We start from the raw sequence: 286,177 nt of genomic DNA on the forward strand, positions 1-286,177 counted from the left end.
TAACTCAGTTCAAAAACCTTGCAGTGTGTCACTCTTGGCCAAGATCAGCTGCATGAGGTTTAACAAGGTCACAACAACCCATGCAATGCTCCAGGCTTGAGGCTGAGTGGCTGAAAAGCTGCCCAGCAGACAAAGACCTAGGTGTGATGGAGCCAGCTGAAGATGTGCCCAGGTGACCAAGAAGGCAAACAGTATCCTGATCCAGGGATCAGGACCAAGTTTTCCAGCAGGAATGCTGAAGAGTTTGTCCCCCTGCACTCAGCACTGGTGAGACAATGTCTTGGGTACTGGGTTCAGTTTATGGGACCTCACTACAAGACAGATATTGAGGTGCTGGAGAGTGTCCAGAGAAGGGCAAGGAAGGTGGTGAAGGGCCTGGTGAGGAGCAGCTGAGGGAACTGGGGATGTTTAGTCTGGAGAAGAGGAGACTGAGGGAAAAGTTCACCTATTTCTACAGCTCTTTGAGAGGAAGTTGCAGCTGTGTGGTTGATGGCAGAGCCCAGAGAGTGGTGGTGAATGGTGCCACATCCAGCTGGCAGCTGTCACTGGTGGTGTTCCCCAGGGATCAGTGCTGGGCCCAGTCCTGTTCAATATCTTTACTGATGACCTGGACGAGGGGATTGAGTCCAGCATCAGGAAGTTTGCAGATGACACCAAGCTAGGAGCAGCTGTGGAGCTGTTGGAAGGTAGGAGAGCCCTGCAGAGGGACCTGGCCAGGCTGGATGGGTGGGCAGAGGCCAATGGGATGAGACTGAACAAGGCCAAGGGCAGGGTTCTGCACTTTGGCCACAACAACCCCTAGCAGCACTACAGGCTGGGGACAGAGTGGCTGGAGAGCAGCCAGGAGGAAAGGGACCTGGGGGTACTGATAGAGAGTAGGCTGAAGATGAGGCAGTAGTGTGCCCAGGTGGGCAGCAGAGCCAATGGCATCCTGGCCTGCATCAGGAACAGTGTGGCCAGTAGGACAAGGGAGGTTCTTCTGCTCCTGGACTCAGCACTGCTCAGACCACACCTTGAGTGCTGTGTCCAGTTCTGGGCTCCTCAATTCAAGAAAGATGTTGAGGTGCTGGAACATGTCCAGAGAAGGGCAACAAAGCTGGTTAGGGGCCTGGAACACAAATCCTATGAGGAGAGGTTGAGGGAGCTGGGCCTGTTTAGCCTGGAGAAGAGGAGGCTCAGGGGTGATCTTATTACTGTCTACAACTACCTGAAGGGACATTGTAGCCAGGTGGGGGGTGGCCTCTTCTCCCAGGCAACCAGCAATAGAACAAGGGGACACAGTCTCCAGTTGTGCCAGGGTAGGTCTAGGCTGGATGTTAGGAAGAAGTTCTTCACAGAGAGAGTGATTGGCATTGGAATGGGCTGCCCAGGGAGGTGGTGGAGGCACCGTCCCTGGGGGTCTTCAAGCAAAGCCTGGCTGAGGCACTTAGTGCCATGGTCTGCTTGATTGGATAGGGCAGGGTGATAGGTTGGACTGGATGAGCTTGGAGGTCTCTTCCAACCTGGTTGATTCTATGATTCTATGATTCCCAACTAACTAGTGATAGGAGGAAAGGAAAAGTCCTTAAATTGCACCAGAGGAGGTTTAGGTTGGATATTAGGAGACATTTCTTTATGGAAAGAGTGGTTAGGTACTGGAACAGGCTGCCCAGGGAGGTGGTGAGGTTGCTGTCCCCAGAGGTGTTAAAAACGTACGATCCAGTTTAGTGGGCATGGTGTTGTTGGGTTGATGGTTGGACTTGATGATCTTAGAAGTCTTTTCCAACCCTAATGATTCTGTGACTCAATAAAGCAAGCAGCAGAAAAACAAAGCAGCCCTGACATTCTTCCCATCTTCCAGTGAAAGGCACACTGCAGCACATTGCTTTGCCCGCGGGTCCCTGTGATGAAATAAAGCAATCAAAGTCAATGTATAATAATGATAGCTGTTTCCAGAACTGTCAAGCCTCTGCAGTGTCCAGGCCAAACACCCCCAAAACCCTTTATTCAGCTATTTTTTTCCCATACACTGCACAGATTTATTACCTTTATTGACTTTCCAAAGGTTTACACTCGGAACATTCATCTGTCAAAGCTGCTTGCTGCATCTGCAATCAATCTCCTTGGTTTCAGTGCCACGGATAGCAATAGGAGAGCCTTGTTTTAAAGATCACCTAAACCTCGCAGCAGCCATTGTTGCTAAGTAAGGGAAGCTGGAATCATCTACTTGGAGCTGTGTCAGAGAACCTGAATGGTCTAAGTTGCTGTCACAGCACTTCATGTTTCCTAGATAGACAAGCTGCTCTGCATCTTGACTCAGACACTGCAAATGACTGCAGCTTTACTTGCCACAGTGCCTCCAACGAGGCTTCAAACTGCCCAAATGAGAGCACATCTGGAGTATTGTGTCCAGTTCTGGCCCCCACAGTTCAAAGGGACAGGGATATACTGGAGAGCACCCAACAGAGCCTGTGAGAATGATTAAGGGATTGTGCCACCGCTTTTGTTGGACTCTGGTGGGACACTGATGATTTCTGTTGCTAAAACACCTGCACTAGCTTTGAGGTCTACACCTGTTCACTTATCCCCCTATGCTGTTAGAACCATAAAGTCATAGAATCAAGTAGGTTGGAAGAGATCTGCAAGCTCATCCAGTCTGACCTATCACACAGTCCTTTCCAATCAACCAGACCATGGCACTAAGTGTCTCATCCAGTCTTTTCTTCTACACCTCCTGTGCTGGTTTGAAGCTAGTTAGAATGTTTTGGAGAGAAGGACTAGATCACAGGCTATGAAAGAGAAAACAAGGGTGATGTCTACTGCACTCATAGACCTGCTGAGAGGTGTAAGACCAAGAATCCAAACACAGATAAGGCACTTCTGTTTGGGAGTGCTGAGCTGCATTTCTTTCTCTAGCCTCTCTTTGCTGTCTCTCTGACTGATCCACTTTGCTTCCTAACGCCCTGGCTGAACCTCCATTCTTCCCTGGGACTGGGGTAAGGTTGAGAGGGGTGGGAGAAGGTGGGAGGGCAGTTGGGAGCCCCTCCTGGGGACTCAGATTTCTGGGAGGGCTTTTACCTTGTCCATTTCTGTCTATAGCTGTATATACTGTAACTATCTGCTTGTCTATTCTGCTAATCTGTAAATACAAAGCTTCATTCCATTTCCAGAGCTGAGTCTAGCCTGGGTGATTTCCAAAGTTTGGGGGGGGGGGTAGGGAACACCCAAACCATCACACCTCCAGGGACGGCAACTCCACCACCTCCCTGGGCAGCTCATTCCAATGCCAACAACTTCCTCCTAACATCCAGCCTAGACTTCCCCTGGCACAGCTTGAGGCTGTGTCCCCTTGTTCTGTTGCTGGTTGCCTGGGAGATGAGGCCACCCCCCCACCTGACTACAACTTCCCTTCAGGCAGTTGTAGGCAGCAATGAGGTCTGCCCTGAGCCTCCTCTTCTCCAGGCTAAGCACCTCCAGCTCCCTCAGCCTCTCCCTACAGGGTTGTGCTCCAGCTTCATCACCCTTCTCTGGACACATTCCAGTATCTCAACACCTCCTTTGAATTGAGCAACCTGTTCTAGTGGGAGGTGTCCCTGCCTATGATAGGTGGTTGGGTATTGATGACGTTTGAGGCCCCTTCCAAGCTAAACCATTCTATGACTTATTATAACATACTTCTCACATATATAGGGACCCTCAACCATAGCCATCCCACCAGATGACTGGAAAATAGACAGCATGTAAAAAGCAGTGACATTACCAAGTAACACTTCTCTCTCTATTGGCTGACTTGCCAAAGGATTTGTCACTGTGGTTCTTGTTCAGTTGGACCCTACTTGGGTATTTTTGGAGTGAGGTGTTGTTCCAAACCTTTTTCAGAAGTCCAGCATCCACACACTGCATCCTTCTCTAGGGAAGATGAGCAGAGAGCTGCACTCACAGCAATGGTATTCCAAGAAAAGCTGAGTGCCAAAGCGGTAAAAATAGCTTTGGAAGAACTTTTCCTGCCTATTCTGCTCCACCCTACCTCTAGTTCATTTTTTCACCTTCAGCTTTGCTGCCTCCTGTATGTGAGCCAAGGAAAACAGATCATCTGATGCCAAGGTTCTTTAGGGAGAAGTTCTTTCAGTTGTTTCTGAAGAAGCAAGTTCCTACACTGGTAACACTGCCCAGAGAGCCAAGAACAAACTGACTTCTCCAACCAACTACTGGATTCTAAATACCACAGACAAAAAAATGTCCAGCATCATCTGCTTGAGCCCTGTCTCTGATGTCATTGAACTTTGCAGTAGAGACTGAAACCACTGCTGCTTTTCTCTCAGAGAGGACCACTACAGCCTGGATTTCTTTTCCCCCACATTCTGAGCTGGGCATCTGCATGCAATGAGGGCAAATTCACACTTAGAGCTACTGAATTTGGTGAATCCCATGGGTGAAATGGCCAGTAGGGAGGATTTGGCTGTTGCTGCTGGTGACAGAGTGCTCTATCAAGTCACAGAGGAACCACTACCCAATTCCCATAGCTGTGTTCTAGCCCAGGTGCTTCTGGTGTCTGGCACAGAGCTTCTTCTCCCTCCTGAGGGACTGATTCTTGCTGTGGACAGCTCCTTAATGCCATGGGAGTTCAGAGCTGGTTGTTTTCTGCTGCTCTCAGGAGATGGTTTAATAGACCAGTCCAGACTTTCATTTATTCACTTACTGAACAATCAGAGCCAAAGCAAAACAGCCCCAAATTTATAAAACCTAGAAATTAATTCTCTCTCCTCTTCCTCCTCCATCAGTCTTTGAAATTGGCCAACAGAAGATGTTATTGATGCCAAGAATGTAACAGGAGGCAAGCCCACACTTTCTGTTTTTACAGCTGAGGAGAAGGTGCTGAGCTGCAGCAGTGACATTCAGGTCCCATCTTTTTGGAAAGGTTAGAGGTCCACATCTCCCAGCAGTAATGCAGCTGCCAGTCAGTGCAAGGCAAGAGCTAGGTCTGGTTTGGACAGATTGCTCTTTCACAGGGGTCCTATGCCTTCCCCGTAGCAAAACCGCTATGAGCAGGCCCTCAATCCTGTCTAGCTTTTGTACTCCACACTGGGTTCCTGCTGCAGTCACTGGTGCAACTTCAATACTGGGTTCAGTTTTGAGCCCCTCATTACAAGAAGGAAATTGAGGTGCTGGAGCAGCTCCAAAGAAGAGCAACTATTGGAGTGAGTCCAGAGGAGAGCCACAAGGATGATCTGAGGGCTGGAGCACCTCTGCTATGAGGATAGGGGGAGGGAGATGGGGTTGCTCAGCCTGGAGAAGAGAAGACTGGGTGGATCTTATAGCTGCTTTCCAATACCTGAAGGGATTCTACAGGAAGGCTGGAGAGAGACTTTTCATAAGGGTGTCTAGCAACACCCTTATGAATGGGAGGAATGGTTTGAAGCTGAAGGAGAATAGGTTTAGACTAGCTCTCAGGAAGAATTTCTTCAGGATGAGGGTGGTGAGACTCTGGAATAGGTTGCCTAAAATGGTTGTGTATGTTCAATTCTCTGAGATCCTGCTACAGCCTGACAGAAGTAGATGCAGAATTCTGTCAGGACCCATCAGTTCCACCAGGAGGTTTAGTGGGGTCATCCCCTTCCTTCACCCCCCAGGACCAAGCTCTCCCTGTGGTCCCAGATTTCCCTGGTGTGTTGCCATGGTGCATCCCATGGATCTACCTTCTGGTAGAGCAGTTTTCTCATTCTTGCTGGGTTCACAGGTGGCAGCAGAAAGCAGAAGCACCCAAAATCATAGTCTGCAGGCCATGCCTGGGCTGCCATATGTTTTCTTCCTGCTGCTCTCAGAGTGTCCCAGCTGTTGCTAGGGTGTGGCTTCAGAGGTGCTCTGATGAAGTCAGAGTCACAGCACATCACTGACTACACAGCCAACACATCCTTGCATTACAGTCTCTTCCATTCAGGCATACATGCACTATGTGGGATTACTAACAATACATCTGGAGAGGATTTGGGATGCGAGGCCGAGCGCTTCCATGAGGAGTTCCATCAGCCTTGCAGACAGTGTGCAGGGCACCATCAGCAGATGGCCTCTACCTCCACTTGCACACAAGGGAGAGTTCATCCTGCTCGAAGGAAACATGAAGCACTGAGGGAATTGAGGCTGTCCATTGTGGGGAAGAGGCTGAGGAAAGACCTCATTGCTCCCTACAACTCTTTGAAAGAAGGCTGGAGCAAGGCATGTGTTGTTCTCTTCTCCCTAGTTACAAGTTATAGGATGAGAGGAAATGACCTCAAAGTTGCACCAGGGAAGGTTTATGTTGGAGATCAGAAGAAACTTCTTCACTGAAAGCGCTCTCAAAGACTAAGGAGGTGGTGGAATCTCCATCCCTTGAGGTGCTTAAAAGAAGCTCAGGACCATAGTTTAAGCACCTGTATAGGGTTAACACTCCTGGGGGAGTGACCCTGAACCTGACCCTGGGGGTCTTGGCCCCTCCCCAGGGGTGGGCCACACTCCAGGTGATGGTTAGCCCACTCCCCCCACTTCCTGTGGTATAAAAGAGGAGCACTTCCTGCTCTCATTCTCTTTTCCTCCACTACCTCTTGACATACACACTCACACTGCATACCAGCACACCACGTGGCAGCCAAGAGGCAGAGACACCATCACACTACTCGGGTTGTATCCATCCCTTGTTGTATTTTGCTGTTTTCCCTTCCTTATCCTTTGTAAACTCCCCTACCTCCAATACCTTTTCTAAGTTATTGTTAAACTTTTCCTTTTTAACTTCCAAACCGAGATTGATTTATTTGGGTGTCCCTACCTTTCTCTCTCTGCCTGTCTTTTGGGAAAAGGAGGGGGAAGAGGGGAGGGCACTCTATAAATTCTATAAATTGTCATTGGGTCTATTAAATTTATTAGAGTCTCTGGGAACCTGCATTTGAACCCAAGACAGCACCAACCTTGGGCGACTTAGAGAATGGTTGGGCTCAATGATCTTAAAGATATTTTCCAACAAAAACGATCCTATGAGCCTTTCCCTCTTGTTTCCCAGCTGCAACACATCCCTAGAGGAGCCAGAGAACATGAGATTAAAAGCAAGCAGAGATTCCCTAACTAACGTACAAGCTTACTTCTTACGCTTAATGAAACCAGCTCCTTGATGAATACCAGACATTTACCTTAGTGTTTGAAAGAAAAGACACACAAAATAATTAAGCTTATCTCAAATTCATTTTGCTCAGTCTCAAATGGAAAGCTTCACTTGGCCTTCAGCTTGCTTAGAAGCTTTTCAACCCACCTTCTTCCTCTTCTTTTTTTTTCCCCCACTGGCACACAATTCCAAACTACAAATGCAATTTGGAGACCCAATCAGCAGTTGAAATGATGCTGCAAACCAGGTATGATTTCACAACTCAGAATCTTTGCTGCATTTGCAGATAAAGTGAATTCAGATGTAGAGTAATTTTCCTTCCAAAATTGAGGTGCACCAAGAAGAGTGTGACAAGCAGGTAGAGGGAGGTTCTCCTTCCCCTTTACTCTGCCCTGGTGAGGCCATGTCTGGAATACTGTTTCCACAGTATCACAGTCTCACAGTATCATCAGGGTGGGAAGAGACCTCACAGATCATCAAGTCCAACCCTTTACCACAGAGCTCAAGGCCAGACCATGGCACCAAGTGCCACGTCCAATCCTGCCTTGAACAGCTCCAGGGATGGCGACTCCACCACCTCCCCGGGCAGCCCATTCCAGTGTCCAATGACTCTCTCAGGGAAGAACTTTCTCCTCACCTCCAGCCTAAATCTCCCCTGGCACAGCCTGAGGCTGTGTCCTCTTGTTCTGGTGCTGGCCACCTGAGAGAAGAGAGCAACCTCTTCTTGGCCACAACCTCCCCTCAGGTAGTTGCAGACAGCAATAAGGTCTCCCCTGAGCCTCCTCTTCTCCAGACTAACCAATCCCAGCTCCCTCAGTCTCTCCTCGTAGGGCTGTGCTCAAGGCCTCTCCCCAGCCTCGTTGCCCTTCTCTGGACACGCTCAAACATCTCAATGTCCCTCCTAAACTGGGGGGCCCAGAACTGAACACAGGACTCAAGGTGTGGTCTAACCAGTGCAGAGTACAGGGGCAGAATGACCTCCCTGCTCCTGTTTGCCACACCATTCCTGATGCAGGCCAGGATGCCACTGGCTCTCTTGGCCACCTGGGCACACTGCTGGCTTAGTTCTGGGCTCCCCAGCTCAAGAAGAACAGGGTCTTGCTGGAGAAGGGACAGAAAAGGGGCATGAAGATGGGGACTAGAATATCTCTGCTATGAGGAAAGACTGAGAGAATTGAGTCTTTTTTAGTCTGGAAAAGACTAGGGGGAGAGTGTCATAAATAACAGGCACAAACTGGTGTTCATGCAAGTTAAGGCTTTAATAGAGTTGCAGGAACCAAGCAATGTACAGGCCTGGGTGCGAGGAGAGACTCTGATCTACCCCAACACACAGCCTTTGCCTCCAGTTTGCTCTTTTTATACCCTATTCTATTCCAGATTCATTACTAAGTTCTAAGAAAAGGTTGGGTTTTCTTTATCAGTTCTTAGGAACGTGAGATGTCTCTTCCACACAGGTCTCCTTTTATCTGGTGGTCCCTCTGGTAGTTTTTGATGAATTAAGGGGTCTTGCTTAAGTGTCCTCATGAACTTCAAAGTCTTGGTTCTTCTGTTTGCTCATGCAAAAAAGGTGGCACCAGGAGGAATGCATTTCCATTTAAATATGCAAAAGACTATCTCTTCCACATGCCTCCCTCCTTCGCCAATCTAATTACTCTTATCTTTAAGATATTGAGAGGGTGGTGCAAGCAGGAATGCAGTTTCATTCAAACCCCCCCCTTCGTCCTTGTCTGTGACCTCTTGCCACAAAGGGCGACAAGGCTGGCGAGAGGCCTCGAGCACAGCCCTACAAGGAGAGGCTGAGGGAGCTGGGATTGGTTAGCCTGGAGAAGAGGAGGCTCAGGGCAGACCTTATTGCTGTCTACAACTACCTGAGGGGAGGTTGTGGCCAGGAAGAGGTTGCTCTCTTCTCTCAGGTGGCCAGCACCAGAACAAGAGGACACAGCCTCAGGCTGCACCAGGGGAAATTTAGGCTGGAGGTGAGGAGAAAGTTCTTCCCTGAGAGAGTCATTGGACACTGGAATGGGCTGCCCGGGGAGGTGGTGGAGTCGCCGTCCCTGGAGGTGTTCAAGGCAGGACTGGACGTGGCACTTGGTGCCATGGTCTGGCCTTGAGCTCTGTGGTAAAGGGTTGGACTTGATGATCTGTGAGGTCTCTTCCAACCCTGATGATACTGTGATACTGTGATGCTGTGTGAATTGATCAGATCACACATATGATTCTATATATTTCTCACAAGAGTGTCTCTCAAATGCCTAGAAATACTGAAAGGTTGTCTGTCAGCAGGCTGGGGCCAGTCTTTTTTCAGTGGTGCCAGGTAACAGGCACAAAGCTGAACAGAAGAAGTGTTGGGAATGGTAGGACTTAAAGTGCTGCACAGCTGCTTAATCTTGACACACTGGACCATAACCCATGGATTGGGAATGGATAAGTGGAAAAGTACCTAGTTAAGTAAAATAGAGACCTTAGAGGATGCTGCAATGCATGAAACAATGTAAAGCAGGTGTAGTTAAGGGTCACATAGTTACATAGGCCCAAATAGGCTTACATATGCCTATGCTTGCCTGGACATGTTTTCCTAACCAAACATGTTTTTCTGCCCAAACCAGAGGTAAACACATTAAATGGACAAAGGGGCACAATAGGCCTGGTGCCACAGAGTCTGCCTGCCCTGGTTATATAATGTGGATGTGAACAGGTTGCATAAGCCCACGCGCTTAGCGTGTGGCCCACCTATGCTCTTCCCATATTTGGGGGTACCAGACTTACGGACCCTTCCTGATGTGGTGTGCTTTGGCTGCCTGCCAAAAGCTTATTGGACAGTATTGTGGCCAAGGGGCCATCAATCTTGGCCCACATCTGATAGATAGGGTGATCCAGGTAAACAAGGGGCTCTTGCCACCTCCTTCGCTCCCCTCTCCCAGCCTGCTGCCCGGGGCCACTACCTTTATGCGCTATATATGACCCTTTGTTCCGCGGCACTCTGCACCCATCCAGTGGATGATGGACCAAGGCAGTCCCCGGCTGGCTGCCGCCCCAGCTCGCTGCATCAGCCCGGTCGTGCCTGTGGAACCTTCTCACACAGCATGCCCCAAATTCCAATTGAACTATCAGCTCCACAAGAATCAACTGCATGGCTTTTGCTGCATATCGTTTGGGACCACAGATGCTGGGACTTCCAATTAGTGAGCATTTGAACTGGATGGTGCCACATCCAGCTGGTAGCCAGTCACTAGTGGTGTTCCCCAGGGGTCAGTGCTGGGCCTAGTCCTGTTCAATATCTTTATTGATGACCTGGATGAGGGGATTGAGTCCTGCATCAGTAAGTTTGCAGATGACACCAAGCTGGGAGCAGGAGTTATCTGTTGGAAGGTAGGAGAGCCCTGCAGAGGGACCTGGCCAGGCTAGATGGGTGGGCAGAGGCCAATGGGATGAGATTGAACAAGGCCAAGGGCAGGGTTCTACACTTTGGCCACAACAACCCCAAGCAGCGCTATAGGCTGGGGACTGAGTGGCTGGAGAGCAGCCAGGAGGAAAGGGACCTGGGGGTACTGATAGATAGTAGGCTGAAGATGAGGCAGTAGTGTGCCCAGGTGGGCAGCAGAGCCAGTGGCATCCTGGGCTGGCTCAGGAGCAGTGTGGACAGCAGGACAAGGGAGGTTATTCTGCCCCTGGACTCAGCACTGCTCAGGCCACACCTTGAGTGCTGTGTCCAGTTCTGGGCTCCTCAATTCAAGAAAGATGTTGAGGTGCTGGAACATGTCCAGAGAAGGGCAACAAAGCTGGGGAGGGGCCTGGAGCACAAACTCTATGAGGAGAGGCTGAGGGAGCTGGGGGTGTGCAGCCTGCAGAAGAGGAGGCTCAGGGCAGAGCTCATTGCTGTCTACAACTACCTGAAGGGAGGCTGTAGCCAGGTGGGGTTGGGCTCTGCTGCCAGGCAACCAGCAACAGAAGAAGAGGACACAGTCTCAAGTTGTGCAGGAGGAGGTACAGGCTGGATGTTAGGAGGAAGTTGTTGGCAGAGAGATTGGCATTGGAATGGGCTGCCCAGGGAGGTGGTGGAGTCACCATCCCTGGAGGTGTTCAAGCAAAGCCTGGCTGAGGCACTTAGTGCCATGGTCTGGTTGACTGGACAGGGCTGGGTGCTAGGTTGGACTGGCTGATCTTGGAGGTCTCTTCCAACCTGGTTGATTCTATGATTCTGTGATTCTCTTGATTCAAGTTGCTAAGGAATTTCACTGACTTTACCAGTGGCACTTTATGCCACAAGATTCTCTGACCAGAACTTTTCCGAAACCCCTGCCCAATTGCTTCATTCACCTGTAAATAGACATTCTGTAAAATAGTTTCACCAACCACATACAAAGAATTTGTGTGGGTTAGCTGTACAGAAGTTTGGGAAAATCCTCTTTGTATATCTCATCAAATTATTTAAAACCCTTCAAACTTGCCTCGTATCTCACCCCAAATGCAGACCCAAACCTCTCTATAACAGCAGGACCTTGTGGGATTTGTTAGTCTTTGCTTCTCTAGTTGCTAAGGTACGAGGTCTGTCTTGAGGTCTGTCTTGATGACCAATTAGGATTTGACAGGATCTTTAGCTTATACGTTAAGAGTATATAACCAAGTGCTGAAAGTACAATAAACAGAACTCAGCTTGCACCAAGCTGCTCCCCGTCTCTTCATCCCAGCAAAGAAGTTAAATCTAAACATCAGGAGGGACTTGTTTAATTTAAGGGTGACAGCATTGAACAGGCTGCTCAGAGAGATGATGGAGTCTCCACCTCTGGAGACATTCAAAACCCATTCTCTGGGTGAACCTGCTTTGACAGGGCATTTGGACTCAATGATCTCCAAAGGTCCCTTCTGTGATGGTTTGGGTGTTCCCCACCCACCCCACCCCCCACACCTTGGAAATCACCCAGACTAGACTCAGAGGCTCTGGAAATTGAATGATGCTTTATGTTTACAGCTTAGCACAAGAGACAAGCAGATAGTTACAGTATATACAGCTATAGACAGACATAGACAAGGTAAAAGGTAATACAGAAACACAACAGCCCTCCCAGAAACCTGAGTCCCCAGGAGGGGCTCCCAACTGCCCTTCCACCTTCTCCCACCCCTCTCAATCTTACCCCAGTCCCAAGGAAGAATGGAGGTTGGGCCAGGGGGTTAGGAAGCAAGAAAGCAAAGTGGATTAATCAGAATAAACAGAGGGTAAGGTTAGAGAGAGAGATGCAGCTCAGAGCATCCCAGCAGGAGTAGTAGTTGTGCATTATCTGTGTTTTGATTCTTATTCTTATACATCTCAGCAAACCAATGAGTGAGGTAGACATCAGCCTTGTTTTCTCTTCCACAGCCTATAATCTAGTCCTTCTCACCAAAACAGTCTAGCTAGGCTCAAACCAGCACACCTTCCATTGTGTGACTCTGTGGGTTTTTTTGGCTGCAAACTTACTGGGTTTGAAAGAAAACAAACAAAACCCCCAAACAAATCAGAACTCTCTCTGCCAGCTCTCTTGCTTCTAGTTCAGTGGCAGTGCTCCTCACTATGAGCCTGGGGAATGCCACAAAGAGTTTGTCCATTCAGGATTTCTTACAATAAACACACAGAGAGGGCTGAAAACCCCAAGTAGCCACTTACATTAAAAACTCACCAAGTTCAATACTGAGGAGAATTGGCATGCTTTGCAAAAGGTCATGCCTGATAAAGCCAGGAGTGGATTATTCCAGGGGGAACTATGTTGGTATATGAGTAAGAACCCACGTGGGTAAACTTACTTATTTCTGTGACCACAAGAGAAGCAGCTTGCTTGATTAAAATCTCCCAATTTACATATCCAAATATTCCCCAACCTAATGCTTTACCTTCAGAAAACTCTCAGCAAAGCATCAGAGTGGAAGCAGCGTTACCAAGTTACCTGCACTTTGCCTGAACCTCTGCAGAAATTGCTTGTGTGTGACAAACATTGACTTGTTCCAGAGGCAAACCCAACAGTGCTCACCAAGAAACAGGCAATAGCTTGAAACCTTGGAGCTCACATGACAGTTTTCATCAGAGCCTGGAGCAAATCAGGAACTGATTCACTTACAAAGCTGCCCCCACAAGGCTGCAAGTCCCAGACATGGGGCCTGATGTAAACTGCTTCCCTGAATGCAGCTTTTTTAAGGGGCCAGAAAGAAACCTGTTACCCCTAGAGGGATGTGATTCATGTAGCTCCCTTCCTCACCTCACACCTTACACTTGGGGGGCTAGCATTGTATTTCCAGCTGCTCCATTCCCATGTTCCTCAGCACCACATCTCTGCACGTTTTCAACACTTCCAAAGATGAGGATTGAACCACTTCCTTGGGGAGCCTGTTCCAGTTTGGTGCAATCTGAGACTCTTTCATCTCCTTCTACCTGTTGCTACTAGGGAGAAGAGAGCAACACCCACCTGGCTCCAATCTCCTTCCAGGGAGTTGTAGAGAGCAATGAGATCTCCCCTCTAGCTTCCTTTTCTCCAGACTAAACAATCCCAGTTTCCTTAGCTGCTCCTCACCAGACCTGTTCTCCAGACCATTCACTGCCCTTCTCTGGGCACGCTCCAGCATCTCAATGTCTTTCTTTAGTGTGGACCCCAAAACTGAACCTGGTACTCACAGTGTGACCTGAGCAGTGCTGCGTACAGGACACTTCATTGTTCCTGCTGGTCACACTTTTCTTGATACAGGCCGGGGTGGTGGTGGCCTTCTTGGCCTCTTGGGCACATGCTTGTTAATCTGTGGCTGGCTATCAGTCAACACTTCCATGTCTTTCTCTACTGAACAGTTTTGCAGCCACTTTCCTCCGAGGCTGGAGTGTTCTTGTTGTGATCCAAGTACAGGACCCATCATTTGGCCTCACTGAATCTCATCCCACTGACCTTGGCCCATCGATCCAGGCCATCCAGGTCGAGTAGGATGGACTAACTAAGCTTACAGACAGCTCAAGATTTGTTGGGAGCTGGCTGAAAGATGGGGGGCACAATCCCCAGGAAACGTGTGCAATCAAGCCTGGGATGCGAGGTCTGAGTATTTGAACTGCAGTAAACCACAGCACTGTGTGTGAAGAAGCTCAGAGGAATTTGTCCTTGAGCCTTCTGACAAACAGCTTCTGTGGGGCTGTGCACAAAGCAGGAGGGAATTGGGAGGAATATGCAAATTCCAAGACATTGGTGCACTAAAAATGCTTCTGCAGTAACCACAAGTAGGGAAGATTATGCACATAGAATCATAGAATCAGCCAGGTTGGAAGAGACCTCCAAGATCATCCAGTCCAACCTAGCACCCAGCCCTAGCCAGTCAACCAGACCATGGCACTAAGTGTCTCATCCAGTCTTTTCTTGAAGACCCCCAGGGATGGTGCCTCCACCACCTCCCTGGGCAGCCCATTCCAATGGGAAATCACTCTCTCTATGAAGAACTTCTTCCTAACATCCAGCCTATGCCTACCCTGGCACAACTTGAGACTGTGTCCCCTTGTTCTATTGCTGGTTACCTGGGAGAAGAGGCCAACCCCCACCTGGCTACAATGTCCCTTCAGGTAGTTGTAGACAGTAATAAGATCACCCCTGAGCCTCCTCTTCTCCAGGCTAAACAGGCCCAGCTCCCTCAACCTCTCCTCATAGGATTTGTGTTCCAGGCCCCTCCCCAGCTTTGTTGCCCTTCTCTGGACATGTTCCAGCACCTCAACATCTCTCTTGAATTGAGGAGCCCAGAACTGGACACAGCACTCAAGGTGTGGCCTGAGCAGTGCTGAGTACAGGGGCAGAATAACCTCTGAAATTTAGATGCGCCAAATGATGTCACCTTGTATGCTGTGTGGGTTTCACACTCCTGTCACGGAAGGTAGTTTGGGAGGTTGTAGGGAAAATACACGAAGGCTCACTTGTGGATTTCAAGTGATTTATTGCTCAAACACAGAGATCCCCTCCCGAACTAAACTCCCCACCTGAGTTCTTTGGGTTTGAAGCTGTAGAATAACATTTCAGAAAATAGCAGATAAAGGAGAGTCTGTGATTTCTTTAGAGTTCTTTTGAGTCTTTAAAGTTACTCAGTCTCTGGGTAGAAGAGCTCTTTCTTTGGTTTACTCACGATTCAGTGGTTCAGATTAGCAGGGTTCGAAGTTTGGGCGGTGTCCTTTTGTTTGTCAGGATCGGGCCCAAGCGGGTTTCAGGCCTCTGCGGCCCCTGCGTCGGGCAGGGCTGATCAGGAACGAGAGGTCACCGGGGAAGGAGCGAGGCAGGCAGGCAGGCAGGCGAGCGAGCAGGTAGGAGCAAGCAAGAAAGCTCCCGATCCATGCCGGCACACCATTTATAATGTTCAAAGAGATGTAACCCTCCAGCCCAGGCTATTCTACGTTATTCTTACAGATTGGCACAAAGTTATCATCAATCCATACAATTGGAGAACTTTTACCAAAACAATTTCTAAGACCACCCCAAGCTCGGCCCACACCAGGTGTGGAGCGGGCATGAGAACTGCCCTTCCCCCTAGCCCAAACAGTGGCCATTGTTTGCCTTTTATCTCGACTAGGGAGAGACTTTCTCATGGGACTGAAGGATTGTTTCGGTTTTGCGATGCTCCTGGCATTAATGTGAGACACTGTAACCTTCACAACAGGGAGGCCTGCTAAGGGCTTCTGCTACTCTCCACGACAACTCCTCACCCTAATTGAAATCTATGTGCTTTGTAACTTGGAGTCTGATGCTCTCAATAAAGAGTTGGAGCTTGGATAGCTTAGCTCAAATTGAGTCGTCTCCAGTTCCCGTCCCCTTCTGCGAAAGATTGGACTTTCAGCACATGGCTCTGGGTTTTGGTTCATAAGAAGATAGCTGTGCTAGTTTGAAGCAAGCTGGAATGCTTTGGTAAAAGAACTAGATAACGGGCAGTGAAATCGAAACAATTGATGTCAACTTCTGTCACAGTCTCGCTGAGAGCTCTGGGAAGAAGAAGTAAACTTTTCTCCATTTTGTTCTTCTCTTCTGCCTTTGCCTTCAGACCTGGTCACATCTCATTAACCCTGCTCCTACTAACCTTGCTCCCTAACCTCTTGGCTGCACCTCTCTTCTTCCTGTATAGGGTTAACACTCCTGGGGGAGTGACCCTGAACCTGACCCTAGGGGTCTTGGCCCCTCCCCAGGGGTGGGCCACACTCCAGGTGATGGTTAGCCCACTCCCCCCACTTCCTGTGGTATAAAAGACAGGAGTTCTCCTGTCTCATGCTCTCTTTTTCCTGCGTTCACGCTACACACACATACACTGATACTGCATACCAGCACACCACGTGGCAGCCACGAGGCAGAGACACCATCACACTACTCGGGTTGTATCCATCCCTGTTTGTATTTTGCTGTTTTCCCTTCCTTATCCTTTGTAAACTCCCCTACCTCCAATCCCTTTCTCTAAGTTATTGTTAAACTTTTCCTTTTTTTACTTCCAAATCGAGTGAGATTGATTTATTTGGGTGTCCCTACCTTTATCTCTCTCCCTGTCTTTTGGGGAAAAGGAGGGGGAAGAGGGGAGGGCACTCTATAAATTCTATAAATTGTCATTGAGTCTATCAAATTTATAAGAGTCTCTGGGAACCTGCATTTGAACCCAAGACACTTCCTGAGAACTGGGGTAAGGTTGAGAGGGGCCGGGGGAGGTGTTGGGATGGTTTGAGAGCCCCTCCTGGGGACTCAGGTTTCTGGGAGGGGAGTTGTGCTTTTCTATTGTTTATCCTTTGTATATTTCTGTATATAATTGTATATAACTGTATATATTGTAAATAGCTGCTTGTAAATTCTGCTAGCTGTAAATAAATTGCTTCATCTATATTCCCAGGGTCCGTCTGAGTTAGCTGGGGCAAATACAAAGTGTGGGGGGGTGGGTAAGAGCCCAAACCATCACAATAGCTTTGCCTTCTGAGAAGCTATTCCTTTCAAGCTCCTAGCTACTTCTTTGTGTGCGTGTGTGTGTGCACAGAAAGCCAAGGATAACTTACTCATTTGGACTTCCTCACCCTTCTGTGAGGAAGAGGGGAGCAGGTGCTTCCATGAGACACAAACAGCTCGTTGCCATCAGCACAAGGCATTTTACAAGAGAGGCCAGCCTTCAGAAGTTAATTTGCTACAGTCTTTAAGAAGCAGGCAACTTATCACAGGCAGCCATGCTGCAAGCACTGGGCAGGGAAGATAAATGTCTTCATTTTTTGAGAGAGTTAAATCTTGCTCATTAAGCTCACATTGCTGCTTTCTGGAGAGCATTTGCATTGATATCGAATATTTCCCATGTGTGCTTACCAGAACTGAACGTCTCAGCCTGTCTGAAACACAGGCATTAACTTCTCCTGCTTCCCCAGAGCATCAGTTTTGATAAATGGACCTCCTATTAGTGCTGTGCCAAGGGCTGTGCCTCTGTAGACCTCCTTTTTGGAGAATTATTTCTGCAGAGCTGTTCTTCATAGGCATACCCCAGTCAGAGCTGCGCCCTTCTGACTGCCTGAGAGTGAGGATTTCATGAGGGCACAGGAAACACGCGTAGAACGTGCTGCTGGCCTTGACTTGAGACACTTACAGGAGACTGCATGCTCTTTAATCATAGAATCATAGAATCAACCAGGTTGGAATAGACCTCCAAGATCATCCAGTCCAACCTAGCACCCAGCCCTAGCCAGTCAACCAGACCATGGCACTAAGTGCCTCAGCCAGGCTTTGCTTGAAGACCCCCAGGGACGGTGCCTCCACCACCTCCCTGGGCAGCCCATTCCAATGCCAATCACTCTCTCTGGGAAGAGCTTCTTCCTAACATCCAGCCTATGCCTACCCTGGCACAACTTGAGACTGTGTCCCCTTGTTCTATTGCTGGTTACCTGGGAGAAGAGGCCACCCCCCACCTGGCTACAATGTCCCTTCAGGTAGTTGTAGACAGTAATAAGATCACCCCTGAGCCTCCTCTTCTCCAGGCTAAACAGGCCCAGCTCCCTCAACCTCTCCTCATAGGATTTGTGTTCCAGGCCCCTCCCCAGCTTTGTTGCCCTTCTCTGGACATGTTCCAGCACCTCAACATCTCTCTTGAATTGAGGAGCCCAGAACTGGACACAGCACTCAAGGTGTGGCCTGAGCAGTGCTGAGTCCAGGGGCAGAATAACCTCCCTTGTCCTGCTGGCCACACTGTTCCTGATGCAGGCCAGGATGCCATTGGCTCTCTTGGCCACCTGGGCACACTGCTGCCTCATCTTCAGCTACTATCTATCAGTACTCCCAGGTCCCTTTCCTCCTGACTGCTCTCCAGCCACTCAGTCCCCAGCCTATAGCACTGCTTGGGGTTGTTGTGGCCAAAGTGCAGAACCCTGCACTTGGCCTTGTTCAATCTCATCCCATTGGCCTCTGCCCACCCATCCAGCCTGGCCAGGTCCCTCTGCAGGGCTCTGCTACCTTCCAACAGCTCCACAGCTGCTCCTAGCTTGGTGTCATCTGCAAACTTACTGATGCAGGACTCAATCCCCTCGTCCAGGTCATCAATAAAGATATTGAATAGGACTGGGCCCAGCACTGATCCTTGGGGAACACCACTAGTGACAGCTGCCAACTGGATGTTGCACCATTCACCACCACTCTCTGAGCTCTGCCATCCAGCCAGTTCTTGATCCAGCACAGAGTGTATCTGTCCAAACCAGAAAGGCTGGTATTTTCTCTTCCAACTAGCCCACAAGGTGTTTTCCAACACCTAAAAGACTAAAGGTGAAACTGCAGCTTTCCTTCTGTATTTATTGGTTGACATCTGCTCAATGAATGATAGCACCAGAGGAAATAGCTTTGAGGTGTGCCACAGGAGGTTTTAGATTGGATATTAGGAAAGATTTCTTCACTGCAAGAGTGGTCAGGCATTGGAACAGGCTGCCCAGGGGAGTGGTGGAATCAGTGTCCCTGGAGGTGTTAAAAGAACACGTAGATGTGGCACTTCAGGACATGGTTCAGTGGCTTTGGTGGTGTTAGGTTGGCAGTTAGACTCAGTGATCTTAAAGGTCTTCTTTGGCCTCAGTGATTCTGTTTCTGTGATCCTCTGACACAGAAGAGTTTTGTAACTGAGGCTTTGGTTATGTTTCTCTGATACCCAGCAGGTGACCCAGCGCAGGAGGGAAGCACTTAGCAAAGGGAAGAAAACAAAGGGAGGAAAAAGGCTCTCAACTAAACGACTTACAAAGCTGGATACCTTGCTGGTGCCTACCACTTCCCACATGCCAAAGCCTGCTTTAATTCATCAACAGAACAAACAGTAACAGAAAAGCTGAGATTTTGCTGCAGAACCCCTCTGTCCCAAGCTCTCATCCCAGCCCAGTGCTGGGCAAGCACAGCATCCAAACATGAAGATGAGGCAGCAGTGTGCCCAGGTGGCCAAGAGAGCCAATGGCATCCTGGCCTGCATCAGGAACAGTGTGGCCAGTAGGACAAGGGAGGTTATTCTGCCCCTGTACTCAGCACTGCTCAGGCCACACCTTAAGTACTGTGTCCAGTTCTGGGCCCCTCAATTCAAGAAAGATGTTGAGGTGCTGGAACATGTCCAGAGAAGGACAACAAAGCTGGTGAGGGGCCTGGAACACAAATCCTATGAGGAGAGGTTGAGGGAGCTGGGCCTGTTTAGCCTGGAGAAGAGGAGGCTCAGGGGTGATCTTATTACTGTCTACAACTGCCTGAAGGGAGGTTGTAGCCAGGTGGGGGGTGGCCTCTTCTCCCAGGCAACCAGCAATAGAACAAGGGGACACAGTCTCAAGTTGTGCCAGGGTAGGCATAGGCTGGATGTTAGGAAGAAGTTCTTCCCAGAGAGAGTGATTGGCATTGGAATGGGCTGCCCAGGGAGGTGGTGGAGGCACCGTCCCTGGGGGTCTTCAAGCAAAGCCTGGCTGAGGCACTTAGTGCCATGGTCTGGTTGACTGGCTAGGGCTGGGTGCTAGGTTGGACTGGATGATCTTGGAGGTCTCTTCCAACCTGGTTGATTCTATGATTCTATGATTCTATGATTCTATGATTCTATGATCATGGTGATTGAGGTTTCCACCCAGCAATGCCAAAGCAGCTCTCAGCAAAGCAGGCAGTACCTATTTGGCTGTAAAAAATGTTGAAGCCAAAACAGTAATGCTGCAAGTGGCAAGGTCCATTAAGATGGAAATGGATGTTAATAAGTCTGCATAAAGCCAAAATGGAATTTAATAGACAAAGTTGTGAAGCAGCATTTTCTGTCACCAGAACAAATCATCAGGAAGGCTGAAACTCATTGGCTTGACATTATCAGAACTAGCTGGGCAAGGTGAAAAGATGTGTTTTGACACTTTTTTCATGGGTGGATAATTTCATTAAGTGAATTTTCTGAGAGAAAACAATTTTTTACTTTTGTGTGCGTGTGTGTGTGTGAGAGAGAGAGAGAGAGGGTTCTGCCTAATGAACCAGCAAGAAAGACCAGTGAAGAGCACTAGAACAAGCCCTGAGCTACCAAGCTTCCACTACACTGCACTCTCTGGCAGCAACAAGTTTGCTAGCAGCACCAAGCTGCGGTGCAGCAGACACTGGAGAGAAGGGATCCATCCAGAGAGACTTGGACAGGCTGCAGAGGTGGGCACAAGCCAACCTCAGAAGGTTCAACAAGACCAAGTGCAGGGTCCAGCATCTGGGTTGGGGCAATGCCAAGCACCAATCCAGGCTGGGCAGTGAGTGGCTGGAGAGCAGCCCTGAGGAGAGGGACTTGGGGGTGCTGCTTGAGGAGAAGCTCAACAGGAGCCAGCAGTGTGCACTTGCAGCCCAGAAAGCAAAGCAGAACCTGGGCTGCAGCAGCAGAAGTGTGGCCAGCAGGGCCAGGGAGGTGATTCTCCCCCTCTGCTCTGCTCTGCTGAGACCCCACCTGGAGTACTGCATTCAGCTCTGGAGCCCCCATTACAAGAGGGATGTGGAGATGCTGGAGAGTGTCCAGAGCAGGGCCAGGAGGATGCTCAGAGGCTGCAGCAGCTCTGCTGTGAGCACAGACTGAAAGAGTTGGGGCTGTGCAGGCTGGAGCAGAGGAGGCTCCCAGGTGACCTTCTTGTGGCCTTCCAGCATCTGAAAGGGGCTCCAAAAAAGCTGGGGAGGGACTTTTGAGGCTGTCAGGGAATGACAGGACTGGGGGGAATGGAGCAAAGCTGGAGATGGGTAGGTTCAGGTTGGAGGTGAGGAGGAAGTTGTTGAGCATGAGAGTGGTGAGAGGCTGGCAGGGGTTGCCCAGGGAAGGGGTTGAGGCCCCATGGCTGGAGGTGTTTAAGACCAGTCTGGGTGAGGCTGTGTGCAGCCTGCTCTAGGGTAGGGTGTCCCTGGGCATGGCAGAGGGGTTGGAACTGGGTTGGAACTGGCTGATCCTTGTGGTCCCTTCCAACCCTGACTGATTCTATGATTCTTTGATGCCCAGTGACAACACAAGGGGCAATGGGTGGGAGCTGAGGCATTGGAAGTTCCATGTAAACACAAGGAGGAATTTCTTCTCTGTGAGGATGACAGAGCACTGGCACAGGCTGCCATGGGGGGTTGTGGAGTCTCCCACTCTGGAGATATTCATGGCCTGCCTGGATGAGTTCCTGTGTGATCTGGTATAGATGATTCTGTTCTGGCAGGGGGCTTGGATGAGCTTTTGAGGTCCATTCCAGCCACTGACATTCTGTGATTCTTTAATAACAGGTAGGTATAGATGAGGCACACAGTTTAACACCAGAACTGATAAGAGTTAGAAAACAATTAGACTTGATGGTCTTCAAGGTCTTTTCCAACCAAAACAATTCTGTGATTCTATGGCTCTTTGCCTGGGGATTTAGGCAGACTGCCTTACAGTCATGGGTGGGAAAACCCTAAGTGAGACACAAACATCTCCAGAGAAAAATGACAACAAAATGGTAGAGAATTGTGCTACCTTGCTAGCTACCTGTTGTAGCTTTTGTTTTGTTTTTCCCTCTTTCTCCCTTACCCCACTCCCCTCACCGTGCAGAGTGCATTAGTTTCCATAGAAACAGGAGTGGGATTCAGCCATCAGAAGATATTATCTTAGATAGATCGTTGTGGGAAAAAAAAGAAGGAAAAAAAATCCACCTTGATCCAAATCTGTGTGCTCCACTGGAGAAAAAGACAAGCAAGCTGCCACCAGGCTCAGGAAACAGTTTGTGGTTGCTAACACACCCCAGGAGGAGCTTACTCCTCCTTGTAGATCTAAATAATCTGGGTATGCATCCTTACTAAACCTGTACCCACCTCTCCCAGGTAATGCTGGAGTTGTTCAGCTTGGAGAAGAGGAGGCTCAGGACAGACCTCATTGCTCTCTACAACTACCTAAAAGGAGGGTGTAGCCAGGTGAGGATTGGTCTTCTCCCAGGCACCCAGGGACAGAACAAGAGGACACAGTCTCAAGCTGCAGCAGGGCAGGTTTAGGCTGGATGTCAGGAAGACATCACACAAAGAGTGACTGGCATTGGAATGGGCTGCCGGGGGAGCTGGTGGGGGTCACCATCCCTGGAGGTGTTTAAAAGGTGTTTAAACTGTGGCATGTTAGTGCATAGCATGTTAACTAGAAGGTGTTAGGTGATAGGTTGGACTCGATGATCTCAAAGGTCTTTTTCCGACCTGGTTAGTTCTGTGCATCTGTGAATCTGAGATGCACAGGGTGGTGTGAAACAGGCACACTTGCTGTGGCCTGAGCAGACACAGATGCTGCCCACAGCAGGTAGGACCAGCTTGAGAGAGTCGTGCTGGTAGAAGGGTGTTGCTGTAGCAGTTTGAGAGCTAACGCTCTGCTTTGGTTCTAAAGGATAAACAAGAGAGAGGAACTTCCTTTTGAATACAAAGTGGATGAGCAGGGCATTGGTTGTAAAAGGAAAGTAATTATGAAGTCTGCATCATTCACTGGTTTGCTAATTGGTATTACAAACCAATACATAAACAACTTCTCACTCTTTGCTCCCTTTGCCTTCTGCCTTCCACCTCCTCCACTGCTCCTCTGCGCATGGCTGAAGACTAACCTTGACTGAACTGATAAGATGTGAGCTCTTGCTGGCTTGCTGTCTGGGGGGAGAGAAGGGGTTGGCATGGGCCCCCTCTGGGTTTTCTCTGTCCAGGGTGGGAGGATTGGTTGTCTGTGTTATTCCTAAGTGATAAATAATTGTGTATAACTGTAAATGCATGTGAACATACTTTGTGCATACCTGCTGTAAAAGATAGCTTTATCTTACTTCCAAACCTCTGAGCTAGTCTGGGGATTCGAGTTTTATCTGGGGGGGTAATTTTGCAACCCCCACAGCTGAAAAAACTCAGCAGAACTTGAGATGAATGAGTGCCATTTCCCTCAAGATATGTGTAGGGATCCACCTGATGTTGCAAGACTCAACATAGAACCATAGAATCTGCAAGGCCAGAAAAGACCTCTAAGATCATCAAGCCCAACTGTCAACCCAGCACCACCATGCACAGTAAACCATGTCCCAAAGTGCTGTGCCTACACCCTCCTCGAGCCCCTCCTGGGACGGCGACTCCACCGCCTCCCTGGGCAGCCTGTCCCAGTGCCTGACCACTCCTTTTTTCCTAGTGTCCAACCTAAACTTTCCCTGGCACCACTTCAGGCCTTTTCTTCTCCTTCTATCCCCTGACAGCAGGGAGAGGAGGCCAACCCTCTCCTCAGTGCAGCCTCCTCTCCGGGAGCTGCAGAGAGCTGCCATCACTTTGTGGAGTTCTACACTGGCACATTTTTGGGCCACTCCAGGCAATGCATCAGTCTTTCTTGGGTTGCAACAGGTGCATTTCATCAGGCATCTCACCCAAGAAACAAACCCAAGTGTCTGTGGAATCATTTAATAACAGGATCTTTCTCACATATGGATGACCCTTGTGAGCAAACAAGCCTCTGTCTTAGTGCCCACACGTCCAAGGAGCTGAGGCCAACAGCTGCTCACTCAAATCCTTTGCTGCCTCTTTTCAAAGCCAACAACACAGTGGCTTTAAAAGTGTTCTTAATTAATTTCACTTCATTTTGCTGCTTTATGATAAGTGTGATTCTCAGTAACTTCCACCTCCCTTTCTGCCACCTCCATTTCCGTTTTCTCAGCTAATTACCTTTACAAATCATCAGCTAATTGCAGTGCACTGTGACACAACTTCTACAGGCTTGAAGGCACTGCTTCACACCTTGGGATGCTTCCACTGCACAAAGGATTCCACTGAGCAAAATGAATCTTCTCCTTCTGCCAGTGACAGCCCATCCACAGGTAGAAACTGCAGCTGCCTGAACTCTGCCAAGAACACTTAGAGGGGTTGGATTCTTCACCACTTCTTCCTTTTTCCTTTTTCCTCCCCTCCCTTGGTGCAGGAGGAAGCCTGATCTCTTAGCAGAAGATTCACACACCTGGTAAATGGAAAGGAGAGGGGTGGGGGACGAAGGCACTTCTGATTTGTGACTCTACCTGGGGGTCATGAGCTTGCCAAAAGCCATCGAATGGCATTGCAGAAACGATCTCGAGATGCAGTCTCTCCCAAGCCCTGACCCTGCCTTTAGATTTTTTCTGCAATCAAGCATATCCATTCCCAGCTGACAGTCATCCTCTCAGGCCATGACCTTGTTATCTCAGGGAAGATAACAGACATCAAGAAATCTTAGGAAACAGCCAAATTATCCCGTGGAGTTTAAGGGTTTCTTTGAAAAGGGATGAGTAGTTCTCTCACAGAGAAGCATTTGCCACTCTCCCTCCAATGATGCCTCCTGCTGCCTCTGGCTTTCTGCGTGGCGACTCCCAGACCTAATAATGTAATTCATCTGCCAAAATCTCATGACATACTGAAGGGTTACTGCGACTGTCTTCAGCCGTGGCTCCAGGAAGGCAGCAGCTCCCTCTCCTCTAAGGGCAGAAATCTCATCTGCATTACTTAGAATCCAGGCACAGATGACTCTCAGCATTGAATTATGGCATTGTCTGGGCCAGAAGAGACCTTTAAGATCAAGTCCAACCAGTATCTAACTCTACCAAAGCTGGGGCTCAACCATGCCCCTCAGCACCACCTTTCTGAGTCTTTGGAACAGCTCCAGGGATGAGCATTCAACCATCTTCCTGTGGAGCCTGTTCTAGTCTTTGAGAACCCTTTCAGTGAAGAAGTTTCTTCTAATATCCAACCTAAACATCCCCTGGTGCAAACCGAGGCCATTTCCTGCTATCACTTGTTCCTAGGGAGATAAGACCAACAGGAACTTCACTCCAGTCCCTTTTCAGGGGGCTGTAGATGGCAGCAAGGTCTCCCTTCAGGCTCCTTTTCTCCAGACTAAACAGCCCCAGTTCCCTCAGCTACTGCTGTCCTCCAGACCCTTCACCAGCTTTGCTGCCCTTCTCTGGACATGCTCCTCAATGTCTTTCTTGTAGTGAAGGCCCCAAAACTGAACCCAGTACTCAAGGTGTGGCCCAAAGAGTGCTGAGTAGTGAGCTACAATCACTTCCATGGTTCATTTCCCCTGGTGCTATGCTTAGGTGCAGACTACTGCTTAGATCATCCATGTTTGGAGATCTTAATTTTGTAAGCCACCTGTGTCTACCACCTACAGGTAATTCCTCTTTCTCCCTCTGAGGGTTGCAGCATGAAGGAGCCAGCACTTTGTTCTGTGTTGACTGCTGTCTGGTTAGCTAAAACCCAGCTGCAGATAAGAGATCTGCTCTGCATTTCCATCATCTCGGAGCCTTCCTGTGTGTCTGCCAGGCTGTCTGCTTTGTTTGTCTGATGAATGTTTTGTCATGGCTCCAAGACATGCAGATCACTCTTTCTACTCACAGATCACTGTCCTGCCTGCTGGTTTAGTCCCTGGCCCTCCGACCCTTTTGCCATGCTTCCCACAATCACCTTCACTTGTAAAGGTTTTATCTCTTGACTATCCACTCCAATTAGAGATTTCATCTGCTGCAAATTCGCCAGCCCAGCTCATCCCTGCCCAACATAATGACCTGATATGGCTGCAAGGGGCATATTTATCCAGAAGGAGTATCTGATTCCCAGGGAAGTGAATGAGCACTTCCACTTTTGCCACAGCAGCATAATGAGAAGTGCACATTCCGCTGCGACACGAACTGCCTGATGCACGAACGCTCCAGCGGCGCTCAGCTCCCCTCGGCAACCGCGCCTCATGGGCTGGTTCTGCATGTGCCTGGGCTGGTGTGGGGTTGGTCAAGGCAGCACCTCTTTTGTTTGCTGGAAACTGGACTTACCTCTATCCTTTGCATTCCAGTGGCAGCTTTCAGATCAAGCACATCTTTTATTTCCTAGGGCTGCTCCTGTTGGCCAGCGAGTACTGTGATTAAAGGCTGGGGATACATTTCACAGTATCACAGTATCATCAGGGTTGGAAGAGACCTCACAGATCATCAAGTCCAACCCTTTACCACAGAGCTCAAGGCTAGACCATGGCATCAAGTGCCACGTCCAACCTTGCCTTGAACAAGTGCTTTGTCAAACTCTTCACCTTTTATTTTACTGAGGAAACAGCAGGGCAAGGTTCTTTCCCAGACAGGTTATCTACTCTTGTTTCCCATGTATATACAACAGCTCAGCATTTGCAGAGCTCCCAGCTTTGCCTACCCTTTCTCCAGGCTGGATGGATCTCTGTTCTCTTCTGCAATATTCTTCTGAAGATGAGCCAGTGTGTGTCTAGGTGACAAAGAGGGCTGACAGTGTCCTGGCCTGGATCAGAAATAGTGTGACCAGCAGGACCAAGAAAGTGACTGTGCGTCTGTATTCAGCACTGTTGAGGCCACAGTTCTAGTCCTGGGTTCAGTTTTGCTGCCCTCACGAGGAGAAAGACATTGAGGTGCTGGAGCATGTCCAGAGATGGGCAACGAAGATTTTGAAGGGTCCGGAGAAGAGGTCTGGTAAGAAGCAGCTGAGCGAACTGAGTTGATTTAGTCTGGAGAAAAGAAGGCTGAAGGGAGACCTTCTGTCTCTCTAAAAACCCTCTGAAAGGAGGTTGGAGCCAGGCATGTGCTGGTTTCCTCTCTCCAGTAACAAGTGATAAGACCACAGGAAATGGCATGAAGTTGCACCAGGGCAGGCTTAGGTTGGACATTAGCAGAAACTTCTTGATTAAAAGGGTTCTCAAAGACTGGAAGAGGCTCCTCAGGGTGGTGGATGAATCCCCACCCCTAGGGACATTCCAAAGACACAGAGATGTGGTGGCTAGTCCTGCATCTGAGGCAATGCCAAGCACCAATCCAGGCTGGGCAGTGAGTGGCTGGAGAGCAGCCCTGAGGAGAGGCACTTGGGGAGTGCTGCTGGAGGAGAAGCTCAATGTAAGGCAGCAGTGTGCACTTGCAGCCCAGAAAGCCAAGCAGAGCCTGGGCTGCAGCAGCAGCAGTGTGGCCAGCAGGGCCAGGGAGGGGATTCTCCCCCTCTGCTCTGCTCTGCTGAGACCCCACCTGGAGCACTGCATCCAGCTCTGTAGCCCCCATTACAAGAGGGCTGTGGAGATGCTGGAGAGTGTCCAGAGCAGGGCCAGGAGGATGCTCAGAGGGCTGCAGCAGCTCTGCTGTGAGCACAGCCTGAAAGAGTTGGGGCTGTGCAGGCTGGAGCAGAGGAGGCTCCCAGGGGACCTTCTTGTGGCCTTCCAGGATCTGAAGGGGGCTACAAAAAATCTGGAGAGCAACTTTTGAGGCTGTCAGGGAGTGACAGGTCTGGGGGGAATGGAGCAAAGCTGGAGGTGGAGAGAGTCAGGCTGGAGGTGAGGAGGAAGTTGTTGAGCAGGAGAGTGGTGAGAGGCTGGAGTGGGTTGCCCAGGGAGGTGGTTGAGGCCCCATGGCTGGAGGTGTTTAAGGCCAGGCTGGCTGAGGCTGTGGGCAGCCTGCTCTAGGGTAGGGTGTCCCTGGGCATGGCAGAGGGGTTGGAACTGGCTGATCCTTGTGGTCCCTTCCAACCCTGACTGATTCTAAGATTATATGGTTGTTTATCACAAGCCTTGGTAGAGTTAGAGAACAATTTTCAAGGTCTTTTCTAGCCAAAGCAAATGATTCCTTGCACGCCATAAGCAGCAGTGCTGCTCTTTGCCCTGACATCCTAGAGCACATTCACAAATGCCACCATTACCAGACCACATGAGATCTACATTTTGTCCACAACAACCCAAAGCAGCACTACAGGCTGGGGACAAAATGGCTGAGAGCAGCTAGGCAGAGAGGTAGCTGGGAGTGCTGGTAGAGAGTCACTGAAGATGAGCCAGCAGTGTGCCCAGGTGGGCAGCAGAGCCAATGGCATCCTGGGCTGGCTCAGGAGCAGTGTGGCCAGCAGGACAAGGGAGGTTCTTCTGCCCCTGGACTCAGCACTGCTCAGGCCACACCTTGAGTGTCCAGTTCTGGGCTCCTCAATTCAAGAGAGATGTTGAGGTGCTGGAAGGTGTCCAGAGAAGGGCAGCAAGGCTGGGGAGGGGCCTGGAGCACAGCCCTGTGAGGAGAGGCTGAGGGAGCTGGGGGTGTGCAGCCTGCAGCAGAGGAGGCTCAGGGCAGAGCTCATTGCTGTCTGCAGCTACCTGAAAGGAGGTTGTAGCCAGGTGGGGTTGGTCTCTTCTCCCAGGCAAGCAGCAATAGAACAAGGGGGCACAGTCTCAAGTTGTGCCAGGCGAGGTCTAGGCTGGATGTTAGGAGGAAGTTGTTGGCAGAGAGAGTGATTGGCATTGGAATGGGCTGCCCAGGGAGGTGGTGGAGTCTCTGTGCCTGGAGGTGTTGAAGCCAAGCCTGGCTGAGGCACTTAGTGCCATGGTCTGGTTGACTGGCTAGGGCTGGGTGCTAGGTTGGGCTGAATGAGCTTGGAGGTCTCTTCCAACCTGGTTGATTCTATGATTCTATCAAGTCTCCCCTCTGCCTCCTCTTTTCCAGATTGAACCCCATGACAGTGCTTCTTAGTCTAAACCTTGGGTGTTACTTAAAGAGGACACACTGGTATGAATTTATCTGTGCTCAGATACATCTTGAGGTCTTTGTCTGCAGAATCACAGAATCGTTTTGGTTAGAAAAGGGCCCTAAGGTCACTGAGTTCAGCTGTCAACAACAGACACACAGTCAGACACTGGCACTGGTTCTCCAGAAGAGCACAGGCATTTGTTTCCTGCCTGAGGCTCTCAATCTGGGCCAGAAAGAAGTACTAGCTTCAGAAGAAGCTGAATCTGCCCACAATATATCCTGAAGTGTATATTAAAGAAGGTAATTGAAATCTATTATTGATGAGATGGAGGGACAATCTCTGCGTGGAAACACTTCCTTGGGAAATAAAATGAACAGAGAATGGAGACCAGAATTATGCTGAACTTCTTGCAAAGCAAAAACCATCTGTGAAGGAAATCCCTTGAGGATGACAAGGGAATTAAAGGCAAACCAGCACTGGTTTAATTAGAGGGGCAAACCCAAGACTTAGCATGTTAAAAGCACTGATCACACAGGTGTCAGAAGCAGTAACAATATGAGGCTCCTTGAACAGGACAAACACAGAGAACAGAGTAGTCAGCATGGATTTACCAAGGGGAAGTCCTGCTTGACTGACCTGATAGCATTCTATGATGCCATAACTGAATGGGTAGATGCAGGGAGAGCAGTGGATGGAGTCTGCCTTGGCCTTAGCAAGGCCTTTGGCACTGTCTCCCATGACATTTTAGTGAGCAAGCTGAGGAAGTGTGGGATGGAAGAGCAGGCAGTGAGGGGAGTTAGGAACTGGATGCAAGAGAGAGTTCAGAGAGTGGTGATCAATGGTGCCAGGTCCAGCTGGAGAGCTGTGACCAGTGGTGCCCCCCAGGGACCAGTGCTGGGGCCAGTCCTGTTCAACAGCAATGCCACTGCTGAGGGCACAGACAGACAGAGTCTGCTCAGCAGGTTTGCTGCTGACACCAAGCTGGGAGGCTTGACTGAGACAGCTGCAGGCTGTGCTGCCATCCAGAGAGCCCTGGGCACAGAGCTGGGCACAGAGGAACCAGATGAGGCTCAACAAGGACAAGTGCAGAGTCCTGCACCTGGGGAGCAATAACAAACTGCAGCAGTCCAGGCTGGGAGGTGACTGCTGGAGAGCAGCCCCAAGGAGAGGGACCTGGGGGTGCTGGTGGCTAACAAGTTCCCCATGGCACAGCAATGTGCCCTTGTGGCCAAGAAGGCCAATGGCATCCTGGGGTGTATTAGCAGGAGTGTGTCCAGCAGAGCAAGGGAGGTTCTGCTCCCCCTCTACTCTGCCCTGCTGAGACCTCATCTTGAATACTGCCTTCAGTTTAAGAGGGACAGGGATCTGCTGGAGAAGGTTCAGCACAGGGCTCCGAGGATGATGAGGGGACTGGAGGGCATAGCTGATGAGGAGAGGCTGAGGGCCCTGGGGCTGCTTAGTCTGGAGAAGAGAAGACTGAGAGGGGATTGGATCAATGTTCCTAAGTATCTGAGGGCTGCCAGGAGGGGGGGACAGGCTCTGCTCACTGCTCCCTGGGACAGGACAAGCAGCAATGGGTGTAAGCTGCAGCACAGGAGGTTCCAGCTCAACACAAGGGGGAACTTCTGTACTGTAAGGGTCCCAGAGCACTGGCACAGGCTGCCCAGAGAGGCTGTGGAGTCTCCTTCTCTGGAGCATTTCCCAGGCCTGTCTGGATGTGTTCCTGTGTGACCTGTGTTAGATAGGATTGTCCTGCTTTGGCAGGGGTATTGGACTGGATGATCTCTTTGGGTCCCTCCCAACCCCTAACATCCTGTGGTTTAACACAATTAATACAATTTCTTATAACTTGATTAAAGCACAGAAGATCTGTGGAGGTGCTTTGTTTTCTGTATGGTGGTGTTAAAATCTGCCCCAAAACCAGCATCAGAGACATATTTTCTTCTTTTTTTTTTTCCTGGTGGTTTGCTTTTGGTGTGTATGGGGCGGGGGGGTTGGGGCTGGTTGGTTGGTTTGGTTTTGTTGTTGGTTTTGGGTTTGGGTTTTTTTTTTAGACCCTTTATCTTTAATCTGTTAGAAAAATGTTCTTAACTCCAGGTGAAAGTTCTTGACTCTACCAGCACTGCTGCCTGCACACAATTAAATCTTCCTTAGCTCATATACTTCAGTGCTGTTAGAGGTTAGATACAAAAAGATCTCCTGTCATTCTCTTCTGCACTGATTGCATTTCCTTGCTCAGATAACATAGAATTTGTCCTTTTTTTTTTCCCTTCTCCCAAATCCTTATTTGCTTTCATTCTTTCTGGCAGCTCTCCTGGAACAGTTAGCTGTGGTGTCTAGAGTGATTTCTTGGCTAGGTTAGAACACAGCATTTCACTGCCCCCTCCCACTGCTCTATCACAATGCCAGCACACTCTCCTCTTTGCTATGTTCTAACAGGCACAAAGGGCTTGCCTGAAGCCAGCCTTGCCATGGCTTCCAGGGACCACACAGTCTGCTGCTTGCTTTCCCCATCCCCTAGCAGGTGAGCTCTGTACTAGTAGACAGCATCATTGAGTCACAGAATCATAGAATCATAGAATCAACCAGGTTGAAAGAGACCTCCAAGATCATCCAGTCCAACCTATCACCCAGCCCTATCCAATCAACTAGACCATGGCACAGAATGGTAGGGGATGGAAAGGACCTTTGATGGTCATCTATTCTGACATCCCTGCTAGACCAGGGGCATCTAGAACAGGTTGCACAGGAATGTGTCCAGGTAGGTATTGAGACTCCACAGCCCCTCTGGACATCCTGATCCAGGGCTCTGGCACCCTCCTAGGTATAGTTTTTCCTTATGTTTAAAGTGGAACCTGCTGTGTTCTATTTTGTGCCTGTTACTCACTGTCCTATCACAGAGCACCACTGAGAAGAGCCTGGTCCCACACTAAAGGAACTCCATCCTCTGGTTATTGATAAGCATTGAGAAGATTCTCAGTCTGCTCTTCTCCAGGCTAGACATCCCCAGCTCTCTCAGCCTCTCCTTGTCAGAGAGGTGGTCCAGTCACCTCAGCATCTTTATGGCCTTAAGGTAAACTCTCTCCAGTAGTTCCCTGTCTCTCTTGAACTGGAGAACCCAGAATGGGATAAGTGAGGCCTCCCCATGGTAGAGAGAAGGAGGACAACCTCTCTCAACCTGCTGCCCATAATCATTGAATCAATCAGGTTGGAAGAGACCTCCAAGATCATCCAGTCCAACCTAGCACCCAGCCCTACCCAATCAACCAGACCATGGCACTAAGTGCCTCAGCCAGGCTTTGCTTCAACACCTCCAGGGACAGCGACTCCACCACCTCCCTGGGCAGCCCATTCCAATGCCAATCACTCTCTCTGCCAACAACTTCCTCCTAACATCCAGCCTATAATCTTCTCCACACACCAGAGACACCTACGTTTCTTCCTTTTCTATACCAAAGTTTTAGTGAGGCTCCATCTCAGGCTCCTGCAGGATGAGCTTCTGACCTGTGCATGCCTTCTGAGTATTTACAGACCCTGAAAGGATTTCTTTTCTATCCTCTTACTTTGTGGCCCCTTGAAATCATACAACCACATCTTTCACATTGTCCTGCAGCTAAAACTTCACCAGCCAGGCACATGTTGGATGAGGCTCACATCCTGCCAGCTTTTGAGTCTGACTCCTTTCATTTGCTGCTTCTTTCCCAAGTTGATAATTAAGAGTAAAATCAGGCAACCCCTACTCATGCTGTTATGACTTACAAAGTCTCTGTCACTCTCTGCTCCCATTCCAACATTTCTTACAGCCTGAAAAATCCTACATTACCTGCTGGTAATGACTGCAAGTATTGTAGTGTGCTAGTTTGAAGCTAGCTAGAGTATTTTGGTGAGGAGAACTAGATGATAGGCTGTGTAAAGGAACCAATGGTGATGGCTACTGCACTTGTAGGCTTGCTGAGATGGATAAGAACAAGAACACATAGGAAGCAGAGTTGCTCTCTGGGTTCTGGAGCTGCATGAACTTCTCTCTCTTACCTGCAAACTGTGTAACTAATCCTTCTGCTTCCTACCCTCCCTGGCCAACCCTCCAAACTCACCTTGAACATAAAGTGAAGTCTGAGGTAAGGTAGAGGGGTGGGGGAAGGTGGAAGGGCAGTTGGGAGCCCCTCCTGGGGACTCAGGTTTCTGGGAGGGCTGTTGTGTTTCTGTATTACCTTTTACCTTGTCTCTGTCTGTCTATAGCTGTATAGATTGTAAATGCCTGAGTGGATACTGAGCTAAGCTGTAGGTATAAAGCTTCATTCCATTTCCAGTGGCTGAGTATAGTCTGGGTGATTTTTTTAAGTGGGGGGGTGCAGGGGGGCGAGGAACATCCAAACCATCACATGTAATGAGAAAAGCTCTGTGCTGGCTGAAGACGTCTGACACTGAGGTGACACTGCTGATGTACAAGATAGGGTGAGCTGTCTGCTGCTGCTAGACAGCTTGAGGCCAAGTGGAAGGTAGCTGTGAATGAAATTTATATCCCAGTGTGTCTTTCCATCATTTATTTGTGTTAGAGCCAGCAATTTTTCTTTATTTCCCTTCCCCACTTCCACTTGTGAGACTTGAACTCTTCTGTAAAGAAATATATGCCCAATGCACAAAACTCCTGGACCTCCCAGCCCTCCACTGTACCCAGCTCTATAAGCCTCACTCTTTGCATCCTCTGGGAGAAAATGTCTCAGACAAATCTTTGTACACTGCTGTGAAGTCTGCAGAGCTGAATCTGGAAATCACATTCTCTGAGTTTCAAAGCAATGCTGCTTTGTTATCAATCTTCTATCAAGAACTGATAGAGCAGTTCAGCTTTGTGAAACCCAAAATGAACTTCCATCATTCTGTAGCTGAAAAGGAAAGCTCAAACCCAGGATTCCTGAAGGCTAAAATCCCACAAGACAAGAAGATAGACTCCACAGGTTGTCTATCAAAACCAAAGAGAAACACCCTCCCACCTCCCCAGGCAGCCTGTTCCACTGCTTGAAAATCTTTTCCATCAAGAAGTCTCTTCTGGTTTCAGCCTAGACCTCCGCATTTCCTTTGGCCTTATCACTTGTTACTAGGGAGAAGAGTCCAACCTTGCTCCAGCCTCCTTTCAGGGAGTTGTAAAGAATGAGCAGGTCTCCCTCAGCCTCATTTTCTCCAGACTGAACCATCAGTCCCTGTCTGGAGTGCACAATTACAGAATCAAACAGAACCACAGAATGTCAGGAGTTGGAAGCGACCCCTGGAGATCATCTAGTCCAACCCCCCTCCCAAAGCAAGTTCACCTAGGGCAGGCCACACAGAAGCACATCTAGGAAGGTTTTGACAGGCTCTGGAGATGGAGATCTATCAACCTGTCTGGGCAGCTCCTTCCAGGGGTATAGTAACTTCAAAGTAAAGAAGTTTCCCCCTCATATTTAGATGAAACCTCCTGGGTTCCAGTTTGTGTCCATTGCCCTCTCAGTGAACACTACTGAAAAGAGCCCAGCCCCATCATCGTGACCTTCGCCCTTTAGCTGTTGCTCAGCATTGAGAGGACTTCCTCAGCCTCCTCTTCTCCAGTCTAAACAGCCCCAGCTCGCTCAGCCTCTCCTTGTCAGAGAGATTCCCCAGTCCCCTCAGCATCTTTGCTACCCTCTACTCGACTCTCTCCACTGTTTCCCTGTTTCCCTTGGAGGTGGGATGCAGGACAGGGGCAGATAGCCAGAGCTGAGTCAGGTGTGTTGGCTTTTCTCTTGGGGACTTTTTGATTCAGGGTAACTCTCAAAGGTACCACAAACGTGCCAGGCCCACTGGATGCCTTTTCTGCATTGGGGCTGAAATTACTAACCAGTACCATGTCTGTGGAATGGATGTGAACAGCCTTGGGATGCTCTTAGGTCCCACCTTCAAGGAACAGTAGGGAAGGGTGTTGAGGAGGGGGATTTCTGTCCCTATGCCTGTTTGACAGAGGTGAGAAATTGACTTGAGGCAATTTAAATTTTATATAAAAATATAATTTATTAAATTTAATATTTTGAACTCTCGCCACCCCCAACCACTGTGTATTAGTGTTAATGTTCAGTGCACAGTTATGAAAACAGTTTAGGACAATATATATACAGGGAATTAGTTATTTAACTAGCAAACATTCAAACTATAAACAGAGAGAGGAGTTTCCCTGCAGCTTAATGCCGCTTGAGAGCTTTATGCTATTTGCCCAGCAGGGTGGGCTGAAACTCTTTCTGCTCTATGGCAGAGGCAACTTATGTTACAGAGGTATTAAAGCTTTTACTCACAAGTATTTATCAGTTATTAATCACCCTCCAGGGCTGTGTCACAGCCTGTGCCTAACGTCCAGACTTCAGGGGATCTCTGCCCGTGGACTTGGATGCTGGAATCTTCCCAGCTTGAGGGGAGATGATAAATCTTCCCAGTCTCTGGGGCCTTAGGTTTTCACAGTATCACAGTATCACAGTATCATTAGGGTTGGAAGAGACCTCACAGATCATCAAGTCCAACCCTTTAGCACAGAGCTCAAGGCCAGACCATGGCACCAAGTGCCACGTCCAGTCCTGCCTTGAAGTGCCCCAGAGACAGCGACTCCACCACCTCCTCGGGCAGCCCATTCCAGTGTCCAATGACTCTCTCAGTGAAGAACTTTCTCCTCACCTCCAGCCTAAATCTCCCCTGGCACAGCCTGAGGCTGTGTCCTCTCATTCTGGCGCTGGCCACCTGAGAGAAGAGAGCAACCTCCTCCTGGCCACAGCCCATGCTGGCTGGACCTGAGCCCTTTGCCATCCCTCAGGTGCGCTCTTATCACCCCCAAGCTAACCTGCTCCATCAGTTTCCCTGGCACTGAGGTCAGGCTGACAGGTCTGTAGTTCCCAGGTTCCTCCATCCCACCCTTCTTGTGGATGGGGACCACGTTGGCCAGTTTCCAGTCTCCTGGGACCTCTCCGGTGAGCCAGGACTGCTGGAAAATGATGGAGAGCAGCTTGGCCAGCTCAGCTGCCAGCTCTCTCAGCACCCTGGGATGGATCCCATCTGGTCCCATGGACTTGTGGGTGTCCAGGTGGCTCAGCAGGTCCTGAACTAATTCTTCAGGAATTTCCAGGGGAACACACCGCTCCCTGACCCCATCCCCCAGTTCAAGAGGCCATTCTTCTCCTCCTCCTTCCTTGCTGTTGAAAACTGAGGCGAAGAAGGCATTCAGGACCTCAGCCTTTTCTACATCATCAGTTATAGTATTCCCCTCCTGGTCCAGTAAGCAGTGGAGGCTCTTCTTGCCCTTCCTTTTTGCGTTGATAAATTTATAAAAGTGTTTTTTGTTATCTTCTAACCTTTTCTCCTGGCAAAGAATGATCTCTACCTTTGATGCTGCTGTCTTCTGGATGCCGTGTCCAGGGATTATCAGCTGTCAGGATTTCAGGAGCAGGAGAATATCCGTGCTGTCTCTGGCATGGTTCTTCACGGGTTGTGGCCTTTACCAGGCGATAATAAGCAGCGAGCATGCAATGTGTGTGCAGCTGCTGGGAGTCTGAGCTCTGTAGATAAGTGCAGGATCTGGTCCTGGTAGCAATATAGCTTGCAGATGTGCACAGCTGGGTTAGGAGGCTGTTGGCTCCTTATATATATATTATGTGCAGGCTTAAATGAGCTCTGTATCTAAGGTACGCAGGCAGGTGAGCTGCAAATGAATCAAAGCATGGGGTCTGAGCCTCTGAACATCAGAGCTATGCAATTGCGTCCGAGTGCAGGGGTCTGAGCGACTGAGCACTCAGTGAGGGTCAGAGCTGTGTCTGAGCCTTGCAGGTGAGTCAGAGCAGCAGGGCGCTGCAGTGTGGTCTGAGCTGAGCTGCGGGTAGAGTCAAGGAGCTGAGCACACTGTTTACCTGTGCACCCCTATTTATTGACTGTGGGCCGAGATTAATGACCTCTTCGGCCACTAGAGTGACCAATCAGGTTGGCAGTCAGCCAAACCTTACCATAATAGGCAGAAGGCTCTTGCCTGGACTTCCCCAAATATGGGGATCACATGGGCTTACCCCAGGGAGACACGGGCTCTGTGTGTGTGTGGCTTACACAACTTGTTTACACCAGGGGCCCTGGCAGAAAGACAAGTCCAGGCAAGCATGGCATAAACAAGCCTCTTTTCGGGCCTACAGGCCCTCCACGACAAAGGGAATGCCTTCTACAGTCCCCTCGCTGCTGACAATTTGTCCTTCAGCTACTCAGTCCACCTCTCTCCTACCTTCCCTCCAGTAGCAGAGCCTCTCTCTCTAATCTCTCTCCAAAACATTTGAACAAAAGGAACAGAGTTAATTTACCTTGTATTGCCTTGGCAGGCTGCAAATGGACTTACTGTCTCAATTTCACCAGACACTTTCAACTCATGACCTGGCAATTCTCAAAGCTATTAAGGATTTCTCTGTCATCCCCCTTAGAATTACTATAAGGGCAGAGCTCTTCACTCCCCTGGGAAAAAATTACTGGATATTTTTTCCTGAGAACTCAGCAGATGGAATGAAGTAATTTGCTGGCTGGCTGAACATCAGTCAGCAGTGTGCTCAGGTGGCCAAGAAGGCCAACAGCAACCTGCCTTATATCAGGAATAGTGTGGCCAGCAGGTGTTGTGGTAGGCCTCATAGGCCCAAAATAGGTTTACACATGTCCTGCCTTGCCTAGGCAGGTTTATCTGCTCCACCAGAGAGGCAAGTGTGGGAAGCAGACACAAAACCTGGAGCCACAGAGTCTGGCCTGCCCAGGGCCCTGTGGTGTAAGGCACACACTTGGCTTGTGCCTGCCTAGTGCAGGGCCTGTGCTTTGCCCAAATTGGGGAAAAGTGAGCCTGTGGCTTTGCCTGACATGGTTTGGTTTGGCTGCCATCCTGATTGGCTATTCTGTGTCCAAAGGGCAATGAATCTTGGCCCACACTGATAAAAGGAGATGTGCAGGTGAACAACCTGCCTCTGCTCCCCTGCTCTGCTCCCCTGCTCTGTGCCTGCTCTCTCTGCTGTGCCCAGCCCTGCTGCCATTGCACACTGCCTCATTGCTGCCTGCTAAACTCCACTGCCGCCAGTTACCAGGAGCAGACCCTGGGTGCCTGCAGGTGATCAACCTGTGTGGCCAGTGTGACACCATGCTGAGACTGCACCACATCTGCCTCTGCCCCTGAAGGCCCTGCCTAGAATCCCTGCACATACCCACAGATGGTCCAGAAGCAACCAGGAGACAAGGGCAGAGATTGTCTGCGTCCTGTCCCCAGGAGCCAGGAAGATTCAAGCCTCAACATCCAACAAGACAGAGTCCCCTGGAAGCATTTGGGCACTGTCTGGACTGTGGCTACCCCTGTGAGGGTAATAATGATCTGTGAGTAAATGCTTCAATGCCTCTTTGTGATTCTCTACTGCCTTCTGCCACAGAGCAGACAGAGCTTGGGCCCAGCTGCTGGGCAAGTGGCGAATTGACCCCCAGCGGCGTTTGACTGCGGGAACCTTCTCTTCCAGTTCAATTCATGTTTGTGTATTTTGCTGGTTCTAGTAGCTGTAGAGATTATCCATAGAATGTTTCCATGACCATGTAAGAGCCAAAATACTATAAAAGTGAGTGGTGGGAGGTGGCAGAGTTCTGGGTATCAACATTAATAAACAATATTACTTTTGGAAACAATCATCTTGCATCAATTAATTTCCTCTCCCCAACAGCAGGTGTAGGGATGTGAATGTCCCCCTGTACTTGGCACTGGTGAGGCCATACCTTGAATACTGTGTTCAGTTTTGGGCCCCTCACTACAAGAAGCACACTGAGTTGCTGGAGTGAGTCCCAGGAAGAACAACCAAGCTGGTGGAGGGCCTTGAACAAAAGTCCTATGAGGAAAGGGCTGAGAGAATAGGAGGCTGAGGGGAAACCTCATCACCCTCTACAACCAGCTAAAAGGTGGTTAGAGGGATGCAGCAGTGGGTCTATTCTCACGTGTAGCAAGTGGCACAACAAGAGGAAACGGCCTGAAGTTGTGTCAGGGGAGGTTCAGGTTGGGTATCAGGAACAATTTCTTCCCAAAAGGGGTTCAAAGGCTTTGGAGCAGGCTGCCCTGGGAGGTGGTGGAATCAACATCCCTGGAGGTATTTAAAAGATGTGTGGATGTGGTGCTTAATGATGTAGTTTAGTAACTTGGTAGTAGCAGTGGGATTTGAGCTCTAGATGAGTGGTTGGACTTGACAATCTGAAAGGTCTCTTCCAACCTCCACAGTCCTATGCTTCTGTGATTCTTTGATTCTCTGATTCTCTGATCTCCTTGCCGATATTTCCACACTGATTCTTCCTGCAGATTTTCCTTGTGAGCTTCCCACCTCACTGCCCCCTCACATCAGTAACACACTAATCCCATACTACCAAGCAGGACCTGGTCCTCATCCAATGACACCAGAAATTCCTGACTTTCAAGCCCATGCTTTCCCTTGCTTGTAATGAGAAGATGCTAGATTCAAGCACACTATGTCTTTGAGCTTCATTTACAGGTTTGACTGCAAGACTTAACCAAATGGTTCTTTGATCTTCACTCACAGATCTAATATGCTGCTTCAGGTTCTCACTGATACAGTGGAATAAAGCATGGCTTAAAAGCAAGAATACACTATAAAAGCCTGATAAATATTCCCTCAAGCCCAGGAAAGTGACCTTGGTGTGTGTCCTGACCAAGGGGCAATCATCTCCACACAGGCAAGATCAGCATTTAAGAGGTGACTCCCAGCTTGCTCCTAACCTGAAGCTTAGGGGGGTTATGTCTTGATTTACATGACTGTGAGCAAGTAGACTAAATTGTCCTCTCTAGCTCTAGACCACTCAACACATGAAGGACATGGACCTGTTGGAGAGGGCCACAAAGATGATCACAGGCTTGGAGGAACTTCCCTAAGAAAACAAGTTGGGAGAGCCTGTTTTTTTCAGCTTGGAGAGGAAAGGCTCTGGGGAGACCTATCAGAAAGCTGTGGAGAGACTGTTTAGAAGTGATTGTAGCGATAGGACCAGAGGCAATGGTTTTAAACTAAAGCAGGGTAGATTTAGGTTGAACATTAGGAAGAAGTTCTTACTGTGAGCATGGTGGAACACTAGAACAGGTTACTCAGGGAGCTGTTGGAGGCCTCATCTTTGGAGACATTCATGATCATAGGATGTCAGGCATTGGAAGGGACCCAAGAAGATCATCAAGTCCAACCCCATCCTCCTCTAGTTGGAAATTTGCTCACTGCCTGGGTGTCACAGAGGGGTATTCTGCCACCTACGTCGATTGTGACAGAGGGGAAAAATTAATTGGTGTGAGATAATGTTCTATTAAAATAGATATTTCTTAGCTTCAATATTCTGAACTCTCACCACCCCCAACCACTGTAATTTAATATTAAAAGGATCTTACATGGTCATGAAAACATTCTGGGATTAATACCACACCATAACTTGTTAATAACTAGCAAACAGTTCAAACTATAAACAGAGAGGGGAGTTTCCCCACAGCTTAATGCCGCTTGGGGTCTATATACTATCTGCCCAGCAGGTGAGCTGAAAGCTTTCTGCTCTATGGCAGAGGCAATAGAAATTACAGAGGCATTAAAGCATTGACTTACAAATCTGATCAATTATCAATCACCCTCCAGGGCTACGTCACAGCCTACTACTGGTGTCCAAACTTCAGGGCAGCCTTTGCCCATGGACTCTGAGGCTGGAATCCTCCTGGCTTCAGGGGAAAGGAGAATCTTCCTGGCTTCTGGGGAAAGGATGCAGTCTCTGATCTTGTTCTCCTGGTGAAGGATGCAATCTCTGCCCTTGTCTCCTGGCTTCTTCTGGATGCTCTATCCAGGGATTCTTAGGCAGGACCTCAGGTGCAGAGGGAGTACAATGCCGTGCAGTCTGAGCACGGTCTCATGCTGGCTATCAGGCTGATAGCATGCAAAGTGGAGTCTGCTCCTGGTTACTTGTGGCAGTGGTGCACACCAGGTGATCATAAGGCAGCAGGTGTGTAATAGGATGCATGGCTGCATGGGAGTCTGAGCTCCGTAAAGGCAGGCATAAGTGAGCTCTGCAAGTGAGTACGCAGGCAGGCAAGCAATGTAGGGGAGCCCAAGCATGTTGTTTACCTGTGTGCCTCTATTTACTGAATGTGGGCTGAGATTAATGTCCCTTTGGCCACTAGAATGCCCAATCAGGTTGGCAGTCAGCCAAACCTTACCATACTAGGCAAAAACACAGGCCTGGACTTTCCAAATGTGGTGAACACACAGGCCTAGCACCCAGCAAGCCTGAGCTGGGTGCATGGGCTTACACAAATATGTTTACAACCACATTATACAATCAGGGGTCCTGGGCAGGCCAGACTTTATGGCACCTGGTCTGTTGTGCCCCTTTGTGCTCGTTATGTGTTTACCTCTGGTTTGGGCAGAAAAACATGTCCAGGCAGGGCAAGGCATAACCAAGCCTATTTTCAAGCCTTCGAGCCCTCCACAACACTGGGAGCTGAGCAAGATGACCTTCGAGGGTCCCTTCCAACCTGATGCATTCTGTGATGCTATGACTCTATGGTACACAGGGCTATTGGATGAAACCAACACTGAACCCCTCCAGCTTCTCTATCTCTTACTTTCTCAGACAACTGATAGTGGTTTGGATTGAGACTCAGGTCATATTTCTCAAGGGATTTCAAGGCTCATCTCAGGTTCACTGAATGATGTAGCACTGCTCTGTTTGGCCTTTGGCTTATGGGGAACTTGAGCCTGAGCTCTCTACACAGCTCCTCATGGTTGTCTCTGCACAGATAGGACCTCAAAGTGATCCAGGCTGGGTCACTTTTACAACCACCCATGAATCACCTGCATGCATCAGACATTACCAAAACTTGTTTAGGAACAAAGAACCAGACAATCCATACCCTCAATCTGGCAGGTTATCTCAGAACATGGATGGGGACCAACTCTCACAGTATCACAGTATTATTAGGATTGGAAGAGACCTCACAGATCATCAAGTGCAACTCTTTACCACAGAGCTCAAGGCTAGACCATGGCACCAAGTGCCACATCCAATCCTGCCTTGAACAGCCCCAGGGCAGCTCCATCGAAGTAGTGCAGATCCATCAAAGTAGTGCAGATCCAAAGCCTAGTTCAAGGACAAATGGAAAAGTTCTTGAGAAGCCTTTGGTGTTGGCTCCTGGAAAGCTGCTTTAGAGCAGAAGGAGTTGGAGTCATTCAGGCTGAGTGCTCTCCTAAGCTTAATGCTTTGAAGTATTTCCTGCACCACCTCTGGAGAACAATTTCCACAGCTCTGCAGCTTCCTTGGAGAACACTTTTTGAGATAAGACAATTGATTCCATGCAATTGGCCCACGTGGAGACTGTGTGCATGGAAACACAGCTATTATAGAATCATAAAATGGTTTAGGTTGGAAGGTACCTCAAGGATCACTTAGTTCCAACCCCCTGCCATAGAGAACCTCCCACTAGAACAGGTTGCTCAAGGTCTCATCCAGCCCAGCTGTAAACACCTCCAGGGAGGGAGCATCCACAACCTCCCTGGGCAACCTGTGCCAGTGTCTCACCACCCTCACTGGAAAGAACTTCTTCTTAACATGCAGTTTAAATCTCCCCTCTGTCAGTTTAAACCCAGTGCTCTTTGTCCTGTCATTATAAGACCTTGTATATAGTCTTTCCCTAGCTTTCCTGTAGGCCCCCTTCAGATACTGGAAGGCCACTACAAGGTCTCCTTGAAGCCTTCTCTTCTCCAGGCTGACAGGCCAGACAAGGTCTGGTTCCCCAGGTAGGGCCTATTCATCACATAGCATCAACCAGGAGAGACCTCCAAGATCATCCAGTCCAACTTATCACCCAGCCCTATGGAGTCAACATGCTCCAGTGGGTGATAAGGCAACCACATCTGATGGTTTGTCCCACAGGATGGAGGGGGCTTCGCCTTGCCAAGGTTTGGCAGGGCTTTGTTTTCAGGTTGTTATTCTGAAATGTCCAAACCACATTGCATTTCGATGCTAAACATTGGCAGAAACAGCCTCACTATTTGCATGTGATAGGACAAGGCACATGCTGGAGGCTGGGTCCAATTCTAGCAGAGCCTAAGGGGCTGCAGCCCAGGAGAAGTTTGCAGAAGCCAACCAGAAGCCTGTGCCACCTCTCAGCATTACATTCAGGAAAGGCAGCGGCTCTGCTTCCAATGTGTTTCCTTTGCTGTCCTCCCACCCTCATTCCTACAAACTCTTCATCACAATTTTTACAGCATAGCTGACAATTCCCTCATATATCTTCTGTCCCTGAGAGCTCTCTGCTCAAAACACCAGCAAGAACTGCCAGGTACTTAGACCAAAGGCTCACACAGCTCAGTATGAGTGGTCAGAAAGTTAAGCAGGGATCTGCAGCACTGTTTCAGGTAATGTTCTCTTGTGTAGTGTCCATCTCTTTTGCTTGGAACCTCAGTTTGCTCAGGGATGTGTAAGGAAGCACAGTGGGACTCCAAAAGAACCACCAGATTACTTTTGCTTGCTGACACAGATGCAGATGCCCATAGCATGTCTCCTCCTCACTCTGGGAAGCACAGCAAAGACGTTAATGGGATTGCACTGCGCCGCTGGCGTGTAATAAGCTCATCTGATCATTAGCCTCTCTCATCAAGACCTGGTCTCTACAGTCATGACATGACAGAACTGATTCAACTTTTGTTAACCAGATAATGTGTTTCCAGACAAGCAGGCATGATAAGGAGGTTCCTTGGATGCCACAAATCCAGAATCATGGAATTGTTTTGGTTGGAGAAGACCTCTAAGATCATCAAATCCAACTGCTGACCTAACACCACCACAGACATTAAACTATGTCTGATTTTAGAACACCTTCAGGGACAGTGACACCATCACCAACATGGGCAGCCTCTTCCAATGCCTGGCCATGCTCTCAGTAGTTTCTTCCCCCTGCCCCTAATATCCAACCTGAACTTCCCCTCAAGCAGTTTCAGTCCATTTCTTCTTGTCCTGTCTCTCGAGACCTCAGCATTTCTAAGTATTGATTTTGCAGTTCAGAACTGGTTAAATTAACTTCACTAGCTAGAAGGCTGACTTAACACTGCTGGAGTTATAAGTACTCAGGGAAGTTTAGGAGTCATCTCCTCCTCTCCCTCTATGCTTATTTGGAGGGACTCAAAATGGAACTGAAGCTGTAAGTAGAGTATATGCTGACACTGAGACCTTCCTAAAGGTCTGCAATAATCTGAAGGGTCTGGCCTAAGAAAAACAAAGCAGAGAAGCTGCAATGGATCCTGAATCAAGACCTTACGAGTAAAGATCTCAGGGTGTGGTGGGTTAGGAACTTTCCCCACACACACTATGCAGATTTACCCAACCAGCTCAGAATGGCTTGGAAGGAAGATAAAAGTATATTTACAGCAGAGATATACAATATATATTTACAAGCATTTACAGTTAGATACAGAGCAGAAATAATGCAGAAATCCAAATTCCCTCCTGGGCAAAGAGGGGACTTAATGCCTCTTTCTCTCTCTCTTCTTTCCCAGACAGAAGCCAAAACAATCAGCAAACTTACTCATTTTCTGGTTCATAGAATGGTTTAGGTTGGAAGGGACCTCAAGGGTCATCTAGTTCCAACCCTCCACCATAGGCAGGGGCACCTCCTGGACCAGGAACAGGTCACTCAAGGTCTGATCCAGTGCTCTGGCACACTCCAAGTAAAGAAGGTTTTCCTTAAGCTCAGGTGAAACCTCCTTTGTGCACGTTTCTCAGGAGTCATTGGGCACCACTGAAAGAGCCTGGCCCCATCCTCTTGACCTCCACCATCTAGCAGCTGATCAGTATGGATAGGATTCCCTCAGAGCCTGATCTTTTCCAGGCTAAACAGCTCACATTTAGAATCATAGAATGGTTTAGGTTGAAAGGGACCTCAAAGCTCATCCAGTTCCAACCCCCTGCCAAAGGCAGGGACACCTCCCACTAGAGCAGGTTGCTCAAGGTCTCATCCAACCTGCCCTTGAACACCTCCAGGGAGGTAGTAGCCACAACCCCCCTGGGCAACCTGTGCCAGTGACTCATTACCCTCACTGTGAAAAGGTTAGCCAAGGTTGGTGGAAGTGAAGGAGAAGTGAAAGGAAGCTGCATTCCAAAACCAAGTGGGGTAAATTGTTTACATTTTGGCTTTTTATCCCTCTCAGCAAACCAGTGAGTGATACAGACTTCATCATTATTTTCTTTTCACAACCAATGATCTAATTTCTCTCCTTAAAATATTCCAATTAGCCTCAAACCAGTTCACAGGAAACTGTGACTGTGACAAAGCTGGTAAGAGGGCCTGGAACACAAACCCTATGAGGAGAGGCTGAGGCAGCTGGAGGGGTGCAGCTTGCAGAAAAGGAGGCTCAGGGGTGACCTCACTGCTGGCTACAACTACCTGAACGGACATTGTAGCCAGATGGGGGGTGGCCTCTTCTGCCAGGCAACCACCAATAGAACAAGGGGACACAGTCTCAAGTTGTGCTGGGGAAAGTACAGGCTGGATGTTAGGAGGAAGTTCTTCACAGAGAGAGTGATTGGCATTGGAATGGGCTGCCCAGGGAGGTGGTGGAGTCACTGTCTCTGGAGGTCTTCAGGAAAAGCCTGGATGAGGCACTTAGTGCCATGGTCTGGTTGACTGGCTAGGGCTGGGTGCTAGGTTGGACTGGATGATCTTGGAGGTCCCTTCCAACCAGGTTGATTCTATGATTCTATGATTTTATGATCCACTGCCCCTGGAGGTGTGGGGCAGTGAATCAAAAAATGTGTGAACACAGCCCTTGGGGACACAGTTTAATGGCCATGGTGGTCTTAGGTTGATGGATCATAGAGGTCTTTTCCAGCTGTGGCAGTACTATGTGCAGTATACCAGGCAGTTCACCAACAGGAAAGAAAGGAAAGGGTGTAAAGACAAACTGCATTCTCCAGCAGCCAATGCAGCTCACAGTCCTCAGCTTAAATAATCTGCCCTTTTATTTTCCCCTGAAGGTTTTCATCACAGTTATTTTAAAGGGGAGCAGATACTGTTTATGAAAACACAACAGAGAAGCAGCTAATCACAGCTCCTGGAAGAAGCATTTGTCAGTAGTCTAAACCAAAAATGTCACTTGGATTTAGGTTAAGGGAAGTATTCTTGCCCTTCTACTCTGCCCTACTGAAATCACATCTGGAGTATTGTGTCCAGTTCTGGATACCTCAGTTCAAGAGAGACAGGACTAGAGAGTGTCCAAGGATGGTGAGGAAAGGCTGAGAGTCCAGGGGCTATTTAGCCTGGAGAAGATAAAACTGAAAGGAGATCTTATTAACGTTTACCAATACCTGAAGGGTAGGTGTCAAGAAGAAATGGCCCAGGTTCTTTTCAGTGGTGTCCTGTGATGGGATGAGGGGCAATGGACACAAACTGGAAGACAGGAAGTTCCACCTCAACATCAGGAAAAAACTCCTTTACTGTAAGGATGCTGAAACTTTGGACCAGGCTACCCAGAGAGGTTGTGGAGTCTCCTTCTCTGAAGATGTCCAAGACCCTTCTCTGTGCTCTCCTGTGTGACCTGCCATAGGTGATCCTGCTTTAGCATTAGGATTGGACTCAATGATCTTCAGAGATCCCTTCCAACCCCTACCATTCTATGGTTCTATGATTTATCCCCTTAATAAAGAGTTGCATGTGCTACCTCAGTAAGGCACCGTAAGCAGAAATTGTGCAATCAACCTCAAAGGAATGGCAAACCAGCCCAACCCTAGCCTCTGGAGATGCCTTTATCTGACAGAAAACAGTAGCATTAATCCCCTCACCCTCCATCCCTAAACCCACTCTGTGGCAGAGCTTTTCTCCAGCTAAGCAGCAATCCAGCAGAAGCAGAGCTGAGCATGGGCAGCGTGGCCTGGGAGCCAGGACACGTGGGGTCACCTCCTGTCTCATGCCTTGCGAAGAGAGCGAGACCTCAGCTCCCTACACTGGTGCATAATAGTGAGACAGGAAGGGCTGGTGGTCAGGATGCCTTGGTTCTCTGTCAGGCCCTGGCAAGGAAGCAGACTGAGCTGAGCGGGAAATATGTCTGTGCTTGCAAACCACTTGCAACAGATGCTAAAATCAGTGTGAAAGAAATGTGCCTTGAGCACTGGAGCCTGCTCCCTACAGTGCCAGCAGTCCACACGGAGGGCAGAAAGGGCTGGGGGAGATACTGATCACGTAAGATGACCACAAGGCTCTAAGAGAGCTGTGACTTTGATTCATAGAACTGCAGCACAGGATGGCTGTTGTGGCCCTTAAAAGCTGTAAGTCTACTGGGATTCATCAATCTCAAGCTGTAGCTGCTGCTACTACTCTAGCTGGCTCTGCTCCAGACCAGAGCATCAAACTCAATGGCAAAATGTGTGTATCACACATCCCACCACAACTCCTGGGCCAGGCTCTGGGGAACAAGGAGATAGATTCAGGTGAGCTGGGATTGCAGAGACAGACTGGGGCAAGAGGAAATTCCAGGGAGTGTCTCCACACCATCAAAGCTCAGGGAGAAGCTGAGGAGCAGTACTTGCTCACAGCCAGTCTGCCAGCCAGGCAAGGGGCATGCAAGAGGAGGGAAAAAGAGATGCAAGGAATTGCCTGTTAATCCAGATCTGGAAGGACACAAGAGTTCAGAGGGGGATCTGATTTGTCTCTCTGCTTGACCTGCTAGGGGGACTGGGCCACAGTCTGAAAATATATGCTCACCCAGAGCAATCAGCAGAGGAGCTGAAACTATTTATCTAGCTGGCTAGGTGATGAGAGCCTGCTGAGCACAGTAGTGAGTCTGACACTGCCAAACCATCTGTGCATCACGGTGACAAGGAGGCAGAGGGATCAGCACAGAATCCAAAGTTATGTTTCTATTCACACTTGGAGCATTCACTGGAATATGAAGCAGGCCAGGAGGAACATGAAGCACACCTCTCAGACTGTCATCAGCCTGCACTGGAGCTGTAAAACATAACTGATCTTGCCAGAGCAGCACTGCAGTTGTTCAAGGCTTCATGAGCCACAAGGAAGTTGCTAAACCAGACTGTTTCAACAATGCCCAGAGCCACTTTGCATTTGAGAAAGGTACCAGGTGGGTCCCCTCCTTCAGCTGCCTCAAGTGTCAGTCCATTTATACCCAGCCACTCCTACCAACTGACCTATCATTATTTCCTTTTGGAAATCAAATTTAGGCCAACCTCATGACATTCAACAAGGCCAAGTGGAAGGTCCTGCACCTGGGTCAGTGCAATCCCAAGCACAGCTCCAGGCTGGGTGGGGAATGGCTGAGAGCAGCCCTGAGGAACAGGACCTGGGGGTCTGGGGTGATGCAAAGCTCCACAGGAGCCTGCAGTGTGAGTGCAGCCCAGACACAACCCTGTGCTGGGCTGCAGCAAGAGCAGTGTGGGCACAGGGCAAGGGAGGGGATTCTGCCCCTTGGTTCTGCTCTCCTCAGACCCCACCTGCAGTCCTGGGTGCAGTTCTGGAGCCCCCAGCACAATGAGGAGCCAGTCCAGAAGAGGCCATGAAGATGCTCAGAGGGCTGCAGCAGCTCTGCTGTGAGGACAGGCTGAGAGAGTTGGGGCTCTGCAGCCTGGAGAAGAGAAGGCTTTGAGGAGACCTTGGAGTGGCCTTGCAGTATCTGAAGTGGGCTACAGAAAGGCTGAGGAGGGACTATTGACAAGGTCTGGGAATGACAGGATGAGGACTAATGGGTATAAACTGGAAGTGGGGAGATTCAAACTGGATGTTAGGAGGAAGTTCTTTCCAGTGAGGGTGGTGAGACACTGGCACAGGTTGCCCAGGGAGGCTGTGGATGCTTCCTCCTTGGAGGTGGTTGGACGAGGCCTTGAGCAACCTGTTCTTATGGGAGGTGTCCCTGCCTATGGCAGGGGGGGTTGGAGCTGGATAATCCTTGAAGTCCCTTCCAACCTAAACCATTCTATGATTCTATGACTGCACAGATAAAATTGCTGGAACAGGTTGCCCAGAGATGTGGTGGAGTCCCCATCCCTGAAGACATTCAAGGTCAAACTTGCAAGGTCAAACTTGGTGAGGCCCTGAGCAACCTGATTTAGTCCTTGCTTCCTGCAGGGGTTTTGGGCAAAATGACCTTTGAGGGTCCCTTCCCACCTGATGCATTCTATGATTCTATGAGAAAGAGGAATCTGATCTAGGAATGACCTTTTCAGCATGAAACCCTCTTTTCCTATAGGATACTGGTGGATAAATTCCCAGAGCTCTCTTTCTTGGGCACCCCAACTACAAACACTTCATTTTCCCACCAAAAGAGAGGGCAGAATTCTGGGGCCCACAGGATAGCAATGACCCACTATAAGCCTGTAGCACTATAAGCCTGTAGCACTGTAAGCCTGTAGTTTTCTTGGCAGCTTTCAGTGAGATAAGTTTTCAGAGGTGCTCAGTGTCACAGAATGTCTCACTGACCAAGTGTCTTACAGTCGTGGTTGGGCTGATGAGTGAAAGCAAGGATCAGGAGGATTGGTGAGCTGCTCACATGGGATGTGCTGGTGACTGCCTCCATCATTTTGTTGCCTTAGTTTTATTGCACTCCCAAAGTGGCCACACATCTCTGTGGGGAGAGCTAAGGCTCACCCTCTGCCAATATGTCCAGAAAAGAAAGCTGTATTTTTCTTGTAAACTGCTTCTTATTCTACAACCACCTCAGAGGAGACTGGGACGAGGTGGGGGTGGGCTTCTCCTCACATGCAGTGAGGGATAAGACAAGAGGAAATTAGCTCAAGTCATGCCAGGGGAGTTTCAGGTTGGATATCAGGAACAATTTCTTCCCAGAAAGGGTTCTCAGTCATTGGAACAGGCTGCTGTGATGGTTTGGGTTCTTACCCACCCCCCCCCACTTTATATTTGCCCCAGCTAACTCAGACGGACCCTGGGAATATAGATGAAGCAATTTATTTACAGCTAGCAGAATTTACAAGCAGCTATTTACAATATATACAGTTATATACAATTATATACAGAAATATACAAAGGATAAACAACACAAAAGCACAACTCCCCTCCCAGAAACCTGAGTCCCCAGGAGGGGCTCTCAAACCACCCCAACACCTCCCCCCGGCCCTCTCAACCTTACCCCAGTTCTCAGGAAGAAGAGAGGTGCAGCCAAGAGGTTAGGGAGCAAGGTTAGTAGGAGCAGGGTTAATGAGATGTGACCAGGTCTGAAGGCAAAGGCAGAAGAGAAAGACAAAATGGAGAAAAGTTTACTTCTTCTTCCCAGAGCTCTCAGCGAGACTGTGAGAGAAGTTGACATCAATTGTTTTCATTTCACTGCCTGTTATCTAGTTCTGTTACCAAAACATTCTAGCTTGCTTCTAACTAGCACAGCTGCCCAGGGGGCTGGTGGGGTCACCACCCCTGGAGGTGTTCAGAAGATGCATGGATGTGGTGCTGAGGGATGTGCTTTAGTGGTGGCAGCTTCTCAGCAGTGGTGGGACTGTGAGCTCCAGGCGAGTGGCTGGGCTTGGTGGCCTCAAAGGTCTCTTTCACCTCCAATAGTCATTCTGTGATTCTATTCTGTGCCTGTGTCCAAGAATTTCATGGAAAACGATGCACTTCTGCTCCTGTGTTTGAGCAGCAGATTGCTTGGCAGTAAGCAGGGCATTTGCTCTCCTGACAAGGTCCCATAGACACTGAAGTGTTTGAGGACCTGGCTTTTTCCTGCTAGCCAAAAGTGTTTTATCTGGTCAAGGCTGAAATAAAGTGCTGCTCTCCATGACAACTCTCTGCACTCGGCCAGCTCTCTGTGACAACAGGGCTGCTCTTCCAGAAACATGGAATTGTGCAGACACAGGGATCCCACTGAGCTCAGAGCCAGACAGGAGTGCAGGGCTCTAGGGCATCTTTCCTTCTTTTTGGAGAAAGCTCTGATTGTGAGAAATGGTGGAGTCCTGAGCAGCATCGAGGGGCTCCTTCAGGGTAAATAAAAAATGCAATTTGAGGAGAAATCACTTCAGAATGGTTCAGCTTTTGAAAGATTCACAGTGAATCAAATCTTTGACAGCAGACAGCTGCAACATCTATTGATCAAGGTTTGGAGGTAAAGAATGAAATGCATGGCAGTGTCAACTGCATGAGATGTGCTTCTAAAGAAAGCAGAAGGGGCAAACCTTGGTGCTCATGTGTTGGGAAATTCAACAAGGCCAAGTGGAAGGTCCTGCACCTGGGTTGGTGCAATCCCAGGCACAGCTCCAAGCTGGGTGGGGAATGGCTGAGAGCAGCCCTGAGGAACAGGACCTGGGGGTCTGGAGTGATGCAAAGCTCAACAGGAGCCTGCAGTGTGAGTGCAGCCCAGACAGCAACCCTGTGCTGGGCTGCAGCAAGAGCAGTGTGGGCACAGGGCAAGGGAGGGGATTCTGCTCCCATAAAAGGTATTCCCTTTCCTGACAGATCTCATCTCCAGGACTTTCTCAGTCCCCAGCTACTCCCAGCAGCGCAGCACGGAGCTCAGGGCTTGATTCTGCCCTGCTTCATGTTGTGATGCTGGAAGGTGTCCAGAGAAGGGCAACAAAGCTGGTGAGGGGCCTGGAACACAAACCCTGTGAGGAGAGGCTGAGGGAGCTGGGGGTGTGCAGCCTGCAGAAGAGGAGGCTCAGGGCAGAGCTCATTGCTGTCTGCAGCTACCTGAAGAGAGGCTGTAGCCAGGTGGGGTTGGGCTCTTCTGCCAGGCAACCAGCAACAGAACAAGGGGACACAGTCTCAGGTTGTGCCAGGGGAGGTCTAGGCTGGTGTGATGATTTGGGTGTTCCCTGCTCCCAAATCACCCAGACGAGACTCAGCCAGCTCTGGAAATTTGAATGAATTTATATTTACAGCTTAGCACAACAGACAAGCAGATAGTTACAGTATAAACAGTTATAGACAGAAATAGACAAGGTAAAAGGTAATACAGAAACACAACTGCCCCCCCCCCCCCCCCCCCCCCGGAAACCTGAGTCCCCAGGAGAGGCTCTCAGCCACCCCTTCACCTTCCCCTTACCCCTCTCAACCTTACCCCAGTCCCAAGGAGGAATGGAGGTTCAGCCAGGGAGTTAGGAAGCAAAGTGGATTAGTCCAGAATGGAGGGTGAGGTTAGAGAGATGCAGCTCAGCCAGCAGCCCCAGCCAGAGTGATTACCTAGTGGTTTTGTTTCTTGTTCCTATACATCTCAGCAAGGCTGTGAGGAAAGCAGACATCATCGTTGTTTTCTTTCCACAGCCTGCAATCTAGTTCTTCTCACCAGAACATTCTAGCCTGCTTCAAACTAGCACAGCTGGATGTGAGGAGGAAGTTGTTGGCAGAGAGAGTGATTGGCATTGGAATGGGCTGCCCAGGTAGGTGGTGGAGTCTCTGTGCCTGGACGTGTTGAAGTAAATCCTGGCTGAGGCACTTAGTGCCATGGTCTGGTTGATTGGCCAGGGCTGGGTGTTAGGTTGGGCTGACTGAGCTTGGAGCTCTCTTCCAACCTGGTTGATTCTATGATTCTATACATCAGGAACAATGTGACAGCAGAACTACAAAAGTGCCACTGTGCACTGCTGAGACCACAGATATGATCCTGTGTTCAGGTTTGTGACTTTCACTACAAGACACTGAGGAGCCAGAGGAAGGCAACAAAGCTGATGAAGGGTGTGGAGAACATGTCTGGTGGGGAGCAGCTGAGATCGTTTAGTCTGGAGAAAAGGAAAGAGAGGGGAGACCTCATTGCTCTCTACAATGGCCTGAAAGGAGGTTGGAGTGAGGTAGGGTTTGGTTTCTTCTCCTAGTGTCAGGTGATGGAACAAGAGGAAATGGCCTGAAATTGTGCCAGGGGAGGTTTAGGTTGGATAGTAGAAAAAAATGTCTTTAGTGGAAGACTGGTCAGGCATTGGAGCAGGCTGCCCAGGGAGGTGGTGGAGTCACCATCTCTGGAGGTGTTCAAGAAATGTGAGGACATGGCACTTCAGGACATCTCTTACTGGCTATGGTGCTCTTAGGCTGATGATTGGACTTGACCATCTCAGAGGTGCTTCCCAGCTGAGACAATTCTATCATTCTGTGTAGCAGGCCAGCACACAGTGGGTGTAAAATGCTTCCACTGCAGAAGGAGGTAGACCTTGCTATGGTTGACTGGTCAGAAAGCAGAGTTGCTGCACACAGTCCCTGCTGTTGTCTCCTTGCAGGGCTAAATCCAGTCTCTGCTGCAAAATACACCATTTCCTTGTGCTCCACACAACAGGGAGATTATATCTGCTGGTCTGCAAGACTTAGGAGGTTAAACCAGCAAAAAGTGGTGGCCATGTAAGCCCTAACCTTCAGGCAGCCACCTGGCCCATTTGTCCCTGAGGCTTTCTCAGAGCACCCCTGCAGCCAAGCCCCCTCTGGCTCATCTTGAAGGAGCAGAAAGCTGAGCACACATGGAAAAGCACCCCCTGAGCATGCACAACAGAAGAGGACTTCTCTTTGGATAGGAGAGGCTTTCCCCACCTACTTCCCACCATATGGCTTCTTGTGTGAGCCAAGAGCAGTGCCTAACCACCGGCAGCACAGCCTGAAGGACCTGCCACAGCAGGGAAAACAGCATCCACATCCCTTCCCCTGGCCTGTCTCCAGCTTGCTTAGAGTGACTCACTTGCTGTGAGATGCTGGCAAAAATGGGACAAAGCTAAAGCAGAAAATATCCTCTGTGAAACAATTATAGCAGAGCAAGGTTGGGTTGTGGTTTCTTTTCCCAGAAAAAAACAAGAGAGAAAGGCTGCAAATAAAGCAGTCTGCTGCTGGCAGCAGGTAAAATCTTCAGTGCCTATTAAACAGCTACTAAGTCACAGAGCTGTGGAATCACAGAACAGTTTTGGTTGGACACAGCCCAGGATGCTGTTGGCCTTCTTGGCCACCTGAGCACATGCTGGCTCATTTTCAGGCAGCTGCCAACCTGCATCCCCAGGTCTATCCCTGCTGGGCAGCTTTCCAGCCACTCTTCCCCAAGCCTGGAGCATTCACGGGGTTGTTGTGACCCAAGTGCAGGACCCAGTGCTTGGCCTTATTGAATCTCATGGCCATGACCCATCGATCCAGCCTGCTCAGGTTGCTTTGCAGAGCCTTCCTGCCCTCCAGCAGGTCAACACTCCCTCACAGCTGAGTGCCATCTGCAAATGTAGAGACAGAGCCCTTGGACTCCTCGCCCAGATCATCGATACAGATATCGAAGAGAACTGGTCCCAACACTGAGCCCCGGGCAGCACCACTTGTGGCTGGCCACCAACTGAGCTTAACCCCTTTCACCCTCACACTTTGGGCCCAGCCATCCTGCCATTTTTCTACCAAGCAAAGCATCTATCCATCCAAGCCATGCACAGCCACTGTCTCCAGGAAGGTGCTGTGGGAGACAGTGTCAAAGGCTAAAGTCCAGATAAACAACATCCACAGCCTTTCCCTCACCCACTAAGTGTGTCACCTTGTCACAGAAGGAGATCAGGTTCCTCAAGCAGGACCTGCCCCCTTCATCAGCCCATGCTGACTGGGACTGATAACCTGGTTGCTCTCCATGTGCTGCACAATAGCACTGAAGATGATCTGCTCTGTAGCCTAGCACCCAGGTCAGACTGACAGGTCTGTAGGTCCCCAGGTTCTCCTTTTGGCCCTTGTAGCTGAGCACCACATTTGCCAATCTCCCTTTGTCTGGGACCTCCCCTCTTAGCCAGGATGGTTAGTAATGATGGAAAGTGGTTTGGTGAGCACTTCCACCAGCTCCCTCAGCACCCTTGGGTCTATGTCATATACTTGGGTGTGGCTAAGTGATGTAGCAGTTTGCTAACCATCAGTAAAAAGATTTGCCTCCTTCTGTGGGTCCACAACCTAGCACCAAGCCTTTGACGACCTTGCAGTGCCTCACTTGGGTACCTCTGTCTCACTGTATGAAATCCCTTTCTTTCAAGACATTGCCCTAATGAGAATGATGTCTTCCAAGACACTTCTGGGCTCAGAGTTAGGCTGTCCCTCAGCACTGTTATTCATCACTCTATTCTCTCTTTGATGGGGATCTGTGTCCAATTATGGGCTCCTCAGTTCGAGAGAGATGCTGAGATACTGTAACGTGTCCAGAGAAGGGCAACGAAGCTGGTGAGGGGCCTGGAGCACAAACCCTGTGAGGGGAGGCTGAGGGAGCTGGGGGTGTGCAGCCTGCAGAAGAGGAGGCTCAGGGCAGAGCTCATTGCTGTCTGCAACTGCCTGAAGGGAGGCTGTAGCCAGGTGGGGTTGGTCTCTGTGTTAGTTTGAAGCTAGCTAGAATGTTTTGGTGTGAAGAGACAGATTACAGGCTGTGAAAGGGAAACAATGGTGATGTCTACTTCACTCATAGGCTTGCTGAGAGGTATAGGAGCAAGAATCCAAGCATAGATAAGAGAGTTGCTCTGTCTGGGCTTTGAGCTGCATTTCTCTCTAACCTCACCTTCTGTCTCTCTGATTAATCCACCTGCTTCCTAACCCCCCTGGCCACCCTCCATTCTTCCTTGGGGCACAAGGCAAAGTCTAGGGTAAAGTTGAGGGGTGGGAGAAGGTGGAAGGGCAGTTGGGAGCCCCTCCTGGGGACTCAGGTTCCTGGGAGGGCTGCTGTGTGTCTGTATTACCTTTTACCTTGCCTTATTTCTGTCTGTAACTGTATATACTGCATCTGCTTGTCTATTGTGCTAAGCTGTAAATACAAAGCTTCATTCAATTTCCAGAGCCTCTGAGTCTAGTCTGGGTGATTTCCAAAGCGGACGGGGCTGGGGAACACCCAAACCATCACAGTCTCTTCTGCCAGGCAACCAGCAACAAAAGGAGGGGACAGTCTCAAGCTGTGCCAGGGGAGGTCTAGGCTGGATGTTAGGAGGAAGTTGTTGTCAGAGAGAGTGATTGACATTGGAATGGGCTGCCCAGGGAGGTGGTGGAGGCACTGTCCCTGGAGGTATTGAAGTAAATCCTGGCTGAGGCACTTAGTGCCATGGTCTGGTTGACTGGCTAGGGCTGGGTGCTAGGTTGGGCTGGCTGAGCTTGGAGCTCTCTTCCAACCTGGTTGATTCTATGATTTTATGATCTCTACAGAAGGACAGGGTCTGACAAACAAGCCACAGAGACTTTCAGGAGGTTACTACCCTCAGAAGCTGAAAACACAGAAATAAGCTCTCCAAAATTCAATTAGCTGAAAAAACAGGAGTTTGAAAGCCAGAACAAACATTGGTGTCCTCTCGTTTTCCTTAGAGCTTTTGTGTCAAATCAATGCTCTCAGCCAAACAATGTAAGACCAAAACTAAATAAAATCCAAGGCTCTGTGATGGTTTGGGTGTTCCCTGCCCCTCCCCCCCCCTGCTGTGGAAATCACCCAGACTAGGCTCAGCAGCTCTGGAGATTGAATGGAGCTTTGTATTTACAGTTTAGCACGATAGACAAGCAGGTATTTACAATCTATACAGTTATAGTCAGAAATATACAAGTTAATACAGACACACAGCAGCCCTCCCTGAGTCCCCAGGAGGGGCTCCCAACCACCCTTCCACCTTCCCCCTATCCCTCAACCTTACCCAAGATCTTGCCTTATGTTTAAGGTAGTTTTGAGGGTCAGCCAGAGGGGTTAGGGAGCAGGTGGATTAGTCACACAGACAGCAGGTTAGGTTAGAGAGAGAGAGAGAGAGAGGAAGTTCAGCCCAAAGCCCAGACAGCAACTGCCTTATCTATGTTTGTGTTCTTGTTCTTATCCATCTCAGCAAGCCTGTGAGCACAGCAAACAGCACCATTGTTTTCTTCCTACTGCCTGTAGCCTAATTCTTCTCATCAAAACATTCTAGCTAGGCTCAAGCTAGCACAAGCTCTCACAGTATCACCAAGGTTGGAAGAGACCTCACAGATCATCAAGTCCAACCCTTTACCACAGAGCTCAAGGCCAGACCATGGCACCAAGTGCCACGTCCAGTCCTGCCTTGAACAGCTTCAGGGACGGCGACTCCACCACCTCCCCGGGCATCCCATTCCAGTGTCCAATGACTCTCTCAGGGAAGAACTTTCTCCTCACCTCCAGCCTAAATCTCCCCTGGCACAGCCTGAGGCTGTGTCCTCTTGTTCTGGTGCTGGCCACCTGAGAGAAGAGAGCAAACTCCTCCTGGCCACAACCTCCCCTCAGGTAGTTGTAGACAGCAATAAGGTCACCCCTGAGCCTCCTCTTCTGTACACTCAAGTGCACAGCTCCTTGAGCCCAGCCTAAGGGGCTCATTTCCCACCTCAGGCGATAGGAAGCGGCAGAGGCACAGCTTTTGCCCCGCTTGTCTGGCGAGGTGAGAGGCTTGCTGCTGTGGGCACATAGGTAAGGCCCAGGTTTCTGTGGTGCTCTTGGTCACAGCTGGGTCCTCAAGCATTCTGCCCTTTGGAGTTTTCCACATCTTTAGAAAAAAGCTGGCCTGTCACATGGGGATGTCCACTCTGGTTTCAAATAGGTTTGTTTTCTCCTGAATGTTGCAGTTTCTCCACAGACCTGCAGTAGGTCAGAGGCCCATGAAAGGCAGCTGGGTCTGGGACAGTGATCCTGGCAGAAGAATAGGTGTGTCCAGTAAATCTGAAGCAGCTCCAGATCAGGTTTTTGGGATTGGGAACATTTTTTTTTGTCTTTTTTGGTCATTTGTGGTCTCACCAATAAATATGATCTGTGGATCCTGCTCTTGCACAGCAAAGCATGGCACTTGTTTATGGCCCAGGCTGTTCTTGCCTATTTGCTGAGCTGGGATGCAGTGAGTCCCAGCCCATAGCAAGACTGTTTCCAGTCCTGCACCTGTCACCTTGAGTGATGGTCTCTGCTCCTAGGAGGTGAGAGCTTTTTTGATATAAAGGAAGGGAGAGAGGACATTGCATCCATGGCAACAGGAGTGAAGGTCCCAAAGCCCCTGCAAGGTGGGTGGAGGGAGAGGTGGCCAGCCCTTGGAATCATAGAATCATAGAATCAACCAGGTTGGAAGAGACCTCCGAGATCATCCAGTCCAACCTAGCACCCAGCCCTATCCAGTCAACCAGACCATGGCACTAAGTGCCTCAGCCAGGCTTTGCTTCAACACCTCCAGGGATGGTGACTCCACCACCTCCCTGGGCAGCCCATTCCACCTGTTACAACCTCCTTTCAGGTAGTTGTGGACAGCAAAGAGGCCACCCTTGAGCCTCCTCTTCTGCAGGCTGCACACCCCCAGCTCCCTCAGTCTCTCCTCACAGGGTTTGTGTTTCAGGTTGTGCCCAGAGATCACTGGGACCTACTGAGGGTGAAGGACACCAGCTCATGTTCTGGGGAAGGAAGGCTAATTGAGGATGGGGAAGGATGCTGCACTAGTTAGCTAAGAAACAATCTCTGGGAAATGGCTCCAGGAGACTCCAGGTCTCCATCTTTCCAGGTGCTCTGGGGGAAAACCCAAACTATCTGTATCTAATCTATCTCATGGATCATGCCATCAGAGCTTTGTCCTGCCAGCTCTATTGAGGTGCCCTGGGACCTCCTCTTTCAATAAACTATCATGCCTCTGCATATTCTGTGTCTGGCTTAAGTACTCCTTGATACAACAGAACAATTTTCTTCCAGTTCACTCTCAGCAGTCACTGTCTCCTATTCCCTGAAAGAATCTTAGAACTCTAGACACCTTAATTAACTTTCCTAGACACTGATTTGGTGTTGGAATGTTTTGGAGGTCTTCAGATGTGACAAGAACAAAACTACAAGAACAAAATGAAGAATTAATGAATGAAATTCTTCTTTCTCCCAAGCATCCTCTGCTATCTCTGGGGATGCATTGGGCCTGATCCTAGTTCACGTGAGGAGCTGTTTATGCTGCTGCAGTAAAATAATTGCTCTCTAGGCTTTGCTGCAAGTCCAAATTAGACTCCTCATGTTGTTGGTGGGGAGAGGATTAAATTTATCAGGAGCAGGAGGCATATAATATTCTGTATTCCCCAAGCAAATCCTTCCACAGCAGAAAGGAAGGCTAGACATTGTGTCTGTGATCTAAACACAGTGTTGTTTTTTTTTCCTTCATGTGAGACACACTAGCCAAAAAAAACCCCAACAGACAGATGATTTACAATTGACTTTCCTGGGGGAAAAATGTCAAAACAAAACCCAGAAAAAATCATTCCCCAGGCTCCCTGCGGGTGCAGAGCCTTAGCTATTCATTACACTGACAAAGAGCAATGCTGGGGAAGGTCTACATGGAATATGAAGCTAGTGAAGTGTCCAACATGTCTTGGTCTGAAGTTCAGGCAGCAAGGCACTGATGCTCAAGGAATGGCAGGAGGTGAGGGCAGGTTTAACTTAGATGGTAGGAAGAAGTTCTTTACAGGGAGGGTGGTGAGACACTGGAATGGGTTACCCAGGGGGTTGTGGATGCTCCCTCCCTGGAGGTGTTCAAAGCCAGGTTGGATGAGGCCTTGAGTGACCTGTTCTAGTGGGAGGTGTCCTGCCTGTGGTGGGGGGTTGGAACTGGATGATCTTTGAAGTCCTTTCCAACCTAAACCATTCTGTGACTCTGTGGGTTTTAGATTTACTTCTGAGCCCAGTATTCACTGGGAAGTTGGACAGGGTTAACCCTCCAGGGGGAGTGACCTTGAACCTGACCCTAGGTGGTCTTGACCCCTCCCCAGGGGTGGGTCTGCACACCACCAGGTGCTGGTTAGCTCACTGCCCCTTCCTGTCTAAAGAGCCATAAAAGCAGGGGGACCTCTGTTCTCTCTGTGCTCCCTGCCTTCCTGCTCACCACCATCACCATCCTGTTCCTGGTTCTCTTTGTTTCACCATGTGGCCATCACCCACGAGGCAGCCAAAGCCATCACCAGCAAAATCTGGTTGCATCTACACATTTTGTATGTTTTCCCTTCCCTATACCTTTGTAACTTCCCTGCCTCAGATATCTTTCTTAATTTATTGTTAAACCTTTTTCTTTTTAACTTCCAAATTGAGTGAGATTTATTTATTTGGTTGTGCTTATCTTTCCTCTCTCTACTTCTAATTTCTTTCTTTTGGGAAAGAAGGGGGCAGAGGGAAGGGCACTCCATAAATTGTTGTTTGGTTCTATCACATTTATTTGAGTCTCTGGGAACTTAAATTAGAACCAAGACAGAAGTGATCTCTGACACGATGACGGACTCCTCAGATGTTCACTCATCCAGGCTTGAGCAGTGGCCAAGCTACTGTGCTTTTCTGCTTAGCAATGTTGGTGACCACCCTGAAGAGCTAGAAAGAGGTTGCAAGGGACACTTACAAGAGGAGCTGCCAGCAAGAGAAGGTTGTGCCATGTAGGATATCATCAGGTCTTAGGGGCTTTTTGAGCACTGAACACTCACCTTCAATCTCCACCAGAACCATGGCTATGGTCTCACTAGCTATTGAGGATGACTCCAGGAGCACCCTCAGCAAGAACACAGACAATTATATTTGCAGGTACATGATGCATGGATGGCCTAGGCAATTTCTAGAAGGCAACAGCCTCCCTTCCTCTTTGCTGCCTGCTTACTTTAGTGTTCAGCCTGTATTGAGCAAGGATAACTGAGCATGGTGTGAGGCCACCATGGTGGCACATGCTTGAGGGTTGCTCAGTTCCTCAGCTCCATCAGGCCAACCCACTGAGTCTATCAGGGCTCTCCAAAGGCTTGAAACTAAATGCATGATTTACAAGGATATCTGTTTGGCCAGCTGCTCAGTGATCTGCTAACAGCTTCAGTGATAAAGCCTAAGGCTCTCTTCACTTGAGTGCTCAGCCTCTCTGTACCTGTGCAGAGCTCAAAGCACAAGCTGGCTCCTTCCCTGCTTCTCTTGCTTCCAAGCCAGTCAAAAGAACTTGCTGGTAACCCAGCTGCATTTCACTGCTTATCATTTATTCACTCTGGGTTCTGAACCAGACATAACAACCCACCCACCATCACCAGTTCTGAAAGCAACCTCCCAGAGTGCACAGCACACTGATTTAGTCGTGGCCATTAACCAGGCAGGAGTTATAAAAGATGTAGCTAGTTTTATTTCTGGAAAGCCCTGCCCACAACTTCATACAAACTGGTTAAATTTGGGTTCTGATTCAGTCAGGAAAATCTTCCCAAGGCTGCTTCTGGGCAATTCATTCATTTAGGAGACTCAGAAAACTGCAAGGTTTAACCACAAAATGGCTTTGCTCCACTTACAAATAGGTTGCCTGCAGCCCTAGGGCAAGTCTGTGCTACTCACTGTGGTGGAGCAGAATTCTCAAGACAGTCTCTGGCTCCTTTGTGGCAGTGTTGGAACTGCTCAGCCATTGAGAGGCTTCTAGATATTTCCAGGATGCTGGGAAAGAGATAGAGGATCTCTGACCTGATGCTGGTTCCTCTTGGCACAGAGATTTGCAGAGGTGTAGGGAGGATCTCTTGCAAATGTGCAGAGAGCACCATGTTGGTGGCACTTCTTGTTGGTAGAGAGTAGCTGAAGGTGAGGCAGCAGTGTGCCCAGGTGGGCAGCAGAGCCAACGGCATCCTGGGCTGGCTCAGGAGCAGTGTGGCCAGCAGGACAAGGGAGGTTCTTCTACCCCTGTGCTCAGCACTGCTCAGGCCACACCTGGAGTGCTGTGTCCAGTTCTGGGCTCCTCAATTCAAGAGAGATGTTGAGGTGCTGGAAGGTGTTGAGAGAAGGGCAGAAAGGCTGAGGAGGAGCCTGGAGCAGAGCCCTGTGAAGAGAGGCTGAGGGAGCTGGGGGTGTGCAGCCTGCAGAAGAGGAGGCTCAAGGGTGGCCTCTTTGCTGTCCACAACTACCTGAAGGGAGGTTGTAGCCAGGTGGGGTTGGTCTATTTTGCCAGGCAAGCAGCAACAGAACAAGGGGACATAGCCTCAAGCTGTGCCAGGAGAGGTCTAGGCTGGATGTTAGGAGGAAGTTGTTGTCAGAGAGAGTGATTGGCATTGGAATGGGCTGCCCAGGGAGGTGGTGGAGTCACCATCCCTGGAGGTGTTGAAGCCAAGCCTGGCTGAGGCACTTAGTGCCATGGTCTGGTTGACTGGCTAGGGCTGGGTGCTAGGTTGGGCTGGCTGAGCTTGGAGGTCTCTTCCAACCTGCTTGATTCTATGATTCTATGATTTGAGCTGGTTTCATCCCCAAGTTGAGAAAAACTCAGAATCAAGCCAAATGGTGACTGGGACAACCAAACCCAGTTTGGGAGCTCTCCCACTCAGTTTGTCCAGTTGGACAGTGGGTGTTGAACAGCTAAAAGCCATGGAGCAGAGCACCGTTCTTTGCCGCTGCAGAGCTAGGGTCTGAGAAATAGGCTCTCTGATTCACATAGACTGCACTCGGCTCCAGTTTGAACTTCAGTGCTTATCAGAGTCAGATGAGTGCTAGAAATTAATTTATGTCATCACTGCAAGTTGCACCTGAGCTTGGACAACCACTTCATCTTCTGTTGTTTGGCAGAAGCCAATTTTGGGATAAGGCAAAAGCATTTAGAGCAAATGCAGAGGGCTTTTAGGATTAAAGTTCAGGTCACCAGAGACATCTATAGATCTGTGGGGTTTCATTCATTTATACCATGGTTGTGGCTGCCTGTAAAAGCCAAGAAACAGAATGAGCTCTGAAAGAGAGAGCTTTGTGAAATGTCAAAGCAGGTCCCATTTTCTGCCAGGGTTCAGTGTCTTTACAAAAGCCTAGCAGAGAACACATCAAGAAAAATGACAGCTCCGTTTCAAATCACAAACACACACACATGAATTACAGAATCCCTGATTGGTTTTATCTGTCCATCCTTCTATCCATCCACCCACCCACTCCCTCCCCAAAGAGTTTCTGTGCTGTCAGATGAGTCCTTGGATATGTCAGGAATACCAGGTGACAGCCGTGCACTGCATTAATATTCTTCCCTATCAGCAAGGAGTTTGGAGGGGAGGGAGTAATATTTTTAGCCTTTCCATATGCAGCTGGTGCATGCTACCATGTGCAGAACAAAGCTCGGCCACAGAGCCTCCCGCCATGACTAATTCATCTGCAGACAACACTGCTTCATGCAGCTCCTGCAGCAGGGAGCAAGCGGGGTGGGAAGCTCCCATACAACCCAGCCTACGTGTAATTACTACTGGTATTGTTAAAACGTCTGTGGGGATGGCTGTCTGATGAAGACAGTCAGGTCATTCATGCGAGTGCTAACAGCTTTCATTACCCACGCTGTCATTTTGTGGTGCTGAGAAGAAAATGAAGCAATGCCACTCTTCCCAATCTCCCTTATCTCAGGTCTTGTCCAAAGCTCTTTGACACTTTCAAGTCAGGAGGCACTTGCTGAAATAAATTTAGCAGAGGCTGTCTCAAATATTGCAACCTTCTGAGTCTTAGCATTTTTATGCTACTGGGAGCCCCGGGGGCTGTGCCTTCATCCTAAATAAGCAGAGGCCACGTTCACAGCGTGAGTGGCACCACACAGTCCCTGTCTGCAATGTTAAATAGAGTCATTGAATAGCAGAATTGTTTCAGCTGGAAAAGACCTTTAAGATTGTGGAGTCCAAACGTTCACCAAGGCTGGGACTAAACCATGTCCCCAAGCACCACATCTCTGTGTCTTTTAAATACCTCCTGGGATGGGGACCCAACCACCTCTCTGGGGAGCCTGTTCCAGTCTGTGAGAGCCCTTTCAGTGAAGAAATTTCTTCTAATCTCCAACTTAAACCTCTCCTGATGCAACTTGATGCTGTTTTCTCTCCTCCTATCGGTTGTTCCTAGGGAGAAGAGACCAACACCCACCTGGTTCCAGCCTCCCTTCAGGAAGTAGCAGGGAATAAGAAGGTCTCCCCTCAATTTCCTTTTCTCTAGGCTCTGTTACCCCAGTTATCTGCTCCTCACAAGACCTGTTCTCCAAGTCTCTTTTCCTCCCTCATGCTGCTGCTTGGGAATACATCAGAGCCATGAGAGGGGAGGTGCTGATGCTGGTGACTACTATCCAGTGCCTGAGCCTCTATCCTAGTCTTGTTCATTTAGACTTGCTACACTTGTCTCCACTGCTAGAGGAGGGGTGAGCCTCCAGTCTTCAGCCACATGTTCAGCCCCCTCAATTTTAAGCCTATTACATTAAGTTCAACCCTGTCAGTAACACAGGCAGTGGTAGTAAGTTTTAGGCAGGTCTCATACGTCCTGCGTGCCTGATGAGATGGGACATGGCAATCAGACTGGCAGGAGGCAGTGGTATGCTTCCTGGTCCTCCTGTTCCTGCTTCTATTTCTCCTCTTCCTCCTGTCACTTGCTTTTCTGTCCCCATTCCCCCTCCATCTCTGTTTCTCTATCACCTCCTCTTCCACTGGAACCTTTCATACATAGCTCTTCAGGAATATCTGATGTGAAATTCATGTATTGGGTAAATGCACCTCCATAGTGGCCTTGTTTATATCCTTTTATGCCAGCATTGTCAGAGGAACAGCTTGATGCTTTGTGCTGACCCTCTGTAGCTCTGATGTTTCATGGAGGAGCGCATGGATGTTGAATTTCCTCAGTCTGCTTCTTTCCTTCCTCCATACAAAATAACTGTGAGCCACACCAGCATGGGAACTTGTGGATGTGGCCATCTGGAGGTGTGAGGACACAGAGCTCAGTGCACTTTTCCAGTTCCAGGACTGCTACAAGAAAAAGCCAAAACGGTTTAAGAACTTTGAGGGAAGTGATTCTCTCCCTCTGCTCTGCTCTGCTCTGCTCTGCTCTGCTCTGCTGAGACCCCACCTGGAGTACTGCATCCAGCTCTGGAGCCCCCATTGCAAGAAGGATGTGGGTGTGCTGGAGCGTGTCCAGAGAAGGGGCACTGGGATGCTCAGAGGCTGCAGCAGCTCTGCTGTGAGCACAGACTGAAAGAGTTGGGGCTGTGCAGGCTGGAGAAGAGGAGGCTCCCAGGTGACCTTCTTGTGGCCTTCCAGGATCCAAAGGGGGCTACAAAAAAAGCCAGGGAGGAACTTTTTAGGCTGTCAGGGAGTGACAGGGTTGGGGGTAATGGAGCAAAGCTGAAGGTGGGTAGATCAGGCTGGACATGAGGAGGAAGCTGTTGAACATGAGAGTGGTGAGAGGCTGGAATGGGTTGCCCAGGGAGGTGGTTGAGGCCCCATGGCTGGAGGTGTTTGAGGCCAGGCTGGCTGAGGCTGTGTGCAGCCTGCTCTAGGGTAGGGTGTCCCTGGACATGGCAGAGGGGTTGGAACTGTCTGCTCCTTGTGGTCCCTTCCAACCTTGACTGATTCTGGCTGGACTAGATGATCTCAAATGGCTCTGCCAACCTCAGCAGTTCTATGACTGCATAATTCTATGAATATCTTTCTCCTCACACCAAGAAACCTTCACCTCATCTGGGGACTGAATGATTAGTGGCTGCCTACAGAGTACCAAAACATGGGTCCATTAATTAAATGAAAATGAAAATGTTAATTAGGATTTCCTAACAGGGGAAGAAAAGGCTGATTCAAAGGAACTGAGCATAAAAAGGGAAGTAACAAAAGCTCTGTCAAAATGGGCTGTACTATTTTTAGCCCTATTTTTCCAGGAATGATAACGCTGCATTAATATAGTGTCTGCCATATAGGAATCAATTAAGTCTCCCCCTGCCAACCAGGAATATTGTCACCATTCTACACATGTGAAAAGCAGTGTCTTGGCCAGAGAACAAGGGACAGAGCCCAGGTTTTGGAAACTCCACATCCTGAGGTTTTCCCAGCCTGGTATCCTTTCCTTTCTTCCATTCCCAGACAAAGAGATATCATAATGCAAGAAAATAAACTTAGCATTACTGCAAGAGTCTCCCAGGAGAGTTCCTGGAGGGCACAATGTTCTTGGAATCTTCCTCAGTGTCCATTATCACAGAGTCACTAAGGTTGAAGAAGATCCTTTAGGTCTTCAAGACCAACCACAAACCTGACACTGCCAGGTCCAGCACTCAGCCATATCCTTAAGTACCACACCTATGTATCTTTTAAGTACCACCAAGGCTCCCTGAGGAGCCTGCAAAGTGTCTGACAACCATTCTGGTGAAGAAGTTTTTCTTAATACTCAATCTAGACTTACCAATCTCACAAGCAAGTTTTTTCTCTGTGCTGCCCACTTAGCCCTCCAACCCTCCTGTTAGGGTGGGACAATGTCCTGCTTGCTTCCCAGTCTGTCTGTGGCTCGGTGCCTTTTCTCCTCCAGCTTCTGCAACATAAAGATTTGCTCACCCTGCTCTGAAGTTGGATGATGCATTGCAAAGGGAGGATGAGGACAGGATGTGAGGAGGCATGGAAGCACCAAACCCCTGCTGACAGAAGGACCAGGAGACCTTGGCCAAGTGTTCATCTCTTTGAGAGCCAAGGAGCTCTCACCTGCACTTTTAAGCTTAGAAATCATGCTCTATCTCTGTTTCATGGTTTATTGCTTACACTGCAGGCCCTCTGATGTCTACTCTGAGTACTAGCCCAATGTTATATTACCATCTAAGGATCAAAAGCATGCTCCTCTGTGTCACAGTGGCCCACCCATGCATTGAACAAAGCTCCATGTCTTCAACTTGCTGATTTATTGCAGAGTGGCAGCTGGTGGTGGCTGGCCAGGAATAAATGCCTTTCCAAGGTGAAGATGTGACCTCAAGAACAAAATGTTGATAAAGCATCAGCCAGGCCAGCAGGGTTGGGGGTTTAACAAGAGGTGGACAAGGGAAGAGAAGACCACCAACCATGAAAGGAGCAGTGGGTTACTCAAAACTCTGGGAGCCCATATCTTGTGGTTGGAGTACTTAGTACATGGCTGGACTGACCACAGCACACAGGGGACCTCTGACAAGTGAGGTCTTGCAGGGATTCACCTGGTGTAGCTGCAACATGGTCACTAAAATGAGCTGGAATTGAGGTGGTGGGGAAGAGCTAGTGCACAATAGTCAGCACTGTCAGAAAAGGGGGGAGATTCAACACATCACGTTTAGCAGTAGCTCTCTGATGGGTGAAAATGGTCATTTTAAAGGGAGAGTGGGAAACCCAAAGGGGAACCTCATGAGGTTCATCAAGAATAAATGTAGAGGACTGCAGCTGGGGAGGAATGCCATGCTCCAGTACAGATTAGAGGTTGACCTGCTAGAAAACAGCTCCAGAGAGAGACCTTGGTGTCCTGGTGGAAGTTATCCATGGAACAGCAATGTGCCCTTGTGGCCAAGAAAGCCAATGGTATCCTAGAGTGCACTAAGAAGAGTGTGCCCAACACACTAAAGGGAGGTTCTCCTCTCCTTCTGCTCTCCATCCTTCCTTTGAGAAGTCATTAGTGGTTTTCAACCTTCTTAAGAATCAAAGGGGAAAAAAATAAAGGATAAAACCCTTCCAAATTCTCCTCATGACATTCCTTTCTTCTAACAGTTCCTCACTTTGTAGCACACTTCTTGTCTTTCTAGTCCCTCCAGCAGGATTATACTTCTTCACCAAAGCTTTGGCCTGTCAGTTCTCTCCTGTTCATACAGCTCTCATTAGATGCTCCTGCCATAGCTTACCTTTGCTGGTTTCCTTCTCTCTTCATTGTTCCCAGCAGCATGTAGCCCAGCAAGTGTTAGCATGCACAGCAGGGCTGCTGGTGGTGGTGTCCTCGCTATCACCCTAATGCCTGCCACCAGAAGAGGGAGGCAGTGCCAGGCAGTGCACAAGCACAGACAAGCCCTGACACAAAGGAAGCGCTCTCGCCTCCTTCAAAGTCACTCTGAAATCATGGAATGGTTGAGGTTGGGAGGCACCTCTCAGAGATCATTGAATCCAGCTGCTCACCTAGAGCTCACAACTCTGCCACTACCGCCCAGCTACTGCCACTAAATCACACCCCTCAGCATCACACCCATGGAATTTTCAAGTACCTCCAGGGATAGTGACCCCACCACCTCCCTGGGCAGCCTGTTCCAATGCCTGAGAACACTTTGTGTGAAGAAATTGTTGTTGATATCCAATCTGAAGCTCCCTTGGCACAACTTGGGGCCATTTCCTCTTGTCTTGACACTCGTTGCATGGGAGAAGAGACTAACCCTCACCTGGCTCCAGCTTCCTCTAAGGTAGTTGTAGGGGCTGATGATGTCTCCCCTCAGCCTCCTCTTATGAAGCCTGAACAGTCCTATTTTCCTCAGCCATTCCTTATAAGACTTGTGCTCAAGACCCTTCATCAACTTAATTGCTCTCCTTTGGGTATGCTCCAGCACCTCAATGCCCTTGTAGTGCTTGATGAGTTTTATGAGGGCTCTTTGTAGAGGGACCTTCTCTATCACATTTTAAAAGAAACAGAGGCAGGGTAAGGCTTTCTGTTATCCAGATCTCTCCAAGGAGATTAATAGCTCTCATGACACAAAGTTTTGCTGACTTCTTTGTGTCACTTCCCATTAAACCATGTCCAAAATGCCATGTCCACATGTTTCTTGAATACCTCCAGGGACAGTGACTCCACCACCTGCCTGGGCAACACGTTCCAATGCCTGACCAGGCAGGTCATTGAATTTGGCCTGCTCCTTCCTTTGGAGCTGACAAATGATTCTCAGCTTTCTTATTTTCTCAGGTGATGTCAGTGACCATCTCAACAGGGCTGAGAGGGTCAGTTTATTCATGCAGGCAGCCTCTCAGCTAAATCACCCTAGTTACCTCCCTCCAGAGTGGGTCACATCACTAAGCCAAGAGAACCCTTGGTTGTCTCCCTGTGAGACAGGTGAGGCAGGAGAATGCATCAGTTGCTGCAGCCACTTGTGTGAGCAAGTTGCCTCCATCAGGGACCTCAGGGTTTTGTCCTGGTTGGGCACATCCATCAGTCATGTGAAGTGCTGGTGTGCACTGGTGGCCTGCCGATGGATGAGGGGGACTGAGCACGTACCATGAGCTTTGCACACAGGCTGCTTCTCCTGGCATAACTTCTGTCTGAAACACAAAGGAAGCAACAACAACAACAAAAAGATTTTTGTATACTCAGTGACAGTAATCAACCTATAAAAATGGGCAAAGACTCAAGGGACTTGACTCACATAGCAAGTGCTGCACTTGGGCCACAGCAACCCCATGCAATCGTACAGGCTTGGGGCAGAGTGCGTGGAGAGCTGCTCGGAGGAGAAGTAACTAGGGATGCTGACTGGTGGCTGGCTGAGCGTGAGGCAGCAGTATGCTCAGGTGGCCAAGAAGGCCAATGGTGTCCTGGCTTGCATCAGGAATAGCATGGGCAGCAGGTCTAGGGATGTGATTGCTCCACTGCACTTGGCACTGGTGAGGCCACATCTTGAATGCTGTGTTCAGTTTGGGGGCCCTCACTGCAAAAAGGGTATTGATGTGCTGAAGGATGTTCAGGGAAGAGCAACAAAGCTGGTGAAAGGCCTTGGACACAGCTCTAATGAGGCATGGCTAAGGAAACAGGGATTGGCTAGTCTGGAGAAGAGAAGGCTGAAAAGAGACCTCATTGCCCTTTACGGCTTACTCCATAAGAGGTTGAAGCAAAGTGGAGGTGGGACAAATGATGGGACAAGAGGAAATTGGCTCAAGTTGTGCCAAGAGAGCTTCAGGTTGGATATTAGCAACAATTTCTCCACAGAAAGGATTTTCAGGCATTGGAACAGGTTGCCTAGGTTGGTGGTGGGGTCACCAAAACATGTGGATGTGGTGCTTAGGGACGTGGTTTAGCAGCAGTATCTGGGCAGGAGCGGTCGGATTGTGAGCTTTAGGCAAGCAGTTGGAGTTACTATCTCAAAGGTCTTTTCCAACCTCAGTAGTTCTGTGGTTCTGTGGCTGTTTCAGAGGACACTGCAGGCCTTCCTTCAGTCACCAGCTTTTTTCTTGTGGTCCTCTTGCTAGGCTGAAGCCTTCAGTAGGTAGCTGCCACTCAGGTTACATAGTCATGCCCATCAACCTCACCTACAACCTCTGTGCTTCACCTGCCAGCCATGCCAATGCCTGCCAACACTTCAGGCAGCAGCTCAGCACCAGCAATCAGTCACATCATCCTCTCCAGCTCTGCTGGTTGCTCCTGTCAGTCAGGTGGGGTTTGCTCCAGAAATCTACCTGGGGTGGTTGCTGCTGGAGGCAATTCCAGCCAGGTCCTGCAGCTAAGTATGAACTCCACTATGTCTGTGCAAAGCATGCAAAAGGCATCTTTTGCAGATATTTTTGTTCCAGATGCCTCCTTTTGTCTGAAGAGCTTTTCAAAAGACTGCTAACTGGTAATTCTTCATACTGAAATAACTGTCAGTGTCTGCCTGGAAGAAAACTGAAAGTGAAGGGAATAGTTCACAGATAGAAGTTGATGGGTTCCTTTCCTCCTCCTCCCACTCTGCCAGAGGTTAACAGGACCAGGAGTCAGAACACATCTGGAAGAGCCTTGTTAGGTGGTACTGATGGTGTCAAGCCAAACTCCCCTTACTGCCTGGACCCTCCTGTAGGACCTGGACAAGCTGGAGAGGTGGGCCCAAGTGAACCTCATGAAGTTCAACAACAGCAAGTGTCCTGCAAGTTCCCACCCAGGGTGCTGCACCTGTGTTGGAGCAATCCTTACTACCACTACAGACCAGAGGATGAGGTGACAGAAAGCAGCCCTGTGTAAAAGGACATGGGAGGTGCTAATGGAGGAGAAGCTGGACATGAGCAGACAGTGTGAGCTTGCAGCCCAGAAGGCAAATGGCATCCTTGGTTGCATCAAAAGAAGCATGGCCAGCAGAACCAGAGAGCTGATTCTGTCACTGTGTGCTGGTGAGACCTCACCTGGAGTACTGTGTCCAGCTCTGGAGCCCTCAGTACAGCAAGGACATAGACAAAAATGATCAGGGGGTTACAGCACCTCTGCTGTGAGGACAGGTTGAGGGAGATGGGGTTGTTCAGGCTGGGGAAGAGAAGGCTCTGGGGGGGATCTAATAGCAACCTTCCAGTACCTGAAGGGGGCCTACAAGAAGGCTGGAGAGAGACTGTTTACAGTGACAGGATGAGGGGAAGTGGTTTCAAGCTAGAGAGGGACAGATTAAGATTGGAGGTTAGGAACAAGTTCTTTATTGTGAAGGTGGCAGAACTCTGGAACAGGTTGCCCAGGGAGGTAGCTGTGGCCCCAACTCTGGAGAAATTCATGGTGAGGCTCAACAAGGTGCGGGGCAACCTGATCTAGTTGATGATGTCCCTGCTTACTACAGAGAGGGTTGGACTAGATGACCTTTGAAGGTCACTTCCAACTCAATATATGCTGGGATTCTGGGACTCTATAATTTACAGCAAACCTTGGGCTGCACAGGAGTTGCTATCCCCATTCCTGCAGGGCCTCAAGAGACAGCTTGATTTCTCCTCAGCTGTCTCCTAAACAGAGAGACATGGCTCAGGCAGGTCTCTAACACAGTCCCTGAGGAGCTAGTCACAAGATCAGCACATCCCAGTTGTTTTAGATATTAACTCTTCTTATGCTAGGGTCCCTGTCACTGTTTAGAAACACTTTTTTGCACTGGATAACCACCATCCAGAGAAAGGCTGAGGACTCTTCTGCCCCTTGACCCTCAGTCATCACAGTATCACAGTATCATCAGGGTTGGAAGAGACCTCATAGATCACCAAGTCCAACCCTTTACCACAGAGCTCAAGGCCAGACCATGGCACCAAGTGCCACGTCCAATCCTGCCTTGAACAGCTCCAGGGACGGCGACTCCACCACCTCCCCGGGCAGCCCATTCCAGTGTCCAATGACTCTCTCAGTGAAGAACTTTCTCCTCACCTCCAGCCTAAATCTCCCCTGGCACAGCCTGAGGCTGTGTCCTCTCGTTCTGGTGCTGGCCACCTGAGAGAAGAGAGCAACCTCCTCCTGGCCACAACCACCCCTCAGGTAGTTGTAGACAGCAATAAGGTCACCCCTGAGCCTCCTCTTCTCCAGGCTAACCAATCCCAGCTCCCTCAGCCTCTCCTCGTAGGGCTGTGCTCAAGGCCTCTCCCCAGCCTCGTTGCCCTTCTCTGGACATGCTCAAGTATCTCAATGTCCCTCCTAAACTGGGGGGCCCAGAACTGAGCACAGGACTCAAGGTGTGGTCTAACCATTGCAGAGTAGAGGGGCAGAATGACCTCCCTGCTCCTGCTGACCACACCATTCCTGATGCAGGCCAGGATGCCACTGGCTCTCTTGGCCACCTGGGCACACTGCTGGCTCATGTTCAGGTGGGTATCAATCAGCACCCCCAGATCCCTCTCTGTCTGGCTGCTCTCCAGCCACTCTGAGAGTCATGAGCTGGAGACCAAGAGAAATGAAAGGAGGAGCCCCACAAACAGCAAATGTCACAAGAAACTACTTGGGAAATGACTTCAGTGAACATATTGATTGCTGAATGCAGTGTACAAAGTGAAAACAAGCCAAGGAGCAAAAGTAACACAAACAGAAGTGGGTAAGGTTTTGATCTTGTGAAAAAAGTACTTTCCTGCCTAGCAAAAAGCTCCACTGTGTTTATTGCTCTTCCCTGGACACGCTCCTGCACCTCCAGCACTGTGGAGTGAGCACCACAGTCACAGAGGGAGATTCTCAGCACCTACACTGATTTTGGCAGAGGGGAGAAATTGATTGGGGAGAGATAATTTTATATAAAAATATAGATTTATTAATCTCAATATTCTGAACTCTGCCCCCCCCATCCACTGTATATTAACATTTGGTACACAGTTATGAAAACAATCTAGGATAAAATATGTACAGAAACTTGTTTTTTAACTAGCAAACATTCAAACTATAAACAGAGAGAGGAGTTTCCCCTGTGGCTTAATGCTGCTCGGGGTCTCTATGCTATTTGCCCAGCAGAGAGGGCTGAAACTCTTTCTGCTCTATGGCAGAGGCAACAGATATTATAGAGGCATTAAAGCTTTTACTCACAACTCTTATTAATTATTAATCACCCTCCAGGGTTGCATCACAGCCTATGTCTAATGTCCAAACTTCAGGGGATCTCTGCCCATGGACTTTGAGGCTGGTGCTGTGGAGGCAGGGAATTAATGTGGCTGAGGCAGGAATTTTTATACAAAAATAGAGTTATTTTATTTTCCCAAAACCCACCCCCAAAACTATATATACAAAGATTAATTTAGTTTAATTAACAGGTTCGGTTGCTTGAGAATATCTACAGGGATGCCATTGATAATCTGACTATTTGGGAAGTCAGAAGTTGGAAAAGGCTTTAGCTATTAATTAATAGCAGTTTTCTTACTAATAAAGTTGAGCCAAAATAACTCACAATCAGGCTGACTTCCTCCTGTGGTCTGTCTCTCTCGTTCCCTTTCAGCAGCTGCAGGTGGATCGTTAAGGGTCGTTAGGCTTACAAAGGGTGTCAATGGGTGAAACAGTTCTTTGAAGCTCTTTCTGTATCCAGGCCAGGCGAGGTGGGGGGGGGGGGGGGGGGGGAGAACTCTCAGGCAGGCACAAAAGTCCAGGCAGTAACAAACTCCAAGGCAGGAACCCCCAGAGGTGGGAAACCCCCAGTGTTTATACCCTCTCTAGACAAAGAGCAAAGTTACCACTTCCTTAGGCATGAAAGGGCACAGCCAATCCCAGCCCAATTCCAGTGCAGGCACTGCACAGGGCACTCTTCGTGCAGGCAGGACCCCTTTGCTCACCTCCTTCACGCCTCCAGGGCAGGCAAGGGTGGGGGGAACCAGGTGGCTTTCCCCCTCCCATTCAAGCCACGGCAGGGGAGGAATTTAGGGGTATGCAGGACTCCAGGACAGCTGGAATCCTCCCGGCTTGAGGGGAAAGGATAAATCTTCCCAGTCTGTGGGGAAATAGTGGTCTGTAACCTTGTTCTCCTTGGTGAAGAATGCGATCTCTGCCCTTGGTGCTGCTGGCTCCTTTGGAAGCTGTGTCCGGGAATTCTCAGCTGGCAGGATCTCAGGAGCAAGAGAAGAATATTGTGCTGTCTCTGGCATGGTTCTTCATGGCTTCCAGGCCGTGTGTGCAGATGATCCAGGGTCTGCTTCCTGGTTATCTCAGTGACAGTGGCACCTACCAGGCAATGATAGGCAGCAGGCATGCAGGATGTGCACGGCTGCTGGGACTCTGAGCTCCGTAGGTAAAGGCAATACAGGATCTGGTCCTGATAACACTGCAGCGTGCAGATGTGCACAGCTGGCTGGGAGGCTATAGGCTCCTCATGTATAGGCAGGCTGAAATGAGCTCTGCAAGAAAGGTATGCAGGCAGATGAGCTGAGAGTAGGCCAAAGCATGAGGCCTGGGCCTCTGAGCTATCAAGGTAGCATCTGAGCATCTGAGTGCAGCAAGTGAGGGTCAGAGCGGCTGAGCTGCAAGTGGGGGTCAGAGCACTTTGTTTACCGGTGCACCCCTATTTATTGACTGTGGGCTGAGATTAATGGCCTCTTTGGCCACTAGAGTGACCAATCAGGTTGGCAGTCAGCCAAACCTTACCATAATAGGCAGAAGCTCTTGCCTGGACTTCCCCAAATATGAGGATCACATGGGCTTACCCCAGGGAGACACGAGCTGGGTGTGTGGGGCTTACACAGCCTGTTTACAACCAGGGGTCCTGGCAGACAAACATGTCCATGGCATAAATAAGCCTCTTTTCAGGCCTACCACCACAGCCACACAACTGAACCAGGGATTCAAGGTGTGGCCTCACCAGTGCTGAGTACAGGGGGACAGTCACTTCCCTGCTCCTGCTGGTCACACTATTCCTGTCCCAGGCCAGGGCAGGTGGCCTTCTTCTCCACCTGGGCACACACTGGCTTATGTTCAGCCAGCTTTTGATCAACACCTCCAGGTCTTTCTCTACTGGGCAACTTTCCAGCCATTCTTTCCCAAGCCTGGAGCTTTGTTGTGACCCAAGTGCAGGATGCAAAACTTGTCCTGCCACAGTCTCATCCCACTGGCCTTGGCCCATTGATCCAGCCTGTCCAGGTCCCTCTGCAGAGCCTTCCCACACTCCAGCAGATCAACACTCCCAGCTTGGAAAACTTCTCAGCTTCACTTAGCTTTTGCTTGAGAGTCTTTGTGGAAACTTGACTTCAGTCTTGTCTTTGTTAGAGTGGGGTTTTGTTCCAGTGCATTGGTCAATTATAGCTATTTTGTGGGCTTTTGTAGCCTTGCAACTTCATCTGCTGAAGTTATCAGTAGGGCACTGCAAACTTGTTATATGGGATGGGGATCACCAGTAGGACATGAGCAAAAGCTGTGTCTTTCATGGCCCTGGCACTTCAAATCAACTTTCTTGAGGCCACCTTTGACATAAATTGCTGCTCAGCCTGGGGCTTTGCAGCCAGAAGAGCTATTCTGTTCAGAGAACGCGCACAGGCACTTGCACCCCGTGCAGAGACGTGTGAGATCACAGCTGTGCCCTGCTGATAACTTCTGCAGATGAAGCTGCAAGGCTACAAAAGCCCACAAAATAGCTATGGTTGACCAATACATGGGAACAAAACCCCACCATAATAAAGGAAAGACTGAAAACAAGTTTGCACAAAGACTCTCAAGCAAAAGCTAAGTGCACCTGAGGAGCTTTCTACAAAAGGCTGCTCTATAGCATTCATGTTCATTATGTCTTTCAGGTGACTTCTGGGCAATGCCTGCCTCTGTCGTTTGTTGGTAGTGGTTCCCTATCAGCCCACAGGTCAGGTGGTTATCCCCACACATGCTGAAGTGGCATCTTGTTGTAAGCTAGGGGAAAGTGAGAGCTAGTTGGTATAACTATAGCAACAAGTCCTCCAGAGAGACCAGAGGACACTGTCATTCTTATGCCATGCTCCTTTCCTGTATCTCCCTGTATGAGGGGAGTTGATGGGCAGCTCTGGCTCGCTCCCTCCCTTCTCTCTGCTCCCAGTGTGTGGCTGTTACCTCTCTGGTCTGGGGGGGAGGTTGTGGCCTTCTGCAGCCTTCTTGACAAGCTGATTTCTTGCTATGCCATTGGTTTGGGGGGGGGATGTTCAGGCCTGGTGCACCCAGCCTGGGGGGGGTATTGAGGCTTAGCAGGACTGTGTTTGTGGGGCAGCAGTTCAGTCTGTTCCTGAACTTGCTGAGGCTGAGTTGTGGGGGGAGGTTTTGGAAGGATGTGGAAGGTTTTGGCTGTGTAAGCCCAAGTGGAGAGCTGGGCCTAACTGATGTATATATTCCTTTTTCCTGAACACCTGGTGTCTTTCTCTATATATTTGTAAGTAGCATTCATGTTTAACCTCCAATTCTGTGCAAGCACTTTTATTTTACTCCTCTGGGGTAAAAATAACCTTTCTGTCCTGTTCTGTCTCGTGGCTCAAAGCTGGGATGCACCTGAAGATGGAGTTAGAGCATCTAGCTCCTTCCGTGCAAAGGTGTGATGGTTTGGGTGTCGTCCCCCCCACTTTGGAAATCACCCAGACTAGACTCAGCAGCTATGGGAATTGCATGAAGCTTATTATTTACAGCTAAGCAGAATACACAAGCAGATAGTTACAGGATATACAGTGATAGACAGAAATAGACAAGGTAAAAGGTAATACAGACACACAGCAGCCCTCCCAGAAACCTGAGTCCCCAGGAGGGGCTCCCAACCACCCTTCCACCTTCTCCCACCCCTCTCAACCTTACCCAGTCCCAAGGAAGAATGGAGGTTGGGCCAGGGGGTTAGGAAGCAAAGTGGATTAGTCAGAGAGACGGCAGAGAGAGGCTAGAGAGAGAAATGCAGCCCAGAGCTCCCAAACAGAAGTGCCTTATCTATGTTTGGATTCTTGTTCTTATACCTCTCAGCAAGCCTGTAAGTGAAGTAGACATCAGCACTGTTTCTCTTTCACAGCCTGTGATCTAATCCTTCTCACCAAAACATTCTAGCTAGCTTCAGACTAGCACAAAAGGTGGCAGAGATGCATCTGCTGGCGGGGAAGGTTGTGCTACAGAAGCTTCAGTTGTGTGGAGCAATGGAATGTGACTTTTTCAGCAGAGCTGCAAGCCTACACTGCTGAATCAGCCACAGTTACATGCTGTGAGCTGCTTTGGAGAGCAAAGGCATCTGGCAAGACCCCAGTGGAGTGGAAGTGTTATGAGACAGCTGCCAAAGGCAAAGCATGCACTCAGGAGGCAGCATCTGTCCTCCAATTGCAGTCATGTCTGATCCCAGGGAAACAATGCCCGGTTTCTTCTGGCCAAAACTCAGCTGCTGCTGACTTGTAAACACCACCTAGAACAATCCAGTTTCACTGATTATTAGTCACCCATCTGGGCTGTGTGTCTTGCAGCTCTTGCCAGAGAGGCACCAGCAACTCAGCTGCTCCTCACGTGCCACCTTGACAGATAGGAAACTTGCTTTTGATGAACTCAAAGATCTCTTCCAACCAAACAGTGGTGTGAGTCTGTGATTTTACATGGCAGAGAGGTGGTGCACAAGGCAGAAGCAGGGGAAATAACCTGCTGCCTGAGAGGCAGGACTTAGCAAGAGGAGAGGAAGATTCCCCTTCAGGTTCATCACCACAATAGGAACACAGGCAGGATGCCTTCTCAACTTGAGGAGACTCTTTGTGGCTCTGGCCTGCACATGGCCTTTTAGATTAAGTATCAAGCAGCCCAAGACTCATCAGTGTGATCTTGCAGAGCATGAAAATGATGTAGATTTCACTGGAACGCTGGCACATCCTCTGGAATGAGCACATAAATCGTAGAAGCAGAGATGTATTAAGGTTGGAAAAGATCTCTAGGATCATCAAGTCCAACCATCAACCCAAGACCAACATGCCCACTGAACCAGCTCCTGAAGTGCCATGTGTACATGTGTTCAAATGCCTAAAGGGATGGTGACTCTGCCACTTCCCTGGGCAGCCTGTTCCAGTGCTTGACCACTCTTCCAGTTTATCATTTTTTCATGGAATCATAGAATTCTTAAGATGGATAAAGACCTCTAAGATCATCAAGCCTGACTGTCCACCCAACACCACCATGCCCACTAAATCATGTTCAAAAGCACCAGTGCTCTGAGACCACAGCTGTGTCTCACTTGGTCTCTTTCTTGAACTCAAAACAAGGTTCAAAAGATGGTTCAAAGCTTTGTAGCTCCAGGCTTTTCCAAACCATTTCCTGCTGTTTGGGGGTTGGCAAATGCAGTTGGAGCCATCATGGTGTCACTAGAAGCCAGGCTGGAATGTAGCCATAACTTAACAGTGGCTGAAGAGCTTGAAGCAGGAAGACAGGATGATGAACTTCACACTAGCTCTTTTTCTGCACATATAATGTAGCATTCAAGCCAAAACAGATCTGTTGAGTATTTCTGGTGAGTTTATTTGAGAGAGGAACTGGATATAGCAGCAACTAAGTGTCCCACTTGGAAGAAACCACTAGCATGTTATTAAGTATTTAACCTTCTCTATTTAATTTGTTAAGTCTGCTGGGAAGACTCCAGATTTTTTGCAGTGTGCTTTCTGAGTCGTTCCAGGTCAGCAGGGACTTATGCTCACCCAGGGAAGATGGAACAACCCACAGTGATGATGGCTTTGACTTTGATTTCAACTCTCCCTTTGTAGACACAGTGGCTCAGCTCCCCAGTCAGTTGTAAATCCAAGCCTCTGCAGTGGAGCTCTTCTGATTTACACCAGCTGAAGGCCTGGCCTCCAGTTCATAAGAAATAGGCTGCCAGTTTAATTACTTCATCCCAGGTATGGCATTAATAATCTGGGAATAAATTTAATGCTGCTAAGGAACAGTAACACAGAGGGCTCTGTCACATGCATGACAATTAATGTGTGGTGCATGGTATTTCTGCTCCTCCTGAGCTCCCTTTTAAGTGATGCTCCTTGTGATTTGAATTTCAAAGAGCACCTCTCCCAGTATTCCTGGTTATTGATGGAGACTGTTCGCAGGAGCAGCTCACTGCTTCTCTGTTGGCTCATCACTTTTGATTCCGTGCCCAGATGCTGAGGACAGAAGTATGCAATTAATTTGGAAGCACAGCCCTACACTGGTTATGGCTGGGAGAGTTTAGTTGGACACCAAAGGCCTGCTATGTCCCTGCCACCTTTAGTGTTGTCTTCACGTGGAAAATGCCTTTCTTTTCCACTACAGATCTCTTTTGTAAGAAGAGATGCCCAAACTCTGATTGCCCAGGGAGGTAGCTGGGGCCCATCCTTGGTGAAATTTAAGGTCAGGCTCAATGGGGCTGTGGGCAACCTGATCTAATGGAGGATGTCCCTGCTCACTGAACAGGGGTTGGATTAGATGACCTTTGGAGGTCCCCTCTGACTGAAACCATTCTATGGCTCTACAATATACAGAGAGACCAGCAGAGAACTATAAGCTATAAGTGCATTAGGAAGAGCATGTCCAGCAGGTTGAGGGAGGTTCTTCTCCCCCTCTGCTCTGCCATAGAGAGACCATATCTGGAATATTGCATCCAGTTCTGGGCTCCCCAGCTCAAAAGAGACAGGAAACTGCTGGAGGCAGCCCGATAGAGGGCTACAAGGATGATGAAGGATTGGATTATCTGTTTTACGAGGAAAGGCTGAAACACCTGGGAGTGTTTAGCTTGGAGACAAGAAGACTGAGAGGAGATCTTATTAATGCTTACAAATAGCTGAAGGGTGGGTGTCAAGAAGGAGCCAGGCTTTTCCCAGCTGTGTCCTGTGACAGGACAAGGGGCAATGGGCACAAACTGGAACACAGGAAGTTCCACCTCAACACAAGAAAAGTACTTCTTTCCTGTGAGGGTGGCAGAGCACTGGAGCAGGCTGCCCAGAGAGGCTGGGGAGTCTCTTTCTCCAGAGACTCTCAAACCCACCTGGGAGTACTCCTGTCTGATCAGCCCTGGGTGCTCCTGCTTCGGCAGGGGGGTTGGACTTGGTGTTGTCCAGAGGTCCTTACCAACCCCCACCATTCTATGATCCCATGACCATCTGCAATTCATTTCATTTCATGTCTGCCCAGTTAGGCACCAACATGCTGATATAAATCTAGTGGCACTGGATACCTCCTTCCACCTGTCCTGTCTACTTAAAGTATCAGATCACTTGGGAAAGGGCTGTCTCTTACCATCACCCTGCACTAGGAGCAGTAATTTAAGTGAAATAATTGGTCAGTTATCATGGCACTCAGCTCCACAGAAGGGTCTGACTTAATTAAGACTGCAGTTCTGCTGCAGTTTCACAGTGGATGAAGACATTTAATGTGAGATGCTGAACAACTCAGGAGATCCCTAACTGCAACCAAAGAGAATCTTGATCATCACATACACCTGCCTGACTCTGTTCAAGGTCTGTAACACCTGAATAATGTCACTGGAAACTGGTGTCCTCCAAACAAGGAACAATTCTTGCAGCTTTGTAGACCTGTAGTGGTTTATTGTTGGGTTTGGTTGGGTTTGGTTGGGTTTGGTTTTGTTTCATTGGATTTTGTTTTGTTTTGTTTCCCCTGTCTCTTTACCACTGTGCTTACCAGCCTTCAGCTCTTCTCTCCTTTCTATCCCCTCCATCTCTTTCTGCTAGTTCTGCACAGCAAGAAGATCACTCCACAACCACACCTCCAAGTCGTTAAGGCTGAGCACATCGACTGGGCTGTCCCAAATAAACCAGCAAGCATTGCCAAGTTAACTGGAGCCTGTTCCTGTTGAGAAGCCTGAGGTGGCCCTGGGGGACACTCTACCACCTAACTGTGTCTTTAGAGACACTTTTGTTTCCTCTGCAGTGAAGGATAGTAGATCACAGATAAACAAAGAGCCACCCACACAGCTAGCAGGAGCCTTCAACAGAAAGCTGACAAGGAGACATTTAAGCCAGATTCTTCTTCTGGAAGAAGGAAGTTTCTCTTAGGTCATCTGAAAGCTATGGGCTTCAATGTCATACTGGGACCAGTGAGAAGGAGCAGTGCTTTATCTGTCCTCTCTCCTTCCTTCTCTGATGATAGGTGGTGCTGCTGCTCTTCCTAGAGTCTAGAGATGCACTTGCAGGTCACTCTCTTTCCACTTTCCTACTTGAGGTGTCCTGGGCCTGCAAGAGTGTACACCATGCTGGGGACCCTCAGACTTTGTTTGGACAGCTGAGAACCACAGACTGACATTTCTCCCACCAGCTCCCGTGAGTGGTTTAGCATAACAACATCTGCCCCAGCTAACAAGGCTCTCCTAACCCTCATGGCTACCACAAAGCTCAGCCTCACTTCCTGTAGCATTTAACATGTGGTTTCCAGGCAAGGACCCTCTCCTGTTCTGACACAGTGATGCCTTCCAGGTGGCTTTGTCTGTGACTTAAGAGTACTTCCACTGAAGGCAGTGGTCAAACTCTTGGTCAGTGTAAGTCCTTGTAACAGCCCTGATCAGAGCAGCCATCAGTGAAATGAGTTGCCTGGGCCCTTAATGCTGTATGCCTGCTAAGTCTCATCCCTTCCTTAACTTCTGGAAAACCCTGTGCTGCAGCCAAAGCTCCTTGTACTTCTCTGATACTTTCTGCTTCCAGGTGGCATTTGGTTTTTACATCCCACCTGGATGTCTTTCAAATCCCTACCTCTTTGAGACAGCAGGAGAGCACAAGCCAACTTAGGCTGCCTTCTACACCTGCCATCTCTTTTTCTGCTCTAGGTGGCCTTGCCTCCTACTCTTCTGCCTTGCAAGGATTATTCATGTTCTTATTATCCATTATCGCTTTGAGCGGTAGCTTCTCAGGAGCTCAGGCTACAGCTCAGCCCTACTCAGAGGCCCTGGGGAGCAATTACTCCAATCCCTGTTTTCACAGCAAGAAGAAGTCCCTGGCTGCTACAGAGTTTCTTCTAGCTGGTTGCTGGCATAAACTTAGAATAGCAAGCAGCTGCAGTGAGCCTCCAACAGTCATCAGACCCAAGGGAGGTGGACTTTTCTTCCTCCTCTGCCATGCCCCTTTCAAACATCTCTTCACACTGCTCTCTGTCACTCTGCCATTCTGTCTACACAGAAGTTTTCCTACAAAGGATGCATCTCCATCAGCCCTGGAGGGATGAAAGTTTCCTTTAGAGACAGGAAGAAATGGTTAGCTTCCATTGCTAGACACAGAGCATGAAGCTCCCCAGTGTCTTTCCACCCACAGCTCTTCACAAGAAGCTGGGGAAGTGTGCTGGCAATGCTCATTAAGGATACATTAAGGATGCACTGTGCATGTTTGCCTGCTGTTGAAGAGCACTCTCAGTGATGCTGGCTAGACCTGAAGAGAAATCCCAAACCCTCACATCAGCCTACTGGAATTCAGCTCACCACAAGCCCCTTTTTCTATTTGTTTTTTTTTGCAAAGCTTTCCCCAAACCTCAGCAAGGTATCAGATAGACAATACAAGCTGTGAATGCCAAAACTAAATCAGAGCCATGGAATTAGAGAACTGTTTGGGTTGGGAAAGACCTATCAGACATGAAGTCCAACCACTAACACAGCACTGCCACTTCACTACTGCATCACATCTCTCGGTGCTTACATCTCTGTGCCTTTATGGCTTTGAAACCCCTCCAGAGACAGGGAGTCCACAGCTGTCCTGGGCAGCCTGGTTCAGGTCTTGACAGCCCTCAGGGTGAAGAAATTATTCCTCATGTCCAAGCTAGAGTGCCTCTGGTACTACTTGAGGCTGGTTCCTATTGTCCTATCACTTGTTCCAACCTCTTTTCAGCCAGTTGTAGAGAGTCAGAAGGCCTCCCTTCATCCTCCTTTCCTCTAGGCTGAAAAAACCCAGGTCCCTCAGCTGCCTCTCACAAGGCTTTAGCTCTAGACCTTTCACCAGCTTCACTGCCCTTTTCTGGACATGCTCCAGCACCTCAATGTCCTTCTTGGTGTGAAAGTCCTGAAACTGAGCACTGGATTTGAGGTGTGGCCTCACCTGTGCCCACTCCAGGGGGACAATCCCTGCCCTGGTCCTGCTGGCCACACTATTACAAGTCAAAGACAGGTGGGGTTGGTCTCTTCTGCCGGGCAACCATCAACAGAACAAGGGGACACAGTCTCAAGCTGTGCTGAGGGAGGTCTAGGCTGGATGTTAGGAGGAAGTTGTTGGCAGAGAGAGTGATTTGCATTGGAATGGGCTGCCCAGGGAGGTGGTGGAGTGGCCATGCCTGGAGGTGTTGAAGCCAAGCCTCCTGGGGCACTTAGTGCCATGGTTCTGGTTGATTGGCCAGGGCTGGGTGCTAGGTTGGCCTGGGTGCTCTTGCAACCTGGTTGATTCTATTATTCTATGATGGTAGCCTTCTTGGCCACCTGAGCACATGCTGGCTCATATTCAGCTGCTGTTGACTACACCCCCAAATTCCTTTTCCGTTGGGCAGTTTCCAGCCACTCTGCCCACAGCCTGGAACGTTCATGGGGTCGTTGTCAGGCATAGATGTTGCTTCCCAGCAGCAGGAGTAGGCCAGTTTATGGCAAACAGCACAAATAGGGAAGTGGCATAATTAGCAACAGAGCACTGATAAGCTCCTTCCATGGTGGATTTCAGCAAGATAAGAGGTTCCAAGAGCAAAGGGACAAAGTGTGTAGCCTTTGAAATGGCTACAACCACAGCAGCTGCTGGATTGTGGGTGCTCTGCTACTTGGATTTCCTTGGTTCCCCTGCAGAACTCAGCCAAACCAACTGAAGCCTCACGGACACAAAGGCCTGCAGCCTTGCTGGGCTGGATGAAGAATGTGGCTCGTTTGGTGCAGGGAGAATGGGAAAGGTGGGAAGCAGTCTTAGAGAAAACCATTATTTCTCTGATGTCAATCAACTTCACCCTGAAAATAGCTTGAGAAACATTTGACTTTGGAAGCGTCAGAAGGAGACTAAGAGGCTCACAGACATGGCCCCTGGAAAATTTGACTTGATGTCCCAGAAATCCTTTCCCTCATCCATTCTGTATCTATGCCTTTTTTTTTTTTTCCCTTCAAAGGGGAAAAACCTTAACCAGACCCTCTTGGAACTCCTGGCACATTTGCTTGCAATTTCACCTTTATTTGTGGTCACTAAGGAACTGCATATCAGAAGGAATTCATCCACCCGAGCCAGCCAGTGTCTCCAGTGAGCAGCAGTAAACTATGAAGATAAGAATCTGCACTATAGTCGCTGGGAGACATTTGGTTTTAAGCCAGCCCCCCTACAGTTTTGTTCCTGCACAAGCAGAACAGAAAGACAATCTTCTTCCTAAAAGATTTACTCAGTACAGATATAATGGATGTGGTCTGCAGGCTTCTTCTGCTCCCCAAACAAGGAAAGGTGAAAATCACTTTGGTAAATCAGGGTGACCATAATATAGAGTTGGTTTTCATGCCAATTACATGTTTGTCTCTCTTCAGAGCCCATTACAGTAAGGAAAAAAAAAGCCTTATTTTCTGTAGAATGCAAAACCTCCCTGAAGTCCAGAGCAGGTCAAGAATGAGCAGAGACACAGGTATTTAAGTGGAGAGAAAAATCCTTTGAGAGTACTGCTAGGATAGACTGAAAACAAAGTTAGACTCTGAATGAGAATGAAACTGCTGTGAGAGAGGGGAAAATGGAACTTGACAGGCTGAAGTCATAGAATCATAGAACAGTTTGGGTTGGAAGTGACCTTAAAGATGATCTAGTTCCAACATTCCTGCCACGAGCAGGGGCACCTCCTACTAGACCAGGCTGTTCAAGGCCCTGTACAACTCAGCCTTGAACATTTCCAGGGAGGGAATCATAGAATCATAGAATCAACCAGGTTGGAAGAGACCTCCAAGATCATCCAGTCCAACCTAGCACCCAGCCCTAACCAATCAACTAGACCATGGCACTAAGTGCCTCATCCAGGCTTTTCTTGAAGACCCCCAGGGACGGTGAAACATACACAGCTTCCCTGGTCAAGCTGTTCCAGTGTCTCACCACCCTCACTGGAAAGAATTTCTTCCTAATATCCAGTCTAAATCTCTCCTCTTCCAGGTTAATGCCATTGCTCCCTGTCTTCTCACTACAAGCCCTTGTTGAAAGTCCCTCCCCAGCTTTCCTGTAGGCCTCTTTCAGCTGCTGGAAGGTTACTATAAAGTCTCCCTGGAGCCTGTTCTTCTGCAGCCTGGACAGCCCAAACTCTCAAAGCCTGTCCCCATGAGAGAGCTGGTCCAGCCCTCTGATCATCTCCATGGCCTCCTCTAGGCCTTCTCCAACAGTTCTATGTCCTCCTGGTGCTGAAGGTTCCAGAACTAGATACTGTACTCCAGGTGGGGAGAGCAGAGCAGAGGAGGAGAATCTCCTCCCTCATCCTGCTTCTTTTAATGCAGCCCAGGACACAGTTGCCTTCTGGGCTGCAAGTGCACATCACTGGATCATGCTGAGGTTTTCATCACCAGACATCCCCAAGTCCTTCTCCTTGAGAGTGCTCTCAAGCCAGTCCTTTCCCAGCCTATATTTTTTTCTTGTGATTCCCCTGACACAGGTGCAGGACCTTGCACTTGACCCTGTTGAACATCAGGAGGTCGGCATGGGCAATCTCTTAAGCCTGTCCAGGTCCTTCTGGATGGCATCCCTGCACTCCAGTCTGTCAGCTGGGCCATACAGCTTGGTGTCATCTGCACACTTGCTGAGTGCCACATCACTGATAAAGATGTTAAACAGCACTGGTCCCAGTGCTCACCTCCGAATGATGCCACTTATCACTGATCTCCATTGGGGATTGAACCACTGAGTGTGACCATCCTGCCAATTCCCTATCCACCAGCTTGTCTGTCCCTGAAGTCTGTGTTTTTCTGAGTTAACTAATCTATGTTTGAATTCTTGAACATTTTCCTTCAGCAAAGATTTGTCTTGGGTTGTTTTGGGAGTGTGAAGAAAAAGAAGCAAGCAGGAAGTGAAAACAGCCTTAACCCAGAGAAAGGTGGGCACGAAACACATGGACCAGAGCTACTGACTTATGGAGACAGGCTGTGAGAGCTGGGGCTGTTCATCCTGGAGAAGCAAAGGCTTCAGGGAGACCTAACAGCAGTCTTCTGGTACCTGAAGGGAGCCTACAAGCAAGCCAGGGAGGGGCTTTAGATAAGGGCTTGTAGTGATAGGAGGAAGGGAAATGGCTTTGAGGTGGAAGAGGGGAGATTTAGACTGGAGATTAGGAAGAAATTCTTTGGAGTGAGGGTGATGAGACACTGGCACAGGCTGCCCAGGTAGCCTTCTGCCTGGGAAGTGTTGAAGACTGGGTCGTACAGGGCCTTGGGTGACCTGGTCTAGTAGGAGGTGTCCCTGCCCGTGGCTGGAATGTTGGAACTGGACACCAGTTCAGATCCCTTCCAGCCCAACCCTCCTGTGACTCTCCAAGGCCTCGCATCTCTCTCCCTGCAGTGGCGGTGGAAAGCAGCGATCTAAACTGGGCATGTGATTTCCAGCAGCGTTTTGAGCCATAGATGTTGAAGCATCTAGAAAGAAGTGGTGACAGAGAAGCTTTCAGGCAGATGACTTGGCTAGCAGGGCTGCTGGGGGTGGGAACTGGGATGAACGGAGCCTGCCTGCGGTGACTAGGAAAGGCAGGGAACGCTCCCTCGGCGCTGCCCGCAGCCTGGCAAGCTCCTCACCTACATTAACGAGACGTGAAACCCCCTCAAAGAAAGCAAACTTCTTCGGACCTGGTGCAGCTTCCCCATTGCCGTGGAGCGCTGGGATGCGACTCTTGGTGCTCACACCTGCTTGTGTGGCTGTGGGAGCAGTAGCAAGGTGGCTCTGCGGCAGGGCAAGGGGCAGCGGAACAGCCTGGCAGCCGGGTGGAGGTGATGAGAGCACCTGGTGCCTCCTGGAATAGGGGGGGCAGCGCAGCCCACCCTGTCTGGGAGGAGGAGATGGAGGGCAGCGCAGTGAGGATTTTACCCGAGGATGGGGAGGGGATTACACACCGGAGGCTGTGAGGCTGCTCCTGCCGCAGGAGCAAAGTTGGCTGCGCTGCCACGCAAGGCTGGTTCTCCTGATTCCCTCCCTCCATCTCCTCCTCCTCCTCCTCCTCCTCCTCCTCCTCCTCCTCCTCCTCCTCCTCCTCCTCCTCCTCCTCCTCCTCCTCCTCCTCCTCCTCCTCCTCCTCCTCCTCCTCCTCCTCCTCCTCCTCCTCCTCCTCCTCCTTCTCCTCCTCCTCCTCCTCCTCCTCCTCCTCCTCCTCCTCCTCCTCCTCCTCCTCCTTCTCCTCCTCCTCCTCCTCCTCCTTCCCGCGAGTTGAGCGCACAGTGCAGCCAGGCGGTGCAGGCAACACAGCCCCTCCGGCCCCGGTCCTACTCCCCGCCTCCGCCTCCGCCGCCGCCGCCGCTCCCCGCCTCCGGTATGCTGCCTGGAGCTGCTCCCGGGCTCTGAGCTGGGCAACACCGAAGCCCCTCCTGCAGCCCCCGGTGGGAGCATCGTGCTGCGGGTCACCTTGCAGGGAGGGAGGTGAGTGCCAATTCCCACCCCTCCCGCCCCATCCCATCCCATCGCATCCCATCGCATCCCATCGCATCCCATCGCATCCCACCGCATCCCATCCCATCCGGAAAGCGATGCACCAAATTCCCTCCCTCCATCCTCCGGAGCGGAGGCGGGGAGGAGGATGGAAGTGTGTGTGGGGAGCAGGGCGGGGGGGCGGGGGGGTGGGGGGTGGCACCGTTGTTCCAGCAGACTCCGCGGCGGCGAAGTCCCCAGGGAGCTCCTCGGGGAGCGCAGGGACTTGGGCACCCCTAGAAGGCAGCGAATTTGGGGGGAGTCCGCTTGCAGCAGTACTTCCCCAGCCCTGATGAGAGCCCAGATTAAGCATGCTCGGTTTTACCGCGGAGAGACTGGCGTTGGAGGGGGGGTGGTGTGGGTGTCAGGCTTCTCCAGTGCCGTGACGAGGTTTCGATGGGGAGCGCTGGAAAGGAAACTCTGCTTGGAGTCCTCTTTTTCCCTTCCCCTCCCCAGGAGGAATCCCCTCCAGCTCCTTGTGGCAGAGCATCTTTCCCTACCAGCACCCGGCCACTTTGCTGGTCCGGAGCATCCTCTGAGCCGGAGAGGCAGAGCGGGGCTCTGCGGGGGTCTGCAGCTCCGTAGAGGCTTCTCAGCAGAGCCTAAGCCAGGGGTGCAGGTGGCAGGGAGGTTGGGGTCCTTGCAGCAGCAGCTGCCCTCTTCCCCTCACCTTCCCCTGCTCAAGAGGCACCGGATTGGACTTCTCCCCATCCTTTAGTTTGCGAGCACTGCCAGCTAAGTTGGAGAGAATGGTTAAGGTGAGGAGACCAGAGTAGTTCCTGCTATTTGGTGGCAGAGAAGGGTGACCTTGGGTAAGTCCCCCATCCTTCTGGGTATCACTAAAACATCCCACGAGGGATCAAGGAGAAACCATCAGTAGGAAGAAACAGACAAATGCACTGAGAGGTTTCTGGAGTTGACCCAGCAGAAATGAAAGCTGTCCTACAACAGGACTGGTAGCACTTACTGTTCCAGAGTGTGCTGCAGGAGGAGAGGTGCAAACGTCCAGGAAGATTTTATCCCCCCACCAGAACACGGAGCTGCCTAGTGGCAGAAGTTGCTTTTGAGAGCAATCTGTTGAGCTGTGTCTTTGAAATAACTGGTGGGGAAGCTGCAGCCTCAGTGTGTAGAAGAGAGAAAGATACCCCCCCCCCCCCCAAACAAAAACCCAAACCCAAAGCACAAAAGCCTACAAACCCCCAACCAACCAGATGAAAAAAAACTTCCCAGGGAGATTAAATATTTAAATCACAAACAATTGGACATTAATCTTTCATAAAGAGGGCATTAATGACAATTAAACCACGCTTTGATATACTTAAACCTGAGCAGATGAGCTAACTGGTGCTTTCAGGGGGGTTACTGTGTGTTATGGAAGGCAGAGGGAGCAGGGAGTGCATACTTCCACAGCCACCTATTAAAGCGAGATGCTCTTATTTGCCGTCAGTGAGCTGTCGCCTTCAAAGTGGCTGCGTTTAGACACTCTGCATATTAGTTTCAAACCACCTCTCTCCAAAGAAGGAGGCAGTGCTCATTTGAGTGGCCAAGGTGACATTTTATTGGCAAATGGCTAACTGCAGGTCCTGCCAGGTCTGAGGTACGGTAAATACATTAGCGGGAATTAGATGAAGTTTCCTGTTATTAAGTGGGCAAAGCAGAAGTCTCCCACCACTGGTGGCCACACTCTGGAACAGAGCAGAGCAGAGCAAGGCTCTTCGTTATATAAATGCAGATGTAATGCAGCACTAGTGGATGTAGGCACCACCACAACACATTCGGCTTGGTGAAGCTTTCTCTTCTGAGGGGAGGATCAGACAAAAGGTGCAACGTGCTTGGAGAGGGTCTGGGAATTTCTATCTACCTAAATCCATACCTACAGGCAGCTAGAAATGTTTCATACTGCCCCTGTGTGGGTATTAAGATTGCAGATTAAACGCCAGGACTTCCATATTTAGTTTGCTTTGCTTTGTAGGGTCCCTTTTGCAAGTGATTGTTTGTACCCTGCCATCAAGGGCGGGGGGGGGGGGGGAGGGGGGTGGGTGGAATGGGAAAGAACTGCAAAGGTTTAAACAGGAAGGGAATCCTCTGCGTGCTGAGTGATTTTTGCTCTGACAGATGTGAATGGGCAAGTGTGGAACCGCTCGGACAATCAGTCAGGGAGTCAGAGAATCACAGGATAGGAGAATCAGAACATCACACATTCATGGAATCACAGAATTGTTTCTGTTGAGAAAGACCTCTAAGATCAAGTCCAGCCATTATCTAGCTTGACTGAGCCCGGGGCTGACCCATGTCCCTCAGCAACACATCTCTGTGCCTTTTCAACACCTCCAAGGACAGGCACTCAAGAACCTCTCTGGGGAGCCTGTTCCAGCCTTTGAGAACCCTTTCAGCCAAGAAGTTCCTTCTAACATTCAATACACATTCCCTGACTATCAAATCAAATGTTTCTGAAGACTTTGGCTATAGTCAAAGTTGAGAACTACTTGGAGAAATTAAATCACTGCAAAATGCTCCTCCTCAGAGGTAAATGTTTGTGACCCTGAGGATTCAGGTGGAGCTGGTCCAATGTGAAGCACCTCAAAATCAAAAGACTTTATGCTTTGAATTTGGTGTCATGTGGACATAATACAGACTGGGTATTAGGAAGAAATGATTTACACTGAGGGTGGTGAGACAGACACTGCAACAGGCTGTCCCAGGGAGGTTGTGGATGCATCCTCTCTGGAAGTGTTTAAGGCCATATTGGAAAACGCCTTGGAGCAACATGGTCTAGTTGAAGGTGTCCCTGCCCGTGGTGGGACATTTGGAACAAGATGACCTTGAAGGTCCCTTCCATCCCAAACCATTCTATGACGCTGTGACTACATCAAGAGTGACAAACTGGTTATTTTTCTTGCACTACCAAAGGATGCATCTTCAAACGTCAGTGCAGTGCATGAGAGATGCAAGTCCACATGTGCTGTGCCTTTAACACTCCCAGCTTGATACATGGCATCCCTGTAGACCTGTATTTGGTGTTTATGCACCTATATAAAACCTGAGTGAGTAAAGTTCCATCCAAATCCATGCTGTCTTTCTGTCCTTAAGCTCTGAGTCTTTAATTCACTGAGGCATGAGAAGAATGAATTGGCATCACTTGAGCAGCGGTGCAGTGGCGTTTATGTGCTTGGACTGAGTGCTCAGACCCCTTAAAATTCCCCAGGGAGAACAAAGATCTCTGAAACAGTGCTTGAAAAGGGACGACTTGCTTGTGAAGTAATCATGACATGATCAAAAAGTTCAGCTTCTTAAGGGGGATTCTGCCCATCCTGGGTTCCAGCCTGGTGTCTGGTCGTGCAGGACAGCTGTGCTTGGCTTGCTTCTTCAGGACATCTCCCACAGCATCTCTCTGCAACATGCAACTACTGATGCAGTCCTCTCCCAGTGTGTGGTGCCCCCACACCATCCACCCATCTATCTTCCAGCTCCTGTTCCTGTGCTTTCTGCAGGAGAACGATCTCCCTTCTCTCCGCTATGTGTCTTGCGAGATCAGGGAGGCAGTGTTGAGCTGCTCTGCTGCCAGCCACATTACCTAGGTCCTAGGGAAAAAAACTTTACTGAAAGAGTGATCAGGCATTGGTGACGGAGTCACTGTCCCTGGAGGTCTTCAAGGAACATGTGGCCATAGCACTTTGGACATCATTTAATGGCTATGGTGGTGTTAGATTGAAGGTTGGACTCAATCATCCTAGAGGCTTTTTCAAACCAAAGCAATTCTATGATGCTATGATTGTCATCCCAGAGGGAAGAGGTTATAGGACTTTTCTCTTTGGGCTTTGGGAGTGCCCTAGGTCTAATGGACCCCATTATTCATTTCAACTCTGATTTCTTCCAGGAAGGATGAGTATGGGGGTAAGGAAGGCTTAAAAAGGTCAATCAGTGCTTCCCTGCCCACCCTTCCTGCCTCCAGCTGCTAGTCTTGATACATGTAAATCATTTGTTCTGTCGAGCTCCTGCCCCACAGGGTATTTCTGGTTCTGCAGTTCTCCTAGAGCCTGATGAAGCAAGGCTGATTTTATTGCCCCAGCAGCAGCTCCTTAATCTAATCATCCTCACCCTGATGAACTTGGCACAAGCAATTTTACAGCATCACAGAAGCATTTTTCTAGTAAAGTGACTTACAACCCTGGGGTGCTTTGCTTGGGGCAGGAGGCATGGAAACCATTGTCTTGTGCTAAGTCTGCACCACCAGGCTGTCTTACTCTTCTGTCCTATCTTTATTTATCATTCCTGCTTCAGGAATATTTCATGTTCCAGCCTGGGGGGCAGTGCTGGTGTGTAATGTGCAGAACAAGCGGGAGGCAGGTGTCTCCTGCTTTGCCTCCTGTGTGCAGTGTGGCAGCACAAGCAAACCTGGAGGAGCAAGGTAAAGACAAGAACTGGGCTCTGTGGAGCCTTGGCTGCCCATCAGGACTGAGACTTGAGCGAGTGAGTAGGGCCAGCCCTGGAGCCATGTCTGTGTGCTTCTGTCTGTGGACCAGCCTGGCTGCAGACCCAATTAATCAGGGATTTTGGGTTAAAGGGAGGCACTGCAGTCAGCCTACAGGCAGACTAAGAGGGCTGGGTGATGCTGTGATGTTGATGTTTCTGGGCCAGCGTCTTGAGATCCATACAGATGCTCTGTTATGTGTGGCAGGGACTTTTCCTTGATGCAGATTTCTATAGGGCAGAGCATCAAGTAGCTTCCTCTGAGTTGGAGGACTTAAAAAGCATCACTAAAGTTAGGCAGAGGGTTTTGACTCTCAGAAACTATCCAGACTCTACCACAGGGACCAAGACCACTGAGACATAGAATCTTTTCATCTGAGAATACAGCTTGTTTACCCAGTGAAGATGCAGTGAAGCAAGCAGGACCAGGGAAGTGCTTGTGCCCATGTACCTATCACTCACCATGAAGAACTGGGTTTAGTTTTGGGGCCCTCACTACAAGAAGGACATTGAGGTGTTGGAGCATGTTCAAAGGCAGCAAAGCTGGTGGAAGGGTCTGGAGAACAGCTCTGGTGAGGAGCAGCTGAGGGAGCTGGGGTGCTTTAGTCTGAAGAAGAGGAGGCTGAGGAGAGGCTTCATTGCTGTCTACAACTCCCTGAAAGGAGTTTGGAGCCAAGTGGGGTTTGATCTCTTCTCTCTAGTGATGAGTGATAAGAGGAGGGGAAATGGCCTCAAGTTGCACCAGGGGAGGTTTAGGTTGGAGATTAGAAGAAACTTTTATTGAAAGAGTTCTCAGACTGGAACAGGCTCCCTCCCCAGGTGGAATCATAGAATCAGTCAGGGCTGGAAGGGACCACAAGGATCAGCCAGTACCAACCCCCCCTGCCATGCCCAGGGACACCCTACCCTAGAGAAGGCTGCCCACAGCCTCAGCCAGCCTGGCCTCAAACACCTCCAGCCACGGGACCTCAACCACCTCCCTAGGCAGCCCATTCCAGCCTCTCACCACTCTCATGCTCAACAACTTCCTCCTCATGTCCAATCTGAATCTCCCCAGCTCCAGCTTTGCTCCATTCTCCCTAGTCCTGTCTAGGTGCCTGAATTTGCATCTCTAGAGGTGTTGGAAAGATCCAGAGATGCGGGGTCAAGGGACATGGTCTAGCACCAGCCTTAGTACAGTTAGGTAGTGGCTGGGCTTGATGATCTCCAAAGACTTTCCCAATTGAAATGATTCTGTGATTCTAGAAGTTTTCACTCTGCAAAACATGTCTAATAGTTAAATCCACAAGAGTTAGAGTTCTGTTCCCAAATTTGGCATGTTAATTGTGGGTCTGAGTCAGGTTTTCCCCAGAAGCTGGAGCAGCTCTTGAGCAGAGGCAAGGAGTGCTCTGCACTCCATGAAGGAGAGTCATGGGACTCACTTAGGAAGAAGTTTTTCTCAGTGAGGACACTCTGAACAATTAAGGATGTAATTATACACCCCAGAGATCAGCTGTGTTCACTTGCTTCCAAAAATGAAAGGCAGCAGAATTTTCTGCTCTTCAAGTTGGCAAACAGATCCTCCAGCCTGACCACCCTGCTGAAGGTAGTGACCTACACTGCTTAATTTGGTATCACTCCATTGAGCGAAGGTCAGATTGATTGCACTGGACACAAGCAGAGAGTTTCACATAACAGCACTTTTGGGGTGGGTGAAGGGAGAAAAAATGTCAGCTTAGCCTTCTGTTGGGAGAGTATTTCTTATCAAGCAAGACTCCCTCCTCACGACTCAGTATCTCCAGTGTGTAATGGGAGCCAGTGCTGGAGAGAACCATAACCTCTTTTGGTTGGAAGAGGCCTCTAAAATCATTGGGCCAGCAGCTCAAGGGAGGTTCTCCTGCCCTTCTGCACTGTGCTGGGGAGGCCACACTTGGACTGCTGTATCCAGTTCTGGGTATCCCCATTCTAGAGAGCCAGAAGCTGTTGTTTCCTGAGTCCAGTGGAGGGCCACAAAGGTGCCGAGGGGACTGGAGCATCTCTCTTAGGAGCGGCTGGGAGAGCTGGGGCTGTTCAGACTGCAGAGGAGCAGAGGAAGAGGGCATCTTATCAATGCTTATCAATAGCTAAAGGGTAGAGATCAAGAGGGTGGGGCTGGGCTCTCTCCAGTGGTGCCTGCTGATAGGATAGGGGGCAATGGGCACAAACTGGAACACAAGAGCTTTAACTTAAATATAAGCAGAAACTTCTTTCCCGTGAGGATGTGAGAGCACTCGAGGAGCCTGCCCAGAGAGCTTGTAGAGTCTCTCTCCTTCTCTGGAGACTTTCAAAACCTGCTTGCATGCATTTCTCTTGGCCTGCCCTAGGTGATCCTGCTTCAGCAGGGGAATTGGACTAGGTGATCTCTGTAGGTGCCTTCCAACCCTTACCATGCTGTGATTGTGTGCAAAGTCTTTGCTCGAGGGCAGATGCAGAATTAGGGCAGGATCCAGGGTTTTGTATAGGTTCACACTGAGCTCACAAGACACTTGGACAAGGCTCAGTCATAGAATTGTGTGTTCAGATGAAGTTAGGTAGCTGATAGCACCTTTCTGACCCTGACCAATCCTTGACTGCCCTGGTGAAATTAGTTCCTCACTTAAAAAGACACAGAGTCTAATTTCTTTTTGAGTGCTTTTACTTCACAAAGCAATCCTCCTAAGCTGTGCAGATGGAGAGGTGATTTTATACTGGTGCCTTCCACAACAGGTTGGGCTTTACATTTCAGACAGGTGCTACTATTCAGGTCAGTTATTTGTCGTCTGGAACACGCAGTTTTGTCATCAAATGAAGGGAGTTCTGAATTTGGACTGAATTCAACAAAGAATCATAGAATCATAGAATCAATCAACCAGGTTGGAAGAGACCTCCAAACTCATCCAGTCCAACCTAGCACCCAGCCCTAGCCAGTCAACCAGGCCATGGCATAAGTGCCACAGCCAGGCTTTGCTTGAACACCTCCAGGGATGGTGACTCCACCACCTCCCTGGGCAGCCCATTCCAATGCCAATCACTCTCTCTGACTACAACCTCCTAACATTCAGCCTAGACCTCCCCTGGCACAGCTTGAGACTGTGTCCCCTTGTTCTATTGCTGGTTGCCTGGCAGAAGAGCCCAACTCCACCTGGCTACAGCCTCCCTGCAGGCAGCTGCAGGCAGCAAAGAGGTCTGCCCTGAGCCTCCTCTTCTGCAGGCTGCACACCCCCAGCTCCCTCAGCCTCTCCTCACAGGGTTTGTGCTCCAGGCCCCTCACCAGCTTTGTCTTCCTTCTCTGGACACCTCCCAGCACCCCAACATCTCTCTTGAATTGAGGAGCCCAGAACTGGACACAGTATTCAAGGTGTGGCCTGACCACAAAGAGTTGAGGCTTTCAAGATTAGTCAGGGAGGATTGCTGGAAAAGCCTGCATGGGTTGTTTTTCACTGCATTGGAGGCAACTTGAGGCAAAGCAAACCAAAAGGCAGTTTGCTCAATTAAAAACAGTTAAACAGAATCCTAGAACTGTTGAGGTTGGAAGAGACCTTAGTGGTTATCAGGTCCAACTACCTGCCTAGGGCTCACAATCCCACCACAACTCCTACGCTCCTGCCACTAGAATGTCCCTCAGCACTGCACCTCTTTTAAACATCTCCAGGGATGGAGACTCCTCCTCCTCCACGGGCAGCCTGTGCCAATGCCTGAGAGCCCTTGCTGGGAAGAAATGGTTCCTAATACCCAAACCTCCCTTGGCGCATCTTTGGGCCCTTTCCTCTGGTCCTTTCACTTGTTGGATGAGAGAATAAACTAACTCAAGCAAGTTCAGATTCCATTTTGGCTCAGGCAAGATGTTTCCACCTGCTCAACAGGCAGCATTTTGCTGCAGAGCTCACATTTTATGTTTTAGGTCAACACAAGGTAATTTCTCCTTTCTTCCCTCCCTGTTCTTTGCTTCAGCTACCGAATCAAGCAATCAATTATTCAGGCATCTCTAATATGCATATGGTAATTGTTTCCACATTTAAATATACCTCTGGACAGGCAATCAAGAGACTTGGATTTTATTTGCAGCTCTGCTACGGTGCCTGACATGACCTTGGGCAGTGCATTGTACTTCCAGTCTCGCCTTTTCAGGGCAGGACAGGTCCACGCCTTCGGGTGACTCTGCTGCATAGCTGCATGTAGGTAACGTTAGAAGAGCAAGGAGGGCTTCTCTTTTAGCAGTACTTTAACTTCAACTGTTAGAAATTAAACATTTAGCCCTCACTAAGGCATGCATTGCTAATTCTCCCAGTGTGAGTTAGTTGCACTGCCTTCTGAAACTCCCTGTAATTTACTTAATGGGTCAAGAGGAATTTCAGCTGCTGAAATATCATCATTCCCTGAAAACAAAACCTATCTTAATGAGCTGGGCTAAACCAAAGAAGAATAATACAACTGGGAAAGATTTGGGTTTTCTTTTCTTGCTTCCTTTCCTTAAATATTTCACTTTGTAATCAGCTCTCCAGATCCACACATTGCCCTTGTGATTTCTCTTCAGCTAGAGGTCCAGATGTATTGTTGCAATTTGCAGCTGTTTGAAATGCCTTAAACCATCTTGAAGCATTATATATTAAAACATCAAATTATGTATTCAAGCTTGCACCAGGAAACCTCCAAACCTCTCACAACATGGATTTTATCAGCCTGCAGCTCTCACCACTTGGTTTGCCTGCTCTTCAAGAAAGGCTTCTCCCCTCTGCTTTCTGTATGCTGGCAGTGGAGGAGCCAGCCTTGAACCCAGCAATGCTTTGTTGAGAAGCAGCCTTGAAGCCAGCAATGCTTTGTTGAGAAGCAGCCTTGAAGCCAGCAATGCTTTGTTGAGAAGCAGCCTTGAAGCCAGCAATGCTTTGTTGAGAAGCAGCCTTGAAGCCAGCAATGCTTTGTTGAGAAGCAGCCTTGAAGCCAGCAATGCTTTGTTGAGAAGCAGCCTTGAAGCCAGCAATGCTTTGTTGAGAAGCAGCCTTGAAGCCAGCAATGCTTTGTTGAGAAGCAGCCTTGAAGCCAGCAATGCTTTGTTGAGAAGCAGCCTTGAAGCCAGCAATGCTTTGTTGAGAAGCAGCCTTGAAGCCAGCAATGCTTTGTTGAGAACCAGCCTTGAAGCCAGCAATGCTTTGTTGAGAAGCAGCCTTGAAGCCAGCAATGCTTTGTTGAGAACCAGCCTTGAACCTAGCAATGCTTTGTTGAGAAGCAGCCTTGAAGCCAGCAATGCTTTGTTGAGAACCAGCCTTGAAGCCAGCAATGCTTTGTTGAGAACCAGCCTTGAAGCCAGCAATGCTTTGTTGAGAAGCAGCCTTGAAGCCAGCAATGCTTTGTTGAGAAGCAGCCTTGAAGCCAGCAATGCTTTGTTGAGAACCAGCCTTGAAGCCAGCAATGCTTTGTTGAGAACCAGCCTTGAAGCCAGCAATGCTTTGTTGAGAAGCAGCCTTGAAGCCAGCAATGCTTTGTTGAGAACCAGCCTTGAACCTAGCAATGCTTTGTTGAGAACCAGCCTTGAAGCCAGCAAGCTTTGTTGAACCTGGTAGCTGTGAGGCTGCATCAGTTTCTGCTGGTGGCACTGTCATGGTCATTAATTATGAATATTACAAGCACCACCCTGACAACAGTAGTGATCATCCTTCCTTGGCATGCTGGTATTAGGGTTAGTGTTGCTGAGGGGCTGGTAGAAAGGTGTGGGGGCAGTGCACATCTTGTTAGGAGCATGGGGGAGAGGTGGGAACCTGCTAGGAGCAGATAGATTTGGATAGTAGAGCATCTCAAGCTGAAGGAACCTCAGGAGGTCTCTGTGTCATGCTCTAAGCAGAGTCAGCTATGGGCTCGTGCCAGGTTGATGATAACTTCTTCTCTCAAGACCCTCCAAGGGTGGAGACACCACTTCCCTGGGCAACCTTTTCCAGTGCCTGACTGTGGGAAAAAGACTCATGCCCGAGACCCTCATACAGAGGCACATGAGCTCTTTGAGCCCTTTCTCCTGACTGAAGCTCTGCAACATGGGCAGGGGATGGCAGCAGCCGTGGCCATCACCCTTGAGAGCAGATGTGGCCTCTGCCCTGGGTCTCACTGCGGCTTGCCTTCACCTCCCAGCTTCCCTGCCAGCACACTTGGCGCCTGGGCTGGCACAGTGAGTGTCCCTCTGGTGTGCTGTGAGGCAGAGCCTGCCAGACTGAATTGCTTGTGGTACCTGGACCTGTGGTACCTGGCAGGGATGTCCAGAAAGCTGAAACTCCCTGAGCCTCTGCTTAGAGCTGTGCAAAGGGGAGAGCCCCATGGGTGCAGGAGGACAACAGCACCCTGCTGGATCACAGAAGAGAGAAGGAGCTTCAGGACAGTGGGCAGTAGCAGAGCTGGCTTCTGCTCCTTGTCTGCTGGAGCCCATGGCACAGCATTTAGCTGCATTTCTCTGTCTAACAACCTTTGCTTAATTAGTTTGTCATCCACTGTCATCGTAGCAGGAGCCTGCAGAACACCCAGCAGAGCAGAGCTCTCATTGCAGCTACCATGGCTAGGCTCCACTGTAACCCAAGTAAGAGCTTAACAAACCACAGCATTGCAGACTAAATATCTTGGCACTGGTTGCAACTTCTAATTGAAAGTCAGAAGGTGGGGGGGGGGGGAAGGAGAAATGCAAAGGAAAAAGATAATTGATGTTATAATAATTAATGGCTTAACTTCTAGTACCAGAAATCTGGGTAAAGGCATATAACACACACACACACACCCCAAGGTAAAAATTAGACTGAAGTTTCATCTACTATTTCTCAATAGCTTGAACTTGATTTTCTCTTCTGACACCAGCCTCAGCTCTGAAAATGCAGATTTCTTTCTGGTCAGCTTGGGTACCAGTGAGTGATTTCTGGGAAGAAATTCAAGCTGTACAAAGACAAATGAGATCTGAACCAAACCAGTTAAATTAACTCTGTGTCTTGGAGCAGATTGAGCAGCTCTCTTATTTAAAGGGCTCTGATGAGTTTTATTTCCCTGTCAGCACCACTTTGAAATCTCACTGTGGCAATGAGAGTGGCTCTTTTTCACCTGCAGTGCTGGCTCCCTGCAGAGATGGAGTCCTCCAGGTGCCTCAGGTGGTCTGTCAGAAGCTCTCTGCTCAGTTGTGCTGCCACCTGGGGTTCTCTGATTTTCAGCCTTACCTGGAAATGGAGACAATCCTAATTTTAGGACCTGCCTGTGAGTCACAGACATGTGAGCCTGACCCAGGTCAGGGTAAAGACAAGGCCATGTGCCACTCATTGTTCCTTCTCCATCTGAACCTGGGGTGCTAATTGAGGTCTCTCCCAGGAGACTATCAAGATAAACTTAGAATCATGGAATTGGATCAGTTGAAAAAGACTACTGAGATCCCTGGATCCAACTGTCAACCTAACACCACCATGGCCATTAAGCTATGTCCTGAAGTGCAATATTCACAGGTGACCCCACCCCACCACCCCCCTGTTTCAGTGCCTGACCACACTGGTAGTGAAGGATTTTTTTCCTAGCATCTAACCTAAACCCCCCCTGGTAGAATTTCAGGCCACTCCAATCCTATGCTTTCAATATCTTTAGTGATGATCTGGACCAGGGGATTGAGTCCATCATCAGTAAGTTTGCAGATGACACCAAGCTAGGAGCAGCTGTGGAGCTGTTGGAGGGTAGGAGAGCCCTGCAGAGGGACCTGGCCAGGCTGGATGGTTGGGCAGAGGCCAATGGGATGAGATTGAACAAGGCCAAGTGCAGAGTTCTGCATTTTGGCCACAACAACCCCAAGCAGCACTACAGGCTGGGGACAGAGTGGCTGAGAGCAGCCAGGCAGAGAGGGCCCTGGGGGTGCTGGTAGAGAGGAGCTGAAGATGAGCCAGCAGTGTGCCCAGGTGGCCAAGAGAGCCAATGGCATCCTGGCCTGCATCAGGAGCAGTGTGGGCAGCAGGACAAGGGAGGTTCTTCTGCCCCTGTGCTCAGCACTGCTCAGGCCACACCTTCAGTGCTGTGTCCAGTTCTGGGCCCCTCAATTCAAGAGAGATGTTGAGGTGCTGGAAGGTGTCCAGAGAAGGGCAACAAGGCTGGGGAGGGGCCTGGAGCACAGCCCTGTGAGGAGAGGCTGAGAGAGCTGGGGGTGTGCAGCCTGCAGAAGAGGAGGCTCAGGGCAGAGCTCATTGCTGTCTACAACTACCTGCAGGGAGGCTGTAGCCAGGTGGGGTTGGGTTCTGCTGCCAGGCAAGCAGCAACAGAACAAGGGGACACAGCCTCAAGTTGTGCCAGGGGAGGTCTAGGCTGGATGTTAGGAGGAAGTTGTTGCCAGGGAGAGTGATTGGCATTGGAATGGGCTGCCCAGGGAGGTGGTGGAGTCACTGTGCCTGGAGGTGTTCAAGAAGAGATTGGCTGAGGCACTTAGTGCCATGGTCTGGTTGACTGGCTAGGGCTGGGTGCTAGGTTGGACTGGATGATCTTGGAGGTCTCTTCCAACCTGGTTGACTCTATGATTCTATTCTATGGCTCTGTGATCTGAAGGTCAGTGCTAAGCTGAGGGTGCCTTCCCTGTGTCTTACAGGGGGTAGCTATTCTAAGGGGAGACTGAGCCCACTGGTCCTGTGCTTGACACGTGGCTGTGATCCATTTCTCCCAAGAAACATCCTAGGCTGTCTGCAGTAGGTGAAGTCTAGCCTAGCCTCTGAGTCTAATTCTCCCACTAGCACTGAGGGAGCAGCAGGTTAACAAGGCCTTGGAATTCTGATTTAACTCCCTTCAGCCAGTGGCTGGGAAGAAAAGAACCCAGGGGAAGTTGTCTCATGTCCACAAGGACATGAAGTTTCATTTGTGCCTGTCAGGACTCTTAATCTTGCCTCTATTGGTGGAGAATTTCTGAGTACTTCAACTTTTTCTCAGTTTCCCTGGAGAACAATTGACCTTGTTTCAGCTATGCATCAAACCCACACCATCAGCCAAGGTGCCTAATAGGCAGACACCCTGGAATTTACCAAAAGAGCAAAGAACCCCCCAAAAAGAAAAGATAAAATCAATGCTGGCTTATTGCTATTTATTTTCTGTGAAGACATTATGGTGGAAAAGCCTAAATGCCTCACCAGCTCCCTCTCATGAAGCAGTGCAGGGCTTGCAGGGCTGAGAACACTGGGTCAGGCTCTGGTAAAGTGGTCAGCCAGCCACAGACTGCTGTGACTCCAGGGTTAAACAATTCCCCTGGACTGCAGGCTGCCATCCGTGTCTCTCTCGCTGCTGACTTTCCCCGAGGTGTGCCAGTGCCACTGCTCTGTGGGACCCTGGAGAGGATGTCTTGAGCAGTGCATTAGTCCTATTACTAGAGGAGTGCTGTGTGAGAAGGATGTTCCCTCTCTCTTGTCCTTGTCTCATTTGGGATGTTTTCCTCTACACATCCCCCCCTTCCTCCCCTGTCCCAAGGGGAAAGTGTCGCTCAGAATCTGTAGCAGTGCTTACAAGACTTGTTGAAATGCATGGCAGGTATGTACCAGCCAGCTGCATGCTTAGCTCCATGGGTTCATGGCAGGACTGAGCAAAACCACAGGCTGCTTCCCTTCTGGTAAGTGAGGCACATTGCCTACATTAGCCCACAGAATCCCAGAATCATAAAGGTTGGAAAAGACCTCTAAGGTCATTGCCCTCAATGTAACATCACCGTGGCCATTAAACTGTGTCCCAAAGTGCCATGTCCACACACTTCTTGAGCACCTCCAGGGACAGTGGCTCCATCACCTCCCTGGGCAGCCTGTTCCAATGCCTGACCACTCTTGCAGGAAAAAAAAATCCTCATCTCCAAACCTTCCCAGCACAATTCCAGGCCATTTCCTCTTGTTCTATCAGCTGATCCTAGAGAGAAGAGACCAACCCCGACCTCACTCCAGCCTCCTTTCAGGGAGGTGTTGAAAGCAATGAGGTCTCCTCTCAGTCTCCTCTTCTTCAGGCTAAAAAATCCCAGCTCCTCAGGCACTCCTCATAAGACATGCTCTCCAAATGCCCCACCAGCTTGGTTGTCCTGCTCTGGACCTGCTCCAGCAGCTCAATCTTTCTTGTAGTAGGAGTTCCAAAACAGAACCCAGTATTCAAGGTGTGTCCTCCCCTGGACCTGCTGGCCACACTATTCTTGATCCAGGCCAGTCTGCTGGTGGTGCTCTTGGCCACCTGAGCACACACACCAAGATACATCCCACTTGCTGCAGACTGAATGGTCCATGCTGCTAAATTCCCTTCCATGCCAGAACAAGGTGAGTTTGTTTGCCCTTTGGGCTTCTCAGGTGCATGCATGGCACTTATTTACTGCAGCATGCATATTGACTGGGAGAGGACACAAGCTGTAGAATGAGCTAATGCTTTACTGATGAGGAAGGATGCTTGAGCTGTTAGCACAGCTTTTCTCAGTTCCTTGGGAGAGCAGAAATTTCACCCACAGAGGACTGAGGCCATCATGATCAGTCCAGAATTAGGTATTCTACAGAATCTCATCTATCAGCACATCACAGAATTAACCAGGTTGGGGAAGACCTCTCAGATAGTCAAGTCCAACCTATCACCTAACCCTTCTAATTAACTAAACCAGGGCACTAAGTGCTTCATTCATCCTCCTTTTAAACATCCCCAGACATCAACTGAGTGCTGGGCTGCAGCAAGAGCAGTGTGAGCAGCAGGGCAAGGGAGGGGATTCTCTCCTTTTACTCTGCTCTCTTGAGACCCCACCTGGAATCCTGTGTGCAGTTCTGGAGCCCCCAACACAAGAGGACATGGAACTGTTGGAGCAAGTCCAGAGGAGGCCATGAAGATGCTCAGAGTGCTGCAGCAGCTCTGCTGTAAGGACAGGCTGAGAGAGTTGGGGCTCTGCAGCCTGGAGAAGAGAAGGCTTTGAAGAGACCTTGTATAAGCCTTCCAGTATCTGAAGGGGGCCTATAGGAGGGCTGGGGGGGGGGGGGACACTATTGACAAGGTCTTGTAATGACAGAAGGAGGAGGAATAGGTTTAAACTGGCAGAAGGGAGATTGAAACTGGATGTTAGGAAGAAACTCTTTATGGTGAGGGTGGTGAGACTGGCACAGGTTGCCCAGGGAAGCTGTGGCTGCTCCCTTCTTGGAGGTAATGAAGGCCAGCTTGGATGAGACCTTGAGCAACCCGTTCTAGTGGGAGGTGTCCCTGCCTATGGCAGGGGGTTGGAACTGGCTGAGCTTTGATGTCTCTTCCAACCTAAACCATTCTATGATTCTATGGTGACTCCACCACCTCCCTGGGCAGCCCACTCCAATGCCAATAACTCTTTCTGTGAAGAACTTCTTCCTAAAGCCCAGTCTAAACCTGCCCTGGTGCAGTTTGAAACTGTCCTCTGGTTCTGTTTGGAACCAAACCACAATTTGAACTGCTGTTGAGTCTCAGGCCTCCTTTTAATTAGCTAAAGGCACTTTCATCACAGAAGCTGATGAACATGGAGGAGTAAGGGGTAGTGTGGCACAGTCCTGCCTCGTGACATCAACACCCCTGTGACAGTCTGAAATGCTTCTGGGTCTCAGGCCACACCAAAGCATTTTACCCTGTGGCCTATGCTTACTTTTTTTCCCCTCTTGTTGTTGAGAAGTGTGAGAAGAATTGAAGAATGTTTTCATTACCATTGATTTTGGAGCATCCTTATGGAAGTCAGCCTCAAAGAGGTGGGAGTGACCCTTCCTCATAATCCACCTCTTTCAAAAGGACCACTTAAAACTGCATGAGGAACATGTGTATATCTGCACATCAGCCACTTCTGGCATCACTGTGCCTGCAGAGCCTTGTCTGCAGCCCTTCCAAGTGAGCCTGTTCCACAAAGACAGCCCAATGTCAGGGGAGCATTTGGGGTGAGAGCTCTGTTCCCAGAGCCAAACGTTACCCACAGGGCCAGGGGAGCGCAGAGACAAGGGAAGGGAATATGACAGAGCTGCTCAAAGGCACGAGATAAAGCTGCCCTAAAATGACAACTCTGGAATGATGTGACCACATGGAGGAGTGAGGGCAGGGCCAGGCTTTGCTGTAGCCACTGATGCAGTGACCAACTGTTGACCTCCTAATCCACTCTTTCAGGAAGGGACCCATTTTGTGCATCCTCTTCCGATTGCTGCTACGTCTGTGGTGTATTTCTGCTGAACATTTCAGTTTGCTGGGACAAACAGCAGGGCTAAGAATGTTAATGAGATGGTTCACAGCTTTCAGAGAATCATAGAATCAACCAGGTTGGAAAAAACCTCCAAGATCATCCAGTCCATCTTAGCACCCAGCCCTATCCAGTCAACCAGACCATGGCACTGAGTGCCTCAGCCAGGCTTGGCTTCAACACCTCCAGGCATAAAGACTCCACCACCTCCCTGGGCAGCCCATTCCAATGCCAATTACTCTCTCTGACAACAACTTCCTCCTAACATCCAGCCTAGACCTCCCCTGGCACAACTTGAGGCTGTGTCCCCTTGTTCTCTTGCTGGTTGCCTGGGAGAAGAACCCAACCCCAGCTGGCTACAGCCTCCCTTCAGGTAGTTGCAGACAGCAATGAGCTCTGCCCTGAGCCTCCTCTTCTGCAGGCTGCACACCCCCAGCTCCCTCAGCCTCTCCTCACAGGGTTTGTGCTCCAGGCCTCTCCCCAGCTTTGTTGCCCTTCTCTGGACACCTTCCAGCACCTCAACATCTCTCTGCAATGGAGGAGCCCAGAACTGGACACAGCACTCAAGGTGTGGCCTGAGCAGTGCTGAGCACAGGGGCAGAAGAACCTCCCTTGTCCTGCTGGCCACACTGCTCCTGATGCAGGCCAGGATGCCATTGGCTCTCTTGGCCACCTGGGCACACTGCTGCCTCATCTTCAGCTACTCTCTCCCAGCACCCCCAGGTCCCTTTCTGCCTGGCTGCTCTCAGCCACTCTGTCCCCAGCCTGTAGTGCTGCTTGGGGTTGTTGTGGCCAAAGTGCAGAACCCTGCACTTGGCCTTGTTCAGTCTCATCCCCATCCAGCCTGGCCAGGTCCCTCTGCAGGGATCTCCTACCCTCCAACAGCTCCGCACCTGCTCCTAGCTTGGTGTCATCTGCAAACTCACTGATGCTGGACTCAATCCCCTGGTCCAGATCATCAATAAAGATGTTGAACAGAACTGGATGAAGTCTCTCTCCGGCTCAGGGGGAAGTGAGCAAAGTCTCCTGACAACCTACTCTTCAGTTCCTGTGTTCCTCTCAGCTCCTGTCTGTTGCCATGGATTTTTGTTTCTTTGGGAGGGGCAGAAGGGAGAAGGAGAAGGTTTGTGGTCAAAAGCAGACTGATCCCTTAAGAAAGTGGTCTCACACAACCTGGGCTGAGCATTGGGTACTTCCCAAGTGAGATTCTGACCCAGTCCCACCCAGTTTTGAAAGTCTCCTAAACAGAAAAAGTGGGACAGCTTAGCAGCCCACGGGCTGTCTTGCAGATTGCCAGCACTGACAGATGGAAGATTGTTGTGCTGCAAACACCAGCCCAGTGCCAACATGTCAGCCTCCCACACGTGCTCTCACCTGCTGAACTTTGCCTGCTTCCTCCAAAAGCAGCTCCACCACACACCAGGATGGCATCATGACTGACAGAGGAGGATGTTACCCAGCTGGGAGCAGAAAGAGGGCACAGGCATGGCTGTGTATCATAGAATCACAGGATTGTTTTGTTTGGAAAAGACCTCTAAGATCATCAAGTCCAACTGTCAGCCTAAGACCACCCTGGCAATTAAACCACATCCCAGAGTGCCACGTCCACACACTTCTTGCCCAGGAATGGTAACTGCACTGCTCCCTGGGCAGCCTGTTCCAATGCCTGACCACTCTTACGGGTGAAACAAAATTCATAATACCCAACCTAAACCTCCCCAGCACAATTTCAGACCATTTCCTCTCATTCTTTCACCTGACAGTAGGGAGAAGAGGCCATACCCCACCTCACTCCAACCTTCTTCCAGAGAGTCGTATTGGGCATGAAGGTCTCCCCTCAGTCTCCTCTTCTTCAGGCTAAACAATCCCAGCTCCCTCAGCTGCTCCTCATGAGACCTGTTCTCCAGACCCTTCACCAGCTGTGTTGCCCTTCTTTGGACTCACTCCAGCACCTCCATGTCTTTCTTGTGCTGGGGTGCTGAGGTCTGAACACAGTCCCTGAGGTGTGGCTGCAGCAGTGCAGAGTACGGAGGGCTGCCCACCCGCCTTGTACTTCTGGCTGCACTGCTGCTGATACAGGCCAGGATGCTGGTGAGCTTCTTGGCCTCATGGCCACACTGCTGGTTCATTCTCCCTCAGGAAAAATCCAGTGGATTCCACAGGATCCCACTGTGGTGTCTTTTTGCTTGTGTATCTCCCCTGTTAGTTCAGAAAGGACAAGCACATAACTGTTTGACAGCACAATAGGACATATTTAATGTGTTAAACCCAGTGCTGTGAGCACAAACATTGCAGCAGACGCAGTGAAGCTCTTCTCTCTGGTACACAAGGTTCCCTTTCCACATCCAGTGTGAGAAGCAGAACATCTCTTAGCGATGGTTTAACATCCTCTTGCAAGCTGAAAGGGAAGCTGCAGGTGTTCAAAGCCTGGGTTCACTTCAGGCTTTTGCTAGGCAGTGCTCTGTTAGAGGATCTAAAGATGTCTCTGCTCGCTGCATGGGGGCTGGACCAGATGACCTTTGAGAGTCCCTTTCCAACCCAATGCATTCTGTGGTTCTGTGATCTCTGGTAGAAAAGAGAGATAGAAATAAGGCATGAAGTTAAAATATGTCTGTATGGACTATTCATATGTGTGATTCTGCTCCTCCAGACTGTACACTGAGGACAGGTAATCCTACTAGGAGAATCTGGCCTCCTGTGGACAGGGAGCTGGGGGTGCTGCTGGCTAACAAGTTCCCCATGGCACAGCAATGTGCCCTTGTGGCCAAGAAGGCCAATGGGATCCTGGGCTGTATTAGCAGGAGTGTGTCCAGCAGATCGAGGGAGGTTCTGCTCCCCCTCTACTCTGCACTGCTGAGACCTCATCTTGAATACTGAGTTCAGTTTTGGGCTCCCCAGTTGAAGAGGGACAGGGATCTGCTGGAGAGGGTCCAGAGAAGGGTTACAAGTATAAGGAGACTGGAGGGCATGGCTGATGAGGAGAGGCTGAGGGCCCTGGGGCTGCTTAGTCTGGAGAAGAGAAGACTCAGAGGGGATTGGATAAATGTTTCTAAGTATCTGAAGGCTGCCAGGAGGGGGGGACAGGCTCTGCTCACTGCTCCCTGGGATGGAACAAGGAGCAATGGGTGTAAGTTGCAGCACAGGAGGTTCTGCCTCAACACAAGGGGGAACTTCTTTACTGTAAGGGTCCCAGAGCAGTGGCACAGGCTGCCCAGAGAGGCTGTGGAGTCTCCTGCTCTGGAGCCTTTCCAGGCCTGTCTGGATGTGTTCCTGTGTGATCTGTGTCAGATAGGATTGTCCTGCTCTGGCAGGGGCTTGGACTGGATGATCTCCTTGGGTCCCTTCCAGCCCCTAACATCTTGTGAGTCTGTGATAATAGGATTGAGGACAAGAGGAAATGGTCTCAAGTTGCACCAGGGGAAGAGAGGGTGTTGGACTAGATGACTTTTGGAGGTCCCTTGCAACCCAGACCATTGTATGAGTCTATGACTTCTTCACTGCAAGAGTGGTCAAGCACTGGAGCAGGCTGCCCGGGGAGGTGGTGGAGTCATCACCCATGCGGGTGTTAAAAAATGTGTAGACATGGCAATTTGAGTCATGGTTTAACAGCCATGGTGGTGCTGCTTTAACAGATGGACTTGATGATCTTAGAGGTCCTTTCCAGCCAAAAAGGTTCTGTAATTCTATGATAAGAAACTCCTCAAACCCAGGGACATTTCTGTGACTTGTATTGTCAGGCCCAGAAGCAGGAGCTCTGAGCTGGCAGCTGCTGTGGGGGATATACTTTGTACTTCAGCAAGCATTTTAATTTGGCTGCCCTTGAGCAAAACTGGTGTCCTGGCAAGAAAGTGTTGGGGTCTGGAAAGAAGCACTTTCAGCCCTCTGAACTGTCCCTTTGATTAGTCAGGCCCATACAAAACAGAGCCAGGCTGGTGGTCTGGTGGTCTAGTCTGAGAGGAGGTAGTGGTTCCTACACAAAAGGAGACTATCAGCTCCTGGGGCTCAAGTGACTGCACCTCCATTTCTTCCAGGTGAATCTGGAAGGGAATGGTCATGTTGACAAGCCCCATCACAGCCTTTCAAGTCTGCCATCCCCAGGCAGCCTCAGAGCCATTGGAAGATGTGGAACATGGAGAGAACACAGGAGAGTATAATTCCTCTGGATCAGATCTGATCTTGCCTTTAGGTGGTAGTATCTTGATCCTTCTCAAGAGCAATGCCTTTCCTTCACTCTGACATTCAAAGGGTAGCAAAGCACATGCCAAGGGTGGAGGAAAGCTGCTGGACACACCAAACACCTGTCCTTTGTCATACCTGAGAACTGAAGACAATTCTTTTGTCTTTTGTCTTTGTTTCTTTCCCCCATCTCTTTTATTAGAGTGCTCAAAGGAAAGGGACATTGTCCCCAGAATTACAGAAACAGAGTGGGAGGTTAGAAGGGACTTCTGCAGACTGCCTAATCCACCCTCCCTGCTAGAGCAGGATCACCCAGAATAAATCACACAGAAACAATGGCATGCTGGTGGGAGAATGGAGGAGGCAACATAGCCCTTCTCTGATGGGTGAGGCTGGTGAAGCACTGGAACAGGTTGCCCAGGGAGGTTGTGGGTGCTCCCTCCCTGGAGGTGTTCAAGGCTAGGTTGGATAAGACCTTGAGTGACCTAGTGGGAGGTTCTAGTGGAAGATGTCCCTGCCTATGGTGGGGGATGGAACTAGATGGTCTTTGAGGTCCCTTCCAACCTAAATCATTCTATGAGGCTCCCCATTACTGAGGCCTCAAGAAGTCCTCTGTCACTGCACATTGTCATCTACTCCTCTTCACCGCCACAGGGCAGTGGTTTTTGCCTCTTCAAGTAGGAGAGGTAGGACAGAGTGTGAACCTGCATTTCCTCGTGAGGTAGGGCTTGCATGTGAACCTGCATTTCCTCATGAGATAATACCACAAGTTAAGCTGATTTGGGTATCTTAATATGCTATTCATTGCTGCTGTCCTCACCTTGCTATCTATTTCTTTTCCTCATCAGGAAAATGGGAGCCACTGCCCCAGTGTGACCTGTGTGTAAGGTAGAACAAAAATAAAGGCCACTGGTCTCCATTCCCTCAGAGACCTCCCAGTATGGATGGCTTGGTTGAGCAGAACAATGTGCTGATGCACAATAAGATTGCTGAAGCTGGGAAAAGGAATGGTTTAATTAATACAAGGAACTTAGTGGCAGAGAGCAGAGATGGTCTGGTCTCTGTCTACCCGACCCCCCAGTACCAGAGCCACAGAGCAGGAAGCCTTTCCTCTCCAAGCTGCTTGGAGAACAGCAGGAATGACCCTGTGCAGCAGCTCCTGGACCCCAACATGTTGCAGCAGACAGTGGAGTCTCACTACCAGCCCAACATCATCCTCTACTCGGAGAACATGCTGCGCTCGTGGGGAGAGAGCATCGGCTCGGAGTGCTGTGAAACCACCTTCATCGAGGAGCGCTCTCCCGCCAAGGACAGCCTGGACTACCCAGACAGCAAGTTCATCGACCTCTCAGCAGACGACATCAAGATTCACACCCTCTCCTATGATGTGGAGGAAGAGGAGGATTTCCAGGAGCTAGAGGTTAGATGTCATTTTGGGATACGTGGGGAAGGAGGAGAGGTTGAGGGAGCTGGGCCTGTTTAGCCTGGAGAAGAGGAGGCTCAGGGGTGAGCTTATTACTGTCTACAACTACCTGAAGGGGCATTGTAGCCAGCTGGGGGGGGGGCTCTTCTCCCAGGCAACCAACAATGGAACAAGGGGACACAGTCTCAAGTTGTGCCAGGGTAGGTCTAGGCTGGATATTAGGAAGAAGTTCTTCACAGAGAGAGTGATTGGCATTGGAATGGGCTGCCCAGGGAGGTGGTGGAGGCACCGTCCCTGGGGGTCTTCAAGAAAAGACTGGCTGAGGCACTTAGTGCCATGGTCTGGTTGATTGGCTAGGGCTGGGTGCTAGGTTGGCCTGGATGATCTTGGAGGTTTTTTCCAACCTGGTTGATTCTATGATTCTATGATTCTATGATTCTGGGTGGGGGGAGGAAGGCATATTTGGGGCTAAGTGTGCAGCCTCCAAGACCTGTTCTGCAGGGGTTCAGTAGAGTTCTTCTCCTCTGGCCAGGACAGTGAGTGTTGGCTCTTTATTTGGTGGGAAAGTTTCAACTCTGTGATTGTCAGTGGCAAAACTCCCATTAGCCCTAGTGGAGATCAGCATTTCCCTCCTTCCTCTGACTGGGCTGGCCACAACCTGAATAAGACCCATGTGCTTAAATGTCAAGCAAGGTCAGGGCCAGAAGCACCTGTCCACATACATGGAACTTGTCATACTCTGCAGGCCAACATCACCTCTTACTTCCTCCTGCTTTGAACTGGGCATAAAGCCCAACAGATGTGCCCTCCCTGGAGGCGTTCAAGGTCTGGTTGAACAGGCCCTTGAGCAACCTGGTCTAGTGGAAGGTGTCCCTGCCCACAGCAGAGGGCTTGGAACAAGATTGTTTTGTACACTAGCCCAAAGATGGCACATTCCTATCTCTGAATGAACACAAAATCAGAAGTCTGAGGGTTTTGAAGCAGTAATGAACCCTGTGCCTCTGAAATAAAACATCCTTTTCTGATGGGGTGAAACACCTCATTAAATGCCAGATGCAATGCTTTCTTTTAGGTTCCTGTGCTTCATTGATTGCACACAGTAAATGTGAGATCCATTTTGTCCTCCACGTGGGGCAGACTGTGGAAATCAATTTAATTCTTTCTTAAAAGATGCATTTTTCCCTTTTAAGATGCCATTTTGGTTCTCACTGAAGCCAACTGTCCAAGCGTAGCAGAGATTTGTGTCTGCTAGTGGGTGTGGAAACGGAGGCTGTGCATCATGCTGCTGACTCCAAAATCTCCTCCAGCATTGCTCACAGACTCCTAATCAAGTAAAGACCATTGGAATGGGCTGCCCAGGGAGGTGGTGGAATCACCTTCCCTGGAGGTGTTCAAGAAGAAACTGCAGATGAGGCACTTAGTGCCATGGTCTAATTGATCGGGTAGGGCTGAGTGATAGGTTGGACCGGATGAGCTCGAAGGTCTCTTCCGACCTCATTGATTCTATGATTCTATAAAGACATCTAGAGCAAAGCCATTGCTACATCTCCAACCTGAGAACAAGAGATTTTTCACAAGGGCTTGTAGTGATAGGATGAGGAGCAATGGCTTTGAGCTTGGAAAGGGAAGATTTAGGCGGGAGATTAGAAAGAAATTCTTTACAGCAGGGGTGCTGAGACACTGGAACAGATCATTCAGGAAAGCTGTGGATGCTCCCTTCCTGGAATTATTCAGAGTCAGGGAGGACAGGGCCTTGAGCAGCCTGGTCCAGTGGAAGGTGTCTCTGCCCATGGCAGGTGGATTGGAACTTCAAGGTCCCTTCCAACCCAAACCATCCTGTGACTCTTCACTTGGGTTTCTCTCTCGCAGGGGGTTTCTCTCCACAGAGACCTACCAAGTCCTAAAACCTCTGTTTTCACCTCTTTGAATACCAGCAACTCGGTGATCATCACAGGGGGAAGCCAACAAGAGTGCTGCCTTTCTTTTCATTCCCTTTTCTCTCTGTGCTGGTAAGGCAAGAAGAAAGAGGTGTTTTTCCCAGCCTGTGCCATTAATGTCACACTCAATGCTGCTGCAGGGAAACAAGAAGTGTCTGTCTAAGGCGTGTGAGGGTGTTAGTTCCAATCACACCCTGCTGCTGCCTTTCCAAATGGGCTGTGGGAAGTCTCCTTTTCTTAATCAAAATGAAATCCCTATCTGCTGGCTCCTTTGCCCTAGTTTCTCTTCGTGCAGTAGTGATATGAGTGACTACAGCAGGGATTGCGATTGCCTAATGGTCTTACTGACACATCTGGCCTGACATTTAGGCAAGGGGAAAGAGAAAAAAAAGAAGAAAACATCTTCCTCTTATCAATCCAAATCCAGGAAGATCTTCCTTAGCCAACTGTTGGACAACAGGTTAAAAAATAGGCCAAAAAAAATAACTAGGTCAAGGAACAGACGTGAAAAAAGGCCAGGAAAATAAGTAGGACAAAGAAAACAGGTGAAAAAGGTCAGGAAAGTAAGTAGGACAAGGAACACAGGGCAAAAAGGCCAGGAAAATAATTAGGATAAGGAAAACAGGTGAAGAAAAGGCCTGGAAAATAAGTAGGACAAGGAAAACAGGTGAAAAAAGGTCAGGAAAATAAGTAGGACAAGGAAAACAGATCAAAAGGGCCAGGAAAATAATCAGGATAAGGAAAACAGGTGAAGAAAAGGCCTGGAAAATAATTAGTATAAGGAAAACAGGTGAAAAAATGTCAGGAAAATAAGTAGGATAAGGAAAACAGGTGAAAAAAGGTCAGGAAAATAAGTAGGATAAGGAAAGCAGATCAAAAAGTCAGAAAAGTAAGTAGGACAAGGAACACAGGTCAAAAAGGCCAGGGAAATAATTAGGATAAAGAAAGCAGGTGAAGGAAAGGCCTGGAAAATAAGTAGGAAAAGGAACACAGGTGAAATAGGTTGGGAAAATAAATAGGATAAGGAAAACAGGTGAAAAAACATCAGGAGAATAAGTAGGATGGGAAAACAAGTGAAACATAGGTCAGGAAAATAAGTAGGGCAAGGGAAGAATGTTTTATGGCCAAAGTATTTTCCCTCTTCTTAGTGAGATTTTTCAAAGTGCCTTTGCAATGTCACAGAATCACAGTGCCAGCTTGGAAGGGATCCCAAGGATCATCTGGTCCAAACTTTCTAGGTAGTAGTAGAGTTCAAATGAGATGGGCCAGCACCTGTCAAGATGAGTTTTCAAGCTGTCTGCCCTTGATCTGGGTGTCTCATCAATGTGGTACTCTAGGAGCTTGATCAGCTCTCCATAGAGAAAATTTGCACCTAGAAAGCCACCTGTACAACAAGGTTGGGCAAAGTGGCTTTATCCTTGCCCTTCCCTGAGCTCAAGGGGAGAAATGAGAGTCTTTGCAAGTTTTGGTGCCGTGTTGTGGCAGTGTGTGTATCATTTTCCCAGGCTCCTCCTTCTTGATGAGCTATTTCTCTGGACTGTAACCTCCTGAGGTCACACCTGGCCCTTCTTAAACAGGTGCACAGATTCCCAGCCTCACTTAACCCTGTGCAATGTTCTTGTGCTAACAGTGTGTTCAGAAAATGAGTAGATGTGGCACACTGAGACATGGTCTAGTGGTCATGGAGGTGGTGGGTAGAAGGTTGGACTTAATGATCTTAGAGGTCTTGTCCACCCTTAATGATTTTGTGATTCTGTCCTATGTACTGACAGCCATTCTGACCTAAACCTACAAGGTGCTCAAAAGAGGGTGACAGTCACAAAGTACACACCAGTGTCTTCTCTTCTGCGTCAGGGTTTCTCCTCCATCAGGAGAAGGGAGCAAGGGAGAAGGAAAGGAGGCAGGGTTCCAAGAAAGACCTGCCTGCTTGCAAACATGTGCATTGCTACAATTGGCAGAAGCAATTCTTCTGGTCTCCTGGACTCTTAGTCCAGTGTCAGCCTCCATCACTTGGTCAACCCAGTGCAGCACTGCAGTTGTCACACTTCTCCAAGAGCCGTATCCAAAGGACCAACCTGCTGAGCAGCTGCACTCAACACAAGGACTCTCAGCACGAGGAGTAACTTTCATGCCAGGGAAGTCTACATTCTGTGGATGGTTCCAGTTGTGCAAAAACCACAGAATGCACTGTGCTGGAAGAGACTCTCAGAAGGCCTCTCATCCAACTTCCCTGAAGTGAGCAGGGACAGCTCCAACTAGAGCAGGTTGCTCAGAGTCCCATTAAGTTTCATCTTGGATGTGTGTAGGGATGGAGCCTCAGCCACATCTCTGGGCAACTTGTTCTGGTATTTCATCACTCTCATTGTGAAGAACTTCCTTCTTATGTCTAAGAAGGATAATGAGTGGAGGAGAGATGTGTTTAACAGCACAAGAGCAGCAAAAATGTTGAATGGTCTTCTGCTTCCCACATGAACGTAGAACTGTGGCCAGATGCATGAGGGTCTCTTGGGCTTGGCTGGTACAAAGGTTCATTAGAGTCACAGCTTCAGGTGTTGAGATCATAGAAGAAGAAGAAAAATGTTTGAGTAGGAGAATGAACCAGGTCAGATTGTTAACTACATAAAAATTTGTCTACCTGCCCAAATGAGAAAAACAGCCTCTGAATCACACAGCACAGATCTGGCCCACTAGAAAGCTCAATTCAAGAGAGATGCTGAGGTGCTGGAACGTGCCCAGAGAAGGGCAATGAAGATGGTGAGGGGCTTGGAGCACAGCCCTGTGAGGAGAGGCTGAGGGAGCTGGGGGTGTGCAGCCTGCAGAAGAGGCTCAGGGGTGACCTCATTGGTGTCTGCAACTACCTGAAGGGAGCTCTAGCCAGGTGGGGTTGGGCTCTTTTGCCAGGCAACCAGCAAGAGAACAAGGGGACACAGTCTCAAGTTGTGCCAGGGGAGGTCTAGGCTGGATGTTAGGAAGAAGTTGTTGGCAGAGAGAGTGATTGGCACTGGAATGGGCTGCCCAGGGAGGTGGAGGCACCATCCCTGGAGGTGTTGAAGCAAAGCCTGGCTGAGGCACTTAGTGCCATGGTCTGGTTGATTGGCTAGGGCTGGGTGCTAGGATGGACTGGATGATCTTGGAGGTCTCTTCCAACCTGGTTGATTCTATGATTCTATGATTTTCTTCTTCCACCAGTCCCTGACAGGAGACAAACTACTAATAGACCCAAAATGGGCTGGAAAGGATTAGCACCAGGACTTGAAGCAGACGTTGAAAGGGGAACAGTGAGAATGACACAGCAGAGGTGCAGGGTTTTACTTGCCCACTGCGAGAGCCTTGAGGGATTTGTTTGTGCCACAGAGGAGGCACATCATGCTGCTGAGTATCTTGCCACGTTGACTATCAGGCTACAGCTCACTGAAGGGTGGGAGCTGCATAGTATAAGAACAGGTCAGAGATCAGCTCTTATAAGCGTTGAGGGCTGCTTTGTTTAACTTACTTGCTTTGGCATTTCTTCCCAGGAGAGAACTCTGCAAACAGCTTCTTTTTGCAAACAGCTCCTTTTTGCAAACATTAGTCCAGAGGAGCATTGTGCACCAGAGCTGCTGTCTCCTGCAAGCTGAGCCTGTCATCTGTCCTTCAAGGCACAGCAAGTGGACTCCCAACTTGCACATCGCAGGGAGATGCCTTTTGGGAGACAGAACAGCCCTGGGGTTGTTAGTCATTTCTTGTCCCCTGTGTCTCTCTGGCACTGTCTGTCCTACTGCAGAGCATCTACCAAGGGGTTTTGAGGAGAGGATATCAGTTTCCTAGAGATGCAGACAGCTCTTTTGTAGCAATCCCCTCCATTTAATCCTTCCAGGAGTCCCTGGGCACATTCAGAAAGCAACTTTACTGCTGGGGCTGGGCTTTTGATGATCAGAGAGGTTGTTCATCTCTTGAAGAAAGCTTTGCTACAGAGAAAGTCTCTGAACAAAAAAACCCAAAACACAGCAGAAAAATAAACCAAAACCAAACCCCAACCAACCAAAACACCAAACCAAAACCACAGCTGTTGTGACTGACAGCAGACTGTTTGAAGAGCTGACCCCAGCCAGGCTGCAGGCTTTGCTGCTCTGTTACCTGTCCTTCCCTCCACAGAGTGGTGGAGGTTGGAAGTGACCTCTGAAGATCACCTAGTCCAGCCCACCTGCCAGAGCGTGCTCCAGCACCTCAATGTCTTTTCTTCCACTGAGGTGCCCACAGCTGAACCCAGGATTCAAAGCGTGGCCTCACCAGTGCCAAGTCCAAGGGCATGATCACTTCCCTCGTCCTGCTGGCCAGGCTAATCCTGATCTAGGCTGGGCTACTGGTGGCCTTCTTGGCCACCTGAGGACACTTTCTGCCCATGTCCAGCCAGCTGTCAGCACTTCTGTCTGGATGTCATTCAGACTGCCTACAGACATCAGAGCTGTCTGGAGGGAAGAGCGATTTGGAAGCAGCTCTCCTTTGCACAGTGAGCCCCACTTTACTGCAGCAGCTCCCAGGTATGAAAGCAGGAAGCTGCTCATTGTGTAGTGTGGAAGAATTTCTCGCCAGTCGAGGACATAAAGTCACAAACATGGGTAACTGGCGCTGAGAACGTCCTTGGTTCCCAGCGAGGCCAGGAAATCGAGATGTAAACAACTGAGCACCCCACACACAGCTGCAGTGGGCAGAGACTAGACAACCAAGGGGGCTGGAGTGGGTGGTCTGGAAGGCTGACCCTTAGAATGTTGTGATAAGTTAACCTATGCACACCTTACATGTAACCCTGGACCCTCTGACTGTAACCAATCTTAAGCTGAGCACGCCTCTTGCTAGAATGCATATAAGTCACTGTATCATGGAAATAAAGTGGATTTGACCATCTGACCATATTGGTGAACAAAGAGTCATCTTCCATAGCGCTCCACCAAACGTGTTCTCCAACAGTGTAGGAGCTTTAGACTTCTCTCTTCAATGCTCGTCCCTGAAATCAAACAGTTCCCTACGCAGGGCATGCCTGGCAGGCTTGTACATCGCTTATGAGCTCTTGATGCCGCAGCTAATAGACAACCTGTCAGACGTGGCAGCAGGGAAATGTTTCAGGAGGTGCCAGCTGCAGCACCTTTCTCCTGCAGTTCACCTGCAGATGCAGTGCACCTTTCATCCCCAAACACGGTGTGTGGCGTCGCGCTCGGGCTGGTTCTCCTGCTCAGCCCCAGCGAGACAGCTCGTTCAGGGAACCCAGGCTATGGATGGCAGCAAATGGAATTATTCATGTGTGTCACACAAAAGAACACATCTGAGCTCGCCCCTCCAGCCTCTCCTGCTTTTTCCCAGCAATGCCTGAAACAGCCTCTGAAAATGAAATAAAAGGAATGTTCTGAGGAGTGACAAGAAGAAAGGAAATGTAGAGCTTTCAAGATAAACCTTCCCCTCTTTCATGCTAAAATGTAGAGACAGAGGGGGAATCTAAGCCATATTCTCATGGAGAAGAGAAGGCTTCAAGGAGACTTTGCAGTGGCCTTCCAATATCTGAAGGGGCTTACAGGAGGGCTGGAGAGGGACTATTGACAAGGTCTGGCAATGACAGGAGGAGGAACAGTGGCTTTAAACTGGCAGAGGGGAGAATGAAACAGTGTTAAGAAGAAGTTCCTTACACTGAGGGTGGTGAGACACTGGCACAGGTTGCCCAGGGAGGTTGTGGCTGCTCCCTCCCTGGAGGTGCTCAAGGCCAGGTTGGATGAGGCTTTGAGCGACCTGTTCTAGTGGGAGGTGTCCCTGCCCATGGCAGGGGGCTGGAACTGGATGAGCTTTGAGGTCCCTTCCAAAATAAACCATTCTATGTTTCTATAATTCTGCTCCACCTAACCCCTCTCCTCCACATTCCCAAGCACCTCCTAGCCACAGCTCTTCTGCAACGTGAAGAAAAGGCCTGGGGAGGTTTATGGATGCTGAGTCCCACTGCATGCTTGTTTCCTCTCAGTGCTTCCAGCTTGCACAGGCTTGGATGGTTCTGTGGAGATCAAGGTGATGGATCTGGGCTCTTCTCAGGGACGCTCAGTGACAGGACAAGGGGCAGTGGCCACAAGGTTTCACTGATAAGTAAGGAAACACTGCTTTACTCTGAGGGTGCCAGAGCACTGGGATAGGCTGCCCAGACAGGTTGTGCAGTCTTCTTCTCTGGAGGCTTTCAAAACCCACCTGGACACGTTCCTGTGCAAACTGATCTAGGTGAACCTGCTCTAGCAGGAAGGCATCTCCAGAAGTCACTTCCAAGCCCTGCTGGGGTTTGATCAGGGCTAACTGAACAGACTTAGGTCATTCTGATAAGGAGGCAGAGCTGCAGAAAAGTGGCCTTGGGAGGCCAGCAGAGAAGCTGAGACAGCTCTGAGCTGTGCGAGGGGGCAGGCTGCAGTCCTGCCTCTGTGTGTGTGGCCAGCCCATGCTCTGCTAGGCAAGCCTGCCAGAAGCACACACCCCTGTGCCCACCGCCAGGAGGTAAGCACCTCGCTTAGCTTCAACAGACTGCCCTCCTGGGCACCACACTGCTATGAGCTCCGCGTGACCTCAGGGAGGCCAACTCAACAAACTCTGCCATTCTGCCATGCTGCAGCCTGAGCTGCAGTGTCCTCAGCCTTCCCTGGCAGCAGGCACCCAGAGAGTACTTATGGACACAGCCTTGGGCTCCCACTCCAGAGAGCTGTGTGACACGGGTGAAGGGATGAAGGTGGGCAAGGGGTGCACGAGCCAGTGGCACGTGATCTTGAAGGTGAAAGATGAGGTGAATGCAGCCCCACTGCTCACCCAACCTGCAATGTTAGAAGCAGGGAACACTTGAAGGAGCTTGTAAGAAATTGGCTTAACACAGATAACAGAAAATTGCTGTTCACACATGGGGTAGGGAACGTGTGGTGACTTGCTGCCACAAGAGGTTCTAATGGATCAACAAGTTCCACAGGGATGAGCCATTCATGGGTGAGGAATCTGTAAATAGGCACTAAAAGGAATTGGCAAAGCTTTTATTTCTTCTTACACAACCATCTTGAGGGAGCTGAGGGAGCACAAGGGATGGGCTGCAAATTGTCCAGGTTTATGTCATGTCCTGCTGCTGCTGCTGTCAGAATCAGAGCCTGAGGCTCCATGGGCCATTGGTCTGACCCCAGAGGACACACTTTATGTCCCTGTATTCCTTCCTGGGCACATTATTAGCAAGAGTGATTACACATCATTTGCATTTGATTTATTTTTTTCTCCCTTAAAGGAGACTCTGCTGGAGTCTGGGGACACTGAGCCCTCCCAAGTGATATTAACCTTTATTAGCAGCCCCTAGGTGAAGGGAGCATGGCTGGGAAGTCACCTTCAGCAGTCTCCAAGCGCCCTCCCATGAATCTTGTTAATAGCAGCTGAGGCCCAGAGCGATTTCCTTTCTCATTATCACTTCCCTGAGTTTTCAGGCTGACACCATGCAGTGAGGTCCCTGGGCTCCAGCCTGGAAGAGGCAGGAGCTCTGAATGAGCTGCATGCTCTTGTTTTCAGGATGTGGGGAAGTGGTACAGTTGTTCAAGGACTGAACCACAAAGGAAGCTCTGTCAGCTCTGCAGCAAAGAGGGGACAGTCCAAATGGACCTCCCCAGCCTGAAGAGTGTCCTGCTCCTCTTCCTGCTGGAGTGGCTCAATGAAGAGGGCCACCTCTCTAGTCACAGCATCATAGAACAGTATGGTGTGGAAGACACCTGAAAGATCATCCAGGCACAGCCCCCTTGCCGTGGGCAGGGACACCTTCCACTAGCCCAGGCCTTGCCTGACCTGGCCATGAACACTTCCAGGGAGGGGGCATCCACAGCTTCCCTGGATGTTCCAGTGTCTCACTGGAAAGGCTTTCTTCCTAATACCCAGTCTAAAGCTGCCCTCTTTCTGCTTAAATGTTTCTCAACAAGCAATGCTGAGACCATCTGTTCTGCGGCAACCACCTGCTCTTCTCCTGATGGGAGGAATACAGAATCATAGAATGGTTTGGAGGTGACATCTAAAGGCCATCCAGTCCAACCTCCCCCTCCAGTGAGCAGGGACATCCTCAGATAGATCAGGTTGCCCAGAGCCCTGTTGAGCCTCAGCTTGAACATCTCCAGGCATGGGGCCACAGCCACCCTCCTGGGAAATCTGTTCCAGTGTTCCACTACCCTCACAGTAAAGAACTTGTCCCTAATATCTATGTCTGCTCCAAATATCTGTGTCTGCTCCTCACATCTGCCTCTGCAAACTGGTGAGGTCTTCCTCTCCCTGGCTAGGAACTTTAAAGTAACATCCCACGCTGTGAGGAACAACATCAACACAGTGCATTGCACTGCCCACAGCTCTGCCCTTCTCAACCACCAACAGTGCAAGCTGCTGGAAGCCACTTCTCTGTAGAGGCTGCTGGCTTACCTGCAGAGCCACCTGTGTGCTGCGCTGCACCTGTGCCTCCCACGAGTTCACAGGCAGTGGAAGCCCCTGCCACTCACCAAAGCACAAGAGGAAAAGGCCTCAGGTTGTACCAGGGAAGGTCTAAGTGGGATATTAGGTAAAAGCTCTTCACTGAAAGGGTTCCCACATACTGAAATAGCTCCCCAGGGAGCTGACTGAATCCCCATCCCTGGAGGTGTGTAAGAGACACAGAGATGTGGTGCTGAGGGATGTGGTTTAGCACCAGCCTTGGTACAGTTAGATAATGGTTGAATTTGATGATCTTAAGGGTCTTTTTTCAAACCAAATGAGTCTATGAGTCTCTGAAGATCAGAGATATTTGCTTCATGTCTATGACTGCTGCTGTCCCAGTGCAATTTAGGATGCTGTGGCAGCTGGCCTGGTTTAGTATGGATCTGTTTATCACTGTCTGCAGTAATTCTCTTCCAGTGGCAATGTGTTAAATGCAAGTTACTGATGAGCTATAGGCAAACTGGCTGTGGGCATCTAGAAAACATCTCAGGGGAGATGATCAAAAGTCAGAGGGACAGGAGAAAGAATGGGTTTGGACAGCTGCATCCAGGGTTTTTACATTTTAGTCTCACAGGGTTATAAAGGAAAAGCTATCCAAGAGAGGAAAGACCTCTGTGAGCCCATTTGGCAAGGCTGACTGCTTGACTGACAAGGCAATTCAGACTGGGAGCTGAGAAACATAAGAAGCTGGAGCAGGTCAGAGTTAGTGGGTAATGGTTCATTTCAATCCCTCTAAAACTGAAAGGGAGCAACTGCAAAAGCTCAAAATGGTGAAAAGAAAGAAGCAGGCAAACAAAACCAAATAAATAACACAACACCACGACAAAAAATCCACCAGGTCAACAGGTCTTAGTAAGCATCAGCCACATGCTGCTCAGTGAGAAGTCTGTGGGGTTTTTGCTGTGAGGGGTGGCTGACACCCTGCCAGGCTGTGCTGCTGTTCAGACAGGCATGGACAGGCTGGAGAGCTGGGCAGGAAGAGAGCTAATGAAATTCAACAAGGCCAAGAGCAGAGTCCTGCATCTGGGGAAGAACAATCCCATGGATCAGTACAGGTTGGGGGCTGACCTGCTGGAGAGCAGCTCTGGGCAAAAGGACACGGGAGCGATGGTGGAAAACAACTTCACCATGAGTTGGTGATGTGCCCTCACGGGCAGGAGGGCCAAGGCTATTCTGGCATACATTAGAAAGAGTGTGGTGGGGGTAGATTGTCCTCCACCTCTGCTCTGATCCTGTGGAAGCCTCGTCTGGAATACTGCATCCAGTTCTGGGCTCCCCAGTTCAAGAAGGACAAGAAACTGCTGGGAAAAGTCCCTCAGAGAGATACTAAGATGCTGAGCATTATCAGAACAGGAACCTGGACTGACATGGAGAGGCTGAGACATCTGGAGCAGTTTAGCCTGGAGAGGAGAAGACTGAGGGGGGGATCTCATTCATGCTGATCAATAGCTAACAGGTGATTATCAGGACCATGGAGCCAGATGCATCTCAGTAGTAAGCAGGGACAGTGCAAGGAACAATGGGCACAAACTTAACCCAGGAGGTTCCATGTAAACACAAGGAAAAACTTCTTCCCTCTGAGGGTGGCAGAGCACTGGCCCAGGCAGCCCAGACAGGTTGTGGAGTTTCCTTCTCTGGAGGCATTTCAAGCCCATCTGGATGCATTCCTGTGTGATTTACTTTGGGTGCTCTTGCTTTAGCACCTCTTCAGAGGTCCCTTCTAGCCCCTTCCCTTCTGTGATTGTGTGAAGTAAGCAAGTATATTGAGGCAGTGCAGTGATAAAGTAGAGCCCTTGTACGTTATCCATCCTGCGTGCTGCCTTCGACATCTGCTGCCTTTAGGTGAACTCAGGCTGCTCACAGATGAACAGAGGGATGCAGGACGATGGCCAGAAGAGCATGGTTAACTGCATTACAGAACCAGGCATTGTGTGGAGGGAAGCAGAGCACAAATTATCTTAGAGTTGCATCATGCATTGGTCTTTGTCAGAAACAGACCACTGGATGGACCATCTGGACCTGAAGCAGATCCCACAGGGCCACACCAGAAATCAGTTTTGTATGCAGCGTGTGTGAGCTGAATTTGCTGGCTCCAAGGGGAAAAAGGGAATAACACCAAAAGGGCTGGTTCCTGAATATTCATCACAGGTTGCTGGCAGCTGTGGGTTTAATAGTGGAAGGGTCTAGGTGCCCAGTAAGTTCGGCCTCCAGTATGATGAAGGCAGCCCACGGCAGGCTGTCTGCAGAGCCTCTGCTCACTCCGAATGCCTTGATTGAGGCAAAGCACATAGCTTTTAGGGATGGCCAGCCTCAATTTAAGAAGGGCTTTGTGTAATAGAAAATCCATTACATCTGCAGCAAAGTGCTCATCACCATCTCCCTTAAAAACCTGCGCCTTGTGTCTGCTCTTCATCTGTTCTGCTTTCAGTGGCTGGGGTTTCTTCTGCTTTTCTGCCAAATCAAAGAGCTCTCTGATCAGAAGTTATCTACTCCTGTGGGCATTACTGGCTGTGATGATGGAATTGCATCTTCAGTTTTTCTCACAAGGGAGGTTGGCTTCTCTGCTTTCTTCCTGTGGTGACTTCCTGCAGCATGATGCACACTGCCCTTTTCCTGATTCCTTCATTGCGCTTGGCCATTGGAATGGGCTGCCTGGGGGGGTGGGGGAGTCACCATCCCTGGGGCTGTTTGGAAGGAGGCTGGATGAGGCACTTACTGCCATGGTTTGGCTGATTAGAAGGTGTTAGGTGATAGGTTGGACTCAATGATCTCAAAGGTCCTTTCCAAGCTGGTTAATTCTGTGATTGTGTGGGAAATGGTGGCAGCAGAGCTCAGCCCATTGTGAACATGTCTGCAGTGCTGCTCCTTTCCTTCCAGTATCACAGTATCACAGTATCATCAGGGTTGGAAGAGACCTCACAGATCATCAAGTCCAACCCTTTACCACAGAGCTCAAGGCCAGACCATGGCACCAAGTGCCACGTCCAGTCCTGCCTTGAACAGCTCCAGGGACGGCGACTCCACCACCTCCCTGGGCAGCCCATTCCAGTGTCCAATGACTCTCTCAGGGAAGAACTTTCTCCTCACCTCCAGCCTAAATTTCCCCTGGTGCAGCCTGAGGCTGTGTCCTCTTGTTCTGGTGCTGGCCACCTGAGAGAAGAGAGCAACCTCCTCCTGGCCACAACCACCCCTCAGGTAGTTGCAGACAGCAATAAGGTCTGCCCTGAGCCTCCTCTTCTCCAGGCTAACCAATCCCAGCTCCCTCAGCCTCTCCTCGTAGGGCTGTGCTCAAGGCCTCTCCCCAGCCTTGTCACCCTTCTCTGGACATGCTCAAGCATCTCAATGTCCTTCCTAAACTGGGGGGCCCAGAACTGAACACAGTTCAGTTTCCTTGCTGTTCTGCCATGTTCTTCCCTGTGGCATGTGACAGCCAATGCTTATTTTCAACTTGCTGTTGGTTGTCCCCTTGTACTGGGCTCTGGTGAGACCACGCCTCAAGTACCGTGTCCACCTCAGTACAAGAAGCATGTGGAGGTGATTGAGTGCAGAGGAGGGCAGCAAAGCTGGAGAAGGGCCTGGAGAATAACTCTTATGAAGAGCTGCGGATGATTAGTTTGAAGAGGAGGCTGAGGGAAGACCTCATCAATGTCTACAGCTACCTGAAAGGCTGCTATGGAGAGGCTGCTGCTGAACTCTTCTCACAGGTAAACAGTGATGGAGCAAGAGGGAATGGCCTCAAGCTATGACTAGCTAGGTTTAGATTGGACATTAGGAAGCATTTTTCCCAGCAAGAGTGGTCAGGCACTGGAATGGGCTGCCCAGGGAGGTGGTTGAGTCACCGACCCTGGATGTGTTTCAAAGCAGTTTGGATGTGGTACTTGAGGATATGGTTTAAGGGTGAACTTTGTAGAGCAGGGATAACGGTTGGGCTTGATGATCCTGGGGGTCTGCTCCAACTGGAATGTTTCTGTGATTCCATGAACACTTTAATCTCGTGGTCCTTCTTGGGGCCACTGTTGTGTGGAACACAGTCCAAAGTAAGCACCTCATGCTCAGCTATGTGTGCAGACAGCTCTGCTCTGTGCTGGATGGATTCCTGCTCCCAAATCATGCTCCTTTCAGAAATTGAATGTTTACATGGTCCAGTATCCCTTTGAAATCATTGTCTTCTCCCTGTCCTACCTTCTGCACTCATTTGCTTAGGAAGCATTACTGTCTCAATAGAGGGACACAAACAGGCTGGATCAGTGGGTCAAGGCCAGTTATAGATTCAACAGGGCCAAGTGCCAGGTCCTGCACTTGGATTGCAACAACCTCATGCAATGCTTCAGTCTTGGAGCAGTGGCTGGAAAGCTGCTCAGCAGAGAAAATCCTGAAGGTGTTCATCAGCATCCATCTGAAGCTGTGCCCAGGTGTCCTATAAGTCCAATAGAATCCTGGCCTGGATCAAGGAGAGTGTGATTGACAGGGCCAGGAAAGTGATTGTCCTCCTGAATTCAGCACCAGTGAGGCTACATCTTGAGTGCTGCCTTCAGTTTTGGGGCCCCCACTACAAGAAAGACAATGAGATGCTGGTGCATGTCCAGAGAAGGCAAAGGGTTTGGAGAACAGCTCTGGTGAGAAGCTGAGGGAACTGAGGTTGTCTAGTCTGGAGAAAAGAAGGCTGAAGGGAGACCTTCTTGCTCTCCTCAACTACCTGAAATGAAGCTGTAGTCGGTGGGGTTGGTCTGTAGTAACAAGTGATTGGATGAGAAGAAATGGCCTCGTGTTGCACCAGGGGAGGTTTAGATTGGAGATTAGAAGCACTGCACTTAGAAGCTTCTCGCAGACTGGAACCACCTGCACAGGGATGTGGCTGAATCCTCATCCTTGGACTTGTTAATGTGATGCAAAGACATGGTGCTGAGGGACATTGTTCAGCACCAGAGTTGGTAGAGTTAAATATTGATTGGACTCTATGATCTCAGGGATCTTTTCCAGGCAGATGATTCTATGGTTCTGTCCATTTCACAGGCTGAGTTTTGGCTTTGTTCTATCCAGCAAGCCACATCTGCAGTTATGCTCAAGGCTGATTTCTGAGGCATCAGAATTACTCCATCACTCTTGGTGATTATCTATTAGGTCATCTGATCCAGTGTGTGCTGTGGAGACTCTGCCCATCAAAATGGCATTCACAGTGTAATTCTGTTGTTCACTTGGTACGAGCCTATAGTGGCTCCATCTTCCCCAGTAAGGGTTTTTATAGAATCATAGAATTGGTGAGGTTGGAAAAGGCTTTGAAGATCACCAAGCCTAGCTGTTCATCTGATTTAAATTTCCCAGAGACTCAAATATAGTTGATAGAACCAGTGGCAACTTATAGGGGGCCCTTCCCTCTTCCCCCTTCTCTCCCAAAAAAAAAGGAGTTAGATGGAAAGAGAGGAAAGGGATGAAGACCCAAATAAATCATCTCACTGCAATTTGGAAGTTAAAAGAAGAAAAGTTTAACAATAAATAAAAGGTATATGAGGTAGGGAAGGTACAAAGGTGCAGGGAGGGGAAACAAGATACAAACCAGGTAAATACACCACCAGATGTGATGGCAGTGGGTTTTGTCCTCCCTGTGGGTGATGGCCACGTGGCGTAACAGAGAGCAGCAGCAAAACAACAGGAATGGTGATTCTGGCAGGCAGGCAGGGAGAGAGAAAGTGAAGACAGCAAGTCCCCTGCTTTTATGGATCTTAGACAGGAAGGGGAGTGGGCTAAGCATCACCTGGTAGTGTTCAGACCCACCCCTGTGGAGGGGTCAAGACCACCTGGAGTCAGGCTCAAGATCACTGCCCCAGGAGGGTTAACCCTGTACAATCTAACACCTCCAAGTCCACCAATAAGCCACATCCCTAAGCCCCTATCAGTCTTGTAAATGCCTCCAGGGATGGTGACTCAGCCACATCCCTGGGCAACCTGTTCCAGTGCTTGACAGCCCTTTCATGTTAGTATAACTAAGAAAACTTCCACAATTACCCTCCCAGTCTCACAGTCTCCTCTGCAATCAGCATGAAAGCCCTTTGAGGTATTGTAATACCAACACCCTGAGAATGGCAAGTCCCTTTGGAAAGCAGCTAATTTTCTGGTTCAGCACTTGATCAAAGTCATCTAGAGAAACTTTGCCCCATTTCATCTTCCATCTGCAAGAAAGGGCAGTTCGAAGGCTCTGACAAGCAGTCTCCATCGACACAATGCCAGCTCACTACTCAGCCAAGAGCTGGGAAATCAGAAGCTGTTTCAGTTTTGTATCTTACCTGTCATGAAGTTCAGAGAAGGGCACTGTTTCAAGAGACCATTTCAGCAATAGTGTGGCTTTGCTCCCTTACCCTCCCTTCTCTTTACTCTTGAAAGGAAAGCTTTATTGATAGTAGAAAGGACTCTTTCTGAAAGTTAAGGCAGAAAAGGGAAGTTGCCAAGCTGGAGCACTGTACCTCAGCACCAGCAAGTTTCCCTTCATAAGTGGGGTTTTACGGAGCTTGTGCCAAATGGAGCTTGGTCACTTCTGCTGAGGCACCAAGATCCTTGACACGGGCTGGGGTGCTCATGTGCATCACATCATCTCAGTGCACGAGACCTGTCTGGTTCCCCTACCTGTCCCTTTGTTGCAGAAAACCTGCTAGCTTGCCTTGGGAATGTGGTCAAGGCCCCCACAGATCAGTGTGATCAAAGGCAATGCCACATGGACTCCAGACAGTTCAATGTGAATTATGCCAGAGACATTTATTGATCATTTCAGCTCTCATTATATAGCCTCAGAGCACAGAGCACACACCTACACATTAGCATAATTAGGCAAGGACAACCCACTCCATCTGCATAAACCATGCCTTGTTTTCCTCATTAACGAGGTGGCCACTTCCTATCCTTCTGAGATAAGGTAGCCAGCAGCTGGGAACCGAGGTCAGCATCCACCTGTTGTTATCCTTCTTCACTTTGCATTCCCACGTCCCTTCTCTTTGGCAGGTGGTTGGCAGCAACGTCTGTCAAAAGCAGGCTCTCCATGTTAGCAAGTGGTGGGTCATGTCATCTGACAGGCTCCCCAAATGGCTCAGACTGGCAGGCAATCCTTTTGCCCAGTCCCAAGTCTTCCAAACATCATGAGGCTGAACCCATTTCCTGGGTACTCCTCAGCTGTGGCTCACTGGTGAGGTGTTCGGAACCGTTCCTCCTTCTGCGTGGGTTAGTTTCCCTCTCTTCTACGCTTAGCAGCCTGCCCAGCAATTCTCCACTTAGAGCTCCCTGCTGGAGCAACATCCCTTTAGAAGCTGTTCTGGCTCAAGGGCCAAAAGCTTTGGAATAAGCTGCTAAGTTTCGAAGAGGGACACAAAACCCATGCCCAAAGGAGTAAGATTCTGAAGATGACACAAATGTCTTCCCTGCAGTGATACTTCACACAGCATTTCTCCTACAATTGGTGAAAAATGTGCAGCTACAAAGGGGATTTTTGAGAAGATTTTTTTGCCACCTCATCTTAGGCTGTGTGAGTTCCCAGGGTGAGCTTAAAAACTTTACAGGACCCTTCTTGCACTGAAACTGTACCTCCAAAGCCTAGCACAAGCACTGCCTTGATGCCTGTTGTTGCATGCTGACTCCCAGCAGGTGAGGAGGAAGCCACTGCACATCAGGTTCTTTTCTGCTCCAGCCCTACAGAGTTGTGCATGCTCAGCAGCTGAGAAATCAGGTCCCTGTGGACCAGTCCTAATAATCAGCATAAAAGAAACTTTTGCTAGACGAAGGCTAAAGCAGTTTGACCATGAGGCATCTAAGAAACATTCCTGGGCAAGTGCTTCTGTCTACACACTGTAAATCTGGCAGGTTCTGGTCTGGAACAACTCATGCTTCTCTCTCAGCTTTTGCCTGTTTGATTCTTTATACTTAGGTCTGCGTGCACTGGCCACCTTGCTCCTAGTAGGTAATGTCTGGCTGACATTCTCCTGGCCATCTGAGCAGTGACCTTCCAAAAGACTGGCATCTGTGCTGGGAAATGCAAAGAACCCAATGCTTGTAACTCCTGCATTCGATATTTGACATCGTGTGTCTGAAGTGCCAACCCACCACGGTTCATAGAATCATTTTGGTTGGAAAAAGGCCTCTAAGGTCATTCACTAATTCACCACCTCACCCTGCTCCATCTGGCTAGAGAGTTGCTTTCTTTCAGTTATGAAAGATGAACCTGTAACTGGGCCCTTTCCAGCTCTCTGCAGTGATTTCCAACATATCTTGGCACTTCTCATGCCTTGTGTGGTCGGTTAAGGGTTAGCTGTTGGAACCTAAGGTGGGAAAAATCCCACGCAGGGGGGAGGCACTGGGTCATGTTTCATGTTATTGCCTTCCCTTTCCTGGATACCCTCCATTTAAGGGGCAAGAACTTCCCCTTTTCACCTTCCTCTGCCTTTTTTTCCCTACAGAGGAAGCAGGAGGGGGGTAACCTACAATTCTGTCCCGTGGGTTTTTGCCCTGGAGCCTCAAATCAGGACATCATGCAACAGTGAAGGAGGCTGTGACACAGTTGTTGAATGGACAATTGACTCTTGTTTCTAAGGAGGACACTTGCTAGCCAGTGCCATGCGTGCTGTAGGAGAGAATAAGAATGCTGTGTGGCCACAGCAGAGCAGAATGAGTACACAGGGCCTGATGAGTAGGGGACAAGTATCCCTATGGCTGGCCCTGTCTGGAGATCCCTGTGTGGTAAAGACCCCAGGGTAGGTCACCAACAGTCTTTTACCATAAGGGCTGCCTCTGTGTTGAGGAATTGCAGTGGCATGGCTGGGGACAGCTTATGGGTGGATGATCACAAACTTGGTCCACAGCAGAGGAGGAAAAACGGTATGGTTGAGCAGCACCTCTACATTTCTCTTTCTCTCCTTACTCCAGAGTGATTACTCAAGTGACACCGAAAGCGAAGACAACTTCCTGATGATGCCACCGAGAGATCATCTTGGCCTCACTGTGTTCTCCATGCTCTGCTGCTTCTGGCCATTGGGAATTGCTGCCTTTTACCTGTCTCATGAGGTAATCTTTACAAACTCTTCTGCTAATTCAGTCTTGCATCACCTCGCACTAGCAGGAAAAGGTTGCCAAAACCCAAATGTGGACAAGCCATTCCCCAGGGCAGTGGGAGACAGTTAAAGAAGGTAGTGCATTCCCTACCTTGATATTTCTCTGTTGTGGTGGAGGTTGTCTTGTCAAATACTTTGCTGAGGGAGGAATCTACAAAGTAGATGGGCTGCCCAGGGAGGTGGTGGAGTCGCCATCCCTGGAGCTGTTCAAGGCAAGATTGGATGTGGCACGTGGTGCCATGGTCTGGCCTTGAGCTCTGTGGTAAAGGGTTGGACTTGATGATCTGTGAGGTCTCTTCCAACCCTGATAATACTGTGATACTGTGATACTACTGTGATAGTTTATGTTCAAGGTTCCATATCAGATTACATAAGGTCCAGGCAGGGATTTTCTGTGGCCACATCTTTTCAGTGGCAAGCATCCTTCCTACAGCAAACACTTGAAATCCCCATTGAGGAAACTTGATTTATTGGTTCCCAAGCTGGAAAAGCAACCAGGTGATATGTTTCCAGGAACAGAAAAAATAGTTTCTGTTCTGTAGAAGCTTATTTGCTTTACAGGAAATATTTCCTCCCCCCCCCTTATATATATATATATATATATATAAATTGCTCAGTCTGTTCCTCTTGCCCAACTTCAACATGGAAATCTAGTTTCTACCAGAGAAGTGGCAGTGCTTTGGTTTGCTTCCTTCATGGGACTGGCTTGGTGGTTTCCAGCCTGTGGCTAATTAAAAATCACCTCATGGTGCATTGTTGTTTTGGGGTTTTTTGGACATGTTTGTCTTCAGAAGCGCCTACAGAGTAGTTGCTGAGTTTGTCAGCATGGCAGATAACATCACATGGCAGAAAAGGAGTCACACTGGGAGTTTGATTAAGGGATTTCTGCAAGGAAGCAGTCAGTGACATTTCTATCTACTGCTGCTAGGCTACTGCAAACTACAGTCTGCTCCACGGCACCAAAATCATTCGCCCTTTCCCCATGCAGTGCTACAGGCTGGAGACAGAGTGGCTGAGAGCAGCCAGGCAGAGAGGGACCTGGGGGTGCTGGCTGACAGCCAACTGAAATGAGGCAGCAGTGTGCCCAGGTGGCCAAGAAGGCCAATGGCATCCTGGGCTGGATCAGGAATAGCGTGGCCAGCAGGACCAGAGAAGTCCTTCTGCCCCTATACTCAGCACTGGTTGGGCCACACCTTGAGTCCAGTGGCCAATTCTGGGCCCCTCAGTTTCAGAAAGATCTTGAGGTGCTGGAATGTGTCCAGAGAAGGGCAGCAAGGCTGGGAAGGGGCCTGGAGCACAGCCCTGTGAGGAGAGGCTGAGGGAGCTGGGGGTGTGCAGCCTGCAGCAGAGGAGGCTCATGGCAGAGCTCATTGCTGTCTGCAGCTACCTGCAGGGAGGCTGTAGCCAGGTGGGGTTGGGCTCTTCTGCCAGGCAACCAGTGACAGAGTAAGAGGACATAGTGTCAAGCTGTGCTGGGGCAGGTCTAGGCTGGGTGTTGGGAAGAAGTTGTTGCCAGAGAGAGTGACTGGCATAGGAATGGGCTGCTGTTGTGGTTCTTAGTGACAGAAATTAAACTCTGAAGTGAAACTGGAGAAAAAATACAGGATTCCATTTGGAGAGAGATACAGAGAGAGACATTTCAAAGCAGCTACTGCAGCCCTGGCAAACCCCCTTGGATTGTCCCTCATCCCAAAAACTAGATCTAATCCTCCCCAGTGCTCCAGTCCTCATCCCCAATGCCTCTGCCACCCAAAGAGGCCTAAATGAGCCTCTGGAAGCCTGCTGCTTACATGTTCTGCCTGATAAAGTGGCTCCCACCACACACACAGGGCAGGAGGAGGAGGAAAGGAGAGTGAGCTGACCTTGCTGTGAGTTTATAAAGAGATAGCAGAATTATGGGATTGAATAAGAATGTTCTAGTCCCCAGAAGATATTTTAACCCTATGGTCTCCACCTGGCACAGCTGCCCAGGGAGGTGGGGGGCACCACCCCTGAAGGTGTCTAAGAGGAGAGTGGATGAGGCACTTAGTGCTGTGGTTTAGTTCATTGGAAGATGTTAGGTGATAGGTTGGACTAAACGATCTCAAAGGTCTTTTCCAACCTGGCTGATTCTGTGGCTCTGTGATTCTGTGTTTTTCTTTTAACCTGCCTGCTCTAAATATCTCCCAGCACTGGGTTTTGTCAAGCCAGAGCAGGTTTTCAGATCTGCAAAAACCTGATCTTCAATTCAAAGAAAGAGGTAGCAACACTACTACTTCTTGCTTTAAATGAAGTGCCTGTCCTTCCACTTGGAGTCCTCTGATGCAATTAAAGTTTGTCCAGTGGAAAATAACAAGTTTCCTTGTTTGAGCACCTTTGATTTCTCACGTTGGAGTCAAGAGATTTGTCTGATGGTGATGACAATAAAAACTGAAGCACTGGAGAGGATCTTGCATGCACCTTGGTATCCATCTGTCTGGTCCTTCAGGCAGAGCTGTTCACCAGCAGTTGCAGTGGCCACATCCCTTCACATACATGGGCTAGACAGGGTTTTTCACCAGTGCTGCAGCCAAGGAAGGGTTGAGAGTTTGTCACCATTTAGCAGCACAGGGGAAATAGTGCATCCATTAATTTCCCACCATTGCCTTCCTTCAGGAGGCCTGGGTATTGCTAGCTGGTTTTATCTAAGTAATGCAAGCACAGCACAGTCCAACAAATGCAAAGCAAACAACATCATTAAGTGCTGAAAAGCAACAGGTTTGAGAAGCTTTATACCTCTGGGAGCCAGGGTATAAAGGACAAGGCATCCCTGTGAGCTGTGAACTCATCCCAGGGTCATAATTCCTAAGCATAAGGTGGAAAAGGCCACATGAAGTGAAGGAAAGATGGTGATACTGTGCTGAAAGGTTTAGGCACTGGAAAACAGGAACTTGTATGTTGTTTGGGTTACCATAATGGTGTGATTGGTTTAGTCACAGCTGAATGAGGCTGCCTAAAACTAGGAGCTCTTGGCAAGAAAGGTCAGGCAGGTGTGCTGCTTTTATTAGATTGAAAGGCAATAAATTCATCTCTGTTATTTGACTCCTTAGATGAACCAAGGCAATGTCCAGCCAAGAGGGAGGGCTGTGCTGAGGGATTTTGGCTTCTGCTTTTTAGATTTGCATTGAGAACAGATTGTTTTTTCATTTCTCTTCCATAAAAAATGCTAATAGTAATAGCACATCTGATGCACACTCCTCTGCTCCAGTCTCTTCTCTTAACTCTCTCCCCACAGAGCTTGTTTCCCAAATCTCTTGCATAAAGATAGTCAGGTCCCTGCTTGCCCCGGTCCGGCACAAGCACATCAATCTGTCTGCCCCCCTGAGTTCCCAGGCAGGTGCCTTCACTGCCTGTCTTCCCTTCCATCAGGTCCATCACAGCCCCGAGACATCACCAATCTTCACTGAAACTGGCACTTCTGCAAAGCTCCACATCCAACAAATTGGTATTTTCCAGTGGAAAAATGAAGCTAAAATTAAGGGCAAAACCTTCTGTGGCTAAGACCTGCCCAAAATGCACACAGCTAAGATAATATCAACACCAGTATGAAACTATACTTTGGAGCATAAACCACTCAGAAGAAGTTTTGTCTGGCAGGATGTAAGCCATAACCATCTATCAGTATATGGGTTCCATTTCTATATGTCTTTAATCTATAGTCTTCAAAAAACATTGGAGATCTCTTGCTGATACAAAAGGGTTGCCTAATATTCCCCATGCTTGATGAAAAGTCAGACCTATGAGTAAAGATCAGCACTTGGCACTTGCACTCAAACCTTTTTTTGCAGTTGCTTGAGCACTTGAAAACTTCATGTTTACAAATGTCTCCTCTGCACTTCTACTATAAAGTCCCAGCCTGGGAGAAAAGTCCAACACAAAGGAAATTCTGAGTTGGTGAAGGGATTCTTGTAACAGGTAGAGACTTCAAAGGTGGTGGATGGGTTCTTGTAACATGGAGACTTCAAAGGTGGTGGATGGGTTCTTGTAACAGGTGGAGACTTCAAAGGTGGTGGATGGGTTCTTGTAACATGTGGAGACTTCAAAGGTGGTGGATGGGTTCTTGTAACAGGTGGAGACTTCAAAGGTGGTGGATGGGTTCTTGTAACAGGTGGAGACTTCAAAGGTGGTGGATGGGTTCTTGTAACAGGTGGAGACTTCAAAGGTGGTGCATGGGTTCTTGTAACATGTGGAGACTTCAAAGGAGGTGGATGGGTTCTTGTAACATGTGGAGACTTCAAAGGTGGTGGATGGGTTCTTGTAACATGTGGAGACTTCAAAGGTGGTGGATGGGTTCTTGTAACGGGTAGAGACTTCAAAGGAGGTGGATGGGTTCTTGTAACAGGTAGAGACTTCAAAGGTGGTGGATGGGTTCTTGTAACATGTGGAGACTTCAAAGGTGGTGGATGGGTTCTTGTTACATGTGGAGACTTCAAAGGTGGTGGATGGGTTCTTGTTACATGTGGAGACTTCAAAGGTGGTGGATGGGTTCTTGTAACATGTGGAGACTTCAAAGGTGGTGGATGGGTTCTTGTAACAGGTGGAGACTTCAAAGGTGGTGCATGGGTTCTTGTTACATGTGGAGACTTCAAAGGTGGTGGATGGGTTCTTGTAACGGGTAGAGACTTCAAAGGTGGTGGATGGGTTCTTGTAACAGGTAGAGACTTCAAAGGTGGTGCATGGGTTCTTGTAACAGGTAGAGACTTCAAAGGTGGTGGATGGGTTCTTGTAACATGTGGAGACTTTAAAGGTGGTGGATGGGTTCTTGTAACGGGTAGAGACTTCAAAGGTGGTAGATGGGTTCTTGTAACAGGTAGAGACTTCAAAGGTGGTGGATGGGTTCTTGTAACATGTAGGGACTTAAAAATTGGTGGAGAGATCCTTTGTGTGAGAATTTAGCACTCATGTTGAACTTCTTTTGAGGAGCCTGGTCTCCTCTAGGTGTGCAGTCTGTTTGCAGATCAAGGCCTGATCTGCAGAAGATGTATTTACAGCACAGCTCAAGCCAAAGGAACAGGTGCTCTCAGTTGATTCCTGCAGCACCTGGCAGTGCATTTACTCTGCATACATTTGCATCATGGTACAAAAGAATTACACAAAGATGGATGCTTTAAGCTCTCAGAGGTGCTCTTTGCTAACAGAACGTGTTCCATAAGTGATGTGCTTCCTGCAGGGACAGTTTCCACTCCATGTGGGAATTAGTGTTTTGACCAAGGTTCCTGTCAATGTGCTGCTGACTTAAGGCTTCTTGGAGGCTATCTGTACCAATCCATGCAGCTGTGCAGGATCTGCCTGCATGGTGGAAATTAAGATGCGCATCAGGTTTAGCTGAGGCAGCAGCAGATTCAGAAACACACTCTATGAAAACAAACCCAGTTCCTTCTCATTGGGCTGTCCAGTTTGCACAACCAGGGCATCAGCTAGTGAGCCTCTTCTCCCAAGTGATGTTGAGAGTCACTGCTTTGCATCTTCTCATCATAAAACAGAGAGCCTGAGGCCACTGAGGTGTTGTATCCTTGCTCATTTACATGTTTGATCTGTGCTTTCCCAAAAGCAGTTTCCACCAACTGTTTGTGGCTGCCCAGTTCTGCTTTCAGTTGCCAGTAAATCACAGTAAAGGACAGGCCATTTTCTTCCCATGTATCCCATCTTTCAGCATGCTTGCTTCTCTGGATTCTGAGTTCAGTATGTGATTCTCAGCGCCTCACATGTGCGAGGTGTCCTGGCAATGCTGGCATCACAATAAGTCTAGGTGCTCCTCTTGTCTGAGCCATCACAATGAGTAGATGTGGCACTTCAGGACACAGTCTAGTGGTCATGGAGGTGTTGGGTAAAAGGTTGGACTTGATGGTCTTGGAGGTCCTTTCCAAGCTTAATGATTCTATGAACTAAAATGCAGGGATTTGGCACCTGTCAGCCATTCAGGTGAGCTGTCCAGAAGCCACTGTTTTATGGTAACGCATCAGGAGGGATAACATCTTTGAGTACTCCAATCTTTAGCAGTAGGCAGAGCTTATTGGCTAATTCTCCACTTTGCCACAAAGTGGGCATCTGAGTTTTCAGGCTTGCCATTTTGGGGATTGGCTGCTTTCCTAGCAGCCTGAAGGGCTCAACTGGAAGGGGGTTTTGTGCAGTTTGTAGAGAAGTCCTTGTGAAGGAAGGCATAAATGTCATACCCCTGTCACCACAACACTCTCCTTTACAGTGTCTTACATCTATGGCACTTTGAGACATGCTTTAATGGCCACTGTGGTCTTAGGTTGATGGCTGGGCTTGATGATGGTAAAGGTAGGTTTGGGGTTTTTTTCCAACTGAAACAATTTGATGGTTCCACTAAAAAAAAAAATCAAAATTATTTGGCAAGTGTTTGGAGGATGATGTCCTATGCCAGCAGACCCCACAGGGCATACAGGACACGTGCACGGCCCGGGCACCGGCAGGGCTGTATTCACAAGGGCTGGCCACTGCTGGCTGCCTGTCCACACTCCTCCCCTTGCTCCCATCAAGCAGATGGCAGATTGGCCAGGCAGAGGGAGGTAGTGAATACTGAACAGCACAGACTGTGCTGAGATAAAATAACATGGCACGACTGTGACACACAGAGAAACCACCTGCAGAGATAGCCAGGAACAGCCATCGTTGCACAAGCGTGCTGGGGCTTTTGTCTTGGAAGAGCAGCTCTGAAATAAATACCTCAGCTCCTGATTACACACGTTTGGGTGACAACTCTTAGCTTGGAAAACAAACAAACAAGCGTATGCAGCTTCTTTAGGTTGGATGTTAGGAAGAATTCCTGTACTGAAAGAATGGTCAAGCATTGGACCAGGCTGCCCAGAGAGGTGGTAGAGTCACCACCCCTGAGGGGTTTAAAAAAATCAAGTAGATGTGGCACTTCAGGACATGGTCTAGTGGTCATGGAGGTGTTGGGTGGAAGGCTGAACTTGATGACTTTAGAGGTCTTTTCTAACCTTAATCATTCTGTGATTCTATTCTATGCTTCTTCTGTCAGAGGAGATGGGAAGCCTAGCCCTGGGTGGAGTGGCAAAGGATGTCTCATGACACTTTGCTTCCCTAGGTTCTGCCTCAGACCATGACAGACCTGCTAAAGTGGGGTTCATTAACTGCCAGCACCTCTAATTCTCTTCTTTAGAGGTGGGAGGTGGCTCAGTTTGAGTGTGGCTAGACTTTGCTCATGTCAGCTTTCCCCACTGGGGTAGAAGACTCCTGAAAGGAAAGACGTTTGTGCAGACAAGAAAAGGGATGCGCAGAGTGTGCTGAGTGTCAGCAGCTACTGATTTTGGTGCACTGTGCTCTGTCTCTTGGGCCAAGGAACTTCATAAGTGTCTTGTGTAATTTCCTCTTTATTCCTCTGTGTCCTTTTGATCTTGTGGTCACATTTCCAAGTCATGAACTACAACTACCAAAAAGAAGGCAGGGGGGGATAAGATTAATGAATGACCTGATTGCTTCAGCCTCGGAGCTAATTCCAAATAATTGGAAAGGTAGCTGGCAAATAACATTCCCTGGAGAGCTGAATTCATTATGCAGGTGTTTAATTACAAGGAAATATTGGGAGAGAGGAGAGACCAGCTTGACACGTTTGAGGAGATGAGGGGTCTCTTTTATTAGCAATGGCAGACTTTGTAGGTGAATTGTTCTGTGCCAAGGATGCCTCTCACACTGTGCTGAGCCAGCCAGAGCCCAGAGCTGTCTCGGTACAGTCATGCTCCAAGAGTATAGAACATTATTCCCTTCTGACATCCTCTTTTCATCCCTCTATTACTTCTTGTTGCTCATCTGTTGGCTCATTATTTCACAGGCTTACAGGAGGGTGAGAATTACAGAATCATAGAGTCATAGAATTGTTTTGGTTGGAAAAGACCTTTAAGATCATCACATTCCACCATGATCTAACTCTACCGAGGCTGCCGCTAAACCACGTCCCTCAGCCCCACGTCTCAGTGTCTCTGAATCACCACCAGGGATGAGGATTCAACCACCTTCCTGGGCAGCCTGTTTCAATCTCTGAGAAACTTTTCCAGCCAAGCAATTTCTTCTAATATCCACTTCAACATTTCCCAGTGTAGGCTGTTTTAATGCAGCTTCAACAGGTCACCTGCACACCTGGCACTAATCTTTGTGTATCCGTAAAGTTCACAAAGTCATTCAGAGACCTCTCTGGTGTAGGCACTTGAAGAGCAGGGTAATAAATCTTCCAGCAGTTGATGAGGAGGTTCCAGCCCCCTGGTATTTAGGCAATTCTCACTAAAGTTTAAACAATCTTTTAGTCTTAGGCAGTGGGGATTTTGCTGGTTTTTCGCTTAGTCAGCGAGGATGCGCTCTGTTAGCAGGGACATGGATCAGCAACGTTAGTGAGCACTTGGAGGGGCATTTGTTAGTCAGCCTCCTTGATTTTTCACATCTGCAAAGGCAGAGTGTCCAGGACAGACTATATTCCAGCAGAGGACATAGAGGGAGCATGCTCCCAGTCCAACAGCACATGTTTTTGCAGCACTGTACTAGGTTGCCCTGCTGCAAGTGACGTGAGAAGAGGCCCGCTGCAGGTCTGGGAATGGAACATGGTCCTCCTGTTCTCACCATCCCAATGTCTGCTGCAGTGGTCAGAAAAGTCAGAAAGCTTTGGATGCTGCTTCAGTGGCTGCTTCAGAAGACGTAGTTCCTCACATCCAAAGTGGTAAATGATTGCCCTTGAATTCTCCCTTAGCAAGGAGAACAGAGTTTGTGTCTGGAGCTACTCTTTGAGTGCTGCTGATATAATCCACCTTTCTTTTGTCTGGGGGCTGTGGCAGCTCCCTTTTCAAAAGCAAAAGCAAATGAAAGCATGCACATCTGAAGTCTAATGTATGCAGCAGCAAATGAATGGATGCTTTCAACAGCAACCACTTAAGCATAACCTTTTATCAGTCTGCAGAGTACTAAGGGTCTGGGTTTGGTTTGTTTGGGTTTTTTTCTTCTTTTCAGAGACCAACATCATGTTCTAGAGTCCCAGACCTATGTTCTAAGCTTGACTATACTGCTTACTATCTCTCACCAGTTGCTCTGGTGAAGACTGAGTTAGTGCTCTGTTTTGTTGCACAGCAAAGCAAATTGTTCACCTTTGATTACAGTCTACAGATCTCTTTCAAATGGGCAGCAAAACACTTAGTGAAGACTTGAATCTAGTGATGTATCTCTCAAAATGAGCCAGCAATGTGTGCTCGCAGCTCAGGCAGCCAACTGTGTGCTGGGCTGCATCAAAAGTGTGACCAACTGGATGAGGGAGGTGACACTGCCCCTCTGGTCTCCTCTTGTGAGACCTCACCTGGAGTACTGAGTCCAGTTCTGAGGCACCCAGTACAAGCACATGGACCTGTTGGTGAGGGTTCAGAATAGGCAACAAAGACAATCAGAGGTCTGGGGCAATTCCCCTGTTGGAGCAGGCTATGAGAGTTGGGACTGTTTGGCTGGGAGAAGAGAAGGCTCTGGGGAGATCTTATAGAAGCCTTACAGTACCTGAAGGGGCCTGCAAGAAAGTTAGGGAGGGACTTTTTGCAAGGGCTTGTAGTGATAGGACAAGGAGCATCTGCTTTAAGATGAAAGAGAGGAGATACAGACTGGAGCTTAGGAAGAAATTCATTATAGTAAGGGTGTGAGACACTGGAACAGGTTTCCCAGGGAGACTGTGGATGTCTCTTCCCAGTAGGTGTTCAAGGTCAGGTTGGATGGCCTTGAGCAAACAACTGATCTAGTGGAAGGTATCACTGCCCATGACAGGGGTTTTGGGACTAGATGACCTTTGAGGTCTCTTCCAACCCAAACCATTCTGTGATTCTATGATTCTATGATCTAGGCATCCAAAGAGGCCTGCCAAAGTATTGTAAGTCCTTGTTGCATGCACTGACTTCCCAGCAGAAGGAAAGAGATAAAAAGGGGAAGGGGTTTGGGGGAGGGTGCTTAATAACTGTAGTAACCAGGTGAAAAGGCAGTTCATACCTAAAGTTGGACACCACATTTTCATGACTAATGAGTGTGCTCATCAGCCTAAAATAAATACTGGCTTGTCCCTCAGATCAAAATAGATGAGTCTTGGGGATTTTGCTCAGTAAAGCAGGTGCTGGGAAAGGAATGCAGCAGCTGTATGAAACACCTGAGGAGGGAGGAGTCTCTGTTTGCAGCTGTTGTGCCTGAGCAGCTTGCACCTTCCCAGTGGATATTTTCCTTCAGGGCAAATGGTCCCTATGGCTGTCCCAGCAGTCAGCCTACAGACTTTCCAACCAAGTGCAAGGGTTTCTCCAAGTGAAAACTAGAACACACAAGGGAGTCATATCATGGAACCTTGGGAGGCAGCTTGGTAAAAGACAGATTTCTGTTGCTAGTGGCAGTGCTCAGGGGCAGCCCTGTAAATTATGCACTGAGGGAGCCAAGTAGCTTGAGACCAAACAAGACCAACAAGAAATAAATGTGTCCCATTAAAGTAGATAGAGGGATCACATTTTGTTCCTGTGACTCTGAACAAAATATTGAGCTCAGCAGGAGCAGCTTCCTGAGCCAATTGATAGAAATTCAAGCTGCCAGGGGCATGCAGATATAGAGGCACTGCCCTCCTCCAATAGCTCTGCCCTTGACATCTAACTGTCTTGACCCTACCTCCAACCCCATTGCCAGATCTTCTTTCTTTTGTGTTTAAAATGGTTTAAATCTTCCTCTAAGAATTTAAAGAGTAGCTAATCATCTAATACTATTATCTAACACTATTGCATTGTTCCCAAATGCTGCTTCCTAACCTAAACAGAACCACAGAATTACAGAATGATGGGGATTAGAAAGGACCTCTGCAGATCATCCATCCCATCTGCCCTGCTAAAGCAGGATCACAAGAGTAAATCCCACAGGAACACATCCAGGTGGGTTCTGAAAGTCTCCAGTGAAAGAGACTCTACAACCTCTCTGGACAGCCTGATCCAGGGCTCTGCTACCCTCAAAGTGAACAGGTTTTTGCTTATGCTTACATGGAACCTCCTGTGTTCCAGTTTGTGTCCACTGACCTTTGTCAGGTCACTGGCCACCAGTGAGAAGAGTCTGTCTCCATTCTCCTGACCCTCACCCTTCAGATATTGATTGGTCTTGATATCATCCTCTCTCCTCTTCTGTTCTGCAGGCTAAGCAGCCCCAGGTCCCTCAGCCTCTCCTCATAAGGTAGATGGTCCAGCTACCTTAAGAGCTTCATGGCCCAACAATAGCATTTGCTGGATGCTTTGTCTCCAGCTACACCCACAGAGGTAGGCAGGGCAGGAAAACACACCTGTCAAGACACCTGTACTGTGGGTAATGAATGAATACATTTGGTGTGCTTGGGGTGGGGGAAAAGCCAAACTTCTTCATATTGTGAAAAAAATCTTTCTCCTTCCATTCCATTTTGGTACTAAAATCTGCTTATTATAGGCCATGATGAGCAATGAGTTATGAAAAGTATTTCCACAGTTAGGCATTTCTTGTGTTATTTCCAAGAGGTTTGAGTCAGGGTTGCTTGGGTGAACAGAAGTCCACACATGTGCACAGAAGGCACTCAGAGTGGGTGAATGCAAGTCCACACCTGTGCACAGAAGGCACTCAGAGTGGGTGAATGCAAGTCCACACGTGTGCACAGAAGGCACTCAGAGTGGGTGAATGCAAGTCCACACCTGTGCACAGAAGGCACTCAGAGTGGGTGAATGCAAGTCCACACCTGTGCACAGAAGGCACTCAGAGTGGGTGAATGCAAGTCCACACGTGTGCACAGAAGGCACTCAGAGTGGGTGAATGCAAGTCCACACCTGTGCACAGAAGGCACTCAGAGTGGGTGAATGCAAGTCCACACCTGTGCACAGAAGGCACTCAGAGTGGGTGAATGCAAGTCCACACATGTGCACAGAAGGCACTCAGAGTGGGTGAATGCAAGTCCACACATGTGCACAGAAGGCACTCAGAGTGGGTGAATGCAAGTCCACACGTGTGCACAGAAGGCACTCAGAGTGGGTGAATGCAAGTCCACACATGTGCACAGAAGGCACTCAGAGTGGGTGAATGCAAGTCCACACATGTGCACAGAAGGCACTCAGAGTGGGTGAATGCAAGTCCACACATGTGCACAGAAGGCACTCAGAGTGGGTGAATGCAAGTCCACACGTGTGCACAGAAGGCACTCAGAGTGGGTGAATGCAAGTCCACACATGTGCACAGAAGGCACTCAGAGTGGGTGAATGCAAGTCCACACGTGTGCACAGAAGGCACTCAGAGTGGGTGAATGCAAGTCCACACATGTGCACAGAAGGCACTCAGCTTCCTCTAAGAGATGAAAGGAGTCACAGCATTAGGCAGGAGAGATGGAACTGACAGCCCCTGCTCAACCCCATTTTTCATCCTGCCTTTGTTTGAGTGTTCTGCCATCGTGTAGCCCAGAAGAAGAGATGCAGTTCAGACCAGCTGTTACCCAGAATTTCCGGGCCCCAGTCCCAAAGAAGGTCAGTGGATGTTGGTGTCTGTCCTAGCATCATGAAATGTGTTGCCATGAAGGACCTCTCCTTATGGCTACTGTGTCTTGCAAGAGCTGTAGAAACGTGATGATGGGAGCAGGAAAGACAAAATATTTTCTTCCCAGCACTATTCAGGGAGCCTTTTCTGGCTGGGACTTCAACTTTTTGTGGCTCAGTCATCTGATATGGGATCTCTAGAAGGACTTCAGTCTGCCTTTCACAATGGGGACCAATAACTGTTGGAGAACTCCCTGGCCACTTTTCAGAGCCTAGTAACTGCTCTCATCACTTACCTTTGCTACGGCAAAAACAGGCTGCAAAAGCTGAAGCTTTGGGCTGGTAATGGCAGGGAGAGTAACTTCCAAATCCCCCCATGTGTGACAGCCCAGGAAATGGGATTTGGTACCCAGAGAGATGTGGACCTTTGAACTAATTTAAACAGTAATTGTCCCAGCTTGGGATGTCTGCATTTCATTCAAGACATGAATGTCCTCATTCCCTGACCTTGTTGCACAGATGGCATTGTTCTAAGCAGGTTTCTACAGACTACAACTAATTAAGCAATTAATTAGGAGCTTGCACTTACACAGAGACTATTGTAAAGCAATAACTTCAATGACCTTACGGGACCTTGTCACAGCATTGGTCCAGAAGCTGTTCAAATTGCCTCTGCGGTTCAGTGTGTCCACCCAGCCTCAGTCTGAACCACAGCTGTGACAGCTTGGCTCAGCTTAAGCTGGACTCACCCTGAGCATTACTTGGGCCTTTCCTTGTGTGTCTTCAGGGTGTCTCACTTCTGTATGAAAGCTGTCCTTTGTTAAACAAGGTGAAGGCTGCCTTGCTCTGTGACCTTCAGTGGCTATTGCTAAAGAGTCAGGAACAAAAATACATCATTTCCCTGGGCTTTCAGTGACCCCACAATGAAAATATCTGAACTATGTGGGCATGGGGTCTTATTGTTGTGGTGGAGTCAGAAGATCATAGAATCTCACAGGATGGGTTGGGTTGCAAGGCACCTCATAGATCATCTACTTTGAACTCCCCTGCCATGGGTTGGGACACCTTCCGTTAGGTCAGGTTGCTTAAGGCCCCATCCTACCTGGCCTTGAACACCTCCGGGGAGGGGATAACCACAACAGCCCTGGGCAACCTGTTCCAGTGTGTCAGGGAGGTTGTGCTCTGTTATTCCCTTAGCATTACTCCCATCAGCCTTATTTCAAGCCTTCAGGTATGCTGACTACAGTCGTGTCATAGAAGTGACAGCTTTTGACTTCCTCCCCTGTTTCTAATAACTTCTGTGTTGTGTAATAATAGCAAACCCATAATACACATTTTATGCCTCTGCTGATTGGGAAACATCATCATCAGAGAGGTTTTCAGCACTTTTCTGGTTGCAGAATGAGCAAGCAGCATTAGTTCTCCCTCATTTCTTTAATAACAGCATCAAGTCTCAAAGTGTTTCAGGGTATTGAATTCAGCCTGGAGAACTTGCAACATTATTTGCCTGCTCTCTGCTTCTGAACTGCAAGTCAAAGTTTGTGTTTTCTGTACATAGAACCATAGAATAGTTTAGGTTGGAAGGGATCTTAAAGCTCACTTAGTTTCAAACCCTCTGCTATGGGCCGGGACACCTTCCACTAGACCAGCTTGCTCAAGGGCCTGTCTAACCTGGATTAGGACACCTACAGTGAGAAGGCATCCACAACCTCCCTGGGCATTTCAGTCTAACTCTCTTCTTAACATCCAGTCTAAATTTCCCCTCTTTCAGATCAAAGCCACTTCTCCTTGCCCTATCACTACAAGCCCTTGTAAAAAGCCCCTCCATGGCTTTGTTGTAAACTCCCTTTCAGATACAAGAGGGCTGCTCTAAGATCTCCCCAGAGCTTTCTCTTCTCCAGGCTAAGCACCCCCAACTCTCACAGCCTGTCCCAACAAGGGAATTACTCCAGCCCTCTGATCATGGCCACTTCTGGATGCATTTCAAAATTTGATGCCATTCTTGCTGGGGTCCCAGAACTGGGTGCACTAAATGCCTCATCCAGGCTTTGCTTGAAGACCTCCAGGGACGGTGACTCCACCACCTCCCTGGGCAGCTCCTCATCCTGATGGTCACCCTTCTTTTGATGCAGCCCAGTGCACAGTTGCCTTCCAGGCTGCCAGCAACCATTGCTGGCTCATGTTGCGCTTTTCATCAGCTGACACCCCCAGGTCCTTCTCCTCCAGACTGCTCTCTTAACATCTCTTAAAGTTACTTAACAGAAACAGTGAAAACAGAGAAGAACAGAGTGTAATGATTCAAGGTAAGATCAAGGAGTAACTTTTCACTGTGGCATGGGATGAGGCCTGGGTTCCTGTTCTGCGAACATGAAATGCAACTCAGCCCTACACAGAGTGTCTAAGTAGGGCATAACATTGTCTTCCCTTCACTGAGGCAACTGAGGTCACTGGAGGAAAAGGGCCTTCATCTTGCCAAGGTTATAAAAGCATCTCTCATCTCCTGATGGCCTTGGTTTTTGCAAACCACACCTCTCTCGAGGATCTCCTACCTCCATAACTGCTGGCCAGCCAGGACACCCCACGCTTGGGCAGATGACCATCCCCACTGCTGAGGAAGGAGAAGCTGAGCAAAAGCAGTGCATTTCTGCAGTATTTCTTACCTCATCAACCACTTCTGCCAATATGCTGAGAAAGGACATGGCTCTCCAGGGCATCAGGAACAAACTGTGGTAGGAATCCTGTGATAACAGCACTCACTCACCCTTGGAAGCAGCTGTACTCTCCTGGATTGATATGATGAGCCAACCTGTATCACATTTAATAATGGCATGGATTTCAGCTGGGTGTCCTTCCTATGTAATTGCATAAAGCAGCAGTAAAAGCATTTGAAGGTGCCCCTGCTAGGTTTCATGGAGGTTTGCAGTATAGCTTGCCTCAAGAAGGGCTGAGCCCGACTCTTGCTTTTGCTTCATTTGCAGCTCAGCTTGTGGAGTCTTCTCTGGAGACTTACAAAACCACCTGTGTGCTTTACACTAGGTGTCCTGCTCTAGCAAGGCAGTTGGAGTAGGTGATCTTTGAGGTCCCTTCCCTACCATTCTGTGATGCTGTGAAATGAGGATTATCTACAGAACAACTCTGGGAAGGGACAACAACTAACACAGTGTGGTCATTGTGCAGCTTCAGTTTCCCTGCTTTGTTATCCTTGCAGTCAGACTCTGAAGGCTTTGGTGTTGTTCTCTCTGTCTCTTGGGTCCAGCACTCCCTGAACTGGACATTTCTCATTCACCAATCAAAGGACAATCCAATCTTCTAAATCCATCGTGAATTAGCTGCAAGCAGAATGTAGATACTGGCCTGCATCAGGAATGGTGTGGCCAGCAGGAGCAGGGAGGTCATTCTGCCCCTGCACTCTGCACTGCTTAGACCACACCTTGAGTCCTGTGTTCAGTTCTGGGCCCCCCAGTTTAGGAGGGACATTGAGATGCTTGAGCGTGTCCAGAGAAGGGCGATGAGGCTGGGGAGAGGCCTTGAGCACAGCCCTACGAGGAGAGGCTGAGGGAGCTGGGATTGGTTAGCCTGGAGAAGAGGAGGCTCAGGGGAGACCTTATTGCTGTCTGCAACTACCTGAGGGGAGGTTGTGGCCAGGAGGAGGTTGCTCTCTTCTCTCAGGTGGCCAGCACCAGAACGAGAGGACACAGCCTCAGGCTGAGCCAGGGGAGATTTAGGCTGGAGGTGAGGAGAAAGTTCTTCCCTGAGAGAGTCATTGGACACTGGAATGGGCTGCCCGGGGAGGTGGTGGAGTCGCCGTCCCTGGAGCTGTTCAAGGCAGGATTGGACGTGGCACTTGGTGCCATGGTCTGGCCTTGAGCTCTGTGGCAAAGGGTTGGACTTGATGATCTATGAGGTCTCTTCCAACCTTGGTGATACTGGGATACTGAGATATTGATGTTTTAATGAAAGCAACTTACTTGAGATAGCCCATCCCTGTAATGAAAGCTTAGTATCAATGCCTTGCATGTCAGGAAAGATCTTCCCAGGTATAACAGAATGTGTAGAAGGGACTAATCTGTCCTGCAGAAAGCACAAATCTACTGGCATGCTCTGCTACAATCAGCTTGAAAGAGAAAATAGGCTCCTGCTGGGTGCAGTTACACCACTGCTGATCCATAGGATGAATTACTCTGCTCCTGTGCTGTCCTAAATGCTGCTGGAATGAAGGGTGAGAGCCATACAAATTGCAGTGCTGGAAGAGCTGCCATGGGGACACTGAAGTGTGGCTGTGTCAGCGGGGAAAGAAATCTGCCTTTTGTGAAGAAGCTTTGCTAATGGGAAATGAGCAGAGCAGCACTGTGGAGCTGAGGAACCCCATGAGGAGCAGGCATGGCAGGGCATGTTGATGGAAGTATGCTGCTTGCAGTGATGAGACCAGTGCCTGTCATTTGGTGCCAGGGACCCTTCTGCTTGTCTTCAAGCTCTAGAGATGCAGAACATTGGGCAGCCTATTGGAATGGGCTGCCTGGGGAGGTGGTGGAGTCTCTGTCCCTGGAGGTGTTCAAGAAAAGCCTGGATGAGGCACTTAGTGCCATGGTCTGGTTGGTTGGACAGGGCTGGGTGCTAGGTTGGACTGGTTGAGCTTGGAGGTCTCTTCCAACCTGGTCAGTTCTATGGTATTCTGTGATTCTAAAATGGACCACACTGGAAGCCAGCAGGACTTGAGCTGCCTGAGTTGTTATTCATCAGCACTGAAAAAGCAGCCTTGTATTCATTAGCCACTTCATGGGCAAAAAGTATCAAGGGCACATCCACAGGGAATGAAAATTTTTATTCTCTCTGATCACATTAGAGAGGGCTCCTTAGAAAGGAGGGAGGAAAGAGGTGGTTGGTGGTGGTGTGTTTAATAGGAACTCAGGAAAGTTTCTTCACAGCAAAGGCAATCAAGGCATTCAAATGAGTCTTTCCTGGAGTCACAGCAACCAAAACTCTGGAGTGAGTTTTTCAAAAGGACAAGGAGGTGAACAGTGGGAAGGAAGAGAAACAACCATTTCCTCCATATGGGCCAGGCTTGCCAGTGCAGGCAGGCTTATGGGGACCTGTGAAGATCTGCAGTGATTCTGTGTCTCACAGAGGGTTGTCCTTAGGCTGAGCTCCCAAACATTTCTTCATGATCTCATTTCTGATCCTCCTGCCTGTCTCCTGACTCCATTTCCAGACTTATGTAGCTGGGAGCCTTGGATGGAGCCTCCAGCACAAGACCATTCCTCCCTCCTGGTCTGCCTCCAGTCCCAGGTTACTTTGCTCTCAAGCCACAGGACCCACATTTCCTACAAAGCATTACCAAAGACATAAGTACACATATCAGTGTATTGACAAAGCTCACACTGCTGTGCTCTGCTGAGGCATTTAACAGACTGCCCAGGGAGATGGTGGAGTCACCATCCCTGGAGGTGTTCCAAAACCAAGTAGGTATGACACTTCCCCACATGGCCAAGTGGCCATGGAGGTGGTGCATAGAACATTGGACTTGGTGATCTTAGAGGGTTTTTTTCCCCACTTCAGTGATTCTATTTCTACCTCCTAATTTGGTGGTCTTACTCCACAGCCCTCACATGGAGGTATCCATGAGAGTCATATCTGAGGTCTCTAGCTTGAGATATAAAACATGTCACAGTTTGGCACCAAGCCTGTAAATTCAAGATGTCTGTAGGAGAAAAAGGGTCAAGCATTGGGGTTCTCCTCCCCATCTACTCTGCCCTAGTGAAGCCACATTTGGAATATTGTGTCCAGTTCTGGGTCCCTCAGTTCAAGAAGGACCTCAGGAAACTGCTTGAAAGAGTCCAGCACAGAGCCACAAAGACACTGCAGGGAATGGAACATCTTCCTTAGGAGGAAAGGCTGAGGTAGCTGGGGGCTCTCAGCTGGCAGAAGAGGAGACTGAGAAGTGACCTTCATTCATGCTTATAAAGATGTGAAGGGCAGTGTCAGGAGCATGGAGCTTTTTAGTCTGGAGAAGAGAAGACTGAGAGGGGATTGGAGAAATGTATCAAAGTATCTGAAGGCTGCCAGGAGTGGGGGACAGGCTCTGCTCACTGCTCCCTGGGACAGGACAAGCAGCAATGGGTGTAAGCTGCAGCACAGGAGGTTCTGCCTCAACACAAGGGGGAACTTCTTTACTGTAAGGGTCCCAGAGCAGTGGCACAGGCTGCCCAGAGAGGCTGTGGAGTCTCCTTCTCTAGAGCCTTTCAGGGCCTGTCTGGATGTGTTCCTGTGTGATCTGTGTTAGATAGGACTGTCCTGCTCTGGCAGGGGGGTTGGACTGGATGATCTCCTTGGGTCCCTTCCAACCCCTGACATCCTGTGAGCCTGTGAGGATGGAGCCAGGCTCTGCTCAGAGATGCCCAGTGACAGGACAAGGGGCAGTGGGTGCAAGCTGCAGCAGAGGAGGTTCCATGTGAACTTAAAGGAAAACTTTTTTGCTGTGAGGGTGACAGAGCCCTGGAACAGGCTGCTCAGAGAGGTTGTGGAGTCTCCTTCTCTGGAGACATTCAAATCCCACATGGATGCATTCCTGTGTGACCTGCCCTAGGAGATCTTGCTCTCTGGCAGGGGTGGGTTGGACTGGATGATCTTTTGAGATCCCTTCCAAACCCTACCATGATGTGATTCTGTGACCTGAAAATGGTAGATCCAACTTGCAGTTCCTGCTGGAGCTGGGAAATTGCTGGTTCACTCTCAAAACAGTGTATGTGTGAAGATGATGTTGACTTCTCATTTGCCATAACATGATTTGGGGGAAGTAGCTGCTTCCTCTCATTTTGGGATGTCAACCAGACCTGAACAATATCACAGTGAAATGTCACAGTGAAAGCTGGAGCAGAGACTTCTGTTTCCTGCATTTGCTCTTTTCTTAAAGAGCTCTGCTATCACCACAAAAAAAAACCCTCAGACAACCCCACCCCACCCCCTCTGTACCAGCTCCCTTGTGGATTGGAGTCTGGAATGGGGGTGGAGTTTTTTTGTGACCATGAGGGAAACATCATGTTTGAAAATGATTTGATAAGGCCAAAATCATTTACCTCCTACCAAGTGTGACATATTTTGGCAATTGCTAATTAAGCTGAGAGATCACTGTCATAGCTCTCCGAGGAGGAAACTCACGACCTGTGTGAAATCTCTTTGGCAGAAGCTGCCTCATCTGCTACCTCCAGTCTGACACAGAGTGGTGACACTATTGGTGACATTAAATCACCCTTCCAGTGTGTTAAGCTTCTCTTTCAATCTACCAGCCTGTACCTCCCCAGCCTGCAGTCTTCAATGCATGTGCTTGCATCGGTTGACAGAGCAAATAAAATCACACTGCCCAGCAGCTGCTGTGATAAGGATCAAGTCTAGTTGACTGGCTAGGGCTGGGTGCTAGGTTGGACTGGATGATCTTGGAGGTCTCTTCCAACCTGGATAATTCTATGATTCGATTCTGTGACTCTATTAGTCTATGGTCTACTTGACTGGATAGGGCTGAGTGCTAGGTTGGACTGGATGATCTTGGAGGTCTCTTCCAACCTGGTTGATTCTATGATTCAGTTCTGTGACTCTATTAGTCTATGGTCTAGTTGACTGGATAGGGCTGGGTGCTAGGTTGGACTGGATGATCTTGGAGGTCTCTTCCAACCTGCTTGATTCTATGATTCTAAGGGTGAGATGTAGAAATGTCACCATTTGTAAACTGGCAAATATGTGAATTGCTTATCCCATTAGGTAGGACTAGTGGCAGTAGTAGCCAGGGTTTGTGTGCTCTGAGTGGTTGAACTCTGTGATCTCAACGGTCTCTTGCAACTCAACAGTTCTATGATTCTAGGCATCCAGTCTGGGGACATTTGTAGTATCCATCAGGAAGATGCATGCTTTCCCTGTTCCTGCAGGGAATGTGGCTGTGGATCAACCACTTCTGCACTGTGTGACCACATCATTGATGAGGAGAGAAGTGGGAGATGAAAGACAATGGTGCTACTACACGTGGTGATGACTAAATACCCTACCTAGTACTTCTTTTGCTGAATAGGTATGGAAGTGTCCAGGTCTTTCTAGGCATCCAGATGAGGGATCTCGGAGTTTCCTCTTTAGCATGACTTGGTGGAGCAGGGGATGGTATGAAGAACAATAACCTGAAGTGATGCATAGGTCAATCTGACCTTTTTTCCACACAGAATTCCATTTACCTCATGAAAATAGTTTCTTGATGGTCTCCCTCACTCAGAGGCATCAGGAAGCAGCAAGAACAGGGCTGCCCCACAGAGGAATGGAACAGGGAGCCAGGAGTGACAGTAAGGCAGGACAGCATTGTCATCAGCACAGGGAGCAGGCCCTGAGCACCCAACTCTAGGGCCCATTACTGCTCTTGACAACAGGTACCTACTCTTCTGCCTTTGCAGAGACTGGAGAGATATTTGGAGCATGAAGTCTCCTGGAGACGTGTCTCAGAGGTGTATTCTGCTGCCTGCACCAACTGTGGCGGAGGGGAGGAATTAATTGGTGTGAGATAATGTTCTATAAAAATAGGTATTTATTAAACTCAATATTCTGAACTCTGCCACCCCCAACCACTGTATTTAATATTAAAAGGATCTTACACGGTCTTGAAAGCATTCTGGGATTAATATCAACAGTAACTTGTTAATAACTAGCAAACAGTTCAAACTATAAACAGAGAGAGGAGTTTCCCCATGGCTTAATGCTGCTTGGGGTCTATATACTATCTGCCCAGCAGGTGAGCTGAAAGCTTTCTGCTCTATGGCAGGAGGCAATAGAAATTACAGAGCATTAAAGCACTGACTTACAAATCTGATTAATTATCAATCACCCTCCAGGGCTATGTCACAGCCTATTACTGGTGTCCAAACTTCAGGGGAGTCTTTGCCCATGGACTTTGAGGCTGGAATCCTCCCGGCTTCAAGGGAAAGGAGAATCTTCCTGGCTTCTGGGGAAAGGATGCAGTCTCTGACCTTGTTCTCCTGGCAAAGGATGCAATCTCTGTCTCCTGGCTTCTTCTGGATGCTCTATCCAGGAACTGTTGGCAGGACCTCAGTTGCAGAAGGAGTAGGATGTCATGCAGTCTGAGCACTGTCTCACGCTGGCTAGCAGGCTGATAGCATGCAGACAAGTGGAGTCTGCTCCTGGTTAACTCAGCAGCAATGGTGCTTACCAGGCAGTGATGAGGCAGCAGGCATGCAATAGGGTGCACAGCTGCTCGGGAGGCTGAGCTCCATAGGTAAAGGCAGGCAATAGAGGATCTGGTCCTGGTAACTCAGCAGCAATGGCACCTACCAGGCAGTGATAAGGCAGCAGGCATGCAATAGGGTGCACAGCTGCTTGGGAGGCTAAGCTCCATGGGTAGAGGCAGGCAATAGAGGATCTGGTCCTGGTAACTCAGCAGCAATGGTGCTTACCAGGCAGTGATAAGGCAGCAGGCATGCAATAGGGTGCACAGCTGCTCGGGAGGCTGAGCTCCATGGGTAAAGGCAGGCAATAGAGGATCTGGTCCTGGTAACTCAGTGGCAATGGCACCTACCAGGCAGTGATAAGGCAGCAGGCATGCAATAGGGTGCACAGCTGCTCAGGAGGCTGAGCTCCATAGGTAAAGGCAATAGAGGATCTGGTCCTGGTAACTCACCGCAGTGGCGTGCAGGTGTGCACAGCTGGCTGGGAGGCTATGGGAGATTCTGTCTCCGTAATAACAGTGCTGGTGAGTCTAAGCCTAATAACGAGCAAGTGAGTGTGAGCGTGAGCAATGCAGAGCAGCCCAAGCACATTGTTTACCTGTGTGCCCCTCTTTATTAAGTGTGGGCTGACATTAATGGCCCCTTGGCCACTAGAATGACCAATCAGGTTGGCAGTCAGCCAAACCTTACCATACTAGCCAAAACCACAGGCCTGGACTTTCCAAACATGCTAAACACACAGACTTTACACTAGGCAGCCACGAGCTGGGCACAACAGCCACGAGTCTGGGCACAACAGACTTCATGGCACCAGGCCTACTGTAGCCCTTTTATCCATTTAATGTGTTTACCTCTGGTTTGGGTAGAAAAACATGTCCAGGCAGGGCAAGACATAAATAAGCTATTTTCAGGCCTACAGGCCCTCCATGACAGCATGGATCACTGATTTGGGAAGGCTTTGCTGTGTGTAGGGGGTACAGGTAAGGTGAGGTGCAATGTCTGGACTGTACAAGGCAATGTATATCACATAAGATCTGACACCTGCTTGTCCGTGAGCAGTTCAGAAGAGTTATTCAGCTGCAGGAGCAAATGGCAATCTACTTCAGCCTTGCTATATTGCCATTCTCATAGAATCTTAGAGGTGTTTCAGTTGGAAAAGACCTCTAAGATGATCAGATCCAACTATCACTCCAAGACAACCATGGCCATTAAACCACAAACTGAAGTGCCATGTCCACAGATGAGAATAGGAGAATTTTGGTGCATTCTTGTATGGGTCACAGAGACAGATTAAGATGAAGCCTTGCTGAGTTTGCTGTCTGCTTTTTACCTTCAACCTGTGCTTGTGAACACCTGAAAACAAATCGTTTTTTGCTTGAGTGGGAAAGCTTGTTGTAGAAAACCTGGAGGAGATGGGGTCAGGCTGTGCACCAGCTAATGGTTTGATAAGGGTGAGCACCAGAAGGGTTTGAAGGGCCTTGGTGTGAGTGGGGCAAAGCAGTGAGGACAAAAGTAGATTTCTTTCAGGAGGAAAAGGAAAACCTGGTGACGTTTGGGGAACACATTCCTGTCCATTTTCATTAGGAAGCTCTGGTGACACAGGGGAGACAAGAAGCCATGGTAAGATGTGATGTTTAAATCTGGCATTCCTGGGATGGGTTCTACAGCCCTGAGGGTACTGAAGCAAACATTGTGCTATATATAGCAACTATTGTTATTTATTCTACACACCACATATGCAACAGAACCATGGAGTCTGTTTTGGGAGACAGGCAGAGAAGTAAAATCAAAGCAGCAACCTTGACATGAGCTGGGAAGCTCCTTGCCTCCTTCACTGTCAGCATTTTAATCAGCAAAAGAAGGGGCAAGTCAGCTACCACAACCTGTGCTTGCACTGGAAGGCTCCCTCTCCTCTCACCTCATATTCAGTCTCGAGGGTCACTGAGCTGTCAGAAATGAAAAGGTAGTCTTTCAAGAGGAACTGAATTATACTCCATTGTCCCTGTGCTGTCACAGCAAACATTTACAGATGAAACTGCAGCTCACAGTTGCTTGCCACTTCCTCTGTCTCTCCTTCTTGCAACCAAGCAGTGCTTCAAGTAGCTTCAATGAGAAGCATGGGAGAAGCAGAAGATGGGCAATGCTCCTCCTTGGGTTGTGATCCTTCTTTTCTGCAGCAAAGACACAGAGCAGGACTGGGGTTGGGAATAAGCTATGCTGGGAGGAACAGCTCCTGTGCTCCAAGGCAGTGGAGAAAGGAGAGGCATGTGCTGGAAGGGGAGTGAGCTCCTGCTTGCGTAATGCTCATGAATGATTAGTCCTTCGAGTGCCTCAAGCCCCCTTATATGTGAGTGTCACTTCATGTCACTGCTAGTTTCATTCTGCCATAAAGTCTGCTGAAGAAAACACTAAGATGGACTTATGGAATGGCTGAGGTTGAAGAGACCTTTGAGATCATCCAGACCAACCACTTACCGAGACCTCACAATCCCACCACTACTGCTAAGCTACTACAACTAAACCACATCTCTCAGCACCACATCCACACATCCTTTAAAATATGGCCACCACCTCCCTGGGCAGCCTGTTCCAAAGCCTGAGAACCCTTTCTGTGAAAAACAGTTCCTAACATCCCACCTGAACTTCCTTTGGCACAACTTGAGGCCATTTCTACTTGTCCTATCACTCGTTTCATGTAAGAAGAGGTTGACTCCTACTTCTCTCCAACCTCCTTTGAGTTAGTTGTAGAGGGTGATGAGGTCTCCCCTCAGCCTGCTCTTCCAAATACTGAAGAACCCCCAATTCTCTCAGCTCTTCCTCATGAGACTTATGCTCCAGGCCCTTCACCAGCTTAGTTGCTCTTCTAAGTTCTCACCTTAAAATTAACTAAGCTAGTGAGAGCAGTGCCCCGCAGGGCATAAACAGCCACGCCAAGAGGATCCTACCAGGCACTTTTAAGCCATCACAGCAGGGCAGGATGTTCAACTAAGCAGCCAGAACAAAAAGTGCTGCTGAAGACTGCCATTAAGTATTTTAGTTGCTGTTTGAGTGTACATATGGCCAAGTCATTGCTGATTCGTTTGTGATGCCTGAAATCCTATTACTTGCCTGCAGACCAAATCGTTCTGCTTTGCATATACAAGAGAGAGCCTCTTGCTTTTCTCTGGTGAATTGATTTAGGAGAGCAGGGAAACATATTTTTGAAGAAAGCAAGTTAAAGATTTCTTTGTTAATGATAAGTGGCCAAGTATAATTCAGTTTAGTACTAATGCCAAAGAAAGGAAACAGAAATATGATGTCATGTCTTCTTAGCTCCATTCAAATATTCCATCTCCTCTCCTTCTGACTGAAGTGACTCATAAAATCATAGACATCAGGCAGGGCAAAGGCCTTTAAATCCTCCTGCCCATCTATCTGCCACCACCAGGTTGTTACTTCGAATTGGTAAACAACAAAACCACATTAGAGACAGACAAAATGTTCTCTTGAAGAATGGGGAGGGCAAAGACATTCTTCAGCCTTTTGCACGTATTCCCCTGAGTCTGAGAGCAGCCTCTGTGAAGTCAATGTGAATGAAGTCAATGCCATGTGGCATCAAATTTAGGGTTGTGATCGATGATGCTGGATCTAATTGGAGGTTTGTAGCTAGTGGTGTTCCCCAGGGGTCGGTACTGGGTGCAGTCTTGTTCAATACCTTCAGCAACCGCTTGGATGGAGGGACAGAGTGTACCTGCAGCCAATTTGCTTGATGAGAGCAAACTGGAAGGAGTGGCTGACACCCAGCCTGGCTGACACCCAGTCAGGCTGACTTGGACAGGCTGGGGAGCTGGCCAGAAGGGAACGTCGTGAAGTTCAACAAGGGCAAGAGGAGAGATCTACATGTGGGCAGGAATAAGCCCCTGCTCTTGTGCAGATTGGGGGATGACCTGATGGAGAGCAGCTCTGGGGAAAATGACCTAGGAGTGCTGGTGAATGAGTTCACCATGAGCCCATAATGTGCCCTCGTGGCCAAGACAGCCAAGGGTATTCCAGGATACATTAAGTAGAGTGTGCCTATCAGGTCAAGGGGGGGGGCTCTTCTCCCCCCTCTACTCTGCCCTGAGGAGGCCAGATCTGGAGTGCTGCATCTAGTTCTGGGCTCCCCAGTTAAAGAGAGGCAGGGAACTACTGGATAGAGTCCAGCAGAGGGCCACAAAGATGATGAGGGGACTGGAACATGTCTCTGATAAAAAGGGGCTGAGAGACCTGGGGTTGTTTAGCCTGGAGGAGACTGAGTGGGGATCTGAACAGTGGTTATAAATATCTAAAGGGTGGAAGTCAAGGGACCAGGTTGGGTTCTTTTCAGTGGTGCCCAGCATGAGAGGCACTGGGCAACGACTTTAACACAACAGGTTTTACTTGAACTTAAGGAAAAAAACCTCTTCACTTGGAGGGTGCTTGGAGCACTGGAGCAAGCTGCTCAGAGAGGTTGTGGAGTCTCCTTCTCTGCAGACTTACCAAACACACCTGGACACATTCCCGTGCAACCTGACCTAAGAAAAGCTGCTTTAGCAGGGGGGTTGGACTGGATATCTTCAGAAGTCCCTTCCAACCCCTACTACTTTGTGGCTTTTTTTAAACAAGGTTGAAACAGATCTTGTCTTTCTGAGCAGCCTTTCCACAGGGGTACAGCTTGTTTTCATTCCTGCCCATAATCTCCCATTTCTGCTTGTTTGCATCGCTGCCCACAGCTGCTTTGTCATGTGTCACTTGTAGTGGCTTCCTTCTAGATTTATTGGATTACTTTTCCAAGCTACCTTTTTTTCCCCAAGAACACTGATTGAACTCACTGGGAAAAGCAAAGTCCTAGAGCATCATCCCTCATAGATGGCATCTGTTGGCTGGAAGCACCTCAGGCTCAACAGTCAAAATGACAGCCAGAAAGAAAGATGATCTGCTGGAAATTCAGGCAATGAGAGGCAACCTAGCAGAGCACAAAGGGTCTGTTCTCACACCTTTGTACAGACCCAGGCATACCTGGGTCTGGCCACAACAACCCCATGCAGAGATACAGGCTGGGGTGGGAGTGGCTGGAGAGCAGCCAAACAGAGAGGGATCTGGGGGTGCTGATTGATACCCACCTGAACATGAGCCAGCAGTGTGCCCAGGTGGCCAAGAGAGCCAGTGGCATCCTGGCCTGCATCAGGAATGGTGTGGTCAGCAGGAGCAGGGAGGTCATTCTGCCCCTGTACTCTGCACTGCTTAGACCACACCTTGAGTGCTGTGTTCAGTTCTGGGCCCCCCAGTTTAGGAGGGACATTGAGATGCTTGAGCGTGTCCAGAGAAGGGCAACGAGGCTGGGGAGAGGCCTTGAGCACAGCCCTACGAGGAGAGGCTGAGGGAGCTGGGATTGGTTAGCCTGGAGAAGAGGAGGCTCAGGGGTGACCTTATTGCTGTCTACAACTACCTGAGGGGAGGTTGTGGCCAGGAGGAGGTTGCTCTCTTCTCTCAGGTGGCCAGCACCAGAACGAGAGGACACAGCCTCAGGCTGTGCCAGGGGAGATTTAGGCTGGAGGTGAGGAGAAAGTTCTTCCCTGAGAGAGTCATTGGACACTGGAATGGGCTGCCCGGGGAGGTGGTGGAGTCGCCGTCCCTGGAGCTGTTCAAGGCAGGGTTGGACGTGGCACTTGGTGCCATGGTCTGGCCTTGAGCTCTGTGGTAAAGGGTTGGACTTGATGATCTGTGAGGTCTCTTCCAACCCTGACGATGATACTGTGATACCTGGACCCTGATGTCCCTGTGACAAGTCAGAGGGAAGCATTTCAAGCCACTGCCTTTCTGTGGGGTGGGGACCTTCTTTCAAGGGTGGTCCTGCATCATACCCACCACCTCATCCCACAGGGTTGTGGCCATCCCAGCTGACATCTGGAGCTCCTAAATGCAGTACAGGCGAGTGGTATATTTATTCAGCAGGTGCATTGCAGCAGTGCCTCTCAGGAGCTGAAATCACACATAAGTGAGTCATACTTGCTGCATCTCCTCCTTACTCCTTCATTACTGCTGTTCTGACATCTCTGCTGTCACTGCTGACTGCAAGCCAGTCCTCTGGCTGCTGTCTTTGAGAGCGTTTTTGCAGGACCTGGCAACAGATCTTCACGCCAGCAAATGCCAGCATGTCTATTTGGATGGTTACCTTTTCAAGTCCCTTCTTTATGGGCACACATGTTCTCTAACCTCATGAGAACCCCCTGGAAACCAATTTCCACAAGATGACATATGAAAATCTGCTAGATCTCTGGTGAGGTGCATCTATTCTGCTCTCAGGACACTTGGCTCCTGGGATCGCTTTTGGCAGCATGTGGACAAGCTACAGGCAGGCTGAGCCTTCCCTCTGCAGCAGGAGTGACTGGGATAGCTACCCCCCAACAGAGCCACCCCCACAGGGATGCTCTGACTTCTCTGATTAGCTGTCTGTGGTGAGAGTTCACTGCCTCTGAGCTCCTGGGTGGAAGAAGCATTACCATGCAGCCCACCTGCCCGTGGCGAGTGCTATCCGTGTAACCTAGCAGAGAGGGATAACTAAGTCAACACCCGGTCGGACTCCATTAGCATTCCCCAGGAGGCAAATGCCTCTTAACATGAAATTACATCTCATTTCAGCTGCCAGAGCTCCCTGCCTGCTTCACAAGCCAGTTTTCCTTTAGTGACATTTCCTCAAGCAATATCTTTCACAAGTGAGTTTGCTTCCTCAGAGGAGAGTGTGAAATGAGGAGTTAGCTGTGGGCAATTTCCTTGCAGGTGTGGCAAGAGGCACCAGCACTGCCAGCATTAGAAAAATGCCAGCTGCATCCTGGACTGCAAGCACTCCCATGCAGTGGTGTACCTATCTCTGTTTTGCCTCTTCCACGTCTCAAGCCCCAGGTGGGAAGATGGGCAAGAAATGGCCAGAAGGACAATTTCAGGTCCCTCAGAAAAATCGAGATTGGGTTGCAATGATCTGCCACCTCAGAGGGGAAGCCAATGGTGCAGTGACAAACTCCCCCAGCTGCTGCTGCACAGTGGTGCTGACACAGCAGGGCTGGACAGGATGTATGTGACTTAGGAACGGGGAACTCATTTCTGGTGCAAGGCCTCAGCTGGGAATACAAGCAAGTCCTCTGGGATCATTGAAACGATTTCATCATGGCTTTGTTCTCCCTCAAGTCGAGGGTAACACCTGCCTTGGCACTTCTTTGTTCATCTTCTCAAATCTCTTGAGTGAGTCTTCTCATATTGGGAGTGAACTTGCCCAGAAACATCCCTGATCCCTCCAACTAGTTATGCCCCATCCTCAGAACATTCATCTCCCTGAATCCCTTTCAGCTTCTCCTGATCACAAAGACATTACCAAGCATCAACCACTGGCTAGCCACTACGCAAGCATTTGGGGTTCCCACTCTCCAGGGCTTAGGTCAGGTTCCATCTCCCAGCTACTGCCAGCAGAAGACAACCAAGGAGCTTTTCAGGATGGCTTTGCACAGCTTTCTTTACATAGTCCTGTGAGCCAGGACTTGTTGATGTCTCTGTGACAAAATGAGTTGCTGGTCCTCTAGCCAGTGGTGGCTGCCTAGGGCACCTGGGCTGGGCAAGGTGCAACCCAAGCAAGGGAGAAGCCCTTTCTGCTACCTCTGCTAGTGAAGACATGCTAGCAAAAGCAACAGCAGATCTCCCTTGGCTTTGGCAGTGCTGATGACACTGGTGTTGGATCACCACAAGGGAACATTACATGGGTTTATATTTGTGATTTACATAGGTTGCATTGCAGAGGTTTACAGTCTAATACATTCCTTTGCTGCTCCTTTGGGAGCTGTAAAGAAGAAAATTGTGTCATAAAAGAACCTTCTGGTCCTGACATAAAATTCAGCAGAATATCTGTTATTATCTCTGCTTGTGCCAGCTTTTCCTTCTTGCTGTTGCCAGGGGGGGGTTTAGATTGGCTAGAATCTAGTAGAGAAAATGTAGAAACTTCTTATCATAGAATCAACCAGGTTGGAAGAGACCTCCAAGCTCATCCAGTCCAACCTATCACCCAACCCTGGCCAATCAACCAGACCATGGCACTAAGTGCCTCAGCCAGGCTTTGCTTCAACACCTCCAGGGATGGTGACTCCACCACCTCCCTGGGCAGCCCATTCCAATGCCAATCACTCTCTCTGCCAACAACTTCCTCCTAACATCCAGCCTAGACTTCCCCCAGCACAACTTGAGGCTGTGTCCCCTTGTTCTATTGCTGGTTGCCTGGCAGCAGAGCCCAACCCCACCTGGCTACAGCCTCCCTTCAGGTAGCTGCAGACAGCAACGAGGTCACCCCTGAGCCTCCTTTCTTCATTGAAAGGGTTCTCAAGCACTGCAGTGGGCTCCTCAGGGAGATGGTTGAATCCTGGTCCCTGGAGGGGTTTATTATACACAGAGATGTGGTGCTGAGGGACATGGTTTAGCACTGGGCTCGGTTCTGCTAGAGAATGGTTGGGCTCAATGATCTTAAAGGCTTTTTCCAACTGAAACAGTTCTGTGATACTAAGCTCTATACTGACTAATAAATCAGTTTCAGTGGCAGGGCTGGGTCCTTCTGGATTAATTCCTCTGCATTAAGAAGGGTCTGGCCAGCAGGTAGAGGGACTGTTCTAGTGAGACCACATCTGGAGTATTGTATCCAGTTCTAGGCTTTGAGGTCAAGAGGGACAGGAATATACTAGAGAGTGTCCAAGAAGGCTGTGAGGGTGATGAAGGGACCAGAACATCTGTTTGATGAGGAAAGGCTGAGAGACCCGAGGCTGTTTAGCCTGGAGAACAGAAGAGATCTTACTCATGTTGGTAAATATCTGAAGGGTGGGTGTCAAGAAGAAGGGGGCAGGCTCTTTCCAGTGGTGTCCTGTGACAGGACAAACTGGAACACAGGGAGCTGCACCTCGAGGTGAGGAACAGCTTCTTTCCCATGAGAGTACCAGAGCAAAGGAGCAGGCTGCTCAGCCAGGTTGTGACCTTGCCTTTACTGGAGAACTTCTGCAGGTGTTCCTGTGAGACCTGCCCTAGGTGATCCTGCTCTGCCAAGAGGCTTGGGCTCGATGTTCTCCAGAGGTCCCTTCCAACCCCTACCATTCTATGGCTCTGTGATTTCTGTACCTGTGAGCTGCCCTTTGCTCTTTCAGGCACAGCATTCACCTTTGAATGGAGAACACTTGGTGTCTGCCTTCTGCTTTCACCTTTTGCTGGTGAAGGTAATCTCACCAAACTGACACGAGAGCTCTCTCATGTTTGCAGCTTCTCCATTTGGCTTGCTAGTGGCATTATCATGTCCTGTTTTGGGCTCTGTCTGGATGGTGAGATTCTGCAGGATCCCTGAGCTCAAGTAACGTTTGAGAGAATCAGTCAGGGTTAGAAGGGACCACAAGGAGCAGCCAGTTCCAACCCCCTGCCATGCCCAGGGACACCCTACCCTAGAGCAGGCTGCACACAGCCTCAGCCAGCCTGGCCTTAAACACCTCCAGCCATGGGGCCTCAACCACCTCCCTGGGCAACCCATTCCAGCCTCTCACCACTCTCATGCTCAACAACTTCCTCCTCACCTCCAGCCTGAACCTACCCCCCCCCCCAGTCCTGTCACTCCTTGAGAGCCTGAAAAGTCCCTCCCCAGCTTTTTTGTAGCCCACTTCAGATGCTGGAAGGCCACAAGAAGGTCACCTGGGAGCCTCCTCTGCTCCAGCCTGCACAGCCCCAACTCTTTCAGGCTGTGCTCACAGCAGAGCTGCTGCAGCCTCTGAGCATCCTCCTGGCCCTGCTCTGGACACACTCCAGCATCTCCACATCCTTCTTGTAATGGGGGCTCCAGAACTGGATGCAGTACTCCAGGTGGGGTCTCAGCAGAGCACAGCAGAGGGGGAGAATCACCTCCCTGGCCCTGCTGGCCACACTGCTGCTGCAGCCCAGGCTCTGCTTGGCTTTTTGGGCTGCAGGTGCTCACTGCTGGCTCCTGTGGAGCTTCTCCTCCAGCAGCATCCCCTTACACATTGAAAGCAAAAGGTAGTTTCCGCCAGCAGCAGGAGGAAAGCTCCTTGGCGTGTGGGCTCCTGAATATTCAGTAAGCCCATAGTAAATGACTAAGAATCATTATCAGTTCAGAGCAGCAGGCTGTGTTGATATATTTACAGCCATCAGAAGGGGGCTGACAGCTAGTCTAAAAGCAGAGTGTGCTTCCATTTTTTTTTTAATCTCCTGAATTTCTTTTTATCTCTGACAAAAAAAAAAAAAAGGAAAAAAAAAAAAGAAAAAGAATAAGAAAAAGGTTTAACAAGAAAAAAAAAACCAACCAACACCAAAGCACACTTCGTGGAGAATGCACCAGGCAAAGCAGAACAAGGGAAAATCCAGGGCTCTGTGCTAGCAGACTCCACGTTTCCATGCAGAATTGCTGTCCTGCTTTATATTCCCCTTCTTGCCTATTGCAGGACTCCTTGCAGGAGCTTCCTAACCATCCATAACTGTGGAGTTTCTTTCTCTAGAGCCTTTGGAGGTCTCTTCCAACCTGGTTGATTCTATGATTCTATGGTTCTTTCAAGACTCACACGAATATGTTCCTTCATGACCTGCCCTAGGTGATCTGGCTTTGGCAAGGGGGTTGGACTCAACGATCTCTGGAGGGTCCCTCCAAACCCCACCACTCTGTGATTCTATGATCATGATGGACCTCTGTGCTAGTTTGAAGCAGGCTAGAATGTTCTGGTGAGAAGAACTAGATTACAGGCTGTGGAAAGAAAACAATGGTGATGTCTGCTTCCCTCACAGGCTTGCTGAGATGTATAGGAACAAGAAACAAAACCATTAGATAACCACTCTGTCTGGGGCTGCTGGCTGAGCTGCAGCTCTCCAACCTCACCCTCCATTTTGGACTAATCCACTTTGCTCCCTAACCCTTTGGCTGAACCTCCATTCCTCCTTGGGACTGGGGTAAGGTGGAGAGGGGTAGGGGGAAAGTGCAGGAGTGGTTGAGAGCCCCTCCTGGGGACTCAGGTTTCTGGGAGGGCTGTTGTGTTTCTGTGTTACCTTTTCCCTTGTCTGTGTCTGTCTATCACTGTATATCCTGTAACTATCTGCTTGTCTGTTGTGCTAGCTGTAAATATAAGCTTCAGTCATATTTCCATAGCTGGCTGAGTGTAGCCTGGGTGATTTCTAAAGTGTGTGGGGGGGGGAGGGGACAGGGAGCACCCAAACCATCACAACCTCTGAGGGGAGGAATCCATTGCAGCCCACAAACCAGAGCTGCTTTGGAGCAGCACTGCAGCAAAGTAGTAGAAGGGAAGCAGTTTACTTTCCTCAGCACTTCTGCTGGAAAATCTTCACAGCAAGCAGCAATCTTCTGTCAGAGTTCATCTAGAGCCAAACAGACACAAAACAGGCTCCTGGCAACACAGACAGTGAAACTGAGGGCACCTTCACCACATGGGCTGATGGCACCAAGCTGTGTGGTCCAGCTGGCACGCTGGAGGGAAGGGATGCCTTCCAGAAGGACCTGGACAGGCTTGAGAAGTGGGCCCATGCCAATAGCATGAAGTTCCTTAAGACCAAGTGCAAGGTCCTGCACCTGGGTCTGGGCAATCCCAAGTACAAACACAGGCTGGGCGAAGAGTGGCTTGAGAGTGGCTTTGAGGAGAAGGATTTTGGGACTCAACATGAGCCACCAATGGTCACTTGCAGCCCAGACAGCAACCGTGTCCTGGGTTGCATCAAAAGCAGTGTGACTTGTAGGATGAGTGAGGTGATTCTCCCCTTCTACTCTACTCCTGTGGGATCCCACCTGGAGTATGGCATCCAGTTCTGGGGCCCCAGCACAGGAAGGACATCTGACTGCTGGAGTGGGTCCAGAGGAGGCCACAAAGATGATCAGAGGGCTGGAGCAATTCCCCTGTGGGCACAGGTTGTGAGAGTTAAGGCTATTCAGCCTGAAGAAGAGAAGGTTTGGGGAGACCTTATAGCAGCTTTCCAGTACATGAAGGGGTCTACAAGAAAGCTTATAGTGATAGGACAAGATTGGATGTGGCACTTGGTGCCATGGTCTGGCCTTGAGCTCTGTGGTAAAGGGTTGGACTTGATGATCTGTGAGGTCTCTTCCAACCTTGGTGATACTGTGATACTGTGACAAGGAGAAATTGGCTTTAAGGTGGAAGAGGGAAGGTTCAGGCTGGATACTGCGAAGAAATTCTTTCAGTGGGGGTAGTGAGACACTGGAGCAGGTTGCCCAGGGAGGCTGTGGATGTCTCCTCCCTGAAAGTGTTAATGGCCAGATTGGACAGGGCCTTGAGCACCCTAGCCTAGTGGAAGCTGCCCCTCACCATGGCAGGGGGGCTGTAACTAGATGATCTTTAAGGTCCCTTCCAGCCCAAACCATTCCATGATCCTATGAGAATTCCCAGCAAGGCCAAACTGTTTGCTTCTGTAAGCCTCAGCTTCTGCCTTGCAAGCTTACTGGTGAGGAAAGGGCTCTGGCAACTTCCTCCTGGGGGTGTCTGTCTCTGGGCTGTTGGGGGCTATCTATCTCTGCCAGCTGCCAGCTATTGCCTGCATTGTGAGGTACTCACTCACAAGAGGAGCACTTCTAGCCTGTGCTCCAGCAGCAGCTATTTTCATCACACTCTTCTGCAAGTGCTGCGTTGTGCACATCCCCCTTTTGACACACACGTCCTCTGCAAGCAGCCCGTGTGAGCACACAGCTGCTTCCACAGCCCCTGCTCTGCAGCAGTGCCTCACATTACAGCTATCTTTGTTAGTATTTGAGGTCTGTCAGGGGCTGTGTTAGCCAGGCTAATGGTCCTGCTAGGACCTTCACTGCCGAAAGAAAGGAACAAAAGAGCAAAGTGAATAAAGGAATGAGATCTCTAAATCCCTCCTATTCCATGGCAACCTTCCTTGAAGACTGGAGGACTCGAATGAGGTCCTTGCCTTGCCCTTTTACACTTCCCAGGGCATCAAGTTGTTCCCAGCTGTTGGAGACCAGGTGCATGTGAGCCTTGTCTCGCTTGTGTGTGCTCTTATGTTTTTCCTGGTTCAGACTTGCTGGGGGACAGCAGTTTTGCTGATGGAGTAAGCAGTGATCTCCATCTTTTGGTATCTCAGATAGCAGTTTCCCTTCCAAGCCTGGCAGCATCAGAAATGAGATTTCCAGGGATGCAGATAGAGATGAAGACAGAGGAAAGGTGAGTGCTACATTCAGTCCTTACCTAGCTTCTTGGGCACCAAAAAAGCAGCCTGAACACTCTTTGTACTTTGTTCCATGAGACAGAACCATAGAATACATTGGGCTGGAAGGGACACTCAAAGACCATCTTGCCCAACCCCCTTGTAGCAAGCAGAGACATCTCCAACTAGACCAGCTTGCTTAGGCTCCCATTAAGTTTGGCTTTGAATGTCCCCAGCAATGAGGCCTCCACTGCATCTCTCCTGAACCTGTCATGGTATTTCACCACTCTCATCATGAAGAACTTCCTCCTAATGTCCAACCTAAATCTATCATGCTTCAGCTTCAAACCATTGCCCCTCAGCCTGCCACTACAAGCCCCTCTGAAGAGTCTCTCCCCAGCCTTCCTGTAGGTCCCCTTCAGATATTGAAATGCTGCTATATGTCTCCCCAGAGCCTTCTCTTTTTCCTGCTGAAGAGCCCCAACTGCCCTAGCCTGTCCTCACAGGAGAGGTGTACCAGACTTCTGATCATCTTTGTGGGCCTCTTCTGGACCTGCTGCATCACCAAGGCTGGAAAAGACCCCCAAGATCATCAAGCCCAGCCTATGACCTAGCACCACCACATCAGCTAAACCATGCCACCAAGTGCCACATCCAGTCTTAAAGACCCCCAGGGATGGGACTCCACCAGCTCCCTGGCAGCCCATTCCAGTGCCTAATTGCCCTTCCCACGAGGAAGTGCTTCCTAATATCCAACCTAAACCTTCTCTGGCACAGCTTCAGAGCATTCCCTCTCGTCCTGTCACAAGTTGCCTGGGGGAAGAGCCTGACCCCCACCTGACTACAGTTTCCCTTCAGGCAGTTGTAAGGAGAGACAAGGTCCCCTCTAAGTCTCCTCTTCCCCAGGCTCTCTCATGTCCCTGTGCTTGTTGTCTTGAGGGCACCAAGAGAACTCCAAAAGCGACCTCGCCTCGTGTCCTGCCCTTGTGTCACCGCCGGCCTGGCCCACAGGGGGCGCTCCTCTGCCGCGCTGCTGGGGGACCTGGGCGAGCTCCGCCAGGGCTGGACGAGGCAGGCACTGGCTGCGCCAGCTCTGCAGGCTGGGTCAGGGGGAACCAGAGCCTGCTGAGAGAGAGAGAGACAGGTTTGTCACGGTCAACAAACCCGCAAAGTCTGCCTGCCTGTCCTGCCTCTCTCTTCCCCATCCCTCTTGCAGGTTTTCTCTTACCCCACAAGGACTCATCTGTTGCTTTCCCTTAGCGGGGGCTGCGTTAGAGACCTCTCCTGTAAGGGGCTGCCAATGCTACTTCAGCTCATAGGGGATCCTAGGCTTTGTGAGTCACACTTTGGCAGACCTCCTGAGAGACTTCGGGCACACTGGCTCTCCATCTCCCTTCGACTCCTGCAGAAGACTGGCCTAAGGTCTGCGCGCATGGACGGAGCTTCAGCAACCCTCCTCCTGCTGCTGGAGCAAGCAGAGGTAGCATTGCTCACCAGAGCAATGGCCCAGCCTTTAGGCTGGTGCTTGACCACATCTGTATCCTCTCCCAGCTGTAGCTGTACTCCATCACCAAGCACCCTTGTTCTGAAGAACTGCATCACATCTGTATCCTCTCCCAGCTGTAGCTGTACTCCATCACCAAGCACCCTTGTTCTGAAGAACTGCCCCACATCTGTATCCTCTCCCAGCTGTAGCTATACCCCATCACCAAGCACCCTTGTTCTGAAGAACTGCATCACATCTGTATCCTCTCCCAGCTGTAGCTGTACCTCATCACCAAGCACCCTTGTTCTGAAGAACTGCCCCACATCTGTATCCTCTCCCAGCTGTAGCTGTACCCCATCACCAAGCACCCTTGTTCTGAAGAACTGCCCCACATCTGTATCCTCTCCCAGCTGTAGCTGTACCTCATCACCAAGCACCCTTGTTCTGAAGAACTGCATCACATCTGTATCCTCTCCCAGCTGTAGCTATACCCCATCACCAAGCACCCTTGTTCTGAAGAACTGCATCACATCTGTATCCTCTCCCAGCTGTAGCTATACCCCATCACCAAGCACTTTTGTTCTGAAGAACTGCCTCACATCTGTATCCTCTCCCAGCTGTAGCTATACCCCATCACCAAGCACCTTTGTTCTGAAGAACTGCCCCACATCTGTATCCTCTCCCAGCTGTAGCTGTACCCCATCACCAAGCACTTTTGTTCTGAAGAACTGCCCCACATCTGTATCCTCTCCCAGCTGTAGCTGTACCCCATCACCAAGCATCCTTGTTCTGAAGAACTGCCTCACATCTGTATCCTCTCCCAGCTGTAGCTGTACCCCATCACCAAGCACCCTTGTTCTGAAGAACTGCATCACATCTGTATCCTCTCCCAGCTGTAGCTGTACCCCATCACCAAGCACCCTTGTTCTGAAGAACTGCATCACATCTGTATCCTCTCCCAGCTGTAGCTGTACCCCATCACCAAGCACCCTTGTTCTGAATAACTGCCATTTCCACCCAAACACCACCCAAAGCAGGAGCAGGCCACCCCACCTGAAGGCTGGGGCTAAGAGACCCAAGGCTGTTCTTGGTTCTGCTGTGTGACCTGAGATCCTGCTTTCCCCTCCATCTGTTCCCTGCACTCTAAGGATAGATACTGATCATTCAGCCAACATTCCTGATGAGGTGTGTTGGTGTCCTTGCAGTTGTCTAAGGGGAGGAAGGGGCAAGAGCTGGTGCAGGCACTGAGCGGTGTCTCGGATGCGGCTGCTGCTGCCTGCCTGGCTTCCCAGCAGAAGTGCGTTGCTAAGTTCCCCAAACAGCCTTGGGATTGTGTCATTCTCTGTGTGGGTGGGTGTAAAAAAATTGTTTCAGAAAGTTTCAAAGGCAGCTTCACAACAGTGAGAAGAGCTCCTGCTCCATGCAAATCACCCAGGCCCCTTTGCAAAACACGAATGCCACCTCCGCTCGGCACAGGGATCAGCTGACAGCAGCAGAAGAGCTGCAGTTCCTTCCCTAAAAACAAGGGTGATCCACTCTCAGAACCTGGTCCAAAGAGTTCTGAACTCTTCCCAAGGTTGATGTCTCTTCTGCTGTGGTTTTATTTACATTAGCTATTATGTAAATATTACATGTGTATATTTATGTGTATATATATATATAAGTTATGCATCCAAGTGTGCACCCAGGATGTCCCCTTGAGATGAATTCAAGTCAGGTTGGATGTGCTGGATGTTTCATCCTCAAGAGTCATCCTTTTCCCTCAAGAGTTCATCCTCAAGAGTCCAGCACAGGAACAGCTGAAGGGAGTTACCCCACACTTAAAGCTGGGAAATGGTTGCTGAATCTTGCATGTGTGCCACAACCTGGGTAGCTGTGAGACCAGCAATGACCAAACTGCTGTCTGGTATAACACTTTCCAGGCACTCTGGGGATGGGTGGTGGTCCATGACACAGTGAAGTGAGAACCAGTGACCATGAGGCCACACTGACTATACCCAGTAAGGAACCTGTGACTATTGGGCCACTCTGACTACACCCAGTGAGCTGGGAAGCAGTGACCATTAGGCCACAGTGACTAAACCCATGCTAATAAATGGAATGTGTTCAGGGCTCTCCTCCGTGGATAGCAATGGTCTGGGCCCATGCTGCTCTCTCGCCTTTCTTCAGGGTTGTTTCTCCAAAGATGGACGTTGAGAGTGGTCTTGCTGTACTTTAAGTCCTTCACCATGCAGCAGCAGCATCTGGGACACTGGTATCTGTCACAGCCAAAACCACACTAAGGATGCTTCTAACTAGCTAAAAGTGTGAGCAGCCTTGTTCCAGTGCCAGGGGGCTTTCTAATGCTAGTACAGGTGCAGACCACAGCCTGCACCAGGGAAGGTTCAGGCTGGATGTTAGGAGATATTTCTTCACTGAAAGGGTCCTCAGACATTGGAATGGTCTGCCCAGTGCAGTGGTGGAGTCACCATCCCTGGAGGTGCTCAGTCAGAGTGTGGACCTGGCGCTTAGGGACAGGGATCTTTGTTGATCCTTCGGTGCTGAGTCAAAGGTTGCATTGGCTGATCTTTGAGGTCTCTTCCAACCCAATGTATTTTGTGTGAGAGAGACTCTGTGCTTGTGTTTCTGGCTGCTGCTGCCCTTGTTTGGTGGTGCTCAAGTCCTGCTGCTCAGCAAGTAGTTCTTAGAGCAGTTCATCACCCCTGTGGGCTCCATCTCTTTGTGTGCCTTGACCAGGTGCACATAGGGATCTGCTTTTCTTCCCTCTGCCTTCAGATGTGACAATGAAGCAGGAACAAGACAAGGGGTAGACAACACTCCGGCTGCTGGCCATTGGTGCTGGTGGAACAGATTCACTGCTGGTAATTCCCATGGGTTTGAGGAGGTTGCCAAACAATAGGGTAGAGGTCAGAACTGAGTGTTGAGTGCTTTTCTGCACCAAAGCTCCCCTGCCAGTCCCCTGTGTGCTGAATTTGCCAGCAGGAGGTTTTTGGAGATGACCTGCAGATGCCAGTAACTTTCAGAGAAGTTAAGTGTCACCAAAAAGAGCTCCTGTGTTCTCCTGCTAGGTATTCTGGGCTCTTAATTGCAGCAGGGCTTTCTACTTCTGCCACTCTCTTGGAATGACAGACTACTTCACCAATGCCAGAGTTCATAACTGGATTCCTCTCTGTTTCTCACCCTCCCCCCCTTCTCTTTCACTTTCTCTATCTTGCTCTGTCCTCTCTGCATTTGATGCTGTTCAAGTGTCACTCAGATAAGCAGTGCATGTAAAATGACAGGACCAGTGCCCTCTGAAGGGGAACAATACTGACCTCCTGAGTGACTGCTACCAACGCAGGCTTGGTCTCTCAAGGAGCAACCTCAACTCTCCTTGCTTGGTGGCTCTCCTCAGAAACTCAGCTCTAGTCTGTTTGTCCCAGAAGAGTGGAGTAAACCACACAACAACCTACAAACTAGTGTAGGCCGTCAACAAGATTTTCAGCCTCTCTTTTCCAGTCTTTACTTGCAGGGAGTGGTATCCAGTTGTGACACATGGGAATAGCTTAACCCAGATCCACTCAGGGAATGGCAAGGATGAGGCATCCATCTGGTATGTTCTTCCATATTGCCATGAACAGGCTGTTCTCCAGTCTCCCACCTTTCTACTTTAGAGTTAGACAGGTATCCCTGTGCAGCAGAAAAACCTTCACATGCCTGTAAGGCAACAAGTTTTAAATGCCAGGAGTGAAGTGAGGTGATGTTCTGCTTCTACTCTGCTCTCATGAGACACCACCTGAAATACTGTGTCCAGTTCTGGTGCCCCCAGCACAAGGACATAGAACTGCTGGAGTGAGTCCAGAGGAGGCCACAAAGATGAAGGTTGAGCTGTTCAGCCTGAAGAGAAGGCTCTGGAGGTAGCTTATAGCAGCCTTTCAGCACCTGAAGGGGGTCTACAAGAAAGCTGGAGCTTGTAGTGACAGGATGAGGAGGGATGGATTAGAGCCAGAAGAGAGAAGAATGAAACTGGAGATTAGAAAGAAACCTTTTCCAGTGAGAGTGGTGAGACACTGGAACAGTTTGCCCAGGGAAAGTGTGGATGCTTCTACCCTGGAGGTGCTCAGGACCAGGCTGGACAAGGCCTTGAGCAAGATTGTCTAGTGGAAGGTGTCCCTGCCCACAGCAGAGAGTTTGGAACTGGGTGATCTTTAAGGTCCCTTCCAATCCAAACCATTCTATAATGCTGTGATCTTTGAGTTCAAACCCATGACCCAATGCAGTGACTGCCATCCATCTACCACATCCACTTGTCCATCTGATACCAGAAGCAGAACTTCTGGCAGCTAAAAAAAAGTCTCTTCTCTTCCACATCAGGACACCAACCCTGATTTCTTGCCTATGCATCCCTGCATTTCCTTGGAGAACCTTCATATTCTTTGCTTTTGCAGACATATGCCCTGGCTCCTCGGGCTGGCTCCACAAGGGTAGGCTGTCTTGCTTTGTAACCGTGATCCACAGCCTTGCACTCAGAGGGTGATTGAAAGCTTGACTTGCTGAAAGAGGAGGAGCTCCTGCATCTTCCAAAATGTGCCTTACTTTATATTCCTCAGCAATCTTGTGGCACCTGGCACACGCACACACACACCAAGAAGTTATTACTGGAGTAATTGAGCATTATTTTTAATAGCAGAGTCACTGAAAGATGACAGATTGTTTATCCTTGCACCCTAGGGAGCCCTTCCAAGAGCTTTCTTGCTTGCTCACCTGAGCTCTTGCAGCGTGTGAGGAAAAGCTCGTGTTGTGCTCTGGTCCTTTACGAGCTAGAACAGAGCTTGTCTGGAATTAATAAGCCAATTAGAATAATGAAACAGATTAGCAGCAGTTGCAACTTCAAATAGCTGCATTCTTTTAGAGAAGGAAACTCATGCCCTCGCTTCAGGGCAGGCAGGGCAAAAGGGTTCTCAGGCATTGGAACAGGCTGCCCTGGGAGCTGGTGGAGTCACCATCCCCACATGGTGTGGATGTGGTGCTGAGGGGCGGTGGTTTGAGTGGCAGTGATGGGACTGAACATGAGCCAGCAGTGTGCCCAGGTGGCCAAGAGAGCCAGTGGCATCCTGGCCTGCATCAGGAATGGTGTGGCCAGCAGGAGCAGGGAGGTCATTCTGCCCCTGGACTCTGCACTGGTTAGACCACACCTTGAGTATTGTGTTCAGTTCTGGGCCCCCCAGTTTAAAAGGGACGTTGAGATGCTTGAGCGTGTCCAGAGAAGGGCGACGAGGCTGGGGAGAGGCCTTGAGCACAGCCCTACGAGGAGAGGCTGAGGGAGCTGGGATTGGTTAGCCTGGAGAAGAGGAGGCTCAGGGGAGACCTTATTGCTGTCTGCAACTACCTGAGGGGAGGTTGTGGCCAGGAGGAGGTTGCTCTCTTCTCTCAGGTGGCCAGCACCAGAACGAGAGGACACAGCCTCAGGCTGAGCCAGGGGAGATTTAGGCTGGAGGTGAGGAGAAAGTTCTTCCCTGAGAGAGTCATTGGACACTGGAATGGGCTGCCCGGGGAGGTGGTGGAGTCGCCGTCCCTGGGGCTGTTCAAGGCAGGACTGGATGTGGCACTTGGTGCCATGGTCTGGCCTTGAGCTCTGTGGTAAAGGGTTGGACTTGATGATCTGTGAGGTCTCTTCCAACCCTGATGATACTGTGATACTGTGACTGTGAGCTGTAGAACAGTTGGATTTGGTGAGTCCAAAGTTCTCCTCCAACCCCACAGTCAGATGTGAGGTGTCCCTACCTGCAGCGGGAGGTTGGAACTAGATGACCTTTCAGGTTCCTTCCAACCTAAACCCTCCTGTGAAAAGCAGGGAGGTAACACAATGATGGATGTAACATAGCCTTGCTCCACTGAACAAAGCAAAGCTCTAGGCAAGCAGTTGGGCTGGATGAGCTGAAAGGTTTCTTCCACACTCAGCAGTTCTGTGAGTCAGTTCTATGCCTCTATAGGATCTCTTGTTAAAAGCAGCTGTGGTGCCCAGGTTTGGTCATTCTTCCCATCTCCCTGGAAAGGCACATTGCAGAAAAGGAAGGTTTCAATTCACCGTGAAGCAGTGCTGCTAGCTGCGTTTTTCAGCCTAGAGAAGACTCCAATGAGACCTTCTAACAGCCTTCCAGTATTTGAAGGGTGCCACACAGAGGTGGAGGAGAGCAGCCAGGAGGAAAGGGACCTAGGGGTACTGATAGATAGTAAGCTGAAGATGAGCCAGCAGTGTGCCCAGGTGGCCAAGAGAGCCAATGGCATCCTGGCCTGCATCAGGAACAGTGTGGCCAGCAGGACAAGGGAGGTTATTCTGCCCCTGTGCTCAGCACTGATCAGGCCACACCTTGAGTGCTGTGTCCAGTTCTGGGCCCCTCAATTCAAGAGAGATGTTGAGGTGCTGGAACATGTCCAGAGAAGGGCAACAAAGCTGGTGAGGGGCCTGGAGCACAAATCCTATGAAGAGAGGTTGAGGGAGCTGGGCCTGTTTAGCCTGGAGAAGAGGAGGCTCAGGGGTGATCTTATTACTGTCTACAACTACCTGAAGGGAGGCTGTAGCCAGGTGGGGGGTGGCCTCTTCTCCCAGGCAACCAGCAATAGAACAAGGGGACACAGTCTCAAGTTGTGCCAGGGTAGGTATAGGCTGGGTGTTAGGAAGAAGTTCTTCACAGAGAGAGTGATTGGCATTGGAATGGGCTGCCCAGGGAGGTGGTGGAGTTGCTGTCCCTGGGGGTCTTCAAGAAAAGCCTGGCTGAGGCACTTAGTGCCATGGTCTGGTTGACTGGCTAGGGCTGGGTGCTAGGTTGGACTGGATGATCTTGGAGGTCTCTTCCAACCTGGCTGATTCTATGATTCTATGATTCTATGATTCTTGCAGTGGCATGCAGCAAGAGGACAAGAGGCAATGGGTTCAAACTGATAGAAGTTCAGTTTGGATTAGACATCAGGAAATATTCACCACATGTGTGGTTAGACACTGGAACAGGTTGCCCAGAGAAGCTGTGGAGGCATCAAGCCTGGAAGTGTTCAGAAACAAGCTGGATGGGGCCCTGAGCAACCTGGCCTAGTAGGAGGTGCCCCTGCCCACAGCAGGGGGTGACAGTAGATGGTCTTTACAGTCCCTTCCAACCTACAGCATTCTATGATTCTGGAATTCCCTTTAGAGGGACCTAAAAGATTCCTTCTTGCCATAGATCCAATTCAGTGTAATGCAAGTGAGCAGAAAAACTGAGACCCTTAATGAGGATCCAGAGCTAGGAGTGCTCCTAACGTTACTCCTCTGTGTGGCTGGACTGAGCTCAGCACTCTGTGAGATGCCTGAAAGCAAGCACTGGTTAAAAGTCACACAGAATGGTGTGACTTGGAAGGGACCTTCGAAGAGCATCTAGTCCAACCCCCCTGCTAGAGCAGGAGCCCCCGGAGTAAATCACACTGGAACACATCCAGATGGGTTAGTGTATAGGGTTAACACTCCTGGGGGAGTGACCCTGAACCTGACCCTGGGGGTCTTGGCCCCTCCCCAGGGGTGGGCCACACTCCAGGTGATGGTTAGCCCACTCCCCTCACTTCCTGTGGTATAAAAGAGACAGGAGCTGCCTGTCTCTTCCTCTTTTCCTGCGCTACCTCTTGACCACACTCACTCACACTGCATACCAGCACACCACATGGCAGCCACGAGGCAGACACCATCACATTGCTCTGGTTGTATCTATCCCTTTTTTTGTATTTTGCTGTTTTCCCTTCCTTATCCTTTGTAAACTCCCCTACCTCCAATCCCTTTTCTAAGTTATTGTTAAACTTTTCCTTTTAACTTCCACATCGAGTGAGATTGATTTATTGGGGTGTGCTTATCTCTTTTCTCTCTCCCTATCTTTGGGAAAAGGAGGGGGAAGAGGGGAGGGCACTCTATAAATTCTATAAATTGTCATTGGGTCTATTAAATTTATAAGAGTCTCTGGGAACCTGCATTTGAACCCAAGACAGTTTGGAATGTCTCCAGAGAGTGAGACTCCACAAACACTCTGGGCAGCCTGCTCCAGTACTCTGCCACCCTCACAGTAAAGGTTTTCCTTACATTTACATGCAACCTGCTGTGTTCCAGTTTGTGTCCATTGTCTCTTGTCCTGTTACTGGACATGACTAAGTGTCTGGCTCCAAAAAATGCCTTCTACCCTTGATACAAATGTACAGATTCATATGTTTTGCAGAAGCCTGGGGGGGTTATTAAATTATAGACATTCCATCCACTCACCATACTTTGGCCTCTCTTCTCAAAAAAAAGGTAACAGAATCATAGAATCACTAAGGGTGGAAAAGACCTCTAAGGTCATCAAGTCCAACCTTCAATGATGCTTTTAAATCTACCATTTCTAGTCAGTGATCAGTCCATGCATCAAACCTGCAGAAATAGTCTGAGCAGGCACAGCCTGGTGGTGACACTCATTTAATAAAGCACACAAACAAGTCCTGATTGTGCAAATATTTGCCTTAGCTGCTGGCTGGGATGAAACCACAACAGATAATTAAGATATTAGTGGATATATTTTGGCTGTTCAAGCCTGTTTCAATAAACCACTGCGTGGAAGCTCTGTCCAAGTCCAGACTCACCCTGCAACATGTGGAAAATGATGCTTTGTGTGTGAGCTTTAGCACAGCAGCACTCAGAGCACAGCTTCTTTCAGGAGAAATTCTCTCTCTGCCTAACCCAGGTCACATTCTGACCACACAGACTGACCCTGATGCAGAATGTGAGGGTGGATATTTTATTCAAGGTCAAAAGTTGCACATTTCAAGTGCACATGGTTGGAAAACTGCCTGGTTGACACGCTGGAGGGAAGGGATGCCATCCAGAGGGACCTGGACAGGCTTTGAGGCACAGATCCATACCAAACTCATGAAGTTTAACAAGGCCAAGTGCAAAGTCCTGCAATTGGGTCGGGGCAACTGCAAGCACAACTTCAGGCTGGGCAGAGAATGGCTTATGAGCAGCCTGGAGGGGAAGGACCTGGGGCTGTCAGCTGATAAAAGACTCAACATGAGCCAGCAGTGGTGCTGGCAGCCCAGAAGGCAACCATATGCTGGGCTACATCGATAGCAGTGTGACCAGCAGGACAAGGGAGGTGATTCTGCCCCTATACTCTGCTCTCATGACACCCCACCTGGAGTACTGCATCCAGTTCTGGGGTCTTCTGCACAAGGAGGACATGGATCTGCTGGATTGGGTCCAGAGGAGGCCATGAAGGTGGTCAGAGGGCTGAAGAACCTCCCCTGTGGGGACAGGCTGAGAGTTGGAACTGTTCAGCCTGGAGAAGAGAAGGCTCTGGGGAGACCTTGGAGCAGCCTTCCAGTACCTGAAGGGTACAAGAAAGCTGGGAAGTGATTTTTCACAAGGGCTTGCAGTGATGGGATAAGGGCAATGGATTGAAGCTGGAGAATGAGACTGGACATCAGGAGGAAATTTTTTCCAGTGAGGGTGGTAAGACACTGGAACAGATTGTCCAGGGAGGCTGTGGATGCCTCCTCCCTGGAAATGCTCAAGGCCAGGCTGGACAGGGCCTTGAGCAAGCTGGTCTAGTGAGAGGTGTCCCTGCTCATAATGGCGGGGGGGTGAGGGGTGGAACTAGATGGTCTTAAGATCCCTCCCAACCCAAACCATTCTATGATTCTCTAATTGTCTCACTAATCCTGGTCTACATTTCACTGATCGTTGGTCCACATCAGCTATACTAGTGGTCTCCTGCATTTACATCCTAAAGAGCCCAAGCTTTGCACCAGATCATGGCAATATGAAGGCTTCCTTCCAAATCTGAAACAGCTCCTGCCCTTGGCAGTTCAAGCATAGGCTCCTTTTTGGCTTTCCTGCAACAAAATGAAACTGGTGGCTGCTGGCAGGAAGTGCTCCCAGGAGGAAGAATCCCTCTGCTCTGCAGGGTGCCTAGAGCAAGAGGGAGAGGAGTGCCAGTGGTGGGGACCCTGGGCTGTAAATATCACTGCTGTCACCCACCTCTTTTGGGTTGTACATATCTTCATACCCTTATTTGCTCAGATTTCAATAACTTCAGCAATGTTGTGCTAGTTTGAAGCAGGCTAGAATGTTCTGGTGAGAAGAACTAGATTACAGGCTGTGGAAAGAAAACAGTGGTGATGTCTGCTTCACTCACAGGCTTGCTGAGATGTATAGGAACAAGAAACAAAACCATTAGATAATCACTCTGGCTGGGGCTGCTGGCTGAGCTGCATCTCTCTAACCTCACCCTCCATTTTGGACTAATCCACTTTGCTTCCTAACTCCCTGGCCAAACCTCCATTCCTCCTTGGGACTGGGGTAAGGTTGAGAGGGGTAGGGGGAAGGTGCAGGGGTGGTTGAGAGCCCCTCCTGGGGACTCAGGTTTCTGGGAGGGCTGCTGTGTGTCTGTGTTACCTTTTCCCTTGTCTATGTCTGTCTGTCACTGTATATCCTGTAACTATCTGCTTGTCTGTTGTGCTAAGCTGTAAATACAAAGCTTCATTCCATTTCCAGAGCTGGCTGAGTCTAGTCTGGGTGATTTCCAAAGTGCAGGAGGCAGGGAGCACCCAAACCATCACCAATGTCTTGCCCAATTTTCTGGAGTTAGCACATTTCTTTTTAAACACCTGGTTTTTTTCTCTTGCAGCATTCAGTCTCATGAGATGCCTTTTAGCTTTGCCATAGGCATCACTTCCCCTTGCTTCTCATCCATGGCAATACTGTATGCATGTCCCACCTCATCTGCCTCTATGTCACAGAGAAAGTGCTCACTGGGACTCAGGAGGTGGAGATGCCCACACAAACATTTCAGGCCCCCTCCCCTCAGCTGCCCATTTCCCCACAGATATCTCTGGTTTGGATATTTTTGGAAGCAATGGCTTCCTAAACAGTAAGCCACAGTAAAATGTTGATGGAAGTAAAGAAAGTAGTTGGGTATGAGAAATCCTCTCCCTAGGTGAACAACCTTATCATAGAATCAACCAGGTTGGAAGAGACCTGCAACATCCCCATGCAGAGATACAGGCTGGGGTCAGAGTGGCTGGAGAGCAGCCAGAGAGGGATCTGGGGGTGCTGATTGATACCCACCTGAACATGAGCCAGCAGTGTGCCCAGGTGGCCAAGAGAGCCAGTGGCATCCTGGCCTGCATCAGGAATGGTGTGGCCAGCAGGAGCAGGGAGGTCATTCTGCCCCTGTACTCTGCACTGGTTAGACCACACCTTGAGTACTGTGTTCAGTTCTGGGCCCCCCAGTTTAGGAGGGACATTGAGATGCTTGAGCGTGTCCAGAGAAGGGCAACGAGGCTGGGGAGAGGCCTTGAGCACAGCCCTACAAGGAGAGGCTGAGGGAGCTGGGATTGGTTAGCCTGGAGAAGAGGAGGCTCAGGGGAGACCTTATTGCTGTCTACAGCTACCTGAGGGGAGGTTGTGGCCAGGGGGAGGTTGTTCTCTTCTCTCAGGTGGCCAGCACCAGAACGAGAGGACACAGCCTCAGGCTGTGCCAGGGGAGATTTAGTCTGGAGGTGAGGAGAAAGTTCTTCCCTGAGAGAGTCATTGGACACTGGAATGGGCTGCCCGGGGAGGTGGTGGAGTCGCCGTCCCTGGAGCTGTTGAAGGCAGGACTGGATGTGGCACTTGGTGCCATGGTCTGGCCTTGAGCTCTGTGGTAAAGGGTTGGACTTGATGATCTGTGGGGTCTCTTCCAACCCTGATGATACTATGATACTATGATCACCCAGTCCAACCTAGCACCCAGCCCTGGCCAATCAACCAGACCATGGCACTAAGTGCCACATCCAGGCTTTGCTTGTAACACCTCCAGGGATGGTGACTCCACCACCTCCCTGGGCAGCCCATTCCAATGCCAATCACTCTCTCTGCCAACAACTCCCTCCTAACATCCAGCCTGTGACATGCAGAGGTTGATATCTTTCTCCAGCAAGGCTCAGTTATAGATTAACTTCACATTGCCCTTGCTACTATGAATGGAAAATCCTTTTGTAGTAGAAAAGGGGAGACTGCATCCTGCTCTTCTCTGCAGCTGAATTAGCCTGCATTTGCAGTTGCTGAAGAAGGAAATCTGCTGTTAGAAAGGATCAGCTGAACTGAAGAAGTAATCAGCATTAGAGTTGAAGACCAAAGACATTCTCATCACCATATAATGCTGGGCTGCAAGAGGTTGTACCTGGACTAATCATGAGGACTATCATGTCCCATGCACACCTAGCTAGCCCCTCTCTGCCACTGCAGCCAGGTGACACTGATTTTCAGGACTGAAGCTGGGAGAATTCCACAGAGTTGGCCCCAAAATGGACACAATGGATTTCAGATCTGAAGGGCTACTTTAAAGAGCCAGGACTAAAGGGCTGCAATAAGGAACCCGTTCAGAGATTCTTAAAACTCTGGGAAGTGTCCCATGCATTTCACCAGAAAAGCTAGCACTGAACAGACATCTGGTGGAGAAGGGCTGAGCTCAGGACCTCACCTGGACCAGTCAGTAGATTTCACACGTCCTGCTGCTGGCATCTCTCAGAAAGCAATCACCTCTCAAGGGCTGTAAGAGCAGTGATGCAAATTGACTTCCCTCCATCCAACTGCTGTGTAGGGTCTTGTTGCTGTGAGGGTGTCAGGTGCTGCCCCTTCTACTCAGCAATGGTGAGGTCACATGTCTAAGACTGTGGCCAGTCCTGGGCTCCTCACTACAAGAAGGACATGGAGGTGCTGGAGCGGCTCCAAAAAAAGAGCAAGCAAGCTGGCAAAGGGCCTTGAGCACAAGGCTTAGGAGTAAGGGCTGTGGGAGCTGGGGGTCTTCAGCCTTCAGAAAAGGAGCTTGAAGGGACACCTCATCACAACTACCTCAAAGGAGATGGCAGACAGGCAGGGGTGTCTTGGCTCTCACTTCAATTCCCAGAGACTCAAATCAATGTGACAGACCCAATATCAATTTATGGAGTGCCCTTCCCTCTGCCCCCTCCTTTCCCAAAAGAAAGGGATTAGATGGAGAGAGAGGAAAAGGTAAGCACAGCCAAATAAAGGAATCTCACTCGATTTGGAAGTTAAAAAGAAGTTTAACAATAACTTTAAAAGGTATCTGAGGTAGGGAAGTTACAAAGGTATAGGGAACAGAAAGCAAATACAGAATGTGTAGATGCAACCAGATTTTGCTGGTAATGGATTTGTTCCCCTCATGGGTGATGGCCTCATGGTGAAACAAAGAGAACCAGGAACAGGATGGTGATGGTGGTGAGCAGGGAGGCAGGGAGTGCAGAGAGAGAGAACAGAGGTCCCCCTGCTTTTATGGATCTTAGACAGGAAGGGGCAGTGAGCTAACCAGCACCTGGTGGTGTGCAGACCCACCCCTGGAGAGGGGTCAAGACCACCTAGGGTCAGGTTCAAGGTCACTCCCCCTGGAGGGTTAACCTTATACACAGGGGTCAGGCTCTTCTCACATGCAACAAGAGACAGAACAGGAAGAAATGGCCTCAGGTTGTGGCAAGGGATGTTCAAGTAGGACACTAGGAGCACTTCCTTCCCAGAAAGGGCTGTCAGCCATTGGAACAGGCTGCACAGGGAGGTGGTGGTCACCATCCCTGGAGGTGTTTAGAAGACCTGTGGATGTAGTGCTGAGAGCTGTGGTTTAGTGGCAGTGGCTTAGCAGAATCATGAGTTCTAGGAGAGCAGTTGGACTTGGTGATCTGAAAGTTCTCTTTCAACCCCACAGGTGTGTGATTCTATGAAAGGCAGGGAAATAACCCAACGATGGATGCAATGCAGCCTTGTGCCACAGAAAAAAGCACTGCTCCTTTGCTTTACCCTCCCAATTGCTGCAAAATCAAAACCCTTAGAGACCAAAGGCAGAGGGAGACACAAAGCACAGGAGTGTCTGAGAAGAGCTGTCTTTGCACTCCAGTGTTTCAGAAAGACAGTGCTTCATCGTGGAAATAACTGAAGCATTGGAAATGTGGGGCAAGCAGTCTCAGACTGCTGCAGATATCCCTTTCATTACCTTCCTGACTGCAGGCACTGCCCAGAACCTTAATTCTTTTTCTTTCTTTTTTTTCTCCACATGAAGTTAAAGAGAGAGCAGGAGAATTTTTAAAGAGCACTGAAGTGACTCAGCCTAATTGCTCCACCAGCAGCAATTGGGAGGGAAACATGCTCGAGATGGCTGTCGTGACCTGCTGCTTTGCTCCAAGCTCCATGCTTGCAAATAACCAACCCACTCTGTGCTTCCTAGTAAAAGACTTTTTCAAGAGGGGACTCATGCCAGCATGGTGACACATCTGCTTCTGTTTTCAGTGTGGATGTTTTGCTTTCTGTGAATCATCATCATAGAATCAACCAGGTTGGAAGAGACCTCCAAGCTCGTCCAGTCCAACCTAGCACCCAGCCCTAGCCAGTCAACCAGACCATGGCACTGAGTGCCTCAGTCAGGCTTGGCTTCAACACCTCCAGGCACACAGACTCCACCACCTCCCTGAGCAGCCCATTCCAGTGCCAATCACTCTCTCTAACAACAACTTCCTCCTAACATCCAGCCTAGACCTGCCCTGGCACAACTTGAGACTCTGTCCCCTTGTTCTGTTGCTGGTTGCCTGGCAGAAGAGCCCAACCCCACCTGGCTACAGCCTCCCTTCAGGTAGTTGTAGACAGCAATGAGCTCTGCCCTGAGCCTCCCCTTCTGCAGGCTGCACACCCCCAGCTCCCTCAGCCTCTCCTCACAGGGCTGTGCTCCAGGCCCCTCCCCAGCCTTGCTGCCCTTCTCTGGACACCTTCCAGCACCTCAACATCTCTCTTGAATTGAGGAGCCCAGAACTGGACACAGCACTCAAGTTGTGGCCTGAGCAGTGCTGAGTCCAGGGACACAATAACCTCCCTTGTCCTGCTGGCCACACTGCTCCTGAGCCAGCCCAGGATGCCATTGGCTCTCTTGGCCACCTGGGCACTGCTGCCTCATCTTCAGCTACTCTCTACCAGCACCCCCAGGTCCCTTTCTTCCTGGCTGCTCTCAGCTACTCTCTCCCCAGCCTGTAGTGCTGCTTGGGGTTGTTGTGGCCAAAGTGCAGAACCCTGCACTTGGCCTTGTTCAATCTCATCCCATTGGCCTCTGCCCACCCATCCAGCCTGGCCAAGTCCCTCTGCAGGGCTCTCCTACCTTCCAACAGCTCCACAGCTGCTCCTAGCTTGGTGTCATCTGCAAACTTACTGATGCTGGACTCTATCCCCTCATCCAGATCTGTCTGTGTCTTAGTCTGTTCACAGCTCACTCACTGTCCAGTCCAGAAGTGTGATGGCCAGAGAAGCACCCACCAGATGTGCTCCCCTGCTTTGGTGTATATGTGGGGTTCAAGGTGCACTGTTCATCACTCACAGCCCACTGAACAGCTTGTCAGTGTACCTTTGATGCCTGGTTGGTTCAGAAACCCATGCATGTGGTCTCTCATTCCCTCTGAAGATCCTGTATGGCCAAAACCTCATCCTGTATGAAACTTGACCATGCCCTGAAACTGTGCTAGGGGAGGTTGGATATTAGGAAAAGTTTCTTTCCTGCAAGAGTGGTCAGGCTTTGGAACAGGCTGCCCAGGGAGGTAGTGGAGTCACTGTCCCTAGAGGTGTTCAGGAGACATGTGGGCATAGCACTCTGGGCCAGGGCTTAATGGCTGTGGTGGTGCTAGGTTGGTGGTTGGTCTTGATGGCCCTATAGGTCTTTTCCAACAGGAACAATTCTGTGATTCCATGATTCTTTGATCCCTGGCCTTGTCTAGGGCTGAGTCTCCTGTCTGCATTTCAGGAGCCCAGAGCCCACTTCCTCCAGTCCTTTGTGCTCCACTAAGGTCAACCTCCAGGTCTGTCTTTCCACCAGTCAGACATGCTGCCCACCCTGGTTCTGCTCAGGAGAAGAAACAAAAGAAAGGTCATTAGCAGCCTCCCAGGCTGGCAGCTAGGCAGAGTCAAAAGCACCACAGAACTTGAGTGCTGTTTTGGTGGATCTGAGCCAGGACACTGCTGGGAGAGAAACCAAGCTCCCCTCCCGGCAAAAGTGTGCCCTGAAGCACACTGCTGCACTCCTTCACCCTGCTCCTCCTGCACTCTGCAGGGCCACCACATTCACACACAGCTCCTGCTTGGCTCCACTTCTGATTTCCCATCACATGAACCTACTGCCCTTCGTCCTCCTCGTGGAGCTAGGCCAAACCTGGGCCAGGAGGCTCCTTCCCTAGAGGCTTTCTAAACCCTCCTGCATCCATTCCCGTGTGACCTGCCCCAGGGGGTCTTGCGTTGGCAGGGGGGCTTGGACTTGATGATCTCCAGAGGTCACTTCCAACCCCTAGAACTCAGTGATTCTGTTATTCTCTGGGCACATGTAACTCATGCTCTGGCAGAAGGGATCTGACTTCACTGCTAGGGATTTGGGGTGCCCTCGCGGGAGGCATTTGCAAGAGACCTGCAGAGAAGAGCTTCTCCTGCAGGCTGCTGTCACCAGTGTCCACACCATCTCCTTTGCCCTGCTCTTCAGCCTGTTACCCCACATGGAACTACAGAAGGGAAATTTCAGTCCTGCCCAAGATGGGAGGCAACATGATGGAGAGGTAGAGGCCACATCCAGCCAACACCAGAGTCCAACACAGAATAAAGCATCCCTGGTAGTGTGCACACCACAAACAATCTGTCCTGCTGCCCAAGGCTGCCTAAATCACAAACCTCTGTTTGGACAGCTGTTCTGCACCACCTTCCAGAGGTGTGTGGATTCCAGCTTCAAAAGCTCCCTCCTCATCACCCTAGATGTCTCCGGACACTTAGGTTCCTCTTTCCCCTCAATATCAACCTGTGAGATGCATTTGCTCACATCCTCTGAAGAGGTTCCCTCAAGTGGCTCATTTTCTCAACTACTGTGCACCCTCCTGTACGCAGACAGCACAGAGCACCTCTTAAATTTGTCTCAGCTGAAGCTCCAAAATGTCACAGAAACATTTGCTGAGGGATTTAGGGACAAAATCACATCAGGAGTGGTGGAGCTCTGCCCAGTGATGGTGACTTCCCATCTCACAGAGTTTTACACATAGAGCTGCTGTTTGCATGAGGAACCATAAGATAACTCCACTGAGCAGCAATAGCTCTATCAATAAGTCTACTAGGAATGTTTCCTGCATCAGCTGGCAGCTTTTGGGTGGTGGGGGATAGAAATGGAAGCAAAAATACCAAAAGCACAAAAGCCCACCTGAGACTCAGAGAGCTCCCGTGGCTAGCATCTTGCTGCTGTGAGCATCAGAGAACCAGAGAATCAGAGAACAGTGAGGGCTGGAAGGAATCTCTGGGGATCATGGAGTGCAGCACCCCTGGTAGAGCAGGTTTGCCCAGATCAGGTTACACAGCAATCTCTATGAGCAATCTGTCCCAGTGCTCCAGCACCCTCAAAGGAAAGAAGTTTTCCCTTTGTTTACATGGAGCCTCCTGTGTTTCAGTTTGTGTCCATTGCCTCTTGTCCTGTCACTGACACCACTGAGAAGAGTCTGGCTCCATCCTCCTTGATAATCACCCTTTAGCTATTGATCAGCATCAATGACATCCCCCTCAGTCTCCTCTTCTCCAGGCTAAACAGCTCCAGCTGTCTCAGCCTCTCTTTGTAAGGTAGATGTTCCAGTTCCTTCAGCATCTTAGTGACTCTACACTGGACTCTCTCCAGTAGCTTCTTGTCCTTCTTGAAGCTGTTTCAGTGCCTGAGCAGCCTTGCTGAAAAGAACCTTCTCCTAATAGTCTCTCTAAATCTGCACTCTCCCAGATGAAATCCATTCCCCCTGTCAGATCACTGCAAGCCCTGTAAAAGCTCTCTTCACACCTCTCTTGTAGGCCCCTTTCAGGCACTGGAAGACTGATCTAAGGTCTCCCTGAATCCTTCTCTTCCCAGGCTGAACAGCCCCAACTCTCACAGCCTGCCCCCACAGCAGAGGTGCTCCAGCCCTCTGATCATCTTTGTGACCCTCCTCTGGACCCATTCCAGCAGTTTGATGTCCTTCTTGTACTGGGGCCTCCAGAACTGGATACACTACTGTAGGTGGGGTCTCAGAAGAGTCCTTTTCCTCAGAGCTGATCTGCAGCACATCAGCCCCTAACTTGTCTGGTTCATGGGGTCGTTCTTCCCCAGATGCAGGACTCCACATTTGCCCTTGCTGAATGTCCTGTCCCCAGCTGGCTGAGGCTGCAGGAGCAGATTTAAGATATGTGGCCCATGAGCTGTCAGATGCCAAGGCACACTGGTTCCTGCCCTTCCCCAGGCTGGACTAAAGCCCATGTGCTCAGCCTGTTGACCCTGGGCACTCATTCTTGCAAGCTGGGTGCTGGGGTGAATGCTGTCAGTAGCTAGGCTGGAGGACAGCAGCTCATGCTGCAGCAGTGTAGCTTGCTCAGCCCTGCCCCACCAAGTAGCATCCTATACTAAACAGGCATGAAGGGCTCTCCACTGGCTTTCCCAGGAAAGAAAAGGCAAGGTTATGGCAATCTTCTGCCTGGGTGTGTGTGATGGAGTGCTCCTGGGCACAGCTTGTCCAAGCTGAAGGGAGTTACATGTGAAAGGAATTTTCACTGTAGAGACTCTCATCTTGCTAGATGCCCAGGGAAGAACGTTCTGTTCCTGCACCTTAAAGGGAAGGGACTGGAGAGAAAGAATCAAAGTCCTTTCAAATCCAAGGGGGTCTGCTCTGACTCACATGCAACAAGCCACAGGACAAGAGGAAATGGCTTCAAGTTGTGGCAAAGGAGGTTCGGGTTGGGTGTTCAGAAAGGGGCAGGAGGCATTGGCCCAGGCTGCCCAGGGAGGTGGTGCAGTCACCATCCCTGCAGGTGTTCACAAGGTGAATGGATGCGGTGCTGAGGAACACGGTGGGATTGTCAGCTCTAGGAGAGTAGCTTGGACTTGATGATCTCAAAGGTCTCTTCCAACCAGGGTGTCCTGCTGAGCCTTTCATCCCCCTTCACAAACAGAGTGTGGCACATGGGTCACACATGTCTCCCACAGTGGCTGTAGCTGTCCATTCTTCACCTTTCTGTGCACTCCTCCTGAGAGGGACCTTATGTCTGCAGCAGCTCTTCAGGTTTGACTTGTGCCAGCTGGCTGGAGAGGGGGGCTTGTGATTATCATTCTTCATTACTTTTGACAGAGGGGGCAATGCCAATTGTGTGATGAGTGAGACATGTTACATGTTTGCAGCAGAATGAAGGAAAGGGAAGGAGAAAGAGAAGAAGAGGCAAACTGCATGGGCTTGTTTCTACACTCCACAACAACTCGACAGTGAAAACGACTCCTCAGAGCTAGCAAGAAGAGTCCTTATTACCAGCCTCTGCTCTTCCTCTTGGGAAATGAGGACTTACAGAATCACAGAATCATTTAGATTGGAAAAGATCTGTCAGCTGATGACAAACTCAACATGAACCAGCCATGGGCACAGGCAGCCCAGAAGGCAGCTGTGTCCTGACCTGCATCAAAAGAAGCGTGGCCAGCAGGGTGAGATCTCATGAGACCTCCATCTGCTGTGCTGCATCTAGTTCTGGGGCCCCCAACACCAGAAGGACATGCAACTGTTGGAGCAGTGTTGTGGAGGGGGTTTCTCTATGCCTCCCTTATTAGGGGGAGGTGAGAAATCAATTTGAGGTGGTATTAATTTTTTATAAAAAATATTTATTAAAATTAATATTTACAAACTCTTGCCACCCCCAACCACTGTGTAATAAGTTCTAGTGCAAGGTTATGAAAACAATTAGGATATGATTGATATATATATATATATATATATATATATATACAGGGATCTGATTATTAACTATCAAATTATCAACTATAGACAGAGAGAAAGATTCCCTTAGGCTTAGTGCCTGCTTAAGAACTATGCTGTCTGCCCAGCAGGGGCTGAAAGCTGTCTGCTCTAAGGCAGGGGTTACTTATATTACAAAGGAATTAAAGCTTACTTAGATGTGTTGCCCTTAATTATTAATCACCCTCCCGGGGTTGTATCACAGCCTGTGCCCTGTGGCCAGGTCTCTGTGGGGCTGGAATCTTCCTGGCTTGTGAGGAAATGATAAATGTTCCCAGTCTCTGGGGTAAATAGATGTGGTGGTTTGGCTGTTATCCACCCCCCACACACTTTAAGAAATGCCCCAGCTAACTCAAACAGGCTCTGGGAATATAAATGAAGCTATTTATTTACAGCAGCACAATATACAAGCAGCTAGTTACAGTATATAACATTATATACAGAAATACACAAAGTAAAAGTAATACAGAAGCACAACTCCCCTCCCAGAAACCTGAGTCCCCAGGAGGGGCTCTCAACCACCCCTGCACCTTCCCCCTGCCCCTCTCAACCTTACCCCAAATCCTAGGAAGAAAAGAGGTGCAGCCAAGAGGTTAAGAAGCAAGGTTAGTGGCAGCGAGGTTAGGGAGCTGCAGCTGAGTCCAGAAGCCAGCCAGAAAGTGAAGTCAAAATGGAGAAAGTGTTATCTAATGTTTACTTTCTTGTTCCCATATCTCTCAGCGAGACTGTGAGGGAAGGACTGTTGCGGAGAGCAGGAATTAATTTGTGGCCGAGTCGGGAATTTATCAAAAATAGTTAATTTTTATTTTCCCAAAAACCCGCCCCCACAACTATATATACAAAGATTAATTTAGTTTGATAAGCAGATTCAGTTGCATGAGAATTAATCTACACGGATACCATCAATAATCTGACTATATTGGGAGTCAGAAGTTGGAAAAGGACTCAGCTATTAATTACTCACTCAGGCTGACTTCTGCGGTATGGGTTCCTCTCCTTTCCCAGCGGCTGCAGGTGAATCGTTAAGAGGTCGTTAAGGGTCGTTAGGCACACAAAGGTGTCAATAGGAAGGTGAATTCCTGAAGATCTCTGCAGTCCAGCCGAGGGGAGTGTGTGAGCTCAGGCAGACACATACGTCCAGGCACAGGCAAACTCCAAAGCGGGAACCCCAAAGGCGGGAAGACCCCCAATAGTTATAACCTTCACTAGACAAAGGGCAGAGTTACCACACCTCTAGGCGCGAAAGCGCACGGCCAATCCCAGCCTGGCTCCAGCGCGGGAACTCACGGGGCAGTCCCCACCCCCTTCACGGCTCCAGGGCAGGCGAGGGGGGGGGGAAACCAGGCGGCTTTTCCCCTTTCCCCCCGAAGTCCGGGCAGGAGAGGAATTTAGGGGTACAGGACTCCCGGACATGAGACATAACCATTGTTTTCCTTTCATAGCCAATTATCTACTTTCTCTCACCAAAACATTCTAGCCTGCTTCAAACTAGCACAACAGGTTTTCTCTAGCCTTTTCTCCTGGTGTGAGGTGGTCTCTGCCTCGACGCTGCTGGTTTTCTGGATGCTGCATGTCCAGGGGTGATCAGCTGGCAGGGTTCCAGGAACAGGAGAAGGATGTTTGTCCCTGCAGCTTCTGGCACAGTCCTTTCACAGCTAGCAGGCTGTTTGTGGGTTTGCAGACACTTCAGAGGTCTGCTGTCCTAGTCCTTCTTACGAGGGCATGGAGTCAGTCATCAGCAAGTTTGCAGATGACACAAAGCTGGGGGCAGATGTGACTGAGTTGGAAGGCAGAAGGGCTCTGCAGCAGGACCTTGACCGCCTGGACAGATGGGCAGAGTCCAATGGGATGGGGTTCAATAGCTCCAAGTGCAGGGTACTGCACTTTGGCCACAACAACCCCATGCAGAGATACAAGCTAGGGTCGGAGTGGCTAGAGAGCAGCCAGACAGAGAGGGATCTGGGGGTGCTGATTGATACCCACCTGAACATGAGCCAGCAGTGTGCCCAGGTGGCCAAGAGAGCCAGTGGCATCCTGGCCTGCATCAGGAATGGTGTGGTCAGCAGGAGCAGGGAGGTCATTGTGCCCCTGTACTCTGCACTGGTTAGACCACACCTTGAGTCCTGTGTTCAGTTCTGGGCCCCCCAGTTTAGGAGGGACATTGAGATGCTTGAGCGTGTCCAGAGAAGGGCGACGAGGCTGGGGCGAGGCCTTGAGCACAGCCCTACGAGGAGAGGCTGAGGGAGCTGGGATTGGTTAGCCTGGAGAAGAGGAGGCTCAGGGGAGACCTTATTGCTGTCTACAACTACCTGAGGGGTGGTTGTGGCCAGGGGGAGGTTGCTCTCTTCTCTCAGGTGGCCAGCACCAGAACGAGAGGACACAGCCTTAGGCTGCGCCAGGGGAGGTTTAGGCTGGAGGTGAGGAGAAAATTCTTCCCTGAGAGAGTCATTGGACACTGGAATGGGCTGCCCGGGGAGGTGGTGGAGTCGCCGTCCCTGGAGCTGTTCAAGGCAGGACTGGACGTGGCACTTGGTGCCATGGTCTGGCCTTGAGCTCTGTGGTAAAGGGTTGGACTTGATGATCTGTGAGGTCTCTTCCAACCCTGATGATACTGTGATACTATGATGAAGCTAGGAGTGTGAGCTCCGTAGACAAATCAAGATAGGTGGCTGGTATGCACGGCTGGCTCTCGGCTTAGGGACCATCAGCTCCCCATACATGTATCAGGTGCAGGCGTGAATGTGCTCTGCACCTAAAGGTACACAGACAGGTCAGCTGTGCCTTGTAATCAGAGTAAGAGGGCTGAGCCTCAGTGAGCATGCAAGTGAGGGCCAGACTCTATGTCTAGGCCTTGCAGGCAAGTCAGGGCAGCAGGATGCTGCTATGTGGATCAGAGAGCTGAGCTGAGCTGCAGGCAGGGTCAGAGAGCTGAATCTGAACAGATCTGACCAGAGCTGAGCCTGAGCAGCTGAGTCTGGATACTCTGAACAGCTAAGTCTGAACACTCTGAACACTCTGAATACTCTGAACACGTGGTGCACCTTTGCACTCCTCTTTATAGACTGTGGGCTGAGATTCGTGGCCCTTTGGCCATATAAAGTGACCAGTCAGGCTGGCAGTAAGCCAAACTTTACCTTAAGAGGCAGGAGCTGTTTGCCTGGACCCTCCCAAGCTGGCAGCTCATGGTTTGGACAGATTCACTCTGTGCTGGATCAAGAACTGGCTGGATCAGAGAGTGGTGGTGAATGGTGCCACATCCAGTTGGCAGCTGGCACTAGTGGTGTTCCCCAAGGATCAGTGCTGGGCACAGTCCTGTTCAATATCTTTATTGATGCCCTGGATGAGGGGATTGAGTCCAGCATCAGTAAGTTTGCAGATGACACCAAGCTAGGAGCAGCTGTGGAGCTGTTGGAAGGTAGGAGAGCCCTGCAGAGGGACCTGGACAGGCTGGATGGGTGGGCAGAGGCCAATGGGATGAGATTGAACAAGGCCAAGTGCAGGGTTCTGCACTTTGGCCACAACAACCCCAAGCAGCACTACAGGCTGGGGACTGAGTGGCTGAGAGCAGCCAGGAGGAAAGGGACCTGGGGGTACTGATAGATAGTAAGCTGAAGATGAGCCAGCAGTGTGCCCAGGTGGGCAGCAGAGTCAATGGCATCCTGGGCTGGCTCAGGAGCAGTGTGAGCAGCAGGACAAGGGAGGTTCTTCTGCCCCTGTGCTCAGCACTGCTCAGGCCACACCTTGAGTACTGTGTCCAGTTCTGGGCCCCTCAATTCAAGAAAGATGTTGAGGTGCTGGAAGGTGTCCAGAGAAGGGCAACAAGGCTGGTGAGGAGCCTGGAGCACAAATTCTGTGAGGAGAGGTTGAGGGAGCTGGGGGTGTGCAGCCTGGAGAAGAGGAGGCTCAGGGGTGATCTTATTACTGTCTACAACTACCTGAAGGGAGGCTGTAGCCAGGTGGGGGGTGGCCTCTTCTCCCAGGCAACCAGCAACAGAACAAGGGGACACAGTCTCAAGTTGTGCCAGGGTAGGTACAGGCTGGATATTAGGAAGAAGTTCTTCACAGAGAGAGTGATTGGCATTGGAATGGGCTGCCCAGGGAGGTGGTGGAGGCACTGTCCCTGGGGGTCTTCAAGAAATGCCTGGATGAGGCACTTAGTGCCATGGTCTGGTTGACTGGCTAGGGCTGGGTGCTAGGTTGGACTGGATGATCTTGGAGGTCTCTTCCAACCTGCTTGATTCTATGGTTCTATGATTCTCCCAAATATGGGGATCACCTGGGCAGACCCCAGGGATACACAGACTGTGTATGTGTGTGTTACACAACCTGTTTACTACCATGGGTCCTGGCATGCAGAGGTGTAGGCAGACCTCTGTTTTGGGGCTGTAGCCCCTCCACCACAAGCAGGTCCAGAGGAGGGCCACAAAGATGGTCAGAGGGCTGCAGCACCTCCCCTCTGGAGACAGGCTATGAGAGTTGGGGCTGTTCAGCTTGGAGAAGACTCTGCAGAGACCTTAGAGCAACCTTCCAGTATCTGAAGGGCAATACAAGAAAGCTGGGGAGGGACTCTTGAGAAGGGTTTGTAGTGACAGGGTGAGGACAGATGGCTTTGAGCTGGAAGGAAGCAGATTTAGACTGGAGATTAAGAAATTCTTTCCGTGGTGTGGGTGAGACACTGGCACAAGTTGCCCAGGGGAGTTGTGGATGCCCCCTCCCTGGAGGAGCTCAAGGCCAGGTTGCATGAGGCCTTGAGCAACCTGGGCTAGTGAAAGGTGTCCCTGCCCATTGCAGGGGAGTTGGAACTGTGTGATCTTTAGTTCCCTTCCAACCCAAACCATTATTTGATCCTATGACTCAGTATTGTCTTGTCCAACCATTAACCCTGATTTACCAAGTCCTCTGCTCAGCCATAGCCCAAGCATCGTATCTGCATAGCTTTTAAACACACCCAGAGATGTTTGATGGGTTTCCACTGAGGAAGAGTCCTACTCTCTTGGAGCAGTTTGTTAAAGGGAGAGCAGACCTTTGGCATGGCCTCTTCCTTCCACCACTTATCACCAAATTAGCAAATATTCTGCCTGGGGTTCCCCATGGAGCAAACATGAATGGTCTCAGCATGCCAGCGTAGGCATTGCTGAAGTTCTGCTCCTTCTGGCCCTTTCTCTTCATATGGCAATAGCAGACTGAGGGAGTGAGGCTGCAGCAAGAAAACAGTGTCATAAGGTGGTTGCTGCAGGTGATAGTAAGCTCAGAAGAGTGAAGGGGTGATGAGGAGAGGCATGAGATGAGATGTGGGAGAGACAATGTTAATACCAGAGATTCCTTGGAAATACACATCTCATGTGAGTTTTCTTCCTGAGATCAAGAAGCAAGCATGATAAAAGCACATTAGCAGGGTGGTTTTGTCATCAGGAAAGTGAAGCCAGCAGCTCTGTGCTGCAGAGGACCCTCAGCTACCCTTTTGCTTAAGGCACTGCAGTTGTGGGCTCTTGCTGGACCTTCTGTGATGCCAGCAGCCAAACTGAGGCTGTTGTTGATGCTCAGGCAGGTGACTCACTCCTGAGCAGCAGCTACCCTGCTTTCTGCACAGCAGAAAGGTAAGGAAAGCCTTTTGAGCTCACTCTGGTTGCTACTTGGCTCCTTACAGCTGTCCACCCCAGGAAGGTAGTGCTGCTGCCTGGATGTCTTCCATACACCCACACCCCAATCCTGCAGAGAGACCTTTTCCTGCTGGAACACTCAGCATGAGAATGCAACATACTGCACCTCCCACCCATCTAGAAGGGTGGAGATGATGTCCAGCAAGTGCAAAAGAGGAGCTGCTGTTTGGATAGAGGAAAGAGAAGGTGAACTGGGAGCAGATGGGCAACAAGAGGAGCAGAAATGAGTGACAGGAGACCAAAGGGGAAGAGAAAGGCCAAAGTAACAACCTTTGATGGAATCAGGATTGCAGAATGGTTTGGGTTGGAAGGGACCTTTAAAGGTCACCTATTCCAAACCCCTGCCATGAGAAAAGATATTTTGAACCAGATCAGGTTGCTCAGAGCCCAGTCCAACCTTACCTGGAAGCATTCCAGGGATGAAGCTTCTACCTCTCCTCTGGGGAACATGTGTCAGTGCTTCACCACTCAGCAAAAATAACTCTTACTACTGCTCAAAGCCCTCAGCCCTCATCCTGTCACAACAGGTCCTGCTAAAAGATCTGTTCCCACCCATCTGAGAGGCCCCTTTAAGTACTGAAAGGCCACAAGAAGGTCTCCCCAGAGCCTTCTCTTCTCCAGGTTGAACAACTCCAACTCCCTCAGCCTGTGCTCACAACAGAGGGGTTCCAGCCTTCTGATCATTGTTGTGACCTCTCTGGGATCCACTCCAACTGGTTCCTTGCTCCTTCTTGTCCTGAGGGGTCCCCCACACATGCAAGTCCTGTGCTATTGAAACACAGAGAATCAGAGAATGATCTGGGTTGGAAGCAACCTCCAAAGGTCATCCAGTCCAACACCCTCTGCAGTCAGCAGGGGCATCCACAACTAGACCATGCTGCCCACAGCCCTTGTTGAGCCTCACCTTGAGTATCTCAAGGGATATGGCCTCAACCAACTCCCTGGGCAACCTATGCCTGTGTTCCACTACCTCATGATAAAGAACTTGTTCCTAACATCCAATCTAGATCTGCTCTTCTCTAGTTTGAAGCCATTGGCCCTCATCCTGTCACTGCAGGCCTCTGTAAACAGCCTCTCTCCAGTCTTCTTGGAGGCCTCCTTCAGGAACTGAAAGGTCACTATTAGGTCTCCCCAGAGCCTTCTCTTCTCCAGCCTGAACAACCCCAGCTCCCTCAGCCTGTCCTCATAGCAGAGGTCCTCCAATCTCCTGGCCATTTTCATGGCCCTCCTCTGGACCTGCTCCATCAGGTGAATGCCCCTCCTGTATTGAGGGCTCCAGAGCTGGACACAGTACTCCAGGTGAGCTCTCACCAGAGCACAGTGGCAGAATCACAACTCTCCATCTGCTGGCCATGCCTCTTTTGATGCAACCCAGGATGCCACTGGTCATCTGGGCTGTAGGCCCACACTGTCTGCTCATGTCCAGCTTCTCATCCACCAGCACCCTCAAGTCCTTTTCCACATGGTTGCTTTCTGTCTCCTCATCCCCCTGTCTTGCTAGTATCCTCCAGTATTCATAGTGAGGATTGTTCTGACCCAGGTGCAGAACTCTGCCCTTGTTGTTGTTGAACCTCATGAGGTTCACCTGGGCACACCTCTCCAGCTTGTCCAGGTCCTTCAGGGTCCAAGAAGCATGGGGAGTTTGACTCCAGACCTGGACACAGTGCTCCAGGTGAGGTCTCACCAGAGCAGGGCGAAGTGGCAGAATCCACCTGGGGATACTGCAGTTGTAGGAGCAAGGACTTCTGTGCCCAAAAGATGAGGAGCTGGTATCTGCAGACAACACTGTGGTGTGTCACTGCTGTAGAACATGGAGCTCCTGCCCTGCAGGCACTGACTCATAGGAGAGGCAGAGCAGTCACTGCATGCTGTTGACAGCTTAATACAAGGTCAGACCTTCCATTTCCGTGCCAGCAGAAAGGGTGGCAAATGCAAATGAACTGTTTCAGGTCAGCAGATGAACACTTTTGCAAGGAAAACTGAGATGAGTCTTCCTCTGCTGAGGAAGGAGTGGAGCCAGGAGATGATCATGTCCCCCAGTTTCCTCAGCCTCTGCAGAGGTACAGCTGGCATTAGTAGGTGCTGGTGGGTGCCTGGGTAGGGTGCTTGTCTTACAGAACACTTTTTTCCTCCTTATCAGTTCTTTCCCCATCCAAGGATAATTCTGGGGACAAGGCATGAAGGATGGAGAATATCTTTGTACTATAGTGATCACACCACCAAATGCAGTTTCCAGGTATCCCTAACACAAGCAGCAGCCTTCCTGGGAATTATTTCCTTAGTATCTCCCTCCTACTCTAGGTGTTTTATAAGGTAGCAAAGGCAGCTTCAGGTCTGCTTCCAGCAGCAGGCACAAAACACCCCAGAGGCCCAGACAGTCTCTTTTCAGGGGGGTCACTGCTCCACACCTCTGTGTCCACTGAGGCCACCCCACTGCCAGAAGCAGCTTCCTGGCAAGGGTCACATTTATGCAGAAACAACATGTTGGCTTCTGAAAAGCAATTATGAATGGGATGCACAACGACCAAATGGAGCTGTTTGCACAATGCACAGCAGAGCCAAACAGCAGCTTAAGCACCAAACTTCTGCTGATTTGTATAGCCTGCATGTGCAGATATAGAGAGGACAGGCAGTGGGAAAAAAGAGATGATTTGAGAGATGTCATGGCTCAGAAAGTTTCCCAAGCCATCTTCAAGCAGAGCAAAACCAATCCCTGTCTTATAACGAAATTTCATAGATCATAGCATGGAAGGGATGGAAAAGGACCTCTGGAGATCATCTGATCCAAACTCCTCCAACAAAGCAGGATGATCTATGTCAGCTTGCATGGGAACACACCCAGGCGGGTTCCAAAAGCCTCCAGAGGAGACACCACAACCTCACTGGGCAGCCAATCACTGCCACCCTCAAAGTGAAGTTTTCCCTTATGTTTAAGTGAAACCTCCTGAGTTCCACTTTGTGCCCAATGCCCCTTGTCCTATCAGTGGGCACCACTGAAAAGAGTCTGACCCCATCCTCGTGACCTCCAAACTTCAGATATTGATCAGCATTGAGAAGATCCCCTCTCAGGCTGCTCTTCTCCAGGCTAAACAGCCCCAGCTCTCTCAGCCTCTCCTCATGAAAGAGATGCTCCAGCACCCTCAGCACCTTTGCAGATGCTTGTTGGATTCTCTCCAGTAATTCCCTGTGTCTCTTGAACTGGGGAGCCCAGAAGGGGACACAGTGCTCCAGTGTTGTGTACAGAATAAGCACTGGTAAAATTCCAATGATGAGTTCACAAATACAGCTTCTGCTAGAACTTCCCCTTGGGGGAATTTCCCCTTTGCTACTGACTAAAGCAAAGGAAAGCAAAGAAAAGCAAAGAAAAGCAAAGCAAAGAAAAGCAAAGAAAAGCAAAGAAAAGCAAAGAAAAGAAAAGAAAAGAAAAGAGAAAAAGAGAAAAAGAGAAAAAGAGAAAAAGAGAAAAAGAGAAAAGAAGAAGAGAGGAGAGGAGAGGAGAGGAGAGGAGAGGAGAGGAGAGGAGAGGAGAGGAGAGGAGAGGAGAGGAGAGGAGAGGAGAGGAGAGGAGAGGAGAGGAGAGGAGAGGAGAGGAGAGGAGAGGAGAGGAGAGGAGAGGAGAGGAGAGGAGAGGAGAGGAGAGGAGAGGAGAGGAGAGGAGAGGAGAGGAGAGGAGAGGAGAGGAGAGGAGAGGAGAGGAGAGGAGAGGAGAGGAGAGGAGAGGAGAGGAGAGGAGAGGAGAGGAGAGGAGAGGAGAGGAGAGGAGAGGAGAGGAGAGGAGAGGAGAGGAGAGGAGAGGAGAGGAGAGGAGAGGAGAGGAGAGAAGAGAAAAGAAAAGAAAAGAAGAGAAAAGAAAAGAAAAGAAAAGAAAAGAAAAGAAAAGAAAAGAAAAGAAAAGAAAAGAAAAGAAAAGAAAAGAAAAGAAAAGAAAAGAAAAGAAAAGAAAAGAAAAGAAAAGAAAAGAAAAGAAAAGAAAAGAAAAGAAAAGAAAAGAAAAGAAAAGAAAAGAAAAGAAAATACAGTTTCACATCTCTGCTGTCAGATGTAGCAGTGCCTGGAGAGAACAGATCTTCTTCAACATTTTTCAGTGACTCAAGCTTTGTGTATATATATATGTATGTATGTATTCAAAAAGGTACTCCAAAAAGTATTTTAAAAGGTATCAAATGAAATGTTTCACTTGACCAAGCCAAGACGTTTTGGTTTATGTAGGGAGGAGATGTTAATCATCTTAATCCTAAGAGAAATGTAGCCAACCAAATGTTGAAAATCAAAGCAAGACACTGCTGGAGAGCTCATTTTATCAAGGACTGTTCCCTGCCACTTCTCTCGGGGGGTCTCAGAGCTCTGAGACACCTGAAACAAAACTTTATAGTGTCACAGAATTAGAGAATCATAGGATCATAGAAGCACAGAAACAGAATCATAGATACATAGAATCACAGAATCACAGAATCATAGAAGCGTAAAATCACAGAACCATAGAATCATAGAAACACAGAAGCAGAGAATCATAGAAACAGAGAAGCAGAGAATCACAGAAACAGAGAATCACAGAATCATAGAATCACAGAATCACAGAATCATAGAATCACAGAACCATAGAATCATAGAAGCAGAGAATCATAGAAACAGAATCACAGAATCATAGAAGCAGAGAATCACAGAAACATAGAAGCAGAGAATCATAGAAATGTAGAATCACAGAACCATAGAATCACAGAATCATAGAAGCAGAGAATCATAGAATCACAGAATCACAGAAATATAGAATCACAGAACCACAGAACCACAGAATCATAGAAGCAGAGAATCATAGAATCATAGAAGCAGAGAATCACAGAATCATAGAATCACAGAATCATAGAAGCAGAAAATCATAGAAACAGAATCACAGAATCATAGAATCACAGAATCATAGAATCACAGAATCAAAGAACCATAGAATCACAGAATCATAGAAGCAGAGAATCATAGAAACATAGAATCATAGAAGCAGAGAATCATAGAAACGTAGAATCACAGAACCATAGAATCACAGAATCATAGAAGCAGAGAATCACAGAAACATAGAATCATAGAAGCAGAGAATCATAGAAACGTAGAATCACAGAACCATAGAATCACAGAATCATAGAATCACAGAATCACAGAAGCAGAGAATCATAGAAACAGAATCACAGAATCATAGAAGCAGAGAATCACAGAAACATAGAAGCAGAGAATCATAGAAATGTAGAATCACAGAACCATAGAATCACAGAATCATAGAAGCAGAGAATCATAGAAACAGAATCACAGAATCATAGAATCACAGAACCATAGAATCACAGAATCATAGAAGCAGAGAATCATAGAACCATAGAATCACAGAATCACAGAATCACAGAATCACAGAATCATAGAATCATAGAATCACAGAACCATAGAATCACAGAATCATAGAAGCAGAGAATCATAGAAGCAGAGAATCATAGAAACAGAATCACAGAATCATAGAAGCAGAGAATCATAGAATCATAGAAGCAGAGAATCACAGAATCATAGAATCACAGAACCATAGAATCACAGAATCATAGAAGCAGAGAATCATAGAATCATAGAAGCAGAGAATCACAGAATCATAGAAACATAGAATCACAGAAACAGAATCACAGAAACACAGAATCATGGAAACACAGGGTCATAGAATTGTTTTGGTTGGAAAAGATCATTTGGTGTAACAGTCAACCTAGCACCACCATGGCCCTAAAACCACATCTCAAAGTGCCATGTCCGCATCTCTCTTGAACCACCTCCAGGGATGATGGCTCCACCACCTGCCTGGGCAGCCTGTCCCAAAGTCTGACCACTCTTGCAAGAAAGACATTTTTTCCTCATATCCAAGCTGAGAAGGCTTAGGTGATAGGCTGGGCTCGATGATCTCAGAGGTCTTTCCCAACCTGGTTAATTCTGTAGTTCTGCGATCAGGAATATGTTTATGTGTGCAGACCCCAGCCCAAGCCAGCTGTGTGGGGTCCATGTGCCTGTAAATGAGGCTTCACCACATGTCACCTGTCCCAGGGTTTTTTTTCTCTTATCACAAAATGACAACATCTGCTTAAGGGCTGGAAGCAAAGTGGAGAGGGGGAAATCATCTTCTTCACCAAAACCACCCAAATTCCTGTAGTTGCCAGGAAAACGCAATTGCCCTCCTATTGCAGGCTGAGGTCTCATTCTCTCAAGTGCAATCAAAGGAACTGCTGTTGCTGTGGAGCTTGTCTAAAAACATCTCTGCTCATTCAGGCCTTTCATGCCTGCTGCTCTCATCAGCATGCTCTTGTTTTTCCCAAGAGCCGAGCTCGCGCTCGGACATTTATAGTTGTATCTGCACTTGAATGCGCAATCAAACGCCACAGGCAGCACCAGCCAGGGGCACAGTCACGGCATCCTGCCTGATTCCTGCAGAGAAGCATTGATGCCAAAATGATCCAAGGGCCAAAACTCAGGTGTTGTGGAAGCTGAGCCTGCAGAAGTGGCAGATTCATTCGCACCCTCGTCTCCCCATTCACGCTCTCCTCTTCTGTGCCTTTCCTGGGTACATCCCCTTCGCGTCGCTTAATTGGAGCCACAGAATGCCAGGTTGAAAGGGACCCCAGGGTTAATCTCACCCAGCTTTTCTGAGTAATAGCCCAGTTGAACTGTGGTGGCCCAGCACCCTGTCAAACTGAGTCTTTCAACTCTCCAATGCAGGGAATCTGCTGCTTCCCCTGGGAGATGATTCCAATGCGTAACTCTTCTCACTGTCAAAACTTCTCTTCTGGAGTCCTTTCAGCATCTCCTCAGCATTAACTTGAACCCCTTGCCCTTCGCCTCCTCCACGAGATTCCTTGTAAAAAGGCAGTCTCCTTCCTCTTGGTAGCCACCATGCACTGGAATGTGACAATAAGGTCTCCCCATCGGTGGCAGCAGAACTTCTGGTGACAGCAGAAATCCTGTTACTCAGGCCACTTGTTTTCACTTGCCATGTTGTTGTGCAGTAGAATTTTGTCAAGGCTGGAAGTTCATTTGTTGTTGACATGCAAAGAAGGTGATGCTCAACATCTTCTTTATCCTGGGCTATATCAAAAGGAATTCAACCAGTAGGACAAGCGAGGTGCTTCTCCCCTCTTCTGCTCTCACGAGACCCCCACCTGCAGTACTGCATGCAGTTCTGAGGCCCCCAACACAAGAAGGACATGCAACTGCTGGAGCAGGTCCAGAGGAGGGCCACAAAGATGATCAGAGGGCTGGAGCAACACCTGTATGGGGACAGGCTGTGAGAATTGAGGCAGTTCAGCCTGGAGGAGGGAAGGCTCCATGGAGATCTTATAATGGCCTTCCTGCATCAGAAGGGGCATACAAGAAAGCTGGGGAGGGACTTTCGACAAGGGCTTGTAGTGATTAGTTTGAGAGGGAATGGCTTTGAGATGGAAGAGGGGAGATTTAGACTGGAGATTAGGAAGAAACAGTGAGGGTGGTGAGACACTGGAACAGGTTGGCCAGGGAGGTTGTAGATGCCCCATCCCTGGAGGTGTTTGAGTCAAGTTGGATGTCCCTGCACACAATGGAGGGACCAAAACAACATGCTCTTTAAGATCCCTTCCAACCCAAACCATGGCTGGATGGATGGAATTAGGTTAAGCAACACATGTTCTTGAAGTGCAACACAAGGGACTGATGTTAGGCACAAAATGATCACCAGCCTGTCCTTTCTCACTGCCTTCACACAGATGGCTGCTCCTACTTTAATCTCAAGCCTGTTTTTGTCTTACTGCCCTGTGAGGCAGGTCAGAGGAGCTTCTGATGGGGAGCAGCAAGAGTCCACTGAAATGCGGTCACACAGCACAGTGCCCACTGCTCTGGCTGCTGAGACCACAATCTTATTGACTGGAATGAGGATTCATTGTTGAAGGGAATCCTCAGGGATAAGTTTTCACACTGGATTTCATTTCATCACTCTGAGCACAGCACTTAGCACATCTGTCAAGGGCCTGGAGCAAAGCAGCAGCAGCAGAAGCTACATATGCCAGTTTATTCCCTCTCCATGTGTTAATGAAACTCTGGTGACATTCCTGTAACATCCTTTTGCCACTGCTACTCAAGTACTCATAGTACCTCATCATTGCCCCTGGGGAAGCTCAGTCTGGGTTATGCATTACAGAATCACGGAATCACAGAGCGTCAGGGGCTGGAAGGAACCTCCAAAGCTCATCCAGCTCAACCCCCTGCCAGAGCAGGATCACCTATAGCAGATCACACAGAAATGAGTCCAGCCAGGTATTGAATATCTCCAGAGAGCTGCACAACCCCCTGGGCAGCCTGTGCCAATGTTCTGCCACCCTCACAGTGAAAACATTTTTCCTCATGTTTCCAGAGAACTTCCTATGCCTCAGCTTCCACCCATTGCTCCTTGCATTCACTGTCTCGTGGTCTTTAGCAACCATCTCACCTATGCCTCAGCTTCCACCCATTGCTCCTTGCATTCACTGTCTCATGGTCTTTAGCAACCATCTCACCTATGCCTCAGCTTCCACCCATTGCCCCTTGCATTCACTGTCTCGTGGTCTTTAGCAACCATCTCACCTATGCCTCAGCTTCCACCCATTGCCCCTTGCATTCACTGTCTCATGGTCTTTAGCAGCCATCTCATCTATGCCTCAGCTTCCACCCATTGCTCCTTGCATTCACTGTCTCATGGTCTTTAGCAACCATCTCACCTGGATTTCAGTACTACCAGAGAGCAACACATGGTCAAGATCTTACACTTTTATCTTCTATATGGAGTTTTCCCTTACTGAAAGACATTGATCTCAAGCAGGTTAAAGAGCAACTAAGCTTGAACACAAATCCTGTGATGAACAGCTTAGGGAAGTGGTGTCGTTTAGTCTTCAAAAGAGGAGGCTGTGGGAATGCAAAGTGAAGAAGGATAACAACAGGTGGATGCTGACCTTGGTTCCCAGCTGCTGGCTACCTTATCTCAAAAAGGATAGGAAGTGGCCACCTCGTTAATGAGGAAAACAAGGCGTGGTTTATGCAGATGGAGTGGGTTGTCCTTGCCTAATTATGCTAATGTGTAGGTGTGTGCTCTGTGCTCTGAGGCTATATAGTGAGAGCTGAAATGATCAATAAATGTCTCTGGCATAATTCACATTGACCTGTCTGGAGTCCATGTGGCATTGCCATTGATCACACTGATCTGTGGGGGCCTTGACCACGTTCCCATGGCAAGCTACAGAGATTTCTGCAGCAGGGAGACCTCATTGTGCTCTCAAAGCAGGTTGAAGCCAGGGGCAGGTAGGTCTCTTCTCACGTGAAACAAGTGCCAAACAGACAAGAGGAAACAGTCTGAAGTTATACCACTAATATCACTTTGGATATCAGAAACAATTTCTACATAGAAAAGGTTATCAAGCATTGGAACAGGCTGCCCTGGGAGGTGATGGAGTCCCCATCCCTGAAGGTGTTAGAAGATGTGGTGCTGAGGGCTGTGGTTTAGAGGTAGCAGCTTAGGAGTAATGGTGGGACTGAGCTCTAGGTGAGCATTGGACTTGATGATCTCAAAGGCCCCTTCCAACCTCCACACTCCTGTGATTCTATCAACACTGGAGTCTGCTGAAGACAATGCAGCAATTGGTTTCGGACTCTACAATCTGAAAGCTAGACTGGACTAGACTGGATGCTTTCTTTTGAAGAAGAAAAGGAACTTAAGCATCAGTAGAGACTCAGTCCAGCACTGAGTCTTGGAGTTTTGGGTGTCTGTGTAGAATCTCCTGCACTTCAGTTGGCACCTGCTCCCCACTCTTCCCACAGTAAGTTCCAGACAGGGAATGTCTGCTTGAGACTCATGTCCATGTCCTGGGCCAGAAATGATGGGAAACTCCAGGAGAGCTCTTTGGTCTCTGAAAGGCAAGCTGTCACAGGCCCTGATTCTACTGTGGCCAGAATGGAATTTACAAATGCCTGAGGGAGCAAGGAACCATTTGTCATTTATTTAGTTCACCATTTCTGCCTCTGAGCAATTGGATGAGACTCTACAGTCCCTTAGATACCTTCCTCAAGACTGAGTGCTCTTCTGTCACATCCCAAACCCTACATGAAGTATGAGCCAGGCCCATGCCTTCCCCTGCTGACTGGCAGCTCCCTGCCACCATTCACAGTCCAGAGACAATTTGTGACTTTGCCCTTTCCCCATCGGTATCTTTAGCAAAGACTCTGAAGTCTTTTCCTCACCATCAGTGAAAGTAAGTGGTGTAAGCCTGAAGGTGAAAGGTGTTGCCCAGAAATTGAAGATCAGCAGAAGTGCACAGTAGGCAAGTTAAAAACAGACACAGCTTTTGACTAGAAGGAAGACAGGAGAGAAGATACAGGAGCAGAGCATTTTCCTGTATGAGTTACTTCTCATTCTGTGTCATCTCTTTTGCATGACACTTGACAAAGAAAGACTCAGGATCTGGCCAGTGGGTGCATGGAGCCTGTACATAGAATCATAGAATGGTCTGGGTTGGAAGATACCTCCAAAGGTCATCTAGCCCAGTCTCCTCTGCAGTAAGGAGGGACATCCTCAACTAGATCAGGTTGTTCAGATGTATCCCTGCTCCCTGTTGGCTATTTCTTCCCATGAGGTGAAAATAAGCCCCAGCTGTATCCCTGCTCCCTGTTGGCTATTTCTTCCCATGAGGTGAAAATAAACCCCAGGTGTATCCCTGCTCCCTGTTGGCTATTTCTTCCCAGGAGATGAAAATAAGCCCCAGGTGTATCCCTGCTCCCTGTTGGCTATTTCTTCCCATGAGATGAAAATAAGCCCCAGGTGTATCCCTGTTCCCTGTTGGCTATTTCTTCCCAGGAGATGAAAATAAGCCCCAGGTGTATCCCTGCTCCCTGTTGGCTATTTCTTCCCATGAGGTGAAAATAAACCCCAGGTGTATCCCTGCTCCCTGTTGGCTATTTCTTCCCAGGAGATGAAAATAAGCCCCAGGTGTATCCCTGCTCCCTGTTGGCTATTTCTTCCCATGAGATGAAAATAAGCCCCAGGTGTATCCCTGTTCCCTGTTGGCTATTTCTTCCCAGGAGATGAAAATAAGCCCCAGGTGTATCCCTGCTCCCTGTTGGCTATTTCTTCCCAGGAGATGAAAATAAGCCCCAGGTGTATCCCTGCTCCCTGTTGGCTATTTCTTCCCATGAGGTGAAAATAAGCCCCAGGTGTATCCCTGCTCCCTGTCAGCTATTTCTTCCCATGAGGTGAAAATAAATCCATCCCCTGACCAAAGGGGTTGGGATTTCCTCTTTCTCCCTTTACCTGGAGCCATTCCTCCTCTGCAGCCCTAGGGAAACGAGGCAGGATTAATAACTGTGATCAATGTGTTCCATGTTTCCACACACAAAGCAGCAGAAGGTATTTTGTGAGTATGATGTATGAGTCACTGCGGGATGCAGCAGAATTCTTTGGCCTTGCAGCTGCGGAGGTAACAATATTCATCTCCTTTCAGCCCATAAAACATGCAGCCCAGAGACATGATGAATATATTTTTGCAGAAACTCTCAAGTGGAGACTCCAGAGAAGTTCCTTGAAAGTGTTTCTAAACAACAAGATATTAATTTTGTTAGTTAAGCAATAGCAGATAAACCTTCCAGATATCCTCCCCTCCTTTACTCCCCTCCTCTGCTCTTTACTGGCTTACAGAATCAACCAGGTTGGAAGAGACCTCCAAGATCATCCAGTCCAACCTAGCACCCAGCCCTAGCCAGTCAACCAGACCATGGCACTAAGTGCCTCAGCCAGGCTTGGCTTCAACACCTCCAGGGACGGTGCCTCCACCACCTCCCTGGGCAGCCCATTCCAATGCCAATCACTCTCTCTGTGAAGAACTTCTTCCTAATATCCAGCCTAGACCTACCCTGGCACAACTTGAGACTGTGTCCCCTTGTTCTATTGCTGGTTGCCTGGCAGAAGAGGCCAACCCCCACCTGGCTACAGCCTCCCTTCAGGTAGTTGTAGACAGTAATAAGATCACCCCTGAGCCTCCTCTTCTCCAGGCTAAACAGGCCCAGCTCCCTCAACCTCTCCTCATAGGATTTGTGCTCCAGGCCCCTCACCAGCTTTGTTGCCCTTCTCTGGACACCTTCCAGCACCTCAACATCTTTCTTGAATTGAGGAGCCCAGAACTGGACACAGCACTCAAGGTGTGGCCTGAGCAGTGCTGAGTACAGGGGCAGAAGAACCTCCCTTGTCCTGCTGCTCACACTGCTCCTGAGCCAGCCCAGGATGCCATTGGCTCTCTTGGCCACCTGGGCACACTGCTGACGCATCTGCAGCCTACTATCTATCAGTACCCCCAGGTCCCTTTCCTCCTGGCTGCTCTCCAGCCACTCAGTCCCCAGCCTGTAGTGCTGCTTGGGGTTGTTGTGGCCAAAGTGCAGAACCCTGCACTTGGCCTTGTTCAATCTCATCCCATTGGCCTCTGCCCACCCATCCAGCCTGGCCAGGTCCCTCTGCAGGGCTCTCCTACCTTCCAACAGATCAACATCTGCTTCCAAAGTCTCTGGAGAGAGGATTCACTGGAGACTGCATTTTGCTCAAGTTCCTGTTTCCAGCCTTGGAGTGCCCAGCTTTCATCACAGCTGGTGCCAGTAGCTGGCAATTTGACAGTCATGTCTGGGCATCCAGACAGCACAGACCAAGGGAAAACTCCAATCTCTACAGCTCCCTGGCATCAGGTTGTAGTGAGGTGGGAATTGGTCTCTTTTCCCAACTATCAGGTGACTGAATGAGAGGAAATGGTCTGAATTCATTCCAGAGGAGGTTTAATTTGGGCATGAAGAAAAATTTCTTTATGGAAAGAGCAGTCAGGCACTGGAACAGGCTGCTCAGGGAGGTGATGGAGTCACCAGCCCTGGAGGTGCTCAGTAGGTGTGTGGATGTGGCTCTTTGGGAGATGGTTTAATGGCTATGGCGGTGTCACATTGATGGTTGGACTCCATCATCTTAGAGGTCTTTTCCAACCAAAACAAGGCCAACATCAGCCTGGCTTTTATCAAAACCAGTGTGTTCATTAGGAGTAGAAAAGTGGTTGTGGCCCTGGTGAGGCCACAGCTGGAGTACTGTGTTCAAGTCTGGGTGTCACAGTATAGGAAAGATGTTGAGGTCTTGAAGCATGTCCAGAGAAGAGCAAAAAGACTCGTGAGGGGTTTGGAGTGCACATCCTATGAGGAGTAGCTGAGGAAGGTGGGGTTGTTGAGCCTGCAGAGGAGAAGGCTGAGGGGAGATCATACTGCTGTCTACAAGTACCTGCAAGTGAGGCTCATGTTGGTCTCTTTTCCCAGGTGACAAGCAATAGAACAAGAGGAAATGAAGGTAAGTTGTGCCAGGGGAGTTTTAGATTGGACATTAAGAAACAAACTTCTTCACTGCAGGAGTGGTGAGGCATTGGAACAGGCTGCCCAGGGAGGAGGTGGAGTTGCTGTCTCTGGAGGTGGTCAAGAAGCATGTAGGTGTGATGCTTCAAGGTATGCTTTAGTGGCCATGGAAGTTGTGTTATGGTTGGACTTGATGATCTTAAAGGTCTTTTCCAACCTGTGTCCAGCTCTGGGCCCCTCAATTCAGGAGAGATGTTGAGGTGCTGGAAGGTGTCCAGAGAAGGGCAACAAAGCTGGTGAGGGGCCTGGAACACAAATCCTATGAGGAGAGGCTGAGGGAGCTGGGGGTGTGCAGCCTGCAGAAGAGGAGGCTCAGGGCAGAGCTCATTGCTGTCTGCAACTACCTGAAGGGAGGCTGTAGCCAGGTGGGGGTGGCCTCTTCTCCCAGGCAACCAGCAACAGAACAAGGGGACACAGTCTCAAGTTGTGCCAGGGCAGGTCTAGGCTGGATGTTAGGAGGAAGTTGTTGTCAGAGAGAGTGATTGGCATTGGAATGGGCTGCCCAGGGAGGTGGTGGAGTCACCGTGCCTGGAGGTGTTGAAGCCAAGCCTGGCTGAGGCACTTAGTGCCATGGTCTGGTTGAGTGGCTAGGGCTGGGTGCTAGGATGGCCTGGATGAGCTTGGAGGTCTCTTCCAACCTGCTTGATTCTATGATTCGATAATTTTATGATTCTTAATGATTCTACAGTCCTACAATTCTACCCAAGAGGCAGAGGTAGTCTCAAGGGAGCCAAATCCCTCGGGGACAAACACTTTGTGAGAAAAATATCTCCTCTGACCATGCAGAGGGAGAACTTGCCTAGTGCTGTGCAATGAATTATCCCTCACTCATAATTCATCTCATGTCTTGCACTTGGCCATTTCTCTGCTTATCAAACCTGTTGGCCCCATTGCTGCCCAAAGACTGCATTAAATTTCTTCATTGATCAGCCAGCTGCCAGCCACAGTCTTGCCAGGGAAGGGAAGAAGCAAATGAATAGAAGTACTGTAAAACTCCACAGATAATATCATTTTGATTAGTAAAAGTGCTTACTCCTGCAGCTACTTTGAAGCCCATTAGAATAGCTGTTTGTATTCCCAACTAATTAAATTAAGCCACTTAGCTTGAGGAAGCTGTAGTGAGTCAATTTGGATCTTCATTCTTGCACCAGCCTTGGCTGCATTACCAGCATCAAGCATGCTGGGGCTACTTAATGCAGCTAAGTACTCAGCCCAGTAGTTTTCAGGGAAATCATGGAATCACAGAATAGTAGGAGCTGGAAGGGACCTCTGAAGATCACCTGGTCCAACCCCTCTGCTAGGAGGAGCACCTAGAGTAAATCACACAGGAACACATCTAGGTGGGTTTGGAACACCTCCAGAGATGGAGACTTCACAGCCTCTCTGGGCAGCCTTCTCCAGTGCTCTGCCACTCTTCAAGGGAAGAAGTTTTTCCTTATGTTTACATGGGACCTCTTGGATTCCAGTTTGTGTCCATTGCCCCTTGTCCTGTCACTGGACACCACTGAGAACAGACTGGCTGGTTTCTCCTCACACTAAACTGGCTTCTTCCTCCTCACACTTGCTCCTTTAGCTATTGATCAGCTTTAATGAGGTTCCCCACTCAGTTTCCTCTTCTCCAGGTGTTATACCAGGCTAAACAGCCCCAGCTCTCCCACCAGATGTTCCAGTCCCCTCAGCATCTTTGTGGCTCTCTGCTGGACTGTCTCCAGTCGTTCCTTGTTCTTCTTGAACTGGGGAGCCCAGAACCAGACACAGTATGAGGCCTCCCCAGGGCAGAGTAGAGAGGGAGCAGAGCCTCCCTCAACCTGCTGCTCACACTCTTCTTAATCCACTCCAGGATTCCACTGGCCTTCTTGGCCATGAGGGCACATCTGTGGCTTGTGGTCAGCTTGTTGTCCACCAACACTCTCAGGTCTTTCTCATCAGAGCTGCTCTCCAGCAGGTCAGATGCCAACCTGTACTGGTACATGAGATTGTTCTTCCCCAGGTGTGGTCTCTACACTTGCCCTTGCTGAAATTCACATGGTCCCTCTCTGCCCAGCTCTCCAGCCTGCCCAGGTCATGGCCCAGCTGGGTGCCAGCCAGTCCTCCCAGTTTTGTTTCATCAGGAAACATGCTGAGGGTCCACTCTGTTCCTTTGCGTTGGGGTCCGGAGCTGGCGAGAGGCGAGATGGGGGCACTGAGGAGTCCACCCAGCAGCTTGCTCTGCTCCAGTGCGCTTCACTGATGCAGCAGAGTGGCTTAGATGCTGCTTGGCAGAGGTGTGCACAACCAACGTAGTTTGAGATTGGTACAAGTGGAAGGTACAGATTGGCTCAAAGTTATGTGCAAGACACAGATGGGTTATTCCTTATCAAAACAGCCCCTGGTTCCACCCCAGAGGGCTGGCAGGGTCAGCCCCCTGGAGCTGTGTCTGCCCCAGGGGCCGGCAGGTCCAACCCTCTGCAGGTGTGCGTGGGTTGCTCACAGTCCACAGCCTAGCTTCCTTGAGCCAGCAAGCTCAAGGACATCTCCCATCACAAGGTCTCATGTTTACAACTCATGTCCCTCTGCAGGAGAAATTCTCCCACACCTTTGTCCTTTGTTGATGAAGATGTTGAACCAAACTGGACCCAGTGCCAACTCCTGGGGCACACCACTAGCTACAGGTCTCCAGTTAGACTCTGCTCTGCTGGCCACAACTCTCTGAGTTCTGTCCTTCAGCCAGTTCTTAGGCCACCTCATTGTCCAATCATCTAATCCACACTGTGAGGATGGTGTGGGAGATGGCATTGAAAGCTTGCTGAAGTCAAGGTGGACCACATGCACTGCCCTCTCTTCATCTGTCCATCCAGCCAAGCCATTGCAAAAGGCTTTCACAGTGGTCAAACACAACTTCTCCTTGGTGAATCCATGCTGGCTACTTCTGGCAAGCCCCTCCTTCCTGACATGCTTTGAGACAGCACCAAGGACAAACTGTTCCATCACCTGTCCAGAGATGGCTGTGTGCAGGGATCTGTCATCTCAGGAGAGGCTTCTGCATGAACTGGGGCACTTGAGGCACCCAGGCCTGCACAGGGCATGTCCATCACAGGCACTGTGGGTATCCAGGATGCAGCTGCTACGTGAAAGTGAAGAGACAGCATGGATGTAACACAACCTGCCACGGCATGAACGTGACCTCTCTTTTAACCAAAATGTGCTGCAGTATTTGAATCTGAAATACATCTTTTCTCTGGTTTTAACCACTTGGCTAAAATGGATTTTTCTCTTTTTATTTCCTGGGGAATTTTAGCCACTGTGAAAACACTTCTCATAGGGCCTGAGAACCTGTGCCAAAACTAAAGACTGAGTTCGTTTTGGTGCCCTAGATCAGAGTGTTCTATTTGGCAGCAGTCACCAAGGGGGGTCCACAACAGGCATCAGTGTCTGTATTTTCACCTGATTTAGGTCTGGAGCTTTGACTTACAGAATCACAGAAGGGATTGGAGTGACCTCTGGAGACCATTTAGCCCAATCCCCTTGCCAAAGCAGGGTCAGTTGCATCAGGTTGCACAGGAATGTGTCCAGGCAGGTTTCGAATGCCTCCAGAGGTGGAAACTCCACAACCTCTCTGTGCAGCCCATTCCAGTGCTCCATCGCAACGGTATCCTGGGGTGTATCAGAAGGGCTGTGGGTAGTAGGTCAAAGGAGGTTCTCCTCCCACTCTTCTCTGCCCTGGTGAGGCCATGTTTCACAGTATCATCAGGGTTGGAAGAGACCTCACAGATCATCAAGTCCAACCCTTTACCACAGAGCTCAAGGCCAGACCATGGCACCAAGTGCCACGTCCAGTCCTGCCTTGAACAGCTCCAGGGACGGCGACTCCACCACCTCCCCGGGCAGCCCATTCCAGTGTCCAATGACTCTCAGGGAAGAACTTTCTCCTCACCTCCAGCCTAAATCTCCCCTGGCGCAGCCTGAGGCTGTGTCCTCTTGTTCTGGTGCTGGCCACCTGAGAGAAGAGAGCAACCTCCTCCTGGCCACAACCTCCCCTCAGGTAGTTGTAGACAGCAATAAGGTCTCCCCTGAGCCTCCTCTTCTCCAGGCTAACCAATCCCAGCTCCCTCAGCCTCTCCTCGTAGGGCTGTGCTCAAGGCCTCTCCCCAGCCTTGTCGCCCTTCTCTGGACACGCTCAAGCAATTTGGAATACTATGTCGAGTTCTGGGCCAATCAGGTCAAGAAGGAGCTCAGGAAACTTCTTGAAAGAGTCCAGCACAGAGCCAGAAAAATGATGAAGGAAGTGGAACATCTCCCTTATGAGGGAAGGCTGAGGGAGCTGGGCTCTTTAGTTTGGATTAGAGGAGACTGAGAGGTGCCCTCATCCATGTTTATAAAGTTGTGAAGGGCAGTGTCAGGAGGGCAGAGCCAGGCTGCCCAGTGACAGGACAAGGGGCAAAGGGTGAAAGGTGGAGCCGAGAAGGTTCCACATCAGGAAAATCTTTTTCACCATACAGGTGACAAAACACTGGCACAGGCTGCCCAGAGAGGTTGTGGAGCCTCCTTCTCTGGAGGCTTCCAAACCTCATCTGTGTGATCTGGTACAGGTGATCCTGCTCTGGCAGTGGGGTTGGACTGAACGATCTTTTGAGGTCCCTTCTAACCCCTAAAGTGATTCTGTGAATCTGTGTGTGATTGCTGCATCAGATGGCCACTCCTAACTGCACAGAATCACATTCCAGTTGGAACAGACCCCCAGGATCATGGAGCCCAACCATTATCCCTGCTCTACAAAGTTCACCCTTAAACCATATCCTCAAGTACCACATCCAAATGACTTTGAAACACATCCAGGGTCGGTGACTCAACCATCTCCCTGGGCAGCCCATTCCAGTGCCTGACCACTCCTGCTGGGAAAAATGCTTCCTGATACCCAGTGTAAACCTACCCAATTGCAGCTTGAGGCCATTCTCTCTTGTTCTATCACTAATTACCTGTGAGAAGAGACCAGCACCAACCCCTCCACAATGTCCTTTCAAGCAGCTGTCGACAGCAATGAGATGTCCTCTCAGCCTCCTCTTTTGTCAAACTAACCATTCCCAGTGTCCTGGTAGGGCATAAATCCTGCCAGGCAGGCTTAACCCTGGCTCTCCTCTTCCTGTTGTACCAGGGTCCAGGAGTGAGTCAGTTGAGCAAACAGTAGTGAGAGCCCCAAGCTGAACCCAGGACTCAAGAAGTGGCGTTACCAGCACTGGGTAGAAGGGGAGAGTCACTTCCCTGGTCCTGCTGGTCACACATTCTTAATCTAGGCCAGGATGTTCTTGTCCTTCTTGGCCGCCTGGGCACACGTTGGCAGGTGCTCAGCCAGCTGTCAGTCAAGTCCTTTGAGGGACTAGTCTTGTACTGATGGAAGACATTTTCTGCAGGGGTGATTTCTCCATCTCAGTGAAAACCTTTCTGGATGCAAGCCATTAGGAACAGAAGTTTCTCTTTCCCATGTTCCCTAAGCAATGCATTCCACATTCTGAATTGGACATAAGAGGGGCATGGATTAGTGCTGACCCTTCAATGCTGGGTTGAGGGTTGGACTGGGTGACCTTTGAGGTGTCTTCCAAAGGGTTGCATTCTGTGGTTTTTCTAAGTCACAAAACATACATCAGGTTAAAAGGGGAAAACAAAGCAAAACAGAACAATGCCTTTGGAGTACTGTGTACAATTCTGGAGCCCCCAGCACAAGAGGGACATGGAACAGTTGGAGCAAGTCCAGAGGAGGGCCACGAAGATGCTCAGAGGGCTGCAGCAGCTCTGCTCTGAGGACAGGCTGAGACAGCTGGGGCTCTGCAGCCTGGAGAAGAGGACTCGAGGAGATCTTATAGTGGCCTTCCAGTATCTGAAGAGGCCTACAGGAAGGCTGGGGAGGGACTATTGACAAGGTCTTGTAATGACAGGATGAGGGGGAATGGGTTTGAACTGGCAGAGGGGAGATTTAGACTGGATGTTAGGAGGAAGTTCTCTCCAGTGAGGGTGGTGAGACACTGGCACAGGTTGCCCAGAGAGGTTGTGGCTGCTTCCTCCCTAGAGGTGTTCAAGGCCAGGTTGGATGAGGCCTTGAGCAACCTGCTCTAGTGGGAGGTGTCCCTGCCTCTGGCAGGGGATTGGATCTGGATGATCCTTGAGGTCGCTTCCAACCCAGACCATTCTATGATGCTATCATTAAGTAATTTGTTGGAAATGAGGACTTCTGTACCACAACAACCTGCTCCAAACACTAAGTCAAACTAACATCATGACTGGAGGTACAAAATTTAGCAACTGCATGGCAGCACATGGCTGTCTCACTTTGACCTGGCTAAAGATGTTAACAGGAGGCTGGGTTCTCATCCTTTCACAAAGGTCAGGGCTGTCATTAAAGAGCTCTTGAGGAGAAAATAAATGTGTGTCTGTTCTGTTTCAGAGAGTTTGTCAGCAGGCTGAAGGGCCTGATAGAAAAAAGGCCACGTCAGCCCTCAGGATTTCTTTGGGTTCTTGAACACTTCATTTTGGGCAGCTCTGACCAATCCTATTGGATGCAGTCAGGACATACTGCCAGGTTTTCACATATGGGGGTTATTTCTTTTCTTTCCCCCATAGATTTTCCATTTATTAGGTGGGGAAAAAAAAAACAACCCTGTTTTGAAGCTTGATTTCAAAGAGGTCAGCCCAAACTACTCCAGAGTTTTCTGTCACGTTTCAGAAATGTTAGATTGAAGCATTTTGGCATTTTCAAACTTCCTCCCTGTTGGGAGGATTCAAACTGTGTATCTTATTTGACCAATAGCTTCGGTGCTCTTCACTTGCCTTTGGCTGACAAATCTGATGTCACTTCGGTGCACAGCAGTTGTGAGGGGCAGCAGATGCCTGAAGAAAGGCTTTGAGGAGAGCTGAATGATCAGTGCCTTCTCTGCTTTCCTTGCCAAGACTTCTAAGTAGGCCTAACAAATATGTCCATGACCCCAGAGCCACTGGCATTTTTCTGAACAGAGCTCTTCTCCTGAGTAGGTGAAGGTCCCAGGCAAGGAACTCGTGAGATCCTTGGTTGCTCTTTTGAGCAGCCTGCCTGGACATGCTTTCCAAACACCAAGCTAGGAGCTAGGAGCAGCTGTGGAGCTGTTGGAAGGTAGGGGAGCCCTGCAGAGGGACCTGGCCAGGCTGGATGGGTGGGCAGAGGCCAATGGGATGAGATTGAACAAGGCCAAGTGCAGGGTTCTGCACTTTGGCCACAACAACCCCAAGCAGCACTACAGGCTGGGGACTGAGTGGCTGAGAGCAGCCAGGAGGAAAGGGACCTGGGGGTGCTGGTGGAGAGTAGCTGAAGATGAGGCAGCAGTGTGCCCAGGTGGCCAAGAGAGCCAATGGCATCCTGGCCTGCATCAGGAACAGTGTGGCCAGCAGGACAAGGGAGGTTATTCTGCCCCTGTACTCAGCACTGCTCAGGCCACACCTTGAGTGCTGTGTCCAGTTCTGGGCCCCTCAATTCAAGAGAGATGTTGAGGTGCTGGAAGGTGTCCAGAGAAGGGCAGCAAGGCTGGTGAGGGGCCTGGAGCACAAATCCTATGAGGAGAGGTTGAGGGAGCTGGGCCTGTTTAGCCTGGAGAAGAGGAGGCTCAGGGCAGAGCTCATTGCTGTCTACAATTACCTGAAGGGAGGCTGTAGCCAGGTGGGGGTTGGGCTCTTCTCCCAGGCAACCAGCAATAGAACAAGGGGACACATTCTCAAGTTGTGCCAGGGTAGGTCTAGGCTGGATGTTAGGAGGAAGTTCTTCACAGAGAGAGTGATTGGCATTGGAATGGGCTGCCCAGGGAGGTGGTGGAGGCACCGTCCCTGGAGGTGCTCAAGCAAAGCCTGTCTGAGGCACTTAGTGCCATGGTCTGGTTGACTGGCTAGGGCTGGGTGCTAGGTTAGGCTGGATGAGCTTGGAGGCCTCTTCCAACCTGGTTGATTCTATGATTCTATGATTCAAAGTGAGCAGGATGTCTTCCCCATCTAAAGGACACAGAACCACAGAACCATAGAGTCATTAAGGTTTGAAAAGACTTCTAAGATCCTCAAGTCCAAAATTGTGCCTAACACCACCATGGCCACTAGCCCATGCCCTGAAGTGCAATGTCTACTTGTTTCTGATCTCCTGCAGGGAGGGGACCCTGCAGCCACCCCGAGCAGCCTATTTATCTTGGTTCTAATTTAAGTTCCCAGAGACTCAAATAAATGTGATAGAACCAAACAACAATTTATGGAGTGCCCTTCCCTCTGCCCCCTTCTTTCCCAAAAGAAAGGAATGAGATGTAGAGAGAGGAAAAGGTAAGCACAGCCAAATAAACTGATGTGGAAGTTAAGAAGAAAAAGTTTAACAATAAATTAGGAAAGATATCTGAGGTAGGGGAGTTACAAAGGTATAGGGAAGGGAAAGCAAGTACAAAATGTGTAGATACAACCAGATTTTGCTGGTGATGGCCACGTGGTGGAACAAAGAGAACCAGGAACAGGATGGTGATGCTGGTGAGCAGGGAGAGCAGAGAGAGAACAGAGGTCCCCCTGCTTTTATGGCTCTTTAGACAGGAAGGGGCAGTGAGCTAACCATCACCTGGTGGTGTTCAGACCCCCCCTGGGGAGGGGTCAAGACTGCCTAGGGTCAGGTTCAAGGTCACTCCCCCTGGAGGGTTAACCCTGAACACGATTCCAGTGCCTGACCGCTCTTGCAGGGAAGAAATTCATCACAATGTCCAAACTAAGCTCCCTCTGGTGCAGTTTGAGGCCATTACCTTATTACTTACTTGGGAGAAGAGACCAACAATGGCCTTACTCCAACCTCCTTTCAGGGAGTTGTAGACAGCAATGAGGTCTCCCCTCAGCCTCCTCTTCTCCAGGATAAACAACCACAGTTCCCTCAGCTGCTCCTCACCAGACCTGCTCTCCAGACCCTTCACCAGCTTTGTTGTGCTTTTCTGGACATGTTCCATCATCTTGAGGTATTTTCTGTAGTGAGAGGACCAAAACTGGACACAGTATTTGAGGTGCAGCATCACCAGTGCTGAGCACAGGGGCAAGAGCACTTCCTTAACCTGCTGATCATGCCACTAGGTGTAAGCCTAGAAGTTGTTTGTGTGTTACTGCTTTGAAGTGACTTTCCTCCCTCCTGCATCTAGCCTCTCTCTTTTCATGTGTCTCATTTCACAGTGTTGCTGCCTGAAACATTTATGAGGCATTCTCCTTAAAAAATTAGGTTGATGAATGAGATGAGATGGTTCTACTAATAAAGTCATTGGCAGAAAGGCCAGAAGCCCTTTTCTTTTCAGTGTGAAAGCTTGTCATTTGACTGCTGGAGATTGCTCTGAAGAGCAAGAGACTAATACCAATCACAAAAATGGAAGGGGGAAAAAGCTTACAAAGATAAAACCAGGGTAATAGATGACAGCTGTGATGGTTTGGGTGTTCCCTGTCCTCCCCACCACACTTTGGAAATCACCCAGGCTAGACTCAGCCAGCTCTGGAAATGGAATGAAGCTTTGTAGTTACAGCTTAGCACAACAGACAAGCAGATAGTTACAGGATATACAGTGATAGACAGACATAGACAAGGCAAAAGGTAATACAGACACACAGCAGCCCTCCCAGAAACCTGAGTCCCCAGGAAAGGCTCCCAGCTGCCCTCCCACCTTCTCCCACCCCTCTCAACCTTACCCAGTCTCAAGGAAGAATGGAGGTTGGGCCAGGGGGTTAGGAAGCAAAGTGGATTAGCCAGAGATGGCAGAGAGGCTAGAGAGAGAAATGCAGCCCAGAGCTCCCATGCAGAAGAAGTGCCTTATCTATGTTTGGATTCTTGTTCTTATGCATCTCAGCAAGCCTATGAGTGAAGTAGACATCATCCTGTTTCTCTTTCACAGCCTGTGATCTAATCCTTCTCACCAAAACATTCTAGCTAGCTTCAAAGTAGCACAACAGTGAGGCAGAAAGTGTTCCAGAAAAGCAGGCACTTGTGGAGAAATCCAACTGAAGTGGCACAAATTCCACACTCATTGTAGCAAGGGAACAAAGCCTGCCTCAGAACTGATGGAGCTCATATGCTTCTGCAAGGCCTTTCTTGTAGGTGACTTGTTCCAGCCTGCAGGGTGACCCTGCTGGTATCGTGCCATGGTCTATAAAGATCATAGAATCAACAATAGAATCATTAAGTTTGGAAAACACCTCTGAGATCATCAAGTCCAACCTTCTGCCCAACACTACCATGATCACTAAAGCACGTCTCGAAGTGCTGCACCCACATGTTTCTTGAAGACCCCCAGGGATGGTGACTCCCTGGGCAGCCTGTTCCAATGCCTGACCATCCTTGCAGGAGAGACATGCTTCCTACAATGCAACCTAAACCTCCCCTAGCACAGCATCAGCTCATTCCCTCTTGCTCTGTCATCTGATAATAGAGAGAACTGATAGATAATAAGCTGAAGATGAGCCAGCAGTGTGCCCAGGTGGCCAAGAGAGCCAATGGCATCCTGGCCTGCATCAGGAGCAGTGTGGCCAGCAGGACAAGGGAGGTTATTCTGCCCCTGAACTCAGCACTGCTCAGGCCACACCTTGAGTGCTGTGTCCAGTTCTGGGCTCCTCAATTCAAGAGAGATGTTGAGGTGCTGGAAGGTGTCCAGAGAAGGGCAATAAAGCAGGTGAGGGGCCTGGAGCACAAACCCTGTGAGGAGAGACTGAGGGAGCTGGGGGTGTGCAGCCTGGAGAAGAGGAGGCTCAGGGGTGATCTTACTACTGTCTACAACTACCTGAAGGGACATTGTAGCCAGGTGGGGTTGGTCTCTTCTCCCAGGCAACCAGCAATAGAACAAGGGGACACAGTCTCAAGTTGTGCCAGGGTAGGTCTAGGCTGGATATTAGGAAGAAGTTCTTCCCAGAGAGAGTGATTGGCATTGGAATGGGCTGCCCAGGGAGGTGGTGGAGGCACCGTCCCTGGGGGTGTTCAAGCAAAACCTGGCTGAGGCACTTAGTGCCATGGTCTGGTTGACTGGCTAGGGCTGGGTGATAGGTTGGCCTGGATGGTCTTGAAGGTCTCTTCCAACCTGGTTGATTCTATGATTCTATGATTCTAAGAGACCAGCTCCAGTCTTCTTTCAGGAAGCTGCGGAGAGCAAGGAGGCCTCCCTCTGGCCTTCTCTTCTCCAAACTAAATGAGCTCACTTCCAGCAGTTGCTCTTCATAAGATTGGTTATCCACACCCCTCACCAGCTTCATTGCTCTTCTTTGAACCAGGACACAAGCCTGCTGGACACACTGGTTTTGAGACAGGCCAGGATGATGTTGGCCACCTGAGGCCGTTGCTGACTCCTATTCAGATGATGTCCTCCTTTCACTGTGCTGCAAGACTGAGACTCACTGCAAAGGCATGAGGTGGTCTTATTGAGGGGTAGATCAGTCTTGTCCAATTCTTTCCCTGTTTTGAGCAGGGATTCTGCCTTTTTCTTGAGCAGGGGGTTCAAAGACTCCTGGAAGGATGTGTTGGAGGAACTGGCATTTGAATACTTTCCAAGCTCTGCATACAGCTTTCTGCCATCCCACTGATGTCACTGGGACTGTGGGATCACCACAGGAGACAGTCCTCAGTCACCTGCAGTCCTGCTGTCCATGTTCATTATTGACAGCTATACTAACAAGATATAACCTTGTGAGATTCAATGTGCTCAAGCCAGAACACCTGGCAAATGACTTTGGATCTCCAGCTGGTCAGATTGTCTTCAGGGCACTTGCCTGGGTACTCAAAAGCTACATAGGAGAGGTGACACAACTATGAGACCTTTGGATTGGTCTTCTTAGGTACTAGGAACAACAGCAAGAGACATGAAAACCACTTTCATCAAAAGGGCAGCTCCCCTTCCAGCTGGCACATCAAGCTGAATGCCAATGGCCCCACTGAGAGAAGCATTTTGGCACGTGTGCCACCCCTCTGGTAATCACAGAACCACAGAATGTCTGTGTGGAAGGGACTGCCACAGGCCACCGAGCCCAGCCCCCTCTGCAGTCAGCAGAAGCATCCTCACCTACCTCAGGTTGCCCAGAGTCCTGTCTGGCCTCACCCTGAATGTCTCCAGGAATGGGGCATCAAATATCTCCCTGGGCAACCTGTTCCAGTGTTCCACTACCCTCATGGTGCAGAACTTGTTCCTAACATCCAATCTAAATCTGCTCTCTCTGTCATAGAATCATAGAATCAACCAGGCTGGAAGAGACCTCCAAGATCATCCAGGCCAACCTAGCACCCAGCCCTAGCCAGTCAACCAGACCATGGCACTAAGTGCCCCAGCCAGGCTTGGCTTCAACACCCCCAGGGATGGTGCCTCCACCACCTCCCTGGGCAGCCCATTCCAATGCCAATCACTCTCTCTGACAACAACTTCCTCCTAACATTCAGCCTAGACCTGCCCTGGCACAACTTGAGGCTGTGTCCCCTTGTTCTGTTGCTGGTTGCCTGGCAGCAGAGCCCAACCCCACCTGGCTACAGCCTCCCTGCAGGTAGCTGCAGACAGCAATGAGCTCTGCCCTGAGCCTCCTCTGCTGCAGGCTGCACACCCCCAGCTCCCTCAGCATCTCCTCACAGGGCTCTGCTCCAGGCCCCTCACCAGCTTTGTTGCCCTTCTCTGGCCATGTTCCAGCACCTCAACATCTCTCCTGAATTGAGGAGCCCAGAACTGGACACAGCACTCAAGGTGTGGCCTGAGCAGTCCTGAGCACAGAGGCAGAAGTACCTCCCTTGTCCTGCTGGCCACACTGCTCCTGAGCCAGCCCAGGATGCCATTGGCTCTGCTGCCCACCTGGGCACACTGCTGGCTCATCTTCAGCTACTCTCTACCAGTACCCCCGGGTCCCTTTCCTCCTGGCTGCTTTCCAGCCACTCTGTCCCCAGCCTGTAGTGCTGCTTGGGGCTGTTGTGGCCAAAGTGCAGAACCCTGCACTTGGCCTTGTTCAATCTCATCCCATTGGCCTCTGCCCACCCATCCAGCCTGGCCAGGTCCCTCTGCAGGGCTCTGCTACCTTCCAACAGCTCCACAGCTGCTCCTAGCTTGGTGTCATCTGCAACCTTACTGATGCTGGACTCAACTCTAGTTGGAAACCATCACCCCTTGTCCTGTCACAAGGGAAGTGCCCTGCTCACATGAGTAACTGCTCATCTGAGTGAAGGTTAAGGTGTGTCTGCTGGCTCTGGTTTGCAGGTGTTTGTCACAGAATGACAGAATGGCAGGGGTTGGAAGGGACCTCTGGAGAACAGAGTCCAAACCCCCTGCCAAGGCAGATTTGCCTAAAGAAGGTCACACCAGGACACACCCAGCAAGATCTGGAATGTCTCCAGCAATGGAGTCATCTTCCTGGGCAGCCTGTCTCAGTGCTCAGTAATCCCTTTGGTGAAGAGGCTTTTCACAGTCTCCAACCTCAACCTCCCCTGGTGCACCCTGAGTCCATTTCCATTGTTATCTGTCCTGCACTAAAGCTCAGCCCTAAGCTAGGTGCAAGGTAACTGGAGGTGTCTGGCCTCTCTGTGGTGGTAAAACTGGGCCAGTTCAAAGAGCACTGCACTGGGAAGGAAAACTCAGTCCCCCTCATTCTTGTCCAGGTAAGCACAGATCAACTGTTCCATCTGGCTCAGAAGAATGGGTTTTACCCTTGTGTGGCAGTTTGAGGCTGGTTGCCCCTTAAGAAAGCCGCAGAGTTGTGTCCTCTAGGAGGACCAGAAAGTTCCAGGAGGTGGACCCAGGAAGTTGTAGTTTCTGTTATTCAGTCTCACAATCCTGCTGTCTCTTTATAGCTTGGCTGCAAGGCCAACTCTTCCTCCCCACATCCCTGGATGCAGTGAGCTCCCCTGTCTGCTGTGAGGGGCCACACTAACTGTGCTGGTTTGAAGCTAGCTAGAGTGTTTTGGTGAGAAGGACTAGGTCACAAGCTGTGAAAGAGAAACAGTGCTGATGTCTACTGCACTCATAGGCTTGCTGAGAGGTATAAGAACAAGAATCCAAACATAGATAAGGCACTTCTGCTTGGGGCATTGCCTGAGCTGCACTTCTCTCTAACCTCTCTGCCGTGTCTCTGACTAATCCACTTGGCTTCCTAACCCCCTGGCCCAACCTCCACTCTTCCTTGGGACTGGAGTAAGGTTGAGAGGGGTGGGAGAAGGTGGGAGGGCAGCTGGGAGCCCCTCCTGGGGACTCAGGTTTCTGGGAGGGCTGTTGTGTTTCTGTATTCCCTTTTATTTGGTCTGTTTCTGTCTATAGCTGTATATGTTGTAAATCTCTGCTTGTCTCTTGTGCTAAGCTGTAAATACAAAGCTTCATTCCATTTCCAGAGCCTCTGAGCCTGGGTGATTTCCAAAGTGTGGGGGGGCAGGGAATAATAGCTCCAAGTGCAGGGTGCTGCACTTTGGCCACAACAACCCCATGGAGAGATACAGGCTGGGGTCAGAGTGGCTGAGAGCAGTCAAACAGAAAGGGATCTGGGGGTGCTGATTGATACCCACCTGAACATGAGCCAGCAGTGTGCCCAGGTGGCCAAGAGAGCCAGTGGCATCCTGGCCTGCATCAGCAATGGTGTGGCCAGCAGGAGCAGGGAGGTCATTCTGCCCCTGTACTCTGCACTGCTTAGACCACACCTTGAGTGCTGTGTTCAGTTCTGGGCCCCCCAGTTTAAAAGGGACATTGAGATGCTTGAGCGTGTCCAGAGAAGGGCGACGAGGCTGGGGAGAGGCCTTGAGCACAGCCCTACAAGGAGAGGCTGAGGGAGCTGGGATTGGTTAGCCTGGAGAAGAGGAGGCTCAGGGGGGACCTTATTGCTGTCTACAGCTACCTGAGGGGAGGTTGTGGCCAGGAGGAGGTTGCTCTCTTCTCTCAGGTGGCCAGCACCAGAACAAGAGGACACAGCCTCAGGCTGTGCCAGGGGAGATTTAGGCTGGAGGTGAGGAGAAAGTTCTTCCCTGAGAGAGTCATTGGACACTGGAATGGGCTGCCCGGGGAGGTGGTGGAGTCGCCGTCCCTGGAGCTGTTCAAGGCAGGACTGGACGTGGCACTTGGTGCCATGGTCTGGCCTTGAGCTCTGTGGTGAAGGGTTGGACTTGATGATCTGTGAGGTCTCTTCCAGCCTTGGTGATACTGTGATACTGTGATACTGTAACCTCATCCAGCTGAAAAAAAGAATCTGATGTCCAACCAACTTACTGCCATATCCCAGGATCACGTTTCAGGGAAGAAATGAGTATCCACCTCCATTTCCAAGTGAAACAAATAAATATATTGCTTTTTGCTGTGTTTTATCTTGCAGACAAACAAAGCAGTAGCCAAGGGGGACTTTCACCATGCAAGCTCCAGCTCCCGGCGAGCACTCTTCCTGGCTGTCCTCTCCATCACAATTGGAACTGGCATCTATGTTGGAGTGGCTGTGGCTCTTATTGCCTATCTGTCCAAAACCAATCACTTATGAGCCTCAGGAAAAGAAGGAGAACCAGCCCCCCAGCACCTGCTCTGCAGAACTCCCCGGCAGAGCAGACCTTTCCAAAACGATCGAGAGGCAAACGCCTCTGGGGGCAGGTGCAAGACAGGATGGGCTTGTGCATCACCGCAGCGGGGAGGCTGCCTGCAGCAGGCAGAGCTCCTCCATCTCTGATGCACAAGTCTTACTTCTCTTCAAGAACCCTCATACCAGAAAGCAAGCAAGCAAGCCAGACTGAAAGCAATGGAGAGAGAAAGCAAGCAGGAAAGAAAAGCAAGCAAGCCAGCAAGCAAAGCAAGCAAGAAGGAAGAAAAGAGGAAGAGAAAAAAAAGGAAAGAGAAAATAAGAAAAGGGAGGGAGCTGTGGGAGGTGTGGAGAGAGGAGCTTTGCCTCTGCCTTCTTTGCAATACGGTGTTTACAAGCAGCTGGCAAACGGAGCTGTTCTCTTAAGATCTTCTTGGTGACCTGAACTTCGCAGCCATCATGAGCTTGTGCTATGATTGCTTGTTCAGCACGGACTGAGATCTGGGAAAGCAGGGACAGCGGCTGGTTCTCTGTAAGCAATACAACAATACAACAGCGGCAGCAAGAACCTTGCTCTTTTTTCCCCTCTCTTTCTTTTTCTTTCTCTTTTTCTTTTTCCTTTTCTTTCTCTTTCTCTTTTTCTTTTTCTTTATCTTTTTCTCTTTTTCCTTCTTTTTTCTTTTTTATTTCTTTTCCATTTTAGTTTTCTCTTTCTTTTTTCATTTTCTTTCTCATTTTCTTTCTTGTGTTCTTTCTAATTTTCTTTCTTTTTCTTTTTCTTTCTCCTGTTCTTTCTTTCTTTCTTTCTTTCTTTCTTTCTTTCTTTCTTTCTTTCTTTCTTTCTTTCTTTCTTTCTTTCTTTCTTTCTTTCTTTCTTTCTTTCTTTCTTTCTTTCTTTCTTTCTTTCTTTCTTTCTTTTTCCTTTTAAGTTTTTTTGTTTGTTTTCTTTCTCATTTTCTTTCTCATTTTCTTTCTTGTTTTCTTTTTCTTTTCTTTCTTTCTTCCTTCCTTTCTTCCTTCCTTCCTTTCTTTCTTTCTTTCTTTCTTTCTTTCTTTCTTTCTTTCTTTCTTTCTTTCTTTCTTTCTTTCTTTCTTTCTTTCTTTCTTTTTCTTTCTTTCTTTCTTTCTTTCTTCTTCATCTTCTTTCTTTCTTTCTTTCTTTTTCTTTCTTTCTTTCTTCTTCTTTCTTTCTTTCTTTCTTTTTTCTTTCTTTCTTTCTTTCTTTCTTTCTTTCTTTCTTTCTTTCTTTCTTTCTTTCTTTCTTTCTTTCTTTCTTTCTTTCTCTCTTTCTTTCTTTCTTTCTTTCTTTCTTTCTCTTTTTCTTTCCTTTTTCCTTTCTTTTTCTTTTTCTCTTTCCCTTTCCCTTTTCCTTTTCTCTTTTCCTTCCTTTGCAAAGACCTCAGCACATGATGGCATTGCCTACTCTTTTCTGTGTGGTTAGGTTTCCGTGGATAGAGCAATGGCAGTTAAAGGGGTTGGCTTTGTTTCAGCTTTATTAAGATGTGACCCATGGGCCCATCCAATGCAAACCAGCTGAGGTCACTGCATGACTTGGCTCTGCAGACTGAGTCGTGAGGTGGAAGTAGCATGGGATCCGTTGCAGAGTGAGCTCCTCCATCCAGTCATGTTGTGACAACAGCACATTCCTGTGGCATATTGCTCGTCAAGGCTGCTCCACCTTACTGTGGGGACCTGCACAGGTTCCTGCAGTGCAAGAAACGTGGGGGGGGACAAATGCAACCTGAAATACTAAGCAATTTTTCAATTCCAAATCAAAGCATGGGAATTAACCAGAGGAAGGAATGCTTCATACACAGAGCAGTGAAGGACTCCACTCAGATTCCAAACTCACAGCTCGTTCATGGACCAAGGGGCAGGGCATAGCTATGGAGAGCAAAGCATGGCCCTCGATACCCAGCACAATGGTGCACTGTAAGGGCCTTGAGCACTGTCCCAGCTTCACTGACTGGAACAATACATTTCTGTTCTTCTTTACTCCTTCCCCGTGGTCGATCCTTTTAGGTTGGTTGGTTTCTCTTTTTTCTTTTCCCCTTGTCTTACAGAAGTACCATTTCAACCCACCAAGGGCCTACCAGCAGAGATGTGTATGTATCTACATCCACATATGCAGAAAGAGAGAGAAAGTGACCAAAACAATGAGCATTTCGACAGTGGCATTTTACAAACATCATTTCCTTACCCAAGAATGTCATCCAAGGCCTCTTTTTTTTTTTTTTTTCCTGACTCTATTTTGTGTCAGGTTGGGTTTTTTTTCCTCCTATTTTGGGGTGGGCATTAATTTGGGTTTGAATTTTATTTGGTTGTTTGTTTGTTTTTTTCTCATGTTCTGGAGTGGGGGGGAGGAGACCGAACACATCCAAAAGTATTTTTCTGCTAGTGATACAGTTTATTAAAACACATGGTTATACAGCTGCTGATGCTGCCTGTGGTGCTTTCTTTAGATGGGTGGGAAACTTGCCCCAGTGCCCCAAGTCCAGCTATCTGGTGAAGAGGAATGCATTGTGATCGCTGGCAGTTCTTCTTTTGCACTGCTTTATTTGGCTTCCAACTGAGCCTGGAGAAGAATCATAGAATCATAGAATCAACCAGGTTGGAAGAGGCCTCCAAGATCAGCCAGTCCAACCTAGCACCCAGCCCTAGCCAGTCAACCAGATCATGGCACTAAGTGCCTCATCCAGGCTTTTCTTGAAGACCCCCAGGGACAGTGCCTCCACCACCTCACTGGGCAGCCCATTCCAAAGGGAAATCACTCTCTCTGTGAAGAACTTCTTCCTAATATCCAGCCTATACCTACAGTCATAGAATCATAGAATCATGGTTTGGAAGGGACCTTAAAGACCATGTAGCTCCAGTCTCCCTGCCATGGACAGGGACACCTCCCACTAGAGCAGGCTGCTCAAGGGCTAATCATCTTCACAGAATTACATAGCATCACCTGGTTGGAAATGACCTTAAGGTCATTGAGTCCAACCATAACCTAACATTTCCCCATACACAACTCTTAGACTATGTCCCTAAGTTCCTTATCCAAACAGCTTTTAAGCACTTACAGGGATAGTGACTCCAGCACTTTCCTGGTCCTGTTCCAGTTCCCAATGACCCTTTTAGTGAAGAAATTGTTCCTGATTTCCAACCTAAACCTCCCCTGCCACAGCTTGAGCCTGTTCCCTCTCATGCTGTGAGCCTGACCTCAGTGCCAGGCAAGGTCATGGAACAGGTAATCTTGGGTGCCATCACAAAACACCTACAGCATGGCCAAGGGATCAGGCCCAGCCAGCATGGGATTAGGAAGGGCAGGTCCTGCCTCACCAACCTGATCTCCTTTTATGATCAGATTCCTGCCTGGTGAATGTGGGGCAGGCTGTGGATGGAGTCTACCTGGACTTCAGCAAAGCCTTTGACACTGTCTGCCACAAGAAGCTCCTGGCCAAGCTGGCAGCTCATGGCTTGGACAGATTCACTCTGTGCTGGGTCAGGAACTGGCTGGATGGCAGAGCCCAGAGAGTGGTGGTGAATGGTGCCACATCCAGTTGGCAGCTGTCACTGGTGGTGTTCCCCAAGGATCAGTGCTGGGCACAGTCTTGTTCAACATCTTTATTGATGACCTGGACGAGGGGATTGAGTCCAGCATCAGTAAGTTTGCAGATGACACCAAGCTAGGAGCAGCTGTGGAGCTGTTGGAAGGTAGGAGAGCCCTGCAGAGGGACCTGGACAGGCTGGATGGGTGGGCAGAGGCCAATGGGATGAGACAGAACAAGGCCAAGTGCAGGGTTCTGCACTTTGGCCACAACAACCCCAAGCAGCACTACAGGCTGGGGCCAGAGTGGCTGAGAGCAGCCAGGAGGAAAGGGACCTGAGGGTACTGGTGGAGAGTAGCTGAAGATGAGGCAGCAGTGCCCAGGTGGGCAAGAGAGCCAATGGCATCCTGGGCTGCATCAGGAGCAGTGTGGGCAGCAGGACAAGGGAGGTTATTCTGCCCCTGTGCTCAGCACTGCTCAGGCCACCCCTTGAGTGCTGTGTCCAGTTCTGGGCTCCTCAATTCAAGAAAGATGTTGAGGTGCTGGAAGGTGTTTGGAGAAGGGCAACAAAGCTGGTGAGGGGCCTGGAACACAAACCCTGTGAGGAGAGGCTGAGGGAGCTGGGGGTGTGCAGCCTGCAGAAGAGGAGGCTCAGGGCAGAGCTCATTGCTGTCTACGACTACTGGAAGGGAGGCTGTAGCCAGGTGGGGTTGGGCTCTTCTGCCAGGCAACCAGGGACAGAACAAGGGGACACAGTCTCAAGTTGTGCAATCAGGGGAGGTCTAGGCTGGATGTTAGGAGGAAGTTGTTGTCAGAGAGAGTGATTGGCATTGGAATGGGCTGCCCAGGGAGGTGGTGGAATCACTGTCCCTGGAGGTGTTGAAGCCAAGCCTGGCTGAGGCACTTAGTGCCATGGTCTGGTTGACTGGACAGGGCTGGGTGCTAGGTTGGCCTGGATGATCTTGGAGGTCACTTCCAACCTTGTTGATTCTATGGTTCTATGAAGTGGACTGCCCTGTGTGATGTGCTCTTCCCTTTTGCCAGCATGTGTGCAGAATCAGATCTTTCTCTCAAAGCCTGAACTTTGGATCAGATGTTACTGAAGATGAAACTCCAGATTTCTCCATTTAAAAAGAAAGGAAATCTGATTTTTAACCTGGAGTTCAAAAAGATGACAAAGCAAAGACAAAGCCCAGCAATAACCATCATAATGTCATTTTTAAACCAGTCTTGTAGCTGAGGCAACTGCCTCATGATTTTGAATGATGGTTGTGGAGACTGAACATTGACCTCAGAGGCAAAAGCCAGCTCTGGAGCTGGAGGAAACCTTCCTGGATGGGTAGCTCTAAAAATGCCATTAAAGTCCACAGAGTCTTAAAACCATCCTCCCCGGCTGGGGAGCGCAGGGTTTCACGTCTCCAGAGTCCCCCAGGGGGTAGTAAAGAGGAGCAGCACCGTAAGACCTGCCAGCAAGAGCAGCCCTGAGAGCATCAGCAGGTGGAAAGCCCAGCGTGTGCCTCTCTGCTGCACACGCTGCAGCAACCCCCCCTGCAACGTGGGGCTGGCACTTGGTGTGCCAAGCCCATGGCAAGGGGTGTGGGTAAGAAACCTAGGGAGGGATCACCTCCCAGGGAGGTAGGCCAGGGCCCCACAGCAGCTCAGAGTGGGAACAAAGCTGATGTTGACAGCTTTCATGCCTTGCTATGGCCAGTTTGCCACACTTGCATGCTTTAGCAGGCCCAGTTTGCTGAGTATCTGCAGGACAGGGCTGTGAGGCAGGCAGGAGCTGAACAGCAACTCATCTCCTCCTCCTAGTGATGCTGCCATGGCCCCACTGCAGCTGGCAAAGCAGATACAACCCACTGAAGAAAAATCCCAGCCATGAAGACTGAAATGGTCCCCCAACAGCAGTGGTATGGTCTGAGCCTCTGCTGAGCAAGAACCTCTGCAGCTGAGTTTGCTTCTCAGTGCCAGGAGGGTTCTGAGCAAGGAAGGACGAATGTGAAGGAAGTGCTGGCACTGGACCTGGGGATCTGTAGGCTCAGCCTCCGGGGCAGCCACAGGCTGTGATGTGGCTGAAGCAGAGGCTGCCTCTGAGAAGGGTCAGAAGGAGCAAGAGGAGCAGGCGAGGAGCACTCGGCTCCGGTGCTGCCTCGCAGCCTGCAGGAGGGTGCCTTTGCCTGGGGAGCTCTGCACCTGCCAGAGGCTCTGTTCTCTGGCTGCAGCGAGCTGTGAGCAGCTGGTGCAGCCTTTCTGCTGATGCCTCTCTACAGGCTGGTTCTCAGGCTGGCTGTCCCTGTCACCTCACCCCCTAGGCTGAGGAGGCAGCTATAAACTACCACACATTCGAGGTGCTGGGGCAGTCTGCTGCAGAGCCAGACTTTAGGATCTGTCTTTGCTGTCCCTATGCTCCTGAAGCAAACTTCACTGTAGGTCTGTGGTGCATCCTAGGCCAGCAGCCTCAGGACAACACACTGACAGGGCCATCCTCACAGACTGAGGCTCGATCCTCACGGAGCAGGAAGAGTAGCTCTAGGAGGAGCAGAGGGGGTGGCAGGGCACTCTGCCTTCCTTTGGCTGGACACAGGGAGATCCTATCTGGCTGAGCTTTACCATCACAGAGCAGGAGGAGAGAAGCCAGTCTCCCAGAGACTACAGCAGACTCGTTGCCTCCCTCCCCTTCTGAAGTGAGACCTTCATCCCATATTGGCTCAATCAGGAGGTGTCAAAGAAGTGACACAGATCTTTACCAGATGACAGCCTGTAGCCATAGCTAGGATTTGCTACAAGGGAAAATACCAAGCTATGAAGTCCAGGGTCAGAAGACTCCAACTTACTCATATAATGTAGGATGTCATTATGGATTAAGCTCAAAAGATGCATGGAGAGTGCTGAAGACTCACTGAGAGAGAAGGATCCTCTTTGTGAAAAGCCTCAGAGCTCAAGGGAATAGAAGAGCTTCTCAGCTAATGATGTGCTGGGTCAGAAACTAATTACACATTACAACTGCCATCTGATGGGATTTCATAACCCCCTGATGTCTCCATTGATTCTTGGTGCTTTTGTTTGGGAGCCCTCCTAGCCTTGGAGCATTTTTAATTGCTCTGTCAGTCTGAAACTAATTTCTCCCATCTCCCATGTGCCACCTACCACACAGCCAGCTCCTGAGATCTCTCTGCTGAGCCAACAACAGGATGTTACAGGACTGCCTGGGGGCATCACTGCACACCAGAGCTGGGAATGATGGGGAGCAGACACCAGCCTGCCTGCCCATGGTGGTGGAAACCACCTTCTCTGGAGTGGCTGTCCTGCACCCTTCACAGCTTGGGAATGCCACCTGAGGGAGTGGCAGCCAATAGCTAGCAGCAGCTTCTCTGCATCTCCCTTTGCAGAATCACAGAATCACAGAGGCTGGAAAAGACCTCTGAGATCATCAAGTCCAGCCTATGACCTAACTCCACATCAGCTAAACCATGCCACCAAGTGCCACATCCAATCTTTCCTTAAAGACCTCCAGGGATGGTGACTCCACCAGCTCCCTGGGCAGTCCACTGCAGTGCCTAATCACCCTTTCTGGGAGGAAGTGCTTCCTAATGTCCAACCCAAACCTCCCCTGGCACAGCTTCAGGCCATGCCCTCTTGTCCTGCCACAAGTTGCTGGGACAAGAGCCTGATCCCCACCTGGCTACAACTTCCTTTTAGGTAGGTGGAGAGAGTGATAAGGTTTCCTCTAAGTCTCCCATTCTCCAGGCTGAACAACCCCAGCTCCCTCAGCCTTTCCTCATCAGCCTTTCCCTCCAGCCCCCTCACCAGTCTTGCTACTCTCCTCTAGACCTGCCCCAGCATCTCAATATCTTTCTTGCAGTGAGTAGCCCAGAGCTGCAGAGCACTCGAGGTGAGGCCTCACCAGTGCCAGCACAGGGGCATCCCTGGTGCTGCTGGCCACACTGTTCCCGGTAGAGGTCAAGATGCCATTGGCCTTCTGTGCCCCCTGGGCATGCTGCTGGTCCATGTTCAGCTGCTGTCAGCCAGCACTCCCAGGTGCCCCTCAGCTGGGCTGCTCTCCAGCCACACAGCCCCAGTCTGCAGAGCTGCATGGGGGTGTTGTGGCTCAAGTGTAGGACCCTGCACTTGGTCCCACTGAATCTCACACCACTGACCTCAGCCCATCGACCCTGCCTATCTGGGTCCCTCTGCAGTACCTTCCTGCCCTCCAGGAGATTGACTCTTCCCTCCCAACTTGATGTCAGCTGCAAATTTACTGACAGTGGGCTCGATTCCCTTCTTCCAACATCAGTGCATAGTGGTGGCTGGCCAGAGGGTGGTTCTAGCCTGAAGGACTTCTGAATTGAGAGCCATTTCCAACAGAACCTGGCAGAGAACAACAAATGTCACGGTAAGGACCAGCACAACGGAGGAGATGTTCCCCCAGGAGAGGGGCAGAGAGCTTGCACTGTGTGTAGACATCAAAGAACACACACTCTCTAGGCTGCCAAAAGCCCCAGGCAGTGGTGGGGTTTGTCAGAGCACACAAGAAGCCATGATGCAGGCAGTCCATAGGGGAATGGGCTTCACTAGTTCAGTGCATTTACCTGTGAGCAACACAAGAGCACAGGCAAAGGCCTCATCTAGAAGACTGTGTCCAGTCCAAGGAAGACAAGGAACTACTGGAGACAGTCCAGCAGAGAACCACTAAGATGCTGAGGGGACCAGAACCTTGTGAAGAGAGGCTGAGAGAGCTGAGTCTGCTTAGCCTGGAGAAGAGGAGACTAAGGGGGTGCCTCATTCATGCTGACCAATATCTAAAGGGAAAGTGTCAGGAGGATGGAGACAGACTCTTCTTAGTGGTGTCAGGGGTAGGACAAGGGGCAAGGGACACAAACTGAAACACAGCAGGTCCATGCAAACATAAGGAAAAACTTCTTTCCTTTGAGGGTGCTGGAGCACTGGAACAGATTGCTCCCAGAGACTGGGAGGTTTCCTCCACAACTTTCAAAACCCACTTGGTCCTGTTCCTGTGTAACCTGAGCTAGAGGAACCTGCTGGGTGTTGGGCTTGATGGTGTCCAAAGGTTCCTCCCAAGCCCCACTGTTCTCTGATTCTCTGATTCTGTGATGCTCACAGCAGCAAGATGCTGGCCACAGGAGTGCTGTGGTTCCATAGAAACAAAAGGGAAAACTCCTTCCCTTTGAGGGTGACAGAGCACTGGACCAGGCTGCCCAGAGAGGTTGTGCCTCCTCGTCTGAGGGCATTCCAAACCCACCTGGACATGATTTACTCTGGGTGATCCAGCTCTAGCCGTGGGGTTGGACTAGATGATTTTTAGAGGCCCCTTCCAACCCCCACCACTCTGTGAGGATTCTGTGGTTGTGTGATTTGCAGAAGGGCTGCATCTAGGAGACACTGTTATGCATCTGGTCTCTTCAGGGCAAGATGAAATCCAAGCAGCCAGTCTTGGGCTCAGACAACTTCAAAGGCAAGGCAGGAGGCAGAGATGGAGGTGGATGAAGAGTGTTAGTTTTCTTGATCAAACCAGTGCAGCCCTTCTCAACACCCTGCAGCAACTCCATGCTATCAGGCCAGCACAAAGCACTCTCTTAGCCATCCACTTGGCTTCATTCACAGCTGCTGCATTGCCAGCACTGTGTGGTTCCTCAGGCAACCTGGTCACTGCAGACCATACCATTGGGTTTTGCTTCAGACCTCCCAGGCAGGACTCAGCATTGCAGACCCCAGGATCACAGCTGTGTCAAAGGAGTGAAAGCAGCAGCTGCCAGCACTGATTCCGAGGCAGCTCTGGTGAGCCTGCTGCATGCAATGGTCAGAAGGGAGGTGCTACTTCTTTGTGTCACCATATTCCCTTCTTGCAGGTGTACTTAGGACACTGCTGTAGCCATTCAGCATACAGCTGTCCGTGGACAGAAGCAGAGAGCTGGGAAAAGACTCTGGAGAGCAGACTTTGTGAGACAGAAGGTAGGAGAGAATCTGGAATTTACTACATCTGATCTATTACTGCACACAACCACAGTTCCTTGTGCCTGGGGAAGAAAGCCACCTCCTCTTGGCTGAGAGCTCTGTGAGAGGCTGTTTTGCTGTGGTCAAATTTCCCAACAAGAAAGAGATGGTGCTTGTGACCAGGGCAGAAGTCTGAAGTGGTGCACCAGGTGGATTGCAGGTTTTGATCCAGCTTGACCACAGATTTCTTCTCTGTGTTTAAATGAGCCTTAGTAGTGTCTGTACTGGCAGGTCCTCTGAGCTGCCTACCAGCTCTCTGAAGTCCCTCTGTCATCTGAAATCTCTAGGAATTAGAGGTGGAGGTCAGTTTATAGAATCATAGAATAGCTTAGATTTGCAGGAACCTCTGAAGGTCTCCAACTGGCCTCCTGTTAGTGTTCTGCACTTTGGCCACAACAACCCCAAGTAGCACTACAGGCTGGGGACTGAGTGGCTGGAGAGCAGCCAGGAGGAAAGGGACCTGGGGGTACTGATAGACAGTAAGCTGAAGATGAGCCAGCAGTGTGCCCAGGTGGCCAAGAGAGCCAATGGCATCCTGGGCTGGCTCAGGAGCAGTGTGGGCAGCAGGACAAGGGAGGTTCTTCTGCCCCTGTGCTCAGCACTGCTCAGGCCACACCTTGAGTACTGTGTCCAGTTCTGGGCTCCTCAATTCAAGAGAGATGTTGAGGTGCTGGAAGGTGTCCAGAGAAGGGCAACAAAGCTGGTGAGGGGCCTGGAGCACAAATCCTATGAGGAGAGGTTGAGGGAGCTGGGGTTGTTTAGCCTGGAGAAGAGGAGGCTCAGGGCTGATCTTATTACTGTCTACAACTACCTGAAGGGAGGCTGTAGCCAGGTGGGGTTGGTCTCTTCTGCCAGGCACCCAGCAACAGAACAAGGGGACACAGTCTCAAGTCATGCCAGGGGAGGTCTAGGCTGGATGTTAGGAGGAAGTTGTTGTCAGAGAGAGTGATTGGCATTGGAATGGGCTGCCCAGGGAGGTGGTGGAGTCACTGTGCCTGGAGGTGTTGAAGCCAAGCCTGGCTGAGGCACTTAGTGCCATGGTCTGGTTGAGTGGCTAGGGCTGGGTGCTAGGTTGGCCTGGCTGAGTTTGGAGATCTCTTCCAACCTGGTTGATTCTATGATTCTATGATTCTGTGCTGCAGCCCCTAACCAGCTTGGTGGCCTCCATCAGACTCACTCAGGTTTGTTCCTCTCTTGTACTGGTGAGCCCCAAACTGGGCAGGATCTCAGCAGTCCATACAGAGGGGAATTTAACCTGTAGTATCACTCTCATCACTCCCCTCATTCTGTGCTGATAGAAGCAGCTGGCCTCCTGTTTAACTCCATCACCTACTTGACAAGACTGGGTCATTACGTCTGAGAGGTGGGGCTTCACATTGCCTTTCACTGGCACCCACAACCACAGAACCACAGAGCCACAGAGTTGTTTCAGTTGGAAAAGGGCTCCCAGACTATTGAGGCCAACTGTCAACCCCAGACCACCATGGCCATCACACTGTGTCCCAAAGTGCCATGTCCACACACTTCATGAGCACCTCTGGGGACAGTAACTCCCCCAACAACCTGAGCAGCCTGGTCCAAAGCCTGGCAAAATGATCACATCCATCTATTTCCCCATCCTGTTCCAGTCCCTTTGAAAGGCAGCTTTGCCCTCCAGCCTGCTGCCTTCCCCTCGACCCTCTTCCAGACACCTGCTCCATGACCCACACAAGTTACATCTTCCCTGTGCAAAACAAAGCAAGAAGACCATAAAAGCATGTGAGTGGACCAGCATGTTTTTCAGGTACTCCTCCAGACAATAAAAGCATGTGAGTGGACCATGATTTTTTGCAGGTACTCCTCCAGAAGCTGCCAAGTCTTCTCTTCAAGCTTCCCCTAAACTTGCAGGACAATTTGGGCACCCAAGGGATTGTGGTTGGCTCTCATTTAGAACTGGGGCTGCATTTCTTTACTCTGCCCTGGAATTATTTATCTGGTTTATTTTAAGAACACCTACTGTAGGCCTGGGATATTTATTCATTGCTTTGTACTCATTTAGGATATGCTCAAGAGGAAAGACTCATCAGAGTAAATAAATAAATGCTCAGATGAGCCAACATGCAGGCTGGGTAATGGATTTTCTTTCATCAACAGATGAATGCAACACAGCTTGCTTTACTAGTAAAATGCTATGTTTATGAGCAACTTAAGAGCACTGGTGGAATAACAGCCTCACCAAGGAACTGAGCCATCCTGAAGGCCAGAAGGAGCACAGGTACAACTGCTACACTAATATAAAGTAAGGAGTAGGCATGTAAAGGCACTGCTGGACAGTCAGCAAGCACACAGAGCTCACAAGAACTCTCTCAGAGGTCTCTAAAACTTAGAGTCGTAGACTCATTGTCAAGTCCAACCTCTCACCTAGAGCTCACAATCCCACAACTACTGCTAAGCCACTACCACTAAACCACAGCCCTCAGCACCACATCCACAGTCTTCTACATGCCTCCAGGGATGGTGACTCCTCCATCTCCCAGGGCAGCCTGTTTCAATGCCTAACAACCCTTTCTGGGAAGACATTGATCCTAATATCCAATCTGAACCTCCCCTGGCAGAATTTGAGGCCATTTCCTCTTGCCCTGTCACTATTTTTTGTGAGAAGAGACCAACCTCCACCTCACCTCAACATCCTCTGAGGTAGGATCATAGAAGGATCATAGAATCAAGCAGGTTGGAAGAGACCTCCAAGATCATCCAGGCCAACCTAGCACCCAGCCCTGGCCAGTCAACCAGACCATGGCACTAAGTGCCTCAGCCAGGCTTGGCTTCAACACCTCCACGGACAGTGACTCCACCACCTCCCTGGGCAGCCCATTCCAATGCCAATCACTCTCTCTGACAACAACTTCCTCCTAACATCCAGCCTAGACCTCCCCTGATTGCACAACTTGAGGCTGTGTCCCCTTGTTCTATTGCTGGGTGCCTGGAAGCCCAACCCCACCTGGCTACAGCCTCCCTTCAGGCAGTTGTAGACAGCAATGAGGTCTCCCCTGAGCCTCCTCTTCTGCAGGCTGCACACCCCCAGCTCCCTCAGCCTCTCCTCACAGGGTTTGTGTTCCAGGCCCCTCCCCAGCCTTGTTGCCCTTCTCTGGACATGCTCCAGCACCTCAACATCTCTCTTGAATTCAGGGGCCCAGAACTGGACACAGCACTCAGTTGTAGAGGGCAATGTGGTCTCCCCTCAGCCCTCTCTTTTGAAGGCTAAGCAATACCACTTCCCTTTGGCTGTTTCTGGAGCCTTGCCTGTGGGCTCGTACCGGTAACTTTGCCTGTGACTGGTTGAATCCTCAGATAAAACAAGCCCAAAAGCTCTGGGAACCTCCTTTTTCCTGCTGCCCTCCAAGACAGGGACCTGTTGACACACTCTGGGCACACAGCAGCGACTAAAGCTGGTCGCATTTTCTAATCACTTTATGCTTGCTTGAGACATTTCCCATCAGAGGATGGCATTTCATCAAAAGGAAAGCTTGGCTGCAGGAGGAGTTTTGCTTCAAGGGCATCTGATAATTGAGAAAATAAAAAGTCAGGCCCTTTTAGAATGGCAGAATCTTTCACACTAACCTTTCTGAGGTGTAAGACAGGACATTTTACCCTGAAATTATTTGTCTCTAGAAGATTTCATACTGACCAAACCAGCTGGCAAGAGTACATCTTACATTTTCTTTTCATCAAAGCTTTTTTTGTCAGATCCAAACCAAAACTGTTCAGACTGTTTTGCTTGTTGACCTGTTTCTGAGAGAGAGAACTGCCAACATGTACTAGTTTGCCTTTTTTCCTCTTTATTTTTTTAAGCCAGAAACAGATGTTCAGATTGCAGTAGGAGTTAGCAGAGAGAGTTCCCATTCCCACGTTTTCATCTTCATTGATTGACAGAGAAACTCTCCCTGGCTTTGTGGAGAATATATGGCCCAAGACATCTTTGCAGTGTAATCCATCCTTGGAAGCACACCCTCCTCTTTCCCTGCAGAGAAGGTCATCATCCTTGGTCATGATATCCTTTCCAGTCAGGGTGGTGAGACACTGGAACAGACTCCCCAGAGAGGTTGTGGATGCTCCCATCCACTCTGTGGAAGTGTTCAAAACCAAGTTGGATGACACCTTGAGCAACCTGGTCTAGTGGGAAGTGACCCTGCCTATGGCAGGGAGGTCAGAACTAGATGGTTTTTAAGACCTTTTCCAATCCAAGCCATTAGGAGGAAGTTGTTGGCAGTGAGAGTGATTGGCATTGGAATGGGCTGCCCAGGGAGGTGGTGGAGGCACTGTCCCTGGAGGTGTTCAAGAGAAGCCTGGATGAGGCACTTAGTGCCATGGTCTGGTTGATTGGCTAGGGCTGGGTGCTAGGTTGGGCTGGATGATCTCAGAGGTCTCTTCCAACCAGGTTGATTCTGTGATTCTGTGATCCATTCAATGGTCCTAGAGTAGAAGGATGAGACACTCCAGCAGCCTGATGCACAGATGCCCTCCTTAAGTAGTCAGGCAGAAGGAGGATAGGTAAAATGTGTTGAACCAACACACACATGGTCACATGAAGAAGAAAGCAGAGCACCTCCTAAGCCATCTGGAGCAGATCCTGGGTGTGCTGTGTGCCTCTGTGTGATGGCTCAGCAGGAACCTGGAGCTGGCTTTCTGCTATGGACAACTATTGCACGCCTTTCACAGGCTTCTCCTACCCTAAGCATTCCCCGTGTTTGAAGAGAAGGACCTGGCCCTGCCAGCAAGAGTCAGCACTCTGCAGAGGGAAACACCTCCAAATTGGATCCTTGGGTCATGTCCTTCCCCTTAACTACTCTTCTCACTCCCTGGTCTCCCTTCATAGAGGCTGGTCCCACACATCTAAAGGCAAAAGAGAAGTTCAGAGGAACAAGACCTCAGTGATGGCCACTGGACAGAGGGCACAGCAGAACAGCTCTCAGAAGAGAAACTGTAGGCACCAAAACACACTCTCCCTCTCTGCAGAGCACACTGCCCAAGCCCCTGACTCCCATCCAGTGCTGCAATCAGTCTTCCTCTCATGATCAGACTGAATGTTCTCAGCTGCTCTAGCTCCTCAAGGTCAACAGGCAGCAGCCTTCTTCCTGCCTCAGCATCTGCCCAGACCCTGAACTCCCAGCACCTGCACCTATTTCCTAAGCTCAGGAGGCAGTTCAGCGTCCTGAGACTTGAGATGAAGATCACACCTGTGATCTCTCTGGGGCCTGTAGTGCAGCTGAACACTGACCTCCTGCTAGCCTCAGGCAGAGAAAGGGACTCCTGACAGCCCAGCAGGATTAGTCTGCACCGACTCCCACAGCAGTTCATAGACAAAACCAGTGTCTCCTGAGGGGAATTCAGAACAAGAGGTTAAAGAGAAGTACCTGTTGGAGGGCTGTGATTCTCTGCTGGCTTGGCCTTGGGAGACATAGTCTAGTGTGCTCAAATGTGTCTCAGTACACATGCAGCAGCAGCAAGAAGTTTATTCCCATTTCCTTCGTCCAGGTGCATTTTCAGGCCAACCTTCACAGAATCATAGACCTGCTTGGGTTGGAGGAGCCAACAGTAGAACAAGGAGACATAGTCTCAAGCTGTGCCAGGGCAGGTCTAGGCTGAATGTTAGGAGGAAGTTCTTCACAGAGAGAGTGATTGGCATTGGAATGGGCTGCCCAGGGAGGTGGTGGAGGCACTGTCCCTGGAGGTGTTGAAGCAAAGCCTGGATGGGGCACTTAGTGCCATGGTCTGGTTGACTGGCTAGGGCTGGGTGCTAGGTTGGACTGGATGATCTTGGAGGTTGATTCTATGATTCTATAAGCACTTTAAGATCACTGATACCAACCATTCTCTAACTGCACCAAGGCTGGTGCTAAACCATGTCTCTCAGCACCATATCTCTGTCTCTTTCAAATGCCTCCAGGGATGGGGATTCAACCTCCCTTGTGCAGAGCCTGTTCTGGTCATTGAAAACCCTTTCAAGTGAAATTTCTTCTATCCTCCAACCTAAACCTCCCCCTGGTGTATCTTGAGACCATTCCCTCTTATAGAATCATAGTATCATAGAATCAACCAGGTTGGAAGAGACCTCCAAGATCACCCAGGCCAACCTAGCACCCAGCCCTAGCCAGTCAACCAGACCATGGCACTAAGTGCCTCATCCAGGCTTTGCTTCAACACCTCCAGGCACAGAGACTCCACCACCTCCCTGGGCAGCCCATTCCAATGCCAATCACTCTCTCTGACAACAACTTCCTCCTAACATCCAGCCTAGACCTCCCCCAGCACAACTTGAGGCTGTGTCCCCTTGTTCTGTTGCTGCTTGCCTGGCAGAAGAGCCCAACCCCACCTGGCTACAGCCTCCCTTCAGGTACCTGTAGACAGCAATGAGCTCTGCCCTGAGCCTCCTCTGCTGCAGGCTGCACACCCCCAGCTCCCTCAGCCTCTCCTCATAGGGTTTGTGTTCCAGGCCTTTCCAATACTTCACCCCAAGCACAGTAAGAAGGGTGAGCAATTGGCAGGGGCTCACAGTGAGGTCAAAGGGGAGCATCTTCCAAGAACTAAGCTGCAGAGTGAGGACTATTGCCCAGAAGATCTTTTAAGACTGCATTCTTGTCTTCTCTGGCAGGGGACTGCTCTTGAAAATCAATTTCCTGTATTTTCACTTCCTGATCCATCAGCACAAATTAGCTTTCCTCTTTCTTCCTTGGCTTCCAGCACCACATACGCTCTTGGTCAGCTTATTCATCTGGAGTCTGTCGTTTGCTGACTGATCTGATTAGAGTTAATTACTAATTATTTGCATTGCTACAACCCTGGTGTTATGTGCACCGTGGGAATATAATGTAATTGCAGCATAATATCAATCAGATGCATAAATTAAACTGTTCATGTTTTAATATGAGCCCATTTCCTACTTTCAGTTGTGTGAGATGCCAAGCTTGGAAGAGGGGGGAAAAGAAGCTGTTGCTCCAGGTTGTTGCCCAGTGAGAGATGGGATGTTCTCCCAGAGAAGGTGTAGGGGTGGGGGGCAGAGTTCCCAGGTGTGATCAGCTCTAAGACTCAATCTTTCTGGAAGGAATTGTAACAAGTCAAAAAGGGGATTGTAAAGCATTTAAGTTCTACAGTGGTTAGCAGTAAAGAGTTTAACTATGTGGCTTGTGAACAAACACCTCTTGGTCTTCACTCCAACCCAGAAAACCTCTGGGCCTTCTGCTGAAAGTAGAAATGGGAGGCAGCTTAGGGCCTTCTTTGGAATCACAGAATCAGAGAATTGTCAAGGTTGGAAAAGACCTTTGAGATCATCAAGTCCAAGCACCCACCAAGAGCTCACAGTCCCATCACTACTGCTAAGCCACTGCCACTAACCCAGGTCGCTCAGCACCACGTCCATGGGTCCTTCAGACAGCTCCAGGGGTGACGACTCCACCACCTCCCCAGACAGCCTGTTCCAATGCCTGAGAGCCCTTACTGGGGAGACATTTTCCCTGATATCCTACCTGGACTTCCTCAATGGCAGAATCTCATTTTTCCTGGCCCGTGCTGCATGTGAGAAGAGACCAATACCCACCTGGCTCCAGCCTCCTTTCAAAGAGCTGCACAGAATGAGAAGCCTACCCTGAGCCTCCTTTTCTCCAGGCTGCACAACCCCAGTTCTCTCAGGTGCTCCTTACAAGACCTGTTCTCCAGACTCTTCACCACCTTTGTTGCCCTTCTCTGGACAAGTTCCAGCACCTGAATGTCCTTCTTGTAGTGAGAGCCCTTTAACTGAATCCAGTATTTCAGGTGTAGCCTCACTAGTGCCAAGGAGGAGGACAATCACATCACTAGACCTGCTGGCCACACTATTCCTAATGGAAGGATGCCACTGGCCTCCTTGCACACTGCTGGCTCACACTCAGCCAGCCATCAATCAACAGCCCCAGGTCCTTTTCTGCCAAGAACTCTGGAGCCACTCTTCTCCAGGTTGCATGGGGCTGTTGCAGCCCAAGTGCAGCACTCAACATTCAACCTTGTTGAGTCTCCCATTGTTAGCCTCAGCCTATCTATGCAGTCTGTCCAGACCTCTTTGCCACTCCTCATGTTCCTGGCATGTCTTCCCTTAGATGTTTTGTTCCTAGCTGTGGATCTGGCCAGTTAGTTCACTCTGCACAAGCTGGTCTGTGGCTTCATTGCTCTTCCCAAGCCATTGCCAGGCAGGGCAGCAGCAGTGCAGGCTCTATGTAATATCACACACAGTATATGGTGGACACATCCTCAACACACACATCATACATGAGGCAAAAGCCTCAAGGAAGCCACATCTTTTGTTAAAGTTGGCATATTTCAGGGGGAGAAGAGAAATTTGGGGTGGGGGGAGCTGCATCTTATTGGATCACAGGATCACAGAATGTTAGGGGTTGGAAGGGGCCAATCCCCCTGCCAAAGCAGGATCACCTAGGGCAGGCCACACAGGAACACATCCAAGTTGCCTTTGAAAGTCTGCAGAGAAGGACACTCCATAACCTCTCTGGGCAGCCTGTTCCAGTGCTCCACCATCCTCACAGGAAAGAAGTTTCTGCTCATGTTGAGGTGAAACTTCCTGTGTTCTATTTTACATCCATTATTCCTCGTCCTGTTACTGGGTGCCACTTAACAGAGCCTGTCCCCTCCTGACACCCACCCCTCAGATATTTATAGACATTAATAAGATCCCCTCTCAGCCTTCTCCTCTCCAGACTAAGTGGTCAATAAGTATGTAAAGCTCCTGGGAGATGAGGAGATCTCAAGAGTGTACACTGAGAGCACCAGAGGCAATAGACACAAAGGAAACCCTACAGTAGCCCAGCTGCACATGACAAGAGGTTTTCCTGCCAGGGTGGTCAAACACTGGCACAGGTTTCCCTGTGAGGTTGTGGAGTCTTTCTTCTCTGAAGTACTCAAAATCCAGAGTTACATAGTCCTGTGTAGCCTACTCTAAGCAAGACTGCTTGAGCAGAGGGGCTGGACCAGAGCACCTGCACAGGGACTGCTTGAGCAGAGGGGCTGGACCAGAGCACCTGCACAGGGACTGCTTGAGCAGAGGGGCTGGACCAGAGCACCTCCACAGGGACTGCTTGAGCAGAGGGGTTGGACCAGAGCACCTCCAAAGGGACTGCTTGAGCAGAGGGGCTGGACCAGAGCACCTGCACAGGGACTGCTTGAGCAGAGGGGTTGGACCAGAGCACCTCCAAAGGGACTGCTTGAGCAGAGGGGTTGGACCAGAGCACCTCCAAAGGGACTGCTTGAGCAGAGGGGCTGGACCAGAGCACCTGCACAGGGACTGCTTGAGCAGAGGGGTTGGACCAGAGCACCTCCAAAGGGACTGCTTGAGCAGAGGGGCTGGACCAGACCACCTCCAAAGGGACTGCTTGAGCAGAGGGGTTGGACCAGAGCACCTGCACAGGGACTGCTTGAGCAGAGGGGTTGGACCAGAGCACCTGCACAGGGACTGCTTGAGCAGAGGGGTTGGACCAGAGCACCTCCAAAGGGACTGCTTGAGCAGAGGGGCTGGACCAGAGCACCTGCACAGGGGCTGCTTGAGCAGAGGGGCTGGACCAGAGCACCTGCACAGGGACTGCTTGAGCAGAGGGGTTGGACCAGAGGACTTCCAGAGACCCCTTGCAACGTACAGCCTCCTGTGTGACTCTGTGCCTTGGTTTGTCTCCTAAGACACCTCATCTTAGCCCTAATGCTCACTAGAAATGATGCTGGGATCAAGGGATGATCCCAAGCTCCTTCCAAAGGTTCATCACCAAACAACAGCTCCCTAGTCCAGAACATTCTATGGCAGACACAATTAGAAGAAAGGAAAGATGATTTCATTGTGGACATAGAATCATAGAATCAATCAGGTTGGAAGAGACCTCCAAGATCATCCAGGCCAACCTAGCACCCAGCCCTAGCCAGTCAACCAGACCATGGCAATAAGTGCCTCATCCAGGCTTTGCTTCAACACCTCCAGGGACAGTGACTCCACCACCTCCCTGGGCAGCCCATTCCAATGCCAATCACTCTCTCTGTGAAGAACTTCTTCCCAATATGCAGCCTAGACCTACCCTGGCACAACTTGAGACTGTGTCCCCTTCTTCTATTGCTGGTTGCCTGGCAGAAGAGCCCAACCCCCACCTGGCTACAATGTCCCTTCAGGTAGTTGTAGACAGTAATAAGATCTCCCCTGAGCCTCCTCTTCTCCAGGCTAAACAGGCCCAGCTCCCTTAACCTCTCCTCACAGGGCTGTGCTCCAGGCCCCTCCCCAGCTTTGTTGCCCTTCTCTGGACACCTTCCAGCACCTCAACATCTCTCTTGAATTGAGGGGCCCAGAACTGGACACAGCACTCAAGGTGTGGCCTGAGCAGTGCTGAGCACAGGGCAGAAGAACCTCCCTTGTCCTGCTGGCCACACTGCTCCTGAGCCAGCCCAGGATGCCATTGGCTCTCTTGGCCACCTGGGCACTGCTGCCTCATCTTCAGCTACTCTCTACCAGCACCCCCAGGTCCCTTTCCTCCTGGCTGCTCTCTGCCACTCTGTCCCCAGCCTGCAGTGCTGCTTGGGGTTGCTGTGGCCAAAGTGCAGAACCCTGCACTTGGCCTTGTTCAGTCTCATCCCATTGGCCTCTGCCCACCCATCCAGCCTGGCCAGGTCCCTCTGCAGGGCTCTCCTACCTTCCAACAGCTCCACAGCTGCTCCTAGCTTGGTGTCATCTGCAAACTTACTGATGCTGGACTCAATGCCCTCGTCCAGGTCATCAGTGAAGACATTGAACAGGACTGTGCCCAGCACTGATCCTTGGGGAACACCACCGGTGACAGCTGCCAACTGGATGTGGCACCATTCACCACCACTCTCTGGGCTCTGCCATCCAGCCAGTTCCTGACCCAGCACAGAGTGAATCTGTCCAAACCATGAGCTCCCAGCTTGGCCAGGAGCTTCTTGTGGCAGACAGTGTCAAAGGCTTTGCTGAAGTCCAGGTAGACTACAACTGTGAGTGGTTCAGCAAGTGGAAAGGAATCAGCATCTGCAGTGACAAACCAGCAAGGTGTAACCATTCCATAAAGGCAGACAGAGGCAGCAAAAGTTGCTCCCTTTTTTGTTATGTTTGTTTGTTGGGGTTTTTGTTTGGTTTGGCTTTGCTGGGGCAGTGTTCAGTAGCTGAAAGGGGCCTACCAGAAGGATGTAGAGAGACTGTTTACAAAGGCCTGTAGTGGTAGGATGAGGGGCAATGGTTCAAACTAGAGAAGAGCAGACTTAGGAACAAGTTCTGCACCATGTGGATGGTGGAACACTGGAACAGGTTGTCCAGGGAGGTGATTGAGGCCCCAACCCTGGAGAAATTCAAAGTGAGGCTCAAGAGGGCTCTGGGCAACCTGCTGTAGGTGAGGCTAACCCTGCTGACTGCAGAGGGGGTTGGGCTCCATGACTTTTGGAGGTCACTTCCCACGCAGCCCATTCTCTGGGTCTGATTCTGTGCTTCTATTTATGCAGTGTTTCTCTTCTTCGTTTCTGTAAGCTGAGAACAGGTGTTCAGACTGTCTCCTTTTTCATCTGAGTGTCACATCTTTTCAGAAGGCCAATGTAATGAGGAACATCAGACTGGGATGTGCTCTCACATAGATCATTAGACAGAACCATAGCATTGTTTCACTTGGAAAAGACTTCTAAGATCATCAGGTCCAACCATCAGCCCAATGCCACCATAGCCATCAAACTATGTCCCAAAGTGCCACGTCCACACATTTCTTGAACACCTCCAGGGACAGTGATGCCACCACCTCCCCGGGTGACCTGCACATAGCCTAAGCTATTAGATAGCAGACAGTAGATCACCTGCATTCATTGTGCCAACATCACTGCCAGGAGGTTGTAACTAGGTCTAGAGCCAAGGGATAACAATCAAAGGTGTCTATTGAACTGAGGTTGGCTATTGACCAGCAGACTGAATCCACCAAGGCCAGAGAATCACAGAATGGTAGGGGTTGGAAGGGTTCTGCACTTTGGCCACAACAACCCCAAGCAGCACTACAGGCTGGGGACTGAGTGGCTGAGAGCAGCCAGGAAGAAAGGGACCTGGGGGTGCTGGTGGAGAGTAGCTGAAGATGAGGCAGCAGTGTGCCCAGGTGGGCAAAAGAGCCAATGGCAGCCTGGGCTGGCTCAGGAGCAGTGTGGGCAGCAGGACAAGGGAGGTTCTTCTGCCCCTGTGCTCAGCACTGCTCAGGCCACACCTTGAGTGCTGTGTCCAGTTCTGGGCTCCTCAATTCAAGTGAGATGTTGAGGTGCTGGAAGGTGTCCAGAGAAGGGCAACAAAGCTGGTGAGGGGCCTGGAACACAAACCCTATGAGGAGATGCTGAGGGAGCTGGGGGTGTGCAGCCTGGAGAAGAGGAGGCTCAGGGCAGAGCTCATTGCTGTCTACAACTCCCCGAAGGGAGGCTGTAGCCAGGTGGGGTTGGCCTCTTCTGCCAGGCAACCAGCAACAGAAGAAGGGGACACAGTGTGAATTTGTGCCAGGGGAGGTCTAGGCTGGATGTTAGGAGGAAGTTGTTGTCAGAGAGAGTGATTGGCATTGGAATGGGCTGCCCAGGGAGGTGGTGGAGGCACCGTCCCTGGAGGTCTTCAAGAAAAGCCTGGCTGAGGCACTTAGTGCCATGGTCTGGTTGACTGGCTAGGGCTGGGTGCTAGGTTGGACTGGCTGATCTTGGAGGTCTCTTCCAACCTGATTGATTCTGTGATTCTGTGACCTCTACAGAGCCTTATGGAGCAGGATCACTTAGAGTAAATCATGTTCAAGAAAGAACATGTATATGAGAAGGTAATATTCATCTTAATTGCCATAATGCATGTTTCAGGAGGTATGAGGATAAGTCACCCATCTCTCTCTCTCTCCATCTCCTCCCAAAATTTCAGGTCCAGAAAGAAAAAAAGATTTAGCTGTCAGAGCAATGGGGCTTTTAATAATCAAAGTACATTTCCCTTATATCATTGCCATTAAATGAGTCACTTTGTCTGCCATTCTGCCTCTACTCAGTACCAGCATAAAACTCTTCCAGGAGAAACTAACCAAAGGGAAAACCTGCTGTTGAGTTACTTGTGCTGTCCTCTGAAAGGTGTGGAATTTCTCTCTGAAGGAACTCCCCACCTACATCCAAAGCCATGGTGAAGTTCTCCTCCATTTCAAACACTTGCTGGTGCCACCTTCCTCTGTCACCAGGATGCCACCTCCCTCTGTCACTCTGAAGGTGTGACTGGTCATAGCCAGTGCATGCCTCAATCAGCCTCTGAGGCCACCATTCCCCTTTAGCCACGAGCAAGATCTCAAAGTCCTGTAGGAGAAGAGTTGTGCTGTAAGTGGGTGTTCCTGGCACACTCTAGTCCAGCATAGCCACAGTTATTAAGCCCTTGCCTTTCATTAAAACTTGCACTGAGACTGTGCTATAACTGAGTTCCATGGAGGTGATTCAGATTTAATCCTTTGTCCCCTGACCATCTGTCAAGGTCCGGAGGAGCAGAGATGAACAGTATCTCTGTCCAGGGGAGCAAGAGCAGTTCTTATGGATTCTGTGTGGTGAAATTAAGGTGCAAACGAGACCAGAGATCAGCATGAAACTATTTATTAAAGGATAAGGTTGGGCAAAACGGAGGGAGAGAGGGGAGAAGGGAGAGAGAGAAGGATCAGAACAGAGGGAGAGAGGGGAGAAGGGGGAGAGAGAGAGATCAGAACAGAGGGAGAGAGGGGAGAAGGGGGAGAGAAAAAGATAAAGAGAATGATGGAGAAGAGAAGAAGGAGCAGGGAAGGGGAAAAGGCTGTGATCATATTACCCTCAGTCGCAGATGAAGGGGTGAGAGAGAGAGACGGGTGCGTGGCTCAGGGATGATCTTCTGAGGAGTTTGTCAGAGGTTCTTCAGGTGGTGCAGCTCTGGTGGTCTGGTGATGGTCTGCCCTCGGTGGTCCGGTGGTCCGCTGGGAATGCCACCCTTTGGCAGGCATTTCTCCTGCCTTTTTATACAGTTTTCTGCTCAGTGTCCAGCTGCAGCCCCCAGGGCATCTTCCTGTGCATTCTCATGCATTCGCAGGGGTCCGGCGTCGCCGGGGGGAGGACCTCCACCCCCTCTCGGCTACACCTGTCCACACCCTGCATACACATCCCTTGGGGGCAGCTGAGATAAGGTGGAGGCTTCCTGGGCATTCCAGCCAGGGTGAGGTCTAGGAGTTTCGAAGGTGTTGTCTGTTGATTTGCATCTCTGAGCTTTTGGGCCAAGCACCGAGTCTGAGTCCCAGAAGTAACAAGATTAAGGAGGTACGATGCAATCTTTATCTTTGTTGATTAACAAGAGAGAGGATCAGACTCTCACACCATCCTCACAGGCCCAGCAGCATAAGAAGTCACAGTGGGCTGCAGGTGAGTAAACTGCTCTCCAGAAGTGGGGCAAATGTTAAGTCTCCATCCCTGCTGTTTTGCCCACCCTGTAGAGTCCTGGTCAACGAAATAAGCTGTTTTCCCTGGAAATTAGGATTGTGACCAAAGGCAGACTCCTCCTGGTGGACACCAGCCAAGGTGTGGGAACGCCTCTGACACGTATGCTGTGCCAGCTTTCGATGGCCAAGAGAGGGGAGCTGGGGCAGGTCACACAGGGCAGTGCTGGGTTTGCTGAAAGAGAGGAGGAACCCCCAGCACTGAAGAGCTGTTTAGGTCCTGTTGGGTGCCACATGGAAATGAAATGTGTGGTGAGCTGGCAGGGGCACTCACAGTATCATCAGGGTTGGAAGAGACCTCATAGATCATCAAGTCCAACCCTTTACCACAGAGCTCAAGGCCAGACCATGGCACCAAGTGCCACGTCCAGTCCTGCCTTGAACAGCTCCAGGGACGGCGACTCCACCACCTCCCCGGGCAGCCCATTCCAGTGCCCAATGACTCTCTCAGGGAAGAACTTTCTCCTCACCTCCAGCCTAAATTTCCCCTGGTGCAGCCTGAGGCTGTGTCCTCTCGTTCTGGTGCTGGCCACCTGAGAGAAGAGAGCAACCTCCTCCTGGCCACAACCTCCCCTCAGGTAGTTGTAGACAGCAATAAGGTCTCCCCTGAGCCTCCTCTTCTCCAGGCTAACCAATCCCAGCTCCCTCAGCCTCTCCTCGTAGGGCTGTGCTCAAGGCCTCTCCCCAGCCTCGTTGCCCTTCTCTGGACACGCTCAAGCATCTCAGTGTCCCTCCTAAACTTTGGGGCCCAGAACTGAACACAGTACTCAAGGTGTGGTCTAACCTCACCTCCCTGGAGCAGCAGCCTTGGTCATTAGAGCCCTGCCACACTTCGGTGCAAAGGTTTTATCCTTGTCCTGTGTGACTGGAGAAGTGCCAGAAACAAGGTGCCAGGTTACCCAGGACCTTCACCCAACGAAAGGCCAACACCAGCTGGGCAAATCTGTGTGCAAGGCTCTCCCCATGGCAAGAAAAAGTGGATCCATAGGAAGCTTTTTCTGTCTGCCTTAACTGCTGACACTGAGCTATGTCTCAAAAGAAAAGCAGTTAAGAGAGTTCTTTATTTTTCCTTTTCAGGAGAAAAGTGCTGGAAATCAGAGCTGTGCAGAAGTATCTCCTGGCACCTCTACTCTCCAATGAGAACAGTGTGGGCCCAGTGGTAAATGCTTTAAGGGAAAATCAACATGTTGGGAGGAGAGTTCTTCTGGCTGCTGCCTCACACACAGGGCTAGGCTGGGACTGGAGAGCCTGGGAGGGTCCCTGTGGTCCCAGCTTTTCACAGTGCTGCCTGTTTAATCTGCACCCACCTGGAGGTGCCTTGGGAAGGGCACCAATGCTGAGAAAGCCCCTAGGGTCTCTCCTAGGGAGAAGAAGCTCTGCTCCAGAGATGTTCCCCAAAGTCTCCAAAACATGCCCTTTCAGTTCATGAGATGTTTTGTGTGACAAGGGAAGGTCTCCAAAATATGAGGCCCTGCAGGGCTCCTATCAGGGTTCTTCAAACCACCCATCCTGCTGCTACTCCAGGAGTTGGAGGCCTCACACAGCCCTCTTGACATACACCTTAGACCTATTCAAGGTCTCATGGCTCAGTTTATGCTTGTGGGGCTTGTTTCCTTCCCACTGGCAAGGACTGAACTGCAGCTAAATGCCCCTGGGCAATCCAGAGCTAAGCAACCCTGTTTTGACAGGCCATGTGCTCTGCACAGCCCTGCAGGGCACTGAGGACAGGAGCTGACCTACTTTGGGAAGTGTCCCTTTTCTTCCCAGGCAGCTCCAGTTCCTCTGCTTTTTCCTTTGGCTTCTCAGGCCTGATGTTCTCCCCTGTCACCTTCTACTTGTCCTGTGCTGTCCTGTCACATCAACAGTTCTGGGCTCCTCAATTCAAGAGAGATGTTGAGGTGCTGGAAGGTGTCCAGAGCAGGGCAGCAAGGCTGGGGAGGGGCCTGGAACACAAACCCTATGAGGAGAGGCTGAGGGAGCTGGGGGTGTGCAGCCTGCAGGAGAGGAGGCTCAGGGCAGAGCTCATTGCTGTCTATAACTACCTGCAGGGAGGCTGTAGCCAGGTGGGGTTGGGCTCTTCTGCCAGGCACCCAGCAACAGAACAAGGGGACACAGTCTCAAGTTGTGCCAGGGGAGGTCTAGGCTGGATGTTAGGAGGAAGCTCCTGGCAGAGAGAGTGATTGGCATTGGAATGGGCTGCCCAGGGAGGTGGTGGAGTCACTGTCCCTGGAGGTGTTGAAGCAAAGCCTGGCTGGGGCACTTAGTGCCATGGTCTGGTTGACTGGCTAGGGCTGGGTGCTAGGTTGGACTGGATGATCTTGGAGGTCTCTTCCAACCTGGCTGATTTGATCCAATTCAATTCGATGCTATTCTTAGGCAGAGGGGCTCAGAGTGCTGGGGCTATTTAGCCTGGAGAAGAGGAGGCTGAGAAGAAATCTCATTCATGATGACCAACATCTCTAGGGAGAGTGTCTGGAGGATGGAGACAGACTCTTCTCAGTGATGTCTGGTGGCAGGACAAGGAGCAATAGACACAAACTGGAACACAGATGAAAGCCTTTCCAGCTAAGCAGAAGCTGCTCAGGGAATGTTTTGTTTCCATAACATAGGAACTTATTCATTGATGTATTTGTCCAAAGCACAAAACATCTTTTCTTTAAAAAAAGGACACATCTGGAAGCCAAAACACCCCTGGTGGGTGTCATGGTGGATGCACACATGCATGGAGCTAACTAACCCTTGCCAAGTGCAGGTATCCTACAGGCATCAAGGTCTGAGAGTTCGGCTATCTGAGCTCCACGCTGGTTCAGTCAAAGCCTTCTTACTGCTGCGACAGTGAAGGAAATCAAAAGCCACAAAAGCAGAAAGAAAAAGCTGAATCCTGAAGAAGGGAGCAAGCCCTACAGAAGGAGGTAGATGCTGATATTTCAGGTCCTGCCTGTGTCTGAGCTTCGGGAATGCCTGAGGACTAAGCCGAAGCTCTGGAAAGGAAAAGCACATTCCCCTCCACTCCATTTTTAGACTCTCCAGGGGTAAGTGTTGCAAACAGACAGCTCTTGGTATTAGTTCTATTGTGCATGGTGAATTCATGCCACACTCCCACGCTCCTGCAGAAGAATTGAGCAGTCAAAGCAGAATCTAGTTACACACCCCGGATAGATCTGCTGCTTGCTTCAATATATTCATTACCTGCTACCCTTCCAAAGCTGCTTCCATCAACAGGCATGAACGGTGCCATATCTAATAGAGGTAACCTGCTATTTGTGTGGGGATGTGATTTTGATAGCTCCCTAAGCAAACCAGCAGTGGAAGGGATGAGTTTGTCAGCAGACTAGGTGCAGATGGATTGCCAGAGGGTTGTAAAAGCTGCTCTGCTCTCGAGAGCAGCTGGGAACCTGCTTTAGCTGCTGCTACAACTCATGGGTCTGGGTCCAGAAAGTGTGAGTACAAAGGGCCACTGGACAGGCCCATTTTGGGCCACTCACTACAAGAAGGACAGTGAATGTCTCCAAAACAGAGAGCATCTAAGCTGGTGAAGGCCTCAAACACAAGTGCTAGGACACTGGGGTTGTTTAGTCCTCCTAAGAGGATGCTGAAGGGAGATCTCATTGCCCTCTACAATTCCAAAGTATGCTGGAGAGAGAAGAAACAACCTCAGCTTGTTCCAGAGGAGCTTGAGGTTGGCTATTAGGAACACTTCCTACACAGAAGGTGTTATCAGGCATCAGAACAGGCTGCCCAGGGAGGTGGTGGAGTCACCATCCCTGGAGGTGCTTGAAAGATGTGTGGATGTGGTGCTGAGGACCCTGGTTTAGTGGCAGTGGCTTGGCAATTGTGGCAGGATTGTAAGCTCTAGCAGACCAGTGGGACCTGATGATCTCAAAGGTCTCTTCCAATCTCAACAGTTCTGTGATTCTGTGATAAGAAACAGTCATCCTCCCTATGGGTTTGGATCACTTGAGAACCAAAAACATTACTTAGGAGAAGCAAGTAACAGAGCTTAAAGGCAGCCATGTAATAGTGGGGCTGTAGAAATTCTGAGTGCAACTTCTAGTACAAGGCACAAGGAGAGCTGCTTATCTCTCCTACCATCAGCTCTGTAAGTGAAAATTGCAGGGAGCTTCTCAGAATCCCTAGGTGCAGAATGCTGCAAATTCCAAAGCTAAACCCACTCACCCTTGCAGAGGACTTTGAAATGCTCTTTTTGTTTTCCACACACTTGTGCTAAGCATTCCAGTGCTATCCTTCAAAATCCAGTCATAGGAGGCAGTCTTCTTATCTCCTAGGATGCATAGGCTCTGTCTGAATATGATAAGGCTACAGAGAAATTAATTTCTTCTCTTAAAACAGTCTCCTTGTCTGTGTATATATGTGTGTGTGTGTGTGTATATCTGTGTTTTTAGCCAATGAGTCAAAACCTGCAAAGTTTGGCTGGAAATTCAGCTAGCAGTATTATCTGGTTGAATGAAGAGGCAGAGCATTTGAGCTCTTGCTAATCAGCATCTCTCTGACTCTGATGGAGTACTTTAAACTGGCTGAAAACTTAGCCCCAACAGTGGCATTTAATTTTCTGACTTCAAGCTGTAAATGGGACTCTCTTAGAATCATAGAATCATAGAATGAACAGGTTGGAAGAGATCTCCAAGATCATCCAGTCCAACCTAACACCCAGCCCCAGCCAGTCAACTAGACTGTGATGGTTTGGGTGTTCCCTGCCCCCCCACACTTTAGAAATCACCCAGGCTAGACTCAGAGGCTCTGGAAATGGAATGAAGCTTTGTATTTACAGCTTAGCACAAGAGACAAGCAGATAGCTACAGGATATACAGTGATAGACAGACATAGACGAGGGAAAAGGTAACACAGAAACACAGCAGCCCTCCCAGAAACCTGAGTCCCCAGGAGAGGCTCTCAACCACCCCTGCACCTTCCCCCTCCCTCTCTCAACCTTACCCCAGTCCCAAGGAGGAATGGAGGTTGGGCCAGAGGTTAGGAAGCAAAGGGGAGTTAGTCCAAAATGGAGGGTGAGGTTAGAGAGATGCAGCTCAGCCAGCAGCCCCAGCCAGAGTGGTTATCTAATGGTTTTGTTTCTTGTTCCTACACATCTCAGCAAGCCTGTGAGTGAAGCATACATGGCCATTGCTTTCTTTCCACAGCCTGTAATCTAGTTCTTCTCACCAGAACTTTCTAGCCTGCTTCAAACTAGCACAGAGACCATGGCACTAAGTGCCTCAGCCAGGGTTGGCTTCAATATCTCTAGGGACAGTGACTCCACCACCTCCCTGGGCAGCCCATTCCAATGCCAATCACTCTCTCTGCCAGGAACTTCCTCCTAACATCCAGCCTAGACCTCCCCTGGCACAACTTGAGGCTGTGTCCCCTTGTTCTGTTGGTGGTTGCCTGGCAGAAGAGCCCAACCCCACCTGGCTACAGCCTCCCTTCAGCTAGTTATAGACAGCAATGAGCTCTGCCCTGAGCCTCCTCTTCTGCAGGCTGCACACCCCCAGCTCCCTCAGCCTCTCCTCACAGGGCTCTGCTCCAGGCCCCTCCCCAGCCTTGCTGCCCTTCTCTGGACACCTTCCAGCACCTCAACATCTCTCTTGAATTGAGGAGCCCAGAACTGGACACAGCACTCAAGGTGTGGCCTGACCAGTGCTGAGCACAGGGGCAGAAGAACCTCCCTTGTCCTGCTGGCCACACTGCTCCTGAGCCAGCCCAGGATGCCATTGGCTCTCTTGGCCACCTGGGCACACTCCTGCCTCATCTTCAGCCTACTCTCTATCAGTACCCCCAGGTCCCTTTCTTCCTGGCTGCTCTCAGCCACTCTGTCCCCAGCCTGTAGTGCTGCTTGGGGTTGTTGTGGCCAAAGTGCAGAACCCTGCACTTGGCCTTGTTCAATCTCATCCCATTGGCCTCTGCTCACCCACCCAGCCTGGCCAGGTCCCTCTGCAGGGTTCTGCTACCTTCTTAGGTTATTTAATTGTCTTTTAAAATACTGAAGGAGTATTAACCATAGAATCAGAGAATGGGTTGGGCTGGGTTGGAAAGGACCTTAAAGATCATCTAGTTCCCACCCCTGGCACTGTGGGCAGGAACATCTTCCACTAGACCAGGTTGCTCCTTTGGCCCCATCCAACCTGGCATTGCACCTGGAGAATGCTGTCCTTCAAGAACCCTTCCTAAGCTGCTTTATCCTTCAAATTGTCTCCGATGGGATCCTTGCTGCCCTGCTTTGAGGCACAGCTAGAAGTCTAGTTTCTGTGGAATTAGTTCATGTCTTCCCAGGGCAGCACTGACCACTCAGCAGTCTCAGAGAGTAGAAACATCTTGCCAACACTGCCAAAACAGAGTGAAAAGGACATGTAACAACAGCCCATGAAAGTTATACAATCACAGAATCACAGAATTGTCTGAGTTAGAAAGGACCTTAAACATCATCTAGTTTCAACACCCTTCCACTAGACCACATTGCTCCTCTAGCTCCATCTAACCTGGCCTTGAACACCTGCAAGGGATGTGCCATTCACAACATCCCTGAGCAACCTGCTCCAGTGTCTCACCATCCTCACTGGAAAGAATTTCTCCCTAATCTCGAGTCTAACTCTGCCATCTTCCAGCTCAAAGCCATTCCCCCTCATCCTATCACTGCAAGCCCTTGTGAAAAGCCCTCTGAAGCCTTCTGGTAGTCCCCTTTCAGGTACAATGTTGTAGGACTCTCTGTGCAGGACCCATCCTCTGAAGAATTAAAGAATGGGCATGCAGCAAGGCAAACCAATCTGTTTTTTCTGGGAAATAAGGCTTGTCATACAAACTTGATTTCACTCCATGATGAGATTACAAATCTGGCTGATAAAGGGAACTGTCCAGATGTAACAGGCTTAGATCTTTAGAGGGCTTTTGACTTAGTACTAAGTGACATTTGGTTTTTCCAAATGTCTGCTGTGTAGCATCAATAAAGCATGAACTAAACAGATTAAGAACTGTCTACCTGACAGATACCAAGCAGTAACCAGCCAGGGGAAAGCAGCATTAAACATGACCAGCTCTGGCAAAGTGACACGAGGAGCATGGCTATGCCCAGAATGGTTTGCTGCTCTCAGCTGTGCTCAGGGAGTTGAGGCAGATAACACTGGCAAGTGATGCAAATGCCAGCAGCTCAGTAGAGAGTGATGAGGGTGAAGCTGCCATACCAAGACATCTGGGTCACCAGGGGAGCAGGGACTGCTCACAAGGGGGCTGCTTGAATATGCAAAGTCATATGTCAAGCAAGCAGCACAACAGAACAGAGACTCTCCAAAACAAAGGCTGCAATGGCCACAGGACTGAAGTGGCTTCCCAGCATGAGGATTTGGCAGAGACACAGTCCTTGTCCACCAGTAGAATCATAGGATCTTTCAGGTTGGAAAGGACATCTAAGATCAAGTCAAACCCAACAGACCACATATGACTTTTTGTGCTAGGATGAACAGACCAGTTCTGGGATACTACAGAGCCTTCTGCAATCTGAAGATCAAGAAAGCACAGAAAAGTCAAAGGTAAGGAGGAAAAACTATATCTAAACTATCCAAGGGTCTGAAGGGCAGGGAAAGGAGTGTGCTAGCAAAGAGGCTCAGCTGGCCTGAGCTGCCAAGAGCTTTGTGGCAGGCCATCACCACATCTCCTCGTTTCTTCTGACTGCCCTGCCTCTGTCCACAGGATGTGATCCTGTGATCTCTCTCGAGCATCAGACCACTTTCCTGTGGAGGGACCATATTGGTGGGATGCAGCATGGACCACAGTGTCACACAGGAACATCAGCTGCAGAAGCTGTTGGAAGGTAAGGAAGGAAAGGCTGAGAGACCTGGGGCTATTTAGTCTGGAGAGAAGAATACCAAGAGGGAATCTAACCAATATCTCTAAATATCTGGGGGTGTCAGGAAGGAAGGGACAGGCTCTGCTCATTTGTGCCCTGGGATAGGACAAGGGGCAACGGCACAAGAGTTCCACCTAAACATAAGGAAGAACTTACTGTAAGAGTCACAAAGCACTGGAACAGCCTCCCCAGAGAGGTTGTGGAGCCTCCTTCTCTGGAGACTTTCAAGCCCTGTCTGAATGCACTCCTGTGTGATCTGCACTAGATTCTATGGTGCTGCTCTGGCAGAGGAGCTGGACTCAAAGATCTCCAGAGGTCTCTTCCAACCCCTAACATCCTGTGATCCTGTGATCTTCAAGGACTTCTCCTTCTTCCTGCTGGACAGCAAAGGCCATGTCCACTCTCAGCCCAGCTTCTCTGGACTGTCACAGCTCTGAGAACATAGAGAGCATGCAGCTCAGACCCAGCCTCTCGCATGCTGCTCCTCACTGCGGGTAGGGGAGATCTGCAGATGCTGCTTGGAGCGCCTCAGCGATACTCAAGCCTCAGCAGTGCATTGTGTCACACGAGCAGGACAGGGAATAATGAGCTCTGCTACTTCCCTCTAATTTGCAGCTTTGTAACCATTCTAATTTGCAGCTTTCCCCAAATGAGACACTTGGATGTCAATTGTCTGTGCTGCCAATTACAAGATGGGCTGGATATGCCTTGAAAAAGTAGTATCAGCCTCTACTGGGATCATTAAAAGAGAGAGTTGTGATCTCACCCAGGGTTTTTAGGTGCTTAACAAACCACAAAGGGCAGCCTTTCCTTAGGAAAAGCAGCAAGAAGCTGCTAAATGCATCTTTTAACCGAGTGGAGCTTGCCAAGGTGAGTTCCACAGTCCTACCCTTAGACTGCTAGGCAGAATTACTTTGAAGATTTTGTTAACATTTTTTTTAAGGAGAAAAAAAAATCCTAAGATCAAAGAAGAAATGCAGTAAGGAAAGAGAAGGGAAAATAGTAACCCACAGCCCTTCACCAAGAGAGCTGCAGCTCTTTGGCAAAATGCAGGCAGGAAGCTTTCTGGAGGATGCACAACAGCGTCACAGGGTTAGACACTGCACACTGGTGTGTCCCTTACGGTGCTTTACCCTGCTGTCCAGCTCCTGAGCTTCACTTCTCCAACACACCCTCTAAGCTTATGTACCCTTCAGGACATATTTTCCTTGCCTTAAGGGAGAGGAGAGTGGAAGAAGGACCCTTTTGCTGCATGTAGCAGAGCAGGCTGCAGGACAGGAAGGATGTGTATGTGCTTGGGCCATCGTCCAGCACAGAGCCTACCTGCCTTGGTTGCTTGGCATGTTGCTGCCTCATTCTGTAGAGGAAAACTCAGCTGTGAGGAGACATCCACCTTCCCATCTGGATGGCCCTAAGTGAGGAGCAGCCTTCTTTCCTTCTCCAGCTGCTGCAGAGAATAAGGCTTTAGGGTCCTCATGTTGGAGGTGAATCTTCCACTCTCCTGAGAAGACCTCAGAGATGCAGTACACTGCTCCTGGACCCTTGCCCTGATGGAGAAGAAGATATAAGAAAAATTGGGGCCTCTGTGATCCTCTTAACCAAAGTGGGGCACTTCTAGAAATGGAAGCTGGTTATCAGTGCACCTAACAGTTGAGGATGGTTTTCCAGAACAGATGACTGTTTTCAGAGCTTATCATGGCTGAGCTCATTTCATCCAAGCCCTGGGCTGTGTGACACTCCTGCTGGGCCAGATGCTTTCCCAAGAATCTGCAGGTGAGTGTGGCAGTAGCACTCCAGTTCTTTTGGACTCAAGAGGTACAGTATGCATGCAGCAAACAAAGCTTAATGAGTTCTCCGGCAGCACAAGCAACTACTGCTGCAAGCTGCCCCCAGCAGCCAAAATACCTTGGAGTGGTCCAGATGAGGCTGGAATAAAACCAGTGCAATGAACCAAAAAAAATGGGCACTCTATAGTCAAGCAGCTTCTTCTTCACATATTTGAGTACAGTGAGGGTGGAGAGAAACTGGAACAAGTTGCCCAGGGAAGCTGTGAATGACCTCTCTGTGGAAGCCCTCAAAGCCAGGCTAGATGGGCCTTTCAATCACAGAATCATTGAGGCTGGAAAAGACCTCTGAGATCATCAAGTCCAGCCTATGACCTAACTCCACATCAGCTAAACCATGCCACCAAGTGCCACATCCAATCTTTCCTTAAAGACCTCCAGGGATGGTGACTCCACCAGCTCCCTGGGCAGTCCACTGCAGTGCCTAATCACCCTTTCTGGGAGGAAGTGCTTCCTAATGTCCAACCCAAACCTCCCCTGGCACAGCTTTAGGCCATGCGCTCTTGTCCTGTCACAAGTTGTCTGGGACAAGAGCCTGATCCCCACCTGACAACTTCCTTTTAGGTAGGTGGAGAGAGTGATAAGGTCCCCTCTAAGTCTCCTCTTCCCCAGCTCCCTCAGCCCTTCCTCATCAGCCTTTCCCTCCAGCCCCCTCACCATCCTCATCACTCTACTCTGGACCCACTCCAGCACCTCAATATCCTTCTTGCAGTGTCTCAGAGCTGCAGAGTACTCAAGGTGAGGCCTCACCAGTGCCAGTACAGGGGCAGAATTACATCCCTAGAGCAACCTGGTGTAGTGGAAGGTGTCCCTACCCAGGGCAGGGGAGCTGGAACTAACTGATCCTTCAAGATCTCTTCCAACTCAAACCATTCCATGAATCTTTGTTGAAGAGATGGACAACAGAAAAAGTGAGAGAGCAGAGGAATTAAGACAGCCACGTCCATTGGTGTGCTCTTTTAACAGCACAACCAAGGCTGAGGCACTTCAGGAAGTTTTGGGCTTTTGGACGTTCCTCATCAGCTGTCTGCTTGGTGCCCATCAATCTCTTTTGTCTCGTTTCCCCCTCCAGCACCCACACTGCAGTCAGCGTTACTTATTCAGGCCATGTCCTCCAGCAGACATCGACCACAGTTACTGTCTGAGGGAAGGCTAAATTGCAGTGCAGAAACAAGCAAGCTCACTGCCCTGCAGGAAGCATCAGGCATCACATCTTCATTATAATCAGGTCTTCATTGCTGGTGAACAATGAACTCATCACACTGGAGTAGAAAATCGCCCTCCATTATGTAGAAGAGCGAGGAAGAGGCTTTATTAAACTGAAAAAACAAGCCCAAAAACCACATCAGACAGCTAACAGTTGCCTTGCCCCTGTCCACATGCCTCACGGGCTGGCATGCAGCTAGGGCTTCTTTCACGTGGCCAAGGCAAGTGAACTTCCCACCGGTACTCAAGGGCTGGGAGATGCATGAGGGAATTCCATTGGGACTGGGAAAGTAAAATGGTTCTCCAACGGGAGGTGTCTGAGTGGGAGCTGCCAGGAATGAAATTCTCAATCATGTGGTGTGGGGAAGCTGCCTGTGGAGACAGCCAAGATGCTGCCTCTGCACACGGAAGAGGGTTGAAATGGTAGCTGTGTGGTACAGTGGAGCAAGTTTTCATGGAACCATAGAGCGGTTTGGGTTGGAAGGGACCTCCAAAGGGCCCAACACCCTGTGCAGTCAGCAGGGACATCCCCAACCAGATCAGGTTGCCCTGTCCAGCCTCACCTTGAAGGTCTGCAAAGATGGGACCTCCACCACCTCCCTGGGCAGCCTGTTCCAGTGTTGCACTGCTGGCAGCGTTGCACGCAGGACGAGCGGCTCCTGGGTCACTCTCCGCTGGGTTTCTGTGCCACAGTGAGTTATAGGCACACTTGGCAGAGGTGTGCACAGCTAACTTGGATTAGGATTGGTACATGTGGACAGCTCTGGTTGGTCCAGGGTTACACATAAGGTACACAGAGGTTGGTATTACAATAACAATCTATGGGGCCAGCCCCTGGGCCAGCTAACCCAGCCCCCTTGGGCTGGCTAACTCTGCCCACATGCAGCTGGCACTCCAGCCCCTGCAGCTGCATGGGGGGTGCCACCCAGTGCCTGGTATCTTAAGTCCAAGACGGACTCAAGGACACTTCCCAGCACGAGTTGCTCATGTTTATCATTTCATGTCCTGTTAGCAAAAATCTCTCCACACACTACCCTCATGGTAAAGAACTTGTTCCTAACATCCAACCTCAATCTGCTCTTCTGTAGCTTGAAGCCATTGCCCCTTGTCCTGTCACTGCAGCCTTTTGTTAACAGTCTCTCCCCAGCCTTCTTGTAGGCCATTTCAGGTACTGGAAGGTCATTATTAGGTCTCCCCAGAGCCTTCTCTTCTCCAGAAGACAATTTGTGCCTGCATGCTTGCAACCTGAGACATTGCTTGGATGAAATCTTTGGGTTGGGTTTTTTTCATGCTTCTCATGAGAAAAAATCAGCTGCCCTGTAGGGCCTGGAGCACAAATCCTATGAGGAGAGGCTGAGGGAGCTGGGCCTGTTTAGCCTGGAGAAGAGGAGGCTCAGGGGTGATCTTATTACTGTCTACAACTACCTGAAGGGGCATTGTAGCCAGGTGGGGGGTGGCCTCTTCTGCCAGGCAACCAGCAATAGAACAAGGGGACACAGTCTCAAGCTGTGCCAGGGTAGGTATAGGCTGGATGTTAGGAAGAAGTTCTTCACAGAGAGAGTGATTGGCATTGGAATGGGCTGCCCAGGGAGGTGGTGGAGGCACCATCCATCCCTGGAGGTCTTCAAGAAAAGACTGGATGAGGCACTTAGTGCCATGGTCTGGTTGATTGGTTAGGGCTGGGTGCTAGGTTGGACTGGATGATCTTGGAGGTCTCTTCCAATCTGGTTGATTCTATGATTCTATGATTCTATGATTCAACCCCAGCTTAAACACAATTTCCCTCAGAAACCTAAAATGTGCTCTCACAATACTGAAAGTAGATCTTGTCCTCTGCTCTGACAGTTCTGCTTAAAAATTCACCACGATGTTTACAGTGGACATTTAGAACATAACTGTCACTGTAACCATGCTCTCTTCTTATTTTAGTCACTTCTTGCTCATATTTCAATCTAGCCAACAATACTCACATGGGAAAAATTCCTTGGAGCCATATCAGAAGTAAACAACTGAAGATGAGACTGTGCCCAAGTGGCCAAGAAGACCAACAGCATCCTGGCCTGGATCATGTAAGCATGGCCAGCAGGAGTGGGCAGTTGATCATAGAATCATAGTCAGGGTTGGAAGAGACCACAAGAATCAGCCAGTCCCAACCCCCCTGCCATGCCCAGGGACACCCTACCCTAGAGCAGGCTGCACACAGCCTCAGCCAGCCTGGCCTCAAACACCTCCAGCCATGGGGCCTCAACCACCTCCCTGGGCAACCCATTCCAGCCTCTCACCACTCTCATGCTCAACAACTTCCTCCTCACCTCCTGCCTGAACCTACCCATCTCCAGCTCTGCTCCCTTCCCCCCAGTCCTGTCACTCCCTGAGAGCCTCAAAAGTCCCTTCCCAGCTTTTTTGCAGCCCCCTTCAGATCCTGGAAGGCCACAAGAAAGTCACTTGGGAGCCTCCTCTGCTCCAGCCTGCACTGTCCCAACTCTTTCAGGCTGTGCTCACAGCAGAGCTGCTGCAGCCTCTGAGCATCCTCCTGGCCCTGCTCTGGACACTCTCCAGCATCTCCACATCCCTCTTGTAATGGGGGCTCCAGAACTGGATGTATGCCCCTGCATTTGGCACTGGTGTGGTAGTTTGGGCTGGCTGCCCCTTAAGAAGGCCACAGAGTTGATACCTTCAGGAGGAACAGAAAGGTCCAGGAGGTGGACCTCAGAAGCTGTAAGTCTTGCCATTCAATCCCATAATCCTGCTATCACTTTATAAGTGAACAGCAAAGCCAAATCAGTCTCTTCTCTGCCCCTTCCTTCCTCTCCAGAAGGAGTCCTTATCTAGCAAGCAATGGGGGAATAATCTGCCTGCAGCCTTCAAGGCCACACTGAATTTTAGCTGTGCAATCAAGACCTCTTTGGGCCTAGGGGGAGATGATGAGGGAGGCAGAATGTGAGCACTGGGGTTTTGTGGTTTAGCTCAGGGGAATTCCCACACATCCTGTCCCTGTATTAGGTGTTAGGGATTCATGTGATTGTATTTCCCCATACATCTTTGTGCTGGTTTGAGGCCAACTGGAATATTAACATCTTCATAGATGATCTGGATGGGGGCATCGAGTCAGTCATCAGCAAGTGTGCAGATGACACCAAGCTGGGGGCAGATGTGGCTGGGTTGGAGGGCAGAAGGGCTCTGCAGCAGGACCTTGACCGCCTGGACAGATGGGCCTAGGCCAAGGGGATGGTGTTCAATAGCTCCAAGTGCAGGGTGCTGCGCTTTGGCCACAGCAACCCCATGCAGAGATACAGGCTGGGGTGGGAGTGGCTGAGAGCAGCCAGACAGAGAGGGATCTGGGGGTGCTGATTGATACCCACCTGAACATGAGCCAGCAGTGTGCCCAGGTGGCCAAGAGAGCCAGTGGCATCCTGGCCTGCATCAGGAATGGTGTGGTCAGCAGGAGCAGGGAGGTCATTCTGCCCCTGTGCTCTGCACTGGTTAGACCACACCTTGAGTGCTGTGTTCAGTTCTGGGCCCCCCAGTTTAGGAGGGACATTGAGATGCTTGAGCATGTCCAGAGAAGGGCGACGAGGCTGGGGAGAGGCCTTGAGCACAGCCCTACGAGGAGAGGCTGAGGGAGCTGGGATTGGTTAGCCTGGAGAAGAGGAGGCTCAGGGGAGACCTTATTGCTGTCTACAACTACCTGAGGGGAGGTTGTGGCCAGGAGGAGGTTGCTCTCTTCTCTCAGGTGGCCAGCACCAGAACAAGAGGACACAGCCTCAGGCTGCACCAGGGGAAATTTCGGCTCGAGGTGAGGAGAAAGTTCTTCCCTGAGAGAGTCATTGGACACTGGAATGGGCTGCCCGGGGAGGTGGTGGAGTCGCCGTCCCTGGAGCTGTTCAAGGCAGGACTGGATGTGGCACTTGGTGCCATGGTCTGGCCTTGGGCACTGTGGTAAAGGGTTGGACTTGATGATACTGTGATACTGTGATTTCATTTTGAGAACTGACATCCTTAGCTGTGAGAAGAAAGGAAAACCACACAACAGTACCCTATATTGCTCGTTCTTCTGCTGAGAAACACAACTAGGCAAAGCATAGACAAGGTGCTCACTGCTCACACACTGCTCAGCTCCCACTGCTCCTTCGCTCTGGCAGTCTGGGCTCTGCTTGCCTCTGCCTTAGCTCTTTAATCTGACCTGACCCTTTTTCCTCTGACCTCCTTGTTGTTTTGACATCTCACCTCAGCTCTCTCCAGATTTATCATGTGAGACATTGTGTTAGTTTGAAGCAAGCTGGAATGTTTTGGTACAAGAACTAGATAACAGGCAGTGAAATGAAAACAATTGATGTCAACTTCTCTCACAGTCTCGCTGAGAGCTCTGGGAAGAAGAAGTAAACTTTCTCCATTTTGTCTTTCTTTTCTGCCTTTGCCTTCAGACCTGGTCACATCTCATTAACCTTGCTCCTACTAACCTTGCTCCCTAACCTCTTGGCTGCACCTCTCTTCTTCCTGAGAACTGGGGTAAGGTTGAGAGGGGCCGGGGGAGGTGTTGGGGTGGTTTGAGAGCCCCTCCTGGGGACTCAGGTTTCTGGGAGGGGAGTTGTGCCTTTGTATTGTTTATCCTTTGTATATTTCTGTATATAATTGTATATAACTGTATATATTGTAAACAGCTGCTTGTAAATTCTGCTAGCTGTAAATAAATTGCTCCATCTATGTTCCCAGGGTCCATCTGAGTTAGCTGGGGCAAATACAAAGTGTGGGGGGGTGGGTAAGAGCCCAAACCATCACAGACATGCAGGGATTGATCTGGTTATTTCTGAAGGGAGGGAGTGAGGGAGAGGGGAGGAGGTTTGGGTCAGGAGCCTCCTGGGGTCTCTGATTTTCTGGAGGGGTATTGTGTTTCTGTATTGCTTTTTACTTGATGTAACTGTAAATATTGTATATATATATGCCTGTAACTTGTGTTAAGCTGTAAATATAGCTTCTTTCCTTAACTTCCAGCTGGCTGAGTCTTGTCTGGGTGATTTCATTGTGGGGGGGGTGGGGGATTTCCTCTCTGATTCAATGAGAGAGTCTTTATTTTATGTCCTTTGAGAGTAAAAATTATTTCTGTCCTCTCTTTAAACTAAGGCAACTGTGAGGCAACTGGGGGTTGGACTCAACGATCTCCTTGGGTCCCTTCCAACCCCTAATATCCTGTGAGGTCACACCTCAAGCACTAGGCTCAGTTTTGGGGGCCTCACAACAAAAAGGGCATTGAGATGCTGGAGCATGTCAAGAGAAGAGCAACAAAGCTGGTGAAGGGTCCAGAGAACAGGTCTGGTGAGGAGTGGCTGAGGTTGTTCAGTCTGGAGAAGAGGAGGCTGAGGAGAGACCTCATTGCTCTCCATAACTTCCGGAAAGGAGGTTTGAGCAAGGTGGGGCCCAGACTCTTCTCCCTAGTATCAAGTGACAGGACAAGAGGAAATGGCCTGAAATTGTGCTAGGGGAGGTTTAGGCTGGATATCAGGAACATTTTCTTCACCAAAAAGGTCCTGGGGCAGTGGAACAGGGCAGCCAGGGAAGGGGGGGGTCACTATCCCTGGGAGTGTTTAAAAGACATTTGCATGAGGAGCTCAGGGATGTTACCTAACAGCTGTGTACAGAGGGATGTTAGGCTGTTGTTGGACTTGACAGTCTTAAGGTCTTCCCTAGCCAGACAGGTCTGTGATATGATCCTATGCACACTGGGTACAACTCAGAGTGACTGCACTGCAGACTTTTTCACTGCAATGGCCCAATCAGACCTCCTGAAGGCTTCTGACTCAGCCAAGCTGAAAAATACATTTCTGCCTCTTGTGCTGTTCTCTGCTGCCCGAGGTGGCAGGGGCTGTGCAGAACTGCAGCGTGGACAAAACTGACTGATGCTCACCTGCAAGCACGAAGGACCACTGCTGCTCCTGAGCCATCAGAGGCAGATTTCCCCTGCCACAACCAAGCAGGATCTCCATAGGTCTGAGCTGTTATTAGGATTTCAGAGAAGCTGCACCTCCCACCGTAACAGTTCATTTGATGGCGATAAGCACAGTGCTGAAAGCAAGCGGGGAGGTTTCTGAGCTCAGTATGAATGCTGCACTTCAGACCACTAAAAGAAATTAAATTCTGAGAGAGAAAAATAAATGCTGGAAGGCACTTGGCCAGAATGCCTGAGCTGAAGGATTATTTGCACAGTTTCTTTCTTTCAACAAATAAGTTTTCTGACTGAAGATAAGGCAAATATTCCCTGGAGAAACTAATTTGTAGTAGAACTTGAACAGTAAAAAAGAGGAAGGCAGAGGACATCAGACCTGCCAGAGAGAGAGAGAGAGCTTCATACACATCTAAATTATTGATCTTTCTTCTGAATAAGCTCTCAAGAAAAATGAACAGAAATTCAAACCAGGAAATCCAGAGATGGAGGATTTATCACAGGATCACAGCATCATCAGGGTTGGAAGAGACCTCACAGATCATCAAGTCCAACCCTTTACCACAGAGCTCAAGGCCAGACCATGGCACCAAGTGCCACGTCCAATCCTGCCTTGAACAGCTCCAGGGACGGCGACTCCACCACCTCCCCGGGCAGCCCATTCCAGTGTCCAATGACTCTCTCAGGGAAGAACTTTCTCCTCACCTCCAGCCTAAATCTCCCCTGGCACAGCCTGAGGCTGTGTCCTCTCGTTCTGGTACTGGCCACCTGAGAGAAGAGAGCAACCTCCTCCTGGCCACAACCTCCCCTCAGGTAGTTGTAGACAGCAATGAGGTCTCCCCTGAGCCTCCTCTTCTCCAGGCTAACCAATCCCAGGTCCCTCAGCCTCTCCTCGTAGGGCTGTGCTCAAGGCCTCTCCCCAGCCTCGTTGCCCTTCTCTGGACACGCTCAAGCATCTCAATGTCCCTCCTAAACTGGGGGGCCCAGAACTGAACACAGGACTCAAGGTGTGGTCTAAGCAGTGCAGAGTACAGGGGCAGAATGACCTCCCTGCTCCTGCTGGCCACACCATTCCTGATGCAGGCCAGGATGCCACTGGCTCTCTTGGCCACCTGGGCACACTGCTGGCTCATGTTCAGGTGGGTATCAATCAGCACCCCCAGATCCCTCTCTGTCTGGCTGCTCTCAGCCACTCCGACCCCAGCCTGTATCTCTCCATGGGGTTGTTGTGGCCAAAGTGCAGCACCCTGCACTTGGAGCTATTGAAGCCATCCCCTTGGACTCTGCCCATCTGTCCAGGTGGTCAAGGTCCTGCTGCAGAGCCCTTCTGCCTTCCAACCCAGTCACATCTGCCCCCAGCTTGGTGTCACCTGCACACTTGCTGATGACTGACTCCATGCCCTCATCCAGATCATCTATGAAGATGTTAAAGAGGATGGGGCCCAGCACAGATCCCTGAGGGACACCACTAGTGACAGCTGCCAGCTGGATGTGGCACCATTCACCACCACTCTCTGGGTCCAGCCCTCCAGCCAGTTCCTAACCCAGCACAGAGTGTTGCCATCCAAGCCATGGGCTGACAGCTTAGCCAGCAGTTTGCTGTGGGGGACAGTGTCAAAGGCCTTGCTGAAGTCCAGATAGACCACATCCACAGGCCTCCCCACATCCACCAAGCAGTCACCTGATCGTAGAAGGAGATCAGGTTGGAGAGGCAGGATCTGCCCTTCCTAAACCCATGCTGGCTGGACCTGAGCTCTTTGCCATCCCTTAGGTGCACTCTTATCACCCCCAAGATAACCTGCTCCATCAGTTTCCCTGGCACTGAGGTCAGGCTGATGGGTCTTATGTGCTTTGGGACATGGTTTAATGGCTGTGGTGGTCATAGGTTGATCCTATACCTTCCATGCTGTATTCTATCCACAGCCAATGTGCTAGATGAGAACCAAAGACTACATCCTGGTTCATCCAAACTGGCATAGCCCTCTTAAAGCTCAGGGTAAGTTCAGATAAACCTCAATTTGATTGTCAAAGTAAAACTGAGACAAAAAATGCTACTTCAAAATGGCATAAATTACTCTCCACAAGCAGGACTTCCAGCTCATGGCTGAATTTGTATTTGCTGTGGGCTTTGGCGTCCACTTGGACTTTGGAGTCCAAGATAATCATTTGCTGTGCTTTTGGGTAAGTACCTAACTGCCATGCAGAACAATAAACTACACAGTCTGAACTGAAGGACTCAAAAAAGAAGAAACATTAGAAGTGTAAAACTCCAAGTATGGAACTGTTTAATCTGACTTCACTTCTTGAAGCTTAAGACTTGTCCATGCCAACAACTGGAAAGTATCACAGTATCAGAGTATCATCAGGGTTGGAAGAGACCTCATAGATCATCAAGTCCAACCCTTTACCACAGAGCTCAAGGCCAGACCATGGCACCAAGTGCCACGTCCAGTCCTGCCTTGAACAGCTCCAGGGACGGCGACTGCACCACCTCCCCGGGCAGCCCACTCCAGTGTCCAATGACTCTCTCAGTGAAGAACTTTCTCCTCACCTCCAGCCTAAATTTCCCCTGGCACAGCCTGAGGCTGTGTCCTCTTGTTCTGGTGCTGGCCACCTGAGAGAAGAGAGCAACCTCCTCCTGGCCACAACCTCCCCTCAGGTAGTTGTAGACAGCAATAAGGTCACTCCTGAGCCTCCTGAGCCAGGTGAAAGTGCCAGGAGATTTGCAAGTTATAGGACAAGAGGAAATGGCCTCAAGTTGTACCAAGGGAGGTTTAGATTGGAGATAAGAAGCAACTTGTTTGCTGAAAGAGTTCTCAAACAGTGGAATAGACTCCCCAGTGTCATAAATAAAAGGCATAAACTTAGGTTCATGCAGAATAAGGCTTTTAATAGAGCTACAGAAACCAAGCAATGCACAGGCCTAATGCACTCCCTTTCTTTTCAGTCTTCTCTTCTTAGATCCTGTTCTATTACAGATCCATTACTAAGTCTAAGAAAAGGTTGGATTGTCCTTATTGGTCCCAAGAACAGGAGGTCTCTCTTCTGTGCATCTCTCTTTTTATCCGGTGGTCCCTCTGATGGTCTTCAGTGATGAAGTAAGAGGTCTTCCTCAAGTGACCTTTTCATGAACTGGAAACTGGTAGTGTCCTTTGTATGGCTCTTCCTCCATTTGCTCGTGCACAAAGGCTGTCTCCCCCACCTGCTTTCCTCCCCCATCAACCCTTCTAGTTTCTAATTATTTGTTGCTCTGTTATCTTAAGCTAAGTGCATACTTTTGTAGTGGTGCAAGGGACTGTATAGCTCCACTCAAAATCCCTCCTTCCCTCTGTCTGTGGCCTCTTGCCACGTATTTCTCCCACCAGGGAGGTGGTGAATCTCCATGCCTGAAAGTCTTTAAAGCAGGGCTCCTCAAACCACAGCCCATGGGCCCAATACAGCCCCCCAGGATCCTCAATCCGGCCCGCTGGTATGTACAGACCCCCCCGACAGGGGCTGGGGGGGGAACCAAGCAGCCACAGATGCCCTCCTGCGCCAGCCTCCGTAGCCCCCAAGCAGCTGCCAGGACTGGGCTGCAACCAGCGCCTCATCCTCCACCTGCCCCTACGTGGGGCACCTCTCAGCTGCAAACCGCGCTGCTGCCGCCGCTGTTGCCAAAGAGATGTGTCCAGAGGAGGCAGATTCATTTAGTGCTGTGACTCTTTCAGGACCTACAATTACACCAAGGATTGAAGCAATGGGGGAAAATCTGAATCTGCAGTTGCACAACTCCTCAGAAAACCTTTGCTACTTCTCATTGGCACTGGCCAAGAGCAAGGTTCTTCCTGGCTCTGCACAGCTGCTGATTCTCCTTCCTGGGACAAATGATTCTTTCCAAGTCACAGAGGAGCTTGCTGCACTGAAAAGCATCAAAAGAACAACTCCAGGAGGGGATATCTATGAGAAAGTTTGCCAAACTGTGAATGCTTTGGAGCTGGACTGGGGCAAACTATTCAGTGTGACAGCTGATGGTGCTCCTAGCATAGAATCATAGAATCATAGAATCAGCCAGGTTGGAAGAGACCTCCAAGATCATCCAGTCCAACCTAGCACCCAGCCCTAACCAATCAAACAGACCATGGCACTAAGTGCCTCAGCCAGGCTTTTCTTGAAGACCCCCAGGGACGGTGCCTCCACCACCTCCCTGGGCAGCCCATTCCAATGGGAAATCACTCTCTCTGTCAAGAACTTCTTCCTAACATCCAGCCTACACCTACCCTGGCACAACTTGAGACTGTGTCCCCTTGTTCTATTGCTGGTTACCTGGGAGAAGAGGCCACCCCCCACCTGGCTACAATGCCCCTTCAGGTAGTTGTAGACAGTAATAAGATCACCCCTGAGCCTCCTCTTCTCCAGGCTAAACAGGCCCAGCTCCCTCAACCTCTCCTCATAGGATTTGTGCTCCAGGCCCCTCACCAGCTTTGTTGCCCTTCTCTGGACATGTTCCAGCACCTCAACATCTCTCTTGAAGTGGTTGCAGCATTAACAAAGAGAAGGACAAACGCAACCATTCACATCCAGTAGCCATACACTGCACCATCCACCAACAAGCACTGTGTTGTCAATCACTGAAGCTGGACTCTGTCACGAAAATTGTGGATTCTTGTGTTAACTTCATTAGAGCTCATGCACTACACCACAGACAGCTTCAGGAGTTTCTGTCTGAGCTAACTGTTGCCTGTGAAGATATTCTGTACTGCACAGAAGTCCATTGGCTGAGTCGAGGGAGAGTTGTGAAATGATTTTATGAGTTACTGCCACAGGTTTGTGATTTTATGCTTTCTAAAAACAAAGCAGCAGCAGAGCTCAGAGATGCAGAAGGGAAATGGCACCTTGTGTGTCTGACAGATGTAACAGAGCTGCTCAACTATTTCAGTGTCCAACTTCAAGGAGAGGGGAAGCTCATCTGTGGTATGTATTCACATCTGAAAGCATCTCAAGGCAAATTAGACCTGCTCATTAACCAAGTAAAGGAGGAAAAGTTCTGCCATCTCCCCACAGCTCAAAACACGTCTGCAGAAAATACAGCAGTTTCATTCCCCCAAAAAAACATGGATAAAAATGTTGCCAAAGGAGTTTCAAATTAGCTTTAAAGAGCTTGGTCTCCATGGACAGGACACACAGCTTTTCTGGAACCCATTTTCTGTTGACACCGAAACTGTTGATCCAATTTACCAAATGGAATTGGCCCAACCACAGACTTGTGACTCGCTGAAAGATGCATTCCAATCAAGCAGCCTTGCTAATTTCTATGCATCTCTCCCCTCAGAGACACACCATCATCTCAGGAACCATGCACTCAGAATTGCAGCCATCTTTGGCAGCATCTATGTCTGTGAGCAGACTTTTTCCTGAATGAAACATCAGAAATCTCCCATCAGATCCAGACTAACTGATGAACACTTGCACCACTAGGAGTGACAAATATGGAACCTAACAATGACCATTTCATAGAATCATAGAATCAACCAGCTTGGAAGAGACCTCCAAGATCACCCAGTCCAACCTAGCACCCAGCCCTATCCTGTCAACCAGACCATGGCACCAAGTGCCTCAGCCAGGCTTTGCTTCAACACCCCCAGGGTGTTCACCCCCATTAGCCAAAAGCAGGCCCATAGCTCACATTGGAATATTGTTTGGTTTTATTGATTACAATTGTTCTTCCTTTTAAATATTGCATTCCTTTTCCTGGTTTTTGTGCACTACTGCAAATAAAATATGTGCAGTGTGCATAGGAATTCCTTCATCTGTTTCCAAACTATAGTCTGGCCCCTGATAGTGTCTGAGGGACAGGGAACCAGCCCCCTGGTTAAAATGTTTGAGGAGCCCTGGATGGAACAATGCAGAGATGTAGTGCTGAGGCACATGGTTTAGCACAGACCTGCTAGAGTTAAGAGAATGGTTGTGTTTGAAGATCTGAAAGGGCCTTTCTAACCAAAGCAATGCTATGCTTCTGTGATGTGACAGACAAAAACTACTGTTCCCTTCTTCACTTTAGAAGGAAGAGAGTTACATGATCAAAAAGCAGGACAGTTTGCAGGCTGCTTCTGAGGAGCAAAAAGGCAGAAGCAAACAAAGTGTTCCAGAGACACTTCTCAGGAGAGGGAATAAGAAAGACCATGGGCTAGAGCCTAAACCAGTGCACACACATAAATCAGAGTGGCTCTGGATTTCACAGGATCACAGTATTATCAGGGTTGGAAGAGACCTCACAGATCATCAAGTCCAACCCTTTACCACAGAGCTCAAGGCCAGACCATGGCACCAAGTGCCACGTCCAGTCCTGCCTTGAACTGCCCCAGGGACGGCGACTCCACCACCTCCCCGGGCAGCCCATTCCAGTGTCCAATGACTCTCTCAGGGAAGAACTTTCTCCTCACCTCCAGCCTAAATCTCCCCTGGCACAGCCTGAGGCTGTGTCCTCTCGTTCTGGTGCTGGCCACCTGAGAGAAGAGAGCAACCTCCTCCTGGCCACAACCTCCCCTCAGGTAGTTGCAGACAGCAATGAGATCTCCCCTGAGCCTCCTCTTCTCCAGGCTAACCAATCCCAGCTCCCTCAGCCTCTCCTCGTAGGGCTGTGCTCAAGGCCTCTCCCCAGCCTCATTGCCCTTCTCTGGACACGCTCAAGCATCTCAATGTCCCTCCTAAACTGGGGGGCCCAGAACTGAACACAGTACTCAAGGTGTGGTCTAAGCAGTGCAGAGTACAGGGGCAGAATGACCTCCCTGCTCCTGCTGGCCACACCATTCCTGATGCAGGCCAGGATGCCACTGGCTCTCTTGGCCACCTGGGCACACTGCTGGCTCATGTTCAGGTGGGTATCAATCAGCACCCCCAGATCCCTCTCTGTTTGGCTGCTCTCAGCCACTCCAACCCCAGCCTGTATCTCTGCATGGGGATTTGAAACAGTGTCAGGCTGAAGGGAAGGGAGACAAACCTATACCTCAAAGCTTACCTCTGAGCGTTTGAGATAGCACTGCCTCCTGCCGCACAGCACTGAGCACCACTGTCATCTCACCAGCTATGATGGGACAGGACTCCACTATCAAATTTTGGTTGTGTTTGGTTGCTTTTCTGTTGTTGGATTTGGGGGTTTGGTTGTTGGTTGTTGTTGTTGGGGGGGGGTTGTTTGTTTGTTTGTGTTTGGTTTTGTTTTGTTGTTTTTTTTTTTTCCAAATGAATCTTTATTAGTTTGCTTAACTACTTGGAAAAGAAAAAAAACACCCTTAAAACCATTTAAAAGGTCCAAGCAAATACAACTGTCAGCCTCAGAATAAAACTATGCAAACACGTTAAAATAACAACCCAGCCTCAGATGACTCAGATTCATTGAATTTCAGAACAACTGAAGTTGGAAAGGACCTCCAGAGGTCATCCAGCCCATCTATCTGCTCAAAACATGTCTAAGCAAATCAAGGGATGCTTGTCAACTCCTCATGCATATGCATTAGAGTCTATGTTTGCTAAAGCCTTTTCCACCCTCTTGTTTCTAAGCTCATTATCAAGGAGAAGGCAGATACTACCCTTATTATTTATAAGAGGTAAGTGAGGAAATCTGAAAACACCACAGCCTGTCTGATCACAGCTGTAAATTAAACACAGGCTCTCCCCACGGTTTTACAGACTAGAATCATAGAATTATTTTAGTTGCAGAAGACCAAAGTCCAGCTGCTGACCTAACACCACCAGAGCCACTGAACGATGTCCCAGAGTGCCATGTCCTCACATTTCTTGAATCAGCCTTCCAAAGATCAAAGAGATCAAAATCAAATCCAAGAGATCAAAATGGAGCAGAAACAATGACACTGGATATGTTCTTCAGTCCTACACCTCCTATGGACCTATTATCAGACCCCAGCATGACACCAAATACGAGGCTAAATGCTCTTTATGACCAGAGAAGACAATGGAGAAGAAAATCCAGATCTGAGGCTTTTGTTTTACCAAAGCATCTCTTAAGTGCTGTTAACCACAAAGGAATGAGTCAGGAACAACTGGTACAGTGATCACATGCAGCAATTCAATCTCCATCTGCTCCAGCAGAACCCAAGGTCATTAGCTAGTGTTGTCAAGGTTGTTAATGAGCTATTTACTGTGGTTGGTAATGTGCCAGCCCACCTCAGAGGGCAAAACAAATGGATACAGACAGGGAAAACAATGACTTAGATATTCTATTTTTCTTACAGACAGTGTCTTGCAAACCATGGCAGAATCACAGAACCATGAAATTGTTAAATGGTTTGGGTTGGAAAGGACCCCAAAGATCTTTCAACTCACCTGTTCTAGGCAGGGACACCTTCCACTAGCCAGATTATTCCTCTGGTCCCCTCCAACCTGGCCTTGAACACCTCCAGGGAAGGGGGCATCCACAACTTCCCTGAGCAACCTGTTCTAGCATCTCACTACCCCTCTAGTCCCTCTCTAGATTTCTCCTGGCCCCTTCAGAAGCAGAAAGAAGACAGAGAAGAGGAAAGACCTTATAAAAGTTACTTCTGTCCTCACAGAATTACCATTTTCAGCAAAACCCTTGACAAACCTTAGACAAATTTTTGACTATGGAAGAAATCAAACTAAATTTAAAGTAATTCAAAACATTGTTTAAATCCTGTTACCAAAAACAACAAAAAGAAATCAGGCTAAATGGGGACAGGCAGGTAGCAACAAAGCAGTTCTGCAGTATGTCCTCTATTTCCACATGGAGGTTAAAGAAGAAAAAAAGGGGAGGGGGAGGAAAGGGGGTAAAAAAGTCCATCAGAGTCATGGAAAAGAAGCCTTATAAAGAAAAATGCATCCCAAAGCTCTTGCTTGTGTTGAATTGGAAGGCAGAAGGGCTCTGCAGCGGGACCTTGACCGCCTGGACAGATGGGCAGAGTCCAATGGGATGGGGTTCAATAGCTCCAAGTGCAGGGTGCTGCACTTTGGCCACAACAACCCCATGCAGAGATACAGGCTGGGGTCGGAGGGGCTGGAGAGCAGCCAGAGAGAGAGGGATCTGGGGGTGCTGATTGATACCCACCTGAACATGAGCCAGCAGTGTGCCCAGGTGGCCAAGAGAGCCAGAGGCATCCTGGCCTGCATCAGGAATGGTGTGGCCAGCAGGAGCAGGGAGGTCATTCTGCCCCTGGACTCTGCACTGCTTAGACCACACCTTGAGTGCTGTGTTCAGTTCTGGGCCCCCCAGTTTAGGAGGGACATTGAGATGCTTGAGCGTGTCCAGAGAAGGGCAACGAGGCTGGGGAGAGGCCTTGAGCACAGCCCTACGAGGAGAGGCTGAGGGAGCTGGGATTGGTTAGCCTGGAGAAGAGGAGGCTCAGGGGTGACCTTATTGCTGTCTACAACTACCTGAGGGGAGGTTGTGGCCAGGAGGAGGTTGCTCTCTTCTCTCAGGTGGCCAGCACCAGAACGAGAGGACACAGCCTCAGGCTGTGCCAGGGGAGATTTAGGCTGGAGGTGAGGAGAAAGTTCTTCCCTGAGAGAGTCATTGGACACTGGAATGGGCTGCCCGGGGAGGTGGTGGAGTCGCCGTCCCTGGAGCTGTTCAAGGCAGGACTGGACGTGGCACTTGGTGCCATGGTCTGGCCTTGAGCTCTGTGGTAAAGGGTTGGACTCGATGATCTGTGAGGTCTCTTCCAACCCTGATGATACTATGATACTATGATACTATGATTATTTCAATGTGAGTTATCAACTTTACTGAGAAGCAGGAATTCTTCCTTTGAAAAAAAGATCAGCTGCCAGCCTCCCCACCATCACCTACCTGCTGCAGGCAGCTGTCTAAAGGGTGAATCCTACCACCAGGAGCTGTGAGATACACGCAGAAATTGCCGGGTAAGGTGTCAAGGCTTGAGCCAGCAATGTCCCCTCGCAGCTTAGAAGGCCAATGGCATCTTTAGATGCATTACAAAGAGTGTGGGCAGAAAGTGGAAGGAGGTTCTTCTTCTTCTCCTCCTCCTCTTCTCTGCTGTGACAAGGCTCCACTTGAAATACTGCATCCAGCTTGGAGCTCCCCAGTTCAAGGACAGGGAACAACTGCAGAGAGGTCAGTGGATGGCGACTAAGATGCTGAGGGGCTGAAATATCTACCTTAAGAGGACAGACAGAGAGCTGGGAGTGTTTAGCCTGGAGAAGAGGAGACTGAGGGGGTTCTCATTGATGCTGATCAATAGCTAAAGGGTGAATGTCAAGAGAATGAAGCCAGACTCTTAGTGGTATCCAGTGACAGGACAAGGGGCAATGGTCACAGATTGGAACCCAGGAGGTTTCACATAAACAGAAAGCAAAACTTCTTCCCTTTGAGAGTGGCAGAGCACTGACCAGGCTGCCCAGAGAGGTTGTGGAGTCTTCATCTCTGGAGACATTCCAAAACCACTTGAAGGTGTTCCTGTGTGATTTAGCCTGAGTGCTCCTGCTAGCATGGTTTGACTAGATGACCTTCCTAGCCTGAGTGCTCCTGCTAGCATGGTTTGGCTAGGTGACCTTCCTAGCCTGAGTGCTCCTGCTAGCATGGTTTGACTAGATGACCTTCCTAGCCTGAGTGCTCCTGCTAGCATGGTTTGGCTAGGTGACCTTCCTAGCCTGAGTGCTCCTGCTAGCATGGTTTGACTAGATGACCTTCCTAGCCTGAGTGCTCCTGCTAGCATGGTTTGGCTAGGTGACCTTCCTAGCCTGAGTGCTTCTGCTAGCATGGTTTGACTAGATGACCTCCAGAAGTCCCTTCCTAGCCCTACCATTCTCTGATGCTCACAGTAGCAGGACACTATCCTCAGAAGCTCCCTGAGTAAGACACATTGCAGTTGTGCTTCCATTTCTATCTCCCACTACAGGAAAGCTGTCTGCTGATGGAGGAATGGCAGGATATAGATTCATAATCACCACATCACTTTTGAGATCTATGAACACTGCAGATTATTTCTGCTTTCACTTTGTTGAAGTGTCTTGGATGTGAGCTTCTACAACTTCACTGTGTACACGGAGTCAAAGTGAAGATACTGACAGAGAGCAGAGCTCACAGGATAAAAATATACAGAACTAAAACAAATTAACAGCTTCTCAAGCTCAGCAGTATTTATGTGACTCTTCTGCTCTGAGTGTGCTGAGAACACTCATGCTTTTATGGCTGTAATTATGCAGCCCTATTCATTGCTTCACTGCCTAGCCCAAGGTTTATAGAGCTCCACAAAATCTGAGGTTGTTAATCCTGACTTTTAGTTACTGCTTCCATCTCATTTTATCACAATCACAACTGATGGGTACATTCACTACACCCTTCCTGAGGGTTTCACAGGACTTTTTAGGCATGGCTTCAATCTATCAGCGTTGCAAGTAAACCATTGTTGCTCCTGCTTGCTAGGATCCTCCAAAGGTCATCTGGTCCAAGCCCCTCTGCAGTCAGCAGGGGCATCCTCAACTTGATCTCTGTCCTGTTACACTTTGAATATCTCCAGAGATGGGGCCTCAATCACCTCCCTGGGCAACCTATTCCAGTGTTCCATTACCCTCATGGTGCAGAACATGTTCCTAACATCCATCCTAAATCTGCTCTTCTGTAGCTTGAAGCCACTGCCCCATATCCCATCACTGCAGGCCTGTGCTAACAGCCTTCCTCCTGTCTTTGGGAACTGACTTGCTGGAAGGCAGCAAAGGGGAAAAGGATCTGGGGGATCTGGGGGTTCTAGTTTATGGGAGCCAGCAGTGTGCTCTTGTGGCCAGGAGGGCCAACACCATTCTGGAGTGCATTGAAAGGACTGTGGCTAGTAGGTCAAGAGCGGTTCTCCTCTACTCTGCCCTGCTGAGGACACATCTGAAGTCCTGTGTCCAGTTCTGGGCCCCCCAGTTCAAGTGGAACATAGAACAGATTGAGAGAGTCCAGTGCAGAGTCCTGGCACAGGCTGCCCAGGGGGGTTGTGGAGTCTTCCTCTCTGGAGATATTCAAGACCTGCCTGGATGTACTGAATCATAGAATCGTAGAATCAACCAGGTTGGAAGAGACCTCCAAGATCATCCAGTCCAATCTATCCCCCAGCCCTATCCAGTCAACCAGACCATGGCACTAAGTGTTCCTGTGTGATGTGTTCCTGTGTGATCTGCTATAGATGATTCTGCTCTGGCAGGGGGAGTTGAACTGGATGAGCTTTCGAGGTGCCTTCCAGCCCCTAACATTCTGTGATTCTGTGATTCATCTTGAAGACAGGTTTGGAACTACCAGCTGTGGAGAGCAGCTCAGATTCCACATGCCTCAGAACAGAATTCCTGGTTAAGGAATCCCACCTTCTTTCACATATTTTGGTGTCTCTCACAATTCCTTAGGATCCAGCACAGGGACCTTTTCCTTTCACTTACCACTTTTACAAGGTGATCTTCAGGGCAACAGGAACTGCTTCATCACTGCTTTGTAAATGGACACTTATCTCTCAATATCATGTGGTGATGGTACTGCAAACATGCATTACCCTTACATTATCAGCTGCCTCTGATTTATCACCACCTTTATTGTAGATCCATAATGTGCTCAGATTTATGCCTTCATTTATCTTTATGTCTTAAAGGGACCAGCAGAGGCTTCACTCTGCTCTTTCCCTGCTTTCCAACTGAAAGGCACTTCTCTGCTGCCTTCCAGAGTCCTTTCCCAAACAGTCAACGTTTCCCTTGCTACACAGAAAGAAATGCAGCAACTAACACTATGAAACTAAACTTTGCCTTTGCTAGCTACAGCATGTGCCACAGATAATGATGCATTGCTGCACTCAGCAAATCATAGAATGGTTTTGGTTGGAAAAGACCTTTAAGATCAAGGCTAACCATTCTCTAACTCTACCAAGCCTGGTGCTAACCTGTGTCCCTCAGCACCACCCCTCTGCATCTTTGAAACCCCTGCAGGGCTGGAGACTCAACCACCTCCCTGGAGAGCCAATTTCAGTTTTTAAGAACCCTGTCAGGGAAGAGTATTTTTGTAAAACCCAACCTAAACCTTCTCTGGTGCAACTTCAGGCCATTTCCTCATCTTATTGCTTTCTACTAGAGAGAAGAGACCAACACTCACCTCACTATAACCTCCCTTCAGGGAGTTGTAATTAGTGAGGAGGTCTCCCCTGAGCCTCCTTTTCTCCAGACCAAACAACCCCAGTTCCCTCAGCTGCTCCTCACCAGACCTGCTCTTCAGAGCCCTCACCAGCTTCATCGCCCTTCTCCAGACCCACTCCAGCACCCCAATGGCTTTCTTGTAGTGAGGGCCCCAAAACTGTACCCAGTACTCAAGGTGCAGCCTGAGCAGTGCTACAGCAGCACAGACCAATTGCTGGTGCTGTGTGACTCTGTGCAAAAGTTGTACAGAGCAATAAGATCTCTATTCCCTGCCTCCACTGAGACAGCAGACCCAAAGAGCTCCCTAGCACACAGTCCTTCAAACACTGGTGTGCTGCCCTTGGGCATGCTTCTAGGAGGATACAACACAACTCCTTCACAGCAGTCAGAAAGAAAAACAAGTCAAGTCAAAACCCAAGCAAGAGGGTGACAGTGTGACAAGAGTAATCTGCAGTTCTCAATGAGCAGCAACTCAGTGCTTTTGGAGACAGAAGGGCACAGGGCCATGGCCATTTACCAGTGCTCCCTTTAAGCCATATTGATCTTCAGAGCCTGTCAGCTACAGGAGTGAGCACAGATCACAGGCTCACAGCTCACAGGATGTTAGGGGTTGGAAGGGACCCAAGGGGATCATCCAGTCCAACCCCCCTGCTAGAGCAGGACAATCCTATCTAACACAGAGCACACAGGAACACATCCAGACAGGCCTGGAAAGGCTCCAGAGAAGGAGACTCCACAACCTCCCTGGGCAGCCTGTGCCAGGGCTCTGGGACCCTTACAGTAAAGAAGTTCCCCCTTGTGTTGAGGCAGAACCTCTTGTGCTGCAGCTTACACCCATTGCTGCTTGTCCTGTCCCAGGGAGCAGTGAGCAGAGCCTGTCCCCCCTCCTGGCAGCCTTCAGATACTTACAAACATTGATCCAATCCCCTCTCAGTCTTCTCTTCTCCAGACTAAGCAGCCCCAGGGCCCTCAGTCTCTCCTCCTAAGCCATGCCCTCCAGTCCCCTCATCATCCTCGGAGCCCTCTGCTGGACCCTCTCCAGCAGATCCCTGTCCCTCTTCAACTGGGGAGCCCAAAACTGAACACACTATTCAAGGTGAGGTCCCTCCAGGGTAGAGTCGAGGGGGAGGAGAACCTCCCTGGATCTGCTGGACACACTCCTGCTAACACAGATGAGCAAGAGACATGCAGAACTGTGGGAGGATGTTCCATGCCTTCACCTTCGCAGCACTCAGAGACTTCCATTTGCAATTCCACAGCCTGCTTTTCTCTCCCAGATCTCCAACTATTCACCAAAGCCCACACAACTTATTTGCAAAGTCCCCTGGGCAGCAGTCCTTGGGAACAAAGGGGTCCAGGATGGTTGGACCTACTTTAAACAGGAGCTCTTGAAGGCACAGGAACTGGCAGTTCCCATGTGCCGAAAGATGAGCCGCAGGGGGATGCGACCAGCCTGGATGAGCAAACAGCTCCTGAAGGAATTGGGGGAAAAAAAGAGGCTGCATCACCTCTGGAAGGAGGGGAAAGCTTCTCCTGATGTGTTTAAGGAGGTAGCCAGATTATGTAGGAGAAAAATGAGAGAGGCTAAGGCCCAGCTAGAACTTAGGCTGCCACCTCTGTGAAGGATAATAAAAAGCACTTTTATAAATGTATCAGTGCTAAAAAGAAGGGCAAGAAGAGCCTCCACTGCTTACTGGACCAGGAGGGGAACACTAACTGATGACGAAGAAAAGGCTGAGGTCCTGAATGCCTTCTTCACCTCAGTTTTCAACAGTAAGGAGGGAGGAGTTCAGGGCAAGTGGCCTCTTGAACTGGGGGATGGGGTCAGGGAGCAGTGTGTTCCCCTGGAAATTCATGAAGAATTAGTTCAGGACCTGCTGAGCCACCTGGACACCCACAAGTCCATGGGACCAGATGGGATCCATCCCAGGGTGGTGAGAGAGCTGGCAGCTGAGCTGGCCAAGCTGCTCTCCATCATTTTCCAGCAGTCCTGGCTCACCAGAGAGGTCCCAGGAGACTGGAAACTGCCAACATGGTCCCCATCCACAAGAAGGGTGGGATGGAGGAACCTGGGAACTACAGACCTGTCAGCCTGGCCTCAGTGCCAGGGAAACTGATGGAGCAGGTTAGCTTGGGGGTGATAACTGCAGAGAGGCTGAGGGAGCTGGGATTGGTTAGCCTGGAGAAGAGAAGGCTCAGGGGAGACCTTATTGTTGTCTACAACTACCTGAAGGGAGGTTGTGGCCAGGAGGAGGTTGCTCTCTTCTCTCAGGTGGCCAGCACCAGAACAAGAGGACACAGCCTCAGGCTGCACCAGGGGAGATTTAGGCTGGAGGTGAGGAGAAAGTTCTTCCCTGAGTCATTGGACACTGGAATGGGCTGCCCGGGGAGGTGGTGGAGTCGCCGTCCCTGGAGCTGGTCAAGGCAGGATTGGACGTGGCACTTGGTGCCATGGTCTGGCCTTGAGCTCTGTGGTAAAGGGTTGGACTTGATGATCTGTGAGGTCTCTTCCAACCTTGGTGATACTGTGAGACTGTGATACTGTGATACAACAGAGCTGTCACAGAATCACAGAAGGTTGTAATGAACTTAGTCCAGCCTCCTCCACAGTAAGCAGGGGCATTCTCAACTGGACCAAGTAGCCCAGAGCATTGTCGAGCCTCATCTTGAATATCTCCAGAGATGGGGCCTCAACTATCTCCCTGGACAATCTGCTCCAGTGTTCCACTACTCTCATGGTTAAAAATTCATGCCTGTCCAGATCCTCTGCAGCAGTGTCTTCCATCTGCTTTCTCTATGCTACTATTCCATGGCTTTGCATGCTCCAGTGTTATGGCAGGTTCCTCCTTGGAAGCAATCAGCACTTGTGTGAAAATCCCATTCTCTGCCCTCCTTTCAATTTCCCCCTGTTTTGTTGCCTTTACTTTGCATTAATCACAGAATGCCAGGGGCTGGAAGGGACCTCGGAAGGACCTCTAGTTCAACCACCCTGCCAGAGCAGGACCACCTACACCAGATCACACAGGAGCACATCCAGGTGGGTCTTGAATATTTCCAGGGAGGAGAACTCCACAAGCCTGAAGTAAGTCTATTTCAAACACAAAACATTTACAGCAGCAGTACTGCCTGCAGGATCACCTATGCCAGTCCCAGTCTCCTGCTGCACACCTCACAGCTCAGAGGAAGCCAGAACTCAGAGGCAGGGAAGGAACACGCAGCCAGCTTTGGCTCCAGGGCCGGGAAAAAGGGATGGAGTGGGGTGAGAGCTGAGGGACTGAGCACATGTCTTGGCCATCGTTGCTGGAACAGTTTAGTACTTGGCCAGCAGGAGAGTGTCGGTGTCCACTGACCTTAACTGGCTAAGCCCCTGCCACCAGCCAACCAGGGAATTTTACATCAACAGTGGATTTCAGCTTTGCTTTCTCTTATCAACTCCATGAACTGCCTTTGAAAGGAGAGGCTCTGAGCCTCTCACTTGCACTTCCAGAGGCAGCAAAACAAAATGGGAGAGGAAAGGGAGAAAAATCCAGTAACAACCAAGGAGTGCAGGGGCTGGAAAGGAACTGCCGAACACAAGTCCTATAGGGAAAGACTGAAGGAACAGGAATTGTTTAGTCTGGAGATGAGGAGGCAGAAAGGAGACCTCACTGCTCTCTACAGCTTCTTGAAAGGAGGCTGGAATGAGGTGGGGCCTGGTCTCTTTTCCCTAGTTTCAGGTGGTAGGACAAGAGGAAACAGTCTGAACTTGTGCCAGGGGAGGTTTTGGTTGGGTATTAGGAAAAATCTCCTTCCTGAAAGTGTGGTCAAGCATCAGAACAGGCTGCCCAGGGAGGCGGTGGAGTCACCAGCTCAGGAAGTGTTCAAAAGACATTTAGATGAGGAGCTTAGGGAGATGGTCTAAGAGCTGTGTTACAGCTGGACTCACTGATTCTGAGACCTTTTCCAACCAGGTGATTCTATAGTCCTATGGCCCTGGTCATTACCTTTCCTGACATCCAGGCCATGTTGTGTCAAGTCCAGAGGGGAGAGCCTTGATGAGTAAAGAGAGGCTGAAACTCAGATGCAGAACTTTGAACCTGAGCTCACCTCAGGTCCAAGAAGGCACTCTACTATGGTGAGACCACAGCTGCCCAGAGCACCTCCACAAAGGAATGAGTCTTCATCTTAAAATGCATGAGAGACAGCAGGGAACAGTACTAACAGAGAGGAGGATGGTCCAAATCTTCCTCAACCAGGAATGGATCACTGCAGAATGATTGGTAAAAATGTGGCAGCTGAGAAAGAGCAGAAGAGCCCCGCAGGCAAAAAGGAAGCAGAGGGCTAGAAAGGCAGCTGCCCCCAGCTGCTAGGACTTGCTGCTTGAAGAGAACAAAGAGCTTTTGTCCTCTGCTTCTTTTCCTACCTGCAAATTCTTGCCCCAGGTAATGGCTGATTAAACACTGCATTATTTAGGACAATGTTGTTCTGCTACAAAGCTAAGTTCTTTCAGAGGCAATAGCTGACGTGAGTAAGCATGCAGAGATACACAGAGGTCCTGGAGGAGGAATTTCAGGTGGTCAGGAAGAGCCTCTGAAAAATAAAAATCAATTACAAAGCCCACTTTGAAAAGCAGTACTGCAGAGAAGTAGGTTTGTCCTCACACGATCTTCTCTGCTGGCCTGGAATACTGTCAAGTACAGAATCATAGAATCATAGAATCAACCAGGTTGGAAGAGACCTCCAAGATCATCCAGTCCAACCTAGCACCCAGCCCTATCCAAGCAACCAGACCATGGCACTAAGTGCCTCATCCAGGCTTTTCTTGAAGACCCCCAGGGACAGTGACTCCACCACCTCCCTGGGCAGCCCATTCCAATGCCAATCACTCTCTCTGTGAAGAACTTCCTCCTAATATCCAGCCTAGACCTCTCCTGACACAGCTTGAGACTGTGTCCCCTTGTTCTATTGCTGGTTACCTGGCAGAAGAGGCCACCCCCCACCTGGCTACAATGTCCCTTCAGGTAGTTGTAGACAGTAATAAGATCACCTCTGAGCCTCCTCTTCTCCAGGCTGCACACCCCCAGCTCCCTCAGCCTCTCCTCATAGGATTTGTGCTCCAGGCCCCTCACCAGCCTTGCTGCCCTTCTCTGGACATATTCCAGCACCTCAACATCTTTCTTGAATTGAGTGGCCCAGAACTGGACACAGCACTCAAGGTGTGGCCTGAGCAGTCCTGAGTACAGGAGCAGAATAACCTCCCTTGTCCTACTGGCCACACTGCTCCTGATGCAGGCCAGGATGTCATTGGCTCTCTTGGCCACCTGGGCACACTGCTGGCTCATCTTCAGCTTACTGTCTATCAGTACCCCCAGGTCCCTTTCCTCCTGGCTGCTCTCAGCCACTCTGTCCCCAGCCTGTAGCGCTGCTTGGGGTTGTTGTGGCCAAAGTGCAGAACCCTGCACTTGGCCTTGTTCAGTCTCATCCCATTGGCCTCTGCCCACCCATCCAATGGGATGAGATTTAACCAGGCCAAATGCAGGGTTCTGCACTTTGGCCACAACAACCCCAAGCAGCGCTACAGGCTGGGGACTGAGTGGCTGAGAGCAGCCAGGAGGAAAGGGACCTGGGATCACAGAATCATGCAGGTTGGAAAGGACCCCTGGGACCATCGAGTCCAAGTCCTAGCCTTGCTCTACAAAGATCACCAAGTTTTTGTTGATGATGTGAATAGCTAACCACACAAAGCACCTTTGCTTTGGATCGTTGAGACACTTTGCAATGACCTAGGAATGAGGGAGGACACTCAAAAGAGGGGCACAGACCACTTTTTGTTTACTGTGTCTGCTTCACTCTGGTAGTACTTGGGGGAAAAAATAACATCGTAATCTTTTATGTATTAGATGCTTCAAGGTGAACCAACTAAGTAAGCTGCAAGGATTGCTGCAGGATTTATGATCCAAAATGGTTTGGGTAGTAGCCAGGTCTGAAGAATGAATTCTGCAAGAGAGGAAACTTAGACTGGGTATTAGAAAGAGATTATTTCCAGTGAGAGTGGGGAGACATTGGAGCAGGCTGCTTAGGAAGGTTGGAGATGCCCTCTCCCTGGAGGTGTTCAAGGCTAGGCTGGGTGAGGCTAGAGGAGCAACCTGGTCTAGTGGAAGGTGTACCTGCCCATGTCAGTGGGGGTTCCTTCCAACCCAACCCATTCTATGATTCCCTCAGGTTAGGACAAGTCTGTTTGCTTCTGTGTAACTCACAGTCAAAAGACAATGGAAAGCATAGAAGATTCCTCTGCTCAGGAAGGGATGAAAACAGGAGGCCTATAGATAGAAAAGGAGGGTGAGAGGGAAGATGGTTTCCCATTTTTGGGGTGGGCATATGATGAAAATCAAGGTGTCTAAAGGTTTGCTGCCCTGGAAACAGCAGGACTGTCTCCAGTCAATTTCAGTTCTGTTTCCTTGCAATTCACCGTCGCTACTGGGCTGGCAGTGCTGCTAGAGGGGAATCACAGGACAGCAGCTCCCCGGGAGCAGAGGAGCACAGCTGCACCTTTCCTTGCCGCAGGTGGAGAATAGACACAAGCACAAATACAGGCTGGGCAGAGAATGACTTGAGAGCAGACTAGAGGATCTTTGAGGTCTCTTCCAAGCCAAACCATTCGATGAAGATAAGTCAGACTATTGAAGTGATTATCTTTCTGTCTGAGATTCTGTGATTTGGGGGTGTCAGCTGATGAAAAGGTCTACATGAGCTGGCAACTTGCAACCCAAGTGGCCAGCCATGTCCCAGGGTGCATCCAAAGAAGTGTGACCAGCAGGACAAGGGAGGTGATGCTGCCCCTCTGCTCTGCTCTTGTGACACTCTACCTAGAGTACTACATCCAGCTCTGGAGCCCCCAGCAGGACATCAGACTGTTGAAGCAGGTCCAAAGGAGTGCCATGAAGATTATCAGAGGGCTGGAGGCCCTCCCCTATGGGGGCAGGCTGAGAGAGCTGGGGCTGCTCAGCCTGGAGAAGAGGAGGTTCTGGTGAGACCTTGTAGTGACCTTTCAGTACCTGATAAGGGCTTGCAAGAAAATACAGGAGGGACTTCTGACAAGGACTCGCAGTGCTAGGACGAGGGGTGAGGGAAGAAGGGAGATTTAGAGATTGGGAAGAAATTATTTCCAGTGAGGGTGGTGAGACACTGAAACAGGTTGCCCAGGGAGGTTTTCAGTGCCCTCTTCCTGAAGTATTCAAGGCCAGGTTAGCCTTGAGCAACCTGCTCTAGTGGAAGGTGCCCCTACAGCATCACACAACGGTACTGGAAGGGACCTCTGGAGATTGTCTAGTCAGAGAATCACCCGGGTTGGAAGTGATCTTCAAGGTAATCTAGTCCAACCCCCTTGCAGTTAGCAGGGGCATCCTCAACTAGATCAGGCCTCTCAGAGCCCTGTCAAGCCTCACCTTGAATATCTCCAGGGATGGGACCTTGTTCCAGTGCTTAGTCACCCACATTGTGAATAACTTGTTCCTAACATCCAGTCTAAATCTCCTCTTCTCTAATTTCAAACCACTGTCCCTCATCCCATCACTGCAGGCTTGTAAACAGCCCCTCTCCAGCCCTCTTGCAGGCCTCTTTCAAGTGCTGGAAGGTCACTATTACATCTTCCCAAAACCTTCCTTCAGCCTGTATCAGTGCAGAGCTGCTCCAGCTCCCTGATCATTTTTGTGGCCCTCCTCTGGACCCATTTCACCATGTCCATATCCTTCCTGTGTTGAGGGCACCTGCCCCAGTAGGTACATCTAGACCAGTGAAATTAGTTATGTCATCCTCTGAGAAGGAGCTGCAGAGGTATTTTTTCCTCCCAGAGTGCTCCTCCAGAGGGACCTGGCCAGGCAGGATGGGTGGGCAGAGGCCAAGGGGATGAGATTGAACAAGGCCAAGGGCAGGGTTCTGCACTTTGGCCACAACAACCCCAAGCAGTGCTACAGGCTGGGGACAGAGTGGCTGAGAGCAGCCAGCAAGAAAGGGACCTGGGGGTACTGATAGATAGTAGGCTGAAGATGAGGCAGCAGTGTGCCCAGGTGGCCAAGAGAGCCAATGGCATCCTGGCCTGCATCAGGAGCAGTGTGGCCAGCAGGACAAGGGAGGTTCTTCTGCCCCTGTGCTCAGCACTGCTCAGGCCACACCTTGAGTGCTGTGTCCAGTTCTGGGCTCCTCAATTCAAGAGAGATGTTGAGGTGCTGGAAGGTGTCCAGAGAAGGGCAGCAAGGCTGGTGAGGGGCCTGGAGCACAAACCCTATGAGGAGAGGCTGAGGGAGCTGGGGGTGTGCAGCCTGCAGCAGAGGAGGCTCAGGGCAGAGCTCATTGCTGTCTGCAGCTGCCTGCAGGGAGGCTGTAGCCAGGTGGGGTTGGCCTCTTCTCCCAGGTAACCAGAAATAGAACAAGGGGACACAGCCTCAAGTTGTGCCAGGGCAGGTCTAGGCTGGATGTTAGGAGGAAGTTGTTGGCAGAGAGAGTGATTGGCATTGGAATGGGCTGCCCAGGGAGGTGGTGGAGTTACTGTCCCTGGAAGTGTTGAAGCCAAGCCTGGCTGAGGCACTTAGTGCCATGGTCTGGTTGACTGGCATGGGCTGGGTGCTAGGTTGGCCTGGATGATCTTGGAGGTCTCTTCCAACCTGGTTGATTCTGTGATTCTATGATTGCTCTTCTCTCTTCCCTCTTTACCAGTTTCATTTTGTGGAGCTACAAGAGTTCTGGGCCCCCCAGTTTAGGAGGGACATTGAGATGCTTGAGCGTGTCCAGAGAAGGGCAACGAGGCTGGGGAGAGGCCTTGAGCACAGCCCTACGAGGAGAGGCTGAGGGAGCTGGGATTGGTTAGCCTGGAGAAGAGGAGGCTCAGGGGAGACCTCATTGCTGTCTACAACTACCTGAGGGGAGGTTGTGGCCAGGAGGAGGTTGCTCTCTTCTCTCAGGTGGCCAGCACCAGAACGAGAGGACACAGCCTCAGGCTGTGCCAGGGGAGATTTAGGCTGGAGGTGAGGAGAAAGTTCTTCCCTGAGAGAGTCATTGGACACTGGAATGGGCTGCCCAGGGAGGTGGTGGAGTCGCCGTCCCTGGAGCTGTTCAAGGCAGGACTGGACGTGGCACTTGGTGCCATGGTCTGGCCTTGAGCTCTGTGGTAAAGGGTTGGACTTGATGATCTGTGAGGTCTCTTCCAACCTTGGTGATACTGTGTGATACTGTGATACTGTGAGTTCTACTCTCCCACTGAGTGCTGGGTTAACAAATACTGGAGGCATGTATTAATGGTATGCTTTGGAGACCACCTACAGAGGTGGGCTGAACAATGGCCCTCAAACTAGTGCTAATTTATGGCCCAGAAATATGGCAGAAGGATATTTTCTAAATGTAAAACCATTAGTCACACTTAATAGTTTATTTGAACTAAAACCATGTTATTATCCCCTCATTATTTTACCTGGTATATTTTAGGCCACTTATCTCAGGGGTTGCCATAGCTACCTGCTGAGTGCCTTTGACTGGAGTGTTTGCACTAATCAAAGTTAAAGACTTCTTATTCAAAAAGAGACACACACAGAGAGAGAGAGAGAGAGAGAGAGAAGCATGTTCTGACTAAAGAGGAGGAACTCACCAGAATTGTCTTCTTTCACTCAGAGCTGCACCTGGTGGGTAAGCAGCAGCTTGGGTCACTTGTTGCCTTCAGAGGAGTTACCCCTAAGGTACAAAGCTTTGGCTCCATCATCAAAACCGCATGAAAATGAAGGTTTGGAAGGGGTTCTGGAGAGCCAACCTCTGCCAGGGCTTGGGCAGAAGTGAGCAGTCTAAGAAAACAAGGAGAGTAAGCAGGATTGAGTAACTGCACTGATAAGGAGGCACAGCTGCAGGTGGGTGGCCCTGGGGGGCCGTCAGAGAAGTGGAGGAAGGTCTGAGCGGTGTGAGAAGGTAGGGTGCTGAGCCTGGGAACAGGCAACGATCTGGCTGAGCTCCTCAAAGGGGGTAGTTGGTCAGGTCTGCTCTGTGTGTGTGCACAGCCCATCTCTGCTGGGTAAGCCTGCCAAGAGCACAGCCCCTCTGTGTGTGTGCACAGCCCATCTCTGCTGGGTGAGCCTGCCAAGAGCACAGCCCCTCTGTGTCTGTGCACAGCCCATCTCTGCTGGGTGAGCCTGCCAAGAGCACAGCCCCTCTGTGGGTGTGCACAGCCCACCTCTGTGAGTGTGCACAGCCCATATTTGCTGGGTCAGCCTGCCAAGAGCACAGCCCCTCTGTGTGTGTGTGCACAGCCCATCTCTGATGGGTGAGCCTGCCAAGAGCACAGCCCCTCTGTGAGTGTGCACAGCCCCTCTGTGTGTGTGCACAGCCCATCTCTGCTCTCTAAAGCCTGCCAAGAGCACAGCCCCTCTGTGAGTGTGCACAGCCCCTCTGTGAGTGTGCACAGCCCCTCTGTGAGTGTGCACAGCCCCTCTGTGTGTGTGCACAGCCCATCTCTGCTCTCTAAAGCCTGCCAAGAGCACAGCCCCTCTGTGAGTGTGCACAGCCCCTCTGTGTGTGTGCACAGCCCCTCTGTGTGTGTGCACAGCCCCTCTGTGAGTGTGCACAGCCCCTCTGTGTGTGTGCACAGCCCATCTCTGCTCTCTAAAGCCTGCCAAGAGCACAGCCCCTCTGGTGTGTGCACAGCCCATCTCTGCTCTCTAAAGCCTGCCAAGAGCACAGCCCCTCCTGTGTGTGTGCACAGCCCCTCTGTGTGTGTGCACAGCACATCTCTGCTGGGTGAGCCTGCCAAGAGCACAACCCCTCTGTGGTCTTGGTAGGCTCTCACACATTTGTACATCAAATGCCTCCATAAGCTAGGCCCAGTCTAGTGGACTCAAACCTTCTAGAATCCTCCAGCCCTTCCATCCTCAGCAGGCCTGGGAGCAGGCCACAGCTTCCCTCCCCAGCTAAAACTCCCCTGCCAGCCAGGAGCCATCTCCCACACACAGCATGAGACAAGCAGGGACACTGCTCTGCCTGCAGAGAAGTGAAGGCAGGAGAGGCATCCATCCCACAGCAATGGTTCAGAACATCCTAATCTCTGCCCCCCATCCCCCTTATGCAAAGAAGTGAGAGGAAGAAACTTAATGCTTTGGGGAAGACATCAGTTTTAATCAAAGCTAGCACCAACTGCTGGAGTCATCCAAATTGGCCACAAGCAACTGGACAGAGGGAAGGTGGCAGAGGTCCGCACTAAGCTGCCCCTGACAGGGCACTGAAGAGCAGGAGAGCTGGATACTGCAGCTAGAGCAGGCTGACAGACAGGCCTCTGCTGGGCTAGAGACTGACTGCCTTAAGCCCTGCAGGAATACACCAACAGGGCAACAGGAGTCACACTGCTCGCACTCAGAGCACAGACTTCTCCCACTGGATTGGGATTCAGTGGATCTGAATGCCATCAGCTTCTCCCCCATCCGTGCCACATCCACACTCCCAACTCCAGCAGAGCTGGAACACCATTTCCTATCAGAGAAATTCCTGCTTCAATTCCCAGTTCCTATTATTTCCCCTCAGAGAAATCACTTGCACCCCAGAAGACCCAACACATCCTGGGGTGCATCAAAAGAAGCATGGCCAGCAGGTTGAGAAAGGTCATTCTGCCACTCTGCTCTGCTCTGGTCAGACCTTAACTGCAGCACTGGGTCCAGCTCTGGGCCCCTCGACATAGGAAGGGCATGGACCTGCTGGAGTGGGTCCATAAGAGAGCCACTAAAGTTAGACTGATGGTTGGACTTGCTGACCTTAGAGGTCTTTTCCAATCAAAACAATTCTATGGCCCTATTAACCAGCAACCAGAATGCTGCTGTGAAACACATGCAGGCACCTGAAAAGAAGAGAAATTACTTTCTGTGGTCTCCCTTGGACAAACACAACTGATATCCTCAAAGACTCCCACAGACACTGCCTGGATCCATTAAACCAGCAAGATGTGGAGCTGGGTTTTGCTTTTTCCCATTCCATTTGTCAGAACAGATATTCCCCCAAAGCATCTGCAAAACTCTTCTGCAAGAGCTGCAGAGCACTGCTGTTTCCACCATCTAACCCATACCCAGCCCCCTTCAGATCCCTCTGCAAACCTGTGACAGGTACAACCATGCTGACAGAAGCACAAAAGCCTGACAGACACCTGACAAAGGTCTGGAGCTTGCTAGAGGCTGATAAAGATCAGCTTGCCACCTCCCAGACATTAAGTGATGCCTCCAGACCCAGGCTCTTACCCTGCTTTTTGGTGGGCTTGGCCCTTCAGCTAATGAGAACTGACAGCACTGGAACAGACTGCCCAAAGAGGTTGTAGAG

General features: G+C 49.7%; 1 protein-coding gene across 2 annotated transcripts; it reads left to right on the forward strand.

Annotated features, from left to right (window-relative positions):
* The first annotated feature begins 86,941 nt into the window (after positions 1 to 86,941).
* On the forward strand, positions 86,942 to 220,878 carry SYNDIG1 (synapse differentiation inducing 1). 2 transcript variants are annotated; one of them, XM_064164641.1, is made up of 4 exons: positions 86,942 to 87,289; positions 108,992 to 109,563; positions 128,880 to 129,017; positions 219,672 to 220,878. In XM_064164641.1, exons 2-4 carry the CDS (start codon positions 109,084 to 109,086, stop codon positions 219,828 to 219,830), a joined length of 777 nt encoding a protein of 258 aa, XP_064020711.1. In that variant the 5' UTR covers positions 86,942 to 87,289; positions 108,992 to 109,083; the 3' UTR covers positions 219,831 to 220,878. The 2 variants fall into 2 exon arrangements, with proteins under 2 accessions (XP_064020711.1, XP_064020712.1); XM_064164642.1 differs by lacking the exon at positions 86,942 to 87,289 and adding an exon at positions 108,130 to 108,153.
* Positions 220,879 to 286,177: the final 65,299 nt, after the last annotated feature.

This window comes from Pogoniulus pusillus, chromosome 25 (genome assembly GCF_015220805.1).
Source record: "Pogoniulus pusillus isolate bPogPus1 chromosome 25, bPogPus1.pri, whole genome shotgun sequence".
Lineage (NCBI taxonomy): Eukaryota > Metazoa > Chordata > Aves > Piciformes > Lybiidae > Pogoniulus > Pogoniulus pusillus.

Bases quoted from the DNA above. Each gene is read 5' to 3' on its own strand.
- SYNDIG1 (XM_064164641.1), top strand. From the start codon at position 109,084: ATGGATGGCTTGGTTGAGCAGAACAATGTGCTGATGCACAATAAGATT. The intron at 109,564-128,879 runs GTTAGATGTCAT...TCCTTACTCCAG, and splicing joins AGGATTTCCAGGAGCTAGAG to AGTGATTACTCAAGTGACAC. The intron at 129,018-219,671 runs GTAATCTTTACA...TTTATCTTGCAG, and splicing joins CCTTTTACCTGTCTCATGAG to ACAAACAAAGCAGTAGCCAA.